The sequence below is a fragment of the Myiozetetes cayanensis genome, unplaced genomic scaffold (assembly GCF_022539395.1).
Source record: "Myiozetetes cayanensis isolate MyiCay16 unplaced genomic scaffold, myiCay2020 scf2-11, whole genome shotgun sequence".
Lineage (NCBI taxonomy): Eukaryota > Metazoa > Chordata > Aves > Passeriformes > Tyrannidae > Myiozetetes > Myiozetetes cayanensis.
Genome location: NW_026087411.1, coordinates 83598675 through 83887032, shown reverse-complemented (window position 1 = coordinate 83887032; position 288358 = coordinate 83598675). Strand labels below are relative to the sequence as shown.

At 39.3% G+C, this 288358-nt stretch overlaps 4 protein-coding genes across 10 annotated transcripts; all 4 read right to left on the bottom strand.

The window, feature by feature from the left end:
* Positions 1-21399: 21399 nt before the first annotated feature.
* COL12A1 (collagen type XII alpha 1 chain) lies at positions 21400-121072 on the bottom strand. 4 transcript variants are annotated; one of them, XM_050315132.1, is made up of 66 exons: positions 120802-121072; positions 118116-118223; positions 109687-109803; positions 108873-109016; positions 107914-107970; positions 106956-107219; positions 106678-106842; positions 106062-106235; positions 104945-105235; positions 104119-104721; positions 102172-102444; positions 99761-100033; positions 98577-98849; positions 87862-88131; positions 85743-86009; positions 83705-83897; positions 81044-81165; positions 78305-78454; positions 78099-78218; positions 77385-77549; positions 77052-77198; positions 76292-76431; positions 74978-75107; positions 73810-73955; positions 73418-73547; positions 72496-72635; positions 71631-71760; positions 69296-69435; positions 68884-69016; positions 68757-68783; positions 68304-68446; positions 65699-65828; positions 64777-64916; positions 63574-63703; positions 62733-62875; positions 61682-61811; positions 60671-60813; positions 59035-59164; positions 58729-58848; positions 57980-58126; positions 57056-57172; positions 56466-56612; positions 55915-55989; positions 55223-55362; positions 54835-54958; positions 54499-54642; positions 52474-52638; positions 50558-50596; positions 50328-50466; positions 48050-48192; positions 47562-47671; positions 42666-42815; positions 41400-41477; positions 40689-40775; positions 39743-39796; positions 39138-39233; positions 37219-37272; positions 36248-36301; positions 35952-36005; positions 34751-34822; positions 29200-29235; positions 29023-29089; positions 27262-27450; positions 26112-26180; positions 24903-25073; positions 21400-23747 (listed from the first exon to the last, which is right to left on the bottom strand). In XM_050315132.1, the coding sequence occupies exons 2-66, from the start codon at positions 118186-118188 to the stop codon at positions 23737-23739; spliced, it is 9198 nt and encodes a 3065-aa protein (XP_050171089.1). In that variant the 5' UTR covers positions 118189-118223; positions 120802-121072; the 3' UTR covers positions 21400-23736. The 4 variants fall into 4 exon arrangements, with proteins under 4 accessions (XP_050171089.1, XP_050171090.1, XP_050171092.1 ...); XM_050315133.1 differs by having other exon boundaries at positions 120944-121062; XM_050315136.1 differs by having other exon boundaries at positions 22188-22504.
* A 14958-nt stretch (positions 121073-136030) lies between these two features.
* LOC126640522 (cytochrome c oxidase subunit 7A2, mitochondrial) lies at positions 136031-140006 on the bottom strand. Its single transcript, XM_050316360.1, has 4 exons — positions 139889-140006; positions 138642-138731; positions 137121-137205; positions 136031-136246 (listed from the first exon to the last, which is right to left on the bottom strand). Exons 1-4 carry the CDS (start codon positions 139904-139906, stop codon positions 136188-136190), a joined length of 252 nt encoding a protein of 83 aa, XP_050172317.1. The 5' UTR covers positions 139907-140006; the 3' UTR covers positions 136031-136187.
* Positions 140007-145066: 5060 nt separating this feature from the next.
* Positions 145067-157293, bottom strand: TMEM30A (transmembrane protein 30A). Its single transcript, XM_050315680.1, has 7 exons — positions 156992-157293; positions 151725-151841; positions 150986-151093; positions 149894-149981; positions 149282-149425; positions 147465-147671; positions 145067-146567 (listed from the first exon to the last, which is right to left on the bottom strand). Exons 1-7 carry the CDS (start codon positions 157265-157267, stop codon positions 146374-146376), a joined length of 1134 nt encoding a protein of 377 aa, XP_050171637.1. The 5' UTR covers positions 157268-157293; the 3' UTR covers positions 145067-146373.
* Positions 157294-161638: 4345 nt separating this feature from the next.
* FILIP1 (filamin A interacting protein 1) lies at positions 161639-268547 on the bottom strand. 4 transcript variants are annotated; one of them, XM_050316028.1, is made up of 8 exons: positions 268198-268547; positions 237033-237173; positions 223351-223629; positions 205241-205414; positions 203060-203238; positions 177059-179864; positions 169980-170203; positions 161639-162423 (listed from the first exon to the last, which is right to left on the bottom strand). In XM_050316028.1, exons 3-7 carry the CDS (start codon positions 223621-223623, stop codon positions 169997-169999), a joined length of 3639 nt encoding a protein of 1212 aa, XP_050171985.1. In that variant the 5' UTR covers positions 223624-223629; positions 237033-237173; positions 268198-268547; the 3' UTR covers positions 161639-162423; positions 169980-169996. The 4 variants fall into 4 exon arrangements, with proteins under 4 accessions (XP_050171985.1, XP_050171984.1, XP_050171986.1 ...); XM_050316027.1 differs by lacking the exon at positions 237033-237173; XM_050316029.1 differs by lacking the exon at positions 237033-237173 and having other exon boundaries at positions 170146-170203.
* Positions 268548-288358: the final 19811 nt, after the last annotated feature.

Here is a 288358-nt window from a genome sequence, read left to right as displayed (position 1 = left end):
CCCATTTACTTAGCCACTTTTGTAATAAATATTGGGTTTATTGTTGAGCTTTCACCAGTGTCTTGGTTTTCTATATCGGCATCCTTCGAACCCATCCTGATACACCTTGCCATAACAGGAAATCAGGTTTAATAAGCAAAACTTTCCTCTCATGTAGCTGTGCTGGCTATGACCTATGACTGTGTTGTCTTTCAGGTGTTTTTCAATACCTCCAGAATGATCTTCTCCATAACTTTACAAGGCACTGAGCTGAGACAGACAGGCCTGTAGTTTCTGGGGTCCTCCTTCTGGCCCTTCTTGAAAATTTGAGTAACAGTCACCAGCTTCCAGTCACCTGGGTCTTCTCCGGATTCCCAAGACTGCTCAAAAAGTATCAAGAAAGGTTTTGCAATGACCTCACATGGTTGCCCTCTAAGCTTCCCCTTGCTCCTCTTGTAAAAGGATATCGGCCTAGACAGGCCCTTGGTCTGAGCCAGCATGGTTGTTCCTAATTTGACCAGTGATCCTGACATACATTGACTACATCAACAGAACATGCTAATATTAACTTTGTAATGAAATTTGTTGAAGCCAGACAATGGCTGGTTTAATTCTTTTGCACCAGTCAACTCAACCATTTGTGTGTTGGGGTAACTTATTTGTGGACATGAAAAGTTTAACATTTGGAAGCAACATGTGGAAGGGGATGTTTATGTACAAACCTCATTGACAGTGTATCATCAAATAAAATTTGGTCACTTTCTGGAAGTAATGTGAGATAATTCTAAACATTCAGTAGTTATTCTGTTGAGGATCGCATTCCATGATTGCTCATATTATTGTTAATTTTAATATATTTTGAATTGGCAATTTTTCATCTGAATGTCTTCTTGCTTATATATAACATGCTGAATATAATAGGTCTTGACAAAGTTTAAGACAGGAGAGGTACTAAATCAACATGCAGTTGGAAAGCCAAAGTCTGGAGATACTACGTGACTTCTGTGAAGTTACTCAGGGAGTAGCAAAGGAGCTAAATCAGTGTTACATCTCTTGGGTCCTGAACCACAACCACAACATTTCTTTCCCTCTTCTCACCCCTTTTATTTAAGCCACAGCTTCCTATATTGATCTTCTGCAACTGCATTCCCAGGGAAACCCAAGGGAATCTATCTTTTTGGGCCTTCCTTCTGTGTGTAAGCATGCTGGCAGATGGGTGGGTGAGTCGCAGATGCCAAACCTCTGACTGAGTGAGGCTGAGTGCCAAAACGCTCTCTACAGACAGGAATCAGAGCCTGCACACAGCCGGGAATGTCCAGATGAGGATGTTAACAGACAAATGTCTGTAGCAAGCTGCATGCATTTTGGCTCCTCCTCTGCCTTAAGACATGATGACCTATCATGGTAAACCAAACTTGGAACAAGGAAGAAACACTGGACTCATATAAGAATGCACTTTTATCCAAAAGAGTATTTTCCAGACTTCCTCTGAGGTCAATGCCATATTCTCTTACTCTGAGCAATATTGATCCCAACAATACAGATGTTGTTTGAAAAATACAGATGCAAACTGAACAATGCAAGCCCTTAAACTCTTCAGACGGAAAGGCTAGCAGAGTTAATGAAACTGGAAAACTCTACCATCACAGATTATTTGCTTAGAAGTGAAATGAGGTGTCAAAAGAAACATTCCCAAGAGCCAAATTTCATACACTTCCCCAGAACCCTTCCGTACAGGAGAGAAGGGGCTGAAAGCAATAACCTGAGATGCAACTAACAGGTTGCTGGAGGAGAATGACTCCCTTTGTTGCTTATAGAGGTGCCCCTTTGGAAAAAGTAGCTTCCCATGTGTAACACAGGCCTTTGGACATAATCCCAGGGATTCCGGCCTTTGTGAAGGAATTACACAGACTTCAGAGGGACCCCTGAGGCCCTGTGTGACATCTCTCTCTCTGACACAGGGACTTGAACTTTTTTCTCACTCACATGGTGCTCTCAATTCCACTATTCTTCCACATCAGGGCACATCACACAGGATGCATTAGATAATAAACTAACATTAGATATTAACTAACCGTATGTCACATATTCTTTTCAGTGCCCAGTCTCTAGATTACAGGGTGATTGCAAGTCCAGATAACGTGTCATTAGGAACTAAACCAATACTCATAGCAACTGTTTTGCCAAAAAACCTGGAAAACCTGAACCAGGACAGAAAGAACCATTCACCCCTTCTCCTCTTGTGACTGCCCATCTATTCTGCTCATGAATCTTCACTGGATAATTCTCAGAACTACATCATACATTTCCAAAGGATACACAGCTTTTACTTAATGATTTAAATTATTTCAAATTACAGATCCTTAGTTATAGCATTTTAATAGTTACCATCATGGTCAATTGTGCCACCTGGTTTTACTTGGATTTGATTTCCAACTGCTGGACCTTTTGTTTTCTATTTTAAGCTGCTTTTATTTTTAAACAAATGAAATTGATTTGTCCATGGAGAAGTCTGGGGGAGTATTTCAATAAATGACAGGATATGAACAGATATTATTTACCAGGTAATGTCCTTTAGCTTGTAGGATCTGAGCAGTAATACTGTGGGTTTCAACCCACATAATTATACAAACCAACAGTGCTAGGTAGCGATAACATGGCAGTTTATGTAGTTTTGTGTTGCTTTTGAGGTAAATGTTAGATCAGAAAATCTGGGAGATGAGATTTCTTTTTAAAAATGGAATGTAAAGTACCATGCAGACAGTGAGCCATAACTCAGAATAGTCAAACCCTATCCACGACTGTCTTTCAAAACCCACATCCTGTGATAGTTTTGTGTTTGAACAATAACAATGCTTTTACAAATATTCCTTAGCTCAGCAACTCAAGTTTTAGTTGATTGTCTGGTGTTAGTCATAACATAGAATTTACTCATTTCAGTGTGTATGTATATTAACGTGTGGTTTTGTACAAAAAATGTGGTGTGCGTGTCTACTATGTTTACTTCTGTGTGGAGAGAAAAAGAACACGATTTTTTAGGACTAATTTTGTCTTTTATAAGACAGAGGACTGGAGGTGTAATGTAAAAGATGGCTGTCCAAGTCTATAAACTCCCCAGACGTCTCAGGGGACCTGTTTGATATCCGTTTGCATTAAATAGAAACACGTTTCACCTGCTGGATTTGCACATCATTTCTATCTCACCTTTTCTAAAGAACTGCCACAGCCTGATTAAATCCATGTTAAAAATAGTTGTTGGATTCATCTCCCTTTCCTTCAGAAATGATAGTTTGTCATTTGTCTCCTGCACAGGGCCCAGGATGGATTACACACCTCATCCTCTGGCACTGGAGGACTGTCATGTCAATATTATCACTACTGATCTTTCCTGATTATTTGCTTTGCAGTGATGCCTCTTTGTGTCAGCCATGATCCAGAATCCTTGTGCACTACACAGAAAATTTTTATAGAAGAAAAGGCAGTAGTTAGATCTACATAGATGCATGATACTTTTAGTCTGATAGGCAAGTGTCTCAGCATATCACCAATTAATTCTGAGTCTCTCATGTACTATAGAAAAGGTATATGCTAAAACACCCATGGTTCTTGAATTAATACATATGAAGAGATTCCTCTCTTATCAGAAGAGCAACCTGGGAGAATGCATGAAGTTGTTTCCCATAAATATGTGATAGGAGGATGGTAATGACTTGTACTGTATTGTTTAGAGCTGGCAACTGGCAATAAATAGATGATACAGCTGCTTCTTAGTGCAATTGGAGAGGACAAGAAAAATAACACTTGCAGAAGCATTCAAAATTAGGAGCTGAAATATCTGGCATGCCAATTTTAGGTCAGGTGCTAAAATACTGTACTGTGATAATGTGAAGACAAACTAAAGTCACAAAGGAGGAAATCTAACCCTTTTATTTATCCCACCAGATGTTCTGAATAATGGCTCTATATGGTTTACATTTCTATTAAGAGAAAGATTTAGTCAATGGATCCCTTGTTCCAACTCAGACAACTTCCCAGATACACATTCACCCCTCCAGGAGCTGACTGACTCTGCTGGTGGGCAGACTAAAGACAAGGGGTAGCAGGAACTGTATCTGCTGTGTCTTTCTGCTCCCAAAGACACCACAGCATCTCTTAGTTGTACCTGAGGCATCAATTCCTCAAAAACATTTACCCCAGCTGGAGAACTGGACGACTTCTGCAGCAGACTGGACTGCCAAAGATTGCAGTGGAGAAAGCAGAGAAGTGAGCAGAGCTCAGGGTGAGGGCTGAGCCCTGGCTCATCTCCCTGCAGAAGCAGCCTTTTTTGCAAGCTAAGAAGGAACATGTGGTGAGATCCTAAATACCAGTGTAACAAGCTTTAAAGTAGAAATTATATCCTGTAGCTGTCAACAGAATTAACCATTATTTAAAAAGCACTAACATACTAACCAAAGCAGAATTTTGAATACATAAAACTAAAACTCAGGGTCATTGTCTAGTGCCTCTGATTTCAGGCTTATATTAAAAATGAAGAGTAAAAAACCTAGAACCCTTCATAATGCTTTTTTCTTCAGTTTTAGAAGCTAAAAGTAACTGTGAGGTTGTGTTTGATACACCCAGATTTGCCAAGAATAGCAGACCTGTTTAATCCTTTGGGTTTAGATAGCATAAAAGGAAGTGCAGGAAACTATCAAACAGCAAGCACCTGCTCAGCATGCATTAGTACCAAAAAAAAAAACAACCAAAAAACAACAACAAAAAAAAACCAAACAAAAAAAACCCAAACAAAAACAAAAACAAAAAAACCAATGCAAAAACAGAGGCATGCTAACCTTAGAATAGCTGGGTTTGGTACACATATCCTAAGGCTCTTTATGACTGTGTGGTCCTGTCTATTCTTCTAGTTGCTGGCGGGAGAAAAGGGCAATGAAATGCTTCAAATTACCTACATGACAGATTAAACACTCTGGTCTCACAGTAGCACTAAGAAATTTGCTTACAGACCTTGAGATCACAAGCCTAAGCGCAAAAACAGGACTTCACTTGCATCATATAATCATTAATATCTATACTGTTATAGACAAAAGCCAGACATCCAAAGATTGCCTACATTTCCCTCAGGCAATCCACTCCAGATGCTGTCAAGTGACTTTTAGTGGTGCCCTGCTTGAAAAGAGGGATTAGCTGGATGATCCCTGCAAGGGCACTAAGTCAGTCAAACATAAAAAATGTCACAAAGACATTATATGGTGATTATTTCCATTTCTAACATATCTTTAACTACATGGTTTCAGGCATTAAGAAATATGGCTGGGAAAACCCAGCTGATGTGATTTGATCAGAACACTAATATGTTTTACAGCAGGAAGGAATTACTGAACACACTTCCATGCACCCAGACCTTTGATTCTACTGATTAATAGCCTTTCTCTTGTTGGGATATCTCCAGAGAGCTTCCAAAAATAAATTCATTCAGCTTTAAAAAATATACATTTTGATTTATACTTCTGTAACTAAAAGATCATGGAAGTGATATGTCTAGAACATGCAATTCAAAATCTGACTATTAAACAGGACAGCTTTTTCAAGGAAATTCTAGTCCAAATTGACTTAGATACAGATTTATGAGCCAAATAGCACAATTTCAAAGTGTCATTGCGATTTTTGGCAATTCTAATTGTAAAAAGATGTACCATTGCATGCCTGGTCACAGTAAGAGAAAAACATACATAAGATTTGGGAGTGGTTGAAGATAATGTTCCAGATTTTCTTGCCTTTCTTCTGTTCTGATTTTCCCAGAGTTAGTGAGAAATTAGTGGCTTCAGGGTCATGAATATTTCAAAGACAGGATAATGATGCACATAATAAGGAAAAATGTAATTGTTTTTCCCCAAATGAACATTTATTTGTCTGCTGCTCCAGTTCACAAGGAAGTGAAAATGCAGGTTATATGGCAATAGGAGGTGCTGGTACTTGGAGGTACCTCCAGAGAGAAGGAGGTAACCACTGGAAAGAAATTAATCAGTGTATGTCTTTTCTCTGTCCCACAGCCAGTGTGTTATGCATCAGTTGCATTGCTCTCCTCTACTCTGTCAACACATTCAACTCTGACTATACCAAACTCTTCTTTCACAATAGTTACACTACAGAAGTGCTGAGATCACATAAGTTAGAAACTTCCTCATGTCCCTAAAGCTGTGGACAAATTCAGATTTGATCCATAGAGAAAAAGGAAATTTGGGGAGTAGGGAAGAGGGAAGGGGGAGGAAAGAGCAAGGAAGGAGGGTGGGCAAGGTAGGGGCAGGATAGAGGAGAAATAGCCCAAAGAAAACCTGTGGTGGAGAATAGAATCAAGTCAGGAGGTGTCCCAAGAAATTTGCAAGAAAAAAATACAGTCTTATGGGACAGACATTTTCTGTAGATCCAGTGGCAGCACATGAAGAACACAGGATGGGAAAAGGCAGGAACACCAACATCTGCCAGGCCTACCTGTACCATCTGCTCAACCAAGGTCACAAATACAAGGCTACATCCTGAGTATCCATGTCACAAGGCTACTCTGTTTCTAAATGTTTGACATCTGCCCTCAGCTGTACCAGAGGAGGCAGCATCACCCAGAAACCAGGATAGTGCCCAAGCCATGTTATACCTGGAAGCAAACCCACACACCTGCTGTGCTGCTCCACCACTGTCCACTGCACGTCGAGAAGAGAGGCTTCCTCCACATCACAAGGTCTCAGTAATTATCCAGAAAGGAACATATAATAAACACATATTAAACTCAACTTTTTTAGTTGGTTGTATAATTGATAGAGATGTGGAGGAGCAACACCAACAACAACCTCCTGATCTACATAGCAAAAAAGTTTCATAATGGCTGTGCTGAAGAAAATAGGATATTAAAATCTGATGATTCTGTATCTAGGCAGTCACCCGCCAGCAGTAAAAAAGTTCTTCTGAGTAAAAAGGTAAAAGGCCCTGCCAAGGGACTGTATCATGCAACTGAGGAAGACCATGTTGGACTACAGAATGAAAAATGCCACCTAGCTGAACTCTACATAGCTGCTCTGGTCATCTTGACTCCCAGGAAAACCTCTACAGTTGCACATACAGTTCAAATCAGTCAGTGTCCAGTGACGCTCTTCTAACTCTTTGTATGACACATGGGAAGAAAATTTTCTCCCCAGGGGACTGCCTTGGCTGGAAGTCAAGGTTCAAGGCTGAGAACACGAGACTGGATTTGACTCCACACCATTGAAAACTATGCCACTCATGTAAGAATATTCAAAATACTCATTTTTCCAGACATAATTTTGTGCAGATTCCATCTACCTGGATTGTGCAATCGTACCTCCTGGGCTGGAGTATATTGGCACGGCTTGACCGTGGGTGACAACCTTTCTGATTAGGGAGAGACAGTAGTTAATCTACTTCCAGTCTCCCAAGATTTAATGTTATTCTAAGCAAACTCTGAAAAGGGCACATGCTCCTGTTTTCTTCTCTTTTTGCACACTAAAAAGTATTCCCACAGCTCAGCCCAGTGTGACTGGGCTTATTTTGAACTATGGCTTTATGACTCCTTCAAGATTCACGTGGTTAGGGTTTATATGTGGGAAAAAAAGCCTTTCCTCACCCACCCCCACATTCATTCTATGCTCACATATACTGAAATCATCCATAAAAGGTCTGAAACATAGTCATTACACTGGTCAAATATGAAAGGCAGTCTTGCAAAATTTTACTCATTCACGTTGCCTCTGTGAGTCACCTTTCATTTTAACCAGTACTTACTTGTTTGTCTGTTGTTGTCACCACTAAAGAAAGCAGGGAGGAATAGATTTTCTGTGACTGTAAGGCATATTCTCCTTCAGTGCTTACTTTCCTCATGGCATTTTTGCAAGTCTGAAGTCAAAATGTTTCATTCTGATCCTATTTTATTGGGTTTTCTCAAAATCTATGTGCTTCCAAGACATGAAGGGCACCCAGTGCAAATACGAAATCTCATATTTTTAATTTATCTGCAATTTTACTTTTCAGGATTTAATCAAATAATAATGATAGCCAGCTACACTTCCAGAGAATTCTCCATTACTTCATTGAACAATGAATAATTGTCAAATCAGATTTTTCCCTCTGTTGTGTATTCAATTATTGATGTCTGTCCCTCCTCTCATCAGCAATGGACTTAAAGCTTAAATATTTTTTGTCATATTTGGAAAGGTGCAAAAAAGCTGGAGATTGTTTCTGTATTTCTGAAACTAGTTGATAAACCAGGTCAGATTATAGGACTCCCTTGAAGAAAGAAGTAGTCATTAATATTTTTGAGCCACTTATAAGCAAGGAGCGATAGCTTTCTGATCTTCTCATGATGTTCATTATACACATTAGACCTCTTGGGAATATCTGAAGCAGTGCCAGAAGTGATTTTTATTTTCTTAGCTAACATGAGTAAAAGGTTTCAGATGCTGAATGCAGTTTATATTCTACTGAACTGTGCTATTATACTCACCTAGAGTTGCAAATAAATCCTCCTCAGGACTACTCATGGGGAACCAGTTTCAAGTATAACAAACAGCTGTCTTTTAGATCACCATTTCTCAAGAAAATATTAACAAATTCTCAATTCTTTTAGTTATTGTTTATGCAATTATTTCTGCAGTCTTTCCCATCTGTGCATGGAAAAGTTCCCTGCAAATAATTTGTCTAGTTTGTTTCAGTGAACAAAATTCTTTAGGTCATTAGTTTTTTGGTATTTTTTTAATGGGAAGATGGGAAATTCAAGTTCAAAGCACTCATAATCTCTTAAATATTGCTCTTAAAATCAACATGAGACATAACTCTTAAATTGAGACCCGTGACAGTTCCTCAGTACAGTATGACATTATGTTGCATTTGAATTGATTATTTAGGTAGCTGATGCACTTTCACAGCTCATTCAGTACCTTCACACTTTTGCAATCTTCAGTGTATTTATCACAATATTTATATTCATTGAGGCTAGTCCCCACAATGGCAGACACTGTACCATATAATTCCTTCCTAAGGCACTCTCTGGCTACCAACTTTGCCAGGATCAGATTGCTCCCATAAGATTCTCCTCCCTGTACTTGCCAATCTTAATTTCGAATCTCAGTGCATCTGTGGCTTTTCTTACGTCAGAGGTCTGGTTTGGAAAGTCACTGTAGTCCTAATTTACAACCCAACTATACTTATGACCACTTTCAGAATCACTCCCTCTTTGCTGAGACTTGCTGGTTCCTGCCCCATATGTGTATAGCTAGCAAAGTTGTTTTTCTTTTAATAGCTGAGGAATTGAATCACAGGAAACTCAGCACTCTGAAGAAGACTGGAACAGGTTGGATAATGGCATCTTTCTTTTTGTCTGTGTGACCTGGATTTGAAAACGCTGAGGCTTTGAACTCTGGCCCATTCCTTGCATTTCCTGGTACTTATAACAGACATGGACTATTTGTGAACAGCTCAGATCTTTGGGCACCACTTATATACACAAGACTTGATCCAACACCCAGTAGAGTTAATGGAAAGACTTTTGGTTGACTTCCCTTCTCCTTGGACCAGGAATATTTCATAGGTCTAGAACATACATGCTGTCTTTTGCTGCTTTTTCTCCACGTAGTAGCACATACATATTGCCACTGCAAATATTTTCCAATTAATGGTCCAAAATAAAGCCCCAAGTGCTTTAGCACAAAGTTCCCTTCTTCACAGGAAATTTCCAAAGAGGCATAAACAGCAACTGTGAGTCACCACACCTAAAATGACAAACAGTAAGTAGCAAATGTTCAGTAAATATACCACCTATAACGTGCAGAAAAAACAAACAGAAAGGCTTTGAAGTAAGATTCTCACTATGAAGATGTGAGTTCACACAAATTTATGAAAAACTGCAGCAATCAGAATTGCTGGGGAAAATAACAGGAGAATTATGTGGAACTTTATCCCAGAAGTCACAGGAACAGTATTTTTGTTTGTGTATAAAAACCAAATTATTCCTGCCACTTTGTAGTGGAAGTCATTGATTATTTTCACTGACAAAAATTATTGTTAGATTGTCAAAATTGTAAAACCATCATGAGATGTTTCATTAAATGTAACAATTGCACTGAGCTCCTGTAAGAACGGGAAGACTTGCAGACTGCAAACTTTAGGCTCTTTGCACAGCCTATGAGCAAAAGGAGATCTTTCCTACAAGCTGTTAAGAAAGGATCTCAGTGTGTTTGAGATAGGAGAGAATAGGAGCTTCTGTGCGTGGGGCAGCTGGACTAGCAACTTTTGGAGAGTGGCAGTCCTGGAGCCTCTGGCCACAGATGGGCTAATTGCATTAGTACAGTTAATTCTGTGAAAAGCAGCAGTGCCCCTGCTGAGCTTACATCCTGTGGAATCACATCAGTCTTGTTGAGATGGCACAAGTGCCATTATGTGCATCCATAGCCACCTCAGCAGCACAAGGAAAAATTAGGGTTTTAATAGTAATAGAACAGCTTACCCAGGTGCAATCTTCAATAAGCTCCTCAGGGCACCGGGGACAGAGCAGTCGAGCCTCTTGACCTGCAAGCCTAGCCATATGGACACTTGGTGGTCCTGGGAGCAGGCACTCGACATGCAGTGACTTACACCACCTTGCCCTACTACTGCTCCCCACTGAGAAAGACCCACCTCTCAATGCCATGAGACAAAAATCATGGGTTTTAATCACCCAAATCTGATTGGATGGTTGAAGTAATCGAAGTATTCATCCTAAATCTGACCACATCAGAATCCAAGGTTTCTGAGCTCTTTGGGGATGCAAAAATAAGAATAGGACAGGAAAATATAAGAATCAACCTGGTTTTCCATTTGCAGTTAAAGACAGAGAAATTCAGAGCAGTGACTGCACTGGGATCCGATGAGATGAGGTGGGAAGGGATCAGACTGGGATGGAAACCAGGCCTGCAGTGGGTACAGGTGGGGTGACTTCATCCCTTGCCTACCCCAAAACAGACACCCAGTTAGGGGACACCAATATTTTTAAAAAGCCAAATGGATCTTTTGTTCCTCTTACAGACTCCTCAGGGAAGTGGTCACAGCACCAAGCCTGACAGCTCAAGGAGCATTTGGACAATGCTCTCAGGGACATGGTGGGATTCTTGGTGATTGTCCTGGGCAGGGATAAGAGTTGGACTTGATGATCCTGATGGGTCCCTTCCAACTCAGAATATTCTGTGATTCTGTAATACTGGAATAGAGCCAAAGAGGACTAGGATAACACATCAGAAAAGTTAAGATGATAAACAAAAGATCGAAAGAGAAGATGCCTATAGATATAAAAGATAATGTTTGTTTTTCTTTCCAAAAGCATGTTTTGAGAATGCAACACGCTGCAAGAACAGACTGTACTGGCATGGGCAGACAAAAAGCAATGGGAAAACCCAGTAAGTCCCCTTTCAACCATATAAACAAACTTGTCTCTAGGCATGACATCACAGCCCATAAAAGCCTTCAGTGCTAGGGTTTCATTCTGCTTTAAGAGTGTCATGAACATTAATTTTAACTTGACTTGTTGAATAATCCCAGAGGGAAAACAAGTAATCAAGACTTTCCTCTATTCATCAAAGATCTGAAGGCAGTGTTTCCCACCAGTTGCCACAACGTATTTCAGCCTTTTTCCTGAAGAGCAGTGTAGCTAGAAAGAGCTATGTGGCATGGGTAGTCCTCCTGGCACAGACATGAACTACTGGTTTATCTTCTGAAAGATTAGATGTTGTTGCTTTTTTTTTTGTCGACAGTAGACTGACTGTAGCAGAACCTAGAGGGTCTACTTAGACAAATATAGACATATAATCCACCCTTCCTGAAGATGTTTGTGTTTGTGATACTGCCTGGCAATAAACCAAGCTCCCACTGAAAGGCCTGAATCTACTTCTCCAAAAAGAACAATTCAGAGAATAATATCAAAACAGTGTGTTATATCCAAAAAATAATGTACCACAGAGTGACAAACCACTGAAAGACAGCTGTCAGTGATCTTCCCCAGATCACCATCAGCAAGAGGATACTCCCCTAACAAACAACTCTTTTAATGGATAAGAAGGTTCTCTCTTGGATCAGTCACTGTTGTTCCAGTTAGTGCCAGGGTCCATGCCCCAATGCTTTCACTGTGTGGCAGCTAATGATTAATTTAAAAGCAGAGTATTTGAGTGAGAGAGAAGGTTGGTCCTCCATTGCTTTCTCCTTCATTGCTTTTAGACCCTTATGAGGAAAGAGAACAAAATGGCACAAAAAGAGCTGAATTCATTATTGCCTTATGCATTTAGTCTAAAGAAAAGGTCTTGTAAAATCTCACTATCCATGCTGACTACAATTATTTATTTTGCAAGGTGCTGGGAAAAGATTAAGAGCAGGAATTTGATGAGCACAGTCAGAAATCATCAATTTTATGACCTTCACCAGTCATCCTTCTTCAGTTCTAGGATGAGTCTTTTCCTAAAAGCTTTTCCATAAAATTGATTACTTTAATTTTCAATTCTACACATGAACCAAAGCAGTAGAATTGCAGCTTTTCAAACCATGGTAGAAGTTGTTCTCTGAGACAAAGTACATAGTTCTGCTGTATGTGGCATCAGTGCTTTGACACACTGGATGACCTGGGGTAGGAAAGCATGCAGTCACTGAAACACCACTAGGTCACAGAGGACCCAGCAGAGATGCTCATAAGCCATCTCTACACACATCAGGATCCCATCCTCTACCAAAAATGTAGCCACTATTTAGTGCTTTGTCATTTGTTTACATAAAAATGTTGTCCTCTCTAAGGGTTCACTTCTGAAAATAAGCCTCTGTTTTAAATGCCTTGATAGTGACTGCATAAATTTACATGACTCATTGCACAATCCTTGGAAAATTGCTTTGCTTATCATGGATACTCAACATTTCTTTGAGATAAGTTTGCAGTGGGAGCTGCGGGGGAAGGCTAGACTGGCAAGACCTCAAAATCTGAGGAAATCATAGAATGCTGCTAGTAACAACTTTGTGCTTTACCTCAACAACTATCTTTACAGCACGAGAAATTGTGCCAGAAATTCAAATTGCATTCATTTTATTACACTTGTTTTCAAGTTTTTTGAATGCAGATATAATTCAGTTTGCATTTCAGGGGGAGCCAATTACTGAATCACAGAATTAGAGAACTGTGGAGCATGGAAGGGACCTCTGGAGGTCATCTTGTTCAATCTACCTAGAGCCAGTGGCCCAGGACTGTCCAGAGAGAGCTTTTGAATGTCTATCCAAGCATAGAGACTCCACAGAGCCTCTGGACAACCTGTGCCATTGCTCAGTCACTCTCAGAGTGAAAAAGGATTTCCTGATGTTCAGATGGAGCCTCCTGTGTTTCAGTTTGTTCCTGTTGCCTCTGGTCTTGCCACTGGACACCACTGGAAAGAGCCTGACTCTGTCTTCTTCACTCCCTCCATCAGGTATTTACACACATGGACAAGATCCACCCTGAGCTGTCTCTTACCCACAGTGAACAGTCCACCCAGGTTCTTCCATCCTTTGCTATTACATTTTCTTGAGTATAAATGTTCAGCTGGTAAATCTGACCTGTTGCTCATTTACCCTTGCTCAATGTTCTTTGAAAAGTGTTTAGGGGATTTCCTCTTTAAGGCACATCACAACAGGGGGCTCTACTACATCAACTTTTACCCAAGTTAAGAATAGCAGCGCTAAAATTTACTCCTTTTTTAATACCCATGAAGGCACAAGTGGATAGGAATAAACTTATCCTAAAAATTTAAATGTTGTTTAAGCACAAGAGAAATCAGAGAAATAAATTGTTGTTGTTGGGTTTAATTTGTTTTTCTCTAACTACCTACTTTTCATTTAAATATATATGATGACAGAGAGACTTACAGGAACTTTAAAACTGATTTCATTCTTATTCATCATTTGTTAAAATAAATAGGCTTTTATATAAGCTAGCTCAAGTGCTTCTGTTCAGTGGCAGATACTTTTAGCAGATGTGCCCTTTGTGTCCTACCTATTAGGAAAGATGGATGAATATTTATGATATGAAAGAGGCAATTCTTTTATCTACTTTACTCCTCCTTGGAGCATCTTCCAGTTTATACACTAATAGTTGCCTGCAAGAAAATTATTCTGCATTTTACTTTTGTGCCTAGTTAAGAGATCCAAATTCACCTACCCAAAGATGATATTTTCCCAGTCTTAGGCTTGGTGAAGTTCAGCAAGGAATGAGGTTGTGTATCCCAAATAATCTGGGCATGGAATCCCCACCCCAGATCACTTGCAGTTTCCTTCTAAATGGCCTGGTTGGCTAACCAGGGAGGAAAAGATTTTAGCAAAAGATTTCATACATTACTCTTGACTGTCCACCTTTCTCAGAGGCACCTAAGGCTTCCTCATGGAAAGTACTGGGCGACTTCTAAATACAGTGCCTTGACCTAAAGTGAATGAGTTTACTGTAGCTATGGATGGCGAAGTAAACTCTATTTGCATGTTCATAGGAGCCAGACAATGAGTTCTTACACAGAAGGAATTCTTGAAAGCACGACCATTTCATTTAGCTTAAGGCTGCACAGAGGCACATGTAAACCCTGTGTTTACGTAGGGTTGCATTTGAAGATGAGGAGTTAAAGTCACCTCCAATTCAGAAGCTATGTAGGTATACTAGTGTGGAGTTGGACCTCAGCCAAACCTGCATGCTATCAGCAGATCTTGCTAGCTAGGGCTCAGCACCATGACAAGGACAGCCAACGAGCCTCCGTTAAAAAGCTGGTTCACATCTGAACCGAGAGTATAACTAGTCACAGTGCCAAACAGAAGCTGATCTTTCCGGGAAAAAAAAACTTAACTCAGGGTACTGGCCATGAAATTCCATACTGATCCATTTCCAAAGAGTTTATTAAAGACAAAACCCGATTGGTTTGGAAGGAACTAGCTCTTCCTCCAGTGGAATTTCCACCACACTGAATGTGGCTTTTCCCACAGTACAATGCACAATGTGACTAATGTTACAGGATAACCCTAGGCCAATGTGATGTGCCAAAAGACGGCATATTAAGAACGTGAGAAATGTTGTTTGTAAATTTTGGCTTCCAAGGCTGAATTGATTCATACAACTTCAGAAATACTTCTGCAGCATTTTGCACAGGTAATGAGCCTGGACAAAGACTAGGAAAAATACAGTCAGATATTGCATATAAAGCTAGGTGAACTTTAAATTGGAACAAAGTGTCCTACAATATTGGTATTAAAGTAAGATCTTCCCAGCTCTTGTAGTTGGAGCCATTCTTAAAACTGCAAAAGCAAAACCAGTTGCATATGAGAAATATGTATCACACCGAGATACAACATTGAAGATACATCTTACGAATCACAAGACACATTTTATCATAATGATCATAATTTATCATTCTATTCACTCTGTTTACACAGAATGTAAAATATGAGGGCAAAATGAAGTCATTCTACATGGGAAATATAAGTTATTCTGATCTTTTGGGGTTCTGAAAGCAGTAACTAGACTTTCTGAACTGACCATGTAGTGCAGTATCTAGGTATGGCAGGAGCATTCCTTCACACTGAAAAAATATTTTTCTGAAACTTATGGTTTTGTAAGTTACCATAAAATCACTGTGTGGTGTTCTGATGCACTTGAATGAAGCATTGCAATACATGTATAAAGTCTAATAGAACAGATGACAGGTAATAAAAATAAGGGAGGTCTGTGTTTTCTTAGCACTTCTGGGTAAGACCTATACCTTGATCTGAAATCAAACTGGTTTTGCACATGCCCATACAGGATTTTTTTCTCTCTAGTATCTCTAACTTCAGTTTGAACACAAACACATTTCAGAAGTACTTAGAAATATTTTTAAGAAAGGATGGATAATATGGGTTTCTTTGAGGCATCATGAACTCTTCAATTATTGTAACATGCAAGATGGATCTATCAAAATGCACAATATTACTACACAGAAAATAAGAAAAAGTGTTGTGATACCTAGTCATATATGCCTGTAGTATTACCCATGCACCTTTGAATAAGAGACATAGAATGACTCAGAAATGTGAAAAGAGATTTTTTTTATATATTGTTTAGGATAGGAATTTTAAATTTTAAATTACAGATCTGAGTAACGCAGTTAGACTGAAGTTGAGACATATCACAGATGGACTGAAACAGAGTCACAGCACTGAATGAATTCTCTATTGTAGGATTGTTGAAGAAAACCTTTATTTCAGGAAATCTGTAATATTACTTCTTACACAGACAGTGCTTAGGTGAAAGGTTATTATCCCTGTCTCATTTTAACGTCTTTCCATCCAGAGCTAAAAATATCTATTGATAAATAATTATATGTAGCTCTCATCCATTCTATATTTCCACTTAATATTTCTATATAAAGGTACATAAAGCAGGATACAGGAATCATTATTAGCATTCCTGAACATACTTCCTTTTGAAAAAAATATCAGTCATATCCTACTTCACATTACTGCATTTTTAGGATATGTAGAAATTGTATCTGTGTATCTTCTGCTAGAAAGGGATGGTAATTACATTTATTTTAAAATGTAGGCCTCTAACTTTCTGGATTTATATTTCTGTAGATTTCCAGCTACAATCTTCATCTTTTTTTCCCAGTAAATCTCAGCAAATCATAGCAAAGCAAATTGCCTTAAATACAAGCATGAAGATTTGTGAGCAAAACTGTGGGTTTTCTTAAATTTTTCATCTGTTTCAGAGTCTGTAGTCCAAGTATCATATGTGTAGTATCTCAATTTTTAATTTATTCCACTTGTCTGTTTTCAGAAGGGGCCTCATTGTCATCTTTATTCAGTGACAACACTCCCTGTCTTCCATCCCTCCAGTGCTGCACTGAGTCATATTCCAGTGTCAACAGCCATTGTCCCCCATAGCAAACTTCCAGACTCAGGAGAAACAGCCCTGCATTTCTCATAAGGGACATGTCCTGCACAATTTTACCAATCCAGCCTGGTGAAGTAGTTCCAATTATGACCATTTAAGGATTTCCCAAACAAAATATTGTAAAATACTGTATGAGCAGAAAACAGTATTTTCTGAGTCCACAGGGCAGTACTAAGCCTGACTGTCCCTTCCAAACACGCACAGGGACCTCCTCACCCTCCTGTGCACAGGAACCCATTTCAGCCCAGACTGGGGCTACCAGCCCCTGCCCCAGTGATGCCACAGCAGGGCCAGTCTCGAGATGTTGAGGCATTAGTTAGGCCGTGATGTCTTTCTGGACAAGATAGAGTTCTTGCCCTTTTCTTCTTGATGGGCAACATAAGACAAGTTTGATTACTCTCATAAGCTGATTTTTCCACTCCTAGACATCACATCTGTGTGCAGATCTCCAAGGTTAAGTTCTCTGATTGCACCAACTAGATGCACTCCTAGAGGTTTCCTGGGGTGGGGGGAACACGGAGCTTTCTATGATTTTACAGGAAACTGATACTTCTTTTGGAGTGACTAAAAAACTAAGATTTAATTTCACAGGCTAAAAGATAAATTGGTAAACAAAATGGGCTGGGTTTCATTGAGATTTTCTGTCTGTTACTGTATCAACTAAAGGGATGAGCAGCAGCACAACTTGTGCTCTACATGTGGAACAAAAGAAGAAGCTGTCAGAAAACAGCCTCTTTTGGTCAAGAGGAAGGATGGTCATTATGAAAATAGTGAAAATAACTCAATTTCTTGGATTACTACAAGTAAATGGAGTTTAAATAACACCTACCACCTACTATGCAAGAGCTCCCTTCATCATTCTCTATTCCACCTTAACTGAAGAAAGACCTTGTGTTTTAAAGGAATTAATTAAAGACAACATACAGGTAACAAGAATATGGCCTTTAGGGAGGCTCTTTGTCTTGAAATTTCTTATTGTCACGGCTCATTGATAAAGCACTCAGTGAACTGATGACAGCTCAGTGTTTAGGCTGATATTCAATAATCTACTGCATCGAGAACTCATTAGTGCTTCTTTTACTTCCTGTCTTTCTAATCACCTCTCTCAGATGCCAGAAGAAATCTGAACAACCTGTAACCCTGTGATAGCATACAAGTCTTGTGCAAGATGGTCTCTTCACCTGGTTTCCTTGACCTCCAGGTAGGAACTTACACTGTGCCAGCACTGTTTTCAATCATGAAAACACTTTAATTTCATGTCACTCTCTAAAGCTTCTAATCTTTACTATACATTTAAACACCTTTCCCTTTCAAATTTCTGAGAGCTGCACCTATTTCACTAGCAAATTTCTTGCCTTATTTTTGGGGAAGCAAGTGCTGTAGAAGGAAAACACATTTTTCAAACGTGTCTTTGAGAAATGGGACAGATATATGAAATGTTTGGTGCTGTTTTGACTTCTGTTGCTACTGAAAAGAGATCTGCTAGGGAGATTGAGAAATATAACCACAGGATACTACCTTAGAGGATGCACTGTCTTGGATTTTACAGTCTACAGACATTTTCTGTCAGATATACTGTACACAAGGGCACTGCCAAATAACAACAGAGAGTATTCACGGTATTCTGAGGAACTGCCAAAGAAAACAAGTCTGCAGATTACCCTTTATTTGATGTTAGGATGACATTTCTCACATCAACAGAGTTTCTGGAACTTAAAATTCAAGGATTAACATTAAGAATGGATTCTGAGCCAGGATTCTGAATTTCTAGTCAGACCTTGGTTATGGTTTTATATCTTTGGTTATTTACCCACAATGCAACATATTGTTAAAATTCAAAGCCACTGTAATTAAAAGAGCTTTGTTTTCACTGTCTTCCAGTGTACAAAAACATACTTTTGTTCCTTGGAACTACATAGAAGAAATATATTTGTCTTGAAATCATCTCACTTCATAGTTGACAACAGTAGCTACATATAAGAAGAAAACAATAAAATCCACCCAGAAGACTTCCTGCTTGTTAATCTATTGCAACAGTACTATAAAAGCAGGAAGAGGACTAACAGTTCAAAAAGAAACAAGGAGACTTGAAAAGACCAATACTTCTACAACTATTGACAATAAGGAACCCTAAAACTCTGTGCCCAAAACTCTACTTTACAGTTTTGGATGCAAGACAGGTAATAGCAAAATGTAAGCTACATACATGGAGTGCATGATCCAGGAATCCTGGAAACTTTCTTAGTCTTTCATCAGTACACTGCCAGAAAAATAAAAACAAAACAAGGGCTTGAAATAGCAGGAAGTCAAAGGGAGTGGAAGATAGAAGACGGATGCCTGCTTGTCAGACTTTTCTTTGCTTGGCTAAACAAGCCCAACTCTTACAATCACCAGGTGCTCCAGCCTCTGGACCACCTTGGTGTTCCTCAGTTGAATTTGCTCCAACATGTCCTTGTCTTTCTTATTTCCTGGGAGCCCAGAGCTAAACAAGCAGGAGGACTGAATAGTGGGGAACAGGACATAAGCTTCAGGAAGGAAAGAGGGTATGGAAGAAGGGAAGAAACACCATGCCGAGCACGGCATGTTGACATAATTGATAAAGAGAAAACTGCTCCTGTAGAGTGTACAGTAATTTTAGTCACTTATTTCTGTTCACTGTCATGAACAGAACCCAAAACTGCAAACACTAAATAAAGTGTTGCAATTTTCCAGTGGTGGTTGCTATGAGGCATAAACATCAGGGCACTAAAACAGATAAACGTCTCACATTTGTTTCAGTTTGGCAGCTGCAAAACCAATATTACTCAAGGTATTTATCAGTTTTCTATACTTCTGCTTATCCCAGATAAGACCATTTTTTGTCAACAATACTGGAGTTCTGGTAACTTATAAATGACCTTATTTTTCTCAGAGACCAATAATTCTGGTGAAGTTCATGACAGTAGTCCCTGGATAGGTTCCCTCTCTAATGGAAAAAGATACAGCTTTTGTTTTCTTCTTTCTGGTATTTCCTGTGCATCTGAAGCTTTTCTACTTTCATTACAGCTGAAGAAAGAAAATACATTTCCATCAGTATTTTTAACTCAAGAATTTTACAGGAATATCATGCTCTGAAAATGAGAGACAAAGTATTTTATTTCTTTGTCTCAGTTTCATCGATTTGTTCAACATTTAATATTATACAAATAACCTTGGTAGTGACTTGAAAGATAATTCAAGGTTGGTTAAAGAGGTCGAGTTATTAGAGCCATAGTGCATTCTTAAACTAAGAGATTGGTGGGTCTCTCAAAGCAACCACCCAGAAATGTCGTGTTCTCAAAACTTTATGAAATTCTTGAAAATCCATGAGTAGCTTCCATCACTTCAGGAAGTAACAAATATGAGTTGCACCAAGAAAAGGTATAGTGGTAATAAACTAAATCCTCTAAACATCCCTGTCTGTAGAGAAATGAAAGACAGTTCAAACTGGAATCATTCTCTTATAGTCTGAAAGCCATATGGCTACATGATCACTCTTTGAAATACCATTTGTATTTCCTTTCACTTATAATCAGTCAGGCAGTCTATAGAGGTATATAATTTCCATTAGTGGGCACTAAAATTTGCCATACAGCTTCCAATGCAGACTAACATTCAGTGATCAGGAAGCCAGCCTGCATGTCTAGCTTCACTTCTGTGACAGATGTCTTGCACAATCTTAAGAAACAGAATTCCAGTTTTCCCAATTAAGTCAAAAGGCTTTGCTCCAGCTCCTACGGCAAAAGCCATTTCTGTTTCTAAAGCAGACTCGATTAAGATACGATGGGTAGGAAGGATCACCACCAGTCCATTCTCCTCCTCAGTTAGCAAGTAGTTCTTCTGGCCCACTGCTGTTCTTTTCCAGATTGTTCCTGTCACTCTCTCTAGGTAAAGCGACACCATAGCCATCACTGTGATCAAAGCTGTGCCAACACAGGTGAGCACCCACGCAGGGAGCAGCCAGCACATGTACAGTGCAAGCAGGACAGAGCTCAAAAAAAACCAGAGACCCACCTCCTCAAGCAAGTTATTTGCTAATACTGGACTCAGGGCTGCCACAATGCTCACAGCTCGTGAGGAATTAAAGGTTGTGTAGCTTTAGGTACTCTCTGCAGTTCAAGTAGTTCCTTAGGTGGAAAGTCTCTCTCTGCAGCAACCATCCACCAGAAATCCCAAAAAAGACACCCAGGGTATCAGTTGCTATCTCATTTTCTTCACCAAATGCCTTGCAGGTTGAATTTGTTTAAAGTCTTATTCATACATAAGACAGAGGAAGCCTCTTCTGCTTTCATCCACCCACCTCTAGATACCACAGCCCAAATACCTCTTTTAAGACTATTCCCATTCTAACTGATTTTTGGTATCCAGCATTTCCAAATGATTTGAGTAAATAACTAATACAATACATATATACCAGTGCCACAATGCCTTTCAAAAAATGAATAGACACATAAATTTTCAGTAGTTTTATTGAAAAATGCCTCTTTCATTTCAGAAATAAATAATATAAGGCAGTGAAATTCACAATTTGCAGTTAAAATATAAAAGCAGCAATTCTATATCCATAGTCTTGCAAACAATTTCCAACTGCTTTTGATAACTAAGGAACACTGTATTCTGAAAAAAAAAATCCATACTAAATATACAACATAAACATGCAATTCCATCTCTGCAGGATTGACTGCAATTTGGCATAAATGTAACTGTGTCTACAAACAAGGAGATTTCAGGCATTATTAAACTGTATCCAGTTGATACAATGATTTCAGCTACTTAATGTTTGTGGTGTTTAGAGGAGATGTATAAGAGCAGTATATGCTCTGCAGATTGTAACTCAGAATAGAAGAAAATGACAACGATATTGGAAGGAGAGGGAAATTATTGTTTCTTTTTTAACTAGATAATGCAAACCTGTGATCTGACTGAACTGAAAACATGCATTTGAAAAAGAAGAAAAATGCAGAGCTAAAGCAGACAGTCCTTAGAAAATTTGCAGCAGCTCTGTGGTTATTTTTGGTTTGGTTTTTTGGTTTTAATTTTTTTAATTTAATTGTTTTTACATTATTTTAATGAAAAGGCAGAACTGGTATAACTGAATGCACACATTAACCTGTATGCAGCCACTACAAGCAACAGTATTTTACAAGCATTTCCAGAGCAACATGAAATCTCTAGGGACACACATTGCTATCACCTCGTAAGCGAGATACAAAACAGGGGTGCATCTGATATGAAAAGACCAGAAAGATACATTGCAAAAGCACTGATGCACTCTCCCTGTGTGTATCTGCAAATGCAAGTACAGCAAAAAAAAAAAAAAAACCAACCCAAAAAACCACCAACCAAAAAAACCGAAACAAGAGACACAGATCTTTTACGGTTTTGTTTTTGCTTTTCTTGACAGTGATCTTTTCCAGCGCATGTGCTCAGGGTATTCTGGTGAATGCATTTCAACTCCATAGTCCTCATATTCGTCCTCTCTCCTTTCTGACTCCATAGGTACTATAAAGGGTTCACCTTCAGGTTGATAGGGTCCACTTTCAGGCACGTATGGTTCTGGTTGAAAATAGTTGTCCGATTGAACATAATAGTTATCGCTTGTCTTTGAATCCATATATGCAATGAACGTTAGTTTGTACACATAATGTTAGTTCAATCTTATTTTCATATAATAAATACATAAATTAGTAGTTCACTGGGGGTATTTTTCAGTTTTGCTGATGAATGCTTTTTGGCAGTAAAATAATAAAAGGTTTAAAATTCAACTTCAAAGGCTTTGTATTTATAATACATAAAACATTGCAGAAAGAGTCTTAAATTATGCAAGGGACAAATTACGGTAAAACTATTAAAAACAAAAAAAAAATAAAGCAAATAAAGTAAAATCATTATTTTACAGCTACTTTAGTAAATCCAAGAACTGGATTTCATTTTAAACTGAGTAATTAGTAGAAGACATGGAGCAGGTAAAATGAAGAGATGGGTTTGGCATATACTACTTTTCTCTGAGAATGGGAAAGTAAGTGTAGACATAACTATCACCAGCGGCAATATACAGTACATGACATTTTCTTGTGCTGTTCCTCGTAACATACCGAGTTACAGCTGGTGCTTCAGGAACACCAAAAACTACAGCAAAACAGAAGAAAAATAATTATAAAACTTTGGTATTTATAACTGCAGTTACAGATCCAACAAGATTACACATGAAAAAAGGCACATGCCCCGATCCAGACATATTGGTAACAAGCAACAGACAGGTAGGTTTCATAAGTTGTCAAAGATGTTATTTCGGCCTATAGCAAGCAGCAGCAGGCTTTTATGCAAAAGTATCATGTAGAGTTGTTAACAGATTTTAGTGGATACAGTCCCATACAAATCATTTACAAGCCACAATTAGTTTACTATTTACATAAGTTATTTCTCATTTTCCAGGTTAAATCTGTCTGTCTTCTAATGGCATTACCTTTGCTGGTTAGTAGTTTTACAAGCCTCCTTTGCCACTGAGTCTTTTGATGGTCTAGGTCTCTTTTAAAAAGAAAGACTGTCTATTTTATTACTGAAATGCAATAGGCTTAATGAATTGACATCACTGTCCTTTATCTCATTCACGAGTTGTGTTAGTAAAAGTATCTCCCCGTTCTATGAGGTCAACATGGTTCAAAAACCATATCCGTGGTGAAATATCCATACAGACTCATTTTCTAATAAGCACGTGCGCAAACATCTCAGAAACAGGATTTTCATGTATTCAAACTGTAAGCAGCACTGGCGACTTAGAAAATGTGTTAGCCGAAACCTGAAACAGGTCAAAGATGATGTTAGTCTTTTAAAAAGTTCATCTGATGTGCAAAAAAATACTTTCATCCAACTAAATACATAACAGTTAAGTCATAAGCATATATTTATATATGTATACATAGCTGCTTACTAGAAAGGAGAACACTGCTGAATCACAGGCACAATTTTCTTAATTTTTCATTTAAATAAGAATCTCATGTGAGATCTGCAGAACCACTTGGCTCTTTAACCAGCATCACTGAGTCTGCAAGTGTGTACATATATATATATATCTTTTCTTTTTTTTTTTTTTTTTACTTTTCATGGGTACATGCACAATATGCTAACAGCAAACCATATCAAATAGCAGTATCACATACACTTATTTTGAGATCCGGCAAGGCATACATATTAATTTGTTAACAATACTGTGGTCCTGCAGGATCCCTATGTTAAAATATATTAGAATCTTTCCAGTCAGAAATTGCTGGCCGTTATGACCCTTCATTTTGATTCCAGAAGCAGCCTACTGTTTTGAGCTACATCACAGAGTGGAAGGCTTATATGACCCAGGGCTAATCAGAGACTCCATGGTGTAATAATTTGGTAGATATTGTAGGACAGTGGTGCTTTTCAGTTGTCTGCATTGTTATCACCAAATGGACTTCCTTTGTGGAAGATTTTTATTTCAGGAATCAATTTTGTAGAAATAATCCTGACATCGCTCAAAAAGAGACACATGGAAATTGCCAAACACAGCATTCCTTTTATTTTTCAAGAGAAACATGGAGAATTCAACCTTGTTCTGAAGACGATTGGGAGGGGTGGTGATGGAGGGGGAAAAGAAGAGAAGAAAATCACTTAAAGTCAGTTAAATCCTACGAGCAACATTATTAACTAGGTTTTCTTTAAAAAAAGACTAAAATATTTGCTCACCACTTCCTTTTTAAAGGAAACCACACATAAACAACATTAAATAAACCTGTATCAAAGTCTAAATGGCTGCTCATATACCTGACATTACAACAAGGCAGGCCTGCTCACTGCAACCATCTCCTCCTGATCCAGTATGTTCAGGCTAGCAGGACTGTCTCATGTAAAGCAGCTCCATATGAACAGCCATGTCTGTGAAGGCTATCTAGGCAAGGTTAAGGATAAGTTGTTCATAACCTACCTGGGAATCCTTGGCCATTGTAAGGAATGCTAGCACACTGGGATGAATCACAATATCCCGGTGGTCCTGGGGGACCTCGAATACCCGCATTTCCAGGACGACCTGGTGGCCCTGGTGGTCCTCGTGATCCTGTGGAGCCTGGTGGACCAGTTCTAGATTCTCCTTGTGGACCTAATTTTAGAATGGAGAGGTTGGGAGGTTGTTTTCTCTAAGAGTCAGCTTGATAAAATAGCTAACATTACTGGTGTCTAGACTACGCAGCCTAGGTTATGTCTTTAGTGAGAAGCGCTTGCACTTTGTTGATGCATGGTGGTCAAACAGAAAGAAAAACAAAAGAAAACTAGAAATGTGACTCATCATTAGTTGCTTCCTCGTGTGTGGCTAATTTAAGGATTTATTCATAAAATCTGATTTAGTAAGGTTTGAGCCAAGCAAAAAACATCAATGAATTCTCTGGTTTATTTCCTCTTTGTGTAAGATATGATGATCTCAAGGGAAACTACTAGATTAGACAGCCACACTGGATTTCAATTAAAATACAGGAGTACATTAATTCTGCTACCCCGTAGCCCCAGGATAGATGAGGTAATGTTTTTTTTGGAACCAGTCTTATTATGGTTAGCAGAATTGTAAAGCTTCAAGTAACTGTGGCTACAATTTGCTGCAAGCATCTTATGGGTCCTGTAATGAAAAGTTATTTTAGCCTAGTAAACTACAAGCAGGAACAAATGATGCAGCTGATCTAGGGCAAGACATCAATTAACAAAATTTCATGATAAAAGACCAAAAATAATAGTCAAATCATCTGCCTCTATCAGCTGGTAACTCTGCATGTAGGAGTATTTTGTAGTTCAGCAACCAACAAGTAAAAAAATGGAATTAGACACTGCAAAGTATCATTTGATAACACTTACGAAAAATATCTGTCAAATATTTGGACAATGTGTTTTCATGAAAAACACTTTTACACAAGTAAGCATGCCAAATGAGGAAATTACAAGACAAAGACAAACATCTCTTAGTCACACTCAAAAATCTTTCTAAATTGCCATTTTTTTAGGGGTTTCCAGTAAACTCTTATACATGCCAAACACATGAAGTGGACAGAGTAAAGCAAGTTAATTTACCATATGTAGTCTGGTTCACTATGAAGAAGTTTTGCCCTTTTCTCCTAATTTTCTGTAATCTGATTAAACAAAAAATATTTACCAGGTGGTCCTGGCAAACCTCTTGGTCCTTGAGATCCAGTCCCTCTTTCGCCTTTCTCTCCAGGCATTCCTACAGAATAATAAAAAGGCAGTAAAAACCAAAGAAAGGAAACCACATCAACAAATATTTCTTCATGCTCTCTTGTTGACATTAATATTTAGTTCCTATTATTTAATGTAACAAGATCAGTTAAACCCTATATTCTACAGATGTCCACATGTATTTGGGAAAAAAAAATTGGATATAAATACACTAACCTAAAAGTAAAGTAAGATGCAGAGGTAATTTAGTCTTTTTAATAAACTTTTTAAAACAGAAAAACCCCACAGAACCACATGATTTTAAACTACAAACAGGAAGGTACTTCAAGCTTGCATGCTTCTGCTACAAAAGATGCATTCTTAGGAACTTAGGAACTTAGAAACTTAGAAACTTTCTCAGGAACAGTTATAATGAAGTAAGTTTAAGAAATTCAGAAATTCATTTTTCCTTGATTTATTCCTAGTCTTTATTTAAGGAGTATACTAAAATATATGCTAGAAAACAGAGCTCTGAGTCTATGCTACAGTAGAGTAGCTGGAATAAGCAAAGGCCACAACATAGTACACTACAGATACTCCATATGATTGCAGTCATCCAGGATAGCCATAAAACAGGTTTACCCACATGCTCAAATTCAGTTCAGAGTTGCTTCCCTCCCTCAGAGTACTGCAAAGAACCGAGGATGTAGACCTAATTCTTTCAACTCTGACATTTCATTCTTGGTAATGACTCATTCTCTCTCTTAATCAGTGTTATATTTTGCAGAGTTGTGTTACTCTAAACAGCCTTTCAAGACACAGCTGTTTGATGCCAGAAGAGTTCTGAGAACTTTCATTTTCCTGGGATATTCTATGGAAGCATCAGACAGCAGCCAAAATCTTAGACTAATTTGTGTTTCCTGAAATCTAAGCAAGGGAAAGACAGAGGAAAAGCACTGATGTAATTAACCTTGTTCTCTAGAACACCAGTGTCCCTCAGGCAATCCAACTGGCCTAACAAGCTGCTGCTAGGTATGGGCTTCCTCATCTGTCATGGTAAAGGGAGCAGACAGCTCTCCCGGCAGTCTCTGTGCTATGACCACTGTACAGCTGCCTTGGAATTTACTCACCTCTTTCACCAGGTGGACCTTGGACCCCAGGAGGTCCTGGGAATCCTGGTCTTCCTCCAGGTCCAGGCTCTCCTCTTGTCCCAGCAGCTCCTGGGGGACCAGGTGGACCTGGTGGCCCTGGCTGGTTACGGTTTGAATAATAATCGTTCGGAATTTGATTCAGCATTTGATTGAACCGGCTCATTTGACCTTCAAAAGAAAAATAAAAAAGCAAAATGAGTGAAAATCTTTTATCAGAGTGGGAAGTAATAAAAAATCATCTCTCTTCATTAAGTCCTATTCTTGCTCCCATTCAATAAATTAGTGATGAATTAGTTCAGATGAATTAGAAAGACTTAAGATGAACGTCTGATAAGAAGGCTGAAAATAAATGGAGTAGTGAGGGAGGGAGGGAGGGAGGGAGGAAAGGTAAGGGGGATTCTGGAAGACAATTACATTAACAGAGATTTATCATAAAACTATTAAAATCACTAAGCATTTTTTTCAATACTCTTGTTCTCAGAGCTCTATTTAAAGTTGCTTTTACTCTGAAGAACAGAAAGGACTTGTTCTACTTCTAAAACTGGAGTATCACATTTCTAGGTACTTTCAGAGCTCTGAAGCTACCACAAACAGTATAAATCATACACGTGTAGAGCTAGCAGCACAGTCTGCAAAGTTGCTTTCTTAAGCCTGTAGGATGCAAAGGCTTAAGGTACCTACATACCTTCTGCACATAGGCAAAAAAAAGGTGTGTGAATAAAAGCAACAGCATTGTGAAACTATGCAGGAAGGAACCCCTTAATGGGGGGACACATCTAGCCCTACCTGATTAGTGTAATGTGCCAATCCTAGCATAACCCTGAAGAGATGAGCTGAACATGAAAAAAATAAGGCAGGGATGCTCAAAGAAGGGATGTTAAAAGATCTCAGATAAGATACCTGTATTCATAAGTCTAACACATTCATGAATGTAATTTCCTTCTTCTGTGATGACTAAGAGACATATTTTAGACAGCAGCCATCACAGACATTTTAAAGGACATACTGTCTTCCTCCCTGTACACAAAGGTAATAATCCCAAAGGTATACCTATTTACCTCAGTCAGCACTTACCCTTGTAATACAATATTAAAAATAATTTATAGGCACATTTGCCTCTGTCCTCCTTGGCAAGTCTTAGCAAAAGCTCTGCTTCAGGGACAGAGAGAAAGCCTCTGTAGAGAACAATTTCCTGGGCTGCAGAGCTGCACTATGTGGCAGTAGAGGACTGAAATTCAATTTGAAGTTCTTCTCCAAATAAATATTACTTTTACTTGGACAGCACTGCTGATTCTGTGCACAGTAGTTACCCAACACTCATCTGTCTTTCCCTGCTGGCAAAATACCTACAGCAAGCATTGTTTTTCTCACTGATTCCCTCCTCTTGAAGATGACATGCTTAAAGAGAAAATGTATCCTGATTTTACTGCAAGGATGAAGTAATTTTGGACCAGAATGACAAAAGGAATGTCACACTCCTTGTACAGAGTGTTAGATCTGCATGTGTATTTCCAAAGGCCACAGACCAGATCAAGTTAGCCTCTGGATCTGGCAAAAAATTGGTGCTATGTTTTTTCCCCAAATAATTGGCATGGGACAGCTATAATATCAGTGAAGCTCTTCCTTCCTGTGCTCTCTGGCCAGTGTCTGTCACCTCAAATTTAAACCATTGCTTTCTCTTCTTAAAACACAAAGTGGTAAATTACTAGTATGAGAAACAAAGCAAGCAGCACAGTTTACCATTTATCAGTTGTTCACAGACTTGTCTTGCAACTGCTCGCATCATATTCTGAGAAGCAATGTCACCCTACATAATCAAATGCAAAACAAGTGTTTTATTAGCAAGTGTCTGTGCTTTTAAAGACATAGTGTTTAATTTTTAAATTATGAGAAAAACTGACTTTCATTCAGACTTACTCTGTCTCCTTTTTCTCCCTTCATTCCAGGTGTACCCTAAAATAAACAATGAAAAATAAAGCAACTTGAAAGATTATGTTGTTTCACCCCAACTATTGGTTTGATACATGCAATTCTAGAAAAAAAATTTGACTCCTTCAAGAAGACAGATACTATCCTTCATGACCTTTACATTTCAGAGATGCTAAAACAGGTGACAGAAAATACTGGAGAAACAATGATCTTTTGTCTGGTATCAAACACACCGATAGATGCATAAGAAAAAGATCAGAGGGAAAAATTCAAACTAGGGCCAAAAACCAGATGTATTCTGACACTGGGACCATACTGTCAATTTGAAAATTGAATTTCTGGCATCACATTTCTGTAAATGGTCAATGGTCTTGTGTGAGTTAGACAAGACTGTTTAATTTTAAGTCTTAAGACAACTCATCATTAAAGAAGGTAATCTATGAAAAATAACACAAGTCTAGGAAGGGTAGCTGTCTCCTTGAATGCATATGAAAAGGATTCTCTGTTAAGACAAAAAGATTTATGCAGAGATGACACATAAGATGGAGAGAGATGCCAGTAAGAGCTTATTCTGTTTATAATGACAGCTTCCTTCTTAATTTTCAACAATTTCTAGTCTTATAAAGTCTCATAGAAGTCTGAACTTGAGCTGCTTTATAATTATTCACATTTGCCAACTTTTTTCTAACTGCACTTTCCATTAGCCTTTGAATAGTTTAGCGGTTGTGGGTTTTTGGTTTTCAAGAATACTACGTAAGAAGCAAACCAGAAGGCCTAATTCTAATTTTTATATATGTATGTGTATATGAAAAACATCAGGAATAATGATGGGTCTGTCATGAGTTCACATAGATTTTCACTCGTAACCTAAATTACTGTTTGAACATACGGCATATTTCAAAGGTGAGAGACCAGTTCAGTCATCTGCTGCTCTACGTGGCTCTCCACACACTTACACACACCCCCCAAGTATTACAGCTTTGTACATTGTAGTATTTCTTTAAGGAGCCTGTTTATCACCATTAACAAAGCAAAGGCTAAGTGTGGGCTGCAGCTGTTTCTCATTACATTCCTACGGTACCCGCAATTAATTTCAGCAACATGAGACACCAAATCATTCCACTGAGGTCACAGCAGACACCACTCGAACGCAGTGGTACTGTTCCATAGACCTCTGTCAAGGTTTTGGGCAAACAAATGCCCATGGGGTATGCTGGAGTGTGAACTTAGTATGCTCTCTGAGCTTACTAAGTATGCTCTCTGTGCAGCAGAGTTGCACACACCTACCCAATGAGATGCCATAGAAAATATGAGACAGTTCATCCATCACTGAGTTAAGTAGTTGTCTTATGGTACATTTGCATCATGAATAAGAGATTGTTCATGCAAAATTGATTGTACAGACTCAAATGACTGATTTAAAATGGTGACACTGTAAATGTGCCACCGGAATAAATTATGCTACCAATGAGACAGTTACTAATAAGTACAAAATATACCCATCAAGCTGATGAATATTCTTTCCCTTCTGCCCTTTACTCTTTCATCTATATCTTTCTTATTCTGTGAAGTCCACAGGGAAACATCTGTCTTTTAGTTTTAGCTTATTACAGTCACATGCTGAGACAGCCTATGGACTTGTAAATGCCATAACAACATAAATAAACAGTAATTCTCTAATAATTAACATTTTGTAAAATTATGATATACTGAAGCTCTAAAAGAGATGTAATTTGACCCCCAAATCAACAGACATCAACATCTTGTTCATAAACTATTACATACAGCTGAAAAATCCATTGAACAGAATTCAGCGTTTTTACTTGCTCTAGTGTGTAACATGAAAATTGGGGGGGGAGGGTAATGTTAACAAACTATTTCATGCTTCTCTTTCTGTTTCAAATTTGACAAGTTTTTCTATTTTATGAAAGCATATTCCTTTGAAATTATATGCCGCATAAACATTTATAACACTTGTTTATTGTACTCTCATTCTTTGTAAAGCTTTCATAGTACAACCTTGTGTTGTTTTGACCGGAAGCAAATCATATAGTACATAGTTTGTTTATTCACTAGGTAAGTGCAAGCATTAGAAATCAGATTTCTAATCTACTATCCTGACAATATTGTAATAATTACTTAAAATTATATGTTCCAAGTAATTCACTTACTAGAATATTCACACACCAGAACTGAACAAAGACAAAAAAATTATACAAACTTAAAATGTTCAAATCCTATACACTGTTTCTGGAAATATTTTTGCTGATTGGTCAAGAAAAGTTCTTCAGGCTGTCTTCAACCACAAGCCATGTTGGTAAGACAGGAAGGTGCTCTGTTAACAAAAGCACAACATTGCTCCGAAGCGTTGCCAACAAAGGTCCCTCAGCTGGGAAATTGCTAATGCCATTCCTTAATTCTAAGTGATACATAGTCAATTTTGCAATTCACTGAAATAAAATGAGCCTCGTTCTTCAATTTCTGACCTTGCAAACAAACACTGATTCAGCCTTATGACTGAAAATCTATAGGCTATTTGGAACCAATTTTAAAATTTGAAGATTACAGGCTGATGTCTATGTTAACAATAAAGTGCATTTTACACAGGGATATTTTAGAAACATGTTTTCAAAAAAAATAATTACAATTGCAATTACTGAGTTGCTATTTGCATCTTCCTCCTACTTGGTTATACACCTCTTAAACTTCAGTTTATTTTCTTTTAATAGACAAAAAAGTGCAGTTTAGCCAACTACTTGACAGCATTTTGAGAAGCAGCAGCTGCTGCTGGCATTCTGTTTTGTTGATATCCTGCAATGAGGGAGTCACTTGGGGTCAGTGCAAGGAAAAGTTGGTTTATGCTGCATGTGGAATTTTTTCTGAGCTGTGGGATGAAGGCTGGGCCTGCAGCATAGTTCTATGGCTGAAGGAGGACAAAACAAAGAAAGTTTTGCTATTTTTACTTTAAAAGATAATGTGCTCATTTGTTTTCCCCAGAAGAATGTTTGCTCCCCTCAAGAACTACCAGTTTGTTCCTCCCAAAGCTGTATCTTCTTGAGACTTTATCTAGGACATCTGCAAGATCAGTGAACACATGGCAGTAGGAAATGCAAAATTCTCAAAGCCTTGGGACTACCCTCAAAAGGTTTTCACAGTTTATTTAGTCCTGGAGGCATAAGTTTAATAGCACCTTATTTATAAGACATAAAAGCCTTGCACACTTTCCTGGGGACCTTCCAGATCAACAAAGTCAGACCTGTTGTCACAGAGTCCATAGCTCTACCTTAACACAACTGACTCTGCCTCCCCAGCCGTTCCTATTTTTACTTACACACCTATAAAACAAGTACTGGAACTTTTCCTCTCTTATAGTCCAAGATCTTCTATTTCCCATTACATTTATTCACAGAAAACATATCAATTTATTCTTGAACTATTATCCTCTTCCAGTTTAATGAGTCCTTCTTACCCTTGGTTGTTACCTTACGATATGTACACAAACGGTTACCAAATTCTCACTCTCTCACCAGACAGACTGAGGACAGATACTTTAGCCTCATCTAGGATAGCCTGTGCTCAATTCTCAGTAGATTACCAACTCATTTGTGTACTTATTGCTCCTTTTTTTAGTAATTTTGTTACTACACTGGAAAAAAAACACTTAAATTTCTCATGGAGGAGGTACTTATAAGCAGATTAAAAAGTCAAATTTCCTATTTCCATGAAAGGTCAGTCAACATAAGAACACAATGAGGTAGAGAAATGTTTTACAGTGTGGTCTGTCTCAGCACATTAGTAGTATTGAATACACCAGGAAGGAGCTGAGGTTGACTGCACTCACTGGGAATATCTTCATAACACCAAGGCTGCTCATAATTTGCAGGTAACTGTGTATCTTTTACCTGGAATGTAAGGTTCCTTGGTTTGTAGGGGGTCTTTTTCCTTATTTACATTGCATAGTATCAGCAATACAGACAGTTCAGGTAGAAGAAAAAATGATAGGTCAAAATTATTTGCTGGTCAAAATTGTTTGCTCCTTGTATTTACCAGAGGCAATGTGAAGCCTCATTATCTTTCTCTTCAAGCAGAACTATGATTCATGACACTGCAAGTTGCATTTGGCTGTCAGACTGCAACTTTGGCAATTGTAATACTGCACACAAAGGAGGGCCTTGAAATTCTGTCCACCAGGAATCTGATAAAACATCTGTGCAAGGTGCAAGCCAGAATTCCTGCTGGGATCTGTTCTAGAAACATTATAAATGGTAAATATGATGCACAGTGTCCCACTACAAGAAAGTGCAATAACTGGGGGAAAAAAATGTATTTCTAACTGAAAGGACCTCATAAAACTAGAGTGCAGGAGAACTTAGACATGGTTCTTGGACAGGAGTTGACTGCTTTTCTTTGCAAAAGCCCTGAAACTGGGTTAGTGGCCAGATTTCCTTCAAGTACATTATCTACCTGCAGAAGATTTTTGCTGCTGAACTGGCTCAGCTATCCAGTGTCCCAGGAGAAGGAGAAATCAGATACACCTGGCAATGTGAAGCTCCCTTGTGAACAAAGCACAGCGTTTTGTGCTCTATCAAGCATCTGAGCCAGCAGGCACATGAAATTAGCAATGTATATCCAAAGGCAGGAAAGCTTCAGTACTTTCCCAAGACACTCAGTGTCCTCTACTACAAGGGGAAATGGAGTTTATAGTCTGGCAAACACAAACTGAATTCAATGTGTGTATGAAAAAATGACCCAGCTTCCAGTTGCTCCTGGGAGCTTCCACTTCATGTCCATAAAGCTTGCCAGCCTACTATATATTCTTCCAAATTATCCATCCAGCTTTCATATACACAATTACACTGAAGCAGGATAGAAAATTCTAGATGACTGCCATACATTAAGCACAAGTAATGAATGACTTCTCATTTCACTTGCTGTCTCCGCTCCTGACTCAAGCATAACTTCTCAGAGATATCCTATAAATGAATCAAACCAAATTTTGCTGGAAACTGTCAGTGGGAGCCAGCACCTCCTGCTCCTTCTCCCTATTCAGGAAGCACTTTAAAAGCCAGACTAGAAGCCACAGAAAACACCTCCAAATTAATTTGAAATAACACTGTAAAAAGCACAAAACATTTGCAAAACAGAACTGATTATGTAATATTATCAAAGATTGTCCACCTTCAGCAGTTTATCACATTTTTGCTACACACACACAAATGTAAAGACTTTCCATTCATTTTGCTGACCTAGTTCTTCAGGCTTATGCAGTGTAGGAATATATGTCTTGGCACATAATATCTTACAATTTTTTTAGTGGAAACAAGAGACCACAATTTCCAGCCCCAACTATTAAACTCAGCAAAATGGAATACTGCAAAAATAAAATTATTTTTAAAAAAAGGCTTGTGGATTTAGGTCAGGCCCACCATACTAACCACCATCATAAGTGCAAGACAACTATTTAAAGCAAGCAGAATCCTTATATTCATCAACAGACTGTCACTTTAAATTTGATACTCTAAGTGTATCATTATCTTACTGGTGTCCCACGATCTCCTGGTTTCCCTGGCTTTCCACTTGGACCAGCAACTCCCGGAACTCCTGGGGCACCCTGCAGCAGAAGACATGAAAAGTGAATTGTGGAAAACCACAACAACTTAAGCGTTAAGAAATGTGTTACTATATTGAGTCCAAAGCAACACTGAAAACGGTTCCTATCGGGGGTTTTTCTGTAAAGTACATTTTAGGTTTGAAAACTTCCTTACAGAACAAATAGTTCGTTTCTTCGTGGAAATGTGTCCTTTTACATAACACTGCAGTTTAACATGCATTTCTGAACCTAAAAGTGCAGAGAGATACAAAATACAAACATGTTTTTGGTATCAAGCTTAAGGACAGACTCCTAAAGAACTACGGAACAGCTTGGCCTTCTAAGTTCATCTAGCAGGTCTGTGATCCCTGTAAAAGTCCAGATCAAGAAGACCATAAAAGTCATTCTAGTGATGCTAGATAAATATGAACAAGCAAAAGACCAGTATTAGGTTATGTGATAAAAGCCCATCTGAACACTCACAAAGGGGCACAAGAAAGATAATCATGAGGAAGCGGGGGCTGCTCAAATAATACCCTGCCCAGAGACTCCTGTTCCTATCTGTGATGTAAATGTGAGCTCTGTGTGTGTATGCCTACTGGAAATACATCTTCCAACTTGCTTCTGGTTGGACCTCGTAACATTCAGCTCCAGCAACTTGCCTATTTCAGGCTGTCTGATCCTGCATATGTTTTTCTCTAAGAGCCAGCCTCTTTTCTAGCATGGCCCCACATTGCACAATGAAGCAGCTTTTTAAGAAAAAACTAATCCTCAAATATTCTTGTCAAAAAAAAAAAAACAAAAAAACAAACCTGTATTAAAAGCATTTGTTTCCCCCAGTTTACAAGTAATAAACTGATTGCTTTTGTAAGATCTAGCTATGCATTTAAAGATTATGACTAAAGAACCAAGTAAAGTGATTTCCTGATTTACACCAGCAGAAATCGGTTTTGAAACATTGTTACAAACGTTTGAAGATACGTGCTTATGCAGCTGTCTGCTCACCTTTTACTGAGAGTTTCCCAGACCCATTTAGGATACTAAACAAAGGATCCATGTCATATTTGACAGAAATTGAAAATGTCAATGTAGCTCTCTGTTGGCTCAGGTCTCTTAATTCAGAGTATACCAAAGACAAAATTATATTTACCGCTGGTCCTGGTGGGCCTCTTGGACCTGTGGGACCATCTTTTCCTGTGAAACCCTATTCAAAAACAAAAGCATAATTAGAGACTAATTTAAGATTGTAGCCTGATGAAAATGGCCTTTAAGATGATGTAATTGCAGATTCTTTACCAATATGACATCTCCCAGACATTGAGATAAGCAGAGTTTCAACGCAACAGCAACAGCGTGGGGAAGACAGCTTTTGAAAAAGCATTTGAAAATAGAAAGATATATAAAGAAATGGAGGAGGGAGAGGAGGAACACAAAAAAACACATTACCCTTTCTCCTGGAGGTCCCACTGGGCCAGGTGGACCAGGTAAACCTGGGGTTCCCTAGAGGTAAAAGGAATAAGAAATTTTATCCATGACAGAACAAACAACACTGCTACGCTAACCATCACATATATCGCCAGTATAGCTGTTCTTCCACTTTTTCTGTCTAATCTCATTGTACACTGACAGCATTGCTTTCTACAGGGCATTACTACTCCCTAAAAGTGTATTACTCAGGGTTATAAGGACTAATAAAACAGGTAAGGAATACAAGACCCTTAGCCCATGACTGATTTTATCCGATACATGAAATTAAATCCACAACAACATTTAAACATCCCCCATCTAGTCTTTATATCTCCAGTAAAATTAAGGACAATACAGTAACCAAGGAATATTCATTATGTCAACACATGGGCAGAAAAATGACCTTAGATTATCTAAATTTTTCTGATTATGAAAATACCCAAATTTTTTCTCCTCAAAACCTAATCCTAGTTTACAATATAAAAACCAGCAAGTAAATGAAATTTAATATTACTTTCTTCTTTCAGAACACAGACAGTTAACGTCCCAAGATGACTTGAATTCCAAAAGAAGGAAGTAATTAGGCAACATTGCTGAAGAGGGGTTCTGCAAAGGTTCTGCAACCTTTATTTTAGGAAGACACTTAACTGCAAGAGGTCAGCAGTTGACAGACCTTCCTGGGACAATACCAGTGTACTCTTCACTACTGTCCAGATGGACATTTTGCTTGACTCAGTACAGATGTTCTTTCACTCCTGCTGTTTTGAATGGTTTACTGTTTCCTATGCTTCAAATTCCTTAGTATAAGATAATTATGTTTCCAAAACTATTACTTAGGAAGGTATAAAAGAGCCCATGGACTCCTAGTGATGTCAAAGACAGATGTCGAGCAGCAAACCTGTATCAGGAATAGTGTAAAATGACATTACCTTGTCTAAGCATCAACTTACCGATCGCCCTGGTAGTCCAGGCTGGCCAGCATCACCTTTCATTCCTTGACGACCCTGTAATTTTTATAAATCATTACAAGATATTCTGAATCACAGAATTAATTTGTGTAAATGGACAGAAAACATTTCCCACAAAATACCTAAATTAAGGAATCCATAATCCAACTACATATTATGGAATAAATCATGATACATATACCTCTTAAGTGAAGCAATACTAATCTTCTCACAAACCTTTGCAAATGCAGGATGACTGGTTGACATTATATTAAAAACAAGGCAAGCAGACATTTGAAGGGGGCTTCAATTGATAAGAAAGTGACATGGACTTTTGAGTAAGACAGACTGCTATCACAGCAGGAAAGCTGTGAGGGGTTATGTGTTTTCCTCCAACCTCCCTTATCTTTCTCAACTGGGGAATGGAGCTCTCTAAACTCATGAAAGGTCAAACCTTGGTCTTTTTAAAGTATCATGGTCTAAAAGGCATTACACACATCCAGGACACAAGGTAGAGGAGCATATGAAGCAATGTATTGCCTTTCACAGCTAGCTTGCGTTTCATATACACTACAGCACTGTAGTATAAATGCACAGTCTAAACCCACATGAGCTAAGCTTGACAATACAATATTTATTTTTTACAGTGGCTTCATGCTAATCCAGCATTAAGAACTGTTAGTAACCAAACAATATGCAAACATAGCCTGCCAACGTGAATCGCAATTGGTATGAAAATTAGGACTTAAAAGAGGTGCTCTAACTTCTTGTTAGCTAATGAGAAATTCCATGAATGTTGGTGTTTTCATTCTTCAGACTTTATCAACAGAATGTGACAAATAAATGTATTATATGTATTCCAGGTGTAAAAGGAATGTATTTGCCCTTTCTTGCTCTTTGGCACCTCTAGATCGTCTTGATGAAGTTTTTCTTCCTGGTGTACAATAAAAAACCCGAAAAGTATCTACATGGGTTAAGAAAATCTTTCTACTTTGTCTTTACAAAGCAGACAGTGTTCCTAATGTCTGTCTTCAAGCACATTTTATTTTCCATTTCCCAAATTACATTACAGACAGAGCAGGTAACCTATTATCAAATGTAAAATAAGACAGGATGCAATCACACACCAATTCTATTTTGTTTTCCATAAACTTTATTTTTGATAAAACTTTTATTTTGATAAAAGGCTTCATACAAAAAGCTCCTGAATGTATTAAAATTCACACTAATCCTAAACAGGAAACACCAGAATTATGTTCCTACTTTTGGGGTGATTGCTTAATAAAATGTGGCAAAAGTAGTCTTAATACACTCACGATGTAAGCAAGGGGTTATGTATGCCATTACTATAAAAAGACAGAATATGGTGAAATTTCACGTGCATGAAATCGGAAGCAGTATCTTGCTAAAATATGCATGCTGTTGCCAAAAAAAACCCTAGGAATGAAGGGCTGTTCTGTATGACTAGATATAGGCACCCATTTCCTCTCTGAACTTTCAGCTACTGATTTAGGCCAGAAAATAGATGTTAGGCATGTAGGTCTATGAGAAAGTCTTCAAATTAGTATTTCATGCTTAATTGTCCTGCACCACAGTTTGATAGTTTTGAGCCCTAAAACTGGAATGCCTTGCAACTCTGCAGAAAATCCATTAAGATGGAAAACAGAGTAGCACAACATACATTACAGTGCTTAGAGTCTGTCCCTTCACTGGCATCCCATAAGCACATCTAAAATTCAGGATAGAAAATGCTGTTGTATTAAGAGACTTGTTTCAGAAACAGACTTGTTTCGTAATACTACTGCCCTGCAGGGACAAATGAATATTCAGGCAAAACTGTCAGCCTCTTCCCAGGACCACCACCTGCATGGACAGCTCTAGCTCCCCACACATTCCCACCCGCACCCAAAATCTCCACTCACCGGTTCACCGGGGATTGACAGCCCATTGGGGCCCTGCGGACCTGGCGGACCTTGAGGACCAGGAGGACCTGTCTCACCACGAGGACCAGGAGGGCCCTTAAAGCAGAAAATTAAAACAAAATTGTAAATTCTGAAATCTGTAACTGCAAAATCCTTTGGGCTAGACACTTACGGTGAGTCAGAAGCTTGGAGACACCTTTAATACTTCAGAACAACTTTAGAAACAGTTACTCAAGTGGCATACCCTTTCATAAGGTATTCTCTGATTCATGTTGGCCAATACATGCCCTCTGGCAGCGTGAATTAGAAGCATAGCCATCTCCTCTGTACAGAGGAGAGAACGATAATGCTGCTGCAGAGTGTGTATCAACACCCTTATGCATGTAATCCCAGTATCCTGATGTGCAGTCAATGCCTTTGAAGATACATAGACTGTGTATATATAGTCTCAAATAGGTAGGCTGCACATAAATAGCATAAAGGAATATTTTCAAGTAAATTTTTAATTTCCATTATTAGCTCAGCATAAAACTAAGCATATAAATTTCCACACAGGTAAGCATGTAGCAACATCATTATAGATGCATTTGAGGAAAGATACTTACAGATGATCCAGTCAAACCCCTTTCACCTCTGGGACCTTTAGCACCTGGGCCACCCTAAATTGAGTATTTGGAAAGAAAATTTATTTTATACACAGAAAGAAAAGGTACATAAAACTGGTGTGCATTATGAATCCTCTTTAACAAACTCTTATATGAAATCACAAAGTTTTGAAGTGTACAGATCACTGCTAAAAAGAGTACTAGAATAAAAGATGCATGAGGAACTCAGGTAAACCACATCAGCTTCAGCCTTGCCAATTCAGCTGATGAAAATTACTGTGATTTTTGTCTCTGCAGATATAAATTTCTCAATTTATATTCATCAAAATCTCTGGTTACCTCTCTAGTGGACTACCAGACAACTCATCTGGGCTTCAGATTTCTCATGCAGCACTTTGACAGCTTCAAAGTAGAAGGACTACTGAGCTGAGTATAACTCCCTTATATTCAAAGCAATTAATCCATTCCAGAGACTACTATCTCTCCACACAAAAAATAAAGAGAGTAACTAATTTATTTCCCTGACAGGGTAAAGAATCTTTCCTTGGAGAGAAATCCTGATTCTTTATTTAGGAAAAATATTTGCACAGTCCATTAAAAATAATCTTGTACACGATGTGCAAGACAGCTGAGACTGGGCCAGAATCTTTCAGCCTATCAAACAATGAGGAGCTATTCACAGTGATGATCACATTGGAAATACAGGAAAAGATTATACAAATGAACAGAGGTGGTAGGAGCTGCCCAACTGTGTTTGAAATTAAGATGAAATGGGGACAGATTACTGTGATGTCATGGACATGTTGATAGACACTATGTCTCTGACTGATCTCTTTTTTTTCTTTTTTTTTTTTTTCCACAAAACCAGAGATCAACACAAAACTATTTCCATACATTTAAAAATCAGAAGCCTCTCTCATGCAAATAGTTATAGCTGGTAACTTACAGCTGGTCCAGGAGGTCCTGGAGGTCCCACACTGTCTTGAGTACAAGTACAAGCATTTGGAAGAGCTGGGCACTTTGCTTCATCTCTCTGAAAATTCAATCACAACAATTACTGTCATTTTAAAGAAAAGTACTCACTGGTAGCATGCTTTTCTGAAACAACAGCAGGAAAATTCTCTATTAGCCTGTTTTCAAATAAAAATAAAACTCTCATCTCAACAGTGGTTTCCAAATGTTTCTACAGCACCTTTTATATTTTTTAGCAAACTTTCTCTGCGAGCTATGCAAGGCACCAACAACAGAGGCACAAGTAAAACCAAACTCATATGCAATTTCTGTTGCTCTAATGTTTATATGCATTGGACAATCAACTTGCACTGACAAAGAATATACTAGTTATTTTTTGAATGCTAATCCAAGAAGAAATTAAATAGAAAAAATTATATAGCTATTCCATTCATAATACATAGAATCTGCAATATCACAGAAATTATAACGGACATTTTTTGCACCACTCCTAGGGGCTCAATTCTAGCATTACAACCTTTCTTCCTACAAAACCTTGAAATGCAGTATTGTTCACTGGCTGCTCTGACAACTGTTGATTTAGAGGTGTTGTCGGTACAAGGTATAAGACCAGGCTAATATTGATATTGCTAAATTTCCTATTAATAACATTTTTCTGAATAGACTCTATTTCATTTATACTTACCATTGAAGGCAGATCACAGCATCTGTCTCTGCTAGTCCAAACTGGACTGCATACAATGTCAAAATTCTGGATTTCTAACTGTAAAAGAATGGAATAATCTTGAAAGATGAGAGATGTTAATTATGAAATCTAGTGACATTATGATTAAAAACTACTCCTCTATTTATTTCTAATGAGGTTAACGTCATCCATACTTTCAGTTCTTCTTTTGACACTGACAGAAAAAGGATTTAGGATTTTAAAATAATAAAAAATTTAAAAGCAAGCCTACGTAAGCGTACAAGAACTTCAAACACTGATGCTAGCTCTTGTTCTGGGGCAAAAGATAACCAAATAATGCGACTCAAGAAATATGTCGCAATGCTTAATAAATAATATCAATTAATTTCTACATCAGCTGAGTGCCTGTAGAGTTCAACATGAAATCTGGCTGAAAAACTTCTGGAGCTGCTCTGAGGACTGCAGTCCTTGGGTCATATATTAATTCAGATTCATGAACAGAACTTTTCACTGACATTAACAGCAAAAGGTTTTGCAGAAATGCTGAAATGGGGATCTTAGGTAGACTTATATAGGGTAAAAGGAGTTTCCTCTCTTTCACCCCAAGAGCTATGATCCTGTAGTTTGATACATACAACCAAACATTTGATGGTTTCTTGAGCACCAAGAATCTTCACCAGCTGTTAGGGTTTGCACACATGGGTCAGACTGCAGACTTAAATCTCCTAATATGAAGCCCAGGTAATAGTATTGATTACATATTAAGTATATATCAGAATAACTGATGTGACCTTCATAGCAGCAGCCACTTTTTCATTACAGGTTTATAGCTCATGAACTCATTGGGAATTTCTCTGATCACCCAGCAGAACAGTCACCACAGGACATGTCAGAATTAAAACCTGTTCATTAGAGAATGTCTTTTAGGAATAAAAATTATTCTATAAAAATGTTCAATGATAGAGAATCCACAGTAAATGCATTCACTGACTAACTGCTCTTCCTATTGAGAGAAAAACATTCCTGCTCTTGTTTGAATCTACCTGACTGCAACTTTCAGCTATGTGATTTTTGTTCTTGCAATTCTGCTGGAATGAGAAGCTATCATGACCAAACTTCTCAGTTAAGTATATTAGGTCTTACAGGACAGACACTTAAAAGCTTTGGGTGCAACACTAGTTTCTTAGTAATCCTTAATCTATAATCTCTTTCCTCAGAAAATTTCAAGGGCTTGCATTAATGAATGGATTCATATTTATTGCTTACTGTTGCTGATCTTCGGTCGCCTTTTAGAAGTTTACCAAGGATTTCATAGCCATCAGTTGTGATGTTCCCAGCCTCCTTAATTGGTTTTTCCAGTATTTCACTGCAGTCAATGTAAATCTTAACATTTGATGAAGTTACAACAATATGGACCTGAAAAAAGTTAAGCATAATATTTAGAAAAGGCACATAGGGTATAACAGTATTTCACTGATTAGGTAGTACTGTTTGAAAGTTTCTTCCTAGTAAACCTGTTTTAATTTCAACTGGTGGAAAAATTCAAACTCAAGGACAGTCTGTGACATTAATAACTTCTTTAGAATGTGTTGAAGGTCAATAAGATGAATACACAAGCACAACTAAGAAATACTGTTTAATGTAATAGTTGAACTATAATTAGCTATTTAAAAAGCTTGCCTGAAAATTGCTTTAAGATAGCATAAAAGTAAAAAATAGAATTTTTGAGAAGAATTGAATATAAGCATTCTCTGATGTCTGGGACCACACAAGAGGTTTATGAGTCTGTGACTGCCCACGGGCTAATAGATTCTGCCTGTAGCTCAGAGAGTAGATTGTTTCAGATCCAAAGATCCAGGGTTCAGTTTCCACAGATGACTCAACCAGAGGCATTAGCTGCATTGAGATGCAGGAAGTGACCAGAGAAGCCTGCCCAGAACAAGACAAAATAATGGAAGATGCAAGAGAGAAATTTCCATGAGAGAAATATGGCTACAAAAACACATGCTAAAATAAGGGAAAACAAGGAAGAAGAGGAAGAGATTAATTATTGGAAATAGGGGGAATTTAGGAGGGCGAAAGGAATGACTGCAATAAAGAGAGTACATTTACCAGGAGAACAGAATGAATTGCTTATGGGAAACCTCACAGAGAGGAACAAACAAAATCTAAGTAGATATTATCTTTCCAAAAATGTATAGCACGTATGGCAAACGTTAACATACATGACTTTTCTATATTTCTGTGAAAACAGAAAACATTAAGGAGTTTCAAGGAAACAAAAAAGGGTCTGTCATTTTAGCACATGCAGCTGATGGAAGATCATCTTAAGGCAACAAAGTTTTCAGGGGCTTTATAGAACCTTAAATACTGCCTATATTATATATACATCATTACAACATCTAAGTAATTGTTAAAATATCAATACATTAAGATCAGCAGTAAAGAATCCCTGAGGTAGGCATTTATGTTTCAAAGCTTCTGTTATCCCAGTACATAACCCTTCAGAAGCATATTGTTATTTGAATACTGCTTTAAAAATTGGCATAAAGGTGAAAGAGATTCCCTTAAATGTCCTGAGTCAATAAGTGCCCGAACAATCCCCTGAGAATTTGTTCTTCTTTTTCCCTATTAAATATTTTTCCATGCAGAGTTTTCTCCAAGGCATCAGCATAGTTTACCTAAAACTCTTTTAAAATTATGTGCTTATGCTTTATATTCAAGTGGATTTTTTAATTAGTATTCCCAACAATGTTCATTGAGCAAAGCATTAAAAAAAAATGGAAAGATAACTGAATGTATGCAAAGTATAATCTGGTGTTAAATGCCAGACTTTCCATAAAGTAAAATAAGTGCCACGCCAAAACTTTAAATTCATTATAATTTATACATCTTTTACTCAGTCATTTGATTGTATGACTAAATTTTGCAGGTTAATTAATGCATCATCCTGTTTAAACTCATCACAAATGCAATTTACTAATTCTGAAAGGTGCCTAACACACAAGGCCTTCACCTGGAGTGTTAAATATTTGTCACAATTTAAAGGCATTGCATAGCAAACGGATATTATTGCATTTTTATCTGCACACAAAACTTAGAAGAGGTGAATCTACATCACAATGCTGAATGAGACCATCAACTTGAAAATGTTCAAACAGGAATAACTGCTGAGCATTGCCCATCCATCCAAACAAGAAGAGGTACCAGCAATCAAAAATAAGCAGAGCTCTTCCAAGTCATTGACTCAGTCAATTTGACTCAAATACTGATTTAATGTCAGATTGAATTACAGCCTAAATCTCATGGCCTAGACATAAATCTAATAAAATGAGGCATACAGCGTTTACAGCAAATAAAACATCTCTGTATTCAAGCCTGCTACCTTTTGTTTTCAACAATTTCTAACACACCAACATACAGAATCAGTTCTGACCATTTCATTGATGAGATTTTAGGAAAGAACACATACTTTAATCTTTCTCTCTGGACACCTTATAAGATAAAGTTTGACAGTGTTCTGATCTACTGCTAAGGGAATCATATCAGTAAGTTAAGCAAACTAATGTCCGTATGTGTATCAGGAGAAAGACATAAATTCATTACCAAATTTTCTGTGGCTAACTACTGCAAAAGGGCAAGTTAAAAGGAAGTCTAGCATGGTAAGAAAGTAGAAGTTGCCTGTCTGTCCAAAACATCAGTTATAAACTTAATGACTGTCTCAGGCAGGCAGAATTTTTCCTATGGGACTTGCCAGGTTCAACAGCTTTCACCATAGCTATGCTACAGAGAGTGTTCAAGTACGCCAAAGTAAATTTCCCTACAGTTAGGTGTAGTTAACTGCCTTTCACCAAACGAGCCACTAAGTCATCAAAAGAAAACCACAAAAATGTTTGATATTTTGGAAAACAAACTTCTTGCATTGTAAAGATTTGCCATTTCTTTGAAACTGGATGGTAGGAGAAATTGCAGAAGTACCTTCAGGAATGTTAGCCTTACTTTCCTTCCTTCATCCAGCTGAAACTACTGCAATCCGTTATTAGGAGTTAATCAACATGGCTGATACATAAGGAAGGCTTTCCCAGCATGTGAGCTGGGGAAGCCCATGATGCCACATTTACAACCTGACTCAGATGGCAATCTTAGTAATCATCTTGGAGAGAATCCAGAGAAATCAGCTTAGCTACATGATGAAAAAATCCCAAATACCATTTGGATGCAGATTAGGAAAATTTGCAGATTAAAGATAAAAAATTCAGATTTTTTTTTATTTTCCCTGTAATTGTTTTTCACCAGCAAGTGTAACAAACAATTTTACATTACTGCTAGTTTTTCTAGCATATAGCAGGGGCTGCAAGTTATGCCTTATTTGCTCTGATAAATGAGCAGAGCTTCACTGTAAGTGCTGCCAGATAATTCTGCTCAGCTCAAGCACATTTAGAGAAACTACAAGGAAAAATGTGATTCTAAACACCAATGAAATTAGCAGCAGACACTTAAAATAGACTGCTGGCAGTACAGCACGTAGACAGCTCCACACCACCGACCTGAAGAAGGGAAGTATCAACTCTCACACTGATATGTAAAAGGAGGCATGCTACATGTTTCTCTGTGTTTAAACAGTACTTCTTGTTCTTACTCAACTTTAACAGCAAAACAACATATATCCTAGCCTATACTGACAGTTTTTCTCACTCCAATAGAGTCATACATTTCCTTAAAATTCAGTTGTCCTACTAAATTAAAAAAAGTAAAATAAATTAAAAAAAAAAAAAAGCCGAATGCCAAGGACAAAATATAGGCTGCTTAATGCAGTTGTGATCCAAAGCTAATTGTAACTATCAGTTACAAAATCAGGGACGTAAACAATTCTTCATATATGGAAAAATAACTAGGCATTAAATAAATTCTAAAACAAGAATAGTTGGATATAACATAGAACCAGTCTGGGAAATTATCCTCTGTCAAATTCTGAGGAAATCAATAGCTTTTATAGTACTGTGTGATTTCTGTAATCCTCTGTATTTTAAACAGATGAAGTCACAAAACATCATAATGCTGGCACCAGCTATCTTTCCCTGCTATCAGTCTAGGACGGCTCAGTTGAAAATGTGACCTCCAGTATCTGGAAGCTGACAGAGGCAACCCCTTATCAGTATCCTCAAAGGAATGCTGGAAGTCACTAGTCATAAAGAAAACAAATGCTATACTCTATCCATATTTAGTCATCTGATGAAACTAAACTAAACAGAAGGGAGATAAATGAAAACATGAGAATGTGCATTTCAGCTGATCAAAAATGTTGCAATTGCAACTCACTTTCTTGCCCTGAACATATATGCTTAACAAGCAAGAAAATATTTTTAAATTTATTTTTAGATATATAAGTAGCCTGACATCTAAACACTTGGGTTATTAGAGGTAAGGAAGCAGAATCAAATTTTCATAATTCCATGCACAAAATTAGAAAAGCAAGGACAAAACTATCACAACTGAAGGCAGATGCAGTAACATGCAAGGATTTCACTAATCACTTTGACAATTCAAAAAATACATGTTTCATTCTAAATCACAAATAGACCTTTTATGGGCTCTCTTTCATTATCATTGCTTCCTCAGTTAATATGATAACAGAATATTTTAGGCCCAATGAATTTAAGCCAAAAACATATGAATACACATTCACACATACAAAATACATGTATTATATTTGTTAAACGTAAGAATCTTCTTCAATATGTCATTCACATCCCAACATTGTTTCCTACACACTTTCTCTGGCTACATCATCCTCTTCTCTGAATGATTTCAAATCACTACACCTCCCCCCAAGGCTTTTTGTCACCACAACTTCCTTTTCTTTTTTTTTCAAGTTTATCTTTTATTCTCCCTCTTTCATGTGCCAGGAACCAGGCTATGATTTCTTGTTCAGATATATCCCTTCTCTTACACAGTCTTGAAAAATTCTTGACAAATCTCTTACATCGGTTCAAAGTAAAGCTATAACTTCAGAGATCTTGTTTTACATGGTCTATAAGTCCCTATGTCAACTTAAAGTATTATCCAAGGAACAGATTTAACTGTCAGTCACTTCTGCTTAGTTATCTTGTATTTCAAAAAACAGCACTTCAGAAAAAAAGACTTAAAATTTCAATTCTTTACCTTATGGAAGCTTCCATAAAAGATTTTCTTTACTTCATCATTATCAAAAGTTACAGTTTGAACCTCTCCCCGTGTATCCTTGTTAAAGAATGACAGCACTTTGTTGGCAGCTACAATAAATGAAAATAACACATTTCATTTCACATGTACTACTGAAACCACCATCCTGAGATACACTTATAGATAAAATCTAGTTTATCCCTCAGTTGGGTAAACACAGATCATTGGTGGTCTTAATGACCCATTAGTACATAGATGTACTTTCTTTGATTTTAGAGATCATACCAAAGTTGAAATGTAACTTAGATTAATTATTCCTAATTTAATAATAGATGTACAAAATTTAAAAAAAAAAATCTCTAAAACCCAAAAAATATATAATCCTTTTATCATGTAGAAATGCTTTGGGATTGGAAATATTTGGGAAGAATGCATGCAAAGTAACATAACATATAGCTTCTCTATGGAATAAATATAATCATCCTTACGATCAAGCACAAGTCCAACTTGCGGTTTGTAATCTCTGTCTGTAATCTGCCAAATTGCAAAAGGCTCATTGGGGGATTCAGGTAGGAGTCGGAATAACAGAATGATTGTGTATGCCTGCGGCAATCCCTCTGGGTGAATCTCTCTGTTAAAAAAATACAAAGACATTTTTTCACATGGAAAAATATGAGGAAAATAAGATCTTCATCATTTGCTCTTTTTTCAGAGAAAAGACACAAGGGTAACAGGGAAACCACAGCATTCAATGGAACAGAATATTTTAACTACCCTCTCAAATAGAAAATTCTGTTGTGATAAAAAAACATTATGTGATTTGTTGAGATGAACTCACAGCCTGTCTTCTGTTGTTCCCTGCACCAGTACAGAGGAAACCAGAATATGACCAAGAACTCTCGATTATGTATTTGTGTGGCAAGATTCTGTATAAACTACACATGTTTTAAATTCCTTGATGATAAGTACAGAAAAAAAGACCATGCTTTTCATATCTGGCCTGTTTCAGTCAAGCAACAGCACTTAACTATTGCTGCCTTTCAGGCATAGATACAGTAAAGGAGATATTCCATGTCTTCTCTGCAACTAGTGATGCATTTGGGCTCCAGCTCATTCTTTGGCAGCTCAGGTTTAACTATGAGGTATTTGGACTGTTAGACATTAAAAAAGCAAAGAGACAAAAGTAAATAAAACCATGCTTGAAACAATCTCCAGTATTTTCTAAAGGGGAAGGGAGGGAATGCAGTAAAGGAACTGTAAGAAAGGAGGTGGCTACTGCTTTTCCTGAACTATTATAATGGAGCTCAGGGTGGGATTCGGTCACGTGAACATAAACATAAAAACCTTAAAATGAAGGGAGGACTTCCTTGGTATATAAGGCAAAGCTTATGTACCTACAATTATGGACACTGCAATGAATATGTATCACTAAGTCAACACCACCACGCAGCACAGTGCAAGAATGCAAGTATTAATGGTGATCCTAATCACCAACACAAGTTATAACCCGGATAACAAGTTCCTTCAGATATGGAAACAACTATGCCACTGGGATCAGTACGCTTTTATTGCTTTGCTGACTCAGTCTAAACTGAGTTTTATTTTCTGGATTCTCATAAAAAATAAGTGCCCAGAATACTCTGGCAAGTCATCCATCTCTTACAGCAGACATTAGACTATGTAACACAACATTATAAGAAAAATGAAATAAATAGGAAGTCTGTCTTTTTATTATCTTTATATCAGCTGATCCTGCTAAATGCAAGGTCTATCTTAACACAAATTTGGGATTATCTGTATTTCCCTAGATTGTAAAAATCCAGGCTGTCAGAGAACTGTTGCCCCTATAGCTATTAACGCATGCCAATGAACTCAAAAGTCCTCAAGTTCTCCGCTTTTAAAGCTGTGATCTGAGAAGGCTGGCAAAGAGAAATTATTTCTTCATAAACCTCAGCTCCTGTGCTTGTGATCTGATCTTTACCCAATCTGGCAGAATTTCAGAAGGTTTCAAAGGCTTCTATGAAAAGAAGACTAAATTTCCTTAAATTTAACAGGAACAATGGGCTATCTTTAGGCATCTCCTCTGACCCAGAATAACCTTTTTGAAACTTACTTAAATAAATGGGAGAGAAACAAACATAAAAAAAAAAAAGAGAGAGGAGAAGAGAGAGGTACTGTTCCCCTCTTTGTAAAACTAACTGCTAACTAAGTCTCTTTGTTCTTTGTGGAAAAAATGTTGGCCAGAATGACCATATATTATCCATCCATAACCAAGCTCTAAAACCACAGGCACTTGAAAATTCCACTCCATTTGCCAAATAAGGCAAGTCAAGTGGAGGAGAAACTGCCCTAAATCAGTGGCATCAGTGTGCTGCCTACTGCAGTAGGAACAACGCTTCTGAAAGAAGAGATGCTAATCCCACCATATTGAAACCATTTCTCTCTGGCAATGCAGAGCTTCTTGTACTAAGGAGGGTGTTGTTCAACCGTCTAAGTATAAACTGCGGATTATAGGCAACTGGAATGGTTAAGAAGCATAATCTCAAAGAACAATGAACAACTGGATTATTAATGAACTGTGACTGCAATGGAAGGAATAGAACAGCATTTAATGAGAGCAATGATAGATACTCTTTGTCTTGGTGTTCAGTAAAAAGAACATCAAATTAACGCATCTTCTATAAAACACTAATGCTATCATCTAAAAACTCCGTTAATCCTTCCCCATCTGCTCACCCTAAATATGAGTCTTTCAGGTTGACTTACCTTATTGGCTGGCTGACAAAGGCATTTTTGTGGAGTCTATACGCTACATAGCTTGGGAAAGAGCCTGATTCCAGTGATACACCTTGTACGGAAGCAAAATGCTTCTCTGTTAGATTATATGATTCCAGCATCTTGAAACCTTTAAGTCCAGAGAGAAAATAAAAAACAGAAACTGTAGAGCTGTACAAGACACAAATGAACTCATGCCAAAATATTAGACAATTTCTTACCAGGTGAAGTGTATCCCTCCAAATAAATAAGGGGACAAGCTGAAAGACAGGAAACAACATATAATTCAAAACTACAAAACCTAACATGATATGAACATATATATACTTCAGAAAATTTTGTTACCAAGAAGTCTATGCTATTGCTAATTATGAGTCAACTTTTGTTACATCTGTCATACTGTGTCCTGTGCTGTGGTAGATATGCTGTCAAAATCTTTACTCATCATTTTTAGCTGGCTATTTCTACTGTGACAAATTGTATGGAACAAGAAATGAAACCACAAATATTTTAAGAGTATAATTCATAAGAAGAAAGGAAGAAAATGACACAGTCTTTCCATGAATATTTAAGGCATGAGTCGAGCTGCATAATAGCTGTCAGATTCACAAGGAAAAACTGCATATTTATGTAGCTCCTCAGGAGCCAGCGGATGAGGCAGTTAGAGAGGACACAGTTGCACATGACAAGCCTGAGAATTTCTTTTTTTTGCCATAGAAGGATTTCACTTGAGTAAACAACTCAAGTTGAACTGTAGATAGTTTTAAAACAGCATCACACACTGTAGCTGTACCTCTTTGGCAACCCTGTCCCAGTGGTAAGTACTGCCCTGCAGTTCACATCAGGCATCATTCTAATTCTTAAAGAACAGAAGTTGTCATTGACTGTTAATCTCTTTCTGTTTACCAGTACTTAAGAAACACAAGACAAGATTACATAAAATGCAGCACTACTTAAAAAAGTAACTTGCTCCCTTAAGCTACGTCCAGGTATTACAAAATATAACTTTTTTATATGAAATTTTTTTTTATGCACCTTAAAAGGGTTGGCAACTTGTATTGGGTTTGCATGGCAAGGTTTTGCTAGCAGGGGAGCTACAGGAGTGATTTCTGTGAGAAGCTGCCAGAAGCTTACCCTGTATCCAACAGTTCCATCTGGCTCCAAGATGGACCTGCCACTGGCCAAGGCTGAGCCCATCAGCAGTGGTGTCGCAACCAGGGGATAACAGATTTAACAAGGGGCAGGAGGTGGGGTGGGGTAGAATGGGGTGGAGTGGGAGATGTATGTGCAGCAATGGCACAACAACCTTCAACCGGAGAGAGGTGTGAGAATATGTGAGAGAAGCAACTCTGCCAGGCATTGGAGCAGAGATTCCCCTGCATTCCTGGTCTTCCCTGTGGTGAAGGCTATGATGATTCAGACTGTCCTCCTGGAATTCTACAAGGGGAGCAGATATCTACTTGCAGCCTCTGGAGGAGCCCATGTTGGAGCAGGTTCCTGGAAAGACCTGTGGCCCCATGGAGAGAGGAGCCCACCTTGGAGCAGGTTTGCTGGCAGGACTTGTGACACCATGAGGGACCCACTGTGAACTGCAGCTGATGGGAAGGAGCCATGTTGACAAGTTCTTGGACTACTATCTCCCATGGGAGGGACCCCACACTGGAATAGGGGAAGAGTGTGAGGAGTTCTCCCCATGAGGAGGGAGGAGCAACAGGGAAAACATGCCATCAACTGACGGTAGCTCCCATTCTCTGTCCCCCTGGGCTGCTGGGGGTGAGGAGACAGAGAACAGTGGGAGTAAAGTTAACCCCAGAAAGAAGGTAGTAGTGGAGGGAATAAGTTTTACTACTTGATTTTATTTCTCATTATCCTACTCTGATTTCATTGGCAATAAATTAATAACTTCCCCCAGTTGAGTCTGTTTTGCCCAATGACAGTAACCAGTGAGTGATCACTTTCTGCTCTTGATCCAGAGCCTTTTCTTATATTTTCTCTCCCCTGGTCAGCTGAGGAGGGGAGTGACAGAGCAGCTTTGGTGGGCAGCTGGTGTCCACCCCAAGGTCAACCTGCAACTCAATTGTAGCAGCATATAAGCAAAATTCATTTGGGAACAGAAAAACCAATGTCTTCTACTCACTTGAGGTAGCTGTATCACACACAAAGGTGACAAGGTTATCTTGAATCTTTTCAAAGGCATCAAAGTCATCAACAATAAATACATGACGCTCACTGGGCTTGCTGGCGATCTTGGCCAGCTCATTGTAATCTACATCAGCCACACCAACCACAAAGACACTGAAGCCTGTAAAAATAACACTTGTTACTTGAAATGTAGTAAATATACATTACCATTTTTCAGGTCAATATTTCACAAACCATCTCTATCATTGATTTCTCAGGATCTACGTATCAGTATACATTCTGGATATCCCTTCATCCCTGTCAAAGCTCAGAAAGGTTTAGACTGTTTTCTGCATCTTTCTCTCAAAACTTTCTCCTCCTTGATTTTTTGGGGCATTATCCAATCTCATGCAGCCTTGGCTACATAGTCCCCTCACTCTTCAACGCAATATGTACAGTTCTCTCAACTCTATATTATCTTAAATCTGCCCTGTGGCCAAATCTCTGTGCAGACTACTAGTTATCCAGTTGTCTATCTGTTGCCATCTACTGCATTTCACGTTTCTTAGTTTCTCTTTCTTAGGGTAGTATTCACCTTACCAATTTTTACTTTCCAAGTTAACAACAAGTCCAGGCTACTTGTCTAGTCTTTCTCTATTTTCATTAAACAGACATGGGCAGATTCAGAATACAATTCATCTCACCTCCCTACAATGCTGAATTCAAGGAAAAGTCATCGTCTGTAGATGCCTATCTGTTGTTCTCTTCACTAACCATAAAAGGACCCCACATGATGACTTTAGACTAGACATTTAGTTGTTAGACGTCTTAAGTCAAAGAAGGAGAATCCAGACCCTACGATCCAATCACATCACCAGGTGTAAATTTCATTGATGAGAAACTGCACAGACAGTGGGCTGGTTGAAGGCTGAAAGCAGAACTCACATTTATTCCAAATGATAAAGCTATTTTTATTTACATCTTTATTTTTTCAAAAATAAGACAATTATTCCTCTGTAGCCAATTGCGGTGAAGCTTTGGCTGAAACGCTCTGCCCAGCTTTGAGCATGACATTAAAGATATGTAGAAACCAAAGCAAGTAGCGAGGAGAGTTAAAGTGATAAGAGGTTTGGAAAACTTGATCAAAAGGAGGTTGAAGGAAATGGATTTGTTTAGGCTAGAAAAGGGAAGACAGAAAGAGGAAATGACAACAGGTTTCAAATATGAGGGCCTGTTATAGTGGACAGTGATCAACTCTTTTCCTGGTTAGCTAGGTGAATGAAGACAATAATTTCACTAGCCCGAAGAAAGGCTTGAGTGAAAGACAAGACAAAGCTCTCCTACTACTAGGGTAGTTAAGCACTGAAGCAGATTGTCCAGGGAGACTGTAAAAACCATCTGGATAGAGCTAATCCCTACAGATCACAAAGACAGAGAAAATGATCACTTCTGGTTTACATGCATGTGATTCCAATAAGGAAGTACATCTCCTTGCTCAGGGATCAGGACGCTACGCGGTTCATGCACTGCAATGCAAAATGCTGGGTGTAAGGACAGCAAAGATGATTTCACATAAGCCACATTCAGCAAATCTAAAGAGGAAGCATAATGCTTTCAGCTCAAAAGGCAATAAGGGAGTCCATTCAGACCCAGCTCCATCAAAAGCAGTTACTTTAACTGGAGATCTACTGGTATATGTAAAAAAAAAACCCAGGCCTATTAAATCATAAACACTGGAATGCAGTACACTTCCCAATGATCCCTGGGGTTCACACATGAAGAAGAGAAAGAAGTAACTAAAAGCCACATCTTTGAAATGATACTCATGAGGAATTACTTTGGGAAGCCACATCCTTCCCCAAAAAGAAAGCTTTAGAAAGAAAGAAGAAGTCTGTTCGACAGAGTGCAAATTCTATCAACAGTTTTGAGTTTTCCACAAATATTCAGCATACATTTCTGAGTCTATAAAAGATGAGTAAACGATGACCAGATAATTGAAACAATATGGAAACGAAACAGCCAGGTACTGTGAATTGCTTACCAGAGTGTTGAATGACCGTCGCTGCTTTCCTCACCTCATCCTGAGACCGACCATCTGTGACAACAACCAGTACCTTGGGAACACCTCGCCTCATGCCACTCTCCCAAGTCAAAACCTTTTCTTTAATAAATGTTAGGGCTTTGCCTGCAAAGTGTACAATAAACAAGGAATCATCCATATTATCCACAAGAGAAGAAACTTCTTACTTCACCTGTTAAGGGCAACAGCTAAAACACAACAGAAAAACCTAATTCTTCAGCCATGCAATATTAGGATAATGAAGCAGTTTCTGAAAACATTTTATCTTAAGGAAATAAAACTACAGCCCAAAATTACCTGTCCTTGTGTTTCCTCCTCTGTACTGAATATTTTGAAGAGCTCCCAGGGCCTGGGCTTTGTCATCAAATGTATTCAGTTTAAATTCAGATTTTGCTTCATCACTGTACTGCACAAATGAAACCTGAAATGGAATATATCACAGTGTTCAGCCTGCTATCTCCACATTCATACCAACTCTCTCCATTGAAATATTTATTGTTGTGTTTTAATAAGCATTAAATAATTGAACAATCTTTTTCATGATAGATACATGTGCTGTACAACAATCTAATACCAAAAAAAAGAGAGCATCCTGAAAGAAAGTAAAAATCAGATGTGACTGTAGTGATTCAGCTTCATCTTCAATTTCCCTCCAAAATGAACCCAGTTGAAATAACAAACCTACCTGGATTCCAGCGGGATTAATCAAGTCAAAGGCTCCTACTGTATTAAAGACAAATTTCACTACTTTGTTGAAGTTATCATCACCAATACTCCAGGAAGCATCAGTCAAGAACACTATATCTGCTTTGGCACCTCTGCATACTGAAAGACGAAGAAAAGGAACTCTTTAAACACATCAACCATATCATCATAAAATAAAGATCATTACTTCAAAATTTGAAAATTCAAGAATGACCAATATTCAGCAAATGCCTACTACCACAAAGTCAACCTGACAGATGACTAAGGTTAAACTCAAAAACATTTATTAAAATATTTCAAAGAAAAGTTCGAGAAATGAGGAAGAGCTCAAGAATAAAATACAAATGTTTTAAACTTTTTTTTTTCCGAGCAGCTACCATAAAACATAAATTGTCTGCTGAGAGCAGATAATCTCACAGACTAGCTGCAGAGCTATAAAATATCAATGATTTTTTTACCCCAATGTTTGAACCTTACTGTTCTAAACAAGGAAATGTTGGTCTAGTAAAGCTCTAGAACAAAGGAATGGCATTAGGAAAGGTTTCAAACTTAATTTCCCTAAAGTGTTGTGCTAGTTTTAAATCTATTTAAGGTTATGAAAAATGGAACTAAATTATGAAGTAGTGCATCAACTACATAAAAAATATTGAATGATTCTAGGAATAAACATACCATCCCGAGCTGGAGGGATTGTGGGAGGTGGAGGAGGTGTAGGTGGTGGAGTTGGTGCCTCTGTAGGTTTGAGGACTGAAATGAAATAAAAATTTTTTAACTTCATATACATTATTTCATTACAGGAAAAAACTCTATATATTATATTATATTATCCAACAGAAAAATTCTAATCTCTTCTCACTAAAGTAAAAAATTTATAATTGTCCAAGAAAACTTTCTTGTGTTACAAGAAAAATGAGATTACAGCTATTGTTAAAACAAAGGTAAATGATTTCACTATAAAATTAACACTTTTATGTGAGCTCAGCAACACAGCATTCTGATGATGCATCTATTCTTCATCCAAGTACTAGGAAATACTTGGTTTGAAGAAGAGCATAGAAATTTTTCTTTCCCCCATAAATTCCATTTGACATAACACTGAGAGAAAGAGGAAAGAAAATCACTTAAAGAGGCATTGAAAGCCATTTAGGAGTGAATGATTTCTATAGCTGAAACAAGACAAGTTCTGTAGCCAAAACTTAAGGTTCACAGTATCTGTTACCTACCTGTATGCTCCCTCATAGAGACTGGAGGTCCCTCAAGGTTAGGGGTCTGAACAAAGACAGTGGCATTGTATTCTGTGTCTGGTGAGAGGCCAGTAAAACAGTGGCTCGTTTCTGATCCACGTACTGTGATTTCCTGTCCTCTGGAACCTGTCCAAAAAAAAAAACCAACAAGGGAGAGACAGTTAGAACTCACTAGTCCCCTTTCAATATGTGTACAAATAAGTGTAGAAATTAGAGACCTCTTGAGAGGGAGATTGGAGCCCATGAGACAGCAGTCTTATTCTTGGCCCACCGAAACTGTGTGGCGATTATGAACCCTGGAACATACTGGAGAGTAACACTGCAGTCTACATGTGAAACCAGGTAACTAGCAGATTCCCACTAATGAGAGTTCACTTGACAATAGGCAGCACTCCCTCTCTGCAGCTTTTTCACCACCAGAGAAAAACAGGTTACGTTCAGATCTTTAAAGCTCAACGAGATGTATCATGGTTTATGGTGGGTGACTGCCACAAAGACAATGAAATGTTGCTGTCACTGACATAGGACAATTATGTTTCCAGAAAATGCAAAAAATAAAATGCACTTACCATCAGCTGGGTTTAGCTTCAGCCTGTATGAAGTTGCTGACCGATGAGGCGACCATCGGATACAGAAAGTATCCCAACCCACTTTGTAACTTGTTAGGTCAGTGACATTCAAATATACTGTGAAAAGAGAAGGATATAAACTATTCTCTGGAAAATAGCATGTAAGGGATAAAGAACACCAAAATGAAAATTATATTAGCAGCACTAATCCAAAACTCGATTTTTAAAAATCCTCACAGAAAGAAAGAGCAGTTCCAGTTACAATCTCTTTATGTTATGCCCTAAAGATCCCTGCCTAGCTACTTACAAAGGCCCAAAATCTGATACCCTTCCCGTATTGGGTAACAGACCATTTTATGAGTGTTCACACGAAGTAAGTTGATTTCTTTTTGAAATAAGAAACTTCCAAAAATCAAAATCTGACTCATATATATGGCAGTATGAAAAGATTGTACTAAGTCAGCAAAACTCAGGATGATTGATTCATCTTAACTGAGGAAATTTTTAGAAGTTTGCAAGGCCATCATTACAATTATCTCATTTTGAAGTGCTGAAGTTTCTTTCAATCACTGGACATTCCTGTGAGGTAAAAGCAGAGTAGGAAAAAGACTAGACCTGCTTTGCATGGTTAGATCTTGTAGTAACCCAGAGACTTAAAAATTGACTCCAACTATAACTTAATAACATTTTCAGAAGTAAACTAGAAAATTTTATATCATCAAATCATTACTTAAAAATTTATCTTCATTATTGTTTCCAAGCTTAGTGTTTTTAAGATCTACACCATGGACAGATGATAAGTATTCTCCATGAGAGGATAATCAGGCTTTCTAACAACCTGCCTTAAAAATCTTCTCTTAATCAATGTTATCTCAGACCAGGTTATGTATCTAGCATGACCACAACAAAATGATTCTGACTTACATGTAGTGCCTTGATCTGTCAGGGGTATACTCATTCCAGAATCATACTGGGCATAAACATTCACATCATAAGTAGTGCTAGGAGACAGATTATGCAAGGTGTAGGAAGTCACTTCTCCCACAAAAACCTCCATGGGCTCATTCGAACCTTGGATTGAAAGGAAGCATTAAATATATATAGAGAGAAGGAATCATGACTACATGAGCTACAAAACCATTTCCCATCTCTTAAATGTCAGCAAATGTTAATCTCATTTTATCTAAAACAAAGCATACTGAGTTCTTATATTTTAGCATATTAGAATGTTGCAAACAGAACATAAACATAGCTTTACAGACTATTATGTAATTTTTGTGTTTAACTTCTAGAAAGGTATGTATATTTCTAGATTGTCACATAAAACAAAGGTTATGAAGGCCATTAACACCTAACTACCTATCCAATACTCATCTCACACACAACAGTTCATATCCGTAGAAGGACAAGAGGTATTAAAGAGATGAAAATCAAGTCAGGTCACTGTATCAAATTTTAACTATACAATTCAGCGTATGAAACTGTTTGATAGTTTGTTTTTCTTACAAAACACTGATAATAAGACTTAAGCTTTCAGGAAAATCAGTATTCAAAGGAAATAAATAGATCATTTAGCACAAAAATTTCAAGATACATATGATTTCTACTCTGATCTGCCATTAGCTACTCACTGTTCTGAAACTGGTATACTTAGAATGAGTAGGTTTTCTTACCCACAGGTTTGTATACAATTTTATAGCCAAGAACAGGAGATGGTGAAGGATCCCAGGAAACTCTGAATCGTGTATACCATTCATCAGTTATATACATATTTTGAGGAGGAAGTAGACCAACTAAAAAGAAAGAAAACCACTCTAATTAGACTAATGACTGTTTTTCAACCTCTAGAAATGCACATTGTTACTCTAGGTAACAATCAGATCAAAAACCTAATCAACAATGAAACCTTAACAATGTTGGAGTGCTCAAGGAATATGTCTTAAATTTAAAAAAGAATACACAATACGAAAACTAGTTACCAGTTCTGCCATTTCCAGTCAGTTGTCCACCATCTCCATCTTCGTACACAGCAACAACAGTAATTTTATATGGTGTATCTGACTGTAGTGGTTGTAGTATCACATTATTTCTTATCCCAGGAACTGTTGTCTAGAACATGAAAGAAACAGAGGTAAACACACTCACAGTCTTGTAATTGATCAGTAATGACAGTTACTAGAACCCGAAATTTGTTTCGACATTTGGCACAATGTTTTTATGTCCACTGTAGAAAAAATCATTCAGGATACATTAAGGGTTATAATCTATAAACAATTATTAGTATTTGTTATTTCAAATTATAAAACACTGTGGTCAGCACAGAAAGATAAACCAAATTGACTCTTCAGTTCCAACCCTCACATGAGACTGAGGTGCTGCAGTTTTCTACCAAGATTTCAGTACTGTTCCCTTATAGAAAGGAAGAAGTCATGATGATGTGTTTGGAGACATAAAAATGAGAGGGAAAAGCTCATAAATGGCGGTGAAAGCCAAAGTTATTTCCACTACTCAGCAGTTTCATCTCTACCTTTTCATTGCCTTCTTCTTTTGGATATCACTTTTTGGCAGAAACAAGTTAGTCTGAGAAGGAAGATCTAAACATTTTGATATATAAAAATATCCCTATTATGCATCCCTGAATCTCAACTGCCTGGTACAGCCATGCACTATTGCTGCATTCTAATGAAAATGAAGTTATAATCCCAAAAGTAGTATTGCTCCATAAAGCTGCTATAAAACACTGAAACTATGGAAAGTAACTTGAGGAATCTATCTCAAAAGCATGTCCCAGTCAGCATTTCCAGTTGTTTGAGACTTGCTGTTTTTATGAATTTTCCAGTGTTTTCTGCAAAGAAGGTATGTGTTGATAAATATGTGTCCTGATTAAAAGGTCCAGTAGGGAGTTTTCAAACAGTGAATTTTCAGCATGCACTATATAATAATATACAAGCAATAACAGCATTTAAATAGCATTCTAGACATGTTACATTTTGGTTGGTGGCAGTCAGCAGGAATTCTGCCACTGACTTCTATAGGATCTGAGTCTACCTTTGCTATAAATACTCTGTGACTTATATAAGTTTCAGACTATAACTGGCAGTATCATTAAGCTGCAGGAAATGAAACGCAAACACTTAAAATTCATACCTAAACTTACAACAGCAAGTTAGATGCTGAATCAAAGTTACCATTGTTTTCTTACTAGACTTTGCCAACTCTGTTCAATTTATAAAATGCAGACTTATGTTTATTTTGTATCTTAGCACACTGACTCCATAATGAACAGAGTGTGAAGTAATAGATGGCTATTCATTGTATCGCATTTAAATTAAATGCCAGGAAGCAGATTCTGCTCATAATCTTCTGATTAATGCACAAGTCACATATTTAAGATTATTTTACACACAAATTTGATAATTAAACCATATATGTTCTGCAACTTCATCAATATAAACCCATTTCATACAAACCATGGCTTCTCAGCATTGACAATGACCAAAGAAGCCATATAGCCTGCGAAATGTACAACACATAGAACAAGTGTCTTTGGTTTTTTGTAGCCTAAAGAATGAACTGGGAACATGTCAGTGCTTGCTAAGGAATTACAGAACTTACGTATTCATCGATAGGGTCTCCCACAGTGGGTGAATAAATGATTCTGTATTGCTGAACTGGCCCATCAGCATGATCCCACTGCACAGAAAGGCTGTTGGTAGTCTCATCAAACACCCTCACATTCCTTGGACCACTGCGAGGCACTAAAGAAGGAACATACAGAAGGTTGTATGGGGCGTGATGCTTCTTGTTCAGTGTCACCCTCATCAATTCAAAAGTTGCCCTGAAGCTGAGGGCCCTTCCTGAAATCCTGAATAATTATACACAGGTAGATAAAGTCAATGATAATACAGCAGTGCCTGAAGGTCTTAAACAGAAATAAGGTCTAACTGGAGGAACTGGGGCAGTATGGAGGGGAGAGAACATCAAGGAGATGTGCAAAGTGAGCATCTACATACATTCTGCTTCTCAGACTCCTGCAGACAAGTATAACTATACCCTGTCACATCTGCAAGTTGTTTTGAATATGGGGATTTAACAGAGAAAGTAAAGAAGTAGCAAAAAATAGGTGACCTGGTATTGCCATTGACCGTTTTTGTACATATTATTTCTAAAACAAGTTTTAAAGATGCTAAGTGTAAGACAACCGAGATCCCACAAGCTAAATTGTAACAAAGAGGTGTTGGTGTTTAAGTATCTCCAGCAAAAAAACCAAACATCTGGGCAGGCTGACACATACATTACAGTGCCAAACGCAGAACATGAAGCACTTTTTTTTTTTATTGACAACTAATTTTACCCATCTTAATGTGCTATTTTTTTCCCAAATGACAAATTATTATTTATCTGTAACTGAATTTTTAAGATCAGCCTTTAAACTCCTAAGCATTCAAATCAAATCAATTATTTCACAAGTGAAAATCACATTGGGGATCACGCATGTACCACAACTGACAGAAAACATAGCAAAAGTTCCCTCGTGGCTTATATTATTTGTGACTGTAACCGACTTTATATTCAAATATCAATTTTGACACATATTTCACAACAGAAGTACTGACTGCCTCTTACATGTTCTTCCCTGTGCTTGGCTTGGATTTCCCTCTCCGTCTGCATACAGAGCTATAACATTTATTGAGTAAGCAGTGTCAGGAGTCAAGCGCTCCAGAATCACATCACGAGTGCTGCCTGGTACCACAATCTAAAATAGAAACAAAAGGCACCTATATAAATAAAGCTTCAGTTTATACCATGTCTTTTTAGAAAACAATTTGAGTGAAATACAGAAAAATTGGAAACATGACTGTGCTGCACACATCCAAGAAAAGTAATGCAAACTTAAAATAACCAAATAATATTGACAAAAATTCAATAGCAGGTGCAAAAAAGAAAGGACAAATACATAAGGAGCTCTCACTGCAAATAGAATTGTTATTTTTTACATTTTATATGAAAATAGTTCAGAAAAAAAAAGGAAACGTAGGAAGAAAAACTAAAAAAGTAAAATCTGTCACAGCCTATTAACATATAAAGGACATTAAAAATTCTCAAATTTCCTTACATAAAAACATATTCATCTGTACACGTACAATGTAGGCGTACATTTTGTGTACATTCATAGTCAAAACTTCAAAACTGCACATATCCAAGAAGTCTTCACATCTGAAGGGTAAATTTTTACCCATATGCAGACTTCACTGCTCACCAAGACCTACTTAAACACCAGTGATTTAGGGTAAGGAAATGGTTTAGTGGTAAAATCACATGAACTTGGCATCTGGTTTCATAATTAAACATTTCCTAATAAATATTTGTTATTTCCTTCTCTCTTAAAAAAAAAAAAAAAGGTTTAATTTAACTCATCTTTACCTGTAATATGTAAAGGATACTCAATTTTAAATATGCAGTTTTAAACAGGAGAGTCTTATTTCTTATGTCTCTCATTTCACCAAATTAAGCCTTTATTTACAATGGACTGAACTCCTATAGACATTGTTTTCAGCAGAGACACTCCTGGGCAGCTAGTTGGCCTGAGTTTATCAGTTTATTTTTTTACACACATTGAAGGAAGCAATATTCTCCACATACTTTTGACGAATAGTATAAAAACTAAATTACTTACAGATTCTGATGGCCTTGGGCCAGTCAGTGGAGCATAATTAATTCTGTATTGCTGTACTGGACCTGGAGCAGATTCCCAACGGACATTCATGCTGTTTGGCGTGGGATTGTAAACGTGAACATTTCTTGGTGTTCCTCTCTCCACTAGACCAAGGATAATTTGAGTTTTACAAAGTTGCTTATTTAAGTTATATTTCTATTTGAATTTACAAATTCAGAAGCTCAAAGGAAGATGAAAAGCACATCAGCCCAAGATAAACACCTTACTTTTGTTAACTCCTATAAATTTAAGAATCTCAGTGATTAGTCTTCCCAAACCTACGTGCCAGGCAGTTAAGTACATGTTTATACTGCAAATTGAAAGTAGGATCGTAACACTTTGTTATCGTGTTGTTCATCAGACATGCCTGAAAAGTAGATACAAACTACACATTTTAGCTCATGCTGACATTAGGAGCTCAAACTTCCCAGGAAATTTTAAGTACTAGTATGGACATTAGCATGGATTAAGACCAATATTTGGTGTTTGTTCACCAGTATTGCTACTGGCACTACAATTGAAATTTTACTATTCTGTGAAGTAAACAGTAAATTCACAACTTAGGAGCTGAGCTTGCCTGAGATAAATGGACTGAAAGCCTCCATACAAATAAGCAAAGAAAACTAAGTTACACAGCTGCAACCATAACCAAGATGGTAAACAGTTTTTGCATTTGTGGGTTTTTTGTGTTTTAGCTTTGGAGAAAATAAAATTCCACTTCTGATGTAAAATCAATTTCTAATGATTGGAGCCACTCACCAAAAAATCCTAACATTTTTCTGAAAAAGGCTGTTTTACTTACAAGTTCTTCCAGTGACAGAGACACGTCCACCATCCCCCTCTGGGAAAACTGGAACCACAGTTACAGTGTAAGGTGTGTTGGGTTCAAGAGTCCTTAGGATGACATAGTTTGTGTTTCCTGGTACTGTGGTCTACAAATTTAAAAACAAAGGTAGAGGCATGACACTTACATAAATATGTAAAAAAAAAGTGTAAGCTTTTTTTGTTTCTCACTTAGTCCTCTACCACATCTCATTTCCAGACTGGATGCGATAATAACTACAAAAGGTGAAGCTTAAAGCAACAGGGCTCATGGTATCTATCCTCTATTTTACAATCCCTTACAGCTATCTTCACTTTTGGGTCCAGATCCTGTTCTGCTAATAATAGTAGCAGAATCTGCAGTGATCTCTTTAATGACTACTATTTAGCATCTCAGAGGCAGTCACTTTCTAAATTAAAAAACAAACAAACAAACAAAAATCAAAACCAAAAACCAACCAAACAAACAAAAAACCACAAAAAAACCCACCAACACTTTATGTTACACCACAACATGCTAATCACTTCTTGTCATGAGCAGCTCATGTTAGAAAATAAAACTCCACTGCATTTAAGCATATTTGTCATCAGTAGCACTCTAGATGCTATTGAAACAGTGGCAATTCATGTACCACTTATTTCATGGGCACATTAAATTGCACAGATGTAGAAGAAGCAGCACAATTGGGAAATAATATTTCACAGTCTGGAGTAAGGGTTCCTATTTCCATGAATTTTTTTAGCTCTTTAGCAGTTAAGTAATTTCAGGAGATTGGAATGCGGATTTTTCTGCTTTCACAAATATCATTGCAGCTGACTGTCTACAGTTACATAACTTTTTAGCAGTAAAAATGCATAGAAATAAGTTCTGCTAACTTTAGCACCTTTTGTACACCCTGAAGTCAGCTTTGCATTCACACACACTGCCCTAAGAATAAACAAACAAAAACTTGTGTGTGCTAAGAACTAATTTCTAATGGTCTATTGTATATTGTATAATATCAAACATCTGTAATACATATGGGAATAACTGAACTTCATGAAGATTTTCTCCAGGGTAGCCATGAACAGAAAAAAAGCCAGTGAATAGGCAAACAAGACCCACTTCACTCAGCAGCATTTCTCTGACCAGCACCATGAGCTGTAGGTTAGGCAGTTAGTGAGATCCACACGAAGAATTTACCATTTCTTCAGCACCTCCAGCTGTAGGTCCATAAAACACTTTATACTGGCGAGGACTTCCTTCTGCATGATCCCATCGAACATTCAGAGTACTGGTGGTTGGGTCATAAACTACCAAGTTCTTCACAGTAGTGAGAGGTTCTGAAACAGATCAATGAGTTGTCAGAAATGTGTAACCATATTCTCTCACCTGTGCTGTAAAGTTTCATTAGGAAATTTAAAAACCAAGAGGTTTAGTGGTTTATGTTAAATGTTATTTGTCTTCAATAATCAGAACACATCAGCCCCATCAACCAGAATAAGCAATGTTAAATGTAGTAAAAGAAATTTATTTCTGGATGTTATTTTAGAATTGTGTAATGACACAATTAGGATTTTTTCTTCATTTCTCACCGAACACATTGATGTGTCTGACTTTCCATTGCAAGCTCATTATTAAATTATGTACAAGTGGATTAATAAATTTATATTTAAATAATTAATTAAATACAGTGAAATGGTTTTTATGCCTGGAGTGTCTTTGACAGAAAATAACTCAGTGATTTCTATAGCAGGATCAAAACAGTGCATCAGTCTCTGAACTAAAGGTGCTTAACAGCACACATATGAGAGTTATATGCCTTCTGATGCTTTAAGGTGTTTACTAAATTGTGGCATAAAACAATTAAAAAATTTAAATGAGGAAAACGTTCCTCATTGCAACATTAGGGTTTCTCTCAGCCTTAAAAGCCAGGCATCCAGTCTGAGGTAGTGGTCCAGTGGTACAGCCAGTAGACAGGTCTTCTTACTTTAGATATTTGAAACACACCAAAGGACAAATACAGATGGGATTCATTTCACCACAGGAAATTTTTCGATGCTAATTTGAAAAGCAGTACATCAATATTGTTTTGCACCTAATGAGATCTGAAGAAGTTACTTACTTGTTCTGCCTCGTCCTGTAATTCGTCCCCCTTCACCATCCACATACATTGACGACACAGTAATAGCATATGGTGTGTCAGGCTGCAGCTTCTGTATCACCACACTGTTCTGCCGCCCTCCAACCATAGTCTTCAGCAAAACAAAAGGAAAACATTAAAATACCCTTTACACTTCCTCTTTTGTGCTTACTGCTATAGTGCAGAATATAAGCATTTGATGCAGAGTAGAAAACACTATGATGTATCATATGTTGAAATGCTCTTGTGACTGACACTGAGAGTAGACACTGAACAGCAAAAATATTTAATACATATTCTTAGCAAGTTTAGACACAAAGCCACTATTCATTAAAATCTGCACACTTGCATATAACCACAATTATATGTCAACTGCCAGTTCTTTACCAGCACAAACTATATTGTAAATTACTATATCCTATTGAAATCAATCAGAGTCTTTTATTAATTATGATAGACCTCTCATTTGGGCTCTTTATGCTCCATTCTCAGGTAGAATAAATTCCTGTAGATCTTTAACGTACATTAGATACAATATCAACATTGTCTCTTCTTGATTTCAAAAATTTTACAGCATGACACTTCAGCTTCTGAAACATCTTTGTTAAGACTCTATCATCTTTCACTCCGATTTTTATTTTACATATAATCTTGTGATCATAATCTTCACCGAGTAAAAGATTTAAAGTGCACTTAGGATAACACTTAGATCTTAAACATCTGAGAATCATGAGCTTTTTGGCTTTTAATAGTGAGTAATTACACTTGCTCAAGAGCATCCTTTGTAGATCTAAGACCACCTGCACCTTTTCAAAGCCTATTCAACTAATGTGTTTGTCATAACAAGCATCTGATGATGAAGAACTGAAAAGGAGCAAGCATTTATATATCTTCACATTTCACAAAAGTAGAATATTTTAATTTACAAGCAAATTTTTTTTTGTCCTCAAGTACAAAGCTCTTTTCAAAGAATAAATACTTTTATTATCCCATCATGGCTGCCTCTCCATTTTAGTATCTGTTTGCCTTTCAGAATCTGACCCAAAATGATCATTATGGTCTCTGCAGTTTGGTGTGCAGTTTCGCAGAGCTGTCTTCAAATCATCCATGCTTCATCTTGGTGCTGAGGCCATTAAATGTCAGACAGAGCAATAAAAACCCTCCAGAAATTCTATTTTAACTACTTTGTTGTGGACAGCTCTACTGCCTACTCAGTAACTACATGTTAATCAAATAGTCCACTAAAAAAAAGCAGACAAGGAATTATGACCATATAACAGAGTTATTTGCAGACAGACATTAAATGCCATGAATAGAGGATGAGTGTTCTGTGGGCTCTCCTCAAAAAGAGGTGTTTTCTCCGACTGCCACTGCTGGACTCTATCCAGTTGTGAATAATTAAGTTTATTAACTATATTCTTTGCACAAATTTCAACAGAATGCTCATAATTTTCTTTTAATTCCAGTGCCAGCAATTAATTACAGATATTAATTAACCTCACTGTTGTTCCTTATTCTTCTAGTGATTTTTCCCTGAACTTGCATTAAACTGCTCAAATTCATTCAATAGTTCAATTGCCTCAACTCAAATGCATGTTGTTCAGAAGACAGTTAAAATGGATGTGTAAGTGTCCAATTGATTCTAAAGTAAATATTCCTCGATACACTTCTGAACATGTGTGATCTCCAATTACAGGGGCAAACTAAATGAGCGTGTTTCTCATCTGAAACTGTTCCTCTGAGTCATTTGGCAGTAACCACAACAGCCTCCCACTGCGGGGCATTTTTAAGTAGCACACATTTCTGATAAACAGGCTGACTGAATTACCATTCCCAGGCTGTGCTGCGTAGGCTGCCAGTAGTCAACACAGCTCTTGCTGACGACACAGGGAAGGCTGGCTGACCATACAGTACTGGCTCTCCATATCATTACAGTTGCTCAATCACATTAAAAGAGTCTCAAATACCTTAAACTCTTCCCTAGCATATGTTTTGTGTGGATTTTTTTTTTTTTTTTTGCAACTGTTACTTCTGGGTGGTTTTTCTGACCCAAGAGTGGTGAGAGACAGTCTCAGCTATTCAACTGAACAGCATGTGCCATGGCAAAGTCTTCTGATAGCACATGAACCACACCATGAAAACAACTGAAAATTCTGGACTACGAAAGTAGCCATGGTAGTTCATATTACTGATCATTGTGATAAGTATATCTGTGATTTATAGTCTTACATGCTGCTTGACTTATTCCTCAACACATTTTAACTTTATTATAGTTATATCTAGAGATATATATTGATGACATGACCTTAAAGGTCTTTTCCAACCTAAGCAATTCTATGACTCTGTGACTTTCAAGAAAACAGGATGCATCCAAAGTAATTGCTGCTCCATGAAGAGCATTCTAACTTGGATTTGAAAGGGGAGAAACAAAAAGGTGGGAGTATATACTGTTTCACTATAAATAGAAATTTTCACCTAAAAAGTGATTAAAATATACAATATTGTGCTTTGAAAAGAAATTTTTCTAATGGATTTGAAGAAGGTTGCATTTAACATTGTAAAACTATAGCACTACAAAATTAGTTACCGACTGTTCAGGGGCATCCCCACTGATAGGCTGGTAAATGATCCTGTATCTCTGCACTCGACCACTGGCAGGATCCCATTTCACAGTCAAACTGTGTGAAGTTGCATTGTACACCTGAAGGTTTCGTGGGCCACTCTTTGGGGCTAAGAAGTGCAATAAAGAAAATAATAAATATGTAATTCACCAAAAATCAGGGACAAACACTTCATTCATACTTTTAGGGCTGCATGACTGCCTGATCAAGAGCAGAATGTATTAAGTACAAGAGAACATAAACTGTAATGTTTGTAAAATAATAAACATGTGGTAATCTAGTGTTTAGTATTCTTCCAAATACACAATAATATTTATTAAATGATCTCAGCTTTTTAATGTCAACATTTCTCACAGTTTAGAAAAAGACAGCTATGGGTTTTCCCTAATAATATGATACGTGGAAATTCAGATCCTTACCTTGTGTTGTGATAGGCACCAAGGGTACTAGAAAAAAGTAGAAAGAATTTTCAGAATTCTTGTATGAATATGCTTTCTGTTTTAATAACTATGAATAACAACATGCAGAATCCCTTTATTTACTTACATGTTCGTTCACTGCCAATGAGCTCATCACTTTCTGATTCATCAGGATAGATGGCAGTAACTGAGATATCATATAATGTATCTGGATTCAAATTTTCAAAGACCAAACTATTCTCATCCCCATTTAAGATAGTCTTGTGGAGAAATTAAAAAAAAAGGAAAAAATAAATAAACAAAACCAAAACAAACAAAACAGACAAATAAAAAGTGGGATATAACTGAGTAACTTTTTACTCAGTAACATCACTGAAACTGGCTCTAAGTATGTGTTCTACACCTTCTGACTGAATTTCCACTATGTACAACAGGAGGGCTTGTAATTTATAGGCCATTTATCAATAACATTTCTGATTTTAAAAATATACTCTCTGAGAAACTGTCCATGGAATGTTATGGTGGCTGTCTATTCTTACCTCCTGTTTTTCTGATCTTCCATAGGGTCCCCAGGTTATTCTATACAGAGAGACATCTGGAGCTCCATGATCCCAAGTGCCTCTAAAACTATTTGTGGTTATATCTGTGATTCTGAGATTGACTGGTGCTGGCACAGGCTCTATTATGAGAAAAGAACAAGTATTCCACAAAATAAATGCAGTTAAACAAAGCAATTACTCAGACAAAGAATTTAGAACATTATGTAGGAGATTCATCTCTCAGTTAGCATGCTTTTAATGACTGTGGATAACCCAGTCCACCTGCACTAAGCAAATCATCCTTCATCCTTCATAAGGCCATATCACCAGGTCACATCACCTGATAAAACAGACACAGCTCTACCGACCTCAGCAGAGATCACAACTCACATGCCTACTCACAACAACTGAAGTCCTAGCTCTTACATTTTGGAGTTAGGAGTGATTATTAACTTCCATAGGCAGAGCTCAAGCTCCTGCATGAGTTCTTCCCAAATCTTAAAATTCTTTACACAAGCTAAATAAGACATGACTGAATTACACCATTTATTTAAAAGGAATTCACAGAGGTTAACTGTAGGTTAAGGAAGCAAAATATAATATAGCCACTGGGAAGAAATATGCAAACAGGTAAAACCAGAGAATTAAACTAAAAATAATTTCTTTGGCAAGTTTTCCTCTTCTTTCCTTACACACACATTCACACAAAACCACAGCTATAGAGAGAGAGTAGCCCAACAGCAAGCACAAAATCTCACAAACTTTTTTAAATATATCAGGCTACAAAAAATTCAGAAGAAAAAAGAGAGTGTATAAATATTTTTTCTCTTCTTTTTCATATCAGATTGAGGGCAGTGACAAGATAACATTGCTCATTTCTATTGTAGCTCTTCTGGTTAACTACCTTCCTAAATCATAAGCCTAGATCAGGCAGGATGAGAGTTTCTTTGACACCCGCTTTCTCCATTCAGTCTGTCACCTCTCTTGTACGGAAATCAGCTCTTACAGTTTGTTCAACTCCATTTCCTTGCCTCTATTTGTTGAAGTACTGCCCTAGTTACAAGGGCTGGGAACAGTTTATCACTATGCAGCTATAACCAAAACTGTGTATTCTAAATCCTCCACGTAATTTCTGATGGACTGTTAATAAATGGATTGTTTGCAGCTGCTTCCTAGGGCACACTTGACACTTCACGATACAAGCTGGATGTTAAAAAAAACTGTGGGAGGCAGGAGAGTGTTTCTTTGTCTTTGAAGGAATGACTCAGCTGTGATAACTCCCCTCTGGAAAAGCATTAACACTTTCACACCCCGCCTGAGGGGTCATCTCTGCTAATAGTCCACAATGATTGGCATAATAGGCAGGTGCAACATCTCGAACATCAAAGATTCCAAAAATATGCCATGACTCACAGAGTTCTATCACCCACTGTGAAACTCCCCGGCCTGGGGTAGGTACTGGGTATTCCCACCTGAGCTTGAGCATGTATAATGGTTTTGGGACTTCTGGTACTAGTCGTTGGATCCCGAGGAGGATCAAAACTTCAACAGGACTGTGACTTCCCCTCTCGACAAGGGGGGGATTATTATGCGATCATTATTTAACAGAACTGCAACCATCATCTGGACCAACGGGTTTTCTTTTCCTTTTACTTTACACCCAAGGGGCCATGTGGTGCTCAACACAGGGGCTGATGAACACTGTTCTGTTCTTGGCCCAGGGTACTGGGTTATACACCTGTCTTTGGGGGGTTAAAACCAATTTTTTTCTGTATCAGTGTATTTATTGTAAATTGTAATTCTGACTTGTAACCTCTTTTGAGTTGGGTTCATTTCTCCCGCCTGTTTGCTTTTAAACCAGCACAGGTACTCAAATACTGCCTTGATGATTCTCCAGAAGTAGAGATGGGTTTCGCATTCCGTGATGCAAAAACTCTCTTGGATCACAAGCAAGATTATGTCTCTCTAATCCTCTAGCATATGGCGCAGTTTCCTACTCACTTTCCTAGATTCCTGTAAAGATTTGCTAAACCTTTCCTCTGTTTTTATATTTTCTTACTCATTCTACACTACACTTCTCCTTCAGCTTCTAAACAGAAATAGTTGCACTTGAGTTGCTCTGTCACCTCTCTGCAGACTGCAGTCTCAGTGTTTACTGCAGTGGGAACTGGAATCTAAGATTCCTGGGGTTTATTAAATTGAAAATAATGCTACAAATGCAAGAAAAATTTTTCTCAGATTAAATGACAGATCCACGTAACGTAGTGCAACATGCATAACTTTATTAGAACATAAAGCAAAAACCACCACAATAATGATTAGTAGGAATACTTACGAGTGACAGCTTCTGCTTTTGTTGGCAGGGATTCTCCTTCATCGTATACAGCAACAACATGCACATTGTACAGTGTTTGGGAGGAAAGGTCAGAGAGAGTAGTGCTGGTTTTGAGTCTGTCAATTTCCACCTAAGAATAAAAATAGTGACTTAAGAATTGTAAATTGCTCTGACTCTGAATCTGATTTAATGCCAGAAATTCCTGTACTGAAAAAGGAAAACTATTCTGCTCTAAGTTTTACCATTTACCCCTAAATTTACACCTGAGTACTGAGGGCTATCTACTAACTCCCTTGCAAAGCATATTATATCAGATACATGTAGTACTTGTGGATCATTCACAGCTTCGTTCTTTTGGAAACAAGGATGCAGGCTGAAACTTTAAAAAAATTCTCATTTCCTTATAAAAACACCTTTAATCCTCCAAGAGCTGATTCATGTTGAGTAGTGTAGACAAGGAAAGTTTGTACCTAACTACAAGACATCTCCAACAATGCTCACACATGTTCTGACAGTCGACAAAGGGGCTAACATACCTTTATTCCACAATCCTGTCCTTTTAATTGTAAGCTGTTCTTAGACCTTGGCAAAGTGACACTTAACCAGACAGCAGAAATGGCTGTTTACCAAAGCACAGGAAAATTCTCCAGTCATTCCCTCTGGAGGAGGAGGAAGAAGGGAGTACCCAAAGAAATCCATCTCGTGCTTATTCCATTTCCAAGGAATCAATACCCTTTCCTGACTGCAATCACCATGAACTGATGCTCTTTACTCTTGGTGGTGGGTTATAATACTACTCTTACTATTATGTTAGTAACCTAGCTCCTGGAAATAAAACTCTGTCTTAGTACTTTCAAGAATTTACCTCCTTTACATCAGCATCATCAGCTATTTTGTATCTTAGGATGTATTTTCGAACTTTCCCTGGGGCAGGATCCCAACGGACATTCATTCTGCTGTGAGTAACATCCTGAATTGTTAAGCCTCTGGGTCCTGGCAAAGGTACTGCAAAAACAGTAGTAAGTGAAAATGCTATTCATGGCAGAGGTATAGGTCTCTCACAGATGTAAGCAAATGCTTTTCATGTCTTCCACTGAAATGGAGGCATTCACTTTCTCAGAAGTTCATTGTCCTTGCCATTAGATGAGACAATTTAGGAACTCATTGTCCCAGTAATGAGCAAAACAGCTATAAACTATGTAGCTTCACATTGGTAAATGATGAGCACAATACTTTTAGAAGTATTAGGGTTTAAAATCATAACTTTTAGTGACAATAGCCACTTTTCATGTACGGTTAAGGGTTTAAAATTTTTTAAGGACACACAAATAAGCATACTGCATGCATCTAGCCCAGAAAGATGCCCCCACCAATAGGAAATATTTAAGGAAAGGTATAAAAAAGGAAGCCATATTTAAATCAATTTTTTTCTTGATATGGCATGTTTCTTTGTTATTTTCAACACTTCAGAGAACGTCTGAATTTGGGAACAAGGTTTCTAAGTCAATGTAAGCAAAATTTAGGCCTTTTAAAAATACTATGACCACAAGATTTTCAAGCCAACTTCCTTCATTATTCAACAAAAAAATTGTTTTGTTCCTCTTTTAATAGTTGGACCCTTTGCATTGAAATTGCCTTGAGATCTTTGAGAAATGAATGTGTTAGCAAATGCATAAAACATGGTTAAGATGGTCTTCTAAACAAAACAGAATATATAAAAACTCCCACATGAAATAAAATTAAATGTTGCTGAAGCAATAACAAAGCAAAAATCAAGATGTCCATACATGTCACTTCCTGGGTGGTGAGTGGGTCACTGGTGATATCACCAAACATTACGTAAGCTATTAAAGTGTACTCAGTGTTGGGGATGAGATCTACCAGCTGCACCTCATTCACTGATGGTCCAACACGCATCTGCACATGAAAAGTAACACACCATGTTTAAAAACTGAAGAAAGCAATGGCAGAAAAGCAAGCAATGATTTAACTTCAAGAGAATTTTGTTTGTGAGATTCACAGTATATTTACAGCTTCCTGACTGATGTAATTGTATACAATATCTTTGTAAGTTCACTGCACTTCAAAATTACGTGCCAGTCTTTTGGCTATGATAGTCTTACAGTTTTTCTTAATTTACTCTTGGTAGAGTATAGGAAGTGAAGACAAATTCTCTCACCTCTTTCTCCGTGGCTGGGACTGTGGCATTCACAGGTTCATATGTTAACAAATAACCAGTAGCTCCATTGAGAGGTTCCCATCTCACTCGCATGTAGGTTGATCCAATATCATAAACATTCAAGTTTCTAACTGAAGAGATTGGCACTGTCAAACAAAAAATATATATTATTTCTTTCATCTTCTTGATATTTTATACCACAGGTAGTACCACTGAGAATATTGCACACGGCTATTAAGGTACATTATGGGTAGCAGAAAGGCAATCTGCAAGCACTGGTATTTTAAGTGGTTCTTAGTTTAAGAATGAAGTAATGGCTACCCAATTTTGAATGTGTCTGCAGATTTGTTATATACACAGTTAAAACTCTTACAAGGCTGCACTTGGACGCTTTAATATTCTAATCAGCAACATTAACTCACATGAATGCTCTAATGTGAAACAACACAATTGTTTTGGGATCTGTACAAAAATGATATTTTCTCCTTTCTTCTTGTTTTCTGTATTTCTCTAATTATTAAATAAACATGGAAAACTCCAGCAGACTTCATAAAAATTATGCACATATTTTTAAGGGTATATGGTAAGCCTAATACAAAACAAAGAAGGGAAATGAACAGCAAACAATCAATACTATTAGAGGCGGAAAAGTCACCCAATGTTGCCTTCAGCATAAATATACCTAAAATCAATAATGTAGACAACTCATAGTAAAAACATGGCTAAGTTATATCTCATAGAAGTGGTACAACTCTGTTGAATTGTTTTTTGCTAATTATAAATCATTTCTATAGTATTGTCTGATAGTATCAGGAATTAATTACCTAGCATAAAAATACAGGAGTATACATTTGTATATGATCAGATTTCAGTAATTTTTAAACTTTGTCTTGTAATTCATGTCTGTTGTTCTACTTTTGTACAGCATGCTTTATGAGCCTGGAAAGAAGATGAAACAAACATTTTCTACCACATTGCAGTTTCACTTTGCTGAAGTTTTCCAGACAAGATCTGAACAACCAGTGTAACACAACACAGTTGAGTCATTCAAATTAAAAATTTTGTTTCTGCTAAGAAGAAAGCCCATAGTGCTAAAAGTTCTACTGGATAGTTCCCCAGGTGCCATACTGGCTGTTAACATGTTATTCAAGATCCATGTCTAACTTACAAGTTGTTTCCCTGCCGATCAGAGGTTCACTGCTTTCATCTTCTACCACAGAGAACACATTAACAACATATTCTGTTTCAGGATGCAGATCTTTCAGAACTGTTGTTGTTTCCATCCTACTTACATAAAACTACATAAAAGAAAAGCAACGTTAACAACTGTACAACAAATATATTTGCAGCCTTATCTCTAAGAAAAACAATCATTCCTTGTGGAACTCTTTAGAAATCAATGGTAAGGAGCTAGAGTAAAGTTTGGTCTTAATCTTCTGCGTATTTTGTCTGACCATATAGCACTATTTTTGGTAACCAAGCTGTAGGTAAATCTCAGACAGACACTTGTCTCAAATGGATCTGGATATATTTAGCATCACTTACTGTGCATTCTGCTTTCACACATGATTTACAATTCTATATTACTAAACAGCATAAATTACTTAACACCAGGGATAGGTGTTACCACTTCGGAGTAAAAGTTTCAGACTGTGCTGGTTACAGCACATGGTAACACCTTGAAGAACAGAAATGCCAGGAAGCAGTCAATCTGCAAGGTCAGTGTACACTGTATTGACAGCTCCAACTTTAATCAAAGGCCAAATCCTGAGGTCATGATTTACTAAGATTAAACTCTCCATGAATAAAGAGTCCCCATGAGTCTCCTGAGTTTAGATTTAAAAGTAACATTCAGAGATGAAAAGTTCAGAGTTAGGTACAGAGAGGTGCCTAACTTCATTCTCCCAAATATTTCATTCTCCTAAATGCTATTCTGCCTGGTTGAAGAGAGTGATGAGCAATTCGGATTGCCTACAATCAATGGTTGTGAGTCACTGACTCTTTGTGTAGAGAAGTAATAACCATAAGTTTGATCCTGTGCATTAAATAGTTTAGAATACATACTTAGGCACAAAGTACCATCACACAGTGTTAATCTAAGCATGTCTTTATCACCTACTCTCTTTTTTTCTATTAACAAGAAAGTTTATTACATTATGGCCAGAAAATTGCTGGTACAGAATATTTAAACCAATACAGGACAGTGGAACAGGAACAGAAAGGAATTACGAGAAACAGCAGCCAACTGTTTTGAAGATGTACATTTTACTCCTTGATTCATGGTAATAAAAACAACCAAAGTTATATTTATGCTCCTATTTTTTGTAATTTTTTTGGTATCATTTACCAAGGCATTATATCCTTGACCTTGGGAGCCTTTTTTTCATTTACTGTTATATTATACACAGCACAAACTACAGAATGATACTACCACGATATGGAAGTCCAAGGTTATTATGGACAATGTCAAAGATGAACTAACCTGTTGAGGGCTACCTCCAGAGGTAGGGTAATATTCAACTCTGTATCTATCAACACTCTCAGGAGGTGGACTCCATCTCAGTCTGAAAGAACGAGGTGTCACCTCTGAAATTACTAGGTTAGAGGGAGGTGGCAAATCACCTACAAGTGGAAGCAAATTAAAAAAAATAATTCTTTTATCTTGTATCACCAAGGAGAAAAAAAACCACTTTAAGTAGTTGCTTATGTTTCTGTTTTCTCAGGAATTCTTAAAACAACTTCATGAAGAGATAGCTCACCATCACACTCTCAAGACCAAAAAAGCTCCCTGTAATTCCTATTCCACCTTCAACGCCAACATTTCACTGGAGAACCATCAGTTAACATTACTGTTTTTCCACTCTCAGCTTTGCTTTTGGGCTGTCAGACATAAACACTTGAAAAAAGCAGGGCTGCTGAAATTTTCCTCATTGGAGGAGTATCATCAAGGAACCTGCCACAATGGCAAAAAGCTGACACGCTAAGAAACAAGCTTCATGATTCTGGGAAAGAAAGAAGGCACATCCAGCCATGTCATGCTGTGTGAGGCATAACACAGTCATTGTTGAAAGGAAAGGAAGAACCCCTGAAGGGTTGTCCAGGTGGTCTGCACAACTTCCTCACACCAGCAGCTGAGAAAACAGCCCAGGGCTACATAGTGTTCCCAATAAGTAATAAAAAGGAATTGGCAGTGCAAACATGTAAATGGAAGAAGGATGAAATAGACTGAAAATGTGATGTACCTGGGCCTTTCACACTGTTACACAGATTCGTGGTTACATCATCAACAATGTTAGCCAGGAGGGAGAAATCTGCAACGTTGTAAGCATGGATATCATCTGGATCCGTTGCAATCTGCTTCAATTCATTTTCATCTGCATTTTTAATACCTTACAGATAAGACAGGAAAGTAAAGCTTGTTAGACATTATGGCCATGAAGCACAGTACCATGAACTTGAGTACCTAAACACATTCTTTACCCTTTGAGGTACTTAAGTATGTGGTCACTTCTCTATGCATTTAGTAGATGGGCAGGAGGAGGTTGCTGCAGGCCATCTCCTCATATAATACTTACCAATTGCATACAGTTCCACTCCCTCATCTCTGAGTTTTCTTGAAGGGGTGACTACATCATCTTGTGATTTGCCATCGGTGATGAGAACACCAATTTTGCGAGCTCTGGGCCTTAAGCCTGCATTTTGCCTGAAGTTGTTTTTTAAGATGAAATCCAAGGCCATTCCTAGCATGATACAAAGAACGTAACCATCACTATAACCTATTTCCATATAGTAGTTTCTGGTAAAAGAGATTATTTCATCCTAGTGATTTCATTCTGACAACATAGTTCCACGATTTACTTCCTTCTCAAAGCATTTGTAATCTAGTTGCAGCCCATCATCCAGACTTATCAGCAACTGACATTATTTAAGCCTTCTCAAAGTCTCTAATCTCTTAACTTTTATGCAGCCTCCTATCTGATCTCTTCTAGCTTTCCTTCTGGGTCCTGGTTGTCTTCATCCCAACCCTGACACAGAATTGACTTTTCAGCTTCTCGTATGCTCAACAGCAACATAAGCTCTTCATCATCCAAGCTCTCTTCTAATCACATTTCTCCAGACTTCCCCCGAGTTTATAAGCCTATGCTACACCTGTTCTCTTCCAGACATACTGCATTAAACTGTAAGTCTCTTCCATCATGGACACATTTGAGTTCAGTGAAAAATATTGGGGTCAGCTACTAGAATCATTTTTATTGGAGTTTAAGGAAAATCCTGGCAGTGGGACATACCTGTTAGAGTATTGCCTCCTTTGTATGGTAAGTTGGCTACAGCCTCTAATAAAGACTGTTTGGTTCGGTAAGCATTGAGATTCCATTCTGTCCTGGGATCACCACTGTACTGTGCAAGACCTGGAAAAAAAGCCATCATTTCCTCAGTTATTATGTGTCTGTGTAGCAGTTATGCTTCATTTTCCCTCCAACATATGAGGACTTACCAATCTGTACTTTGTCAGGACCAATATCAAAAACTTCAACAATACGGGCAATGAAGTTCCTGATGGTTTTAAAATTTGGCCGCCCGATACTCCAAGAGCCATCCACCAGCAGCACAATATCAGCTTCTGCTCTGGTTCTACATTCTAAACCTGCCATGTCAACCAGAAAAATATAGCCTTAGTATGATAGTTTTCTTTCCCCATCCTTTTAGATGACATATGTCATGAGTTAGCTTCCAAAATAGCTCTAGTTTTATTCACTGGCACTCTGTCAAGTATGACCTATTTGTGAACGTTATTCACACTAGTCACTGGTTCCATGGCAAAAACTGCCTAAATTTCTTCATGTATGTTTCCTTTTATAAATAATCCTTTGCAAATGTCAAGGCCAGTGTTCTCTATTGTCATGTCATTATCTGTTTTAGTCTTTAAAGATGGTTCATAACCTGATTTCAGAAGTTTTGTACAGACTGAAGACTACAGAACTAATCACTGACATGGCAGTGAGCATTATCAGATAGAAATATACAAATTTATAGTATTTTAGTCTGTCATGCATAGCAAAACTACTACTCCTTAATTTTCAACTATGTAATAGTGGAATTAATAGCATATATTACAATCACTTTCAAATAAACAGTATTTCTCAATTTGGGGGTAAAAAGACATAGTAATACAGGTGGCATAGAAGTTTATATGTACAGGAAAGAAAGAGCTCAATTCAAAGACACACAAACATAAACACAGGTCAAGAGATACAGAGGGGACAAAAACAAACATTCATATAAAGCTGCAATGTTCTATAAAGGTAGGAAGTTAATTCAAATATCTTCAGTTTACAAATTGCAGAATAAAATACGCATAATATTGTTTTCATCACAAGAAAAATCACAAAATATTTATACAAAACAGAAAGGCACAATAATTTTATCCACAGTCATTTGCAAAAAAAAAAAAAAAAATCTTTCTCTCTTTTTTCCTGTAGATTGTGTTACCAGCTGCAAATTTTCTGGCTTCCTGCCATCAGAGCTTCTCATCTTTATATGGAAGAAATCCCATTGAGAAAAATCAGCCACACTCATCACAGTTGAAAGATATTTTGATTTCATGTATGTTCCACAGAATTGATCCAACACTGTAGACTCATGAATATAACTATTCCATGTACCTGGGGGTTAAAACCATGATCCTCTTCTGCATAGAAAATACAGATCTAGTCTTTAGTCAGGACAATAAAATCAGCTGGGAGTAGGGTTTAAGTAAAACCATGTTAGCTCAAAACATTGCATGCATAACTTTAATATGGAAGTTAAAGTTAGCTTCATGTACAATATAAATGTTAAACTATTTTGACTTCTAGATTTCTTCCAGCTACTGCAGCTGGAAACTCCAGCAAAGGCACCAGGTCTAGGGTGATTTTTTCCCCCTATTAATATGTAATTTACTATTACATTTACAGTCTAAGATATAAATTTATTTTTCACATTAATCATGACTCAAATACATGCATTAGTAAAACTAATTAGCTTAAGGAATATAACACTGAAGACATAAATGAGAGCTGCTATAATGAAAAATAATAAACTAGTGTTAGAGCAATATTTTTTCTGCCAGACTTATTAAAGCTTTACTCTAATGTAAGTGATGGTCTGTTTTGTAATTTTTCTCAGTTATACCTTCCAATATTAGACTGAGTGGGACTGCAATTAATTAAGAATTTTCTAAAATTGCTGTCAATAAAGATGAATATTTTTTACACAGCCCAGTGTGGAAATAAGGTTAAATAAGGTTAAGCAAAAAGAATATTGTCATCTGTCAGAAACCTTTTTTTCTTTGTTTAACTCCAAAAGAACTTTGCAGTTAGGTTCTTTCTTGTCACCAAATTCTCTCTGACCGTTATGCAAGCTTTGAAATGGCAGAGGAGAAAAGTCTTTACTTATTCTTGTATACTTGGCTATTAAGAAGCAAAGACTTGCTTTTTTATGCTTTCCATAAAGGAGGACTGACCACTGAAACTTTCCTCATCCAGTAGCATCAGCATGCAGAGGCCCACTAACTACACCAAAGGGAGTTGCTATCATAACAATCACAGAAACTTTGAAAGAAAGATTTAGCTACACAGGGAAACACTCCCAAACAGATACTGGAGAGACTCTGCAGTTGCCTTTCTGAACTAGGTCTCCTCCTTCTATTAAAAAACAAAAGACTAAACAATGGATACGTTGAATATAAACTTAAATAACACACAATAACACCGTGGCATTTCCAACTACCAGACCTTTGTTTATTATATCATCTTAGTCTTGAAAGGAAAAGTCACCATATAAGGACAAGCAAAGGGCTAACACTCTGCTTAAAATTCCTTATTCTACTTCTGTGAACACCCCTGTATATAAGCCATGATCTCTACAATCACATTTGACCTTATGTGATTTGACACAGATGTGGATGGCTTGAAAATGCAACGCAGATGGCTTTGAATAATCAGCAAAACATGGGTTGCCTGTGTTATCATCTTTGTAAGATTATCTAAAGAGTGCTTAGGACTAGAATTGTGAACTGAGCTATGTTTAGTGGTCACTTCAGACCAGGGTTTATGTCCTCAGAGTAGGGAATATATTGAATCCTGTAAACAAATATGTATGTGCATTAGAGAAACAATAAGGAAACACAGTAAACTTTTGGTCTTTTTTTATCCAAAATTCAAGACTGCCTTTTCTTCAAATCAGTCATGTTTACCTCTAGATAAAAATGGCTCCGTAGTAGTATCTGAAAGAGTGGTCATCTCTTGTCCAACCAGGGGGTTGCTCTCTCCTCCTTCAAACATCCCAAAAACATTTACCTTATATGTAGTTCCTGCCCTGCAATAGTTAAACAAGTGTACTGTAAGTAAAGTAATTTGGCTAGTTAAATGCTAAACACTTCACTTATTAAATTATCACAGAAAAAAATCCCTCATGGAAAAGAAGGTGCTAAAACATGAAGCCCAAACACTAGCTCTTCCACAAGACAGTGAAGTTTCAAAATTTAAAAGCTGATTCTACACTCTGTACTTAAATTTATAGCCTTCCTCATTCAAGTTATTTAATTCTGGGAAGAATACAGAGAAATTGTCCAGGCAGCCAGAGATCAGGTTAGGAAAGCTGAAGTTTTGATAGAATTAAATCCAGCCAGGGACATCAAGGAAAAGTTTCTATGGTACATCAGTGATAAAAGGAACACTAGGGAAAACATGGGCCCTCTCCAGAAGAAAATAGGATACGTGTTCACCCAGGATATGGAGAATGCTGAGGTACTGAATTACTTTTTTTACTCAATCTTCACTGAAAAGTGCTCCAGCCACACCACCCAGGTCACAGAACACAGAGTCAGAGATGGGGAGAAAGAATAACCACCCACTGCAGGAGAAGATCAAGTTTGAGACCACATAAGGAATCCGAAGGTGCACAAGTCTATGGGATCTGATAAAGTGTATCCATGGATACTGAAGGAACTGGTAGATGAAGTTGCTAAGCCACCAGCCATCATATTTGAGAAGTCATGGCAATTCAGTGAACTTCCCACTGACTGGAAAAGGGGGAACATAATCCCCATTTTTAAAAAGAGAAATAAAGAAGATGTGGGGATCTACAGACTACAGAGGTCAACCTCACCTCAGTGCTTGGCAAAGTCAAGAAGTAGATCCTCCTGGAAACTATGCTAAGGCACATGGAAAATAAAGAGGTAACTGGTGAAAGCCAAGACAGCTTCATAAGGGCAAATCATGCCTAACAAATTTGGTAGCCTTCCACGATGGGTTTACAACTTTGGTAGATAAGGGAAAAGCAACTGACATCACATACCTGGACTTGTGCAAAGCATTCAACACTGTTTTGTGTGACAACCTTCTCTCTAACCTAGGGAGATGTGTATTTACCTACTAGACCGGTCTGTGGATGAGGAATTGCTGGGTGGTTGCACTCACAGAGTTGTGATCAAGGGCTCCACATCCAAGCAGAGATCAGTGATGAGTGGCATTCCTAGGGAGTCACTATTGGGAATGGTGCTGTTTAACATCTTTGTTGGCAGCAGGGATGGTGGAATCAAGTGCACCCCCAGTAAGTGCACTCTGTGGTGTGGCCAACAAGCTGGAGGGAAAGGATGCCATCCAGAAAGAACTTTAAAAGGGTTGAGAGGTGGGACTTTGTGAACCTCATGAAGTTCAACAAGGCCAAGTGCAAGGTTCTGTACCTGGGAAATCCCAAGCACAAATAGAGGCTGGGTGATCAGTGAACTGAGAGCAGCCCTGAGGAAAGAGACTTGAAGGTACTGGTGGATGAAAATCTGAGGATGACCCAGCAGTGCTCCTGAAGCCCCAAAAGCCAAACGTATCCTGGGCTGCATAACAAGGAGCATGATCAGCGGGTCAAGAGAGTTGATTTTCATTCTCTATTTTGCTTATGTGAGACCCCACGTGGAGTACTGTGTCCAGCTCTGGAGCCACCTGTTGTAATGAGTCCAGAGGAGGGCCACAAAAATGTCAGAGGGGTGGAGCATCTATCCTGTGAAGACAGGCTGAGAGTTGGGGTTGTTCAGGGAGAACATGCCCAGGGAGATATTATGATAGCCTTTCAGTACCTAAAAGAAATCTGGAAGAGGGACATTCAAGCAGGGTAGATACTGACAGGACAATGGGTAATGGCTTTAAACTGAAAGAGAATAGATTTAGATTAGATATTAGGAAGATATTCTTTACTGAGATGGTGGGGAGGCACTGGAACAGACTGCCCAGAGAAGCTGTGGTTGTCCCATCCCTGGACATGTTGAAGGTTAGGTTGGATTGGGCTTTGAGCCACCTGATCTAGTGGAAGGCATCCCTGCCCACCACAACAAGGTTGGAAGTAGATGATCCTTCAGGTCCCTTTCAACTCAAATCATTCTATGACTGTATGATTCTTTGTCTTTTAATGATCCTATTTTTAATATATTTAGTATATTTTGTAGAACAGACACGGTCTGAAGCCTACTTTACAGTTCCAAGCCTCTGGGAAAATGAATCAAGAACCAAACTAAGCTTTTTTCGAGAAACCTGAGGCTAGGAACTTTTAGAGGAAACTTCAGAAATCCCAAATATCCTCCAGCATCCTGTTATCTTTCTTATATTTGAAAGGCAAAACACAGCTCCTGCCCATATCTTTGCCTCCTTCAGTTCCCATGAGAATGATGGAAATGGATAACCTCCCAGAGAGACCTGCAAGAGACTGCATAACAAGATCTTCATAGTTTAATGTCAAAATTACTTAGTTACAGTAGATTTTGCCAGGCATTTCAATACTAGATCCTGATTGAACAAAACTCTAAGCTAAAGTTGTTTAAAAAAATAGAAAACAACCAAAACCAAACATGAGTTATTATCCATACCTAAGCTCCTCCAATACCACTGTGCTGTCGTATGGCCCCACGATTAATTCTCCAAGACTTCCATCATCTTCAGTAGGGTGGAAAGTTACTTTGTACCCCTTCACTCGCCCTGGTGCTGGCTCCCATGTTACTCGGAAACTTGACATAGTTGAATCAGAAGTCCTCAGATTTCGAGGTGGTTTAAAGGGAGAGGCTGCAAGGACGGGAAACAAAATGGTTTAGATCAGGTCTGCACATGGAAAACAAAACAACAAGCATGCTTTTATGTAAAAATACATATGCAAATCCAGTATTAGTGATAGTCCTAAACTCTTGGTGCCTTTGACATAAAGACAAGTATTAAAAGATGAACGGTGATTTTTCTGTCACTTAATTTTAGCTATCTAACCAAGAGGTATGTTAAATTTATTATCAAGGATCCCTCTGCAGTCAATAGACTGAGGGATAAATAGCCTGGCAGCTGAAGCAACTTCACCACCAGAGGTATGGCAGTATGTCAAAAAATAATTCTTCAGAGGAGTTCCTGCCAACCAGCCAGAGGGGCAACTTCCTCTGACGGTCAGTACTCACAGACAGAGTAGTTAACAAGCCGACTATTAGCTTATGAATCACTTTTGCTTTTGTAACTCTAAAATGCAGCAAGGAAAATACTGCAGCAGTGTAATCTCAAAGTTGCAAAAAATGGGAGAGTGAACAGAAAGTCACCACTACAGCTTTGGAGTGAAAGACAGAGGGAAAAAAATGAAGAGTTTGCCTTATCCTTACGCCTATGCAATTGTTTAATTATAGCTTAAAGATCATATATATCCTCAGATTTTGAATTCTGCTGAGAAATGGTAGGAACAATCCCACTCCCAAGGAAAAATATAGCCTCTCTATCTCATCTCCCATAATACTCCATGAATTATGATGACAGCTCCAAATAAGAAGATCACTCAGTCCTCACTTGCTTCCAAAGAGTGTTTACCACCACAACTATTTAGACTGAAAGCACAGAGGCATATCTGTATCAAGATGAAGAGTTTAAAAATCAAAAGCAGCTGTATTATTTTTAACACTGGAAAACTAGGTATTGGTCACGATCTGATCAAGTTTTTGTGATTCCTTTATATCAACTACATTGTAGGTTAAAAAGAAATCTTCCTTCAGTAACTGAGGTGCTGATATCTTCACTGGTAAGAGACTTTTTTTCTTACTTCCTGTCATTATTCAATATAACCTATATTCAGAGAACAGAGAATGGCATGAACTATTTACAGAGTACCTCAGTGAATGGCACTAGTCCCACATAGGCAGAAACATCTTGAAAAAAATTCTCCTTTGGTAATTGCTTTCTATCTATTGCAGCAGAAAATTGACTCTAAATCTGGTTGGTATCAAGGAAACATTTCCTTACAAAATGTAAGATCAGCATCAGATACATACTAAAGGTAGAGTTGAAAATTAGCTTTGCTTTAACCACAAAAATGCCTTCACTGGGACTATTAAGAGTTTCAGTTTCTGAGAGAGAAGACAACTTGTCCGAAAGACCAGGAAGTCAGGTTTCCACAAATGAAACTTCAAAATCACCTACTGCCCCTCTTCGTTACCTCAGGTCTTCCCCAGAAAATACGGTGACCAAAGAAGACAAACCTAAATAACAGGATGTGGGTAGCTCTTCAATCAACAGCCACAACCAAAAGGCAAATTATGAAACAGCTGACAATACTTGATTAAGTAGTCTGTTGATATACTGTCTTCTTCACAAAACACCTTGTTTTGACTTCTGATGACATTGTTTCAAAACAACTCTAGTATTTTCAAACATTTTACACCATATTTACACCCTCAATATCAACAGCAAATAGCTGTGCTCAGGCTATGCTATAGTGAAGCTTACAGCGAATCAAACTCTCTTCTCAACCTCTAACATTTTCTTCAATTTGCCTGTCAACTCATGATCTTGGCAGACTCCACCATACTTTTCTGTGTATCACTATTATTAATTTTAAGCACAAAACTTGCATTATGAAGTGTTGCACAACTTTGTGATACATACCTGTTGTTCCTTCTGCTTTTCTTGATTTTCCTTGTCCAAAATCATAAATTGGAACAACACTTAAGTCATATGTAGTTCGTGGCTTAAGTCGCTTTAACACTATGCTTGTAGCAGGAGCATTTACTTTTCCAAACATCTGCCTTCCTCCACTGCGTGGTCGGTAATACACACGGTAAGACAAGACTTTCCCAGGTGAAGGCTGCCATGAAACTCTCATTGTCTTTTCTGTCTCATTGTCCACTGTCACAGTCCTGGCATCTGGTGACACTTTTCAGTGTAAAAATACAGATAAATGTTTACTTTACCACATACAGATATATTCAAATGCATGACTACAAAATTAATTTTACTTTATTAAAAATAAAATTGTCCTCTTTAAAATTACAGTATTTGATTGTGGGGAAGGCACGAGGGAATCTCACAGGCCATTGTTAATTATTTTGTAATTGTAACAGACTAAACAAACAGAAGTGTGCTTTTCACTACAGTGAGAAAAAGAGGGAAGTATAAATCACAGAATGACACAGCATAATTGGGAGGTTTATTTAGTCACACTTTTCAGCAATCCATTAAATAACAGATTCAGCACTCTAAATTGAAAGTGAAAAATTATAAAGTTATTTTTTGTTTAACACAACGTCCTATAGTGTTCAGATTTTCAAAGTTTTGAGTTTACTGGTCTGGTAAGATACTGGTAAATAACTAAACTGCTGGGTGTTGGAGCCCATACAAACTAACCTGCTGGAAAATCACTCATCACTATTCACAACATAGTATATGTGCTGAAATAAGCCCGTGGACTAATAAAGCATTTGCTCTACAAATTGCAGCATTCGGCTTCTAAGAAATATTTTCCAGACTGTACAAACGGTATAAATAACCCAAAGTGAATTGAAAGGTATGCAATGCTGGCTGTCAGCCGAAATAAGCCATCTAGGTTTTGGCAAAGTGAACCTTCTTGGCATGCAGGAATCGGTCAGTATTTCGTCACATGGTAAGGTAGGCTTTGCAGCTCCTAGGAAATGACAATTTCTAATCATTGTTTGTACCAGGAAGATGCAATATTAGTCTCAGGTCTGGGGCTATGGATAGGCCTGATAGCAAGTTCCCTCAGTCAGCTCATAGAGAGAAGCAACATGATATGGCTGAGCTTCCTACTTAACCTGGAAAGGGCAGGACGGCTAATGCTGCTGTGCTTGAACAAAGAAGGAAGCCATGGGACAGCAGTCTGGGGAGTCAGCTCTTAGGAACAGCAGCAATCACTACTCTTGCAAAACCTTTAGAACAACTAAAATGGGTCAAGGACAAAGGTTAAAGTAGTTCAGCAGCCTGTCTCCAACAGTAGTCAAAACAGATGCTTAGGAAAGAGTACAAGAACACATAAACACACATGATGCTTCCCCAGAGCTCTCCCTCAGGCTTTGTCTTCACATGGCCCCTTTAGACAAACAACAGAAATATCAAGGCTGATTCAGGGCATCCCTTCATTCATTCATTCAGACTTCTTTACTTGCCAGTTCTGGCTACAAAGCAACAAGCCACCTCTGGCCTCTTGTTTTTTTTTCACTTTGCCTGCACTCCAGGAGAGGCTTGAGCCTGCTTCCAAAAATATGACATAATGTTTGGCAAATAAGAAAAAAAAAGAAGAGCCTCAGAAAGGTAAATAACAAACATCAAAATCACCCAATCAGCCTCAGTCTGAGGACTGTTAAGATTGGAAAGTGCAGTTAGCTTGGAAAGTGTATTCATTTGATTCTGTGTGAATTTACACCACCTTTCCTCCTTACTCCATCCATAACATTTTCTCCACCTTATTTCCAGCAGTCACACCAAGCCTAAGAAAGGCTGACTTCAGAGTAATTTGCAGACAAAATCATATCTTAAGTTGGAGGTAACTCTTGCTGAATCCAAACCTACATGACATAGAAGATATTTTCATGTGTTTTCAATCATCCAACAAAATGTTAGAATTGACTGAGCTGAGGTGGCATTTTGGTTTGGGGCAACTTTTCAAGGGAAAAAAAAAAAAGAAGAAAAATAAGGTCCACTGTCTTTTAAAAATGGTAATTTCATCAAGAACAGAATGTCACAAATGGTGGTAATGTTGTACTGCACTCACCATCAGTAAAAGCCTCTCCTTCTACTGGGTCTCCTTCTCCACTGCTGTAGGCTGCATATACTAAAATCCGGTATTTAGTCTCTGGCTCCAAGCCTTCTATCACAGCATCCACTGTATTTCCAGGGACTCTCTTCTCTGCCATCGTATCATCATAAAGTGATTTCCATACTATCCTATAATGGTTAACTGTTCCTGGAGCTGGTGTCCATGATAACCCAACTGTAGTGTCAGTTATGTCTGTGGTAACCAAATTACGTGGTGAACCGCGTTCTGCAAGAGAGAAAACAGCAAACTGTCCCTTAAATACAAATAGCAAAGTACAAACATAAGAGTCAAATGATCATAAGAGTGAAAACAAACTTTTCCCATCAATATTAGTTTCAATGTCGTACGTTTGTAGTTTCGAGAGAAAATTCATGAATGTTTCAACAAGATGCTTCAAGCTAGCTTTAGACTATGAATGATCCTGTGCCTTACCATGTAAGATACTTAGCATTCATGCTTTAGAATATGCAAAATAAATATGGCAGTATTCAAAGACCTGGAGCGAAGCCAGTGCTTAAATATGGTGCAGCTCACTTGGGCAAGTTTTAACTCTCAAATAAATAACTGTATTTCATTCATTCATCTTCATCCTTCTGTGTGTAACTTTTTTCTGGGGGTTAAATAAAGGAGACTTTTACCTGGGTCGAACAGTCCTTTCTCTGACAACTTAACCTTCTTGTTTAATAGTACTATTATCTTTCAGAGTACCAGTCACCAGATTTATCATCTATTTCATTTTATGTTTACAACTAATTTGCAGTGTCTTTACTTCATGACACTCTTAGAGTAGAAAACACCCTCCATCTTTCCACCCAGAAGAACTGTATCTCCTTCCTCCCTGCAGTTTGTTTCAACCAGCTTGGAACAAAGGAAACAGCTCATTAGTCTGTGAAACACAGTTGTGTCAGCTGGATGCATGAGTCTCACCTAACACACCAGAGTAATTCCACAGCTTAAGAATGAAGCTCATTGGTTTAAAGTTGTGCAGCGAAAGGAGCGCCTCTGTTTAACATTTAACGTACATTTATAACATATGTTCAATTTTCCTATTGCAGTAGCTTGCTTTTGATGGCAGGAAAGGAGCACTCACTGGTGGGTTTACTGCAATGGCCTCATTAAAGCAAAATCTGCAAAAGGGATCTGTGGAACCAGATCTACATACACACAGAAGCTTTTTGATTCTTTGATGTGTATTCTCTGTGGCATTTCGACTGTACAGGACATTCCTGAGAGGCTGCTTAGCAAGAGGACTTAAACACTTGAGGTGTTTAAGTGGCCTCATGGCATCACAATTAAGTTTTACCCTTACTGATAAAAACATATACTATACCATAGCAGCCATAGGACTAAAATCAAAATTCTTTGAACACAGAGAAATTCTGCACCTATCCAATTTCTGCCACCTAGCCTCGTTGCAAGAACAGGGCTCACTACATTCAGAAGCCTGAAGCAGTTTCAGGCTGAGCAACAAGTCGCTCGAAGTCATATACTGTGTTTTCACTTTTCAAATTCATCTTTTACTTTCACCACAAATCTGTAACACTTCCAAACCCAATCCCACTGGAGCAAATAAGACTCCTTGTAGAAAGCTTCATTTTGGAAACACCTCAGTGCCAGCATAACTTCATCAAAATTGAGCTAACAAATACCACTTGGCTTAATGATGAATGAAAATTAATGTCAACCTATCTGAATATAGAAAAGATTCATCAGCTATACAGATTACAGAACCAAAGGGTACCACAACAATCATGAAGATGACTCTCAAATATAGCTAACAGTGCATGTAAGCAAACACTTTGTGTTGTGGGGGTTTCACAGTCTTAGAGACATCCCATCATGTTTTTCTGGGACAATCCTTTTCCATCATAACTCTGCATCAGTCCTTACAATTTTACTCCTCAAACCAATTTTTAGCCTCACAATATAAATCACCACAATTTATGGCATCTTCTCTTCAAAAAAAGGTTAAGATACAGAGGTTTTAGTAAAGTTCACTTATCCCTTCATAACAACGGTTGCACAGAGTGAAAAAAAGTTAAAGTGAAAAGGCCTGATTCAGCTCATGCTTCATGAAGTCTCACCAAATTCAGTGACTGCATTAAATGAAAGCCAGGGCAAAATCTGAACTCCAAAAAACAATTTTCCTGGAAGCCTGAAAAAAAGATTTGCCTTCAAAAGTAAATTACACCAATTTTTCTGTCTGCTCTTAAGCTCCTGCTCCCAATCTTGGCTTTTTCATACAATAAAAAAAAAAAATATTAAGGCAATCCAAATGGAAAAAATATGGAAAACTTAACTTGATATAATGCACAGATGTCTCACAATAAAAACCTTTCTTTCCATATTTTAATGTAATATAAATATACAAGTCACTTTATTTTGGCTACTTTAAAACATGGCTCTGCCACAACATGATTTCAGTATTAAAGTATCTGCTACCACAGCACAATTTTTTGTAAGACTACTCTTGAACACCAGAGTTAATGATATATGTTGGAAATACTGCAAAAATAACTGCTTATTTAAACCCCTTATTGATTAAGTAATTACTGAGGTCATTAAATAATGGAGGAAAATAATTTGTTTGGAATGGACTATAATGAACTGCAGTTGCTGTAATATGTTGGTTCTGAAAGAAATATTCTTTGGAACTAAATGTCTTTTTTATAAGGCAAGGTAAGAGAGGAAAAAGGATCTGGGATTCCTACCAAACCACTAGAACTAAATGGAAAATTTTTACTTCAAATAGTTGGAAACTGCTGACAAGACAACTTACCTACTAAGGGAAATTAGACTTTTTATATGTTACACTGCAACTGAGAACACTTCTTTAACATAACACACTAACTTGATTTACACCTCATGCGTGAGGTGGAAGTTCACTCATTGAATTTTTTTTTTTTCTTCACTGGATCTCCCACAAGTGGTTGGTTTTTGTTGTTTGTTTTTTTATTATTATTATTATTAAGGAAACAGCTGTGTCTAAGATATAGTCCAACTCTAAGTCTTAAATTATTAGGATTCCATGAAATATCATCTAAGCTGCTACATTCAGAGTCAAGAAACATTTATGCTCCACAATAACGCAGGCATAACATGGTGGCTAGCAGACATGCAATTAGACCTATGAAATATTTTTCCCTCGGATTAAAACAAAATACCTAGGTAACTTCCTTACAGTCCATGCACACACACAAATCTACAACAGCAACACCTGAACAGTAATTTTGTTCCTTGGTCCACGTGTTCAGAAATGCTTGGTTTACACCTGTTTCTTGCCTGCTTGTTTAAACAGGATAGACAAGGACCATGGAAAGACAACGCACGCTGTAAGAAAGAAAAGTGCTGGCTGTCTGGCAAATGGCTGTCAAAACACTCCTACTTTTCTTTACTCCAAGTGGAAGCCAATGTACGTTCATCACTTCATACAGTCCCCAAGACATCAGCAAGCAAAGAAGGAGTTGCTTTTCGAAAATTATTCCCCAACAGGCATGAGGTCCTATGACGCTCTGGAGCACAAAACCAGCTGGTGTAAGCACAGCTGCGAGGCATGCTGAGTACGTACACAGTAAAACAAAGTGTTTGCATGCACAGGTCAAAAAGCCAGTCACCAGCTTCAGGCCATCAGATTCACTTTGGCAGTTTTGAGCTCGGAGCACTTTTCACTGCCCACAGTCCCCTGTACACCTCTACCATGGCTCAGTGCAGATACACTCTCAAAAATTCACTTGGTAACTTTCAGTCAGGTGCTTTTACACCCTGTTCTGGACTCCTGTAATGTCCAGCCTCCATATTAAGTTTTTCCACTGTAGTGCGCCAGAGACACAATATGATATTAAAGCAGTTTCCCTCTGTCCACTTGGCTTACTTCCCATAGCTCTCCAGCAAACACTGTTGTTATTGAACACAAGACTGAATCAGCTAAAATTAAAATGTTGACATTCATAAAAATCAAATGGCCTTATTCAAACGACCTTTCCCCTCAGAAACATTTACAAAACTCCAACTGATCTCAGTGGGATTTTTGCATACAGTTTGGGCCCAAAGTTTAAACAACTTTCTATATGTGGTTTTTAAAACCAGGTTTCAATATCAATCTGCAGTGGTAAATTCCATGCAGAGCCATGTTTCATTTAAGTTAAACACAGCATTTATCTAAGCCAGCATCCTAAAAGGTCATAATCAACTGAATAAATGAGCCTTCATCTGCAGAGGCGTATGTTATGGCCTGAGTCCTGCCTTGTTTACAGTGGGCATAAGTCAGGAGTATCCCATTGCATCAACAGGTTAAATTGCCACAGCCAAGGATCCAAGTGCACCCATCAGATGAGATGACAGCAGAATCACTTTCAGACAGCCACTTGGGTTGGCTGACATCTTTCCCTCCAAGACATAAAGTAGTTGGAATACCAGACCTCAGGCGTGTAGAGAGGGAATGTGGGCATAGTACAGGGGATAGTCAAGGACTTGCTACACAGAGGGATGCTCACATGACCCCATTAGAGCAGGTTTCTTGATCTTCTGCAGAAAGGTAAGAAGATGCCAACCAGGAGAGTTCTGACCCAAAACAGAAGGACTTCGGCCAGAACACTCCTGAGACCCTGATCGAGGATAACAACAACAGGTGTTCATATTCAGTCCTTTTAATATTTTATCTGTCTTTTCCAAAAGTTAATCAGTTAACACTGCTCTCAACTGTGTGGAAATATTATTATTCACTCAACCTTCCCCTGTGTTATTTTATTTCTGTTACATATTTCATTTCCTAGATATAACTAAGATAATTTTTCACAGATTATCAAAATGTCATACTCAAACATCTTGGAATGTCTAATTTTGAAAATGCATGAAACAGCATTAAATTGCTGAGGACACTGAGTCGTTGTTTCTGTCAGGACAGAAGCAGCACTACGCAGTCTGAACATTACGTAAAGTCCCTGTGATATGCTAAAAACCTCATTGTAAGAAAATGTCACTTGAATTTGTACTATTCTGCCTGTAGGAGGTCATTGATTTCTAAAGCATTCTTATGTTACCATAGAAACAGAAAAAAGAAATAATCTCTTTACCAAAGAACTACTATCCATTTTCTGACCAAAAAAGAGCCCCCTCCAAAATCCCCAAACCTAAGCTACAAGAAGTCTATACAAGAGAAAATAACTTTAAAATGAAAAGTGATTCAGTCATGACAACTTCTTTTCACACACTGCTTTAGTACAGACCAATGGTCACACCACAAATAGTTACTCGTTGAACAGGATGGCAGCATTGGGCCCTCTATCACTGAAACAGAAAGATTCTTTCTAAAGGGTGAGAGACTACTACGTAATTATCTCTCAAATTTATGTCCTGAATATAATACACTGCGCCTCTTTTTATTCATTCTAAAATGCACAAAGATAAGAAATAAAATGGGTTGACATCTCTGCTAATGGAGACTAACAATCTCATGTATGTCAAAAGAACTTTGTCCATTTTTACCAACAGTGAGCCTAGCCTAGGATCCTCATTGTTGTAGGAGAAGCCCTTTGAAATTCTTCAGTGAAAGCAAGATGGGAATCTAATCACCGAATATTTTTTCTGGGAAAAAACAAACAAACAAACAAACACGCAAAAACCCACAACAACAAACACCCAGCTTTTTTTTCTAAATTTCTCTGAAATTTCTATTTAAAAGTGTAATGCCTTCCCTGCTTACAGTCAGTTACTCAAATATTCTTAAAGATGTTCTGAAAAATACATAACTGGCAGCAAAAGGGCACTCATAAAACAGATCCTCAGCTTTCAAACTTCTCAGACATTTCTTAAGATTAAGCGTTTCTGTATAGTTTGGTTAATCTAGCAATGAATTTGTTACTCTTTAAAACAACTGCAAATTACGAAAGTTAATGTATTTAGCAGCTAACGTACAGTATGTTCTTTTCATCTGACAGCATGCATTCGGGCAGAAAACCAAATTCTTGCCAGACTTAAAACCACATCTCTTATTAAAAAACAGATTAGGAAAGCAGTAGCACTCTCAAAACTGCTCACTGTCTGCTGCATTTCCACTCACTACCCTCACCATGTTTCTCACTGTATTTTATTTCTGGTGTAAGATGACTTGGGTAAGATCATATGATCCCAAAATACACTGAAAGCCAAATGGTTTGTTTGGAGTGTTTGGGGATAACAGTGGGATTTTTCCCTAAGACATTCCATGGGTGTTTCTTGCTTGTTCTTCAATCTGTATTATGCATCATCAAATATAACCATCAGTGCTAATTTGTTTAGTTCCCTCAGTTCTCACAAGCCTTGTTCCATGCCATGGCAAATGGTAGTCTGCACAGATTTAATTTACTTCAGCAGTTTCAACAACTTTGTGTGAGCTGAGGGGAATCATAGCCAAAAAAGTATGTCTGAGCAAAATTTTTCCATGGCACCTTTATAGAAGGACTCCAACCAAAGCTGCCTAGTGATGGATCACTATGCACTTTTGGAAGTGAGAGAATATGTGTAAGTGGAGAGTTTTCTACAGCACATATTTTGCACGTGCAATTATGTTTAAAGCAGTATGAAATATAAAGCTCCAGAACCTTCACCTCTGGACGGTACCTCATAACTGTAGACAAAATCAGCCTGTGACTGAAAGCAGCTGTATAAAAGATGAGAGCACTATAAATTTCCTAAAGTCTGGATTACTGAAGAAGGAAAGCACACTCCTTGAACAAAGTGGCAAAAACACTGTTTCCCTTTTCCTGCTCCACAAACACACAAAAAAGAAATAAACCCATTCTCTCTGAGTAACAATTACCTGGTAATGGAATGGCACTCTCAGAAATGAGTCATTTTCTGATTACTCACTTGCTAAACTCTCTATACTGTGTTGTCTCTGAACAGTTCATAAAATGCTGATCCTCTGGCATGTGTTTATCTTTGGGCTGGACCAGAGAGCTATGCAAACAGTTTATAGAAGAGATTATCTACAGTTACTTGGAGGAATATTTGCCCTCTCTGTTTTGAGCAGAAAAACAATAAGGGCAAGCATATACTTAGCAAAAATAAAAATACAAGGTGAAACTGAGATTACCCAGCTGGTAAATGATATCAAGTACACAGAATGATTTCTGGGTTTGTGTGGATTGATTTTCCTGTGAATCCTGAAACAAACGAGCCACTTCAAAACACTGAAAAACTGTCTTGCAGAGGAAGAGGAGGAACTTCCAAGAGCAATTTGTAACTGCTCCAAAATACTTCGGAGATAACAAACATCACTGAAGGGCCTTCAGTGAAAGCCTGGGCAGACACGTCCTTGCAGATCAGGTTAGAGTAGTCTAAAAACTTCTCATTTTTTTGCTATCTGCTGAAGGATACCCTTGTCTGGGACAGTGTAACTGCCCGTGTGAGTTCTTCTACTACGTCCAAAGCAAAATAAATCATTACTGAAAGCAATAAGAATGCTTTCCTAAACCCTTAATTGCAGAAGACCATTTAGTAATTCAGTAAAATTCCATAAATATCTGAGAGTTTGGCTTTTTCATTTCCTGCCACTTGACTATAAGATAGCTGGAGAAGCTAGTGTATCAAGCTCCCCTTTTCTCACTTGCCTGTTAGGACTGAAATGTTCATGACACCCAAACTGATTCCTAGCAGCTACATACCAATACTATAAACTAGCAACTGTCCCAGTTTGAAAGGCAATCTCGAGTTTAGCTCTTGATACGATGAGGAGCTGAAGTGGCCAGCAGCTATGCCATCACTGAATAAGTTTGGTGAGAATTCATATGGTGAAGACATCAAGTAAGCCCCACAGGGATTCCTGATACAGGAAAATACTTTAGTGCTCAGTATTTCAGTGTTGTTGGCAATGCAAAACACACACCACACTGTTTTGTTTCTCAGACACCAAGGCTCACGGAAAAACTAACTGAAATACTAAACACTTTTTTATGCTTCCTTTCACAGCTTTTTTGTCATTACTGTTGATAAGTTTATTTCTCCAGAAGTTAAGATCTGTCCTGTTTCCAGCCTCAGTCAGACAAATTATTTCAGCTACTTGTTAGTCAAGTATTCACTTCATTGATCTGTGTAACTTTTCCTCTGGGTCTAACCATATTTATTTTAGCTTCACAGCCATCATGACTTCTCTTTTCATGTAAACTTCTATACTAAGCTTTGAAGTTTAAATGTTACCTTTCATTTATGTTACCTTTGTCATTTTATCCTTCAAAGAGCTAAGATAATACCATATGGTGAAATATTGTCATACACCGCAACAAATATCCTGAGAACCTTTCATACCATTAGTCAAAGAGTACTTTAAAATATCTACAGACCATGTTCACCTTTTAAGTGCAACACCCTTTTTAAACTTCATCTGGTTGCATATGAATTAATTCCTGAGATATAGGCAACTATTCTTTCAAATTCTTTGACTCTTTATCCAATCTTGAGAATGTTTTTCTTCTTATTAACAATTCAGCAATGCAGAAAGTCCAAATAAGAAGCAGAGCCCTCGGGAGATGGCATGGGGCAGGGAGCACTGAAAGGACAAGATGGTCTGTACCTGAGACTGAATTCTGATTTTGTCATTTGGATTCTTCTGTATTTCATTCACTGCTCTCCAGGATATGTTCTAACAGAAGCTCTAAGCAATGCCTTAAAAGACTTTTCTCTTGCTCAAGTTTTATGATAGGGTAAAAAGCTAAACTTACTTTATGAATTTGAAACACATTTGATCTCTCCACATCTCCATGTTAATAAAGGATTTCTCATGAGTTTACTAAAAATATACTCATGAAATCATTTCTATTAAATGTAAACAGTTAACTTGGTCAATCCTTTACTAAAATTTGAGCCATCTCCCTAAGGAAGTGGACAATTCAGTCTGTTTAAATGAGACAGAGGCCTCTAAAGATTTGCAAAGGAAGACAAGAATTCTTCTATCCACTGACAGCACAGAGAAAAAAGCAGGGATGTCAGCTCCTCTGCCTACTTGAAGTCCAGTCCACTTTTGTTCTGAGAGTGAAATTTGCATTCCTGGATTTGCAGTGGCTCTGGTTCAATGAAAAGAGTAAAGGAGCTTCTTGCCCAGCATACACTGCAGCTTTGTGAATCTGCTGGGATGCAGAGATGGTGGAGGTGTGAATTCAAACTCTCCCAGAATGCGTAAAGCCTACATTTCCATCCTCCCTCTCCTTTCCAAAAAAACTAAGACCTAAGAAGGGGCAGCAGCACCGCCAATAGGGAAGTTCATTAGGTCCTGATAACCTCCGGCTTTTCTGGAGGATATGGGCAGCAGAGTCTAGATCTCTCTTCCCATTTACCCGGATCTCAGTAGTGTTCTGGGCAGGAGACAAGCTCTTTTCCCCTCAAAAGAAGCATTTGGATCTTGCATGGGCAGTGAAAGCAAGTGAGTTAGGGAACTTTCAGCATGAATTGCAAGGAGCCTGATTCTCTTACGGCTGCAACCTCTCTCAGCGTAAGGACGTGGATTGGATCTTCGTCTTAGTGGGATGGGCAGGGTGTTCATGCCTAGAGCTCTCAGATGCTCCTTCTATAGTCAATAAACAAATAGATGTTCAGTTGAAGGAAAAATGAGATCTCAGATGGACTATCTCCCTTTCTTCATCAACCACAGAAGAATTCTAGAGCATCCATGCTGCAAACTGTAAATGCCTAAACTTAAGTGGGAAGAATTCAGCACACTGACATATCATTGGAAATTATTTTTTTTAAATATTTGATTTTACATTTTCCTATTTAAAAAGTTTTTCTGGTTTGGTTCCTAACCTATGTCGTAAACAAAAAGTAAGACTTATGCAGAAACTGAGAGTCAAGTACATTGCTACTCTCTAACTCCATTAGCATCAATGGACAAGTGTTAATTCCACATAATTCATTTGCAAGATGTTTTCAGGTGTCATGCCTCCACAGCTGGAGTGCCAGCCTTCAGCAATACAAACCTGGCCAGCACAGTGCAGTCACACTTCCTTTCAAGGCTGAGGACGCAGTTTGCCCTACCCTCTGACAATCTACAGATGACATTGAGAATGCTCACAGAGAACTAGTCTGGGAAATTCTCCACTCAAAGGCAGAGAAAGAGCAGCCTCCCATCCTTATAAGAAAGTCTTTGGCTCTGCCTTCACGCTTAGCCAGCAGTCTGTTTATGCTCAGCTCCAGGTTCTTAGTTAGAAGTAGGGTATGACTCATTATCTCTTTGCCTAGACTAGATGTTGTTTCTCTAATGTAAAAATGGCCCCTCTACATCTTTCAGTCTCAGTACAGTAGCAATGCTGCAAATCTACAAATGGATGAGACGCTTTAACCCCATTAATTAATCCCCTCACATTAAGAACAATCTGCCACTAAAACTGTTCAGAAGTTGAGACTTATAAGACAAAATATTTCACTGAGGCTGATGTGGAAATACAGTCAGTTTTGGTTGGTACTTCTGGGGAACATCTTTTTCAAGAGATCCAGAGTCCCCTCCACAACCAGTGATTTAATTCACTTTTTTTTTTCTGAGGACAGTAAGTTTGGAAAATTCATGTAAAGTAAGAGAGTGTTTTTATGCCTATTTTCCATTCATATATTTACCTCTAGAAAAAACTTGAGAAGACACTTTAAGACATCATAAACATCAATCAAATAAATGAACGGTTGTACAGAAAACAATAAAAAATTACCTTCAAGTGTTTCTCCCTCTCCAGAAAGGGCATCTCCTGCTCCAGAGGCATACAAGGCGGACACAGTCAGTGCATACCTAGTGGCTTGGTCCAAGTCGTTCAGCACTTTAGAGGTGGTGTCACCTTTCACAGTCACTTCCTTGGTTTCACCTCCTGTGACTGGAGTGTAGGTTATAAAGTACTGCTGCACTTTGCCCGGAGCAGCACTCCAAGACAGCTTCATTGTTGATGTTGTAGCATCAGAAACTCTCAAATTTCTTGGATTTCCTCGGACTGCACATGTCAAAAGAAGTTGAAAACAAGTTGATGCAAGCTTCATTTCTTGGTTGATTTTTTTAGATTACTACAAAATAGGATATTATGATAAAAAAGAATTCCTGAATAGTCTGCACTAACACTGCTACAGTATACCTTTACCGTAATCAGGATTTTACAGTTCCATCCCCACCCTCCTTAGGCAAAAATGCCCAATAGCGTCTTTTTACTTCCATTTTTTTCTGTTGAAACAGGTTCAATAGTTCTAGTACTTATATGTACTAGAAACTTAATATATGCTCAAGTTCAACACACCAAGATCCATGTTGAAGTCACTATCTGCAGAATCAAGTCAAAGATGACCAATGAAATTAACATACATATAGAGTTCTTTTGATTATAATTCTCCTGGTTTATAATATTTAAGATTGCAGTGAAATTTCAACAATGATCAGGACATTCATAAATGTCTCCACACTCTCTGGATTTTGTTTAATAAGGCATGATACATGTTAAAGGATCATGCATTTTCACAAGTCTACAGTGATAACTTCAGTAAATTAAATGTTTCATTAATTCTTTGCTAAGCATTCAGAACAAAATGCAATTTGCTCAAAAGGTATATAATTTATATCACTGACAATATGAAGAATCATAAGGACAATTAATTAAATATACAGGTAAATTCTTCGCCCAAGTTACCTTGCCATATCAGGTGTTACACGTTCAAGAGACTATATTTAGAATTGAAATATTACAATTTTGATAAATTAAATTGCCTCTCCACTAGGCTTGGGCAATGTTATAATTCTCTGTTCATCTGGGATAATACATATGGACTATATGATTTATTCTCTTTTCAGTATGAATATGTCAGCATTCAGGGAGTTCTTCTCAAGCTTACTGCATTCACAGCACTTGTCATGTACCTTCGTCAGTTTTTGCATATCCATTCAATGAATTCCCAGGCCCGGATTGATACTCAGGAATAACGGACACTTCATATCTTGTATCTTGGATCAAATTCTCCAGAATAGTCGATCTATCATTTGCTGAGACAGTCACTTGTCTCCTTTCTCCTCCAGTAAGGGGTCTATAAACAAGCCTGTACCGTAGGACATTTCCTGGAGCTGGTGTCCAGCCAACTACAAAGCTATCAGTAGTTTCATCTGTTATCCTTAAGTTTCGAGGAGCACCTTTAACTACAAAAAATACACATATATTATTTGTAAATATTTGGCTTTGGTGAAGTAGTATCTGAAGTAAAACCATTCCAACCATCTGTTAGCTCATCCAGTTTAGCAAAACAACAGCTTATAGTGCCCTCCCATTGTTTTAGGACACACACACCATTAGTAATTTCTGAAAATGTAGGGCCATAGTTACATTCAGCAGTGTAACAAAGTTGTCCCCAAAAGCATATTAATCCCAGTTTATATAATAGCTTCTGAAAATTAAGACAGTCTGACCATGTTTAACAGTACCAGTAGAACTCAGCCGTGTAAGGGACATTTGGGCATAGTGGGGAAACTTCTTAACATGACAAATGGTATAGGTTTCCATGTTGTGGCCATTTGCATCTGCACCACTTCCATTTATAGACAGTTGTCAGATACACCTGATTACACACAAGCAGCTCTCCTATTTTAAAAAATGACCAAGGAAAATGCAACAGGAAAAAAACCACTAAAACAATTCTATTTCTCTAAGTTAAATTTTTGTAGCACAAAATGTATTCATTGCAATATGAGTTGCACCTAATGTTTAAAAAAGGCTTCTGAGTTTAGGCTCTAACTCAAAGAAATAGCTTGTTATTCCAGAAACTAAAGAAAAACTGTGGTGAATCATTTAAGGTAGCCTGCTCCTTGACAAAAGATATAGCAGCTCAGATGAACTTGTGGGCACACCAAACAGGACTCAACTCTTCCAACAGACGTTAAGATCTACTGTACTGCAAGTTGCTTAGAGTACACAGCATTGTCATTTAGGGGAAAAAAAAAATCTCTGTTTTTTTGTTCGTTACTACCTATATGCTATAAGCATTGTCTTCCATGTTAAAAGTGAAGCACTTAATAATCTTAGTTTTAAAAAAACAAACTTGTTTCCTATTAATCAGAAATACAATACTCAACTTCAAATCCTTTAAAAGCCTGAAACCAAAGTTAATTGCCAAGAAAGCCATCTGGCCCAAACTGTTGGCTAGATCTGCATGGAGAGCTGCTGACGTTTACATGACTGCAGAAGGACTATCTTCTTAGACACGTTGGGATATCATCAGATCATGATGCTGACAGTTATTTAAGGCAGTATCAGTTACAACATGGGAGTCTGGATTATTTTTATTAAAGTTTTTCCTTCTCCTGTCCCTTACTCACAAAAGCTACATATTCTAATCAGCCAAGACTTTGTTTTCCTAAGGGAAAATTATGTGTGGCCAAAATATTCTGACTGGTAATGTCATGGAAATGTGCATACTGACAGTGAAACCTGTATCTTCCAAACTTAACATCCAAAATAAGCTATTTTATAGGTGTTTATTTCTACCAGTCCTAAGAGGAAACACCAATTAACAAATCTCCAGGCTGTTTCTTTTTCTCCCTGGGAACAATTTATGTCACCAAAGGTCACAAATGACAGCATGGAATAATGAAAAAGAGTGGATCAATATTTTAAAAAGCATGATTTAGAGTAGGCTGAGTATTCAACTACTGGAAGAGAAAATCGAATTTACTGTCATGCTGCTCCTTTCAACCAGCAGAAATGCATCACGGCAACTGTATCAAGTACAGTTACCATGCTTAAATCGACAGACCTTGATCACACAAACTCACACTGAGGTGAGCAGAAGTTTTGAATCAGTTATTGGATCAGACCCGTGAAGTTCTGACAAAAAAACAAACAGTTGACCAAAAACTCAACTCCCTTTAAGCCTACTGTATATAAAACAGAATTTCTACTAATGTTAAGTTAGATGGCATAGCAAATCACATAGGCACACATTTGCCTTTAAATGTATTGAAATCAACATGCATTCTTGCAATGGAGTCATAATTATTCTATAGAGCAGAACAGAATTGAATAGTTCAGTTGGAAGGGACCTAAAATGTTCATCTAGTCCAACTGGACTGTACATTAACATTAATTCATGCCCCTGAATTTATGTTTGCATATTATTAGAATGCTGTATCTTTACTGAATGCATTGAGATACAATAATGTTTATTCTAATTGTGTATAGCTTCTCAGCCTCAGCTGATGCTCCTCATAGACCCATTCTTCAATTAGCAAATTCTTATTTGAACATATGACTCCTTTGTGTCTGAGAGTAATGGGAATCCTACCTTCTAAGGTGGTTTCCTCTCCATCCAAGGGAGGGCCATCACCATCTTCATATTCAGAAATCACACTGACTGCGTAAGTAGTTTCAGGCAGTAAATTGGTGAGAACTGAGCTAGTGCTTGAAGCTGGTACTGAAACAATGAATTCATCTCCACCGACTGCTACTTTATATTTAATGAGATAGGACAAAACCTCAGATCCAGCTGGAGACCAGCTCACTCTGAAACTGTCAGATGTTATGTTGGAAAAGACCATGTTCTTTGCAGGCACATAAGCTGTATAGAAATAAAAATATGCATGTGAGGCATACTTGCTAGAATATTTTAAACACAAAATCTCTAAAACAAATTTAAAAATTCCCTCAATAATTTTATTTATTCTAATTGAACAGATATTTTGTTGCATGTGAACAGTATTTGTCTATAGCTATCAAATTTGATGAAGCTCATATCTAGGTAGCCTAAAATCATCCAACAATGAGTAGAAGCACAAACTCAGTGATTTCTGAATCAAATTTAAACAGTCCCTCTATACTCATGGAAACTTAAGTTAGAATCTGATGATCAAGTTAGGTTTCCTCTTTTATATGTTCCATGGACAGTGATAACATTATTTCCTCAATGGAAACTAAGAATTGTTGGAATTTCTTTCAGATCTAGATTAGAAATAGGACAAAACAAATACCAGTATTTTTTCAGGAATGAAGGGGAAACAAGGAATTTGACATGAGGCACAAACGCAAATCTGACACCCTGGGCTTGTTTTGGTTGGCCTAGTCAGCCTAACAGTCGGAATCTTAAGACTGTTTCAGCTCTCTAAACAAAGGCTGTGCTGCTGGTTTGTTCCTCAAAGCTATCCTGAAACAAAAAGCTTATTTTTAAAGAGAATGGGGGTTTCAACCTTGGGGACTATTCAATGTTTGTGTTCTACTAAACATAGGTAGGGACACTGAGGGTGCAACTAATCATAAGTAAGTTTAGTTGACCAAAAGCTGGTCATTTAGAAATCTTTTAAGCTTTTAACAGGAGCCCCTGGTGGTCTAGTGGTTAAGGGCGCGGCGCTGTCACTGCTGAGACCCAGCTTCGATTCCCGGGCAGATGGAGCTCGTTAGCCCTTAAAAGGCAACCCATCTACATCCTGAGGACCTCACTGCCACCGTCCAAGCTCGCTTGGCCCCGGCAGATGAACCTTAGGATTAAAGGGTGGGCTCAGTTCCGCGCACACTGTGTCTCACCTAAAAAATCCAATGCGCAGGCTGGAAGGTGTAAAGACCTTCCCCGGATCTTTGCTCGCGAAGACTGGCCATTATTATTATTAAGCTTTTAACATCCAAGATGGCCAAATCTGGATGCATGTGAAAACTTTCATGTGCAACTTCAGTTCAGTCTTAGTCTAACTGTATGAAGACTGAAGATTTCTGAGATCAATATCACCTAGCATCTGCTGTCTCAAGTTGTATTGTCTAAGCCACTAACAGAGGGCCATTAATTTTATTCTAAATATTAATCAGATTGCCCCTAGAGTTGTTGGCATTGCTTCACTGCCTTTGAAAATCTAAAAGACAAGCCTACATTAGCTACCTCATCTTGGACAGCTAAAAATGAACAGGGATGGTGACTGTTCTAGTCAAGACGCTGAGTATAAAAGCAGAGAACATCCACTAAGGTCATTCCAATAGACACACGTTTTCATAGCTTTTTAGATACTTAGCAGTGGAGGGGAGAAAAAATTCTCCAATCATTTTTTTCATCTCCATTTCACCATTCATTCCCCCATTGCTTTTAATATGTTTGAAGATGAGAAGCAAATCCCCAGTTATTAAAATTACCATTTGTATGTGGACAATGTCATCAATTTACATTCTTTAGGTAACTACAAGCACAGAACATCAGTTCAGATATTTTTTTACTGCATTTTTTACATTCCTCTAAGTAATAGCAGTTACTTACATTTTCTCCTTATAGCAGCCAGTTCCTGTTCAATTCGTAGGCAGACTGACTGTGTAAGCTCAAATGATATTCTTTGAAAAGCATCAAAATCTTCCACTGTGTAAACATGGGTCTCAGCAGGAGGTGATGCAATTGCTTCCAACTCTGTACGCACAGCATCCTTCACACCAACTGCAAATATTTCTACATCTGCATCCCTCAGCTTTATTGCAGGCTCTTTAAAAGCGTCTGACGATTTTCCATCAGTAATAAGAATCATGACTCTTGGCACATTTGGTCTTGATCCTTTGCTGGTAACAAATACTTTCTCCCTCACATATGTCATTGCTTTGCCTGTGTTGGTAGATCCACCTCTGTAGGGGAAGGTGTTAATAGCCTGAATTATGTCTTCCACTTTGTTGTATCTGTTCAAAGAAAACTCCATATAGGGATCTCTGCTGTACTGGACAAGACTTATCTGTACTTTTCGAGGCGATATCTCAAAGCTTTTAACTAACACTTCCAAAAAGGCTCTTACTTTCACAAAATTGGCGATACCAATGCTGTAGGAACCATCCACTAAAAACACAACATCAGCTTTTACATCCACACCCCGTGAGCATTCTGCAAAGAGAAAGAGTAATCACCGTAAATAGATTTTCAATAGCCACAGCGTTACAACTGCATCTGTAGTTTATGTACCACAACCAGTTGTTTATAAACAAAATAAATATGCTAAGCAAAGCCATTTCTCATAAATAATAAAGGTATGAGATTAAAACAAGCATCAGAGCTTTAATCAGCGAAAAGCTACCATGTGAAACTAACGTAGTGGCTCCTAACTCACCCACTTGAACTTTTACTTGTTGTGTTTTTTCCATTATGGTTATTGGCTCACTGGGGGTCAGTCCTTTCATTGCATAAACATTAATTTGATACTCTGTGTCTGGAGAGAGATCTTTAACATTGAGAGCAGTAGTCTGAGGACCCACACTCAGCACATGCTGTTTTCCACCAGCTATCATTGGAATGAACTGCAACCGATAGCCAGTTATTTGGCTTGTGGATGGATCCCAAGTGATCCTAACAGATTTTGAGGAGATCTGAGTGGCCACAAGATTTGAAGGAGGCTCCACCACTGAAAGAAATCAAAAGCAAACCCAAAATATTAATTACAATTAACAATATATTTTCTTCATGGTTTTTATTTCTGGAATAAATTTATTTATATTTCCTTAATCTTTACTAAAAACGCTTTTTTGATTTTTTTTTAAGTGTAAATTAAGAGAAGTGAATGACAGGACTGTCTAAAAGTGACATCAGTGTAGAAATATGAACAATGCATTCATGGTCCCTCAAGTATAGTAGAAGTTCCAAGAGAAATTCTGCCTTGCTTTAAACCCATTTCAACCAGAAGTGAAAGCTACTCTCACAGAAACACAGCAGAAAGTGTGAACAAATGCAGACTTGAGCTGAGCACTATGACAGTGGAGTCATCTCTGCTGCCATTTTGGTCAAAGAATAACCAGTTACTCAAAACCTTACACGGCCAGAAGGCTGAAATGACACAGGTTGATGTCTGTGTTTTCTCAGTATTCTCCAGTTTTCATTCCTTGGTTCCTAACCTATTACATATTCTGCCCCTTCCAAGTAGTTTTTTTTCCCTTTAGTACATTTTTCCACAGAAGTGACGCCTGTGTCCAAACTGACTGTATGAGACTCTGATAACTGCACACCAATGTTGCCTTTGAAACTGTGGAATAATGGAGCTATTTCAAACCTACTGCATCACATGTTCTGTTCTCGTGCATTTAAATACACAAGACTGAGACCAGTTTTCCACACTTGTTAAATGAGGCAATGGATCAAACTCCAGAAATAATGCAAAGGAAGTAGGGATAGCCTCTTAAATATGAATTGGAATAAACTGAATTCTATAAATACATTTATATAAAGTATCTCACCTTCTTCTCCACTAACCAGTTCACCTAGCTGTTCATCAACACCAGAGCACACTTGCAAGATAATTTCATTCTGTATATCCACAATTCCATCAAAATTAGCCACATTGAACACGTGCTTCAGTGAAGGCTGAGATGCAATTAGCTTGAGTTCCTTGGCATCTGCTGCTTTGATACCTAGAAGTTGCAATAGACAGGACTGTTTTAAGCAGCCATAAAATACAGACACCTGAGAATGAAGTATCAGAACATCCTGGGGTAAAGCTGAGTTTAATTTGTCTTCTGTCTTCTGTCATTATCAATAATCAAACTACAAAAACATACAAAACAATGAGGTGACACATTCTGTTTCCAACCTAAGAAAATAGCGTGATATCCTCAATGAGGTCAGGGTTGAAACCATGCTAGCCAGTCATCCTAATCTCCATGTAGGAGCTACAGAATTACTATCAAATTAACACAGATGGTATTTTTCACTCTGGAGGTCGCAAATGACCCATTAATGCATATGGATTAAAAGAGACAGAGAGTTAAATTCTTGAAACACTGATTCTGTACAACATATAAATTACTTCTTTATCAATGTTAATCTCCCAATCATTAGAAAAACTCGACATACCCAAAGAAAAAACTTCAACTCCTATGTTGCGCAGCTCTCTTGCAGGAATTTCTACATCGTCTTGAGCTTTTCCATCAGTAATGACAATTGCTACTTTGGGAAAGCCTTTTCTTGCTCCAGCAGACTCAGTGAAGGTGTTTTGAACCAGGTAATCAATAGCCTCACCTAAAAACACCACCACAAAATGTGTTTTATTAGACTTGTATGAACAAGGATTTAAAGCAAATTTGAATTACAAAACTAAATGCTGAATAAACACATATGTGGAAAATCTGTACCTGTCATTGTGTTGCCACCTTTGTAAGGTATCCTTTTAATTGCATCAATAAGATCACTTCTTCTGAAATACTGATTTAAATTGAACTCTGTTCTTGTATCCGAACTGTACTGAACAACTCCAACTCTTGTCTTTTCTTCCCCAATGTCAAAAGCTGATACAAGGGCAACCATGAAGTCCAGAATATATCCAAAGTTATTTCTCCCTACGCTCCATGAACCATCTACCAGGAAAACTAAGTCTGTCATGGCACTTATGGAGCATCCTGGAACATAATAGGAGGAAAAAAAAGCAAAACTCTATTAGCAAATGAGCAATAGCATTCTTACAAATCCGTGAGAGGTCTAACAGGAACTTATTAGGGAAAAGTCAAAACAAACAGATGTTTAATAGATTGATCTTCTTATCTGGAATTCTTACCCATGGAAGCATTATTTACATAAGTGAATCCACCCATATGAGTTTTCTAGTTGCCTTTATTAAAAAGGAACTGTTTTGTGACACCTCTCATGCTAATCCATAGGATCTGTTATGCCACAACAGATGAAAACACACATACAAAACTTTTTGCAGTGATTTGATGTTACAGAAAAACATAATTTTGTTACCATGCCTGCCTTGTATCTTTATCTCCCCATTATAGCTGCACTGGCTCTTCTGCAATGTCTTTTATCCACAGCACAACACTTCTTGTTAATAGGACCAAGACACTCATGGACTTGCTCAGGTTAGTTGCATGAAATCCCTAGTTTCAGTACCAACTTTGCACCTTAATCTCTCAATCCAGCTACTAAATTCCCTCTATTCCATTGCCTTCACAAGTTTTCTTAACTCTGGAAAACTTTACAAGTGAACTTCATTGCTAGGTAACACAGGAACACAGTTTAACTTTATGGGGTGCTAGAGCTAAACCTCAGATAAGATAAATGTCAGGTAAATTGAAAGACAAAACACCTTACTTTGTAATTGAGCCTCAACCTTCTTTTCCTCTGGTATCCCCGGACCACCTGTCTGAACTACAGAAAGCACACAATAGACAGAATTAATGGAGGAAATCAGGTTAAACTTGTAAACATCAAAGAAAAGCATTTAGGAAATTAGAGACACAAATCTGACAAGACTCAGAACATAAAAACATAAATACAGGTTGTGAATAATACATCACCTGTACTTACAGATGTGACAACATAGTATTCAGGACAACACAAAATACAGAAAATGCAAATAACTATGGACACTAAGTATTTGTACATCTTGTACAGTAATTTCCTGAAAATTAACTGCAACATCCCTGGATGAAATACCAGTATTTCCCATCTCTAACACCTAGGAGAATTAATCATAAGCAATTTTCCCATGGTTGTCTGTGAAGTTTGATACGAGACTAAATATGTCATAGAAGAGAGCATGCTGTGGATTTTTATTCAATTAAACTTATTGTATGCTTTATTTAATTATTAATATAAATTATAAAAACTTAAATTCAGTATTTTAGTATGCATTCAGATATATTGTGTCACATTTTATTATTATTTGATGACTATAGTTAGCTTTTTCACATACACACACACACAGAGGATGCCTGTCAGATTAATTTGTTACTGAGGTCAATGACCATCTTCCCCTTGACTTCAGCAGATGCAATTACAGAAAGTAGGTTCAGCCCCCAAAAAATACAGGTGTCTCCTGCCAAGAATTCTATAGGGGTTGTCACATGCTATACATCCACATTAGTCTCCTTTGATCTCTTCCAAATTTTCTCTGCTTCTACTAGGAATAATGGGAAAAGGTTGTTCAGACAGCTCCATCTAATGAGAGTTTAGGTATGTGGCGATTTTGTTGAGGAACTCGATCAAAGTTTTATGAATGACCACTCAGTTATCTTGCTTGGTTTTCTAATTGTATAACAGCTACTTACTTGTCAGCTGGCCAAAAACAGGTAGACTCTCCTCTCTGTCATCATATGAAGCTATTGATACAACATACTCTACATCAGGTATAAGATCTGATAAGACAGTTTGGGTAGTGCTAGGTGAAAGAGTAAATTCTTTAGTAGGTCCATCTGCAATAAATATATAAAACACTTAATGCAGTCTTTAAATTCAATAATATTAATAAGTTTATCATAAAACAAAATGCAACAGAGAATAATCTGTCTAAAATCCACTTATAATTTTAGAATGATAGACTTTCAGTTTTTGTGAAGTATGAACATGGAAACATGAAACTTCAAACTAACTTGCTTTCAATAGTGAACAAAATTACTGAAGTGTTTACTAATTTCCAGGAAATTTAAATCTAAAAGATACATACAAAATGTACTATCATCTAACAAATCAGGGTCCAGTTCTGATTCAATATCACTTTTACATTAATTATTTCTTAAAGTGAAATAGAATAATGACTGTCTTACACAGCACAGTACAATTTCTGACCTTTATGGTAAAAGCATAGAAGAGTAGAGTGATGATTCCACCTTCCTTTTGCTCCTTGCAAAGGAAAGGCATCCAAAACTTATTACTTGCCTTCCCAAAAAGGTAAATGCTATGGTAAGAAAAGCTCTAACTTGGAACAGTCACTGGTCCTTGTATGCCCTTTGCTGGCTGCCCAGTCTTGATCATAAACTTCAGAAATATTTTAACAGTTACTCTCGTATTTAAGTTAGATATAACCAAAAATATACCCAATGTTTCAAAAAATGTAATCACATAACGAAATTTTACAGAACTCACCATTTGTTGGAACCACAGTTATTCTGTAACCCACTATTGCATCTGGTGGCCTTTTCCATGACATTTGAACATTATGTTCATCTATAATTGTAAAATTCAAGTCTGATGGTGGATTAACTGCAAAAGATTTATACCAGGTGGATGTTTAAAAAATGGAAAAAATGGCAAATGAATAAATAAAAGAAAGTTGAGCAAAGCTTACTAAAATTGTCTTTGCATAAATTTGTTTCCAACAAATATAAAGATATGTTGTTGGAAAAAGAGTAAAATAAAAGCTGACAAAATGTGACAAAACATCAGAGTATATGCATTACAGAAGACAGCACAGAACATATGTTTCTTGAGTTGCCAAGACATTCAAGAATGGCCAGCAAAATCAAGCACAATAGAAAACACATTTGGATACATGTACAATGAGTTCACAGATAATCACCACATATGCAAACATTTCACATAACAATTAAAGGAAATTTTTTTACATGCTGGGTGCAATCCGTACAAGCATGCCAAATCACAACCTGCTTACAATATCATGAGATCATTTAGGATGTGGAGAACACGGTAGTCTTCTTAATTAGACATCAAAGAATTTATCAGCTTTTTAATATAGTCTCTGCATAGTAATATTCTCTATCAATTTCACTGAATCTAGAAACTTGGCAGAGAAAAGAAATAATTTAAAGAATACAAGAAAAGATGGGGCATTTAATGTTCAGCAAAAGAATTTCTGTTAGGGTCTAGATATGAATATAGTTGCAAAATGTATATCAGTAATAATGATACACTGATGTATCATTTTATTTCAAAATATGGAAACTTTCACCCCTTTGTCCCTAAAAGCCACTAAAGTGACATATTTTGCACATAGCAGCAAAGGATTCAGGAACTAAGGGGATAATAAATGGCATTAGTAATTATGGCAATTTGCTAAAATATTTGAGCTAATGCTAAATTCACAAAAATAAAATTCTACCCGTTTACACCAGATTTCTGTACAGTTTCAGAGGTGTAAACTCTTGTTTTCATGTTCCCTTTGCAGCAGGTGTACCCATACTAATAGTGGCATTTTAACATAAAATGCCAGTATGGTTCCAAACAACACAATGGTTAATTATGAAAAGACAACATCAAAGTATATTTATGGACATTTGTTTTGCAGAATTTATAGAAAACGGCAAAGAGAGCACCAGTGATCTGAACAAATGACTGCAAATAAAATTTGTAGGAGCTGATGACAGAAGTAACTGAACAGTACAGAAAGAAATAGTTTACATACGCTATTTTGCAGCATCATGCATATGTAAATGAAATGTTGATTATTATTTTTTTAGCTTCCCACGATGGACAAAAGCCTCCATGTACAAGGTTCATTACACAAAGACGTTTCATAAATATTTTATAATGATATTCTCTTCATAAAATTGTCATGCTCATTCATGCAGTATTTTACTGACTCACTGTCAGTGCATGGTAGGTGTATTACACATTATTGTTTAAATAGGTCTACAAAGTAAGATTAGATCCAGCCATACTTTCCTTAACTACTTGAGAGAGGGTTTTGCAGGCATTTTTAATAGACAGATCTCCATTTCATGGAAGATCTTCATCATATGTCAGATTTCATTTCAGATTTGTATATAATTTTAAAAGCAGATAAAGAGGTAAATGCTAGAATGTTTAATTACGAAAAGTCACTGCTCAATTGCAAAAAGTAAAACTTTTTGCTCAAAAAATCTGGCATTTTTCTCCTTTTAATTTTCTGTCATTTCAAACCATAGGATAATATGGCTTTGTAATTCTGATACGATAGATAACACTAGTACTGAAGTAAATGTTATTTTTCCTGTTGTCCATACACAGGCAGTGAGATTAGACCATTAACCTGCATGCACAGTTTATTCATCATTCAGTTTATGAGTATCACAATGCTAGAGACAGCAGGGTAGTTACTTAGTATCAAAATCATGCAACACATGTTAATAGGAAAATACATTTAGGTGATAAGAATATCATTATAAAATATTGTTTCAGTAGCAATGGCTCAGGACAAATTTAATGCAAAGGCAGAGACAACTGACCTGAGCATGCTTTTAAAAAAAATTCAGTACATGGAAAAAATAGCACTACCAACCTTGCACGTAAATTGGCATGTTGCAGCAGAGACTTTAGGCTTTAACTGCTGAAGGACAGCAGCAGCCCAACTGGTTGATATCCAAATGACCGGATTCCAGATAAACTGAAAAAGCTGACTGTGAGGAAGTCTTTAACATCTTAAAGGATTTTAATCCATTTTATGAAAATTCAGATGTGGATCTTGGCAGGTAACAAGAATAGTACATCAGTTCTTAAGTGACGTATCCATTCATCCAGGTGATCACAGCACTTTAGAACAATGGCACTGCAGGGGACCTTGAAAGACCCCTCATCCATCCCATGGTCAAGACATGATGAGCCACCCCAAGTCATTCCTGACATGTTTGCTCAGATCATTCTTAAAGACCTCCACTATTGGCAAGACTGCCAGCTTCCCACAGAAATTACTGCAAAGGCCTCACTGCTTTTATCATCATAAAGTTATTCCCAACACCTAACTCCAGTCTTCATTGCTGCACTTTAAATCCATTCATTCTCAACCTATGGCTGGCTTATCAAACTCAAGCACTGAATACTATACCCATTCAAAGCCAAAAAGGAACCTTGCCTGCGTGAAAAAAAAAAAGAGCAGTTTGGATCCAATGTCATCAAAATATCTTCCAGATGGCCTGTAAGCTTTTGATACTCAAACAGAATCTCCAAAACATCCATGGACCTTCACAAGGGTCAGATTTCACCCAAGTGAAACCATATGTGGGGTGAAGACCAAACCATGGTCATATGACTGAGAGCAGTAAGCCGAGCCAAAGTACAGCAAAATGTTTAGATGATAAAAATCTTATTGTGATAATAAAATAGGGCAACTATTACTCCACCTCATTAAAATTCTTCTTCCAGAAGGGAATTCACCAGTGGAAAAATAATACATCTGCAATAATGAATCAGACCAGAGTTCTAGGAACAAAATGCCCTTGGTTGTGGTAGAGATTGCACCATTACTGGGACAAACCTTAAAACTTCACTCTACGAAATCTTACATGTGAGCACAGCTTTACTCAAGCAAGCAGTCTTGATGTCAGACTACTTGCAGAAGTGAAGTTGCACCTAATGCTCACTGTGTAGTGACAATGCTCACCCTCTGTCCATCAAAATCCATGCCACACCTCTCACTGACTTGAGTCATGATCATAACACATGATGGAATTACAGCATTGCCTTAATACAGTGATCCCACTGTTGGTGCACAGAAATGCATGGCTCCCCAACAGTTTTCCAGAGTAGTAAAAAATATCCTGTTGCACAACAATAATATTTACACTGCATTAATTTCGACCACTCTTAGAACTGCGGTATGATAATTTTCCTAATTGGATAGCCTATGTTACCCACCACAAAAAAACCTAAACAAAACAAAAACACAAACAAAACCCCAACAAAAAAACCCAAACAAAAACAAACAAAAACCCAAACAAACAAACAAACAAAAAAAAACAAACAAACAAAAACCCAAAAAAAACAAACAAACAAAAAAACCAAACAACCAGACATAATATACTTAATTCATCACCACTTCTTTTGTTATTTACATGTGTAATAAAACTATATTTTCTGAAACAAAAAAAATATAGAGCAAAACATCTTTTTCATGCTATGCAGGTCTTATACTAGCTTGTATTACTTCACAGGTAATACAAATCTAATATACCAAAGCCTACAGTTTTTTGCAGATAACACAGTGTGACTGCTAGAGAATCTCAATGAATATCTTAACAAGACAGAAATAAAATATAAGCAGAAGCTCAAGTAATTTATATCCAGAACCAGACTTAAAAGTGATATATCTTGGAAGTAGCTGCCATCCACATGAGAAAGAAAATCTGTAATTCCACTCATTGGAAAAGATGGACTATAATTAGCATGTGAAATAACATGATAGCCCATGTTAAAATAACAGGAAGTCTATACAATCTACAGAAGCCGAAGAGTAAGCTCAGCCTTACTGTCATGGTGATAAGCCCTGCTGAGGCTGCAAGATGCCAAAACTCCTCCTTTCATATTTTTTTCAGAAATGGCATGGATTTGGCACAACTAACTAGATCATGACCCCAGTCAAGCTCCTCTGAAGTCTGTGTTGCCAATGCAACTAGGAGAAAGAATGAGCTACAGTCTAGAAATGTAGTAAAGAGCTGCTTCTCAGACTTGTTAGATATTCATCGCCAATCACAACACTGAAACACTGTCATCTGTATCTTTGTATTTTTTTTATTTTATACATACATGTATATGAAATTTCTTCAAATACAAGATATTTAACTCATAAATGTACTTGGAAAGAAAACTCATTTAAATCTATATATCGATATATATAAAGATGTATGTAACTAAACTGCATAGATATACACACTGCATGCATGAATATTTACCAAATTTCATGCATGTTTGTGCATATATATGTGCATGAGTGTATACACCTACAAATGCATGTACACTTTGATTCTAATTAGAAGCATGAAAAACAGGCAGGTATAGTCACCCTCATATATATAAAAATTTCAATTTCACATATGAATCTACATGGCTCTCTCTCTTAGGAACTTAGAAATCAACAGCTAGTTTCTCAAGAGATAGAAATTAGACATCAAAAGGTAATAAAATAATGGTCCCACCAATCAGTTCTAAAGCTGAATATGTGGTTAACTTCAAGTTTCAGCTATCCCAGATCATCTCTAAATCATTCATTCAATGAAAATTAGTGTAGTCAATACAAACTTTATTACAAGAGAAACTTTCTAATCCTCTGCAACTGCTGTGCTGCAATTATTTGTCACTTACTCTACTGCATGTCCTGGTAACAGATTTTTCACTGGACAAACCTTTTCATGCACTATACAAAAGTCCCACACTTGGATTAGTGATGCCCTCCTTCCCTACCTCCAGCCTAGACAATAAACTTTTCTAGGTCTGAACCAGTTCCTGAGAAACTGAAAAGGCAGCACCTTTAGAAGCTCAGTGAGGTCACACAGAATCAATGATTCCTTCATTCCTTTTCCATGCCTTTGAAAATCCCTCTGTATTAGGAAACATGACACACTACACAAGCTATGACATCATCACAGAGGTCATAACTAACAGGTTATTCACATGCTAAAATACTTGGCTTAACTATGACTGAAATAAGAGCCCCTGGCTCTTTGTGATCAGAGACGGAAAAAATACTGTGACAGAGAGAAATTTTGACAGAGATAATAAAAAGGCACAAGAGAACTTATAGCATAAAATATAGCATCACGCACAGGAAGTTTAAGCTGAGCAAGAAAGATCAGAAGGATTGCAAAATAAAACAATAATTTCACTATAAGAGAAAAAATTCTGAGCTTGAAAACAGATTTGCAGCCTTGACCAGGGTAAACAACTACCCCACTGAAATGCCATGAATTTAGACTACATGCGGATTTTACCCTCTGTACTCCTAGAGTGACTGCCCAGCTGGAAAATCCTGTGTGGCTCCATCTCTGTAGAAAAGCTCTAACACCATTACTGCAGCTCTGCCTTGCCAACAGCAACAGAGCATGGCTTTCACAGAGGACTTCAGAGCAGCTGTGATGCTGATGAAGAACCAGTTTCATACTGAAAGATTCAGGAATCTGTGAACAGCAGCATCAGATAAAGACCAGATCTACTCCCAGGAGTAACTGAAAAATGAAAGCTGAAGGGAGGCAGAAAAATAGAACTAATCTTTTCCTTCTCTCTGCTTTCACCCCATCTTCCCACGCCATATAAACAATCTTTACCACATCAAATGGTTCTCTCCCCTATTCTCTCACTTTTTCTTCACACCAGGTGTCTACTCACACCTGAGGGAAAGAAAATTCAAAATGCATCTCTCGTGAATGCCACAGGGAGAGCCAAAACAAAGAGGCACAAGACTGATTGACTCACCTGGGGAGGGGAGGGGAGGATAGTTTTGCCACAAAGTGATTTGAAAGTAGGGAAAAGACTGAAGGACAAATGTTCACAGGATAAAGTCAGTTCAGCAGACAGGATTTAAGTTGTAGTGATACCAGAACTAAAGTGAATAAGATCCAACATGCAATTTATAAAACGATGCAGAATCAAAGCACAAGATTAAAACAGTGCAGAAGGATGACCTTTTGTATAGTCCATACAAAAAACACTGCAAAAAGCTCTACAAAAGCAACTCCTACCACAGCAAGTCCTAAGGCACTCCTAGTTTTGACCTTTCATTTTCAGCACCACAGTTTTTCACTGCACATTTTTCTGCTTTTACTTCAAAACTTTGAAACTAGAATTCCCTCATAGAAACCTGATCAGTGTACACTAGGTATTTTACTTAATAAACATTTCTGTTTATTTAAGTCCTGGCCAGGACTGCTCTACAACTCTCAAGATCAGGCTTTGTCCACTCCTTTGCTTAGCAACAGTGCATCCTCCAACATGGGATCTAAACAAGCTTGGCCAGCTTGTCTGGCAGTATGTCTACTTTTACTGTTATAAAATAACTGTGTGCTGCTCCAAATACATTTTTGTAGCTTTCTTTAACAGTACTGAAGCTGTGACTGCTTTAGTCTACACTACAGCTACATAAAACACCTTCGCTTACATTCGGAAATAGCATACTCCCTACGTGTAATCCGTAGTGCAGGACAACAGCAACTGTACTCCAGCTCCAAGCAAACTCCCTCCTAAGATGGGGAAGAACACACAAACCATTACAGTCCCCTCATCAAAACTGTACACTTTCTCTGCTTTCTCTGGCCGGCAGTCCTGCATTTCAAATGCAACTCTGAAATGACTTCAAATGACCTTTTTCGGTTCCTTAGCCAACAACAACGCAGCACAAGAGGAAGGCAGTGAGCTGATTCTCTCCTAGGGTGACCAGATGTTAAACTACTGACAGAAATGCCATCTTTTTCCAGAAAGCCAATGGACTTCACATCTGCATGCCCCAAGCAAGCACCGCTGCTGGGGGGCAAACACTGCCAAGGCATCTCTGACACCCCATGCTTTTAGTAACCACAAGCCAAGGTGATCAGCTCCACAACAGGAGGTTGTGGCAGGCAGGCCATGATCAGGGAATTTGTTTCCATTTGAGACAGGAGGAGAAGCAAGGGGAAAAAAACCAAATCATCAGATGTTGGCTTCTGCTTTTCTTCCAGTAAATCCAGGGGAGTTCACACTCAGTGGTTTGGTTCACCCTATGATGGAGTCAGGTCCCAGAGGTCAGATCAAGTCATTTCAGTGCAGGACATTCAGCATCTCTGTTGCCCCTGGCAGCCACCGCTGGCAGAAATACCATGACTGTGAGCAGGTCACACTGAGGGCGCAGGAGAGGTTGTTCTCACAGTTGCTGTTAATCCATTGCAGAGCAAATGGGCCAGGGCCAGGCCATTTCAAGTCATACTACGGCAAGTGCAGTGGCCAAGACGGGTCTCCCCAGGTCTTCATCCCTTCAGCTGAAGGCAGGACACTGCCAAGGCCAACAGGGGCCTCAGCCTCCAGAGAGACTGGGCCAGGGCCAGAGGAGGAGGAGGAAAGCCTCTTTGCAGGTGATGATGCCACATGCATGCCAGAGCCTTGGAGCTCCAGCCACCCCAGAAATGCCTGGCCCAGCCTTCCCTTCAGAAGTGCCCAGGACACGACATGGCAATGGCAGCATCTCCCCAGGCATGTTCCCCAGGTCAGACCCTCCACAGAGGTCAAAGTGTCCCCGAGGGAAAGTCCGGCCCCCCCAAGGCTCAGCCGGGGGTCGCCCGGCCGAGCAGGGGAGGCCGATGTACCGGCAGGCTGATGGGGCAGAGGCGAGGGGGTCCGGCTGGACAAAACACACAGGCGCAGAGAGCCAGACTCTGTTGGAGCATTTTATTTCAAAGCTTGGGTTGTTGGGTGGTGGGTTTTCCGTTTCCTCTCTCAGTATTACTAAACAAGCCCATAGACCAGCCATTCTTGGTCCGTCAGGGGGGCAGCGCCACAGGCCCAGCCGTGCTGGGCTGCCCACCGGCAGCGGCAGTGGCAGTGGGCTCCTCGGGGCGCTGCACCCAGCGACCACGCTGGCTGGCCTGTGTCCTGTCAGTGGGGCAGTGTGGACAGCACACCAGAGAGACAGAGAGAGGGAGCTACGGTCCGGCTGACTAGCCGGGAGAAACAGAGCACAGAAGGAGCTGGGCAAGGAAGGAGAGATGTTTCTATGAAGGAGAGAAAAAGTAAAGTAGTTACACTCAAAAATGGAGAGGGAGAGAGCCGGTAGCTCAAGACTGGTTGGGAGGTTTGCTGGTCAGCAGGGCACGGGGGCAAGGGGGCAGGGAGGGGAAGGTTACCTTCAGCCTCGATGGAGGAGAGGAGGGCGGCTGCACACAGAGCAGCGACTGCCGAGCACAGCGCTGTCTTCATTTCTGCCCTTTCAGATCACAACAACATGAATGAATCTGCAGTGATGGAGAAGGGGGGAAGGGGAGAAAGGAGAAGGAAATGATACGTGTGGATTAAAGGACTGCGTGGGTGTATTCATGAAACACAAAAAACACAAACCATGGATTTCACTTTTTTCCCTTATCCCCAGCCCCCACCCACGAGACCAGGTTGAAACCTCTAGACTTGAAAGCTGTCCAAGACGACGAAAGCTCTGTATGACTAACTGGAGAGTCTCATCTCGCAATAATGTGCCTTTTGTTGCTGAAGTCTTTCCAACCACAGTAAGCACTTGAAGCTTTAACCTAGTTAGGGTTAATTTGGTCAGGGAAGCGCAGTGAAGACCTGTGCCTCCGCACAGACGGGAGCCAAAAGGGAGCTCCATGACTTCATCGCTGAATGTGATGATAGCTAATTCAGAGGTCATTCCTGCCTTGGATCAACTAAATGTCTCTTTCAGCTGGGGATTTTATTCGGCTCCTTTTTCATAACTGTTGAACCACTTAGTTAGCTTTGTTTTAGTGGTCTCAAGGCAGTTTGGAAACTGTAATAAAACTTTCTTTGAGGGGTTCTGCCTACAAATGTACTATTCTTCATTACTTGAACGTCTGAAATAGGTTATACAGAAGTGTGTGTGACACACAACTGAAATCTGACACGTCTGTCTAGCCATGATGTTTCAACATCTGATAATTCATTTACATGTCCTTAGAGAAAATAGATTTAAAATATACTATTAAAAGCCAACAGGCAAAAGAGTCTCACAATCACTGTAGGTTGTCTAGCAAAAAAGGTGGGATTAGGCCAAGTTAGCGGTTCTTAACTGCAAGCAGCTTCATAACTACATGCTCTAGGCCATGTAAAATTACTCCCAATTACTCCAGCCAAACTTCCAAATTATTTCCTTGTCTAAGGCTAATATGAACAGTCCACATCAGTTACAAATATGTTTCTAAAGTTCGGGATTTTCTATCTTGGGAAGTAGGGGAGGGGTCATTTGTCTGAATAAAGTCATAAATGCATCATATATCATAATTAGGCTGGAGGAAAGAGAATTCCAAAAGCAATTAGGCAACAGATTTTATCGGGAAGCTGCCAAGAGCAAAACAAAAGAAAAGCACATAAATCATTCATCCACAGAAACAACTAGAAGGGAAAATAATATTCTTCTACCATCCAGAGAACTATCCAGCAAGGCACACTTATTGGGTGGACGCTATGGAAATCCAGGAATTCCCTAGTTACTGACCCTGAGCTTAACAGGCTTCTTTTGAGCAGCTGTATATACTTGCCTTAACCAAATGCCTTTACTGCACATGAAAATACCAAGAGCTTTTAGAAAACCTAAGCAATGGTTTCAGTTCAGTGGCAGTTCCAGAGGGTAAACAGAAGAGTAATATTGACCATAACGACTCCGTAACACAAGAAAGGCGAGTGTTAGTATTAAATTGCCCTGAAAGCTCCAAAATCATATCACAGCTCTGCATGGGAAACGGCTGTCCCTGGGAAGATCTACAGCATTCTGCAGTGAGTTTAATGATCGCCTGAACTTCACGCAAAAGGACGTTTTGTCCTGGAAATCTTGTGCAGGCTTTGAGTGCCACCTTTTGATCCTTCTGAAGAGCAACGGAAATTAATCATCTCACAAAGGCATCTAGGAGTTCACTACTGCTGCAGGTCTACCGTTTTTGTTTTCACGAAATACATCATCTCAGCCAAAGCATTCATTTGCCCACCTAGAAACACTGTTTCCTTCTCGAAAACTTAGGAGTGTGAAACAAAGCCTGGAGGGGGCAGAGTAAAGGTCCTCTCACTGGCTCAGTAGTGACACAACAGACTTTGTGTCAGAACTAAAGGTTTTCTCATTGACCTTTAGAGACTGCTTTAAATAAAAAAACAAAAAAATAAAAAAAAAAGAAAACAACACAAAAAACCGGTCTTTCACGGTGCCAGTCCAATCTCACACTAATTCAACCTATGAAAGCTTAGCCAAAGCTCTCCCAAACAGAGTGCACGACATTTACCACTTTAAAGAAGAAAAAAGTAACTTAACCAAAAAAAAAAAAAAAAAAACCGCAGGAAAAACCCACTACCTATCAAAGGCATAAAAAACTGGAAGCAAGAGAAAGCATCACCGGCAGCTGTACACACAGGGGAGGGAAGCGAGAGCTCCTGCCAAAGCCGCAGCGGTAGCATGCCTGCAGGCGCGCTGGGCGCTGACAGCGGGCTCCGCCTGGAGCCTCCGGCCGCCGGGAGCCTCCGTCTGCGGAACACCGCCGCCTCCCTACGCATTTCTGCCCAGGCGCCCCGCCGGTCTCCCCCGTGCCCTCCCCGGGGCTGACAGCCAACAGCGCCGGGGCGCTCTGCCCTTCACCTCTCCTCCGCCCGGCCGCACGCCTGCAGCCAGCTCTGACATGCCCAACGCGCACACACACGCTCCTTCCCAATCCCGTGCCAGCCTCCAGCCCGGCGCTGCTAAGCCCAGCCTAAGGTGCATCAGAGGGGGCTGCATGCGTGGTGCGTGCGGACAGGGCGGGCCGCCAGGGTGGGCGGCGGGGAGGGCAGGGGACCCCGCTCCTGCGCGGGCACACAGACCTGCCGGGGTGGCCACGGGGCGCGGGGTCGGTGACAGGACAGCTCCTCCGGCGATGACTCCGGCGGTGCCCGCAGCGGCAGCAGCCGGAGCAGTCGGACCTGGGTAAAGGGAGGAGGATAAAGGATGAAGCTCCGGGGGCACCTTGTGGAGGGAGCAGCAAGTAGCAGCAGCGGCGAAGGAGGAGCAGCAGCGGCGGCAAGAGCTGAGCGCAGAGGAGGCGCCTCGATTACTGTAGCTCCCGATGCGAGGGGTCTGTCTGGGAAGACTTGCCTTCTCCAAGTGGGAAGAGCCTCTTCTCAATCTGCTACTTAATAGAGGGCTGTTCCCAACTCTCAATTTACCCTCGTAAGCGGTTACGAAACTGTAGGGAAGGTGGACTGCTGCCACGGGGTGATATATGCGCTGCTCTGCTCCAGCAAGGAAGGGGATCCACTTCTGGAAACTGGCGCATACCTCCGCGCATTCCTGCGGCATGAGACGGGCGGCCGCCGCGGCAGCGCGCCCGGAGGCAGGGGCCCGGCCCGCCGCCCCCTCCCTCCCCTAGGCTTCCCAAAAGGAGGGGACACGGGAGAGCAGTGTAAAACTGAGTGTCCGGGCACGGCTTCGAGGGACGGCGCCGCGGAGGGTGTCCCCGCGCGGTGGGTTCCGCGCAGCCCCCGCCGCCCCTGCGGAGGGCCCGCTCGCCCTGCCGGGGCTGGGGCTGATCTCCAGGACAATCTTGCAGAAAAGCGCGGGCACTCCCAGCGCCGCTGCCGGGAGCCTCGGGGGCAAAGGAGATTTAGTCATTTTGGCACAGTTCAGGTGTGTCTGGCCTCCGCCCTACGCAGCCGGCATACATTAAACACACACTGCCCCCGACACCCCTCCGCCACATGGGTTTTTTGCGTCGAGCACAAAGAGCCGCCGGAGCCGGGAGCAGCTGCGGCGGGGCGGGCACGGCTCCGCGGGCAGAGGGACGGGGCGCACGGCCCCACAGACCCTCCCTCGGACCCTGCAGCAAACCAGCGCCCGTAGGTCCTGTCTGAAATTCTGTGCCTTCTAAAGGAACTTTCAGCACCTTCCAGAACCGGGCCAAGCCCGATGGTGGGCGGTGTCCACGAGGGTCTCCCGTCTCTCGATCCCAGAAGCCTGCCTGTAGCACCCGGCTCGTCCTGGCCTCTGCAGCGCGCCGTGCCACAGGGTGACACGGCGGGACACCCGGTCCCTTCCTTGCCCGAGAGGGCAGGTCGTCCAGTGGGGCTCTGACAGGGTTTCCCCAGGGCCCGCCGTCAGCAGCGGGTCTGCTCCCACAGCAGCGGGCAAGGGCATCCCCGGTAACGCCGTCGGAGAGGCTCGTCCGGGACCCTCTCGGGCTAAAGTACGGGATGTCACAGTCCCCGCGGAGCGGGTCCGCAACTCGGGAGGCGGGACTGAGCTGGGCGAGGAGCGGGGGCAAGCCGGGAGAGAGACTCCCGCGGGTGTGTGGGAGCAGCAGCCCCGCTCCCGCCGCGCTCCCACTCCCTCCGCACCGGCACATCCGCGGTGCGCCAGCGCCCCCCGGTGGCGGCGCGCCGGAGTGGCGGCCACACACCGACCGTCCGGCCGGCCGTCTGTCCGTCTGTCCGCTGGGCCCTCGGGGCCACTGCCGTGGGGACAAGGTGGAAAACAGGGATGGGAAGGGTGGCGAGAGGGAGAGAGGGAGCCAAGCCCAGCTCGGAGCGGTCGGTGAGTTTCCGGGGCCACGCTGGGTCCGTGTCGGCTCCGCGCACGGCGTGACCGGCGGAGCCATCAGGAGAGGTTCCAGCCGGGATGGAAGTGACTGGTAGCGGAGATTAATATTTTAGCAGGGAACGGGTCTTTTTTCCGCAGGACTGGGAGATCAAGGAGCAGGCAGGAGGACTTGTGTGTCCTGAGTTTCATTTCTGCAACAGACCTGTCATATGCATGGAACCCAAAGGCTGAAAAGAAAGTGATAACCAGAAGACACGCACTGGCCTTTCCAGACACTTTGGAAGTGAGTCAGCTCCTCTTTGGGACACGGCACAGTTTCAGCTGTCTGGTATTGATAGAATGCGCTTTCCAAAAGCAACATCTCCTCTGCTGATAAACTTTGAAATACTCTTGACCTATTAAGCCCCCTTGCCCAGTCCTTGAGTTAGATTTTCTATTTTGGCATGGGAAATTCAGTTTCTTCCTATCCAGATCTGATATGTAATAGCAATATTTCTAAGAAATAATAAGTTTTAAAATTTTTAATTTCCTGAATGAACCCAACAAGAACACCTATATAAATGAGGTGTCAACAATAGTTTCAGAAGAAGGAACATCATGGATTATGATGAAATATCCTTCCATAGGAAGTGAATTAAGGCAAATGAAGTATTTTTATCACTTGTGCACTGCAACAGTATTTTTTTACCATTTACTGTGGATTTGTTCCATCATAGGACAGCCAAGATTCTATGTTAATAGTTAAAATCAATTAATGCAAATAATGAGGATGGAAAAAATATGCACTATTGTATTAAAGTTAAATCACTCAGAACAATTATTTAAAAATGTTTAAATAATATGGTGTAAAGCTATGAATGAATTCACATGAGTGGAGACTTTGAAACCAGTGGGCCTCTCAGGGGTACAAGAATCTCACAGACTCTCCCTCATAGCCCCTCAGATGCTGCTGAGGGGACTGCTTCCTTTTCCTCTCAGCTGACCAGCTCTGCTTAATTTCTTGGCGTGAAATAAGATTCAGAGCTGGCAAAAGCAAACAATTGATTCTTGGGGCAGCAGGATTTTGTTCTTGTCTTTAACTCTTTGTTCTAACCATTCTAATCATGCTTCTCCTAAGATCATTTACGTGTAAAATACACCAACAAATTGCTTTTAGAGTGTGTGCTCCCATACATCACAGTAATTAAACGGGTTGTTTTTAATCAGCTCTGTTGCTATGTACATTCATAGTCTGAGTACATAATATGTGATGCAGAAGGCATTTCTGAAATGCATAAACATTTACTAACACTCTCCTGACTGCTTGTTTCTCAGACAAGTGTAAAACACATTAAGACCCTTGCACTCCAGCTCTGTATTTTCTTTGCTATCTAAGCTGAATACACTGAAAGTAACAAATTTGAAAAATTGACATTTAAATTCATATTTATGCTTTTAATAATATTTTAATCATATTGTCCATTTCTGGTGTAGATATGTCATATTGCAGGTAATCAGGAATTTCTTAGAAATTTTTAACTGGTTTTGGGTCTAGAGTAATTCAATCAATTTTACCCTTCTGGCTTTTTTTTTGTTTTGGTTTGGTTTGGTTTTTGTTACCTCAGACTGCATTGCCAGGGCAGAATAAAACAGTACATTCTACATTTTAGCACTGTGAACCCTGAATGTTGTTTCCATGTGGATATCACACTAGATTTGGCCTCTGTGTCTTCTTGACAGTTAGTTGCATCTGCTTTACATATGAATATGGTAAATGCATTATTCATATGAATATATGCATTTGAGCATATGTTTTGCACAGAGAAAGAACTTAAAAAAAAAAAAAGTTTCAGCTCTTTGAACATTAACCAATATATAGATTAAGCATTAACTGTGGTGCTGCCAGTGACTTGCCTACATCTACCTGGGAAGTACTTTGCTGGTTGGTGTATCACTGCATCTATCTCTGCAGTATATCTAGATTAAACATTGTCTTAGTACAGTCACTTAAGAGGCCCATTAATCCCTTACTGCACAGTGCACAGCCTTTCCACTGTATTTTTATTATATATATATAACAAAAATATATATTTATTATTTTATTATTAGTCATAGAACTAATAATTGCATGGTATTATATCTGTTCCTGTAAAATTCAGAAGGACAAAATAGAGCAAACCACTCCTTCCAAACTCTGCCTTCTCTGAGAGATTTCCAGTCAACAGGATGAGAAGAACTCAGTCTGGTGTTTATTTATTTACATAATGTCATTTCAGAGCTGGTATTTAGAGATCAGTACTAGTCTGACCTCTCATAATGAGGACTGTCTTCTTATATTAGCAGAGTTCAGAAAGGACTCTTTCTACCTGAAATCTACTAATTTACTGGAACAACTGTGGAAGCAGCATCCCTGGAGAGTGTGACAGCCACAAAATAATTATCTCCCTCACCAGGTATGTTTTTATTAGCAACTGTTTATTTCTCTAACCTGCCTAGCTGATTTTTCCCATGATGTAATGTTCTGAAAATAAAAAATTATTGTGGCTCCAGATAAGTAGAACTGGAAAAGGAAATAAATCATTCAAAATCAGAGGTATAAATAGAAAGGAGCTGGTCTTTTAATGCAATTTGGGAGTCTTAAAAAAGCCAGTTAATTTGTAGGCAGTAATTCTAAAAAACTATAGATCTTTAATACTAAAATTGGAAAAAATAGATGCAACCATCTTACAGTCCCTTCCATATATATACATCATGTAAACATATAAACATATAAACAAATGTTTATCTTAAAACATTTGTAAGTAAAGTTACTTTCTTTCAAAGAAGATGGTTCATTATTTCATGACAGAATGCTGCTCTATTCAGGAAGCATTCTGTAATAAAGCCAATACAAATCTTGCTTGAGTAAAGAGAGCAGGAAAATAAAGTAACTGAGGACAGTGACTCTGTATATTTTTCAGGTGTCACACTATCTTTTAACATCACCATTCCTGTCACAGCAATGGACTAGCCACAAAGAATTGCGAATGCAAATCTAAGCATTCCTCTTCTTCACGAAGCTGAGGGATCCCCAGTGAAAGAATGATGATCCATGGATGTCATCATTCTGACACAACTAAGAAAATCCTTAATTTTAAAAATTTTAAACATTTTTAAAAATCACTAGTCATTATCTGCTACTTGCAGAACATTGTAATGCAGTGCTCACTGAGTACCTAATCAGATTCAACACCTGCTGAAATGTTAATAGCCATGGGTTTCCCTACATTTGGTAACCCTTTGACTATTTCACTATATATAGGTGTAATTACACCCTACAAAGAAACTCACTATGTTAGTCGGCAACAAAGTCAGAAATGGTGCAGTGCCAAGGTCTGAATAAGAACACTTTGCTAATTCTTCTTAATCCTTCTATATTAAAAAAAAAGTCAATGGGTATTGTGACAGTAGGGTCTGTGTAGGTAGCCTTATGGAGAAGATAAGCTTGTGTATGAATGGGCAAGGTATTCAAAGGTATTGAAAGTTCAAGTTGCATTAGCTAATGAGTGACCTGATCTTTTTGTTGCACACAGTGCAATAGTTAATGATGGGGGGGAATTTTAAGACTTAATCTTTGTCATTAGGCCAACGACTGCTGTCTTTAACTCCCCAACAGAGACAAAAGGCCTTGAGGGTGCAGTGATTCCCCTGACTGAAGAGCAGGTCGGAGGGAAGCTCTCAAGGGGGAGTAATCAGCTGCTGCTGCACTCTACCCAGTGCACATCTTTCCATGGAGGTTTAGAGGATTTAAAGGTCAGCCCTGAACTGTCAGTTCAGCAGGACAAACGTTCAAAACCTTAAGCACTCTAACTAGTGAATCTGATGTGAATGCACAGAGCCATAGTAAATGAGGCTGGAAAAGATCCTGAGAGGTCGTTTAGTTTATCCCCTGTTATTTCAAGTACCCTGGACTTCAAAGAGAAATCCTCCATACCATACCTAGTACTAACAGCATACTTTGGGGAGCTGTTTTGTAGTGGTTGACAATAGATAATAACTTGTTTTAGGTGAGTTGCAAGTTGTCCATAGTGTGACTATGAGCACAGCAGTCAGAAATAAATTGGATTGACAGAGTAAGAGTCTACTCTGAAGTAAAAGAGAAAATTATTTAAGGGGAAAATAAAAAACCTGTATCAGAGAAGCCTGTATCTTTGGATCATAGAATCACAGAATGGCCTGGGTTGGAAGGGACCTTGAAGATCATCCAGTTACAACCTCCCTGATTCCACAAAAATAGTCTCATTTCAGTGTGAAAAATCATTTGCCTAACTGTTATCTCTGCAAACTCTCAGCCTGAGAGCAAAGAACTCGGATTGGGAGAGTCCTTCCCGCCTGTGACTGTCAGAGGCACAGACCCCACCAGTCTTGCTAAAACCCCTTCTGCTGTCAGAATATGGCTGCATTTGGCAGTCATGTAGTTTTTTGACCATTTCTAAACTTTAGGGGGGATGGACTCCATGATTATCAGCATTCCTGCTCCGTACTCCTCACTTTTCAATCTCAGCATCCTGATATACAGACTGGCAGGTTGTGGCATTCATCACAGCTTTTTCCTTTCCAAAAGAAAGAGCACAAGAGGCGAAACTTGGGCTAGGACACAGCCAGGGAATGCACTAGGCCCATGAAGTTGGATAGCCCAGATTAGGTATATTTCCCTGGGACCTATGGAACTCTCATCTGCATGTCACCTATAACAGATGGACACATGGAAATGTTGAGGGTCGTGGAAAAAAGAGTCGGGCAAGAGCTTAGCTTGCAGGCATTAAAAGCATTGCCTAGATATCACCTGTCAGGACATTTATGAACTCCACATGAGCAAACTTTAAGAAGGAAATCTGTTTCTTTTGCACAAGTTGTAATTGGCTAGTGACTGAGGAGTAAAATATACAGAACAAAACAATGCAGATTTAACTCAGCATTTCTTAATGCAGCCTTGTGGCTGCTGCATCCCAAGATGTTGAATGCTGTCAGTTCCAAACATAAGATTTATTGGGATTATAAATAGATGTTGCCTTGTATCAGAACCACTCTGTTGTGTAAACAGAAAACTATTGGCTTTTGTTTCTACTTTTAAAGGTTATTTGAAAGATCCCACCTACTCTTTGCTGACAGCCTTTTTCACCTGTTGGAGTTGTGGCACTCTTTCATGTATCAGCACCTCTACAGATTGCCGAGAAGCTTCACTTGAAGCTGTTAAAATATCTCCTCTCGTATGCCCTTTCCTCCAGTCTCTTGGATGCTCTCCAGCTGGCCTTGCCACTGTGTTAGTCTTTAGCCACCCCAGTTAAATGAACATGTCTTGCTTCTGGCATTGTCCTGATTTCTGCATATATTTCTTATCTGGAGAAATGTTTTTGCTCCAGTGTCTCTTATTTGTTTAAAAAAAAAAAAAATTAAAAAAATCATCTGCTCAGGATTTTTTTTTAAATAAGATTTTTAGCGCAAATTACACTCTGAAACATTACCCAGGTTCTTTCATCCTTTGTTATTACATTTTCTTGAGTGTAAATGTTCAGCTGGTAAATCTGACCTGTTGCTCCTTTACCCTCTGCCCAGTGCCCTTTGAAATGTGTTTAAGGGATTTCCTGTTTAAGGCACATCACAACATCATACTCTTCTTCCCCAGCTAGGAACAGCAGCAGCTGCAAGATGAGGTCCTCTTATGCTAGAAGTGGCTGCTGGGACCTTGTTTTCTGTTAAAAAATGCAGAATATGTTTTTCTAACCTCCAGAGAGGCTGAGAAGGCAGACAGGGCATGTAGTCCTTGACATAGGCCCCACCATGTCAGCTTTGCTGCCTGAGAACATTGACTGCACCCATTGCTCTGTCCTGCATTGTCACCTCAGCTGGTATTTGGCTCTGGGTTATTATATATTTAGGTGCCTGCACGTGAGCCCAGCATCTAAACTTCTACAGTGGCTGATGAAGACCTAGTTAATAAACTTAGGAGTGCCTGAGCAGTTTGGCCACCCACTATCCATGGGCTTGGCACAGCTGCTTTCACATTGGCCTCTAGAGCCATTTGAGTTCCTGCAGCATCTTGAGATCTCTTGTGGAGCTGCCAGATACAGACCAGGACCCACATATACTAACACATCTCAAACTATTCTAGACCCCTTAGGAGGCAGAGGCAGGCCCCCAGTGCTGTTTTGGGTGTCACCGGCATCCTATTAGTTCTCCATTGCTATGACACAAGTGTATGAGTCTCCTGCAGGTCCTCTGTTGTATTTGCCAGCCCCAAGCAAATGCCCCAAATATAGCATGAGATGGTGCTAGGCTCCCAAGTTCAGGCACTGGATTGAGCACTTTCACTTTTCATCTCTGGTACCTTTGCCAGTCAAGTCTTCTGGTGCCAAGCTGGTTCTGGTCTGCTCACGTAAGAACGTACTTACGAGGAACCAGAATGAGACCGGCAAATGCACCTGATGCTGATCAAAAGACGTTTAGATGGTAGGGATTTCCAGGTTCTACCTGCCTGCTTTTCTGCTTTTGGATCTCAGACCCAAACAGAGAGGCACAAATTGGGACAGAGGTTCCTGCCTAACTCTGTAAAAGATACCATATGCAGCCCAGCCTTAGAGTTGATGTCTCTCCTGCACCAATCCCAAGTTTTTTAACTTTCTTTTAGAAACTGCATTTACACCCCATAATTAATTACAGTCATACATATTATTTCCAAAAATAATAAAATCCTTTCCTGCTGCTATAAAACTTTTTTATTTTATTATTTTAGTAGAAGATAATTTCTTTGTATTGCTCTTCTGAAATATCAGGCTATTTATGTAAATGTCAGAGTATGGATTTAGCATCTACTTTAGGCACTTCTTTTTGAAAATCTCAGACAAAGGGAGAAGGTGTGCTAACCTCCTTGTGCACTGCTCTCAAGCTCTGTGGCACAGTGGTCCCAGTGCAATGTTCCACACATGGCACATATTAGCACACCACACTATATTTAGCAATATGTGCCCTACTGCTCCTAAGAGATGACTGAATAAACCTTGATAACACAGTTGGCCTAGCTCCTTTGGGACTTGTAACTTCCCACTGAGCAATAGAGATCATTAAAATGTTTTAATTATATAATTCCCTTTTGCATAGTGCTGTGATAGATAAGATTGCATGTGTGTGTCAGCCTTTCCATTGTAAACTTCAGGTCCCAGAGCATTAGCCATCCAGAATAAGTGCTCTTGCTGAGATGAAACAATGTGGAACCATTTTGATATTATATAAACATATATAACTCAATTATTATTAAGAACACATTAGTAACTTAAAAGTCCTGATGAAATCACAAGCTCATCCTTGGAACCCTGTAGGAACAGAAGCTGCTCACAGTTATTAGGAACAAACTGTCTCAACTGAATCTCACCAAATCTCCCTCTCCCGCTTTTTTTCCAAAAGGCATCTCTGAGTACCCATGAATCATGTTACAGTCACACTGATGAGGATGATACCAGGAGATTTGCACAGAAACTCAGAGAAATTTTAATCTCTAAGTAGGAACATTTTAGACAGGTCGTGTACTTCAGATCCTTCACAGTCCAGATTTCTTGGATAAAAGGGAAAACTTACATGGAAAACAGCCATCTACAAGTTTTTGGGGTTTTGTTTGTTTGGGGTTTTTTTTGCTGTTCAGATATTGTTAGAACTGGGCTATGTATCTTTGGCCCTGAGAAGTCCTCTATAAAATTTTAACCCAATTAGCACATTTAAAGTACCTAATTTAAACACCTTACTGTACTTTTCAAGGAAAACATTCTGCTGCTGCTCCTGGTGAAATCACAGGGAACTATCTCTAGGTGAGCTTCACAGGCAGCCTCCGGAAGAGAATTATTCCTTATTACACCTCTAACAGCAAGGATACCATCTTATTAGATTGACATATAACAAGACACTCTACTTCTCTCTCAGTTTATGACTCTGTTAGCAGTCAAACCCATGTTGTTCACAGAGGAAAGAGAGCACTTACACTGCAATATGCTTTTAAAGCAATACCGTGACCTTATTTGCAACAATTCTATTTAGGAACCCTTAACTTAGATAACTTTAAAACTCAAAGTCTCCTGTGGTATTTTTTATTGTACCTCCTTTCATTTTCTGGTATGTGTAAAGCTTAAACATTACCAGATCTTACCTGATCGTCGCTTTCCAATTTATTTCCATGCCTACCAAACAGCATCTTGCCTTTTCTGCAGACAGCAGAGACCCAACAAGGCAATGGACAGACATTTTCAGGAATGAAAATGCCAAAGTGGGTTAACATAACAATAAAAGAATAAAATACCATGAAGGGAGAGGGAGGGTAGTTAGATGCACCTGATAAACCAGGCAGAAGTGAGGAAAGATACCTGTGTTTCAGAGTTCAGATTGGTGGATTGGAACTCAAAGAAAGAAACACATAAACAAAGGACAAATTCATCCCTCTTTGGCAGTTTTCTGCAGGACACAGCAGGCAATATGCAATAGGAGTGAATGCTTTTTGAACTGAGTGAACTGTAAACAGGTACTGGTATTCTTCGAGGATCTAAAACCAGGACTGCCTGACTGGGGACTCAGTGAAATAACCACTTTCCTTAAGTACCTCCCTAGCCCTTGAGAATTAATTTGGTTTGTCACAACATTTACGAACAGGAATCGCAGCCAATTACCTCTTTTGTGAGGACATATCTTTTTGAGAAAATAAATACAATAGTGCTTTAGCTTTAGATGTGTTTTGGAGAAGGCTGTGATCAGTTAGTCTAATAGAAAACCTGTGAATAATAACAGCAACTCTTGAAAAATATTGAGGCAAGACCAAAACATATATCACAGACTGTATGTACTACCCACTGAGTTTGAAGACTTGAATACTTACATTCAGAAAAAGTACAGTCCAGCCAAGACATTCTCCTCAGACTGTGTTTCTGGACAAGCCATTATTTTTACAGCAGAATTAACTGACTGCTGAAAAAATAAGTGAAAAGGCTCAGGCAAGTTAGATTAGAGAAGGTGGTGTTATTGTTAAAAGGAACTTCTTTAAAAACATAATCATACAAGCATGCACATGAAAAGATACATTGGTTCTTACTTACTCATTGCCTAAATACCTTCTTTGGGGTCAAGTCAGGTTGATCGGATTGATTTTGCCTCTGAAAGTCTGATTCATCCTACCAACTATGAGGTTAACCTCCAGTTCTAATATGTAACAGAATGGGAGAGTAAGGACATGAAACATGCTCCAGAAAATTCATCATGCTTTCTCATAGTTCAGAGCACTGATAGCCAAGGTAAGCAACATTAGAAAAGTGATATTGTACTCTGGGATCAGGAAAAATAATAAAAAAAAAAAAAGGTACAAATAAGAACATACACTTAAGAGATCTCTTCAGTGTTTTCTTTTTACTTCTGAGAGTTTCTGAACTTTTTCATAGTGTCTTTTACAAAGTCAATGTCGTGTTACTGTGTATTATTAGTCCTAAGACTTTTACTGGGGAAATTTTTGTGTGTGTCAGGCTAATTGGATCTATACATATATTCAACAGCCAAGAAAATGTAGCCCAGGGCACCATCCTAAGAATTGATATTCTCAGCTACCTTCCAAATGGAGAAAGTAAAACATGGTCTGTACATCTGGAGTCCCAGAAAGGATTGTGTAACCTAGAACTGCAGCACTGAGGATTTAATTTTCTTCTCTTTCATCTGTCTGATTATTATTTGAATAGTCACTTCTCTCAAAGTAGCATGAATGATTTTTTTTTCATTCTAACAAAGCTGGGACACTACTAAGCTTCTACAGAATCACAGAAGGGGTCAGACTATAACAGACCATAGTGGGTCATCTAGTCCAACCTCCCTAAGCTTTCTTTGTTAATCTTAAAAACATAGAAGTTTAAAAGCTTAAGTAATGCAAAGTAGGGTGGCAAGGAAAGTTGAAGGGATGAAGTACTCTTGCCTATCTAATGGAAAATGTCCCCCAAGTGTTTGAGGTGATAATCAGAACAATTCAGCTCAGTGGAAGCCAGGACAGTGTTCCCACATCCTCAGCTCCAGGAGGCTTTCCCATCCTTTAAAACAAAATATTAAAGAATTATAGGTCCCATTTCTAATAACAGTAATTGAAAAATAAATTTTACATTAACTTGAAATAGCAAAGTTTACATGAAATTTTTAGACTCTATGTATTGCCTAAACACAAATCAAAAGTAGGACTGCAGTAAGGTGTAGCACGTAATTCCAGAAAATTATTTAAAGATGGCAATAATTAAGCACTTTGATAGTAGAATCTGAAAAGTACAGGGTTTAAGCATGTTAACTGCTAGAAGTCCATGACTTCATATTATTTATTCTTTTAAATTTATAATTTTTTTCCCCATTAGCAAGGCGTAATGCACATTGCTTATTTTATTTTCTGCTACTCATAGAATACCCATAGGGAGATTGGAGGTAGATCTTCAGATAATTTTAGGCCTAGAGAAAATACATAGCTCTCTTTTTGCATTTTTCCTAGAGACAGTGTAGGCAGTATAGGCAGCCAGTTTACATCTTCTGGCAACTAGTGATGTGGACGTGCCTGCAACAAAATAATTCTACCTATAGAATACACAGTAGATGGGAACTTCCCTGTTAGCTTTGTAATGCAGTCCAATAAAATGGTGCTGAGCAGCTGACCGTGGGTCTTGTTTGGTTTCCTCCTCCTACTGCTCCTGCAGCTGAACAAACCCTGAGGTGCTGGCAGCCCCACGGACTGCGAACGCCTCCCCGCGAGCGCTCGGCAGCTGCACAGCGCAGCCCTGGCAGTGCCACCAGGTCCCCAACCGCTCCCCTGCCGGCCTCCAGCTGCAGACTCCAGGGACACATTTCAGGGTTACCAGACCCAACTCTGCCAGAACAAATTTTTGCCATTTGATATCCATTTAAGTAACATTTCAAGGCTCTGTCTATAAATAGCAATTGCTTTGTAGTATGAAGCTCTTCTTCCCAGCTTGCGTTTACCCCCCACGCTGTCCCACCAGGGCTGCTCCCTGCAGCCCAGCTCACAGGCTGCCACTGATCCCCACACAGTGGACTCTGAGACATGGTTCAGTGCAAGAACAGCAACAGCTGCACGTTCTGCTTCAGTTGCACACATAAACACATACTTACTGCCTAGCTCATCACAGGATTTTTCTAATTTAGACTATTTAAACAATTGCCCTTCTTTCAATATTCTTCATAATTCCTGTGGTTGGGAAAGGATGGCAGCTTTTAAAATATTTTGATCTTTCCTTATGCTGCCTGCCAGATGCCCATCACTTGGTGCACATCTTGACAGTAACTCCAGGCACATGGTAGCAGCAGAAGCCTTACCAGCATCAGAGAGCAGGCTGATTGCTTCAGATTCTGTGAAGTATAGTTCATTGTGCTGTGAGGTTTCCCTTCCTTATCTATGTTCATCTCAAAATAAGCAGTACCCCACTTCCTAAACCTTCTTCTAACACATCCATCTAGACATTTCTTACTCTTTTAGTCATAGTTGGCCAAAGCCACCTGTGCAGAGAGGCTACCACTGAGGGGTATTCCCCCACTCACCCTGTCTTTTAAGATTTTTGGTTCTACTACAGAGTTCTGAGTACACAGGCCCTTCTCTTCCACTTTGCCTCAAGTTTAACAAGCATACTCTGGTTCTCCAGGATAGCAAAAAAAATTCTAAACAAATCTAACCCACAAGAGGCTTAAAATAGCATTGTAGTGGGAAGCTAGATTTTTGAGCTCATTTTCATATTTGAAAATCCCACTGTTCCCTTGAGAAGAAAAACAAAAGGATTATTTTGATGAAATTGTTTGGGGTTTTTTTTAGAAACTCTGTTTGTTACAAGAGTTCAGAGTGCCAAACTTCAGGCATAATAATCCACAAGTAGCAATTTGACAGGAAAGCTACGAAGGCACAAATTCTGTTAGGAACATAAAACCTAACTAAGGATGCACAGCTACAACTGGTTTCCATGATGATTTTCCTCGGTAATTGTAATCATCAATCTAGGAAGAAGCACTGATACCTTGTAAGGGGTACCTTACAAGTGATTCCCATACTTGCCAACTTAAAGATGCTTCCTAGAAGCATTTTTCATGGAGCAGGAATTTTCACTGGCAAGGCTAGCTACTTTAGTTATAAGGTTTTTCCTAAATACATGTCAGCAACTAGTAGTTATTGCTGGCTATCTCTTCCCAACTCTAAACCACAATTTTTTCTCCCCCAAGACAATGACAGATCTTCGGTTGCATTTGTGATTGTCAGTATCACAGCAAGCTGATAACCACCTCAGCCAGCGAATGAGAAGGACTTCAGAAAGGATCATGATCAAACCATTACCTTTATCAGCCATTTGTTCTGTCTCTATATATGCAGAGAGCTGACATTCAGTTCTGTTGGCAAATAGAGCAGGTGAGCACTAGTCAACAACGTTATTGCTAAGGCACATAACCTGCCTTAAGGCATATGGTTGGTGCTCCCTTCAGCTGTAACAGAGAAAAGCCACTTTAAAAAAAAAATCTTGAAGAGGAAGGTGCTCAGTTCAACTGACATGACTTCTATGCATCTGGAGCTGCAGAGGGTAGTGTTATTCTCTCTGCAAAGTAAAAACTGTCACCTTTGGATGATCAGGAATCAGATTCCTCTTATTTCGAGATTCACCATCAGCCCCTCCTTGTTGGTGAGAACAAGGTCCAGCATAGCACCTCTCCCCATTGGCTCCTCTATCACTTAGAGAAGGAAGTTACCATCAATGTCTCCCAAGAACCTTCTGAATTTCTTATGCCCTGCTGTGTTGTCCCTCCAACAGGTATCAGGGTGGTTGAATTCCCCTGAGGACCAGGGCTTGTGAATGTGAAGCTGCTCCTGTCTGCCTATAGAGGGACTCATCCAATCAGTCTTCCTGGTCATGTGGCCTGTAGCAGACCTCCACTGCTGTTACCCACCCCTGCCCTCCCTTTAATCCTGACCCATAAGCTCTTGGCTGGCTCCTCATCCCTCCCCAGGCAGAGATCCATGTGCTCCAGCTGGTCACTGACATAGAGGGCAATATCACCTCGTCTCCCCTGACCATCCTTCCTACAGAGCCTTTGTCCTTCCATCCCAGCACTCCAGTTGCAGGAGCCAGCACTCCATTTCTCAGTGCTACCACTGAGATGACAGCCCTGCAGGTGTGAGCACATCTCCAGCTCCTCCTGTTCATTCCCCAGACTGTGTGTGTTTCACAGAGGCACTGCAGTTGTGTCCCTGGTGAATCTGACTTACTGGCTGCAGTGTCTGGGAGTCCTTTATGATGCTCTTCGGATGCTTCTACTGACCTGCAATTCCACTTCAGGCTCTGGGCATCTGTGGCTGGCTCTGGCATCAACTGAGAGGAAGATTGGGATGGACTGAGGTTCTCCTCCCCTGGCAAACTTAGTAATACTCCTTTAGTTTCTCTTCACCAGCTTGGCAAGCCTATGACTGAAGATGCTCACACCCAGGAACACGATACAGTCCAGACCACCACACCACCACGTATAAACTGCTTTATTGATTGCAGTTAACATGTTACAATTAATTTATGATTCCAAGCATTCAGCCAGCTGCTTATAATAAGTATAAGCTGCCACCATAGTCACGTGGAACTGGACAAAGAGATGTTAGTCACTGAGGCATCCTGAACTGGAATCATTTCTGCTTCTTGGGCATTGAAGAGACAACCAGATGATAAATAGTATAGACTGTTCCTGAATTAAGAGACAGAAGAGATATTTTCAGATTGGCAAACAGAATTCCTTTCAAGTCAGCTTAGCAGTTTGTTCCAGAAGAAATACTGACAACAAGCAGCTGCACTTCAGGCAAAACACATTTCCATAGCCATGTCTCAATTACTTTTTTTGATGATTCATATTTTCGAGAAAAAAAATTCTAAATACCTCTCCACAGACTGCACAAAAATAAAGAAACAAAATAAAAAAAAAAAGTGGGGAGAGGCATGTTTGTGGAACCTACACAGACAATTATAAAGTAATTGTTACTCATTCTTAAAGCAACTGAACTGAAAATCCATTAGATCAACATATTTAGGTTAGAGGCTATTACAAAATTATGTAACAAGCAACATAAAGGTTAAATATATGCAGTATTATGAACCCTGGATATAATTCCACTGGTTTTCACACCACACGAAAACTCAGTATGCTGAGTATCGCCCAGCCCTAAGAAGAGTCAGGCTAGTGAGAAAAATCTTTTACATATATGCTATAATTACGTTTTTCTCCTTTTCAGAATAGGCTTTCTAAGTAGTTCTAATTAGTTCTCTAACATTATACATGAATTCTGAAGGAGTATTCAGCCCACAGTACTTAGTGTGGGAAAAAGCCATCTGAAAAGCTAAACTTGGAAAAAGCACAAATAAATATATACAGTATGTCTAAATGTGGGTTTTTTTCCTTCTCTACATGCATTGTGCGTGTTCTAAAAGAACAAACCAAAGGAACTGTGTAACTGATTTACAGAGAAAACACCAGTCATGTTGGAGATTGTACCAAAGAGAAAGTATTTTAATATTAGCACACTGGAAATTATACCAAAGCATAAAGACTGTAGTATTAGCCTTACCAAACGTCGTTAGAACCATGGTGGTTCTATACAACAGAGCATCCTTTGCACCACCTTTAAGATGCACTGGGAGGCCATTATCCTCCTAATGGAAACAAGTGACAAAAATAAACTATTTAAATACAATTCTTGCAATATTGTGTCAATATAACTACAATTACCCAGAAGAAGAATTGCTTCCCCACATTATCCTTCCAACCCCCAAAAGACAATGGACCTTATTTAGATCCCACTTTGTCTTTAAAGCTTTCACTCTGGTATCAGGTGAACAACACTCATTTGGGGAGTATAGTAAATGATGTGCATGGTTCATTTCTATAGCAGTGACTGGCAGATGCCTAAACACTTCTGACACCAGTTACCAGCCCCCTCAGGTGCACAGGATGTGATTACCATCCCTAGAAACTTCCTAATCATCTCCAGCATAGTTAATCTCTGCTATTGGGAGCAAAAAGGGGAGGAGCCTGCACCTGGTGTCACACAGGAAACTGTTTTGCTCCACCCTAAGTAAAACTCCCGGGCACCAGTCCCATGATCTTTACCTTTGTCACAAGTTCACACTGTTCTAAAATTCAATCCAGGCTCCTGTGCTAGTGACTTGCAACGCAGCCCAGCTTAACTTGCTGTCCCACAAGAAAGGAACAGGAGGAGGAAGAGATATGCCTAGAGATTTCCACCAGCAGAAACAGGACCTCTGACCTCACCCATCACCAACATCCTGCTTCCTCCTTTGGCCCACAATCAACACTCTGCTCCTTACGCAGTGTCTCAGAAGACTGGCTTTCTCTTTCAGGGGAAAGGAAAGCAAGAAGATACAAAAACTATTAAAGTGGGACTCTAATATACTTTGTCCTTTTCACATCGCTGAAGCCCAGTCCATCCTCAGTAGGAAACTACACCTCCAGGTTATGGCTCACGGTTGGGAGTATGCTCTTAAATGTTCCCTGCTTTCACTAGTTCTCACTTGGTGGCCTTATCAATCAGGAACAGAGAAATTCAGAAGTTGTTTTTAAAGGTTAAGTAATTTTCTAGGAATGAATCCAATCACTTAAGATCTTTACGGTTTTCATAACTGAGCAAGACAATAATACTACATCCTCATTAAGAATTATGGGCCTCATCTATGAACTACAGATATAGCTGCAAGATTTCAGGCTTAACTTTTCACTGTATTTCTGTCCTCTCACTTGCTGTTTTTCTCTATTTGTTCTTAGGACATATTCCCCCATGTCAACTCATTTCAGAATACTTCATCTTTGTACAGTGCCTAACTCAGATATAAATCATTTCATAGAGTAAAAAAGCCCTGAAGAGACAGCAAGTCAAGTGTACATGTACAAATACTCTTAGTGTCTGTAGAAAATAACTGCTGATTACAAGCACTATAATCATACAACTGATTTCAAGAGCTCTCTTCATGTGTAAAGAAGAGTCTGACCAGTTCTTCAGAAATAAAATGTATGCAATTATGATCTACTATAACCTTGTTACTCTACTAAAATTGTTCAACTTGCTCAATACCTGAAAAAGTTTCTGATGCTCAGGAACTCTATTTTCAATCTGCCTGCGTGAAGCAGTGCTTATGGTTCTCTGGGAAATTTGGCGAAGAGCCTGAAATAAAAGATAAACAGTGTTTTTAAAACAGGGATATTTTTCAGCTCTGTTCACACTAGGTAATTTTTTTTAAAGCATGATATAAGTGGAAGAGACAGGGAAAAAAAAATGGAAAGCCTTTTAAAAACAAACAAACAAAACTTCACCAAAACCCACTAGTTTTGAATTCAGTAAGTCTTTCAACAGACTGCTTGACTGATTACCTAAAATGGAAAAACTCAGGAAAATTACTTTCAGTAGGATACAACAGATTTATGGATCTGCAGCATAATCTTCGCAGTTAGCATCCTTCTGGGGAAATCTCAGCCTCTGCCCCTTAGATCTAAGTTTTAAGCACCATGTTCTGTGTCTGACTAACAAAAGGGACGATAATATTCATATCAAACATTTTTGAGAAGACAAGGATGTTCTGTCACGGCTGCAGTTCACCTGTGAGCCCCCAGCACAGGTAATAACCTTCACAGAGCTGGGGAGACACCTCCACCCTGCCACACACACAGCTTAAGAACACTCTGCCATGTCCTGAGCTGAAATCAGGACAGTCTGATCACACAGGTTAGGCGCCCAAAAGCAATGATCTACGTATAATTTTTCTGCTGGCGCAGTCTGCCTTCGCTAACACGTCAAGTGTCAAAGCCGAAGAGCCGGCTGTAGCTCTGAGCTGCTGTAGGAGACTGAAATGTGAAAGGTTAATGCCTCAATCAGCCATTTGCAAAAGCAGCGAGGTGCCAGCGGTCTCCTTCAACCAACACTGACAACACTCACCGATCCCCGCAAAATTATCACCGCTAGAAACGCGGGCACGGGGAGGGCAAACATCCAGGTGATGGTGGCTGCAAGTAACGGGACAACACTCCTCCTCCCCCCGCCCATCCCAAATAAACACGCTATAAAATGTATCTCCTTGGAGACGGGCTAGGTATACCCGAGATCCCCTGAATCAACATCGTCCCCTCAAGACCCTAAAGCTCAGGACTACACGGAGCGAATGGGCCGCGACCCGGAGGGCAACACCTTCCCCCCGACCCCCGCAGGTCCCTCCGCAGCGCCCGGCGGGGTGGAGGTCACCACGGCCGGGTCCCGCCGCCCGGGCGGGCATGGCGAGGGAGCCCCCACAACCCCGGCCGCAGCGGGCTGCTGTCCCCGGGCCTCACCAGCACGTTCCGCCACATCGCGGCTGTTGGTCCTGTCACCTCCCGCGGGCAACAAGGGCAGCGGAAGGGGAAGCGGCTCCCCCGCCCACGCCGGTGGCACCACAGAGGGAGCCGCCCGGAGCGCCGCCGCAGCGCCCACAGCGCCGCCCCGCCAGTCCGCCCGCATCGGCGGCAGCGCCGGGGCAGCCTGGCTTCTGGGATGGGTGTGTGGCCGGGTTCGTGTCCCGGGAGCCAGAGCTGAGCCCCGCAGCACCGGGAAGAAGGAGCAGTGACCTCTCCGAACAGGGGAGCGCTTCCTCACGGCACACAGCGCGGGCGAGGGAACGTGTTGCCACGGGATTCTGTGGCCGCTTCCCGGCCTTCAGAGGGCGCTTCGGGAAATCTATGGAATGTCCCGCAGAGCCACTACATACAGAATTTAAAACCGACTTTCATTTAAAAGCTTAATATCCGCAGAGGGCTGGATGTCCTGTGAGAGCACCACCACAGGCTGCGCCAGTTCATGTGGACTCGCCCGGCATCCCCTTTGGCCGCCGCTAGAGGCAGGACACTGAGCTAGGCAGAGCCTGGGGCCGACCCAGTTGAGTGGGTTTTACACCTTTAGGATAGATGCGGCATCCCTTGCTAAGCTGCTCCCCACAGAAACCCCCAAACTAAGCCATGTACCTGCCCGCGGCCTGAAACTCCGTATGTAGCAGGGATACCGAGTACTCTGCATGGGGGGTGGGGGGGTGTAAAAAACCCAACAACTTGATTCATGTTTCACAAAATACAGTTCCATAGAGTGAAGTAATGCCAGACTTGTAAATGCAAACCTAATTGATTTTAAAGGAAGAATCTATGTGCCCTTCAAGAAACTGATCTGAGAACCCTGTGTTTTTCCCGCATCGCAGATCTCACACCACAATTGCATCTTCTCAGGCTTCAGCCTTATGCCGAAATACGATGCTGTTGGGAACACTATTTCATGGCTTTGCTGCAGTTGCAGTGCACTTAGCACTGCACTGCTTTTGCACTGATGCCAAACCTCATGATGAATAATGTGTGTCAAACACAACAAATTAGTGTTCAGTCTAGTATGGAAATAACAGGGATCATATCTCAAAAGCACAGCTGTCCCAGAAAGAAACTAAAAATTCAAAGATGAAGAAGTATTTATAGGTATAGTCTTAGAACATTAGAACATTAAAAATGTTAGAACATTAAAAATGCATTTAGAAAGCACTGTCATGGAGAAATACGTGTTGTAACAAAGGAGGAAATTGGACGCATTATTTAACAAATAGTTTTCAAACACTCAAGTAGTGCTGTCACAAAATAACACTTAAAAATACGTTACTAGCATGGCAAGACAGATTTCCATTCATTTCTCCTGCAACCTTTTCTCTTATGAGTGTATACAATGTTTTATTCTGATCTTCATACACTTAGTTGTATTTAGATACTGGCAAAGGCATCATATCCACAAAGAAATTATTATTCTTTAATTTCTGCTGTGTGGACCATTTTCTGATTTGTCTGAACCTAAGCTTCAGGGATACTGTCTGTCAAAACAAACCTTACAACCAAAAGGCCACATGAAAGCTTGGCATGTGGGTTATGTGTACCGATCAAAGCTCCATGATGACTGGTCAGAGCAAGCACAGCTGGTGTCTTCAGTGTTTACTAATTTATGAAGAAATGAAAACTTGAGGGAAAGAGAAATGACAACCTGCTGCCTCAGGGTGAGGATATTTCACTAGAAACAAACTCAGACTCCTTTTTCCTAACTGAATGTACTGCATTGAAGAATAACAAAATTGTTTATGAAAACTCATTGTTAAATAGTTTTACTTAAACCAGAAAGAAAACAGGGCTGTTAAAAAGCATTCATCATAAAAAAAGTTTTACCTCTTAAACCAATGATAAAAGGCTAAACTTTTTTCCTGTGAACCAAGTAATTGACTAACCCACTTAAATGCTACATTGTGTACCAAGAGAGAAAACATTCTGTTTTCTACCTTAATACAGCCATTTTCCAAGTTACATTGAGTTGTACAATAGACTGAAACTGCATCAACAGAACTTGCTGACAGAAAGAACAAAGGTTTGTTCTGAAGTTTACAAGTTAGTGTACAGCATATACTGACTTCAACCACGTAATGCCAGGCCTCAGCAGGCAAGCCTGGAGGCAATCACATTTTCATTTCTTCCAAAAGTATCACGGTCCAGTCTTCCCCATTTTCATAATAGAATTAATGAGGTTATTAATTCCCTTCCTGGCCCTCTAACACTACTTAAATCATCTCAGCATTTTATTTTGCAAAAGTTAGGCACAATCCTTAGGTAAAAGTTCAATTAAACTTGCACCTAACTCTGGTATTCCGTTTGCTCTAATTGTTTATTTTATGTGATCTTTATCTGAAATCAGGGTCCAGTGAGAAAGAGCTCCACCTGTTTTCTTTGAATTTATTTTTTGAAAAAACTTCTTGAGCTTCCATATGCTTTTTTTCCTCTTTATTTCATCCCCAACAGGAAATTAGAAAGATAATCCTCCAACTTCAGCAGTTGGTATAATGCAAATGGACAGTATTACTTTATTTATTTATTAAACACAGGCTGAGGATGTTTCTTATTTGAGGCTCAGGTCATGTAAGGACCTGCTAATTCTTATCAGGCTATTTCATAATGGACTTTAGTCTTAATTAAAACTGTGAAGTAAAATTAGACTTCGCATTTAGGCACAGAAAGAAATATGGTGACCAGAACAGATTCTGTAAGCTAGAACATAGGGTATTTTTACACTGAAATACTTCTGCTGATCTGAGGAAAATTTCCTACTACTACAATAAAAGAACTTCTTGTAATTGGGCTTGCCGTCTACCTCAGAGTCCATTTTCACACCATCAGAAGGAGTCTTTTCCATAAACTGGCCATGTTGCTAAGAAGCAAGAATAAAACTGTCTCAGACTTTGAGGTTTTTCTTCTACTTCAAAAGAGAGAATTTTTGGCAGGTTGTTCAATACAGACAAGTATTCAGTATATGGAACATTCTGGGGTGTTGGAGGTTTTTTATGTTGGGTTTGCTATTGAACTGTTATAAAAAACAAACTGATGTAGTACCATGGATAGGTCATGTTTTCTGGCAAGATCAGAAACCATTGTCTTGTCACAGGAACTTTGAAGCTCAGATTACTCTGTGGTTATGCACCGTTCTTTGTCTTCAGCAGTTGCATTCCAGTAACTTCTCTTTTTAAGTAACAGTTAACAGAATGTATGTTCTGCTTTAGACACAAGTCACATTTTTCCACTAGGCACTCACTTCAACTTAAGCCGCTTATTGATATTGTAACTCTTTTTCCCACTGCAAATAAGGCATCTGAGAGAAGAGTGCAGTCAATAACACTTCCTGTGAATCCAAGCCAACCAGCCCTGTTCATTGCTCTCTTTGATGGATTCGAGCAGATAATGTGTGTTTGCAGATGTTATTTGACCCTAGACTTGCATGACCTTTCCTCCCTTAGACACTTCTATTAAAAAAAAAAAGACATCCTTCAAGGTTTAATATTCATAACTAAAGAACAACCATGCTGCTGGGAACCTAGTACTGAACTGGGAACTAGGTACTGAACCTAGTTTCAGTACCACTGTGACCTTAAGAGGCAAAGGCTGTGAAGGATCCTTCACAATTCAATTATAAAGTGGGAACTCATCCCTCTGACTGAGCAAAGCACAACTGTCGGCTCCCCAAATAGTTTGATGCAGTTAAAAAAAACACGTGAGGTGACAATCTGCTTTGTTACAGGGATGTAGATTTTTACAAGACAACAGAAGAAACTGCTCTCACACAAGGGAATTGGTCTGGAGAGCTGTTGTGTACACTGAAGACAAATCCTACTTCCCCAAAATACTGTCTCCATGAAAATCTCATTTTATAAGCAAGAACCTCATTACAGCAGCAGCCTCCATCCAGTAAGCTTATCATCTCTCACACTGTGGGCGCTGCCTCAGCTGGGTAAGGCTCAGAAAGCGCTCTAAAAGCAGAGGTATTGCTCTTGGTATACTTCTGAAGCTTGGTAGTGAATACCTGGGAAGGACGTCACTGAAGAACCAGGTCACTGGTGGTCAAACCCAGATTCGACACGTGACACTGAACGTTTGGACAGGGACACTGCCCTAAGAAGCACCAGAGATTATGTAGTTTCACCTTTGAACATGTGACATACGGGCAACTTCTAAGAAACACAAATTCCAAGGATCTCCATAGTTATCAACATGACACCAAGACAAATGACCACGACTGAAGGAAGAGTTTACAAATTTGACTTATACTAAGCATTTTAAGCTCCGTGGGCACACTGTCCCATGTATTTGTTGCTACAGGCTCTCAGAGAACCCACTTAATTGCAACAAAAAACAGACAGCAATTCTCATCCTGGTGCATTTCACTGAGAAGATCAAAGATGCACTGGCAGCTGTAATCAGTAAAAAAATGTAAGGCATTGAAAAATATTATAAGGTGAAGACAAAAACAGCTTTTTGGTTTTAGTTTTAAGCAAAAAAAACCAGCCTTTCCCACTTGGAAAAAACAGGAATTATGAATGAAGCAGAATATAGTTGCACATCAAGTGACAAATACAAAGTTTAAAAATCAAAATATTTTAATATCTAGTAATGGTGAGACATCCCCTTGCTCACTTACTGTATTTTGGACTAGCAGCTTTAATCAACAGATAAAAGCCAGTTTAACATGTTCTGTGAATTTTCTGCCTTACAACATACAAAGGTCCATTAACTGTATTCTGTAACTCCAGCAACACAGATACAGCCCTGTAAATAAAATCTTAAAAAGCTTCTGCCTATTTGAAAGCCCTGTGCTGCCAGACTGTACTGTGCAAACAAATTATTATATGGAGCTACGGTGAGCTAGCACACTGGAAATGCTGCCCCATTCCACAGTTAACCCAGATTTACACATGTAAACTGCTAGGCTACACAAGTAATTAAGTAAAAGCAGTCATGTGTTTATGGGATAAATTCTTGTTTAAACCTGCCCATAGATTAGGATATTGGACCATGAATTTTTGTAACAAATACACAATCCCAGAAATGCAACTCACTTAAAACTGCATTTACACTCAATGATGTCTTTTCGTCCAAATGAAAATAAATGTATATTCAAAAACAAAACCGAATCTCTTATTAAATGGTTTGCAGAATTTATTAGGTCTCTTTTAATATACTCAATATTTTATCAAGCTAGTTGCATATAAAGTGATCTCCACCATATACATTACAGTTTCTGTGCATCATCTAAAAAAAAAAGTCACCAAAAATTAGTATTTTACAGATTGCAGTTAACTTTTAATTAACCTAAAGGTGAATCCTTCTGTTAAGACACCAAGATGCACATTGCTTCTTACTGCAATATTTAAATTAAATTACATTTCACAGCAAGCTTAACCTGCATTTCAGGCAAAACAGGTCATGGCCATCTTAACATTTGAATTTCTATAGTTTACTTCCTTAACACCGCAAAAAATTAATGTGGTGTTCACTCCAAATCAGGAAAAAGTATACAATTCCCTTGCAACAAAGCCTGCTCAGAATACATATGCCTTAAGAAAATTAGAAAACTTCTTCAGTAAAAGGAATTCACCCAAATTTGACAACAGAAAAAAACCTTTTAGGTTCTTCTTGATTAATGCTTGGAGCTGCCCATAAAAAGCAAAACCAGCAAGCACAAGAAGTAAACTAGTATGCGATATGACTTAATGCAAAGAAAATTAGAAAAAGCAGATTATACCTGCAACAAACGTCCCAATTTCGAACAATCTTTTTAAGAGACTCGCGCAGATAATTAACAAATAGGTTTTCTGGTATCTTCATAGGATGTTTGTTTACTGGCCAGGCACATATATTGTAAATATACAAAGAATCCAGAGTGCTGAATTTTACACAGCACTTAAAGTGGGTAGGACACAGGAAAAATATTTAACAACTTGTATAAATATATTAAAATCTCAGCAAGAAATGTAAGAGCCCATGCACACAAGACAGTAAATTGAAAAAAACATTTAAAGACTTGACTTTTCCTTTCAACAGCACAGACACCTGAATTCTGGAAAGTTAACAATATACAGTATCTTTTAACAGTCTTTTTCCATACAATCTAAATGTACTGAATCATAACAACATTACACAGCACGTGAACAAGCAGCAGATGCATCAAGGGAACAGGAGCTATATGCATCGTGTGGCCTGCCCAGTTAGAGGCAAACATCAGAAAAATTGTTTCTGACATAGGCAGAGATACAATCAATGGAGCTAATTGTATACCCGTCATTTTCAAGAGTTAGTCCACAGTATGGGAAAGGGGAGCTTTAGATAAAAATTATGCACCCGGTCTGAGAAGCAACAGAGGCAGAGATTTATCTTTCAAAAACTGGATCCATTCTGGACTGGCCTTGATGCACATGCAGTACTTTTATTTTCAGAATGCAAGATTAATTGGGAATGTCTGCACTAGTGTTTCGATTGCCGTATTTGTGATGAATGATCAGCAATACCACTCCTAAGAAGAAGCATATGGACCCAACAGTGATGTAAGCAATTCCCAGAAAGGGATTTTTGCCTCCCATCCATGAGATGGTGCTTAGGATCATCCTTTTTCGTCCATCAAAACTGTGCACAGGATAATCTGAAAAACATTTAGGAAAACAAGAAGCAAGTTTCCAAACCTAGCTTGATGTGGTCAGGCACATGAAAATTTAGGGTAATTTCATTCATGTTCCAAATACAAACTGCTGCCTTTCAATACTGGAACTGTAAATATGAAACATTTAGCTGTTCTTTTTAGGCTAAGACTAAACTAGGCACTGTCAGCTACCTCAAGAAAACTGCCACACCAGAAGATGTTAACTCCTTTTTAAGGGAAGAATAAATGCAGGACTTTGTGGGCTTTTGAAATCAGCTTCAATAAAGTGGGGAAAATGTAAGTCTTGATTCTTGAATATACAAAATTTTTCTTTATGTTAATTCAGTTTTATATGCAGTCCCCACAGTTTTGCAGCAAAGGAAAATACTGCAGTAGCTATATAAAAATGATCATTACGTGCTTTTGAATTTGAAGAAGTTGGTAACTATGACAACCCTCCTCCTCTAGTCTCCTGCACTTCTACCTAGTATTTACTTTGTCCAAAACAGAGTGACACATCTCCACCTGATCCACATCTCTGGCATTTTTCCAACCTCCGAAGTCAGTCTGCCCTTCATCATATATTGTCATTTCATCCTGAAGTTACAGTTCTCAAATTTCTAGGCTACCAACTATCTCTGCTCTTCCTTTTTTTCCATGCTTCTGTCATTTCCTTTACAGCACCCAAACAATCTGATTTCCCTCTCACTATGAAACTACACTTTCTATAAAACCAGCGCAGAAGTAGAAAATGGTAACATTCTACCCATCTCTCAGTACCAGTTTTCAACTACAGCTCAATACCATCTTTTTTCAGAGATGGTAATAAGAAACTGAACTTGCAAATATACGCCCGTGTATAAGGCCCTTAGCTGCTTTCAATGGCTTTTCAAAGGATACTGTATGCAATATCCAAAGAGTAGTTTCCAGCCTGTAAGGTGGGCTGTAAGTTGTTCTTCCTTTCAATGAGACGATACAGCTTGCGGAAGGTTGGCAGAGCAGCAGTACGCATCCACACGATGAAGTCCTCGTTGATAAAGCCATTGTTGTCAGGCTCTGAGTCCAGCATGTACACTGGCTTGGGCCAGTTCACAGGTTTTGTTGTGCCTAGGATTAAAAAAACAAACAAACAAACAAACAACAAAACAAAGTATTTCAAATACAGGACTGAGTAACACATTGGTTCATCAAAATTCATTCTAATATTACAAAAAAACATATTAACTTCTAAACAGTATTTACAGACAGGCTGACACTACTACTGCAACACACTGGGCTGTTTAGGAACTTTTTACTTTGCAGTTTAAATAGTTTCATTTCTACAAATAAATAGCTTAATTCATGACAGCACTGTCCATTTGTTTAAACTATTCTGCCTCCCCTACACATTTATACAGCTAGGAAGTCTTGTCTCAAAGCACTACTTTGTGAGGTAGTTCTCCATTATGACAACAGCTTCTCTGCTCATATGGTAGAGTTTGAGCACCCTTTCCTGAACCACAAGCAAGTAAAATTGTGTACAGTATTTTAGATTATGTACAAATGCTTTTGCTAATGTAATTGGAAATACAATTCCACATTGCATTAGGGTAAGGTATCTGCTTTTCCAAGGGTAGCCATCACATTGACAACATGTAATTTGGCTATGACTAAGCAACAAACCCACATCAGGTTAAACATGAAGTTATTGTATACCTTGCATAAGCACACATACTCTTAGAGCCCAAGACTATTTTCAGACACAGTAGCCAAAGGAAACTTTGATTTGCCAAATGGTATATAACCTAATGAACGAGAGACATCATTCCTTCTAATCGCAAAAAGGAATCAGTTTTTAAAAAACTTAATACAATTTAGCAGTAGAAACATTTAAAGGAATACTCCATATGAAGAGTTTCATTTAACAACTGCAGGATTTCTTTACAAGTTAAATCCAAGCATTATAGAAGTTGTACTGGTCTTGACTGGGATAAAGTTAAATTTCTTCACAGTAGCTGATATGGAAGAACGTTTTGGATTTGTGCTGGGAACAAGTGTTGATAACACAGGGATGTTTCCACTATTGCTGAGCAGTATTTGCACAGCATCAAGACCTGTTCTGCTTCTCACCCCATCCCACCAGCGAGAAGGCTGGGGGCCCATGAGAGACCAGGAGGGGGCACAGACTGGAGAGCTGACTCCAGCTGACCAATGGAATATCCCACACCATGTGGCATCAGGCTCAGCAATACAAATTGGAGGGTACAGGGGCTGCCTTTGCTCAGGGCCTCAGATGATGGTAAGCAACTCTTTTCTTTTGCATTACTTGTTTTTCTTTGGTTTTATCTCCCCCTCTCTTTCTTGTGTTTTTTGGTGGTTGTTTGATTATTTGTTTAGCTAGTTTGATGCTTAGTTGCCAACTGGGGTTAAACCCCAGCAGTGCACATATTACACTTTTTTTAGTATTCAAGGTATTCAGAAATTTAACAAAATAATTAATGATCACAGTAAAGATTAAAACCAAACGCTTTCACAGGAAACTGAGACTTGCAGCTTTCATTACTTAAAGGCAACTTTTCTAAATAGCGGAGTAGTCCTTAACTTGGATTTCTTCAGAGAACCATATTTAATTAACACATTCAGTAAAATGTTAGTGAGGCAAAACTCACTGGAATCAAAATGTGCTTTGAAGTGTTTTGTTATTCTTAAAATTTCACCTTTTTTTTTTTTTTTGTTACCTTGGAAAAGTGCAGTTAAGTTGTTTCCATCTCCTGTAGGATTCCTGAACTTTACATTTTTATCTGTCCACCATGCGATGCCTTTTTTAATCAAAGTAATTGGAGTCCTTGTGTCATTATCAATCCGGTATAACTCCAATGTATCTAAAGACAAAACCAAATTAGAAAACCAGCTGAAGATACTTTCATTAGACAGACGATCCTGACAGGCAGCGAAACAATTACCTCGAGGAGAAAACAAAACCAAAAACACTGGACAAGGCAGTTACTACCTGCCTGCCACAATCACAAGCTGTTCTATAAAATCAGTGTATATCATATAGCGGCATATTATCCATATATGATATCTACGTTTCTACTCCATAGCAGTAGCAGCTTCTCACAACAGGTATTTCCATCCTTTGTGTGCTATGAGATACAATTAATTCTCATAGCAATTTTGAATAAAGCAACAGCAGCAAAAGATATTTATTTTATTCTGAACAATGAAAATGTGTTAATTCAAAACAAAAAAGCCCCTGATGTCTTTACTCAGAATAATTTGCAACACAACACAAAACATACACTATATCACAGAACCATCTAAATGATAACTTAAAAGTATTACCATACCATTAAACATACTGTTGGCAATAGCTCCACAAGGAGCAATGGGTTTGTCCTCATTTGTGCGGTAAGGCTCACATTCCTTACTTGGATTCTGATAGAAAGAAGAAAGGCAGATGAGTCTGCACTGGTTTATCCAACTAACCTGGTTTCTACTACAGTACCTCTAATGTGCACATCTTAAATGTACCACAAAATAATCTTTTCACAAGTCAGATTATTTACAAATATTTCAGAATTCAATGCTTGTTAGCATGATTAATTTTTATCTTACAAGCAGGAACAAAATCTAAGAAAAACATGAATAAAGTCAGAATGCCATGGTGGTCATAGTAAAAATAAGGCTTTTCTTGGAAGCTATTACAACTTTCATAGTTTAATAAAAACAGCTGTCCAACATGAAGTACTCTTTTATTAAAGGGTTTTATCTGAATATTCATCAGTGTTATACAAAGTAAGACCGTTAGAAGAAACCAAGCATAACATAAAACACAAGATGTTGCAAGAACTCCAACAGCATGTCAAAGTGGAAGACGAAGAAGCCCCCCACAAAACTCTGTCAGTCATCTAATATTGCCTCTTGAAACTCTCCCCCTTTTTAAAGTTTACTGGTAAAAGAAGAGAATTATTCTTGCTGGAGCAATAACTCAACTGTTATTTCCACTCTTCATAAAAATTATGAAAAGGAGAGGTCTAGCCCTAAACATTATAGTGCCTTGAACAGAATATACAGTACTGATACTTTCCAATATTGCTGTTCAATATTGAACCAGAATCCATACAAATTATATTTAGTTGCAATACCCCAACCAAACGCTAGGTAACTGAATGTTATGTTATGCTGAAAATGAAAGCTTCAAACAGAATGAGTACAGACAGGTAGCAAGACAACAAGAGAGTTTAAAACTATTTAAATGTGAGAAGTGATTGCAAGTACTACACTGCTGTCTTTTTAATAAAATGATCACCATGAATTTTATATTATTTTACAGTTATTTTCAGTAAACAAGATTCCAATTTAGTACCTCATGACCATTAACTAAATACTGTGTGGTGATTTATGCAGTAGTCAGAACTTAGTTGCTTATGAATACCTACAAGTAACGAACTGTTGTCTCCATTTAGCTGGCTGTCATCTCGAGATTTCACGTAACGACGGTGGTTTTGGTAGAAGTTGGAAAGTCCGTAATACATGAATACGTTGCTCTACAAAAAGCAAGATGGGGAAAGAGGGGATCTTTTATTCACAAAAACCTTCAGTTTTAAGCTCTTAAACTCCATTTTTACAGCAACATTCATGAAGTAAGAGCCTCAATCCTTTCTTCACAAAGAGTACATGAGAGTACTATCCTATCATAAGCCTGGCAGCCTAAAGTCAAACAGTATAAACATGCCACAAACTATCTGAATGATATTCACCAGTACTAATCCCAACACCCGTCCTGTCCAATGTAGAACCCATAAGCCTCATTTGCCTCCAATTTGTCAGAAAGCACATATCTGGTATTTCCAATTCTTGTTGAACAATTAATGTAAACCATGCAGGAATAGCTCATCTACTCTCCAGCTGTATGACACATACAGTAACTCTGAACATGTAAAACACAAGCATTCCATTTAATATTTTACATTTCCAGATAAACAGAGGCATTAAGAAACATCTCACACCTTCTAATGAAAAAGGGGACACAAAAATTAGATCCAAGTTCATAGGAGAACTAGAAATAATCCTTTAAAATAGGGGAAATAAAACACTTAAGTGATAAAGCTTTCATTTTGAACAGGAAATAGATCATATATATCATTCTAATTTCACTCTGCACACAGGGCAACATACCTCAAATGAATGTTCCAGTGTGAAGTTGATGGTGCAAGTACAAGGTGGTGTGCTGTCCCAGGACACATTTAAGCATTTGTTGCAGGGACTAGAAGGCTCTGTTCCCGTGTAGTCAATCTGTTTACAATGGGAGAATAAAGAAAAATTATTAATAAGTCAGAGGATTTTTGTGGCATTTATTTTGAAATCATATTACACCTCAACACCAAAAGCCCATTCAGGGCTATCTGACAATCTCAAGAGGTGCTTTCCAACCTTAACCATTCTGTGATTCTGTAAAGAATTTTGTGATTCTGACTATATCCTTGATTTCAGACTCAAATAAATTTAAGACAGAGGTGAGATTACTGCTGGGGCAAAACCAAACAAAAACAACAAAAAAACCCCCACAAACCAAACAAAAAACCAAACAAACAACCCAGACCAAAACACAAACAGCAGACACTCAGACAACATGTTTCCAAACACACACACTGTATGATACACAGATCTCAGCTTTTACAAGCTTTACAGAGAGCTTAAGCTTTTAAAAGTCTAGGTATTTAATAAGAAAAGATCTGTATTAGAAAACTTGCTTTGTTGACCATTTTTAGCCACCTGATTACTCAGAAGGTTAAAAACAAATTAAAAAATCACTTAATGCCCCAAAATTATCCTAAAATAGGGAAGGAACGGTAAAATAACCAGTAAACGGACAAGAAAGATGATCAGTATTCATCTGGCTTATACAATTTTATCTGGTTTTAACAGTGTAGCTCAAAAAGTAAGCCATTATTTGAAATCTGTACAGTCAGGCTACCTGGATAGTATTCATAACATACCCTCAGCAGCCACGAGCTCACCCTACAGTCCAAGCCAACTCAAGTGGCCTGACCACATTAGCTCTCTCTCGTGTAGCTCCAGCAAGAGTAGCTGGAGCAACCTTCCATCTGCCCATAAACAATATATTTTTATACTTAGTTTGAACTTCCTATTTTAGAATTTAAGACTCAGACTGGCGCAATATATAGCAAATTATGACAAAAAAATGTTTAATGGTAGTAGCATTTTAAACTACACCTGTAGAGTTTTATGAAAGGCTGCTGCAAATGATTTGTCCTGATTTATGTTTGTAGAGAAAGGCATTACCAAGAATTAGTGATTTATCATCTGTCCTAATACCCATATTAAGGTTAGCTAAAACAAACACGCAGTTTCAAGGTTCAGGAAACACATGAAGTCTATTTTCCTCTAGATCTTCCTCAAGGTCTCTCTTCCTGTGATTCCTTCAGTATATATTGAGTTGAAACCCTTCCATCAGCGCTTTTATTGGAATCTGCTCTGCTGCCAGATTTCCGACAGACCAGACTACACCCTAATGAGCCTGGTTGAAACGAGACAGCTTCAGAAGCTATTAGCTGGCAGAGGGAGAGAGAGGATCACATAATCTTTATTCCTCAGCTCAACAAGATTCTGAGTTTATGCTGATCTAGAAATAGCACTGCTGCAGAGCCCTGAACAGCTCTGTTTGGCTACAGCAGACAGACAGACCACTGCTCTAAATGAACAATGCACCTCATTTGTTCAAGGCTAACTCAGGGGCGGGTGTGTTCTGCTAAAGTAAGCTGAAGCAAGCATTTCCTTTAGAGAGAAATTAAAACCCTGTATCTTGAGCCCGTTCTCCAATGTGTGGAGAAATTTTAGATCAAGAATAAACTCCAAGGTTGCAAAAGACCTAAATACTTCACTTCTAAAAACATAATCAACTAAATTCTGTGGAGCATGATACTGATGTATATTGAAGCAGAACCATGCTTCTAACAACTGCTGCCAGCTTCTATGCTATCCAAAAGAGCTTTCCTGTACAGTAGCTGCCAACACAAGTGGGTTTTTTTCTGCATCCATATTTACCGGTTACATTCAACAGAGAGTTTATTTAAAGGGATAAAGGTATCCATCTTCACCTCTTGACAAAATAACAAAATCTCTCTGACAACTGAAGGAGTGACTTTGGAGTCCACAGCAGGAACCCACCTGACCCCACCTTCTATTCCCCTGGGATCAGCCAGCAGCTAAGTATGACAACTCCACACCATGAGCCCCTGCCAACAACTGCTGATTTAATGACATTGGGTTTATCCAAGTTATCCCACACCAATGGCTTTTCAATCTGTGAATGTCTTTGTCAGTTGATTTACGCATATGCAGTACAGAAATAATGTAACTCTTGCATACACATATTCTCCAAACCGTTTGTGCTTTGTAGACTACATATGCTATCACATGTTTATCTTGCTCTGCTTAACCACTTCTTGTATAAAAGGCATCCTGTAACTCTGGTCCTCTTTGCTGTTCCTCTCTGTAGGTTTTATTAAGTTTTGTATTATTTTTTGAGAAGAGGCCACCAGAACTGCACACAAGGCTGAAGATGTACGCAACAATAATCTACTTACTTCCAGTTCTCCATTCATAGCCATGCCTTCAGTCAATCTGGTTTTTTAATTACCATTATGCATTTCACAGCAGCAGTTACAGCACGAAGATTTCTTTTCTGCATGGGTAATGTTTTGGATATTCCTCAACTTTTATCACACATTACTATGCTATAATCCTAGTACACCTAAGCTGTTGGAAGTCTGCCACATTTGAATTCAAGAGCACTTAACGTAGGAAATCAATGGAAGAGGTACATTTTGCTGGTCAGTCCTTGTACCTGTATGAGAACAGCACAGTTCACAGAGATGGTGATGCCTGCAATATCCTGTTCCAGGAAAGGGTGACTTGAATTTCAGTATGTATATCAGTGTTATAAATTACACATCCTATTCGATTCCAGTACTCTAAGTTTACAGACATACACATATGTGCACACACACACACTTAAGAAGTATGCTATTGCCTAGAAGGTAGGTGTAAATAACTACCTCTGCTTCCTCCCCTGATTACATTTCTTGAAAAGCTTAGTCACTGCTTTTAGCTTCTGAAAAGCTTCAGTGTTGTCTCTTACAGCTAAATTTACAGCTATTTATGAATAACATTTGGAGGTTATAACAAAAGGCAGCATTCTAAGAAGGGACATACGTCAGCTATGCATATAGGTGGATAGCAGTGTCTTAAACTGCACCCCTCGCTCATGTTCAAAGCCAAAATGTTGGCCTGTAAAATGCTTTATGTTTTATTGCTGCAACTGTAAAGCCTTTTTTGATTTAAACTTTTTTCCTCCAAAATTCCGCTGCCTTTAAAATTATAATCTCACCCGATAAGCACTTAATAAAACACATATGAGAATCAGGGAACAGAACTCAAGTGTCCCCATTCTGACTAACCACACTCCCAGAAGGCAGAGACTCTGTCCCTCCTGTCCTCACGAAAGCCTAGCAGTTGGACTTTTGAGAACTTCATGAGGTGAATGATAGAAGAGTGAACCCACACAGCAAAACAAACAATGAAACCCCTTCCAGTCTTGAACCTGAAATTTGACAGGATTGAAGGCCAGCACCTGCCAACTGGTTTCCCCTACAACTGGTTACTACTGCTGTATATGTGCAACTTGATTGAGCAGGGGAGCCTCAGTCATTCTCCCAGCTCTCCTATGATTTCTGTGCTGAACATTGAGTGGGAACAGCTACTTTTTGGCTTCTACTGGACCTTACCAGGAGTAAATGACTGAGCTGCTAAGCAACAACAGTCCACAGAAATTTTATATATGCATATAGCAGCAAAACTGATGCATTTCTTGTCCCTACAGATCAATGCAGATTCAGTCATAATGAAAAACAAGATATATTTTTCCAACTGTATTTACCTTACAATCATTATGATCTAAGACTATTGCTTTACTATAGAAATGACTATGTTAAATGCAGTTGTCAAAAAGTTAGAGTTAATGAGGATATTTTTTTACTTCTCTCCAATGAGTGTCATGTTGAAAACATGGGATTGTATTTACCTTAAATATGGCTATAACATGACAATTTAAAAATCTACATGCCCAGGACAGCTTGGCCATGTTCTCGAGGCACTTCTGTCAATTTTCAGATGTTCATCATAACCCCAAACCTTGACACAAGATGCAACTTCTTTTCAAAAAATATGCTTAACTACAAATTTAGACACTGTAAAATACACTTCAGCTTTATTTTCTTCCCCTTCTGCTTTTCTCCTTGACTGGAATTTTAGTTCTTAACATAAAAGGAAAATGAAAATTAAACCGGTTTTATTCTAACATTTGTATTTTAACAGAAATATGAAAATACCATTCATTACCTGCCTCAAGATTTCTTTAGTTAATCGGGCTTCACTGCCACGTTGTTACCAGTAATTAAGCCACTGTCCTGAACACTCCTTATATGAAAGTGGTAGCATACCTCCAGTAACTGGAGGTCTTTTCCAACCCAGTTGATTCTGTGATTCCATGATTCTAACTACAATGATCTGATCCACAAACAGTCATGTTCTCCAACACAATAATCCAACAAACACGTTTTTCTCTACAATCAGTCTCTGTCACATTACCTCACTGAAACTAATCACAGCCTTCAATTTGCTTCTCAAGGCTGTTCCTAAGCCCTGGGAGTTGCTTCCTTCCTAACAACACAAAGTGATTCTGTTATCAAATGGATCAACCTGTGATACACAGTTCCACTTCCAGCTAACATTCAGCAACTTTTCACAGCAATAGCCTGGATAATTATCAGACCTAAACAAGTCAAGGTTTTTAAGTTTAATTAGAAAAAGCCACTCTCTTCGATCCAGGTTTATTCCCGATACCCTGGTCTTCCACGGAGATCTGAAACATTGTATCATCAGCGCACGTAAGAACTACAGCGATACACTCAACACAGAGCTTTGTCCTGAGAATACAATTACTTTGGAACATTTGAAGATATATAATCCACCACCACAAGCTACGCCAATGATGATGCACATACTAAAGACAAAAAAACTTGCTGGGTTGTGTCGATTAAACGCTGGCAGCAACTTCCCCGGAAGCTCCCTCGGGAGCACCGGCAAGGCTGGTAGGAGGGACACCGTCTATGCGGAGGCGACTCCGAACGCTCGGTGTCTGCTGAGGGCAACTAATGTTGACAACCACGAGCGTGACCCCCGATCGGAACCGCCCGGGAACCGTGTGGGCTCCGCACAGAACCCCCCTGGGTCTCGCCCGTCCCGGCAGGACGGGCCGGGGCCGCATTTCGGGGGAGGCGCAGACGGCCTGGGGCAGGCGATCCCAGCACTGTCCCCCGGGGGCTCCCGGACCCCCGCCCGGGCACCACCGCCCCGCGCACCTCGTACTCGCGGATGTTGTTGGAGGTGACGAAGATGCCGATGCCTATGGGGATGAAGATGAGGCCGATGATGAAGAAGGCCGGCAGCACCGTGCCCGCCGTCAGGATGGGCTGCCAGGCCGGCAGCCGCTGCTGCTTGAACGCTGTGTTGTCGGGCTTGCGGGTCTTCACGGCACCCCCCCCGCCGCCGCCGCCCACGGTGCCGCCGCCCGGGACGCCGACGCCGCCCGAGGGGTGCCCGTCCGCCTCCTCCTTGGCGCTGTAGTTCACCGCCATGGCGCCCGCTCCGCCGGCACCGCCGCGCGTCACCCGCACCGCGCCTGCGCACTCGGCGGCACAGCGGGCAGGTGGGCGCACGCCCCGTGACGAGCACGAGCCGCCCTCGTTCCCTGGAGCGGGGGATTAGGGAGTCCTGAGGTCATGGAGAGCGGGGGATTAGGGAATGCTGGGGTCGTGGAGAGGGGGGATTAGGGAATGCTGGGGTCATGGAGAGGGGGGATTAGGGAATGCTGGGGTCATGGAGAGGGGGGGATTAGGGAGTGCTGGGGCCATGGAGAGGGGGGATTAGGGAATGCTGGGGTCATGGAGAGGGGGAGGATTAGAGAGTCCTGGGGTCATGGAGAGGGGGGGATCAGGGAATCCCGGGGTCATGAAGAGGGGGGATTAGGGAATGCTGGGGTCATGGAAAGGGGGAGAGACGTGCAAGGTCACGCTATCCCTACCGCCCCCCGGCACTGCCACTGTAACCCCCGCAGCACCCTGCGCCCCAGATCCAGACACCTCTTAAATACGTCCAGGGAAGGTGACTCCAACACCTCCCTGGTGTTGGGACAGCCCATTCCAATGCCTCAGCACACCAACAGAGAACATTTTTTTCAAATATCTAATCTGAATTTTCCCTGTCTCAGTTTCAGGCCATTTCCTCTTGTTCTGTCACTGCGGGAACTGCTGAAGAGATCGACCCCCATCCCATTCCAGCCTCCTTTCAGGCAGCTGTAGAGAGCGATGAGATGTAGGAGCCTCATTTTCTCCAGGCTAAGCAACCCCAGCTCCCTCAGTCGCTCCTCAGGAGATGTTTTATGCTCTGGCCGTGCAGGCGCTGCCGAGCCAGGCAGGGCTCCGGGCAGGGATCTCCTGTATTACACATAGGGCAAAGTTAAATCCTTGTGCCCCATGGTCCGGGTCACACCCTCCCTTCAGATACTTATGTGTATGGATGTTCCGGTCAGAGTTGTTGCAGTGCGCTCAGGAGCTAATCTGATTACATTAGATAGAATCACAGAATCGATTAGGTTGGAAAAGACCTCTGAGATCATCAAGTCCAACCTGTGACCAAACACCACCATGTTAACAAGACCATGGCACTAAGCACCACATTCCAGACTTTTCTTAAACACCTCTAAGTAGATGACTCCATCACCTCCCAGGGCAGCCCATTCCAACGCTTAACACCCTTTCTGTGAAGAAACAGTCACCTTGTGGAACGCAGTGCGGGAGTGTGTATTTGTATCCCAGAATACCTGCCTTGGTAGGCTTTCCTCACCCTAATGCAACATTGAGAGTCCATGTTTCTCACTTTATTGGCGTTTCTGCGTTACTCTGTTTTTTCCTTCCTGTGTAGTCTCTAGAGTGTAGCCAAAATACACTTTCAGCAAGTATTTATGTATTTACTTGACTTTAGGGAAAAATAATTAGAATTATTTAATAATAATTTAATAATTTATAAGCATGTAATCCAGTCTTAAGACTTTTTAGCTGCCTGTAGACCAGTTTCCCTAAAATAAATGCCTTTTAGTTCTCTGGAACAGCGAGAGTATCAGCCAAGACCACTAGGAGGAGCAAATTACTTGTGCAAATGAGCCTCTGTGGAGGCTCAAAAGGCCTCTTATCATAGACAGCATAGGGAACTTGGACATATAAGCATCTAAAATTTAAGAATTAATTCGATGCATAAAAAACTGTATAGGGCACAAAAGTTAATCGTATTCTTGTGGCATATGTGGTAAAACTATATCTCATTTCTAGTTTATCTTTTCCATTATCTTGTGGGCTCCACCTTTTGCTTCCATTCCCCATAGCTAATCTGCTTGCCCCTAATATCACCCTTTTCCTTATTATCTTCTGTTTTCAATCACCACCTTCAGCTATAGTAACTTTTATTCCCACAGCCTCACAGAGAATCAGGGAGGTGCAACCTGGGATCCCGAAGGAATAAGACTGCTTGTAAACCTGATGGCAAGAGAGATGGCAAGAAATTTCTCTGGCAGCAGGGTAACTGAGAGGCGATAGTGGGAAGCTGGGACATGACACTGCCAGGTGTGGGAGGACCGGCAAGAAAGAACATGTTTGATTTGTTGATTTATATTTCACAGCAAGGCAAAAGGAGAACTCACAGATTGCATAATTTCTCTCTAGAAATCAAAGTATTTGAGATTTTTTAATAGATTGAAACATTGTATTTTATCACCTATAACTATACCCAGAGTTGTTTCAACCCTCTTTAGACAGGAAGAGATCTTTTTCTATTGCTATTTTTCTATTGCTTTTAAGCAATAGAAAAATATCTTTAAAATATCTTTAGCCCAGGGTAGCCTCTACATTGTCTTAGTCTGAAAACACTTCCTGATTACCTTCTTTAGGATGACAATACTTGTAGAAATTAATCACCTTTACTCTATATTAATAGATTTCCTCCTGAATGTCCCCAAAATATAGGCTAATTATTTGGCTAATGCAATTTCTTTACTTATTTGTCTTAGATTCATATCCAAATAAGGTAATGTAAAAATTGACCAGGAACATAAATGCATTGAAGATGAAATCACCAGCCTCCTACTCCAAATTGCTGCAGCTCATCAAAAGTATTTTAAAATCTAAATGATTTCAAATATATCATGAAGTATTTATACTTTAAACAAACCTTTATTTTGTGAATCTTAAAACTTAATGTATTTGCAGTTTGCTTAGGTATCAGAAACTTACATTCATATTGAAGTGGCTTTATATTAAAATCTAGACAAGGAAAAATATTTTCTACTTTGATTTGGACCTTTTAAATGTAGACTCAATTTCAGAATACGATTTTACTTATATCTTACTCGTATTTAAAAGCTGAAGTTTCTTTCAGGCATGTCACTGTCACTTTCAAATAGCCAGGAATTTTGTTCCAGATGAGCTCATTGTAGATCTTAACACATATAAGTTTTGATTCCAAAGTGATGTTTTGAAAATAGAAGATCTGGGTCACTACAATATTTATTCTACTGCGCAGTAAATACTATGTGGCACACACTAAACTTTAATCACTTCAGCTGTATTGCTCTCTGAAAGCTGGAATTGTTCTTGGTTTGCTCTAAAATATGATCTACAGACACAGCTATGTTATTGGCATACATTGTCTGCTGTACAAAAAAAACCCACTCCTTAAAAAACATGGTGTACTAGCTAAACATAAGCTGTACCAACAAAATGACTCTTTTGCCAGGGTAAGCAGCACTTATTTTGATTCCCCAGTAGAGCTGTTTTAGCAAACTCTTTACAATGGAGATCAACTCCAAGACAGGTCCCAGAATATCCAGCTTCTCTACAATGTCAGCATTTGCTGCAGAACTCGTATGTAGAAGAAAGAACAGCTCCCATGGCTCCAATGAAGACCAGACTGAATACACAGCAGTGCAATATTCCATCTTCAAAGATGGACTGACCTGCTCATCCCAGTGGGATGCTGAGTTAATGCACTCTTTCTGGCGTCTCACAGCACATCTCCTTCAATCATCACCATTTTCCCTTCCAAAAAAGTAGTTTCTCCCAGTAGCTTTTGCAATTAAAAAATCTGCAGTATTTTAAATATGTGACAAATGACTTATATTAAAAATCATTGATTATGAAATGTATAAGAAAAAAAAAAGACTCTGCCTGGGTTGTATGTGGCTTTATATATAATTAATTCAAAAATCACCTTAAGTACAGCTGCCACAGAACTCTCTGGATGCTACCTGAGAAGTTACAGCCACCAGTGTAAAAGGGGGCCTTTAGCATGTGCAGAGTGGATGGTGTCTATTTTTTACAGTCCTGCTAGTCCAGGACTAAAGATTCTGACTGTACCAGACAAACATCTCTACCAGTGCTGTGATGCACAAGATTAGAAACAATCAAGTCATTAATGGCTTAGTGATTAATCTCCTCAGTAACTTCTGAGCCTATAAGAAAGATGGAGAGACTATTTACAAAAGCATGTTGTGACAGAATAAGGAGGAATGGTTTCAAACTGAAAGACAGTTTAGATAACGTATTAGGAGGAAATTCTTTACTGTGAAGGTGGTGAGGCCCTGGAACAGGTTGCCCAGAGAAGTTGTTGATGCCTCATCCCTGGAATTGTTCAAGGCCAGGTTGGATGGGGCTCTGAGCAACCCAGTCTAGTGGAAGGTGTCCCTGCCCAAAGCAGGGAATTAGGAACTAGATGATCTTTAAGGTCCTTCCAACCCAAATCATTCTAGGATTCTATGAATCAGTGTATGTCACCGTGACACCATATGACACACAAGTCAGAAAAACGAACTTCCAAACCCATAATTCTGTCCCCATAAACAAATACATAGATGAGCACTGCCAACCTTAAGCAACTGGAGTTAAAATGCAAACACTTGATTATATTTGCATAGTTGTGAAAATTTATTAGTTACAGTGTAATGAAAATCAACCTTTTTTTGGTACAGGCAGAAATAAAAACATACTTTACGTAGAAAAAAAAATCACAGCTTTAAAAACTGGCTTACATTGTTTAAAATGAGCAAATCTGGTTGTATTTCAAGGCATTGGGCTTTAATACCTAATTTTATGCCAAACCATCACACAGTGCAAGAAATATTCTGCAATAGTAGAAATGCCATACAGCAGTGCTGAATAATTTTCCATTTAAACTCAAAACATTGCTGTAGTTACATTTTTCTTTACATACTCTCTGTTACAAAAATATCAAATTGCAAATTTAACAGTGTATTCTACAAATAAATGCGCCACGAGCAACAGGAACTGCAACTTTGAGACAGTTACATTACAAAGTGTATTATAAAAATAAATTATATGGCAAATATCAAACAAAATCAAGCACATGCCTTAGGCTTTGCAAATAAAAGTGAAATTCAGCCGGCAGAAAGACTGCTTCTCTGTCTCTGACTAGGTACTCTCAAAATGCCAGCAAGGCCCTTCATTTTTAAAGCTCTACCAAGAGAAAAAAAAATATATATATATAAAATCTAACGGAAGCACTAATACTTCCACAAATAGTCAGTAGCACAAGTGACCCTGGTGTTGATGGCAGGGAGCTTTACAGTGATCCGTCCCACGGGCGCGGAGGGTAGTGCACACAGGGAGCTCTAGCGGGGCCGTAACTCATCTAGAGTTCATGCGTAACTGGTGAATGATGACACTCTCTAAAAGAAAAGAGAGCAAAACATTTGGGTTTATGAAACTGCAAATGCATTCTTTGCAAGTTACTTTTAAGAAGAACAATTACAATGGCAGAGCTAGGCGTTTTTCTAGAAATGTCTCACAGACTTACTCTCACATCACTGCTTGATAAAACTGTCATAGTTAATGCTACAGAGGGAAACTAAATTAGTTCCTGTCTAGGGCCCAGAGGCCTTTGGCTTACACTTCAATGTTAAGACCATCATTTGGTCGTCCACAGAGAAATGGACGTTGAATGGACTAAACCACGGGGACAATAAAGTTCCAGTTCCACAAGGAAGTTTGGGAGTTGTGTGTCTTGTATCCTGTCTAAGCAAATCCATTATAAATCTGGTGGCAATTAATTCTGAAATGGAGATGATGAAGAGGTATGGGGCCATTTCTCACTTTTTTTATTTAAACTTGGCTTACAAACCTATGCTGGATTTATTCAGCAAGTCTTCTTGAATTTGCTACTGCCTTTCATGGGGATAAATTTCAGCCACAGCATGCAAAACTAAGTGCTGGCCTTTTCTTCAAAAGACTGGATTTAATTTTGCCTTATGTGTAATATAGGAGGTCCTTGATCCTGATTAATCCCTGGATCTGCTCTGTTCTTCTATTCTATATACATGGCTCTTACAGGCAACCCTTTCAATCTAAGAATTTAGCTATCAATGACGTTTTACTCTGGAAAACAGTATTTTATGCAGGAAATTGTTTTTCTTAAGATTCCTTCCCTTTTTAATAGTCTTAAGATTTTTCAAGCTTTACACAACCCAAGAAATGACACTAATCAAATCATTATTGCCTTTGACATATATATTGACTTCTGCCTTTGTTTGCTTCCTAACTAATATTTGCAAGATGTTTAAGTTACATGATAAGAAGAAAGAAAAATTAAAATATTTTCCATGTACTCTTAGTGCCAGAACTTTGCCACTAGATGGCAGATCACAGTGCTGATGGTGATTCATGAAACAGAAAAGCAGTGCTGAGGCAACATCCAAGGAAATACACTAAGGCAAATGAAATAGTAGAATTTCCCAGACTGAAAGTATTCATTTTCCATAGAATTTATCATTAACAAATGATTTTCAACAACATATGTATACCAGTTCTACCACATTTAAGCAGTGAATGTGAAAGAACCAGACTGCTATATGAATTTACCTTACAACCAGTGCTGTTCTAGCGTGAAGCTCTTGTGGAATACGATGTTAAAAGCTGTATCTATATAATATCAGACTGCAACCTCAGGAAAACTCTCCCCTGATTTCAGTGGGTGTTACGTGAACTCTATATGAAACAATTATTTTCTTAATATTCACTATGCACATTATATATTAATATAGAGTTTAGACACAAAGTTCTAACAACTAAATGGGTAGCAGAAAAATATCACTCTCCTTGTTAAGGCTCAGTCACTGAATGAACAGCAAAAGTACAGCAGGTTTATCAATCAGTCTTCCTCCTACAGGCCCAACATAGCAATTTTGCATAAAAGAGTAGGAGAAATAATTTGTAAAAAATAAAATAATTGTCTATCAGTTGTTTGTATTTGAAATGCTTACATATATATAAACATATATATTATAACACATACTGTAGTTACTAAAAGAGGTGTCTGAGCGGCTATTAAGCTAAAATTAGAGTAGGGCATATTTTATAAGAGTTCTTTTGGACCAGCCTCTGTAGGAACATGATTGTATCTGAATGATATGATTACATAAATTTTTTTTAGGGTTATAGTTGTGAATATTTCCAGGAGCTACTAATTAACTTAAACAATTTATTTTAATGACAGGAAAAGAAAATTAAGTTAATGTGAAACAGCTAATTCTGCTTTCAGTTCCACTGATGTAAATCAGAACTTCTCCAGGAAACTTATCAGGATAGCAGTTCATATAATGAAGCACATAAACTGACATTTTAACGTGCGAAGTTTAATTTCTTCTTACAATATATACAAACAAGTAACACCAGATAACACAAAAATGTATGTGCAACAGACAGCACATGCCCAAGCAACAGAAGAGTACATACATCAGTAATTCTATTTTTTAAATCCCAATGAGAGTATTTTTGTTTGGAGAACGATTCACACCTGAGTGTTTCACACCTGACTTCCAGAGCTGATAGCTCTGCACCTCACAGTAGTTAACCCTGGTGGCATTCTTCAAAAAAAAAAGTTAAGAGCAGTGTGTAGGAAGTAAGATTCAAAGTGAAGTCAACATCTGTAATGAAAAATGTTGCATATAGTTTTGCCTGAGAGAGCTCAGGCAAAATTAAGGGAACAAGGATAACTCACGCTGACGTAGGGGAAAAAGCCATTCCCCTAAATGAAAACAAGTTTGAAAAATTAGCTCACAGAAACTCCTGCCAGCAAACTACGTATTTCAAAGCAACTCAATGAAATTGGCCACTGTTGTGTGATGGGAACATATAATTGGTCTGAAAATTGTCCTGTTACAGTTTATGCTAAGTACCTGAAACCCATCAGAACAGTAGCTTACTCTCTTCAAAGACATGCTCTTCTACATCTGATCAGAATTACTGAATATTCATGTAAATATTGAGCATGTTTTTGAACACAAGTAGCGTATTTCGGGCAGTGACCTATGACTTGGCATCCAGTTGGCACGAATCAATACATTAATGTGGCTTTAGAGATTACTCACATGATGCTAATTACTATGTGCAGTAAGTGGTTTGCAGTTCAAATACATGCATATTCTATGGGCATATTCAGAAGAGTCACAACATGTTGTTTGATTTTTGAAAAATCACACTAATGGGTGTCACAAAAGGAAAAAAGCTGAGTAAAATAAATACAAAAATCTGTTTGTCCTCTAGCATTAACTTAGGATGTTTACCGATCTTGAGAGAAATCCCTCAGGCTCCTTCATTTTTAGTCACACTTACTCAAATGTACTGATCTGCTAATAACTCGTAGTAGCTGTAATTCCAGTGATGGGATCTACGTAGGAAACACAGTAGAAAACTTATTAGGAACTAAATTTAAAATCAGAGAGATCACCTGGAGAACTGAGGGTGCACCTTCTCGGTCCACGTGTGCTGCTCATGAATGAGTTGACATTTTTCCTGCTCTTCCCCCTCTCCACCTTACTGCTGTCCTAAGCCCTCTGTTCCCATTGCTTGGCTTGAGTTATCACAACTGCTTACGTGGCCATGCCATCAGCCAAAACAGGATATCTCTCCAGCTGATGTTGAAAACCACTGAAAATGCAAAGATTGGTTCTCAGCCACCTTAGTTTCCTGCCAAAGCATTGTAACTATCATTATGGCTCTGAGTGGATGTGTTTTGCCACTGAAATTGTTGCACTTCATTAAAAAAAAAAATCAAACAAAATGACAGAGAAAAAGGTGAGAGAGAGAATGTTATGAGGATGAGTCATTCCAGATGATCACTTAGGAAAGCTTGTTTTCCACATTATAATCCACTAATGTAGAATACAAAAATGTAACATGTAAATTTTACATACAAAAGTAAATAAAGTAAATAAAGGCCCTAGTATTTTCCACGGATTGGTGTATCAGAGTTTGATTCTTTGTTGACTTGTCAAACCTGAGGTTTAAACAACACTTGTCCTTGTGGTACTTCTGATATCACTCTCTTGTGTTCATCCTTTGATGCTGTATGAAGGTGAGCTCATGCTCCACTCTTCAGCGCAGTGGGGCACTGCTAAGATCTTGCTCCTCTTCTCTGCTGCCCTTTTCATTAAACTGGAAGAACTTCTTATGCTGGAGACTGCTATTGCTTTGTTATGTTTGGTTGAAATTGGTTGATGTGTTCAGCGTTATTCATCAGGAAAGGACAGATGGAACGACGGATGAACACAGACACTTCATCTTAAAAGCTTTTTTTTTCATAAAAGGCTGGGCTCAAAGGCAGCCTTTGGAACAGGGACATGAAAACAGGGGGGCTCCCTCCTCCTAGTTCAATATCCTGACCACTCAACCACTCACTTGTTTCTGCTCTGTGAATACTGAAGCACTTCATGCAGAACAGCACAGCCTTCAAAAGGAGGGAGTAAGAATGCCACCTTCTTTCCCCCCTCAGTCTGTTAGTGCCATTGGTGAACCTGCCCGCAGCTGATGTGGATTTTAGTCTCCTCAGATATTGGTGGGAAGGGGGATCTGTCTCCTACATTTGAAAAGAGGTTTCAATGAAAAACTTTTTCAAATAAGTAGCACTACCCCTGCCTTTCTGTGGTATTTATCTACTAGGAAGCATTCATGATTCCACAGTCGCTTTAAAACAGCCCCTGGTTTCTTGTGCCTTCCTTCTTTCTTTTTCTGGCTTGAGAGCCTGGAACTAAGCTATGTCGAAGCTAGCCTTTCTTCTTTTTGCCAGATTTCTTTTAATTCAGATCAGTTCCCCAGTTAAGTTCAAACACTTGTGCCAGCTCAAGGGACAACCACATGTTGAGTGACTGAGTACTTCCTTGGCTGGAGGTGACAAAGACAGGACCACAGCTTTTCACTCCAGTGTGGGATTACATCCCGACTTTATGTGACCATGAAATTGTGGCTTGACTTAGAAGCCCTTAGGAGAAATACAGGAATACCTGGTTATGGATCTTGGTGAGGTCCAGAGGTTGCAGTGCTAGAGTTAACTCACAACAGAAACAGTGATTAGACAAGGGCAGTGGAAGAATATCAAGAAGATCTTCAGTATGCCTCTGGGGCTTAGGCACTATCTTTAGACTTGGTTGTTTAAACTGCCTTCTGGAGCTGACCTACTGAATAGAGAATCTTACCGCACTCACTAGACATAACTGCCTTCAGATTTAGAGGAAATTCCAATATAATACAGACAGTTACACTTCAAATTTTAAGATTTCTGAACTATAGGCTTTCTTTTTTCTTCATCTTAGCCTTCTTCTACCTTTAAGAAACAAGTATGAGTTCAATTAAAACAGATGTTAAAAGTTATAACTAAATACCTATTTATAGCTAACAGTTAAACCAGCTGCCTGATTCCAACTCTTTAGGTTTCTGCTGTGGAATGAAAGTTCCTTTTTTTTTTGTGCTCCCCCTGGGAAAAATAACAGGATCCTCAGTCTGACCTGTCTGGAATTTCTCTAATCTGTCTCATCAAATCCTACTGACTCCACAGGAGCAATCCCCAGATTGTGCCTGCAGTTCTGGCTCTAGTTGAACCATTCTGTGTGCTCTGGATTTCAGGTACTGTGAGGCTGGCTTGTTTCTTCAGGTGAATTATTTTCTTAAACCTCAAACAAAAACAAATTTTTCAACCACAGGCACGCACAGAACATTGCCTTGAGTGCAGTGACAGTTAACTAAGGAACTTTGACTAAGTTTCTTTGACATAAGGAAGGCTTAAGACAGCTGTAGTTCATCACTGTATCAAGCCACATTAGCTTGGGGCTCATGTTCACAATATTATTTAAATGACTGTTTTGACCTTAAGACTTGCTTCAGTGCCAGTATTTAGAGTGAATATCCAGCAGAAAGCTCTTAAAAATGTGTTTTCTTCAAACATCTGTTAAAAAGTCCGTGTTACAACAAGAACAGCAAGATCTCAGCAACAATTTATTGACATACTGAGGCTTTCAAGTGATAAGAATTACTTGAGAGCATCTGATGTACTTCTGAAACAGTAACTCACATTGCTTGATAATTCCAGTTTTCAAGTTTTATCTGAAATACTGAATAGGGTCTTAGGAAAAATGCTACAAATATTAATCTGATTTTTGGATGTCACAGGAAGCAGAACCTTAAAATTAACAGGTATTGTAGATACTACACTGCAAAAAACAAACAAACAAACAAACAAAAACATACTTCTTTTTTGATGTGACAAAAAATGCCCTTCATACAAATAATAAAATACCAGCTTTATGGTCAGCTAATTGCTATATCTGAATCTTAAACTGGAGAGCAATGCAAAGCACAAACTGAAAACTAAACACTGCTTGGATTGAATATAATTTTGTTGGTCTTCTGTGACTGATTCTTCCATCAAATCTCCCAGACAAAAAGCCATTTCATGTTTCACCCACTGGTGCATTTTCCTTTTGGTGAATTGTATTTATTATTTATGGGTGGTCTTCCCGCCTTGCTTTCTGAAAGCTGTTTCAGCCACTGGGTCCTTCACAGCTTGCTGAGATGGTTGAAGCATTATACAAACTTTAAACCGATCACTTATCGGTCTGCTTGGCTCCATTTCTTTTGGATGAGACTTTCTTCTGTGGAAATTGATCGCTTAATGGAAATGTCTTTTAATAACTTTACTGTTATTAAATAAACAATCATGACAATCATGGGCATCCACACTATTTCCATGCTGGAACAATTCCTTAGAACATGCTTAAAAAATGCAAGCATATAAATGAGGAAATTACAAAGAGGGAAGGAAAAACAATGAATCACCATGGTATTGTGAGGTAATCTGTGTTTATGACAAAATATTATAAAGAACTGAAAAATGAGAGTAACTTCCTTATCATACCCTCTCTCTTTCACTGTCTCTACCTGTCTGTGCCACCAGCCGTCTGTATTGACTTCCCCTCTTAGACATACAGATGCTTGACAACTAAGGTTTAAATATAAGACCCCAACAAAGAAAACGACGACTGAAAAACTAGTCAGGTCAGTGGAGTGAATTGCTTCATAGTGCTAGTGGTCTTTGGAGCAGGCATAAAGGGACTGTACTGATTTTAGCCAGATCAGTGTTTCTTCATCTTTTGTTAAAGACTAAACACTTGTTGGCTCACGTAGCTTCATCTGAACCCTGAGCTGGCAGTATTCAGTGTGTGTAAGTCAGGGACCTGGTTTTGAGTACTGTCTACATATGTTAATCCCCTCTGGAAGAATTAAGTTGATGCTTAACAGTGCTGCTGCCAAACATTGTGCTACATCCCTATGCCCCTGAATTCAGTAACTATTTTGAGAAAGCACCTCACCACTGAGAAACACTGACTTGGATGGGAGCCTCCTAGAGAGAAGCCGGGTCACACAGTGCCCATTCTTTCTCTCTTCCCCTCCCTCCCACAGCTGAGGTACTACCTTTCAGTAAAACAAGACCTCAAGTGCACTGTCTCCTGGCATTTCTTCCCTAGGCCAAGTGGCATTTCAATAATGTGATCACAGGCAGGAAGGAAAGTGTCCCATGCAGCAGCAAAGATGGAAAGTGATCCATTAAGGTGGAAGACAAACAGTAAAAAGTGAACCAACTTCCTTCAAATGACCAAGTCCATCATTAAGAATACCTGAACTAGATTAATAACCTAGTGTAGCTGCACCATTCTCACTTCTGAGACTGAAAATCTTCCTGGTGTACAAGAACTGCCTTTATGATGGCTTTTTTTTCCCTTTTTTAAACTTGAGTTCAAGAAAACAAAAGGATGTTGTTACTTAAGTAGTCAGTGCACACACTTATTAGTTTTTTGTAAGTGACAGCTGTAGGACTTCGTTAGTACAGGCAAACGTGAGCAACTACACAGACAGGGGGGCTGACTTCCATGGGAGCAGTAAAACCTGCAGAACGTACCCCCTGAGCCACTGCCATCAGCCCTGACCCCCGCCCAGGGAGGCAGAGCTGCTGGCTGAAGATTTCTTCAGTTCTATTTTCATAGACTGAGTCTCGGCACGAGGCTCGAATTTTGTCACATTTCCTGCTCCTGGGGCTGCCACTACTGACTTTCCTGCTTTCATACCTTTTGACACAGGAATGCGGGTGGGTGTAGGTCTCGGGGATGACCCATCCTGTCCTGTCTGCAAAAGAGAGAGACAGAGAAAAATGCCATGAATGGAGGACTTTTTCTTCTCAAATATGCTTACCTTACACTTTTCATTGGTTCTTCATTTATCTCTTAAGCAACACTATTCCAAATCATACCCATTAGCATAGTAATGTTCACATTTGGAATCTGGCTGTGGCACATATTGCTAGAATATGGCTGAAGGTACAGTTTCAATGAGTTTCCCAGATCTAAGGTCCAGTGTTTTGGATCAAGATGAGATCAGGATGGGAATCCTTGCAAAACTCCCATTTCACAGCACAACACAGTGCAGGCTGACCTTAGAGGAAACCAGAACACTGGCTTAGTTCTCAGACGGGTACAATATTAGCATTGTGTACAGAGACCAACAAGGGTCCTCAAAACAGCATAGCCACGTGAAGCTAACGTTGAACCCAGAGTAACTGCCATATTTTCAGAGCTGGGGCACGATCGGTCAGCATTATAGATAAAATTGAATTTTACTTCACAAAGTATGCTGGGGTCATGGCTGGGGCCGCTTATCTCTGTACTGGAAGAGCAGGGGGGTTGAGAGAAAGAGACAGAGCAAAGTCTGGGATTTCCTTTTCCTGTCGATGTGGTAGGAAGGATGTAGGAAAAGGCTCTCCCCCTCTAGGCCTACCCACAGCTTGATGAACTCTCATGAAGGTAAATCAGCAAACCCAGATTTCCAGGGATACCTCATGGAAGTGTGGACATGCTCATTTTACTGTTTCTGCCAATCTGCTGCCCTGGACAACAGCCTACCAAGCACACTTATCTTCAAGTGTGAGTACTTCAGAATTAAAAAAAGAACACCATAAAAATGGCCTAAGTGGTTGGCCTGGAGCTGGCAGACCCAACACAGCTCATGTGCCCTCCTGGAGCCCAAGCCAGAGGCCAGGACAGAGCTATCCCATAGCTTTGAAATTGCAATCAGTTCATATGGTTAGGCAGCTGAATCCCACCCTGTAAACACACAAGGAGTACTTGGATAGGATGAAAAAATTCAGAAGGGCTAATTGCATTTTCTGTCTCTGTTGGCCGGATAATGATGCACATACTCTGCAAGGTCAAAATTGGAAGCTACCCCCTATGAACCATGACCTAAAGAGAATACTTCTAAACATGACAACTCTGAAAGTAAAATGGGCTTTATCTCCTGCAGTGTGCAATACAGACACAAATGTTAATGGTGACAGCTTCAGCGTCTCGGCTGACTTTCATATGTGACTGTTTTCTGTTCAGATAATAGATGAAGACTTTGATCTAATAAAAGAGAACAATTCTCATAAGGTCCTGCAATTCTAGCTAGACCCATCTGCTAAATTACTAAACCCTGTAACTTATGACATATAAGCAAAACAAAACTACTGAAATAGATCGGATTAGCGGATCATGTCAGCTGAAACATGTATTTGCATGTTTACTTGAAAATGCTCTTAAAAATGCTCAGTGAAGGAGCACTTTTCTTTCAAAACATTTTTCAGTCACTACCATCAGAGCTTTCTGTCTGCATCCTGAGTAGGCAAAGGAAAACCATTCCTTAGTCTTCTAAGAACAGTTCAAAACCCCATGTGTACACTCAAAAAAAAATCACAATTGGAAAACTTGAATGCGGTCTGCTTGACAGGAAGGAAGCCATTTTCAATAACTAAGAGCAACATTTACAATAGCAGTGTAAAGGCTAATATGGAACTCACATGTAGATGTCAAAACAAGTTAGGGCCATACAATTCTGTAGGGCAAAACATGCAAATGCATTCCATCAGCCTTGGAAAATATGTCAACATCCCAGGGAACCCAAATGACAAACATCTTGTAGTCCCTGAAAGAGTTTCACAGTGTGTAAACATGAGGCAATCAAATGGAGTAGCTGGAATCTCAGGCATTTCTTCAGCTTTATTCAGATGTAAATTATTAACTGAGGATTTGGGTGCTTTCAAGTTACTCATTTCAAGCCTAAATCACTCAAAAGCACTTTGAAAAGAACTCTAACTTGCTTTAAATTTCTTAGTTGCCTTCCTTACAGCATACTAACATGTTCATCCTATGGAAGCTAACGCCTGCTTCACATGCAGCTGCTTAAGTATTTTGTGCTTGCCAAGTGAAATGGCACAAAGGTGCCTTTCCAGTCCGCAGTCCCCACTGGTGCATGACGGAGCAGGCAAGCAGAGGACACTCTCCCTGTGTCAGTCCTGTCTGCCAGAAAACCCACACGGCTGTCTGTCTCTTCATCATTCCTTCCAAGAACCAAGCTCTAGGCCATTCCTTCCAGCTCTGTTGGTCTGCAGGCTGCTGCCTTTTCCTTGATCCAGGAATGTGGCTCCAAACAGAAAGGAACTCTTATGTAGCTGCTATAGAGCACCGGAGATGAGACCCGTGGGATGTTGGGTGATGCAGGCTGGCTCTGAGCTACTGAGGCAGTAAGTGGTGTTGGAACACCAAGGGGACCCAAGTGAGGTTACTAAACACATTACTGAGAGTGAGATGAACACACACAGATGCTAGGTTGGTTCAGGCAATCATCAGCCCTCACCGAGGACACTGGCAGGTGTATTAACCTGTGAAGCTGCAGTAAGGCTGGACAGTCCCATTAAAGGAAGAAAAGCAATTTGAATGTACAGATCATTTAGCATGTTTTAGTAGTTTGTAACAGATCTTGCTTAGTGCATTTTACTGACACACACCAGTGCTTTCATGCACACACTGACTTCTGGAACAAAGGTGATTTTCAGCATTTGTTCCTGATCAGATCAGGGCCCAGCTTGCCCTGGAAAGAAACGGTTCAGTTCAGTGATCAACAGACACCTAGTGCAACTTGAGATGCCCTCAAGTAGCCCTTGGCTACTCAAGTTATGTGCACAGAATTGGTAGATAAGCCACAGGACCCAAGGAGACATGCAATCTCTGATACAGCAGCTGAAAGTTAGGTAGGAACTTAAAATGACAAGAAAAAAGTATGTTTAGGCAACTGAATCGTGAAAGGGTGGGAGTGGAGATTTAGCCAGTACAGTCAGTGGAGCCCAGTGGGCAATTCAGCTCACGCTGAAGCTAGCCATGTCTCAGCTGAAATCACACCCCAGTCTCCATGGAGCCAGCACGCAGGCCTCAGTGCTGACAAGGGGACTGATGACTACAGGCTGACTCAGTTGCCCACACTGAGGCATCCTGTGCCATTCGAGGTATCCCATCAGCTGCCATAGCAGAAAGGTACAGGACTGTGCTATACCTCCCAGCCTCATGTGTGTGTCTCAACTGCCACAGGACACGCAGCCAGCACCACACACCTCTGCACGAGCAAGTGAGCTGACCCCTGGATCTCCAGCAGCAGCAGCAGCTCTAGCAGATGCTTACAGCTTATCTGGGATACCTACAAAGAGCTACGTTTAGATGTGGACCTCAAACTATATGCTGCCCAAATGAAAGTAGCCTTATAGCAGCAGAAATGTGTGTCCAGTTCTCTCTGGCACCCAACAGCCTCTCAGCTGTGCCTTCCTGCCCCCATCACAGGACACGCTGCATGGTTGGTGCTTTGCCACTATGCTGGCTCTGCTGCAGCCAGGATTCCCTCTGCTTCCTGCAGATTTGCATGGCACTGAAGTGACTGTGCACCCTGGCAGCATAAACAGCTGGCACTGATGCCAGGCTTGTAGGAGGTGGGGAGCGCAGGGATTAAGTGATTATAGGACTGACACCTATCCTGGTAGCCAAAGAAGATCCAAGTTCACCAGCAATCCTACAACCAAATATAAGGCCTGAATCAAAAAACAGGATGTAGGCACCACAGTTTGGGGTTTTGTTCACAAAGAATATTTGGTTTTGTTCTGTGGGATTTTTACTGTAAACTGTATGAACTGTCCTGGGAACAGGAATTCGAGCCAATGTTCTAAGGCAAGACTAACAACCAGGCTACAGTTTTCAGGCTCATTTTGGTCTCAATATCCTCTGTGGTCCACCTGTAATTAAAAAATAATCTCCTAGGTCTGCTAGGGTATTTCAAGTATCTCCCTAGGAGTGGGTTTGACTCTAATCAAGCTAAGGAGAACCAACACCCCTTTTTTGTACTTCTGTGGGAACTGTCCAAATCCATAGGTTGCCATAGAAAAGGCAACTACTGTTTTACGGTTTGGTTCTTTTTTTTTTCATCAAAGTGGTGATGGTTCTGTTAAATGCAGAATTCAATCCAACTGATCAAATAGTCTCCATCACATCAGCTCCTGCCATGGAGACCCCTGTTGGACTGGTGTGATGAGACCTGCTGTTCAACTGGCCAGCCCTGGCCTTGTTCAGCAGGCACAACACGAAGCACTTCCAAAATATCTGAGTCTAGTGAGTTCAGGTGCCAGTGGAGATACTGTCACTGACTGGTGCCTTGTTTGATTCTTTTTGACTAAGTGCTCAGAAATTTCCCATGTTCTCCTTCAGATGCCTGTGGCTTTCTGTGGACAGGGTCTCATTTTATACAACAAAATATAAAATATAAATCCCTAGGTACTCTACAGAGCGTATGTCAGTGTAAATCAACACAACCAGAACCCCTCTTAATCCATGGGATTCATGGGATTCAAAAATCATGAGAGTCCACAATGAAATCACAGACTCTGGTTTTGGACTCACATATACAGAGAGACACCACAGTTCAGGCTGAACATTTAAAAGTACTATGTGTGCACCTGCAGTACTGAAGATTACTCTGTAAATTCAAATGGGAAAAACTAAATGTTTTCAAACAGGAAAACAGTAACTGTAAATCTGTTATAGGAACAGATGAGAGCCTGGAATTTCAGACTTCCCGTTTGTAGCTTGGCACTGCATTAGCACACTGTACAAAGCATCTTGTATGAGGAACATTAAGACAAAAATTAAACCCAGTGAGCTAAAGAAAGCAGCTGTGTATCAGTTTGTCTTGTTTGATTTTATTAATTTAAACCCTCAAAATTGCATCAATGTTGGTTTCTGCTAGGGTTACTGAGTAAATTATCAGATACTTGTTTTTTCTGACTGTAAAGTTCTCATTTGCAAAACAGATGGGGAATACGCAACTTGTTGTTTCCTGTTTCTTTTTCTTTTTCTTTTTTTTTTTTTTTTTTTCCCCAGGAGTCTGGGGAGGAAAAGGAACATTTGGGCTTGTTTGAAGTTGCCTGCTTATCTGACTAGGGACATTAAAAAGCAGAAGGAAGCATAAGATAAAGTAAATCTTATGGTTGAGCTATTTTCCTTACGTTCCAAATCAGGGAGGATGAAGTGAAGAAAGAAGCCAGTTTTTAGCCAGAAAAAAAACAAAACAAAAAAGTTTTGTCTGCCATGGTTCAGTGCATCATCACAGTAGAGACAGACATCTAGTTAAAAAGAAAAGTTTAAAAACAAGTTTTCCAAGCTTCTGAGAGACAAAGGAGTTTGTAAATTAATTAATTCAAGACTTTTAAAAAATGAACAGTTGCCTCTAATATGTAGGAAAGCACTGCACAGTAAATGTACAATACATTATATATGCGGGGAGAGAGACAGCACATGTGCAACCCCAAACAGATCTCTATGATGAATGCAAGTTTTCTTAATATCAGAAGGCTTAAACGGGAATGGCAGCCTCTCTGCAAAGGTGTGGAAGTGTATCTTAAATGCACTTCTATATTTCAGCTTGGAGATGGCTGAAGAGGCATGTTGGAGGAGTCTGCAGACTCCTGAGCTGCATGGACAAACGAACAGGGGATGACTATTCAGTATTTGTCAAGATACGAGAAAGAGGTGGTAAACAATGAAGGTATTGCATAAAAGGTATTGAACAAAAGAGCATTTTTTCCAAAGCCCACAACTGAATTCACTGCCCCCTGATGTTGTGGAAACAACAGTATAAATGAGTTCAAAAAGTAATTTAAAGAATAAATAGAAGAAAACTCAGCCACGGTCTATTAAAGACAAAGATGTTGCTACAGGCCCTGGTTCAGAAAGAAATAACCACCTATTGCCAAAAACTGGGAACAGACGCTGAGGGGAACATTACTGTGTGTTTACCCACTTAAAATAATCTTCCCCTAAGCGTGTGTTGCAGACTCTGTCTAGCTAAATAAGTTTTTGGACTAATACAGTACTGATGGTTTTCTGTTTCTGTTAAATTCTTCTTTCTCAGGATATTTCTAACTAAAGCAACACAAAATTGCATCCAATAATAAACTGGGGGAAGGATTATCAATAAATACTGTCCTGTACTGTGGTTAAAGACAGAGGTGAGAAATTGATTTAAGTAGGAAAAGCAAGCTGGGGTACCACCACAGAAGCCCAGAGAGAAAGCAGAAAAAAAAAAAAATATGTTAGAGGAAGCACTATTGTAATACAGCACTTGCAGAAGTTCAGAGGAACAAAAAGAGCTTTACTATTCACTGGCTGAAAGATGCTTGGACCTGTAAGCAATGATAATATGTCTGTTTACTTATTCCTTTGGACTTCAGTATTAGAGCAGACATTAACTGAATTATAACTATAATGGGATCATACGAAAGAAACACCAACCTGCATGATCAGTCTAAACACCTGCCAGCCGGGTGAAAAAACATGAGGAGTATTTTCAAAAGTCAGAAATTGCACTCACCGAAAACAAAAAAAGAGTTTCCTACTCTCTCATCTCCATCATTCTTGTCCCTCTGTCTCTCGCTTGCAATTTTACTGGATTGCCATTATGAAAATAACTTGAAAGTAACTTTGAAGGGACTTCCTAATTAAACTGAAACAAATATAGAGAAGTCAAGAGTTTCTCCTCACCTCACCCATTTTCCTGCTGGTGTCTCAAATCCAAACTACAGTTGCCCTTCTCCTTACCAGGAAGACTACATCGTGAGACTAGGCTGCTTACCACTGATTGTGTTCCTCGGGTGGAAGATGTTGTAACAGGCGTTATAGTGATGGTACTTGTCACCTTGCTCGCTGTGGGTCGCGAGGACAGGTTGTTTCGAGGTGATCGAAGGACGGTACCGGTCACAACTTCTTTCTCTGCTGCTATGTTCACTGGTCTCACTGTTATCACAGGACTCGCACCGTCAGGTGCAGCACTGGGAGAACGTTTAAACTGGGAACCTAAGTGGATGTGGATTTTGTTGTCTTCTGTCGTAATAATGTTGGCATTGGCATTGTACTTGCGGATTGGAGTTGGGACGGTTTGCTTTTCTGGTGTTACTTTGAAGACAGCCCTTCCCATGGTCATATCTTGTGACTGTGGGGAGACAGAGATCTCTGCTGGTGCTGCAGATGTTGATACTGTCATAATCTGAATTGGCGATGCAGGTCTGTCGGCGAAGGGTGCTCTCCCTCCCTCTGGGGACTTTTCCCTGGAGAACGTTGTTATAGTGACTGGAGACATAGAACGATCTGGGCCCATGGGACTTTCACTGCCTTTTCCTTTTTGTGGCATAACGTTTGGAGAGGGAATGATGGTTATTCGTGGCTTCTGATTTCCTAGAGTAGGAATGACAGTGGTACTCGAAAAAAATTCCTCTGCGGTTGGACTGGTTATCTCCAAAGTTGCTGTGCTGTTCTCATGGTCTGGTGTCACCCGAATATGAAGAGGTTGACCCTGTTTTGGTGAAAGGACAACCTCTCCAGGATGTGCTGGACTACTGTGGGTCCGGGCTCCTTTATCAGGAGTTGCCTGAGCCCCAGTTTCCCTCTTTTTCATCCATGGTATCCAAGATTTCCTCATAGCGAGCTCGTTTGCTGCTGGAGGGTATCTCTCGAGCACTGAAGAACGCTCCATGGGTTTTTTCAGACCTACCTGTCGCAGATTGCTCATGATATGATTCTCCTCCTGGAAGGATTTCCTTATAAACACTGCTGGAGTTTCTTCTTCTGCCGCTTCGTTGCTTACAGCATCTGTCTGCACGCCAGTGGATGTCACAGGGACATCGACCATTCTTCGTCCATTTATGCTGGGCCTCAGAGCACGGCTGTAACGCTTAGAAAGCTCCAGCTCTCTTGTTAGGTTCAGAACTTCCTGCCCCATGCTCTTGTTCTTGTTTTCTTCTTCCATGAACCTTTGCTGCAGAACTGAATAATCAACTTGGAGCTGAGAAAGCTGGTCTTCTTTGTTCATCAGCTCATGGATTTTTTCCTTAAGAGCCTGAACTTCTGCTTTCAAATCTCTGCTTTTGGCCTCTTCCAGACGAAACCTGTGCCTCAGCTCTGCCTCCTGGCTCACCATTTCACCTTTTTCTATTGCTTTGGTTTTGGCAATCTGGAGTTTCATTTCCTCCAACTGTTGAGAAAGAAAGTTAGCTTTATCCTGCTCAGTCCTAAATTTCTGCTCTAGCTGATCATATTCATCTTCTGTCTTCATCAAATCTCCTTCAACCACTTCCAATTGTTTGAGACGTTTCTTCAGTCTTTCAATTTCAACGGTGAGTTCCTTAATCTTATTGTCCTCATGACAACCATGCTCTGGTCCTTTCCTGGTTCGACCTCTTGTAATTTCTCTTTCTACTTCCTCCACACCATCAATTCTTTTCTTTAACAAGTCAACTCTACAGCTTAGTTGAGAGGATTTTTCTTCTTCACTTCTCAGTTTGCCAATTAACTCATCTCTTTCCTTTGTCAAACTAGACACTTTTTCCTCCATTTCAGATTTCAGTTTCAAAAATTTCTTACTTTCTTCTATCAATTTCTCAGTTACATCCATAACTTTCCCTTGTTCAACTTTAAAATTCTTGTTTAGACCCTCAACTTTTTTTTCCTCCTGTTTTATTTTTTCCATCATATTTTTTCGTTCATCAACCAACATTACAGTAAACGACTTCAGCTTTGTAAGGTCATCTTTTAGGCTTATTTCAGCCTTCTCCAACTTGCTTTCTGATGTCTCAAGGTCCTTCACTCGAGTCTTTACCACTTCCAACTCATTTATCAAATCCTTAGTCAAATTCTTTTCTTTCTCCAAGTTTAAGTGCAGCTGAGTGCATTCAGACTTGCTTTTACTGAAAGCCTCTTCCAGTTTCTCTAGTTCTGACATTCTTTTCTGCAGTTTTTCCACTTCAAGTTTCAACTCTTTGCTATGGTGCTCCTCCTCTTGCAGTTTATTTTTCAGCTCTTTGCACTGGGATTCAGTTTTTGTGATCTCTTCATCTTTGCCCTCCATTTCAAGCACACGCTTGCGGAGGTTTTCCACTTCTGCCATTAAGCTAGAGTTCCCACATTCTCCTTTTGCTATTTTATCTCTTAGTTCTTGAAGTTCCTCCTCAGCTCTTTGAAGATTTTTGTTAGTTTCTTCCAGCTCCTCTATTCTGCGAGTCAACCCCACTAGCTTAAGCCTTAGCTGTCTATTATGTGACTCTTGATTAGCCAGTTTAGCAGTCATCTCCTCATGTTCTTGAGAAAACGATGAAGTTTTGTGTTCAAGTTCTGCCTCTAACTTCATCAGTTTTTGTCCATCTTCTTTAGTTTTTGCACTGATAATTTTAAGCTTTTCTTCTTCTTCTTTTAGTTTTTGGGTTAAGTCCTGTATTTTCTGGCTTTGTTGACCAAGTTGTTCAATATGCATTTGTCTTTCATCCACCAGCATGAGTGCAAATGATTTGAGCTTGACTAGTTCTTCTCTCAGTTTATTGATTCTCTTTGTATGTTCCTTCTCCTTCCGGGCTTGATAGACCTTCTCCTGCTCAAGAAGTTTCTTCAACCTGAAACAAGTTAGAAGAGATGCTTTAAATTTTATATATGTGTGTGTGTATGTATTTCTCCATTCTAAAAATCACCTTTGTTTTAGCTTTTTTTTTTTATTTCAAGTTGTCTTGCAAGAAATCACAGAATAACTTCCTACTGCAGTTACCCAAACCCAATATTTTAAATTAAAAAAGTTAAATGAAAAATGTATAAAATTATCTAGAAATCTGAAACACAGTGAAATTTTATACATGTATAGATAAAAAATACATCTGGTTTTAATTTCTTTCTATTTATTTCTCTGTTAGAATGATGTTGGTAAAAGTATATAATATTCCAACAGGACAGGTATTATCTACTCACCAATCCATTTATATCAAACTTGCTTTACAAGGTGGATTCCTTCTTATGTCTTGCATATAAAAAAATGTGTAAAGATAAAAAACGAAAACTAATTGCCATATGCAGCCACACATAAATGGACCAATCCTGGTTATAAATAAACCAGCAGGATAGAAGATTACATTAGCACCCAACTGATAATTATCTGAGCATCACAAGCATACAAAATTAGCAGGAAGATAAATTTGGCAGCACACTGACTGTTGTGTTAAAAAGTTTCTTCTTCTAAACACATTTCCATTTAGTAGATTTTGCAAACCACAAAGATCAGACTTAATCAAACCTTTGGCTACAGCTAACCTCATCTGGAAAATGCTCTTCTCTATATGGTCTGTAAAGGTGTATTTTCACTATAAAAGCTCACAATACACAAATTACATGTATCCTTAGAAAGACAATTTTCCAGCCTTACCCATGCAACATGGAGAAATTATTAGAAACGTAAGTATTTTATAACTGTGATTTATATTCAGGATATGTTGAGATCAGCAGAGGACGTTCCTGAACATGTTAAGGGTTGGACTTGATGATCTCAGAGGTCTTTTCCAACCCAGTTGATTCTATGATTCTGTGTAAGGAAGGATTTCTGAGGATGGTGATCCTCAATTGACAAAGAGGTACAGATAACACATGGATGTATCCCCTACCAATCTAAGAGCTTTATTGTAAAAGCAGCACTCCAGCTTGGAAAGACAGAGGTACACATGCTGAATTTACTGTGAAATGGTGTTTTCCAAACCACTGTCATAGCACCTACAACTCCCATATACCGTATAAAGACGTGTGATGATTCAAATCCACTTGCTTTGCTTACTGTATTGTCTGAAGCTTTTCAGTAGATGATAGCGGGTGAAGCACAGATATAACATTCCTCTCTGCTACCCCAGCAATGAAGCAGTGCCAAGGACTCTGGGGCACAATGTCATACACAGAGGATGTCCCCTAAAGCCCTCACCTGAACTCTAAACTCATAACAGCCACATTAACTTGGTACTCCGGCAACTGTTAATGTTTCACTCCTTGCTCCTTGGGGACCAGAACAAAGAGGAACTGGAAAGAAAGGCTATAAGAAAAGAGAAGGAAGTCTGAAAGCAGAACACAGGATGCAGTAGGTAGGGAAGGAGAAGGCTGAAGAATGCATTTGAAAACAAGAGTCGGATAGAATGTGGGAGTAAGAGAATAGTAGGAACCAGTGGGATACAGAAAAACAAACAAACCTTACAGCCAACCTTGCTGGGTCACAGATTACTCTCAAAAAAAAAAAAAAATCTCTTTAGCTGTAGTATCTCTTTGGAAAGGACTGAAAAGATATGCTGATGAATGGGTCAAGTTAAAATATCAAAAGGTAAAAAAAGACCCACTGTCACTCACAAAGCATGCACTTTTCACACTGAAGAAGGAACTTTATTGGCATGCAATATATTCCCTGGCTGCTCTATCACACTGCTTCATGTAAATGTTTCTGCCAAGAACTCTTCCTCATCTCCCCCAGGCTATGTTTTTAAAGAAATAGTATGTACCCTTCGACAAAATATTTGCCAAGACAGAACAATGCATCCTAACCTAGTGGTAGTCTGAATGACCCATATCCCAAAGTCATGAAAATGGCAGAAAGTTTCCAGCTTCCCTCATCCCACACTCAAAAGCCTATCTAGAGATGCTTAGAAAACTGCCTATGATTTTTAATTCCTAGGCATGCATGTGTGATTTTCACCCAGCAGTTGCTCCAGGTGGTATACACCAGTCAGGCTGCTAAGCAGAGTGCAAAATAATTCACTGGCAACACATGGCCCCATGTGATTACCTGAGAGTCTACTGGGGAATAATGCCAAGAAAGCCACAGAAAAAACCACAAATATCTGTTAAACTAAGATCAAAAAAATGGCAGTCATGAGACTGAGTAACAGGAGAAGAAAGCACGTTAGCCCTGTCACTGCCTTGCAGGAGGGCTAGCAGGAGAGCTAACTGGCCTGGCCCCTCCGGGAAAACAAAGCACTGTAACTGTACCAATACATGGAGGTGAATTTGCTAAGATATCTCTGCTGAGCAAGGTAGGAAGCAACATGCAGCATTTTATCCTGCCTCAGCTTTAACATGGTGAAACTACACTATCTTAGATTTGACAAGTGAACTTTCAGAGAATATACTTGACAATACTTCTGTTTTCCATGTCCAGGGGAACTGTTTCTAAAATCTGGTTCTGTGGGGGATGGATGGGAAAGCAGTACACAAATCTATGTGCTAATTACCAAAGTAATTAAAAAACTCTACATCTTTTCAGTGCAACTTTTAAACACTAAAATAAAGTTGAGTTTAAGCTTGCTCCCACTTTCTACTTTTCCATTCTTTTACAACTTTCATACTCAGTGGTTAAACTGGAATTCCAGCAGACTGCAAGGTGAGATTGTCCCTTCTTGACCCTCAAAACAGATTTATTACCAGGCTTCTCATCTGACTGCTGCTGCTAATGTTTGCTAAGTAATGCAGAACCGCATGGGCTCCACTGCAACACTAAAAGCCTCTCAGACTCCCTGCATGTGCATCTTCAATGTGTTAATCAGAGCAACTACACTCTGGATTGTCAAAAGGTTGAAAACACCTGCCTTCAGGGTCCAAAACAAAACCTTTAATAATGAAACACGGGGCTACATACAGCAAAAACACTGACAAGCCAACCATTTGGTACCTCCAACCCAGTCCCTGAATTTGCTATCTTGGTTTGTGGTTGCTTTTGGAGATGGGAAGAAATGTTTGGGTACAACTGGATAACCTGCATTCATCAGAAAGAGTCTCAGGGGTGTAGCATCTAGACCCCAGCACGCAGATATGCTCCAGTTCCCTGTGGAGAGAGATCACATTGCCTGCTCCTCTATGGACAGCACCGCTAAGTCTCTGTGTCTCTCAACGGATTACCACAAGTATGATGTCAAAGCATGCAGCCCAGGCCATTCCCTGAATACACGTGATCTTTTGTTGCCATGAGAGTCCTGATGGTCTCTCTTTCTCCTTACTATCTATCCTCCCCATAGAATTTGAAGAACAGGTGCCCTACAGGTGTCCAATACTCAAGACCAATCACATTACCTCTTGCAGTGCACTGGATAAATAAAGCAGCGAGCCCTTAGGTATGACTGTATGCAAACTGCTAACTGCCTCAGCTAAAAACAAACACTGGACAATGCTGTTCCCTGGTTTTGAACTATTAAGAAAAATGCTTGGCTGGCATGGCACAGGATGCTGGACTACAGAAGCTACCGATACAATCTCATGTGGTCCATGCTGCATAGGGAGCTGCATCTCCTGCATCCCTCCACAGCCTTAGCTGTTCACAACCAGGGGAGCAGGAGGGAGGTCTGTGGGCAGCCATGCTGGGGAAGTAGGAAGCTGAGGACTTTCTACAACCAATCTCAGCTTGCAGAGAAAGCAGACACCAGAGTGGAGGAAGAGCAACTATGGAATTAGTTTTAATATCTTTCATGAATGGTGAGCTGGAAGCAGTCAGGAAGGAGGAAGGCAGAGTGAATGGGCAGTAAGCAGGCCCTCCCTCTCGTCCTTCCTTTAGCTTTGGTGCTGAAGTGTTCCATTGCACAAGGTTTTTCTGTTTCCCCTTCCCTCCTACAAGCTACAAATTGGTGAACAGAGGCACGATGGGATGCTGATAGCTACAACCCTATTCCTCCAGAGATGTGCCTTCATCTCATTTACTATGGTTATACTCCTGTGCTTCATCCTAGCAGTTCTGACTGCCTTACTCAGGTTGGGGTTCATCACTCCTTCAGGTTTGGATGGAAACTTTTCCTTACAGTAAACCTGTAAGGAAATACCATACCTTTTTTCCCACCACACCCTCAGCTGCCAAAAAGTCCAGTTATCCTCTCAACATATTTGTACGAGACTGTGCTGGGTTACAGCATGGAGGCAGCATGTTTGTAAAACAGCACATTGGATACATTGGGAAGTGGTGTCCAACACAGGCAGGGCTTTGGTGTGCTGCAAGAGAGTCCCTGAGTCTGCCCTGAAGGACAGGAGGCAGAGGACATGGATGGCTGTATCTCCTTCCAGTGAGAAATGCAGAGCGGCTTAAGGGCTTCTTGCTGGAGTTTTCTGGGGGCCATAAGGGTAGTTTAACATTCTCTTTAAGACCGATCACTTCATTGTATCAATAAAGCGACAGACTTCCCTTACTGTTTTTTTCTGTTTTATGTCTATATGTCAAGTGCAATCACTGAGATGCACGGGAGAAACCCCACAGTACCATTTTTACAGTGTCTCTACTCAGACTAGAGCAAGACTTTATAATATTTTCATGTTTTTGAAAGACACTGCAATAGCTTCACAAGAGGAAAGCTCCAATGGGCACTACTGGATTTTAGACAGGATTTATTTTATTTGTAAATGGTAAAAGTAGTAGCAGCAGCAAGACCTTAGCTAAAATCAAGCATTAGTACTTGTTCACATTTGCAAAAGAAATTACAAATAGTGGTCAGTAGACAATTTCTTCCTTTCTGAAGGATAATAAACTTCATTACTACATTTGAAATGTAATAAATAGAGTAAACTGGGAACTGTAAAACTCCTGCTTAGCAGTGATAGCTGATATGAGAAGCCGTTCTCTGAAGTGAGAATATTTTAAGAAAATACAAAGAAGTTTCAGTTATTAGGGAAAAGATGCTCCGTGATTTCCAAAAAAACACCACTCCCCTCAAAAAAACATTCACTTTAGAGTATTTAAAACAGAGTATGCAAAAGTGAATAGCCTCCCAAACATTTACTGAAAATTATACTGGTGTGCACACCTCTCTTTCCATTTGTACTTCCACCAAGATGAGAAAACACCACAAATACTCATACAACCTTTTCCATCTCTAGTATAGAAATGGGCACTTACCTACACACAGAAACCCTGGGAAGGCAGGACAAGGCAGAGGATGTCCTGAAAGGACATGAGCTGCCTCTGTGGTTTGCGTACGTGTGAGCATTTTGGCACCACATTTCAGCTGTGTTGTCCTGGTTTAGCCTCCTGCTTTGCAAACAGACTAAGCCAAGCTTTCCAAGGTGTCCCCCAGTGTTTAATGAAGCACTCATAGGAGGGGCCATGGAGGAGGGAAATCTAGAGCTATTTTCCCTGCTATCAAAACTGGCAGCAGGAGCAACAACAGTTGCTTGCTGAGAAAGAGGGTGGGAAGGAGGGAAACAGGTAAGATCTCTGCAGGACCTTTTACATGAGTTCGTAGACAGCCTGAAGATTGACAGAGCTCCTCATTGCTGCTCTAGCACAAAGCCATTTGTTGTATTGCTCCTATAGTTCCTATCTTGCCATTTACACTCCAAAAAGTTTGTGGCGATGGGATGTAATCACTTCTAACCTATCCTTTCAAAAACCAGTAGGAAAGGATTAAGGAAAAGTACATTAATGAAGACTTGGTCACTCTAAGGATGAGTTGACTGATGGCTGATGAAGGCTGCTTCCTCCTGAGAGGCCAACAGCATTTCTATGCTGCTCACACAGCAATCCCAAGGGAATTTTCAGTGGAAAAGCCTTCACAAGCTCATGTTTCCACTTCAAACCTAGAGAGTTTGCTACTTATCTGCAAAGTTAGAGAGACTGGACAACTTCCTAGTGGTAGCTAGAAAGCTGCTGCCCATTAAGGGATGTGAGACAATGGAAACCAGCAAGAGGTGGTTTAACTTAATAAAGGAGTTCCCTTCTTCCCCCCTCCCCTTCAATGTACAACAGCTGATTTTGAAAATTGTTTCTATAGTCACTGGGAAATCCTCCACATGTCAGGAATATTTCTGAGTGCTTCTGTGTTTGGGGCCAGGCTGAGATACCTAAAAGCTGAATTTTGCTATCTCTGAGTACTTATAATTTCATCTAAAATCAAAGAGAGAGAAAAGGTGGTCAGGCTCTCCAGGAAGCAAAACAATCCAGCCTAACACTTAAATTGGGCAATTCAAAATTAGGTAACACTTTCAAATCCTCAGCTTCACTACTTCCCACATATCAATCTCAGCTGGGAGAAGAAATATGTAAATGAGATCAGATCCCATGGCAAGCAAAAGAATAAAGCACATCTGTATTACCTTGTTCTTTCTATCCATTAAACTTTAAAGGTAAGCAATGAGAAAAATATTTGAATGACCTTACTACAGAACTTGCCAAGCTGCTGTTGAGTTTTATCACAGAATAAACTTTTTTAAAAAGTGTTATTGGTTCTAGTAAATCTAAAGACAATTTTCTGTGGCTAAATATTATACAAACTCAAAATGCAAAAAAGTGTATACTCTTCATTGCTGAATTAACTTTTGAGAAGTGGTTGTATCACACAATATCACAAGCAAATTAATATTCTTGCTACTTTCTAAACTACATGAGAGTTTCCAAAATATACTGAAAGTAAAGGAAGTGTTTTCTTCCTTAGGAGAACACATTGCTTACCACCTACAACAGTTTTCTTCCTCCTTCTAACACTGATTTTGTAAAAATTGCTGAAATAGTTAATTTGTTTTGAAAGTGTCTTACTCCAACTGAACAGTGACTAAAGGCAGTATTTTGGAATAAGAACACTCACTGAATTCAGTATCCCACCACCTTTCCAGCCTCTTGTTAACATCAAAAAAGCACCAAAGGTCTTCAAGAACAAAATCCGACCGACACCCTTTCGGACTACGAAACAGTATCCCAAGTGGACAGGCAGTTTTTCCAAGTCCCCCAGTCGAGGTACCCCCAACAACTTCGGCGATCAGAGAAGGGAAAGGGGATGCACAGAAAACATGCAAACAGGAGCTGGGAGCAAAGGCGCAGCAGCGCTCAGCTGAGAGATGAAAACTGCCAAACCTGTCTCCGGGCTGCGGTTCTCCGCCCCTGACCTCTCCGTGCGCCGCTCGGCAGGAGCAGCCCCGCAGCACAGCCCCACCAGGTGCACTTTCCAGGGCTCCAGCCCAACGCTGTGGTCAGCTCGGGGCCGGCCCGGCTCCTCAGCGCTGTCCTGGCCCGTCCAGCCCGGCTGGAGCCGCGGGAGCGGAGCAGCCGAGCATCCCGGCCCCCCGCTCCGCGCAGACCCCGCTCCAGCCTCCTTCCCTCCCTCCTTCCCTCCCTCCCGCGGGCGCCTACGCTAATGCCCGGTGCGCTCAGTGAACCAGCGCAGTGCGCATGTACACAGCAATTAGCAGCGCTCAAATTAAAATTACGTTTTAAAAACATATCTGAATTTCTCTTACCTTATAATTAGACTTTTTTTTTTTTTTAAAAAAAAGCCACCAAAACAAGAATAAAAGAGGGAGGGTTTGGGGAACGGCTTAGACCCGACGCTGCTAGGTGCCGGCTGCGCCTCGCGTTGTGCTCCCCCCGGGGCAGGCGAAGGGAGGAGCCGGGAATGGACAGGGGAGAGGGTCCGGCTGAGCCGGCGGCTCCCGCCTGTCAGCGCTACCCCTTGGGATCGCTTTCCAGGACTTTGTTATTGACAGCCACCCTGGGCTGTTTATAGGGACAGTTTAGAAGTGAACGATTAAGAAATAATAATTTGATCGCAGAGAACTCATGTGAGTTGCTTTTGTTTAAACTGAACTGGGATGCACGAAGCGATGCTTCCCAGTCCCAGCTGCTGATTCATTCCTCTGGCTCAATAAAAGTTCTGTTGCTTTCCTGTTGTCTTCCCGTTGTTCGAAGTGGCAGTACTACTGCTGGTGCGCCCTGGCTGATCTTAACATGAGTTGATAAAGGCGTGAATATATGAAGAAAATTCCCTGTGGGTTTAATATATGCACGTGTTTGTTTTTGAAAATCCACGCATAGTAGCAATGCTGACTCTGGTGAGGTTTGAAAAGCAATCATTCTGCTGGTACCCTGCATTAAAGAAGTCCTAAACCCTCTCTTTTGTTCCCAAAACAACATAAAGGAATTTGAGGATTCTTTCTATTTGCCTAATGATTCCTTAGACTGCTCACAGTCACCTTTTCAGTCTTTAGAAGGGGAACTAGAAACCACTCTCCCCTTTCCCTTCTCCTTCCCTTTCCCCTCCTTTGCCCTTGCTTTCCTCTTTCCCTTTCTATTCACCTTCCAGTTTTCCTAAGAAGCTTTTAATAGCCAAAACGCTGAAAGTGTATCATGTCAAATATTATTATCCATTAAAAATGGACCAATATATGTTTACATTTTTGAGAAGCTATCTAATTTCATGTTCTTTCATTAGTTTTTCCTTTGGACCCTTACCTCATTCAGAACAGAGGCTGAAGAGAGCTCATTTGAAAAGCAGGTGCTTAGTGATTGATTTTATGCTCTTTATTCAAGCCCGTATTTACCACGCCCTCTTCAGACTCTGCTGGGAACAGAATTATTAATTTCTGGGTGTGAGAGAGAAGCACAAAGGGACTAAGGTTTTGACTGGAACACCTGCTCCATGGTACACAGGATATGGGTTTCAGAGCACTGCAGGGTGGGTGCTGCATGTGTTCGGATCACAACACCATTTGCCTCCACCCAGGAGTGGATGCTCCAGACTCCTGCACATCAGAGCCCAGATCCAATAAGCTTCCCAAAATGAGAACCATTCTTAGAGTAAAAAGCATTCACAATCCATGTAAATTAGCTTCACGTGACTTAACTAGCACTTTGTAGGAAATCCGTCACACAAACGCAACAGGAGTAGAGTCACATTTTCCAGGGAAACATATACTAGCCTTAATCATTCACTCCCATTTTATATTCCACTGCCTCATTTACTAAACACTTTCCAAAAGATGAAGTTGGAGGTCCTACAGAGAGATTGTTTCTTCCTGTGTGCAAAGCTGATGCTTCTTGCTATGTTTCTATTTTTCCAGTGTCAGAGGAAAGGTACAAAACATGTTTGATTTTGCAAACACAAATGATCACATGCATTGAGCAGACAAATGTTCTGCTTACTCTACTTACTCTCTCCTTTGCAATCCTAGCAATTGTTTGGTAGAGCTAAATATTCTTTAAAAGGAGAAAATTGCATGCATAATGGCAAACACTAAAGTAGATATTGATCATGGAAACTTTTTGATCTGGCATTATATGGGCACTTCAGGAGATGTCAGAAGAGTTTAGATCCTTTATATTGCTGGCATAAAAGTCTGCACTTAAATTAACAAAATAATGGATAGCAATAGCAGGGTGTCAGCCTGGAGGCATTTTGGTACTAGAAAGGCTAGAGCACTTTGCAAGCAAGTTTCAAAACTATCTGCTGACAGATGGGTTTGTCTGTGATCAGCAGCTGAGAGCAAGGCTCTGTTCCACCAGTGCTGCTGGCTTGGCAGGAGGGTATCTGGTCACATACCCCATCCCAGCCGGCTCTGGGCTTTGAGCTCATTGCACAGCTTGTCCCAGTCCTGCTGCACCCCCTGTTCAGTCCCAGGTTCTCCTCACCTCTGCACTCTGTTTCTAACCCCCACCTCTCCCAAATCAACAACTGTCCTAGGTGTCCTCTCATATCTGCTCTGTCTCTTCTTTTGTCTGTGTTGCCATTTTGTCCATACTTGGGCCAGGCTGGAACCGCAAGCAACACATCTTCCATCATCTGTGTTTTCATGGTCTCATCTCAGAGCAGAAAGTTCTGGGATGTCAAGAGAATCCTCTTAGGAAAGCAGCCATGAGTTTATAGTAGTCAGCTTTGTACAGACGTGACATGAAGAAGGGAGGTTCAGGCTAAAAGGGATTATCTATCTCATGAAGTCTAACAACTCAGAATCACAACAAGCATGCAGTGGACTCTCACACCAGAGACCTCAAGGGATTGTCTCTATTCATCACAATTTTTGTAGCAAAAAGCCATCAACCAGAACTATAATGTGTCACAAGAAGAACAGAAGGTGACCGGGAGCATTGCCAGTGTGTGTACCTGGCAAGAGATGTGCTAAAGGGAATGCTCGGAGGATGCTACAGAGCCCACCCCGGTCTAAGTCAAGACAGGTGCAAGCAGAGTCATCAGGAAATGCATGTCCTCCAGAGAATACCACATCATAAAATAATGGAATGGTTGAGGTTGGAAAGAACCCTGGAGATGTCTAGTCCAGCCTCTTGCAGGTCCAGTTAGAGCAGTTTGTACAAGGTCTGCTCTACTTGTGTCTTAGACACCTCCAAGCATGGAGACATCGCAACCTCTCTGGGCAGCCTTTATAGGACTTGGGCAACCTCATCTTGAGAAAAATCTAGATCAGGCTGGGTCCCTAAGACAAGGTGATGTATATATACCACATGCACTGCCTCATGACAGTCACCAGTGGCACCTGTGACCACCAGTGATCCCCAGAGGGGACTTATCCCAGACTGCCAGCTCCCTAGGCTTACTCTGCAACTCAGAAATAAAAGAACAGGGAACGTGATCTAGAGTTGCCATGGTGGCCTGGATGTGAGCCAGCCAGACAACTAGCTGCTAAGACTTGTCAGCCAAAGTGCAGTGTGGCAGTGGTGAGCCTACACACCTGCACTAGTTGAGATATGTCTGTACCACCACGAGACTTTACAATCACAACATTCTCCATCCGCATTTCAAATATTCCATGTACCCACCACTATGCCGGTACCAGAGCTATAGGGGAGATCATGTAGGATGTCACAGCTAAGGTCAAACAGGCCTTTAATATTTACAGCTTTTCTTTTACTGCAGAGAAATCACATTAGGTATCTATATAAAAACATAAAGGTGCTCCATATGTTGTTATTTCTCAAGAGTACCTTCAACTTTAAGTCACATTAAAAGCTGGGAAAATCTAACTTGCTCATGAATCTTTTTGTTCATGCTTTCATTGGGATGAAGGAGTCCAAGAAACACATTCCTGAGTAAAGCAGCTCTTTCAACATTGTAAGACCAGGTTAAAAAAAACCAAAAAAAAAACCAACAAGAAATAAAAGCATTGGAGGGAATGGGAAGGGAATGGATAGGAATCCTAAATTCCAACTCACCTCCAAAAGTCAGAAATTATTCTGTGTACCTGGTGCACTTGTCTGCTATAGAGGAGAGTAACTGGGAAGCAAAAGATGGAGTTGGTTTAACAGTTTAATGATGTGCTAATAGACTACACATTTCTTTGATAAGTTGCTCTATTCAAAAATTCCTAAGCTCTTCACAGCAATAGACTCCTCCTGTGGATCCTAGAGACTTGCAACAAGTGGTTGCCTGATTATAAAATGATCTGTAAATACGGCTTTGCAATATTTCCAGCAGACTTCCCTGCTCTCTGTTGGCTCTTCAGTGCAGAAACGTATGTACCATTTATAGTGAAGGCAGAGGTCTTGCAACTCTCTCCAAGTTCTCTAACATGTTACAAAAAGCCCAAATATTTCTGTTTGTGCAAAGCAAAGCTTTTCCTAAAATTTTGTTTACTTACATGAAAAGGTATCCTGTGTGCTTATCAGAGGTTTTTTTGTTCATAAAACCTTCAAAGCAGTGAAAATCTTCCATCAATATTTTGGGTTTGTTTTCTTGCCTTCTTTCGGTAAGTCAAGCTCATTTGCTAAGTCAAACCTGACCTCCACTTTCTACTTAGCCAGTCGCCTACTCTGAGTGCAACAGATACAAATTCATTCAGTGGCACCTTGTTAGAACATGAAAATTTTGAATACTGAGGGAGAGAAGAGGTTGATTTTAATTTGCCGCTGAAGATATAGTCAACAAGGTGTTCCATTGGGCCTTTTGGAGAGAAACAAATAATGAAGATAAATGCAGTAAATACTTGAAACATGACTTTGTAGGAAAAGCCTGAGAAAAAGACTTCAAGCTGGACTCTGTGCTGTTATATCTCAGGCAATACATTTTATATGGCATACGTAATGCACATTAAAAGACTTCATTTGCTGAGTTTCACTGACAACTGGCTTTGTTCACCTTTGTGCTTATTTAAAACAGGTTGTTCCATGCCGCTGTTAAAGAAACTGTGCGTGCACACACACACACTCACACACATTTGCACAGAGGCTTTTTTATTACTTCTCAGATCTTTCTAAATAAGTCATGCTGCCTAGATTTTAAATTGTTTTTCTCTTTGCAGCATGAAAATCACCCAACGTTAGAATCTGCTTCATTTTATGGAAGCAGGATTCAAAACTTTAACAAAAGCATTTCTGACTTTTTTTTCCTGTTGCACACACCTACCCCCTTCCTTTTGGTTTTCTGCTTTCTTAACACTTGTGTATGATCCTTCTGATAGCTGGGAAAGCTCAGCATCTCCAGTACTGGTGCAACTCCCTTAAGTAAAAGTGATTACAGCTGAAGCAGGACCCATCAAGGTTACTGTTTTACAGCATGATTTGATCACTATTTTGTGAATAAGCACCAATAGTCTCATAGAAGCCTGCTGTGACCCTTTGACCAAAGCATCTCTGGAGCCAGGCAAAGAGGTGTCCAGGACTTAGGGAAGTGCATGTGGTAGGATGGTTCCTTGCTGCATTCTGTGGACCTGCCATTGTTAGTGCTGGTTGCTTAACCTACCTGTGCTCCATCAGAGTACCCTACTAATGCTGTCTTTACCTGCTCTGGGCTCCACCCTTGTTTTTCTGAATTACTCACGTTTATGTGCTAAGTGTTCTTGTGGAAAAAAATAGGTGGAGGACTGAGCTGAAGGCCTTGAAAGCAGGGAGAACCATGCCTGTTCTCAGTTTACGCAAAGAAAATTAGTCTTTTGGGAGTGTCTTGGCCTCTTTTGCTCAAGCTGTGTCTGGGACATGAAATTAAGCCTGACTGATTTTCACCTTTGTGTTGCTTTTGTTCTGTTGGCCTAAACCTGTCTCTCTGCTATTCATAGAATCATAAAATCAGATGAGTTGTAAATGATCTGAGATATCAAGTCCAACCCTTGATCCACTCCCACCACAGTTACTAGACTATGGCACTAAGTGCCACATCCAGTCTCTTCTTAAATGCCTCCAGGGACGGAGAATCCACCACCTCCCTGGGCAGCCCATTCCAATGCCTGATTAAGATTCCTCATCCTTTGCCTTCTACTAACGACTAGAACTAACTACCTCAGTTCAGTTCTTGCCCTGTTGCTCTAACTCCTGCTGACCTTCTCTGGACTTGCTTTTCTTTTGTGCTTTCTCACTGACCCCTCCTCAAACCAAGGTAATACAGTGACTGACTGGGGTTGAAAGGCACCTGAGTCCTACACCAAAAACTAAAGCTTGTCCACCTCACTGATTCCCATTTGACACATCACTGAAATAACGTATTTGATAGAATGAATAAAAAAGTGGGCAGGAAAAATGAGCGAAAACAGACTCCAAACAACAAAACAACCAATGCACATATAAATTTGAATATTCATAGCCACCTGATTTTTGAGCAGATCTGTATTTGGCTTGCCCAAATTTGCTGTTGCACATCCTTAGTAGTCCCATCATCTTGTCTGAGCTGAACATCATTTTTCACCTGGGGTTATTTGGGCCTTTTGAAATACTTGTCTTTAAAAGCAAGGGCCTTGTTCTGAGGACCAGAGGTATGGGCTGACCACAGCCATCACACAAGGATGGGAGTCACAGGTGTTTCCATTCAAGGAAAGACTTACAAGGGACATGACTCTTGCACCAGCACTCCTGTATTACTTGATCCAGGAGTGACATATCTGGTTTTATTTCTCTCCTCAGTCTGAAATAATTTTAGCTTGCATTACTCCTTTTCAAGACTATGTCCTGACCTGCTGAGTGTTTGAATTGTGAAAAAAAGGACAGGAAAAACTCAGTTTGCAAGATGGAGAGCAAGCAAGGAGAAACCGTGCCAAGTTTCATACACTAAGTGCGAATTAGAAGGTGCTGTGCTTGCCTTTGCCTTAAAATTTCTTTCTACCATGTCTGTGTTGCTCTCCGAATAACTGCAGAGCTTGACTTCCACTAAGAATACAAATCACTATTATTTTTAAAAATCTTATGGTGACATAAGTGCAAATGATTTCTCATGCACAAAGAGGCAAAATTTTACAGCCTCCTTGGTAGAATCAATAAGAAGTATGAACCAAAAGTAATTCAAAATACAAGGGCATAATTATGAAAAAAATGTTATTGTTGATATTATTATTGTTACTACAACTACTATTATTATTACTATCATGAACCAAAACGCGTATAGAAGTTATATAAAAATATAATCTTACATTAAATATGTATTGTTGATAAGTTAATTTTCTGGAGAGAAAACTCTCCTGCAGAAGATATAACTCTACTCAAGGAACTGCTGTATGTAATACATTTATATATGCACGTATAGACTTCTACAGGTACATGCATACACACATTTAAGGATTCCTTCTCTGATTCTCATTAATCCCATTAATCAAGAAGAGCTCTACTGGCTTCAGAGGAATTGCAACAATGCCAGCTTTGTGCTCAGAAAATCCAGCATCAGGATGGCATGTTTACAGCTTAATTATTTCCTAAGACCTGAAGAAGCTGGATGTAGAGAGCTTGGTGTGCTAATGACAAGCACAAGGCAATAGTGCTTGCCACAGAAAGCAAGTTGGACCAACAGCACTTGGGTCTGTCAGGCCAGTCAAACCAGGACAGACTCTTCTCTATTGTAGATTAACCATGCCCACATCACATGAGCTGTGCAACAACAACTGTAAGCGGCAATACCCCTTTCTCCACACCACCTGCCTGCCTTTCACCAGCACAGACACTGTTCTTCCACTACAGTTTTTGGAAACCAGGATTGTATCCCAGTCAGTAATTTTCAAAATGAAAAAATGCTGAAAGCAATGCATCATTTTAAAACAAGTTAAGTCATCTAGGAAAAGACATTTAAATGATGAAAGAGAATACATCTATCCCTTTCCAGTTCCTCTGAAAATAAACATTTTAAATGGAACTGTACAGGAACTTTCATTCTGTGATATATATACTTGTCACCAAGAGATACTTTTTCAGCTATGACATAATTGCTATCATCAGAAAAGTATTGCTGTCATTCTGCTATAATTTAGCCTCATTTTCTGCTCATTTCTTTATCTTTTCTCATTAGGGCATTACATACTCAGCTATGTTACTATTAATCATTCCCTAATATAAGCAGCTGAACAACAGAGCTGTGTGAGTAATTGATTTTTCAGTTTCAGAGCTGAATCAAAAATTCAATAAGTATCAAAAAAAAAAGTCTTTATTTTTTTCTCTCATTCAAGTGAAAAAAGTGTTTCATGTGGATTTCAGTGAAACATTTGTTTTTCTCAAATCGGTAATTTCATTTCCATCTTTGTCATTTTAAGAAAAGCAACAGATAGAGAGGACCACATCTTGACACAATTCACCAAACCAACAAGTGAAAAATCCTCACTTTTTCAGAAGATGAAGTGACCTGCTTGGACCAGTGAATTCCTGTGTCTGGACGAATTTGAATACTCAGACACAAGATTTTCACCTCTTTGGTGAAAAGAACTCAAATTTATGTAAGTGACTTGCAATAGTAGAACAATTTTACCCAGAAAGAATGGGTACAGACATCCCAAGGGTCTAGTGATGTGACCAGGAGGGCCTCCTCAGAGAGTTGGATTCAGGTCCCAACAGGTTGACTGAAGGATTGAAAGTCTCCCATGGTCCAAGTGAATGACATAATCACAGGGTTATTTCATATGGTTCTTTGACTGGCTGGTCTTGTGAATTAAGCCACCAGATTTTTATTTTTTTGTTGGCATTTATAATAATCTTACACCCTAAATGGCATGTTTTAATGAGTTTTTAAAAAGTTAGTTGAAACACTAACTATGGCAACACAATATTATAATGAGGCACTTACTCAGGTACTTTACAAATATGTGGTGAATTACAAATTTTGCGTTTCTCTCCCCTCAGATTTGCACAGGCCTTGGCAAATTTCAAGAGAACACTTTGTTTGGATATGTGCACCCCCTGGATTTTTTGTTTCTGTCTTATGATTTTTCCACATATAAACCTTCAAAAGAAACAAAAATTGAAATGATGCAAATATAAAACTCATTACTCTCCATTGCTGCTGGAGATACTGCAGGAATGAGAAGGGAATGCACAACTTAGCACCCTCTTGGGGAAAGAAGGTGGAAAAAGCATTACATCTGTTTAGGGTTAGGAAAGCTTCTATATAGCTTCACTGAGTCACAATAGCCCCCCTAGTCAGATGACATCTTGAGGTTCTTCACACAATTAGTGGAAATTATTGGACCATATAGAAGAGGTCTTGAATATTAGCAGGGCATTAATGTGAGTAGTAGGTCATGTACTTCACTAATAAGTCTGTGCATCTCTGCACAGGTAAACTTTCGTTTAAACATAAAGCAAATATCCAGCATGTCCAAGCTTGAGTGCCTATTATCGTATATTTACACTTGTAAATAATTGGCATCTATCTAAATTTTTTAGAAATTCACTGAAACCTGGCACTTCAACTGAAACCTGTTTCTAATCTTTCTGAATGAGGAAGCAATTTTCCCTACATGACCCTGATTCAATTCTTGTTTTCTTTGCCCAAAAAAATGACAAGTTAAAAAGATGGCCTCTGTAGAGCTGTGAACTGATATATAATAACTCTGAAACATGCCAAAGACCCTTTAAATGTTAAAATTGTTACCTATTGCACCCTGGACAGAGTTTGAGTTCATGAGTAGATTTTGAATGAAGTCATTTTTTCCCCCTGTCTGACCCTGGGAGCATTTGAATTGATGATTTTAGCAAGCAAAGTTTCAGGAATAATGAACCACATATAGTTTTGTATAATAATTCTCTCTCAAGGGCTGTGAAGCTGATGCCTACTTAGAAAAAATTTTGGAAGAATAGCTGAAACAACACATGATGCCATTTTATATAATCCCAGAAGTGACTGAAAGACCGGACAGTTTTGAGGACTATCCAAGTGTAAAGAGATGGATTTGGATTAGTCCCAGCTCACATTGTGTAACACTTGCAATACTTTCATATTGTTTCTCCACAGTCAGATGTGGCTGTTTGTTCTCTCATTTTTAAATTACCTTTGGAACCATTTTGGTGGAACTTGGGACCAGATTCATTAGTTAAAACATAAACTTTGAACTGTCGCTGCCTTACAGTCAGATGGGGCTGTAAAACAGGACCTACGAAATGGATGACCTTCAGATTTACTCAACTGTGCAGAAATTGTATTTGTCGTTGCCAGGTTTTTTTAATTATTTATTTTAATAGACTACCACAGAATTTGTGATCTGTGATCCTGTGAATATATTACATTTACAGAAAATATCCAGCATTTCCAAACCGTACAGATAGCATGTCAGCCTAAAAGAAAGGAATAAGAACTGTACTACTGCCCTTGTATTCTAAATTATAAGATTAGAAGTTCAGAGATGCACTTACTGAAAAGTAGACAGACAGTGTCTCAGTACTCTACTACAGCCAGTAATGTGCAGTCAGATGAGTAACTACTGTAGGCAATGCTGAATTCCAACAGTCCCATTGGGCTGGCTTTTCCTTTTTTTGGGTCACAATTTGGGCACCAGGACACAGAAACAGCCACCATATGAGAAAAAAGCCAGAGTACCAGTATGGCTAAGAACTCTTGGGGGAAGAAAAGACTGCAAAACTATTTCTGCAAAGTAATTTAATTTCCAGGTTTTAAAGGAATCACCAACAGATTACACGGTTATGGGCCAAGGGTAAGTATGGGATCTTACACTTCACCCCAATATCTCTGTATAAGGCTATTCTAACCACAGAATTTGGTCTTACAGTGGTAAATCACAGAGATTTATTAGTCTGAACACTTTATACTTGTGGCTTGACTGTTCTCTAAACAAGTAATTGACTGATGGATACTCTACCCTGCTGTCTTCCAGCCAGCTTCTTTATTTTACAGACTTCATAAAAATAATGAGAAAATACAAACTGGAAAGATAACACACATAACATCTCCAAGCAGTATTAGACTCCAGCCTTTGCAGTTGCTTAGGTCCATGAAATAGAGGGAAACAAAAAGGCAAGCACTTCCCAGTGAAAGACTTGGTGCTGCCGTCTTGTGGGAAAAGGCAGAAGGGGAAATTTGTTAATAAAAGCAGAAATGTATGAAAGGAAAAAAAGCATTTAAAAAACTTGTTAACATCAACACTCTCATCTTTGTTTCAAGACCGCTGTATGCTTTATTTCTCGCAGATCAGTTTCCTTTGCAGGTGATGCAGGCCCAGAATTACATCACCAGCAGAGAAGCCAAGAGCATCTTTGTGCCAGGATGACCGAAGCCAAGAGGAATGTATTATCACAGCCCTGTGAGGGACTTGCCAGTGCATTCCTTGCTGGGGGTGCTGTGATGGGGGAAGCAAAGAGGAGACAATTTTACGTGAAGACTGAAAGGAAACTTTGTGGAGGAAAGATCTGGGGTCACAGTCTTGCTGTCTCCTCTAAGCAGATCTAATTATGGCCATGTTCTTCAAAAGGAGGGTTTAACTAAAACCAGATTTAGCAGGGCAATGCTTAGGAAGTACAGACTGAATCCTCGGCCTTGCCTTTGAGAAAAACATGAAATGCTTCAGTGCACTGGGAACACTGTCTCTGTGGTTGTAAAGAATAATTTGAAGCAGCGTGGAAAGCAAGAACCAATTTAAAATCCTCATCACTTCAATTAAGTCTTACAATGAAACATGGCTAAGCATAATATCAATGCTTTAGGACAAACAACACAGACACTGGGTGTATATTTACTGACACCTTGTGTGGTGGGGTGACAGAGTCTCAGCAGTCTCACGGGTCACGGTGGAAATGATCGAACAACTCACCAAGCAGTCACACAGATCCCCCATGACAGAGCTCCAACAAAGCCCTTCTGCCACATCACACCCTCTCTTCGGCAGCCCACTTCCCGTGCTAATAAAAGAAACTCCCTACTCTGCCCTCCCCCCATTTTTGAAGTCTTTCAGGCTATTTCTTCAGTCGGTCCTGGATGGCAGTGGTCCTCACAGCAAGCCTGTTTCTGAACCGTTAAAATCAGTGGGAACTTTCCAGTGATTTTAATAGCAGCAAAATGTGCTGTCAACAAACGGGATTAAAAGAAGGGTACAAGACAAATTCCTCAGAGATTAGCACCTCTAAAAATGTCAGCATTTTAAACCTCATCTCCTAGGTCAATCAAGAAGTCAAAGTGCTAAGGTTACACAGAGCTCTACCCTTTTCCACCAGAACAAAAAGCCCTGCTGATCAAATGAAAAAGTTTATAATTGATCCTAAAGATTCCCCCCACCCATACCAGTTATCTAAAGGGGAAGGCAAGAGGGCTGGGACAAGGCAGAACAGAGAACAATCAAGTACCATTTCATCTTAAGCCTGCTTTACACATGAATTTTTGGAGTGGGGAAATACCAATAGCTGGTTTAACTGCAGCCAGCTCAGCCCAAACTCAGACCACAAGCTCTCTGCACTAGGAAGACTAATTTTATCCCTGAGGCTGCTGTTCATGCCTGGTCTCCTGGTCTCCATGTGTCCACTGCAAGCCACATTGTCAGTGGCAGTTCTGACCAGACCCCTCACTCTCCATCTGTCAGAGCAGAGACTCCTTACCCCACCATCTGCCACCCAAGATCTCTGAGAGGGGCCTCCAGCTCCTCTCTGTATTTCTCAGCCTCCTCAGGAGGCTCCAGAAAGATGTCTGCTTTTGCATTCCTGGGGATAGGAGATGATCAAGGACAACTTGATGTTACAGGAACAGCAGCTGAGGGCAAGCATTGAAAAGGGAAATTTGGTCGTATAGAAAAATAGAGAATACTGTCTGTAACTTTCAAACATCATTAGATATTATTATAGCATACACTAGGGAAATTAGCAAAACACTTTGGCCACCATGCCTGCAGAAGCACCTTCCACTAAAACTACCAGATTTCTTTCATCTCCATCTGGCAAATGGTTGTCACTACTCTTTTCCTGTAACATACCAACTTTTCCCACAATCTTTCTTCAGGTCAGTTGCACTTGGTCTTGCAGAGCCAATACCAACAGCCAGGCCTTCCAGCTTTCTCCCTTTACCCTCCCAGCTGTCTACATTTTGAATATCCCAGAGTACAGTGTTCACTTTCTTATACTTCTCATGCACAATTATTTTTGACAAATCACGTTTTCCTGTTACTTCCTTCCTGTGCGAGGCTGACCTAACAATTAGTCCCTCGTAGGAATGGTTTGCTTTCATATCATGTTGTTGTAGGTGGATTAGAGATAATGTATGAAAGTGTATGTAAAAAAATATTCCAAAGTAAATACATTAAGAGAGTGCTAGACATACATTAGAACTCAGGCATATTTCCTCTCTTAGAGAATTCCCCTTTTTCCTTTGTTCTAACTTTCACAAGACAGCAAAAGCAGATGTGGCCTACAAAAGCTGATGTGGGCAATGGTTAGGAAAGGTTGATAAAATACTGTGAGGAAAGAAAACACTGAAATTACTTAGATTCAGGACAGGAATTATTACTGCTCTCATTGTAGCAGACTGCTGTGAGATGGCCATCCCACAGCACTGTTCTTCCTCCGGCTCACCCTGTCTCATTAACATTATAACTGTGAGTGCAGCAGAGTGGCTGACGGGCAAAGTTCACCTCTGTGTCCCTTTTCATTTTCATGGAGACTACAAGTCTGTTCAGTTCTTAATAAAATAACTCTCAAAGCACCACAGTAAAATGAGTTATACACATAGTGGTACTTATAAAACAAGAATGCTGTGCAGGACCTTGAAAAATGCCTTAGGACAGGTCAGTTCTCTGTCCCAATATGCAGATTAGGTGATTGGGAGTTTTTTGTATGTTTTATCCTACTGCAACCTAATCTTTACACTTCAAACTCTTTGTCAAAATCTACTGTCAGTTTGGGGCTTTCCTAAGAAGTCATCCCATCACTCTTTCTTCCTTTCTTTGTGAATATAGCCCTCAAACAATACTACTTCTAGTTTTTAATACCTACAAAGATGTGGGGGCAGCCTTGGTTTCATGTGTACTCAGCAAGCAAAGGTGAGGAGTTGAGATCCTTTAATGTTATGTTAATAAGTGGTTTACAGGCCATCCTGATTTTGCTAATCTGCTCTGTGAGTGATCTGGGAGGAGGACTCCCAGAAGAGGGAGGAAGGTGCATCTTGATTTTCCATGTTTATCTAAATGCCATATCCTCTCTACTTGGTGGCTACTAACTTGTACACACCAGTGCCATAGACAAACAAAGTGGATTAAATAGCAAACATCAGGTTTCTGGTGTTACTCAACATATATCAAAAGGGCTTCATCACTGCAGTTATTCCCCTGCAGCCACCAGTACAGAGGCACTGGTGACTAAAGCCAGTGGGCTTAGTTGCACTTAAGATCTGCTTTCAGGAGAAATTCAAACTCAAATTCTCTTTTTTTATTATTACTGTTTTTTCAAAAATCATAAAATGTAGAAAACCTGAAGTTTGAAAGAGCAGAAAGGGTAAGAGAAAATGCCCACAGAGATGAGACTTGATCTCTTGATAGCAGTAGTAATGTAAGACAAAAATCTTTTTAATCATTTCATTGAAGGAAGTCAGTTCAAACCAGGTCATAATCTTAGACCATTTAGTGGCCTTCACAAATTGAGAGGGAAAAATAAGAAGGCAACAATTGTCAAATTAATGTGAATATAAAATGTAAAGACAAATGTAAATGATATTTTAATACCACTTTTACTTTTGTAGCATTTTAGTAGCTGCATTTCCACACGTACATGGATATTCAGCATAGAGAGAAAATGGCAGCTGTGAGAATCAGATGTGAAATTGCTCTTTACTTGGAAATAAAAACACATTTTTTATTTTTAACTGTGAGAACAAATTGCTAGGATACAGAAGCATTTTTTTCCTTTAAAGTTTGCCAATCAACCCAGGAAAACAGAGACAGAAAAATAACAGCTATTAAACCAGGAAATATGGTCGCTGTAGCTCATGTGCCACCTACTCAAAGCTGGCGCTGAACTGAGCTCAGGAAATACACCAAACAATTTCGCTCCTGGCTTTTTGCAAATGACTGCCACAAGCCTGTGGTTTCCTCAACAGCATTTCTTCTTTGAACTTGCCTTAAGTATTTTTCTCTGAGCTTTTTTTTTTTTTTAAAAAGAAACACAACATCGTGTATTGATTTCAAGCAATTTGGTATGAGCATGAAAATTTCACGTAGAAAAACTCAGTCTTCACCTAAGGTTGGTGATCTTTCTTTTCTTAGAGACACAGAGACTCTTCCCTCAAGCACGATAAACACTTGGAAAAAACAATCTGGAGTGTATAGACTGTGAGATAAACACTGCAGATACCACAGGCTAGGCACATTTTTTAAAACATGAAAATATTTTCTTCCAGGGGAACAGAGAACTTGCCTGAGGCATGTGTCTTCAGAGATATTAAAAAGAATGCAAATGGTTTGTCACTTTTCAAGCCTAAATGTGAAGGGCATGGCAAAGTCCCACCACTTGTGTGCTAGTGTCCTAATACGTGTTGTGGTTTTCCTTACCCTGTCCTCCTCCTGCGACAACAGTGCTCTGACCTTCATGAAATGTAGCACTTAGCTAAGCAAGCCAGTCCCAAACTTAGCCGACATAAACAACATCTGATCAAAAGCTACCTGGAGGTGAACCCAAAACGGGCATGACTAATTCAAAACTAATCCATTTCTTAATTCAAGTGCACACTACAGGAACATTCAATGCTATTCCTCCAGCTCTAGGTTTGCACAGTAATGTACTTACTGATAACACGGGTGGACTAACATTTACAAATGGTTAACACGTAAGTTTAGTGTCATTTGAACACAGAAAATACCAGACCAAATCACTGCTGAACTGACAAACACTGGGGACACTGGGTATGGTCTTTGCACTGTCACAGGTACTCACCTCTCCCGCTCCTGTTCCAAGAGGTTGGTAAAGTCATCACTCTTGTTCATGTAATCTGTATGTTTATGTTTCTCATTTTCCAGCTCATAAACTGTCCGACGATGGCACTTTTCTGCCAACAGGAGCTGTTCCAGCATGCGCCGATATGTCTCTTTCTGCTTTTCTTCAAGTCTGTCTAACTAGATTGTAGGAGAGGAGAACAGACTGTTTTAAAGGTCTCCTTGATTACTTCATCTGATTTATTAACCAACAGTGTTCTGTTTGGTAAATGTGAGTCCCATAGATTTTACATCCTGGGCTTTACATAAAGCAGTGACTAGAAATAAGAATAACTGTCCTGTGAAAGTAATGATTTATCTGGATGACATATTAGCAATAAACGTTTGCACAGTTTTCACATACACAAAGGGCAGAACTGCACTTAGTTTTAGGGTAACAAATTTGTTGCAGTGCAGAATGTCCCCTGTGGTGAGGTGCTGTGCACACTTTTTTAATTTCATCCAGGAAAAGCTGTAGCTCAGACCCTGGGAGACTGAGTTCATGCACCTATATGGGGACTAGACACCTACATGTAGAGTGTAAAGTGTAATCTCAAGGCTGAAATTAGACTAATGCACACCTGTAAAACTGCTGAGATAATCTATTTAGATTCAGTACATATTCAGCTTTACATTACCAAATACAATTCATTCAAAGCCTTAGGGGTTTCCTCTCAGCCTGTTTTTTGACAGAAATTATATTTCTTTATTTGCAACACTTTACCTTTTTTGCCTTCTGTAATTTTTTTAATTAATTTAATATGCCAGTTATTATCCAAACAAACACTAAGGCCAGGAAGGTGTGTCTAAAAAGATGCCAGGGCACTCCAAAGACACCATGGCTATTCATGTTGCTGCTTTTGCTGGTTCTTGGGTGCAGATAAAAGACTCCATCCTCCTCCCTGCCAAAGCAGCCCACAGCCCTTTCTGCTTGTCCTTCCATGGCATGGTGTCTGGTTGAGCCTGCTCTGCCCACCCCCAGCCCTTACCATCTTCCTTGGCCCCAGCTGCACCGGGCAGTTGTTGTTTCACAGGGTGCCTCAGCAAACTAAGGGACTTAGGAGAGCAGGAGGACTCTGGCAATTTGATCTCCAGGAACTGACTGTAGCAGTCAAACAGTCATTGCATTTTACAAAGGAGACAGGTTTGGTTGATCTTTTGAGAGTAGATCTTTTGCACTTAATTTTGTCACCATTCTATTTTAGTTTCAACATGACCCTTGTGAACCTACACGTGACAAAGTTTTACTTTTTTCACTGAGGTCCCTGTAAAATTATCAGCTTCATTAGAAAAAGGCCTTGCTAAGGTTTTGTTTGCATGCTCCCACATACTAAGGTTGGTTTGCTTTCCCTATTTACTGTCAACCCCAAAATTCTAGGAGATGCTTCAGTGAGAATAAACAGTGAAAGATATCCCATGGTAGACACAATTCCTAGTGAACAAATCAAATGTTCTAATAGGAGGCAATGTGAAGATTTGGGCAGCCACTACAGTATGTTGTTGCATGCTCTTTCTCCATGCCCTGGACTATTATAAAACTATAAACATGAGCAGTGGCTGTTTATTTTGGCATTCACACTGCCTCAGACGTTCCCAGATCTATTCTACATTCATTTATTGCTTATATTTTAAAGCAAGGGGTCAAGTCCTATAGGTCTCTTTTAGGGGCTGAACTGACTTTGGAGTTCTAGAGCTTTAAGTGATGTAAAGTGAATATGGATTTATGATCCCATAAATCGTGTCAAAGTCAATCTCCAAAGGTCTTCTTTTCTTAACTACCCACATGATAATGGTCTTGCATGCCAAGAAAATCAAAGAGTGCTTACCAAAGCTGTGACCAATAGAGGTTGAAGCCTATAATTGAGAGGAATTTAAAAACCAGAAGGTAACACCTGAAGATTTTGGTCTTGCTTAACAGCACCAGCCCTAAGAATCATACAACTTCTTTATGGTTTGTGTTCAAATCCAGTGACTTCACTTACAAATTATTCTGCATTTGAGTGAACAAGACTTTCTTTGATTTCTTGTCAATGTACAAATTCTGTTTTATCCTCTTGAGTGCTTTGCACATGTTCAAAATACGTGGAGTCTTACCTCTGGTTAGGATTCCCCCTGCCCAGACATAATGTTGTAAATCAATTACCTCTGAAATTGGTTTTTCATAGACGTCTTCCCCTATAGACTTTTCTTGGGCAAGGATGGCATCCCTGTGTAGCACTCGGAGCACATTCTCTGGAGCTGCAGACCCATAATGAGCTTCTAAAACTTCAGGTTTAGTTTTCTCTGTCTTCAGCATGTGGATCACATCCTCTCTTGCCTGTAATATTGAAAATCACTACCATAAGCCAACGTATTAACCAACAGGGAAAACAGGGAAAATAGGGGCATTTCATACGTACAGGCTGCCCACACAAAAATAAAATAAATTAGAAAAATGCCAGGTTGCCAATGCAAGTATAAAAACTTTGGGAATTATCAGAGGAAACATGATCTGTGCATTACAAACGTTGTCCTTAAAGGCATTAAATATTCTATTCCTGCCTGCCATTACATTTGAACAATATGAATTTTTATCTGAGTTGCAACTATAGCCAGGGAACGTCATTATTTCATCTTATTTGTTGTCCATGCTGTTCCCTGACTGGGATAAGGAAATCAGTAGAAGAAGCAGCACAAGTGAGCTGAATTAATATTTCTGGGACAGCTTTAAATCAAATACTTCCGAGATACTCCTACCCGAATCTGTGATTAAATACTCTTTCCAAGTAACCTTTGAAATAAATTTTTCTAGCTTTCATTTCTTTAAACAAAACCCTAGAAATTTTTCAGACCCTGGCTAACCAGCAGAACTGGCATCAGACATGGAAAGGCTGAGCAAACCCTGCTGGCAGTGGAGGAGGGCTGCTGGCCCTGGAGCCAGGGCTGGCAGCCAGGATGCACCTGTGGCAAAGGGGAGTGCAGGTCCCAGCTCCTGCTCCCTGCTCCTTGGCCCAGGTGGGTGTCCCCAGTTTCAGGCAGCAGGAGCAGACATCTGGGCGTGAGGAGACTTCTGCAAGGCCACCTGGCTTTTTAGGGCTATGCTTTGGACATACACCTAATCCAGAGCTCTGCTTCTAATGATACTTTCCAACATCTGTTAAGCCATCTGTAAAATGGGGGCAGGGCACCTGCTTGTCTTTCAAGGTGTGTTTATAAGGCCATGGTCCAGGGAAGGGCTGTAAAACCTACAAGCATTTGGTGGGCATAAGAGAGCTCCTGGATTTCCCTGGAGAGCATCTTTCCCACAAGCTCAGATGGGTGGGGGAGCAGAACAGCATGGCCACCAATTTTTCATTTGCCTGCCTTTTTGACGATATGTATGAGCTTGGGAAGTAAATTAAGGACTAAGGAAAGGTTCAGACATTTTAAGAAAAAATCCTTTACAAATCCTTCCCCTATGTAAGCAATGACTGTTTAAGATTTATGAACTGACCAACACTTCACACTTTTTCACGGTATTCATGATAGCATTCAATATTATCCCTGTAGCAAATCTTAAATCTTTACCCAGTACCACAGAGGCATCACAGCTCTACATAACCACCTGCTTTGGAAATGAGAAAAAAATTTCAGGAAATGGTAAAGACTTTTTAATTATTTTTTTCTTTAAAATAAATTAGTCTAATGTGAAAATAAAACAAAAAATGAACTTGAGGCAAAGATTATGCCATTCAGTTAAGAAGTAGCCCAATTACACAGGGCTTGTATATATAACAAAATATAACATTTTGTAACCACAGGAAGAGCATTGTGCAAAGGGAGCACCAAAAACAGCAGGATGAGGGAGCAGCCCTTTTCTGCCCTATGCACAAGGGCCACAGCCAATATTGAAACCCCATTTTGTTTTGATTCTGAGCACACAAAACTTCAGGCCCCACACACCCCATTCCTCAGGGATAGGCACACCTCAGACCCTAGGCTTTTTGGGAGGGGAGGGGGATGTGTTTGTTCTCTCCCATTGAAGCTGTTGGGCTTAATTAAACACTGACAGGGCTGGGCAGAGCAGACAGAGACAACTCCGGCTTGGTGATTTAGCACTGTGAATAGAGAGAGCAAAGAGCTGGTCTCCAGACCCAGCAATGGTTATTTGATACAGAAATAGCTGGCAGAGGCAGCTGCTCTGCCCAGTTGTGCCCCAGCCCTTGCTCAGTTGTGCACTGCCATGTGTTCTGTCCTTCAGGCCTCATTAGTCTGTCATCACTCACAATTAAAATGGAGCAACTTCAGCAGAGGGAATAAGAGTCTCTGAAACAGTTTATAACTTGCTAGCTAAGAAAGGCTCCTGAAAGCTGCAGGATTGGGTCCCCCAAGAACCAAAGGGAGCCAAGCCAAGAGAGTGGGTGATGCTCAATGAAAGAACTGACACCCCAAGAAGGAAGAAAGGTGTCTGGGCTCAGTTCAGAGCTTTGAAGGAAAATCCTTTTCATTGCTTCATTTTTAAAGAGAAGCAGTGACAGACACATTTAGCTCCAAGGGGACAGGGGGTAGGACTGTCAGCACTGAACACCCCTTGCTGCATCCCAAGAGGAGGGTACCCAGGCCAGAGACAAGCTGGGTGGCACCATCCCCAAGGGCACAGTCAGTTCCCTTCTCACGTACCCCTTCTTGGTTACCCCACAGTCTCCTGGCACTCCAGATTTGGATCACATTAATATAGCAAAGTGCCTTAATATATAGCAAAATGGCCTTGGCCATTTCTCCTATCGTTATCTTTTCAAGGGTGTCGGTTAATTCACCAAGTACTCTGTTTCTGCAGGCTTATGGAAAGCAAACTGACAAACACGCACTCAGGTTGCTAGGAAGCATTGGACCAAGAAGAGGATCTCATGCTAATAATAAACTGGAGACAAATTTACTTTGATCAGAAACAAGCCCCATCACAGGGAGATTCTGAAGTGCAGCTGACTTAGGTGAGAGAGAGACCCAGGCAACAACACCCTGACCTTCCATCAGCCTCTGTGTTTGTGAACTCTGGTTAATCTCTCCGAAACTCCTCAGGATAATGTAGAGGGAAGGAGCTGAAACAGCCTGCCTGTTGATTCCGTTTCCTCACAATGAATACTTTTCCACTGAAACTACTAGAAGAGAGCTCAGATAGAGATATTTGCTTTCAATGTATACCAGACTGCGGGAAACAGACTATTTTCAGAAAACAAGTGAGAATAATCCTGCAGAGGAACACTTGGACTACTTCAACACACATACCTGGAAAGAGGCATGAGAGGCTCAAAGTGGGGGGTCCTAGCTAAGAAGAGGGAACCTTGCTGGCAAGCTATTTCTACTGATGGACATTTGCTGTTGGTGCCTCCCCCGTCTCAAAGCACAATGCTGTTTTGCATAAATCATAAGCTGGGAGACAAACTTCCTTTGAAAGGAAGATATTTCAAATTGGAAGTAAATTTGTATAAAAATCCCAGAGGAAAGTTGTTAGCTGTTTTGATAGAAGGAACATGGTGTTTGGCACAGGGAAAATCTCTCAAGTCCTTTTTTGTTTTGTTTTGTTGGTGCTGTGATGAGAGAGAGCATGCAGGCTTCAGAAGACCACATACTGCAACAGCTTGTAACACAATGAAACTTACTTGTAAAAGTCCAGAAGACTGCAATTAGTCAGAGAAGCTCTTTAAAGTCAAAATATGGAATTTAAAAAATTTACTTTTATTGGTTTTTCATTACTTCAATTGTCCCACAGAAAAGTCCAAGCTAAATTTCTATTTATTCTGTTCATATTGTGGGTTCTTGAAAATAAAGAGACATTTCCATTAATAAAGTGCCCTCACGTACCTCATTCTCTAAGCTGTAGGATCAATGAAGACAGATTAAAGAAGAGATCACTTTTATCTATTTGCAATAGTCTCAAGGCAAGAAACACAGAAGGCCAGATATACTGAGAGGTATTTTTCCACACCCATTTTCCTGAGGAGCAAAGCCTGCTTAGAGACTGCCTGTTCATCAAACCCACAGAATCACAGAACAGCCCATGTTGGAAGAGATCTCAGAAGATCATCTGGTCCAACCTTCCATGGGAAAGGAAGTCTAGATGAGATCATCTACCACTATGTCCAATTGCATCTTGAAAGCTTGCAGTCATGGGGAGTCATCCATGGGATGTTGTTCCAGGTGATGGATTGTTTTCACTGTAAAAAAATTATTTGTTATGTCGAGATGAAACCTCTCCCAACCAACTTGTGCCTGTTGCACCTTGTGTTTTCCATGAGGCTCCCTGTGAAGAGATAGCCTCCATCTTCTTTGCAGCTGCCCTTTAAGTACCGGAATACTATGATGAGTTCACCCCAAGCCTTCTCTTCTCCAGGGAGAACAGACATAATTCCTTCAGTCTGTCCTCATAAGGAATCCAGTCCTTTGATCATCACTGTGGCCTCCCTAGCACTTTCTCTCCAGCTTATCTGCTGGAGAGTCATCTTTTTTGAACTGTGGGGACCAGAACTGGACACTGCACTCAGTTAACTCCTTCAGCTGTTCCTGCTGATAGAGGAGCTGCAAAGTTAAACTGTGTCTAAGCCTTGTTTTTTGCTTACTGGGGATTCCAAAATCTAAAGGCTGATGACCTCACTTCTTCAGTACCTCCATGGACAGGCTGAAATGGGGAGCACTGCTGTCTCACAGAGCTTTGCCTTTGCCTGGTCTCCTTTTCCTCCTCTCTACTACCCACTGATGAGTGCACTTCCCTAAGATGTGGGGTCTGCGTTACTACCTGCGAAATCCAAAACAATGGTCCCCTCCCCTCATGAGTGCATGCTAATTGCCCGGATGGAAGGCTGGTATGAGTCCACTCTTTGCAGGGCTACCCTGAAACACTCACTTTTTGCCAGAATAAAGTAGGAGCACTTTCTTTTGTTCACCAACTTGAGCAGAGCAAGAGCAAGTCGTTTTACTACGTGCCTAGTAAAATATTTAAAATATATAGAAAGGATGTAAAGAGGTTCCTGCATAAAATTGAAACCATTTAGGAAACAATAGCATGACTCTGCTGCTTGTAAAAGGGGTCCGGCAGCCTAGCAACCAGATTCTCGGTCAATGGAAAGACTGTTACGCGAGCCGGGCGTTCAGACGTGCTTCCTCCTCGTGCCCTGCCCTGACAATTTAATACAGCCCTCTCTCCCCATTCCCACAGTCTTTGGCCTCTCCCACGAGACTGATGACAAAACTCAGCACCCACTAAACGAGGAATTTTTACCACAGGCCATTTGTCACCTGGGAAATGGGACTGAACTGATCAAACTCGTTTCATGTAAGGCATCTAGTAAATCGGGAAAAAATTTCAGTTGCATTCAAGATGGGCTGAATGGAGTCAAAGCAACCACTGTCAGCTGAGAGTAAAACCCAACTAGCAATCATTTGCCAGTACATCTCCTAAACTCTTCTCCTGAATTTTATTTATAATTAGCTCTCCTGCAAATTCACAGTATGTCTCTCTCAAAATCAGTTACCAGTAACTATTTCTTTCATAGCTTCATGTTTGGAGGCATCTAAAATCCATTGAACTACTTCAGAGCAATCTAAATATTTCAATAACATGGCAACAATCCTGTCAATTAGATGAAAGAAGTTCTGAAAATTCAGGAGCAGGAGTAGCATTTACAAGAAATGCAACTATGTAAGATTTGAACAATCTGATATTTACAGCTTTTGACTATTTCTTTTCTAGTTATGAAGACACTTCGTTATACCTGCATAAGTAAAAGCACTAAATGATATTTAATATTTATGAAGTCATACTTTCTTGCCAGTGATTAATGACAAAAAATAACTATGAAACCACAGACAGGAACCATCACTTCTACTTGTGTTGTTGTTACTTGCACTGTACACAGTTCAGGATATTTATAGTGCAACAGCTACTCTGTACAGCATCAGAAACTAGATAAGGTCACAGGTTCTCAGTGTAGTGTTGGGGTCTTACAAGTGACTGATTTCCTAAATTCCAGTAGGCTTTACAAATGTTTCACCTAAGAGCTAATAAACATCACACTCAAGGCATCCCAAGGGAGATCAGGACAATGTTCTCACACTGCTTTCTGTGCTATCCAGGACATGCTGTGCTTCCGTCAGAGCAGGAATAGCCTTAATTCTGAAAAGTCAGAGACCTCAGGAAGTAAATACTGCAAGTTTGCATAGTTGCCTGTAATAAAAGATAGCATCTTGGGGTAGGTGTACTCGACTATATCTGCAAAACTTTCCTAACAGTAGTCCCTGTTTAAAATCAGTAACTTCCCTTGTTTTCTTACCTTAGGAGGAAATTAAAATAATTAAACTGAAAGTGGACTTTCTTAATTTTGTGTCTTGATACTATAAATATGAATACAGAAAGTAATAAAACCTAACCCTGCCTGCTGGAATGACACTACTGTTGAAGGCCCGACTCATCAAACTAGCCCTACAAGAACTGGGTAGCAATTTGTCTTCCAGGACACATGTACTTAGGTATATTTCAAAGCTGGGAAGTTAGATGCTCTACTGCATATTGCATCATACAAAGTTCTTTTTTATAAAAATTCAATAAATATTTTTTCTCCCGTACCAGGTATCTGAAGTAGCCTTGTTTGTATCACTCACTCAGTGATGCAAAATGATGGCTAATGACATAGAATCACAGAATCATAGAGTTCCTGAGTTGGAAGGGACTCACAGGGATCATCAAGTCCAGCTCCTGGCCGTGCACAGGACAGCCCCAAGAGCCACGTCATGTGCCTCAGAGGATTGTCCAAATGATTCTTGAACTCTGTCAGACTTGGTGCTGTGACCACTTCCCTGGGGAGCCTGTTCCAGTGCCCAACCACCCTCTGTGTGAAGATCCTTTTTCTAATATCCAACCTAAACATCTCCTGACAGAGCTTCATGCCCTTCCCTCAGGTCCTGCTGGTTACCAGAGAGGTCAGTGCCTGCCCCTCTGTTTCCCTCCATGAGGAACTTGTAGACTGCAATGAGGTCTCCCCTCAGTCTCCTCCAAGCTGAATAAACCAAGGGACCTCAGCCACTGTATGACTTCCCTTCAAGGCCCTTCACCATCTTCATAGCCCTCCTTTGGACACTCTCCAACAGCTTTATATCTTTCTTATATTGTGGCACCAAAACCACACACACAGGACTTAAGGTGAGGCTACACCAGCAACATGTGTACACAGTTTTTCTTGCAAGGGAGACTCAATGTACAGCAAAGTTTTTTCTTGCCTTTCATCTTAGCTTAATTTCCTAATACTTGAAACTATGTAGTTCACTTGCTTGAATTTCTTTTAACATTTCTGGACTCAAGTCTATGTACACGATGTACTCTGGAGGTAAAGAGATTACTTCAGTGATGAAAAGTGATCATCATTGATCATTGATTTTGTAGAAAAGTTAAGTGAAATATGTTCAGAAATACAAGTGATCCCTCATGACCTCTGAAATGAAGCAGAACTGTTCTGTCTTCACACTGTGCAGAACTTTCTGGCCTTGTATGAAGCCTTTGGAGCTATACTGCGTATTTCATTTTATTGTGTGTTATCTTACAGTGATAACACAGAATGTCCTTCTAAAATCAATACTGGAGAACAGGCACATGATAGAGCAGCTCATCTCTATGATGAGCTGCACAAACCTTCTGAAGTGGCTCCAGAAGAATTACATCAGAAATTAATCTGGCCTCTTATGTTTAAAAATGTCCCCGTTAAAGATCGCAGAGCTGAGGAGAAGCAGCACTGAGCAATGTATTACTTCTTACAGCAAGCTTCGAAACAGATCAAATGAGCACTAGAAGACATCTGCCTGTTATTTCCTGCCCACACAGCTTTGTTCTACTCTATTGCCAGAGCGCTCCATGGATGATGTCACTTTTTTTCTGAAGAAAACAGGCCACCAGAGCCTTTCACTGACATAATTAATTATCTGTAGTCTGGGCCACAGCCAGCAAAATTCCCATAGCAAGGCCCTGTGAAGTATTAACTCCACACTGCATGATGTTTTCAGAATTATTAGGTTCTGGGATACCCTGTCTTGCCTTTTCACACTGAAAGAGTGCTTTGCTTGATGTTATCAAACCCTGGGACATTTACTGCAGCATATAGAATTACAGTGTCATGATCCAGTCAGCAGAGAGTCAGCACAGAGTCAGCACTGCCAGGGGTCTCTGTCTGTTATGTGCACAAGTCTGCATGCTGGGATATACTCTACATGCTTCAGCAATGCAGCATCATGGTTAAACCCAGTTTTGGGGTTGCTGTATCCAGTCATATAGTTTTTGTCTCAGCCAACACTAACTGTATAATAACACTTTTCACATAACCTGAAGCCCAAGCAGCAAGCAGAAACCACAGATTGATCCAACTAGCCATCAAGGAGAGGAAGGAACATCTGTTAAAACCCTTTTTCGAACACACCTGAGCAGGAAGAATAATTGACAACAGCACACGATGTACTGAGTTCAGGACTGGTATGTGGCTGTGTGATACAGTGTGCATCCCAACAAGTGAGGTGGTTAAAAAAAGCAACCTTAGGTGTTTCCTCTGACCAGCACCAGTCACCACAGTGCTTGCAAAGGCAGGGGAGAGCTCCCTGGTTCATGTGCTCCAAATCACACATGACAGTCCCTATTCTGGTTTATTAATGCTACGAAATGATCTGAAGCTTTCCATATCCCAGACAAATGGCCCATCACAAGCTCCTGTAGCAATATAAGGAATTCATTAAAATTGCAGCATGCTTCCCGCACATTGAGGTGGTTTTATATATTTGGAGTCATGTAGTAAGTTCCCATGTTCCTTTTGTAACAACAATTTTTTTGTAATCAGTTAGTAACTCTTAAAGAAGAAAAAAAAAGTGATTAATGAAAGGGTAATAACAGAAAAAGCATTTCTTCTCTTATCACCTGACATTTAGTTATATGTTAGCCAGTCTGGACCAAGACATAAGAGATCCATGGATCATGAACTTCTTTCTCATGCTTCACATATAAAATTAACCTTACCATGTGCCAAGTTCCATTCTATACAGAAAATAATACTTTTCAGGAGTGCTGTAAAATTTAATTTGTAAGTATATAGAAGATCTAAGTACACTATGAATGCTACAAAACCATGGCACTCTGATATCGATATAGTTTTTCTCCTATTAATTTTCCCCATTCATTATATTCTTTTATTTCCTCCACGTTTATGTACTTCTATATATCATCCAAGTTGTTGAGATTCATTGGAAACTAAAAAGTATCTTCATTAGGCATGTCACTACCTTGTCTAAATTGCTCTTTGAAGTGCTACACTGACTGTATAAGGAACTGAAGCATCTGAAATTAGGTACTCTGACCTGAGTTTCAGCGATGCACTTGAAGCTGTTGGCGTGAGTATCCTCTGTCCAAGAGGAACAAATCTGCCCAGGCATTGTTTTTTCCACCCTGATCTCACTGCCTTCTGGCAGGAATGAGCACATGAAGAGCAGGATGGAGCAAGACAAGCTGGTGCCAGCAGGGCTGTAGCCACCAGGATGATGAAGTTCAGAAGCAATCCTTCTGCCTCCTCTGCGTAGACAGAAGCACGCGGGATACTAACAGATGTAACTGTGTGTACATGTGTAATAAATTCTATACACAACTTTCTCTTGTCCAAGCATTTTGTTGGCTTCAACAAGCTGGTTTCCAGTTCTCTGTGCTAGACAATGCGCATTCAAGTTACTGATGACTGCTGAATGGGCAAGAAGAGTAGGACTGCGCTACAGCAAGCCCTCACCAGCACAGCCGATAATTTCAACAGAGTAGTTGCCCGAGGAAATGAGGAAAGTGGCACAAACTCTTAGGGTGAAGTGACTAGAGAGGGTGGGCCATGAAAGGTGCAGAGCAAGAGCTCACAGCCATGCCCACAATGCCTTTACAGCCTCCTGTCATCTCCAAAATCCCCCTGATCCTCCCCAGTGTCTGTCTTTTGCCCTCCCAAAGCCCCACTTGGTCTTCCTTTCCCCTCTCCATTCTCCCATCACATTCCCAGGAATGACTCTGAAGCCCTTCAAAAGGCCACTTACCTGAACTGCTGAGTCTGCCTGAGCCAATCCTGGGGAAATGAGCTTTCATTATGAAGCTGATTACATCGATATTTCTGTTTCTGATTTGTTTAAACTTAAAGGTGACAAATGCCTGGAAATTACCATGCAACTGTATTTGAGTTAGTCAGTTCCACTCATTTTGCTGGCATGGAAGACTTGATGCTAATTTTTTTTGCAAAGAAAACTAATAATTTCCAGGATACGAAAGGCGTCACTTGCATAATCCAAACTCTTCCTGTCTTAGGAAAAGGACTTCCCTTCATAGTGTCTCAGCAGTGCATCATTTTGGGAGCCACATCTGCACCGAAATAAGTCACTAAGTTCACTTTATTTTGGACATCATGCAAAATTCTACACTGAAGCCAGAAATTTCGTAAGATGTGGCAAGACACAGGATGTTCAGTAGGACCAGCAGTTTTTTAATGTTACATTTCTCTCATTTTAGTCAACCAATAGGTGGAGCCTTTAACCCTAGAAACAAGACACTTTCTCAGATAGCCATGTTCTCATAATTATTATGTCAAGACTTGTATTTGCTTTTATTAAAGATTGTTTTGGATGAAAAAATAATTTGTTTTGCTCTCGAGGGCTTATCTGATCCTCAGCTGCAGAACAGGAGACAAAAACTTAATAAATACACAACTGGAGAAGCAAAGTTAATAAAAACAGACTCATCTACAACTACAATGTTAAATTAACAACTGGTGAGTCAGAGTACTGGACAGCATTATGACACACAAGACATATGCTCATTGCAAGCTCTCCCAAGAATCCCAGATATTTTAAAGCCAGAGTCCACACATTTAACATTGATTGCAAAAGGGTTGGCCATTTCCTCTCCCGCAGAGTGAACCTTCTCTCAAGAAAAAATGAGAAAATAGACAAGCTTCCTCATTACTGTTGCACTGAGTATACAATTTCTATTAAGTGAGAAAAAAAAATTGTCAAATGACATCAGTGATATAAAATTATTTTTAAAAGATTGCAAAATAGGATCAGTTACAGACACTGATTCCAACGGGAATAAGAACCAAAACTTAAAACCTGATATGAGGCAGTCCTTACTGTTCTGTTTTGCACAGAAGACCAAGAATTTTTGGGAAAAAAAACAGGCTGCTCATACTATTCCTTTCACTCTAGATGAAATGTTCAACAGATCAGAGACACTTGCCAATTATTCTTCTCTCTTCTGCCCCTTCAAGCCTAACTAACATGAAGGATGTAGCTCTGGTAGGTACAGCTCAGGCATTAAGAGAGAAAGATGTTAAAATGTCTTTGTGAAAGACATTTTCAGCCTACAGCTTTCCAGGGATGGTGACATTTTATTGAGGACCCTTACTTTGAAAAATAGGTCATTCTAAAGCAATTTTAGTACCAAAGAGATAGATAGCTATCATCTTTATTGACGATAGGTTGACATTACCTCCACCTTCAATTTCAGAGGGAGCAGGAAATTGCCTAAATAGTACAATTTAACTACATTTCAGTATATGTCTTTTTTTTTGTTTTTTTTTGTTTTTTTTTTTCCCTTCTCTCAGAAAACAGCCAGGTTCTATTTTAAAATTCATGATTTTGGGACTTGCTAGACAGGTTCTGCTTACCTCCCATGGTATGTCCTGCACTTTGCACAGCAATGATTGCAAGCTACAAAAGAACTCCCATACTATTCTTGACAAAATTAATCTCCAGTTATAAATTATTCAATAAAAAAAGAAGAGAGCATTTGTGGTCTGAAGTTCATCCTAATTTAATATTTTTGTGCTGCAAAAGCATGCTTCACCAGGAAAACACAAACAAACAAACCAGGGGTCAGTAGGAGGGAAGAGAATTTTTTAACTCATTGTACTGATATACCAGACATTTTTAGGGCTTGTTTTTAGGCTCTCATTTTGCTACACTGTGCATACCATCTTTCTCTTCATTGTCTTGCCTTTTTTATGTCCGCTTTCCATGTCTCTGGATTGGCTCTATTTATCTGTTGTATTCTTACACTCTTTTTCTTCTCTTGCCCAGCCTCTTTCCCCTCATTCCATTCTCCTTAAGTCACCTCTCCCTCCTCACATTAACCCTATCTTCTCTTTTTCCCTGTAGCTCTGCACATGCCAAGGTTTTTCTCTCAGGGAATTTATATTTCATCTGTGTGATATGCTCAGAACTCCTAAACTGTTTCAATTCAAACAAAATTTTGCAGTTATAAATGCCTCAAGATATCCTACATGCACTTTGCTCTGCCTTTACCTACTCTTTCCACCCTGGCTCTTGTTCAGCTTGTTAATTTGTGATATTTTGCTAATGATCATTTGAAAATTTCTTCTCTTCATTTTGTTATGCACTCCTTTCTCTGGTGCCAAGGTAACTTGTCCTGACTTTCTCTTCTGATTTCAGTACTGTGCAAAAGAAACACATCTGGTTTCTATCCACCTATCTATCCCATATTCCTTGCTTGAGCTTTCAGGCAGCTCAATATTTAATAATGTTAATGCAAGAGTATCAAAAAAAGGCAATCAAGAAAAAATACAGAAGTTTGTACAGTGTTTTTACCTAAGCAACAGCTAGGTGTCTCTCACAATGTTGTTAAGTCATCTTGGGAAAGTCAAGTTTGATACAAAAGCAGTTTGAGGCATTACATGAAAGTATCCACATTGCAGCAAGAGGAAAAAGAGACAGAAAAACATCACAACGACAGCTACGGAGTCAAACTCTCTTGCTTGTATTAGTCAGACTGACAAGTGATGGGAAGGCCAAGTAATGCCATGTCAGCAGAGAACCCAATGTCCAAGGCACCAGTGAGCTCTCTCCTACAGCACCATGTGCAGTTCCAGCCACAGACACTAAGAAAGATGAACCCAGGGTGCTGATCAAAGGGTGATCAAAATCGTGGAAAGACTGTTTTGCTAGAGAGAAGCTAAAAGGATGCGGCACCGTAGCACAGCAAAAACAAAGGCTCAGAGGATGGGAGACTGCTGTCCACAAACACATCAGGCACTAAACAGTAGGGAGAGAGGTAGGCTTTTCAAAGCAGTATCAGGGTACAGCACAATTTCATAAAGGTTTCACTACAACTTAATTAAAATTGCATTAGAAATTAAAAGAGGGAAATTAGCTAAAGATTAAAGCTTTTCAGTTCTGGGACTATTTTCCAATAGGAGTAGTCAAGGTAAACAACCCACCTAATCTAAAAACACAGCTTAATAAATTAATTACAAGAGTTAAATGAAGTGTTTGCCTTAAAAAATTAGCTGCTGGGACTTGATTTATAGTAGATCTTCCACAGTTTTATCTCCAGGATTCTCAGGTCAGTCAATGCATCTGCAGTATGAGGATGAGGAAAGGCTGCGTTGGGAAGTGACAAAAAGGTAGAATAAGGAAAAAGGTCACAACTAGACAGATAAAGAAGGGGGAAAAAAGTGAAGAGAGAAAGTTAGATCTTAGGAAAGAGAACAGAACAGAATGATTATAGAATAAAATATATTAAAATATGTAGCTATACAAACAAGAAAGAAAGTAAAAAGCAGAAAGATTGAAAGAGTAAAGATTTTTTCCTTTCCTTTACATTTACAAAGCTTAGTTTTCTGATAGAAAGACAGATGGTAAAATACTAAAATACCTTTTAAAATGTTAGAATGCAACAGGTAGTTACAGGTATATCACCTATACCCATGTGAGTACCTGTTAACTGTCTTTTTTAAGAGACGGGATTTCTCTCATGGCAGGATGTGCAACCACTGATCTAAGCGTTTCACAAGGACCTTGCCAGAGAGAACAAAACACACTTTCCTCTCAAACCTCTGCTAACCATTCTCTGAAACATCCAGGTCAAAGAGAAAGTCTTACAGCCCACCTGAAGGTGAGCTCCTCCTGGCTCTGTTGGAGAGACGCTCCTTCCCCCCACCACTATCCTGTTTCAACCACCAGCAACCAGATTCCTGTACCTGCCTTGTGTGAGGCACTCAAATTAACCATTAAATGCAGTCTTAAATAAATATAGATTAATGGAAAGGGCTTCAACAGAGTGTTTTGGTCTCTCTCTCTCTCCCTCTGAAGGAGAGATGCTATACAAATAGGTTTACCTCTGAATATCTGCTACAAAGTGTTTCCCTTCAAATGTCAAACCAAACCCAGTGGAAGTCTGAAGGCTTCTCAGGAACTGTGTCTTGTGATTAATCTGTATATCGCTGGTATATATTATACATACTGTTCCCCAAGATGTCATATTTCACATATTGCCCATCTGCATCCTCAGGTCTGCAGCAGAGGAAATGTACAGCTGACAACTTAATATGCACTTCCTTATGCCACAGAGCTGCCTAGCTGTGGAGCTCTGCTCCTCCTCAGTGCCAGTCTCTCAGGAAACATATCCCTCAGCCCTGAAGCGTTCAAGGGTCCTCCACAGGAATGGGTGGATGAGCTGAAGGGGATGAATGCCATGTTTGCACTGGAGAAACACAGTAAAACACTGACTGTAATAAAGGCCTCAAGTGGAAATGCTGGTCGTATTTAAATTGGTGTGAAATATAGCAGACTGTCTCCCAAGCTTAAATTGTCAGCAATAGGCACAGAATATGGCTAAGAAATTATTTGTATTGAAAAACTTAGTTGTTTGTAGTGGGATGCTGTCTTCATAAACATAGCTGTATTATTCTGTTGTGTTGGGTTTTTTTTTCCCAAACATGCAATAGAAGAGTGAATGGTAAACATGTTTGAATACTGCTTCTCATTTCCTTTTGGGCCCCCAGTCAGGAAATGTGGAAAATCAGTGTTGGTATTGTTGGAGATTAATGGTTGCTGCTCAGAAAGCATACAGAAAGGGAATATATTCCTGCCAGGACAAATACATAGGCCACTGGACAAAAATCTGTGAACCACAGATAGGACTATATTATCATTGTAACCATCCACAATGCCTGTGTTGCTCTGTAATTAATAATATTCACATGTGGGTTTGACTGAAATAACTGTAACAACCAGGAAAATTAATGCCATACCTTCATGGTCTAATTTATTCTAAGGTATTTGAAGTTTTCTTTTCAAATCAGCTTTGCAGTATTTAAAAATTAGATTTCTCTTCCAGCTATAGGCAGAAATCCTTCATGGATTTTTTTGCCCCTATATACTCAATATGGATTTAAAGACCATGTAATCACTGCTTTTTTTATATGAGCAGTTGGATGTCACAAGAGAAAATACACTCCACTGAGCTATAAGGCCTTTAAAATCAATCCCTGTCATCAGTTCATTTGTTTCCCACTCTCCTTCAGAGAGGCTGTACTTTGGAGCACTCCAGCTCCACGTATATTGGGACACATCACTGCAGCTTCTGTATACTTCTTCTCCCCTTCCGTTTTCTTACAAAATAAGGAATAGGCTACAGTGATCTCATACATTTATGAAAAGCTTTCATTCTCTATATTCAGTAAATTTACAGGGTCTAACCAGGGAACCTGAAAACAGGAAGAGCTGAGTCCAGCTTGGTCCTAGAAGCTAAAGCACAGGCAAGCTACCTCAGGTCATTATTTAAAAAATAATACAGTTAAAAATGATGACATAAAACATCACTACCAGGGTATATCCCCATGGTCTTATGGCATGTTTGCCTTCAAAATGAAGACCTGTGGGGTCAAGTCCTAAAGTAAGGACTCAAAATTGATACCAACATCAATGTGGCATGGATCTATGTTTGCTTTGTTGTTACGTGATGTGAATAGTGAACTAAGCTCATGATACACATGAGTACATTACCAGTTTACCCTGCTAACCCCATGGTTGCCATGATCAGATTACTTCTCATGGCTGAGCTCACTGTTTGCGGGTTACTGTTTGGTGGTACAGGCATAAGATGCCCCCTGCCCATGGTTGCTCAGTAAACAGTCATGGTATTTTGTCCCATTTTTTAATTCAAAAAATAATGGATCTCCCTACAGATACAACCTGATAGTATTCTCAAACCAAAGTCTTCTTCCATATGTGCCTATATAATGTTTGTTTTGCCAGCATTGAAATGGCTTCAAAATAAACCCACAGTCTGATTTGTCAGTCTAACAAAACACCAGCCAGCCACCAGAGATGTCCAAACAGATCTGAAAATAAAAAACCATGAAATGACTCAGTGCATTAAGTCCCTGTGACAGCCAGGAGCTAATACCAGACTATCTACTTTGGCTGAACTCTTCCTTGGGTCATCTCCATTTGTACTGTTAAAGCCAGGCCCTCATCTCAAGCCAAAGCTTGCCCACTTCAGAAATGGGTCAACACAGGTACCGGGGAAAAAAACTAAAATGGGGGGTTTGAAATGAAATTAAAAACTCCTGTGGCCACAAGGAGCAGGAGAACAGTCACACTCTATGGCTACCAGTGTGGTTGTCCCCACAGTCCTCCTGTCATGTCAGGAAGCTTTAGCAGTGCCTAGCATCTCTGTGGGGTCTCTATGTATGAATATACCTAAAAGTATTATCCTGGACAGTGGAAGTATCAACTTGTTGAGGATGTTCAGCCCACGTTGCACAGCGCAGATTGCAGCTATCCCCACCATCTCCATAAGGATTATGAGAACATGGGCAGTTCTTTGAAGGTTCTGTAACTACCCCACGAAGTAAGAGCCTATGGTAAAGAACAGGGGAATTACTCAAATAATAAAGATCACATTTATTGCCGCACTGGAAATATTAGTGACTTTTTTCACCTCCCCTTTCCAGACCACAAAGGTGACTTCAGGGTAAATTCTTTCTGAACAACACAAGCATGATACATTTCTCTTGACGTTTGACTCTATTCACCACAGAAGCTACATGCTAGCTCCATCTTTAAAGAAGAAGTGATACGTACAAGTTCTTGTATGAAGTAAAATGAAAGACTCTAAAAATGGTTACTGTTCTATAATGACAATTCCATTTTTCCTTTGCAAAATTGCAATTTTAACAGATTTCCTTCCCTTTTTTTTCTGCAGTTTTTCACTGTAAAATGACCATTTTCTGTTTTTGACAAAATTATTTCTTTTGAATGCATACTACCTGTAACTTGAAAGTACTTTCTGACAAACCAGAGGTGAAATATGTACAGAAAAAGTGATACCTAATAACACTTGATGAGATGGAATCTCATAGTTGTCGTAATGGTACAACTCAGGTGACTCATGTACCAAAGAAATTAACAATACGCTTCTTGTAATCAGCTAAGATGGTAACAAGTTCAAAATTGAAGTACAAATGTTATGAACGTGGGTTTCAGGGGATAATAAGACCTTATATGAAATGCTAAATAATAATGGTTAACTAGAATGAAAAGATTAAGACAAAAAGTTTTCACACAGGTTGGACAGCATTTTTCTGCCTGTCCATAGGTTCAGAGAATAATATCACTAAAGCACAACCAAAAGAATGTATAAATTTGGTAAGCAGTCCTACCACAGAAGGGGTAAGTCTCAAAAAGTCAGAAGTCTTCATATGGACTATTTGAAATACCATGTTTCAGCTCCTTATTTTGAAATTCCCTGAAGGCTGACACTACTGAGAGTTCAGTGACTTATCAGCATTAAAGAGAATCTCAAAACTGGACAGACATTTGGGGGACAAGTTGAGCACTGACTGCCATCAAGGACTTACTACTGGGCAGAATTAACATTCAAACAGGGACAGCTGAGGAAGCTTTCAAGCAAGCACTACTCCCAGAAAGAAACCTAATGGATCTTTGAAAGGCAAAGAATGTGCAGGGTGCTGGACACCAGGTGGGATATGCAGAGATTTGGCTGAGCCCTCAGCAACATCTGAATATGCAGAAGTACCAGGGGACATCTTAAGTTCATTTTCAGTATTACTGACTTGCAGATTTTGTCTCTTGAATATTTTCATTAATGATGGTAATTGCATTCACTATATTTGCTTCTCCTGCCCCTCCCTTTTTTCCGACCATCTGCAACTGATTCCCCTGTGGTTGTTTTCTGCCTCACCTGCAGATCCCCATTTCCTTGTGAATTCTGACAGGTGTTTATAATTTATTTTGCTTTGGTAGCTGCAGATAGAGATGGTAAATCAAGTAGCACTTAAAACTGTTAAACACCAACCACAGCTCTCTCCTTGCAATCCTTTGCCTTTACTTTACATGTCCCTGTCTGTTAAGTCCTGTGCTCTTTGGACAACCCAAAAAAAAATAGCTACATAGAAAATATGGTTTAAAATATATTTAATTTACCTGCAATTCTCCTTCCATTATACTAAGCAGTTTTATCAAGTCCTCTTTAGAAAGCTCTATGGACTTCTTGTTCTTTCGTTCAGAAGGTCCAGGTGATTTTGAGTGCCGTTTGACAGTTGCTGAAGCCATGACCTCATCTTCCTTCCGATGAGGTTTGTTCTTTTTCTTGGCATCCTCCTGAAGTTTTTCATTCTCTGCATGGCTGATGACAGGCTTGGAACTGGAGAAGTGCCCGTTAGACGAGCTTTCTCCACCTTGGTTTCGGGATCTCATCCCTGCCTAGAAAGAAACAAACATAAAGATGCATTTATAAACAAAATTATTTACAAAAAAAGCCACAGTGGAAATACTGCCTTTGGAAAGAACAACAGTATGCTATAAACTGAAAATACTGTGATGCTCAAGAGACTGTGGAAGAAAGCTCAACCATTTTAACCAATCTGTGTGTGGCAGAAGCAAAGTCCTAAAGTAAGGGTAACCACCATTTTCAGCGAGCCAAAATGCTAATATGAATTTAAATCTATGGAAATTAAAAGTGACGCAGGAAAATGGTAAATAACATGTTCCAGTGTTTTCTTTCCTTCAGTTGACATTTTGATCATTTACAACTCAACACTGCAAAACAAAGCAGGTTGTTAAGTAGCTCTTATTTTAACATGGGGTTTACTTGACAATCAGAAATGCAATTAAATTTTAGAAAAGCATATTCCTTGAGTTTAAATTCTCCACAGCAATGGAATGACAATGCCTGACAAAGGTCACTATGTAGTTTCTCTTAGTGAAGCAATGATTTTATTCCAGGTAATGAAGAAAAATGGGGAATGCAGAGTAAATCAGTTGGCAAATAATGCATGAAATTATTAGTAAGTGCCAGAGAGGAAAGTTGAAAAGAATTTTGAAAAAAGAGCACAGAAAGCATGAAATCACTGAGAGGTAAATGGGCAAGATCAATGCAGTTTTTCCAGAAGATTCGGGTATCTCTAAAATGTCAGGTCATGGTTATGGAATGCTCATATCTGTCCTCTTAAGCACCTGCAGTCTTAGACCATGACAGCAAACATTTCTTAGCTCTATCACTTGACCTACTGTATTGCTAAATATTTATATCAATAGATCTAATGAATAATATTCCACTGTTTCCAAGTATTTCCTCTGACTTGAATTTATCTCTGGATTTAGCTTGCAGCTTGTTCATTAGTCAGACAGATGCTTCTCAACATCAATAATCTCTCACACTTTTCTGATAAGGATTTCAGAGCAGCAGTCCACTAGTGATGGGGCAAAATGTAAAATACACTGACTAATCAGCTTGGCTGAATTATACTGGGCCTGCTATGGCTTGCTACTTACTTGACTCAAGCCAGTGTTATAAATCTCTTGCTCACATTAGCCTTGCACTTCTGTAGTTTCACACTCAGCAGGAAGATTGTCTTTTTATTATCACTTGATACTCGTGTCTTCGTTAATTCAGTGGAACTTGTCCAGCATAAATGGAGAGAAAATTAGATCCAGTGTTTTCGAGCAAGAGAGTTTCACAGAAATTCCTTGCATTGTAGGTCTGCTCCTATCCAAACAATACGTGATACAGGTATACAATGGCCTTTAGCTTCCTGAATGTTTATGCAGTGTGTTTTTCATCAAACAGTTTGGATTAAACACATGAATTACACTTTCTAAAAACAGAACTCCATTATAAGCATGAACAATACCTGAGAACCTCAGGAAATCTTTTAGGTTAGGGGTTTGTAATGGAAAAATAAACACTGTACTATGTTTCCTCTCAGATAGGGCTTCTCAATTTGTTTAACTTTAATGGGTTTTAAACTTTCCAACCATGTTTCCTCTTGGGAGAGAGCACTTGGGATTCAATCTGTCTCTATTTTCTAAGTGCTTCCTTCTGAGTCCCTGTGGGTCACAGCCTCCAGCCACTTTCATCTCTAAACCAAACCTATTTTTTATGGCTTGCAGTGAATGGTTTCATAGCTCTAGGACATCCTACATGTTTTAAGAATAAATATTTAAAGACTGTCTTGTAGATGTTTTCCAGTGGAAAACAGATTATTATATTACAGTATTCTGCTTAGTAACATGCCATGTTAATGATTTCTCTGTAGTAAGATGACTCAACTGTTAGACCCGAAGGTGCACAATTAATTTTAAATTGAACCCATGACTAGTTGAGACACATCATCCACCTGAAGCACTACATAATCACCCAGATGCAGTTAGCTGAATTTGTTAGACTTCACAAATAGTGGCGTGTCACCCTGTCAAATCATAATTCAAGACAGCCATTTTGATCCATCTGCCCCTGTGGGAGCTGAAAGAACAATTCATGAAGCCATGTAAAGACTAAGCAGTTGACTATGGGCTTATAAGCCTGTTAACAGAGAAATTAGGAATGAATATTTAAAGTGTGCTTCTACTTCATGCAAATCAATATAGGCCCACAAAAGACAGATGCAAATTTTTTTTTTTTTTCCAAAATTCAATAAAACAGCAACAAATCAGCTTAATGAATTGACTTGGTGTTTTGTATCATCTGGCTAATTAGAATATGATTTTCGTTAAAGGAGATCCAACTTGGCCTCCTTCGAAATTTCTTTTAAACTTGCAGATTCATTTTGCAGAAGTCTTACAGGGCAGTGACTGTGGCAGACAATCTGTCGCTCTCGGGGGAAATGCCCCTAAAAGCCTTTTGTTTTGTCAAAGCCTGCCAAAATCAACATAACAATAAGACTTACTCTGTCTTCCCTTATAGTGTTGATACTTTTCCAATATGTTATCCAAATGCAAAGGTGTCCCGTGTTGAAGCCAGAGATGCAGGTGACGGAAGCTTAAATGGTGATAGAAAGGGCCAAAGTTTTGATATTCACACAGTAATTTCCAAGGAGTTAAAGGGCCAAAATCAACGGCACGATCCAGCTGTTGTGCAGTGCTCTAGGAATATAAAGCAGCTGTAAGGATGACTGAGTTTTAATTAGAGTAGCGTGAAGCAGCCAGAACATACCAGTGATCTTGGCCGAAATACTGTGTGCTGGAAAGGAGTGCGTAGTATTATCATTCTGGATATCCGTCTGTATTTCTGATGGCATCGTGATAAAGAAGAAAAGGTTCTGAGCAGTTGCATGACATTATTTCGATATGCAAATATCGAAATCCCAACATTTTTGCTGATCTGTTTTCTCACCAAGGTTCCAAAATTGATTCTGGGGACACTGCCAGTCTAACATTGGTAACAAATGACCTCCTGCCGTCAGCCCTGACCATGTCTCTGTATCTTACAGCATTCCTGATCTGCTGAAGGGATTGTGTTCCCTGAAGAAATAGCTGGTATGATTTATAATGACTTTAGCATTTAACTCTACTTTTTTTCCCCCAACCCTTATCATATGGCCTATTAAACTGGAAACTGTTCCTAACAGTTTCCCAGTCAAATAAGAAGACTTTATATAATCAGTCACCTTGATTTTGACATTTATTGGCTACTCATTTCAATATGTGCTCACAGCATCAGTACTTGGCATGGGAACTCTTCAGCCCCTCTTCTGTTTCAGTGATTTGTTAAGCTTTAAGCACAAAGGACAAATGCTATGATTATTTACTTGAGTCTGTACTGTTGTTCTGGGCATGGGTCCTTCAGTTTTCACAAGTTAGCAATCCACATAAGATTTTATGAAATAACCTTTATGTTAGTTTTACTGACATCAGGAGGAAATCTATGAGGAATTTGCTGAGTAGGATGTCAGGAGAGGACAGGCTGCATGCTGTTCCAGACCCTTACCCCATTGACAGCAATTTGTTCTCCCTATAGCTCTTGAAGTGACAGGTTAAATTAGGCTCTGTTACTAGTGCTATTAGAATCAGATAACGTAAAAGGGTTCTTTGAACTGAATATGTAGTCCCTCTTGCTAATCAGACATGCTGATTTTGGCTCCATAGTGCCTTCCCTTAAAACAATAATAATGTTATAATACACACACACAAAAAAGTTGATTTAAAGCCATGATATGGTTGTTGCCATTGGCTATAAATTTGTAGTCTGGAGTTCAGTTGCAGATCTAACTGATTAGGATATCACATGAAAGTGCTGGGTTTCTGACAGGCTAACAATGTATTGTATGGTCAGTGCAATTGGGTTATTAGTAAGCCAAAACTGGACTTGTTTATCTGCTGTGGCTCTGGGAACTGTGTCCTCCAGAGGCTCTGCTGTGCAGGCTTTTGGAGTGGAGCAAAGTGTTGTGCGGGAGCACATGGTACACAGGGTTGATTGGGCAGAACTCAGGTACTGCGCAAGGCAAATCTCTGCCCAGTGATTACCAATCAATGTATAGCAACAGGACTGAAAAATAAATTAAATATACTCAAGATGGAGACCATATCATATAAAACCTCCATCAGATGTGAAACACCCTGTAAACAAGGAGGAGAGCTGGAAAAAATTTTAAATAGTATCAGTCTGTATCTGTAAGTAGTAGATACCAAGGGGGGAAAAAAACCAAACAAAACCACCAATACACAAAAAAGAAGACACTTTCTTAAATGTCAGGAGGAGGTGAAGATAGATCAAATTGACCTTGTTGGCTTAGAAGTCCTGAGCAAGGACCACGCCCAAATGGGAATGGATAGTTTTAGCCCCAGGGGATCTAAATAGCCACAACTAAGGTTACATGGCCTCAGTGCTGTGCCTTTCACAGGACAAACATGTAGAGATACAACTGTGCACACAGCCTCAGAGACTGATTAAAATTATTACTTTTCTTATTAATTACTCAAGGTTGTTCTCCTGGACTCTGCAGATGTTCATTATTATTGTTTTGCCTGACTAGAAAAAATTAAAAGGAATCAAAATACCAAGAGGTTGTGCTAGGACCAGGTAGGAGCTGCTGGCTGCATTGTTGGAGGCACATGCTAAGCAATGCTGCACAGCTGGACTTGAATGCTGCATGAAGCAGACGTGTATCAGACTCCAGATTGGGAACGACACCAGGCCAAGCAAAAGCAGTCCTTATTCTTGGTTTTGCTTTTGCAGATGAGTCCAGTGTTTGTTTCAGTTATGCTGGTCAGAGGAGAGTGATAAACCAGATGACTAATACAATGAAGAATTGAACAAATACCTACCCTTTGCAGTTCTGGAGTTTCCTGACTTTCTAAATATTCACGCCTAGAGTACTAATCCATTGTGCTGTCTAACCCTCCCCCAGCCTCTTGTCCCGCAGGCATCATGACTTGATTTGAGCAAACAACAAAAGGTCTTTGTTCTTCTGACAGTATTACACATTGCCAGTGTGCTTTTGTGAGAGCACGTGTTCTCTGCTTGCCCTTGTTGGACTATTGGCACGGAGGGATAGATACTTCTTGAATCGGGACAATTCTCTACTCAGTAAACATCTTGAATAACTGAGCCACAGGGCTGTAACTCCTATGCAGGAGAGGACTTGTCTATCTGCATAACACCACTGCTACGTTCACCCTTTTACCTGGTCTGTTTGCTGCCCACGGAAGGATTTGTCATACAGGTATTAGGAGGAGCAACATCACAGCACATGTGCTGAGCCTCATGCACTGAAGAAATGTTTGTTTCATGCTGTTGACACTGCTGAAACAGCAAGGTTTGCTGTTTGCAGGTAGTGTAGAAAAGCAGCAGTTATAGCAGACACACTTGTTGAGGTACAGCATGAGAATCAGCAAAGCCTTTTTGCTTTATCAAGTATTTATTTTATAGCTTCTAAAATTGATTCTTATAACAGTGGAGCATAGTAGTGCATGGACTATATTCACCAAGGACTATATCAACAATAATTCCTTTGCTTGAAAAAAGAAATGAGAGGAATAAGCATAAATATAGTGTCAAGAAGAAAAGAAATAGATTGGTGAAAATTCCATATCCAGGTGTCTTTATGAATAAGTATAATCTGTGTAAAAGCAGAAAAGGATTTCACAAAACTTAAAGAGGAAACCCAGTCATCACTAAGGCAGATTTATACCACTTTAACACCATTTTCTTAATTCCAAGATAAATTCTCTGGCTAAATTATGGCACAGATTTACAAAGAACAGAGTTTTTGCTGGTATAATTCCATTAATTTTGTCATTTTCAGGAAAACTTGTGGTTTCATCTGGAATACTTTTTCTTGAGTAATGCAGGCTGACCAACTAAGGAGTAACATAGAGTTGTTTCACAAAGATTCATGTTTCCCAGGCTTCATCTGGAAAAACATCTTGCATGCATGAGGCATGAGGAATGATAAGCTATTAGATCATCATTGAGTCAAAAAAATAAACTTTTATATATGACTCTACCCATGTTTTGATTACTGTGCTTCCCAGCTGCCAGAAAGTACAAATAGGAGTCATAGAGAAGAGACAGCTCGAGTAGCTGACACCGCTAGACAAACATGTCACTAGGTCTGATGAGGGCTTAGAAATTTATTCTCTGGAGTGGCCATGGGGGAGAAAGGGACTAGCCAGGAGCAAGGTAGGTGGCAACAGTGCTAACTGCTCACAGTGCAGCCTCTCTAGCGTTTCAGCGGAGCTGGGAGACATGGACTACTCATCCCTCTTCTCAGCCCTATATTCCTGTGCCCAGGGCTACTTCTGATTTGAAGGAAGAGCATGAGTCTTTGGAGGAAAGAAATGCCCCTGCTTCCTGGGGCCTTGCACATAGCTGATGGAGCCTGTCTTGAGACAGACGCTCTTTGAGGGCTGGATTGAGCACTGTGCCTTCTCATGAGTCTTCTCATATTGTTTTACAACTTTCTGTCTTTTGAGTTATCACATTTCAAATCAAGCTTCACATGAAGATAACACTAGCAATGTCACCATTAGTTTCAGTCCAAACCCAGCAAACATATCACCTGACAGCCAGAATGTGCCTGGTAATAAAGGTGATGCAGATTAGTTAGCCTACCAAAGATTTTTCACTCCTGCAGATGGAAAATCTTTGGTGTTAGTCATTTCTTTTTTGTTGATAGCGTAGAACTAAGCTGATAACCTCCAAGATCAGATATACTGTGGACTTAGAACCATGCTATGTCTCTGGTAAGTAGTTTCTAAAGACCACTGCTCCTATAACAATGTACTGTCTCCTCCCAAGATGGAAGGAAACTGCTGAAAGCAGCAATAGACAGGAGCAGGCTGATAATCATCACAAGTATTGACTCCCAGTCCCTCATCCCTATCCTTACCATGACCAATCGAAATACCTAAAACTGTATCACTGAGGGAACACTGCATGGAAACTAAAGTCATTCCATGGTCCATGCAAGCCTTCTTTAACCTAGGAATAAATCATGGGGCAAATAGGGAATACAATTAGGAAATTAGGAAATCCTTCGCTTTTTAAAAAATAAGTTTTGACTTTTCACTTTAAAATTATTTTTTATTTCAAAATTAACTCGGATTTTAGCAAGTGTGAGATAAGACAAAAAGATGAATGTCCCAAAAGCAAACTTCAAGCTTTGGGTCGAGGTAAGCATTTTGTTGTCTCTTGCTGGCCTGATGTGGATTATGAATCCCTGTTTTTTTCAGTAGCCATGATTTGCACAGCTGATTTTACTGAAACCAGCCAACAACTGTAGCTACATTTTATATGTGACTAATTTATCTTCCTTTTGTTTTATAAAAATGAAAAAAATCATCATAGTGCAGATACCCTTACAGATTTTATAGCAAAAAGAAAAAAAATAAAATCAACAGAGGATCTGTATCTTCTATAAATGTTGTCTCCAAGAGACAACAGTGTAAAAAAACCATCTGCAGCATCTCAAATTTCAGCTGAAAACCAAAGCAGAGAGCAAGTTCCAAATCTCTCTCAGTGACCCCTTTGTAGGAAGTTTCAGTTGTTGATAGACAGAGAGTACCAGCTTGCACATGAACGCCTGGTCTTCTGGTGCGATGTGAATTTAACCCCCTTCATTCAACCACGCTGCCTTCCACCTCCCAAAAGGTTCCTCCTCTGTGAAGTTTAACTGGCTTCAAAACAAGGAGATAAAAATAGTCTCTGATCCCAAGCCTGCCCTTGAGTTTCACTATCAGTTTTGGTGGATTTACCATAGTATTTTTCCCATTAGAGGAAAAAAAAAAAATTATTTGGCTACATGTATACTGCAGATTAACCATGTCCAGGACTGGTCTCTGACTGTGAGGCCAGCTGTCCTGGAAAATCCTTCAGGCTCTTAAGCCCTCTTAGCATCCATAACGTGCTGGCTGCATCCACACTGCCCACTGGGAATTGCTCCTAGCCCATGCTAACTCCTGAAACATGCTCTTAAATGGTTCAGGAGGGTGTTAAATGGTCTGGCCAAAAGTGTGCCAGGGACCACTTGAACAGTTTAGTATGAGTAGAGACATTCCCCTTCCAGTATCTGTGCTCATGCCCATCACTGTTTAATTTGCAGCCTTTCCTTTCCACAGCCTGCTCCTTTACAAACAAAGGAAATGGAAAACTAATCTGCCATGCAAAGGGAAAGTGCAACTCACCATAAATACACAGTCTGGAGAGAGAAAATAAGCGGAGGGTGGTGGGAAAACAGAAGAGGAACCAAATTTTTAAGCTAGGTCAAGGCATGCAGAAGTCTATTACTTATTCCAGAGGCATACTTTTAAGTTGCTGCTGAAGCATGGTTTGAGATAGAGTTCAGCAGGAGTCAGGAAGAGACAGGGCAGCTGAAGCAGAGAGGTTGCACAACATCCCTACTTCACACCAGTCTTATCCTGGCTTTGCTGGGCTTGGTGGCACAGACTTTGAGCTCTTCTGCTTCATGTCACTGATAAGAAGACTAGCACTGTGAAGCTCCAGAGTGGTCCTTGCATTATTCAAAGCTCTGGCCTTCACTTGTCATTACTATTTGCAAAGAGGTAAAAGGAGAGTCTTACTTCATTCCTGGCAGTGCCAGACCAGTGACTGTCATTATTTCCCAATAATCCTGCAGGCTTTCCACTGACTTCAGAACTTGTGGCAAAGAAAGTAAAGAAATAAATGTCAGCCTAGCTGATTTAAATAATACCATTGCCTTCATGCTGACAGGGAGCAGCACAAAAACCTGCAGATACCTCACCTGGGCATTGAAAATGGTCTCAGCCACTTTAATAGCTTTCATTTATACAAACTATATTTACATGCCTCATCTAATGTCACGGTTTCAAAATCCCTGGACAGCAATTTCTTCACTTGAAAAGAATGAAGTTAAAGAGTTATCCTGCAGGTACAGGTTGAGCTGGTTTTGATCTTTTTTTGAACAGCCTGTCACTGTTAATCTGCTCAAATCTTCACCTCTTTTTTTAATTCAGAGCAAAAATTCAGGCTAAACTGAAAATACAGCATAGTTACTTTGAGGATGAAAGGAAGAGAGAAGGAAGAAGCAAATAAATATCTCTGCATGACCTTGGTCTTTCATTAACATTATTAAAATGTCCTGCTGCCAGAATCAAGTTTCTTTAATGTCTGTCACTTCTTAAAATCCAATGTCAACAGGGATAAATTCTAAGTGAATTGTGTTTGTCTTGTTGCAACAAGACAAATACCCTACCTTTCTTAACTTTAAAGAAAGGGCTGAAGTTTCTTTTTTTTCCACTAGGATAGAATAAAACTTCCTTAGCTGCTTTTCTTAGAAAGCAATTTTAGTCCAGAGTCATGGAAAGATGTTAAAAAGAGCTCCTACAAGTCGAGTGGGTGTTTTATAAGCCTACATGAAGTTAAAATCATCTGCACTGGCATAAATTCACACTGTTCAGCTTTAAGTATTTCACTTGTGTGACTAAGGAGTTTAGGTTTCACCTATAATCTGCAGTGTCTTTGAAATGGAGCCTGAGCTCTCTGGGGCTAAGTTAAGGCTTCAGGCCTGTCCTCATCCTCGGTTATGCAGCTCCAGTGACCACTGCTAAAGCTCACCATGGCTCCTGTCTATCAGGGAAATCATCCGCTGATTTTCTTTCCATAGAAAAAGATGCTGGGTACAGGGTGGTGTTGCTCCAGCCTCCCTGGAGGGAGAGGACACCACTGCATTAACTGCCCTCTCTAGAGAGGTGGTGCCCTTAATATGGGCACATCAGTGAGCTGACTGATAAACTGGCCTGGATCCAGAAATGGATCCAGAAATGGGAGGCAATAGCAGGTATTTAGCACCTCGTTATCAGCATCTGCCACAGTGAAACACTTGATGGCAAATGTTAGGACATGACAGAGGATGTGGGACTGTGTCCACCCCTCACAGTCCCTGCTATAACCCACCCTGCCAACTTTGTGTTAGTGAAGTCACGAACTCAAATGGCTTGGGATGGATTTTCTTCAAAGCATCAGCACACAGACCTCTGCTTGCAGGCACATTTCTGGCTGAGAGGGGCAGAGAACCCAGTATTTCTAAAAAGTACTGAACAGTCAAAAAACTCACCCTCACTGAGCTCCCTAACTGGGAAATGAGCTCCTTTGACTCTCCAGTCACAATTCCTCATCCCGAACTCTGTTTCTTGGAGCAAAGAGTGGGGGGAATCTGGTCATAATTGTACAAAACAAATAATTTAAGAAATGGCAGTAAGAAATGGATCTATGCTAGCATTCTTTTAGTTGGAGCAAGTGAAACTAGAGAATAATTTTTAATAATTAAGGTAAATCTGAAAAAAATTAATCATAAAATTTTCAAGTTCCTATTTTGTACGTGGAGGTGTATGACAATGTTGCTGAAGGGAATTGGTGGATGTCTCTAAATATTAAGGCATTTAAGACAAGAGGGCATGGTCTCAAGCTCTGCCAGGGGAGGTTTAGGTTAGATGTTAGGAAGAAATTCTTTACAGAGAGGGTAACCAGGCATTGGAATGGGCTGCCCAGGGAGGCGGTGGATTCTCTGTCCCTGGAGGTGTTTAAGAAGAGACTGGATGTGGCACTTAGTACCATGGTCTAGTAACTGTGGTGGTAGTGGATCAAGGGTTGGACTTGATGATCTCAGAGGTCCTTTCCAACCAATCTGATTCTATGATTCTATGATTGTGTCTTGGAATACAAATTTAAAAGATAGAGACTGTATATGACTGGTAAATCAGTTAAGAAAGCAGGTAAGAAAGCAACATAAAGACATTACTGTTTTTCTTTATTTAGTTAAAAACAGTCTGACTCAGCTGTTATGTAATGTCTCCGCATTCCTTATTTATTTCCTTAAATATTTTTCATCTGCCTTCAAGGAAGTTTAGGTGACTGAGAAATTGCTTTGGGCTGCTTCTCCTGTGCATGTGTGGTGGACTCAGGCCTTGGCAAGGACCTGGTGTGGTTGCTGCTGGCAGTTCTGTCACATCTTGGCTCCACTGGCACCAAGCTGGACCAAGCTGTGGTTTGGGAAAAGGAAGACTAGCCAGTTTTCCTCCTATGAGGATGCAAATTCACCTCGTTACATATATATCTATGTATATATATGCATGTGTATATACAGTTATCTTAAGAAATGAGATGTAACAGAGAGTATTCTCGTGTGTTCATTTCACATTTCACTTAGTGGCTCACTCCTGGTGAGAATAAACCTCACTCAGGTTTCTAACTCAGGTGAAAGTGTCCTGAAAAAGCAAGCCCAAACTAAATGGCTGAGCCTCCACTGAAATACTGAGAATACTTCCCAAGGCTTTCAGTAAAGTCACAACAAAGTCCCCATGCTGGATAAATATTTCCTTACTTTTATTAATTAAGAATGTAATTTGAGCAATATATACACCCTATGCCTCCATAAGAAGTTGTGTAACTCATTTAATCAAATCTGGTATTCTACTAAATCTTTCCAATTCATCCTGCACAACATCATTGACTGCATGCCAAAAAAACCTACATATATAAAAATTAAAAAAAATCAGCCAACAGTTTGTGAGTCAATTCTAGGACTGCAAAACCTCCCTGCTATGAATTGGCCATGTTTAGAGAAACTCTACAGCTGGGAGAATGCCACATGCTCAACCTAAGGTAGCTGTAATATTTGCAAAAAAAACCCACAAAAAACCAACACTTTATTCCAGTTGTACTTACTGATGCTGTTATTAATTTTTGCCATCAAGAAACAACAAAACAAAATCTTGCATGGAATAATGTTTGGAAGCACATGCCATTGTTGTAGGATGGCTTGGCTGTAGCACTGGACTTCCAGGCACTAGAATTCACCCTGTGGAAGCAGCAAGCACCAAGGAATCGACAAACCTCGGACTTGTCAAAATAAGCCTATGTGTCAAACACAAAGGATTATACTTAAAGGAATAGGAAAGCCTAGAAAATAAGAATGTTGTCAACAACACTTAGTATTATAGTACAAAAGTCATAAACTGGTGTGCCAGCAGCAGGCTTAGCTCCCCTGGCCTCTGCTCAGCCAGGGAATGACGCAATGTTGTGCAAACCATTTCTGCAGGTAGCCAAATACATGACATTATCTCTGTTTAAGTAAGCAAGAACAAGGCTGGAGAGTTCTATGCAAACACTTGTTACTGACTGATCTCTTATGCCTTGAAGATGCATTTCTAGAAAGGAAAAACCCAGAATTGTTCTTCTCATTCTATCTTCAAAAAAAGCTGAAAAGTACAATTTCATTAGATTTTCTCAAACCTCAGAGAAATTTTCCAAACATCTATAAAGGTAAATATTAAATAAATGGTTTGCTGAAGCAATGGAACAGTTATTGGACTTCATAGCACGTGCATATTTTTAAAACAAAAAAAGAAAAAACTATGGGGATTTTAATTTTTTTTTAAAGGTCCATAAGTAGAAAAACACCATGAGTAGTTTGTACTCACATTAACTTTGTATCAGAGAAAAATACAGTTTTGTCTGTGTAATATTGTTAGGTGAAACACTAACTATACAAATTTAAGTAAGCAAATAACTTACGCCAAGTTAATGGCAATTAGCATTATGAATGACAATTTAAGGAGGATTATATGATGTATTGCAGGTTTCAACCAACTAAAAATAGAAAAGCTATACAAGCCATAAAAATTGCACAATGTACAACTTTCAGTTCCAGGAAGACTGTGTTTGCAATCCTTGACTACAAATGGAGTTGCTTTCTGACTGTTGAGATAGATCTTCTGGAGCCATAATTAATACAGACAATCCTGAGCTTTCCAAATGAGTCAGACACTTTAAAATATTGGGTTTAAAGTTGTGACATTTTTCTAAAATCAGTGAGCGTTTGCCTTCCAGTTTTTGAGCTGGGTATGCAATTTCAAAATATGTTCCAGCACTGTGAGGCATTCCACATACTGGAAATAAAGTATAACCAATGTGATATTAGCAATGGGGCTTTTAGAAGACAGGCAAAATCTAATATGAATATTGTGAGACACCCAGTATGGTCATAGAAGCCCACAGTGCCTGCTGAAGAGTTCCTTGTTACACTAAGTTGTTAGCTCAGGATGTTTATTTTTAACTCATCGTGCTAAAAAACTTCAGTGAAAATAATGGGCACTGAGGATGTCCTTGGGAATCCTCAACAGTCCCCGAGGGCTTTGACAGCTCTGCAGTTCAGATGAGCCTTTGAAAGACAAGAGATGACGTAAGTCATTTTGATCCCCTCCTGGAGCTGACATCTGCAGGAAGCTCAAGCGTTGCTTTCCAGCCATGCTACTGCAACAGCATCTCCTGAATGTTAGTTAGTCAGGAGCCTGGCTCCTGGAAGCTCCTGTGTGTCAGCAGAACAGCTCGTGGTGTGCAGTAATACCTGTGTGGAGGGACGCTCCCAGGGCAGGGGCTTCACTAGAATCTAGGTCCGGAGGGGGGAGGAGAGAGTCGAGGGTAGAGGTGTCCCTGTGCCATCGCTCTGCTGCTCCCACCTGAGGCTGACTGGGGTCCCTGCTGCTCCCTAGAGAAAAGATAAGGCTCAGGGGCTGCATGCCAGGAACAAAGAGAGAAGCAGCGTATTCTGCTTGCTCTGCCAGCCAGACAACAGGTCAGCTAGAAAACGCAGACTTCCAGACTTAAAGTGACTTGAAAATACTTACAGTTTTTAATTTAGAAACTCCCATTGATTTTATCCATGTGTTTCCAAAGCCATGACACAGCAGAGTGACCTGAAGAATCCAGAGCACGCTAGGCAATATGTTTGCGTGGTATGATACCAACCAGGTGGTAAAACCTTGCACTCCCATTGCCTCCAAAGAGCTGGTACCACAAGTCTCAGCTTTGTGCTTAAATCTAGCAATCAACACCAAGTAACCACCTGCATCCCAGGAAAAGGAGCCATAATGAGGGAGCAAAAAGCTGGTACGTAATGTGATGGGTTCCTCGTTGAGATCAGTTCTGCAGAATATGTGCAATGCAGTGCAATGACATGGCAAAATGACAGCAGAGAAGAAATGTGTCCAGCTTGGCCCATGTATCAGTGACCCAGCAGGCAGTCTGTAGAGTTCTACCTGCTCAGGGGGAATGTGAGAATCCCTTGGCTGAGCAAACTGGAAAACCCGCAGCGCAGCAAGAGCTACAGGCCAGTTTCTGTCACAGCCCACAATGCAGGGGAAGGCTGGGCACATGGTGACAACTCCAAATCCCATGGAGGTATGGCAGACATGCAGGGAATTAGGAGCTTTGCTCCTGGAAAGCTGGGGATGTTGCAGGGCATATGGGGAACGGAGCCATAACACTGGAAGGAGGCAGATTCTCATGTTGATAAAAGCTCGTTGATGCATTTGATTAGTTTGCATAAATGAACAGAATTTGATTCCACATTGTGGATCCCTGGAGCTCTGCCCTGACCTTCGTGACAGAGCAGTATGGTTGGGGTATAAACAAAGTTTTGTAGGTCAAGTGCATTGCAGAGACAGCTGGCATGGAAACGTGTCCAGGCAGGCTCAGTGGCAGGACTGGTGGTGCCACAGAGACTGAGGTGAGACCATGAAGGCATGAAGGTCTTTCCTTGGCAAGGACAACACAATGTTCTGGGAAGCTGTGATCTTTTGAAAGGAAACAGTAACAATTCTGTTCAACTCTACCAACTGACCATTATTTAAATAGTTTATATAGTTCTCCTAATAATAATAAAGCAACACAAGGAACACTACCATTTAAGGAGTAAAGCAGGACTACTATGGTGTCAGTTAATACCAGTCAGAACAGCGTATGACACATTCATCCACTATTTCTTAACAAACTATATGCAAAGTCTTGCAAAATAGTAAATGCCTACTTGGTATTTGTGTATTTTTTTTCCTTGCTCTGAATTAAAAGAACAAGATTTATTGCATTATGAACAACATAAGGATAGAAACAGTAATGAAGTCTTGACCAGCTTTAATCACAGTTAAATTGGTGCGGACACATTAAGGAAAACTTAGCTTTATAGGAAGGTTATTTTTTTGATAAATACTTTAATTTTCTAGAAAATTTATTTAGGGAACTTCAGTCTTGAGCAGCTAGTTCTTGAAGAAAATTGAGCAATTATCCATCTATTTATTTATTTATGAATAGCAGAAAGCATTTCCTACGTGTGTGAGAATCAGGTTAGCACACTGTTACACTCACAAACTCTGAATCATATCTGGCATGACAATTTACAAGAAGCAACTTAGAGATATTTGTACGAGGTACCTGGGATTTACAGAAATTAATTCTTTGCCCTACAAAATGTTTGGTCTTTAAAAAAATTCAGTAAAGTTTTCTTATTAATTTGAATGGAGGAAGGATCAAGACTACTGTTTTCAAAAGACAATATGCAACTATCTAGACCTAATAAAAGAAAATTAGGCATGCTGTTGCAATGAAGAGCTGAATTTTTAGAGCAATTCACACAGTATAAGAAACAAAGAAGAGTTTTCTGTCAACCAGCACTCTTCAGAGTTTATAGATGCTACTCTGGATTTTCATCAGTTTAAATGAGATTAAAATCTGATGGTTTGAGTGCAAAAAAGTGGTGTTATTCATGATTTTCACAAACTTTGTTCACAGGAGACATGGTTTAAAAATAGATCCTTAAAGGTATTTTCTCTCCACTATGTATTATTTTAGAGTCATTTTACAGGTGTAGCAACTATATTTAAATCCTCCCAAGAAGAGACATCCTGGAACACAGATAGGACTTGAATAATTTCAGTCCTCTGATGTTTTACCAAGCAGCAGGATAATGTAGATGCTTTACACTCTGTGGAAGAGCTTTTCCTTCATTAAACTTTAAAATATCTCGAGATAATATTTATCCCTATACATGTCTTCTGCATTTTAATGAAGTGATGCCACAGTAAATATGGTGAGCGATAGAAACAATCAGGATGAACATCACTGTACTAATTAAAATACTCTCCATCATACAATATTGTGTTGTTCAGAAAAGCCCATGGGATTTTGCTGCTGAGTTGAATAAAAATGTTATTTCACTCACAGACATCACACAGGTGCACCAAAGTGCTCCTAACCACATGTTAAGCTAATGAAAGAAGCAGCTTTGGTTGCAGACTTTGCCATACTAGCAACTTAACCTAACAGCGGTTAGGTTAGGTAACAACATCACAGCCCTTTGCACAGCAAGATGCCTCTTGGGCTGTTTTTTCCATGCCAGTTGTTGAGAGTTTTATCCCATGCACTAAACAGAATAATTTTGTTACTCTCAGTGCAGTAATATGAAGCTATTGATTCTCTCTAGATTTGTTTTGGAGAAAGCCTCTCATCTTTCCTCATTCCCATACCCATGACCCCTCTGCCCCAAGGCACCATGGATCAGGAAACCAAACTTAGCAGAAGGAAAGCCAAAGTTTTCTTTGGCAGATTTGCCAAGATACCCTAACTAAAGGGGTCAGTGAAAGTCCCTATATTCCCATTGATCTACAAGCCACAGTTCCCAGGACCCTTGAAGGAATATCCAGGGAAAGCAAAGAGCTCTTCAAGCTGCTTTTCACTCCCTTGCAGCTCCAAGCCCCAGCTGCCACACTGGGGATGGTAAAACAAAGGGCAAGTCCTTCCGGGCAGACAGTCTGATTGTGCACTCTGAAGATCTGGCTGTGCACAGGTAGTCAGGATAGGACAAAAAGTGAAGCTGATTTTGTCAAGCATCACTGGAGAACAGTTCAGGATGCATGAAGGAGCACCTACTTCCCATGACCCACAGGCCACCGTGGGGGCAGACAACACAGGACAGCTTCCACTATCAAATCAACTATTTGACTATGACTGTTATAATCAGAAACGTTTGTTAGAGTTACAGTTCCATTTAATTTATTATCAGTGCCCTCAGGATCCAGGACCACACGTCAGCCCCCCTGGGGCCATCAGCCCCTGTCACAGGATTGCCACAGCAGGGCTGACCTTGAACTCCACACAACCATGCCGTGCCCATGGACCCCACCAAGCTGGGCCCACAGCCCATCCCAGGCTCATCTCATCTCCAGGGAAGTGCCTGATGCTCAGGGCTGGGACTGCCCTCAGCCCTCTAGTCTCCATGAGGATTCCTCCTGCTCCCAATCCCCAGGAAGCAGCCACCCATGCAGTGCCTTGGCATGTATTTCCTTAATTGTCTACTTAACTGCTTGTAATCAAAGTTGGGATTTCCTTTTGCTCTTGCTTAAGAAATTGCTTGTATTTTAAAAGCTTTTAATTTTCATTGATCTTCATATGCGCACGTAGTAACTTAAATTTGTGCTTCCCTTTTCCTACAGCGTATTACAAAAGCTCTTTTGCCTTATGCTAGAGGGCAGAGAAAAGATAAAAAGGAAATCAGCATGTTTATTCCTGAAAAAAGAAGGATTGTAGAAAAATAAATGCTCCCCTAATGTCTCTCCTTCACAATTAAGAGAGCCATCATACTCTCCAGTGATCCTGACCCCAAGCACTGGGATGTCAGGCTCAGCATGACTGGGAAAAAGTTTTTGTCTGAAGCTCCCCTTGAAACTTGATTAAACTATCAACTCAATAAGGACTAGAAGTAAAACAGCCAGAAAAAGATTGCTGTCACAATCTTAACAGTTGGCAGTCAGGAGTGTCCTGAAGTTTTCCAAAAAGCTATGGCAAAAGAGACCAGGGGGTACTGGATTTGACCAAACATCCTTTTCTCTGTGATCATGGGAGGTGGTGGGATCAGTTGTACCCTCATTCTCTTTTGCTCTCTATTGGCTTACACCAAGAGGAGCACTCTCCAGAGCTAACTCCAGGGAACCAGCCCCAAAAACCCTGTCCCTGAAATTTCTTAAGGGCAATGTGTGAAAGCAATTGTGGCTTCTCCAGAGAAGGTTCATTACATACCATACAGTGTTTGTAGAAATTTTCTGTCATAATTGTCAAACAAACTTTCAATATGCCAGATACATTTCTTCAATGATTACTGTCACAAACCTAATCAGCTGCATACTATGTTGGCTGAAGGTCTCAACCAAATAACAATTTTCATTGATTTCCCAGCTTTTGATTAAAACCCTAAAACTTTTCATAGTGCAATTTTAATCAACAACTTTGGGGAAAAAACCCACATTATTTCTAATGAAGGTCCCCTTAGAAGATTTCAAAATCTTTGCTCAACCTCTTAAGCATTTGGCACAGCACATCTTTGCAAGCATGAAATTATTCCTCTGCTTGCCATGGTTTCTTTTATTATGCTATTATACAAGACTGTTGTACTTTGTCATTTGTAGCACATTACCTCAGACTCGTTCAGGTACAAAGATGGACTTCTGGGATGGTCAGGGGAAAGGAGAGCCTATCATATGAGGAGACAGAATGAAGAGCTTGGCTTGTTTAGCTTGTCAAAATAAAGGCTGTTAAGGGATCCAGTTGCTGTGTATAAATATATCATAGAGGCAAACAACAGGGAGATGGGAGAGCCATTTAAATTAAATGACAACGTTGGCAAGGGAACCCAACAGCACAGATTGTCCAGAATTTAATCTATGCTCACTTGGAGCAATGAGATTTGGGAACAATTTTCCCACTGGAGGAACCGCAGCAAAAAATCCTAACTGCACTCAGAGTGGAACTTGATAAGTTTATGAAGGGGATTATAAAACCTGATTCCTGCAATATTATGACAATAGATTTGATGACACATTAGGTCATTTCCAGTCCCGTGTTCCCATATAAAGCTATAGCATATCACGCAGATTCTATAACCTTCAACCATGCATGCTTCAAAACAAGATATGCCAGCATGCTTTATCTGCTTCAAGCTATTTAAAAACAAAACAAATCAAAATGCCCAACCAAACAGTTCAATTTAGTAAGTGTATTTTTTCAGGGTAGGGATAAAACTTCAATAATTTGCTCTCCCATAATGGCAATAAATGCAATAGAACCCAAATATATTACAAAACAAACATATTTTACATCCAAGTGTCCATCACAAATGCCTACATTTATTGATAATTAGTTCTACTTGTCATCCAGTACTGTTCAGCTTTATTACAATTTGTATAAAATATTTTACCCATGGCTTCAAAACCTTTGCAGCTGAAGTTCAACTGCTATTTATGGTATTCTGCCCTAAGCTATAAATTAATTAAAGACAAGAACATTTCTGTGCTAATGGATTTTATGTTGGAAGGTATCCAAAAGTTATAGCGAAAGGAAAAGAATTATGATTGTTTTGAATTTACATTGGTCATATCATGGGTTGTACATATGAGAGGAAAGGCTTTTTTAAAAAACAGAGCTGTCTGGTTTTGGAGATTGGGGTTTTTTTCCATGTTTAAAAGATTGGTTATGGTGAACTCAAAGTAAAAAACCATTAACTTCTACAAAACAGAAAATTTGTTGGGTTAAAAAAAAAAGAGTTTGGAAAACATCTACTTGCACCAAAAGAAGCAAAATGTTTACATAAAAAATAATTTTCAAAAAATATTTCTTTCTAAATGCATACCTCTACACATACAAACACACACAAACAGAGCCCCCTCAAAATGGGACCAAAGTATAGCTGTGGTGGTATTACACATATTTTCACTTTTCTGTAGCTCCTATTTGAAATTTTTATGGAAATGCCAGCATGCCATCTTCATATGAAGTGTACTAGCACATGCAAGGCAAATTTTACTATGAAGATACCCCCAAAATTACTATAATATTATATTTTAGGGTAATTAATAGTGTCATAATCTGATTACTCTCACCTAATGTGGCTTCATAAACCTAGCACCAGTTTTGCTGGTTGAATCAGCAGTTCATTGTCTTAGCCAGCCAAGTTTCTCTCCACTTTCTTGTGAACAGTGCTAATTTCAGCTCTTAAGATTCAGCATTAGATAATCAGGAAGAAAGGATCCAACAGAATGGAAAACATCTCTCCATTGTCATCAGTTAATGGATGGCTTAGGACCTGAATTATTGACTTCTAATATCTTACATAAAAATTCTTTTGAAAGCATTCTAAGCTTCTGTCTTTAATCAAAGGTGGTGAAAATCAAGAGCCCATTTACATATGTGTTTGCCTAAATAACTTTGCATGCATTTCTTAATTTTTTTTGGTTTTGCCATGTGTACATTCGCTCGTGTATTGTGAAGAAGCATCTACCCATTCATCTTCTCTAGCCTCTTCTTATTCAACATCCTTCCTTGATGCCTCTTTACACTTTTTCCCCTCAACTAAGGAATCATCTTAGCCTCTGTTTCCATTCCCGTTTGTGCTGGTTTTGGCTGGAGTAGAGTTAATTTTCTTCACAGTGCCTAGTGTGGAACTGTGTTTTGGATTTGTGCTGGAAACAGCGCTGATAACAGAGGGATTCATTATTGCTGAGTAGGGCCTACACAGGGTCAAGCCCTTTTCTGCTCCTCCTGCCACTGCACCAGCAAGGAGGCTGGAGGTGCACAAGGAGTTGGGAGGGGGACAGCTGACCCCAACTACCAAAGGGTAAGACACTACATACAGTGTCACGCCCAGTATATAAAACTGGGAGACAAAGAAGGAAAGGGGACGCATTTGGAGTGATGGTGTTTGTCTTCTCCAGTAACTGTTCCCTGTGGTGGAGCCCTGATTTTCTGGGCATTAGCTGAAAACTGGCCTTCCGATGGGAAGCGTTGAATGAATTCCTGGTTTTGCTTTCCTTGCATGTGTAGCTTGTGCTTTACCCGTTAAACTGTTTTTATCTCAACTCAGAAGTTCTCTCACTTTTGCGCTTCTGATCCTCTCCCCCATCCCACCAGTGGGGAGGGAGGGAGTGGCCGTAGGGCTGAATTTCCACCTAGGGTTAAACCATGACACCATGATATATGATGAAGGATTCAATCAGAAAAATATGCATTTTCAAGTTCCTGATTTATCTCAGCAGTCCCCATGACACACAGAAGTCAGAACAGTCTTGTTTTCTCCTTAAGCAGATACCTTTGTCTCACGCAAAATTAGTTCTTCATTTGAACAGAAACAGTTCACATGCTTTGAACTCTTTCAGAAACAAATTGGTCACAAATAAAAGGGGACTGATGACTTTTCAGAAGGCTGATATTCTGAAACATTTTCTCTTACATGGAGGAAATGTCCTTGCTATTTTTAAGAGAAAACTTGGTCCATATTCAAAAGAAAAGTTACATACCTTCTGACACTAGATTCTGAATTTACACATCATTAATCCTGAGAAATTCTGAGGGAAATCCTAATGGCCACATTATTTTCTTCATGTTTGTTTATCAGATGCAAGAGATAGCTTCACCAAGGAATCTCCAGCACTGTAAGTTTTAAGTCCTCATTACAACGGTCTAAATACAGTAGAGCCTACCTAAGGATTGCTAGTTTCTGTGCTCCTCTGAAATATTAGTAAGAAACAGTATAAGGAAGGTAAAAAAATTTATGGTACTAATTCTAGATTTAGAGCCCTGGGCAAAAATTTCACGTACAGTTTTTTAATTCATTTCCTGTGAAAGGCATATCTGTTCTCAAGAATCTCCCAGAGTTATCAGATCATTTCTGTGCATCACAGTGGGCAGGGAGTATTTTGCTTTATCTTTCCTTGCTCATATGCAGCTCAGGGATCTGGGCTCCACAGGGCTCCAGTACTGACTGCCTCCCATCCTGGCTGTGCCTGGGAAGGAAGCCAGGAAGGTGGGTGACGTGGAATCTTTCAAACACATAGAGTTCTAGTAGAAAACTAGTCTATGCTCCTGTTATGTGGCACCTGCTCTCTTTTGATTGTTATTTCTGCTTTACATGGGCTTTGATGCAATCTCCACTGACAGACAGAATGGGACAGTTCTTCACACACTGAGCAGCAGATCTGCAGAACACTTTGTCTGTGGATGCAGAAGTTAACATGTCTTGGAAGGAGACATCAGAAATCCTTGGAAGAAATACTCACTTATGGTTGCTAACCAGATAAACCACATTGGGTTCGGGCAATCTCTTAAACTGAATATTGATGGAGGCAGGAAGAGTGCTCAGGGGAAGTTTCAAATCCTTGCCATGCCCTTGCCCTCCCCAGCTAGCAGCTTTCGGCTGCTGGTTTGCATGCTGGTTGGTTTAGTTTCTTGTCCAGAGCAGAGTGCAAATGCAGTCCCCAGCTGCTGCTAATTATTCTGTGCAGCTCCTCAACTGCAGTTTACTGAATTGCAGGGGTTGGTAGAGAGAAGTTTCAAGGCTTAAACCTCACCTTGGGAAAACCAGTCGGTGGCTTACTACTAATTTAGTAAACTTCTTTCTCTTCATCTGATTGCTCACGATAGGACATGGAACTAAAACTGAAGGACTTGATGCTCAGCTATTTTAAATTACTTGGTTTGGCTGAGACCTTTGAAAGAAGGTTTCTTTATCCCACCATAATTCTGACATGAAAAGCATAGTGTTATCTTACCCAGGATGGTTTATTGAACTGTTTCATTCATACACAAAAGACTTCTATTTTTAGAAGCAAAACTTTAATTCATACCCTATAGCAACAAAAACTAACTGTATCCTCAGAAGTAGTACACAAAAAGTTATAGTATCTCCCAGCAGGTGTTCTGAAACTGACTTATGTTAAACCACAAAAATCTTGTCATTACTAAGCAGCTCAAGTGCAAACGCCGTTCTTGCAAAACGGTAACTAATGGGCCTAAAAATAAGAACAGAACAGCAGGGAACTGCAAAACGTTATCTCAAAAGTACTTGCCTCGCCCTCAAATTAAATCCAAAATCAACTCTTCTCATGAACTGAAAGAAGGGCAAAGCATGCTGCTTATCATTGAGCACGTGAACAAATTGCATGCCATGGCTCAGATGTCACAGCACTCTTTTCAATAACATTTTTAAGCTTTCAGTAATGCCTCAAGCACCTAAAATTAAAAGTGAATATCTTGAACAGCAAGGATCTTAATCTTACATGTATTTAGAGATTTATATTTGTTGATGTAACAGTTATTCCTCAGAAACTTTTCGGCTGAATTAGTGCTGGAATTGAAAGTTTTTGAGCAATCCATATCCAAATTTTTGTAAAGCAAAAAAGACTATTTAAGATAAAACTACTGGAAACATGAATTATGTTTCCAGAGCTACAATTTAAAACTGTATTGAGTTGCTTCTTAATTGCACAATAATCTTATATCTGAAATCATTAGCAATGTTCAGGCTGCATTTCACAACTAGAATTCCACATGAGCATATTTTAAAAATTATCTCTTCTTTCACTTAGGCATTTTGTTCAAGAATCCTTTTCTCATGGATGAGTTAGTAAAATATGCATCACTCAAAGCTCTGTTAAGAATGCAGCCTCTGCTCTGCTTTATGTTAGATGATTTCATCAGCTCTTGGAGAAGGATTTGAACAGGCATGTTGGCAGATAAACATCCTCTTGGTGTGCTTTAAAATTGTGATATATTAATTTCAAATTTTAACAAAACATGCATTGTACATGGCTCATTGGAAAGTTATGTAAGAGGTGTGTTCTTTTTACTTCATGCTATCACTTTAGGATGGAGTTGCCTTTGAGTTTGTGCTTCACGAATAACAGGATGTCGTGGTTTTGCCCCCCAGCCCATCCCTGGGGCTGAGGATGGTTTTGTCCAGGTGATTTCCGGACAAAAAACCAATCAAAAAGTTCAGTGACGCCTTTGCTAATTACATCTTTAAGAAAACGGAAGAGAAGGTTGTGGCGCAGTTGAAATTAGGAGCAACAGCCATGTAGGAGAGAAGCGGTGGGCCCGAGGAGGGCCAAGGCCCCCTCCTCCTCCGGCTTGGGCCGAGGGGGGGGGGGCAGGTGCAGCACTGAAGCCTCCCTTCTCTCTTGTGAGAGAGTGAAGAAAAAAAAAGTTTAAAAGATGAACTGCTTAGACGAGAAACCGCTGCAGAAGAATTCCAGCCATGAGATAATAAGACTTCCAAGGTCAAAGCTGCAGTCGCAGGAGAAAGAAGAAAAGTTCGAAGGGGGGAGAGCTACTTTTTCTCCCTTCCGCTCTCCCTCCCTTCAGCAAGGTAAAGACTGAAAAATAAAACCCTGCCACCTGTAGAAGTTTGTTGGGGTGAAGAATCCCCCATGCGGCTCACAGAGGAGCTTGTGGATACACCAGAGATTTGTGACTTTAACAGAGAAAGCCTTATGCTGGAGTAAAAGCGGCTCAGATGAGGCAGAGTCCTGTTAAAGACTTTGTGACCCTCGAAGGGATCGATGCTTATGCTGGAGCGAGACGGCTCAGATAAGCCTGGGATCTCAGCGAGAGATCCATGCTGCTGCTGTTGAAGATTTATGACCCTGACGGGTATTAGAACCTACGCTGGAACACAAAACGGTTCAGGTAGGGATGTTGGGATCCATGTGTGGGATCCATGCTGCTGGTGCTAGAGAGAACCTACGCTGGAGCAGAAAATGGCTCAGGTGGGATATTGGGATCCGAGTAAGGGATCCAGACTGGACCCATGCCGAGAAGTCAATCAAGGACTGTTCTCCCATGGGGAGGGACCTCCATAGGGAAACAGGGGTGAACTCTTAAACCATTATCCCCTGTAACCCTGTGGAAGAAGATCCATAGTAAGCAAGTGTCCCCTTGCAAGTCTATGGAAGGAGACCCTTCAGGACCTGGGTAACCCTCAGCCTTCGGTTTTAACCCAGGAGGGGGGTAGGCCCAGCCCTGGAGGCCAACACAGAATGAGAGAGAGATAAAGAAGTTCCAACTGCGACGGAAGTGCTGCAGAGTTACTGGAGAGAGAGAGAGAGAGCTGGAATTCTGAGAACAGAAAAGGACTGCTTCTCCTCCTTGGACTGATATAAAGGGAGGTGGGGGGAGAAGTATCTTCTGTAAATACATAATACCTTTTACTTAAGTAGAATTGTTGTAAATATAATTCTTTAGTTTTAGCTTGTTAATAATAAATACTCATACTTTTTTTAATTCAGTCTCTTTTTGTCTGCATAAACCTTCTCTCAGCTAATAGTAATTGTATGTGAGAGTATAAAAGTAAATTGACCCAGGGCAAAACCACGACATTTTTTGGTGGAGAATGCGGGCAGAGACTGCCCAGAGAAGCAGTGACCGAATCAAACCCCAACATTTTTAATGCCTCATTTGAAAAATTGGCCATAATGATTTTAAGATAACTGAGAGAAAGGTCTGCAGACAAAAGTAAACTGACCATGTGTACTGCGGTTGTAGTAAAAAGAGAATAATAGAGTTAAATATTATAGTGATGTTGTTTTAATTTTTAATAGAGTAATTTTTAGTTATAGTTTATTTATAATTGTATGTTGATTGTAGAATTTAAAATTTCTTAAAATGTAATTCGCAAAGGCGAAGGGGGGAAATTGTCGTGGTTTTGCCCCCCAGCCCATCCCTGGGGCTGAGGATGGTTTTGTCCAGGTGATTTCCGGACAAAAAAACCAATCAAAAAGTTCAGTGACGCCTTTGCTAATTACATCTTTAAGAAAACGGAAGAGAAGGTTGTGGCGCAGTTGAAATTAGGAGCAACAGCCATGTAGGAGAGAAGCGGTGGGCCCGAGGAGGGCCAAGGCCCCCTCCTCCTCCGGCTTGGGCCGAGGGGGGGGGCAGGTGCAGCACTGAAGCCTCCCTTCTCTCTTGTGAGAGAGTGAAGAAAAAAAAAGTTTAAAAGATGAACTGCTTAGACGAGAAACCGCTGCAGAAGAATTCCAGCCATGAGATAATAAGACTTCCAAGGTCAAAGCTGCAGTCGCAGGAGAGAGAAGAAAAGTTCGAAGTGGGGAGAGCTGCTTTTTCTCCCTTCCGCTCTCCCTCCCTTCAGCAAGGTAAAGACTGAAAAATAAAACCCTGCCACCTGTAGAAGTTTGTTGGGGTGAAGAATCCCCCATGCGGCTCACAGAGGAGCTTGTGGATACACCAGAGATTTGTGACTTTAACAGAGAAAGCCTTATGCTGGAGTAAAAGCGGCTCAGGTGAGGCAGAGTCCTGTTAAAGACTTTGTGACCCTCGAAGGGATCGATGCTTATGCTGGAGCGAGACGGCTCAGATAAGCCTGGGATCTCAGCGAGAGATCCATGCTGCTGCTGTTGAAGATTTATGACCCTGACGGGTATTAGAACCTACGCTGGAACACAAAACGGTTCAGGTAGGGATGTTGGGATCCATGTGTGGGATCCATGCTGCTGGTGCTAGAGAGAACCTACGCTGGAGCAGAAAATGGCTCAGGTGGGATATTGGGATCCGAGTAAGGGATCCAGACTGGACCCATGCCGAGAAGTCAATCAAGGACTGTTCTCCCATGGGGAGGGACCTCCATAGGGAAACAGGGGTGAACTCTTAAACCATTATCCCCTGTAACCCTGTGGAAGAAGATCCATAGTAAGCAAGTGTCCCCTTGCAAGTCTATGGAAGGAGACCCTTCAGGACCTGGGTAACCCTCAGCCTTCGGTTTTAACCCAGGAGGGGGGTAGGCCCAGCCCTGGAGGCCAACACAGAATGAAAGAGAGATAAAGAAGTTCCAACTGCGACGGAAGTGCTGCAGAGTTACTGGAGAGAGAGAGAGAGAGCTGGAATTCTGAGAACAGAAAAGGACTGCTTCTCCTCCTTGGACTGATATAAAGGGAGGTGGGGGGAGAAGTATCTTCTGTAAATACATAATACCTTTTACTTAAGTAGAATTGTTGTAAATATAATTCTTTAGTTTTAGCTTGTTAATAATAAATACTTTTTTTAATTCAGTCTCTTTTTGTCTGCATAAACCTTCTCTCAGCTAATAGTAATTGTATGTGGGAGTATAAAAATAAATTAAGCCAGGGCAAAACCACGACACAGGAACAACTCCTGGAGCTCTAAGGCACCACCAGTGAGCGTCCTTTCACAGGAGAGGAAGGTCAAGGAGTTCAGCCAGCATTAAATACTCAGGAGCTGCTGCAAATCTCAATGCTCTACTTCTGCATGGAACCGTGTAGAAAGCCCTACAAGTGTCCTCACAACACAAAAGTTATGTGCTCCATTCTGCTGAAGCCAAGGGTTCAAAGTGGTTATTTGAGTTTCTGGTTGGTTTGTTGCCTGTTTATAGTTTAGTTGTTGATGCATCAAGAATTATTTTTCTTCTGACAGGGCTGAGAATTGCCTGTATGAGTTTTTTATGTTACTCACTGAACTGCTGTTCAGTAAAAGTTCAGTCCTTAAAAACCACATATGGTTAAAACAAACTTTGCTGGCTTTTTTTTTTTCTTGCTCACATGTTACCTTTTGAAAAGGCAATAGTTTTGCGAAATCCTGTGCACACTTGTGCCTGTAGCTCTAAGCATTCTTTGTCCATGAGGAACTAAGAAGACCCAATGAAGTGTTATTAGCTTTGACTCATCTGACCAAAGTATCATCTGCTGTGCTCATTAATTACAATAGATCAGGTGGAAACACTGGTCCCTGAGCTTTCTTATAATTGTTTGGGGTTTTTTCCTTTTTTTTTTTTTTTTTTACTTATCTAAAGAAAGGAGAACAAGGAAACAGACATTTGCAGAAGAACAGCAGAAAGCAAAGAGGTGCATGCAGAGGAGATATACTAAAATAATGCCTAAGCAGCTAACTCTAAAAATCAGTTTAAACATGTGCCACAAAATATTTTCCAATGCTAGAATTCTGCAGTGTTGGAATTTCAAAATATGTTTGGAAAGCAGTCACTCTAGCTGTAATCTTAGAGAAGTCTGATCCAATAACAATAAAATATATCTTTATAATGCAGAAAGGTTTTATGTGCTTGTTCAGATTATCCTAGGCATTTGATGTGTTCAGATGAGTATGACATAATGCTTATGTCCACATTAGGAGATTAAACCGTGCCAGGCCTTGGTCAAAACTTTGTCATGGACTAACCAGTGGTCTTCCCAGAATGGTCCCTGGTTGGGAACCAGCCTAGCCAGGGTTTGGCAGCCTGGACATAGTCAACCTATTTTGAAGGCTTAAGTTTAATAATGTAGGTATGAGCAGCTGGTGACAACTGGACTGAGGGTCAGAGAACCAGCACTAGCACTGTCTAATTTTCTGAAAATAGACGTAGCCAAAGTGTCGCCCACACATTTTTGACTGTTTTCCGTATGGCTGTTACCACATTGCTTTCAAACAAGGAGAAAACTGTGAGAAGTGGAAACTTGTATTGTTGCTTTACAAAACCACAGCAGAACTGCAAAGCCCTGACTTTGGAGAGGAGGGCAAGCAAGCGAGAAACACTCAGACAGATGGCACAGTCAGATGGAATGAATTCCTGAGGGGGAGTGCAGCAGAGAGAAAAGGAACAGTGAGCACAGTCAAAATATGGGAACAGCAGCTGCCATAGCTGTTTCTGCGAGAGTAAAGCAGGTTGAGCAAATTGCCTTAGGAGCCTGCCCTGTTTCCAAATCCAAAAGGCAGAACTAAGAAGACAGCTTTGAAATGAGTATGGTGCCATGTAGATGGGTGAGATTGGAGAGTTACAGCTTTAAGAGAGGGATTGGAGATGAACACTTCCAAAGCTCACAGTTCAAAGATCAGCTGAGGTGGACACTGGGACCCAGAGAGAAGTCCAGCTTGCCTGCCAGGCAATGGTGAATGCCAAACAGTGCAATGACACATCTCAGACCAGAGAGAGACATGGACTGAGATAATTCTGGTTCCAAATGTGAGTCAGCTGAAGATCCAGATAGATTCCTAATAAAAGCATATTTACACTGGCAAAGTGCCAGTGTGATTGCTGATTACTCTCTGACTTCCCGCAGGCAGTGTTTCCATCCCATAGCAAAGGTTGATGGACAATACCTATTACTGGCAAAGAAATCCTGACAAAAGTATCATAAAAGGGCTAGCGCTCCTCCCTGGCAGCAAGAGTTATCACGCTATCCGTGCATCTTTTCCCGCTGTGGCACAGGCTCTGCTGAGGAAAATATTATTGAAATAGAAAAAACAAGAGCTTTCCTCTCATTTCTTTTTGTGCCGTAGGCTGTAGCATCAGATGAAGATGTAGCTGTGGGAAGATTATTACTTAACTCTGTAACTGTGACATGGAGGTGCTCTCTGGAAATGGCATATACCTAAACCAGCCACAACTGGTGAGATGTGAAGAACTGCAACAGCATTTAGCATACATAGGCTATTCTGAAAAGTTAGCTAAAAATCTCTACCAGGTATCCCTGGTGAAATTCTTTCCAGTGGCTCTTAGCTTGGCATAATTTTCACAGGGATGGCAGAAGTCAATTCACCACCATGGAGCGGTTTCCTGGATGAATTATGATAGATCACTCTGGAACATGGAGACATTAAAGCTCTTCAGTAAAATGGGATTGTTTTCACATGGGCAAACAAGACTTTTCTCTCAACTAATTCTTGGAAATGCTCAAAGCATTCTAGTTGAAACTTCCAAAAACAATTCAGGCTCAGCCAGACATCCAGCCTGAACAACTGAAGTTTGGCAAAACTGTAAACAACTGGGCTAAAATACCAGATTTTTAATGAAAAATGTCAGACTTAGATAGGTTGTTTTGTATCAGTTTGCTCTGGAGTATGTCTTCTCTTCTATATCCCAACCTAACATTGCATTTGTAAATCAATTGGCATACCTGACTTACATTATAGTGTTTTAATATAGCATTTAGTATCTGCTCACATTTATACATCACATTTTCATCTATTGCTAATTCTCAGTTGATTAGCTATATCTTGCCAATAATAAAAAAAAACTTGAGACTAAGATAAATTCTTCAAATGCCTCTATTAACAGAGTTGTAGGTTATTTTCTAGATCAGAGAAATCTGTGTCAATCACACAAAAGTATCTAAATGGAGCATCTTCATTTTTCTCTGTTTTATCTTGACTTTTAGGAAGGACTCACAAAGAAAATTTAGGAGGAAGCTACTGAAGCAGTTGACTTAGATCTCTTTCTAGAATTAAACCAGAGACTCAAAATGTACCTAATGTTGAGAAGACTGTTTATCCACAAATCCATTCCCTCCCCTCTGTGTTCTAAAAGAAGCATTTTTAAAAATGCTAAAAATAAAACCAAAGGTTTTATTAAATAAGGTAATATATTTTTGTTTGTAACTGAAACATCAGAAGTAGTGTCTGTTTTGACTTTCACTATCTTATTCTTGGTGGATATCATGGTTTCTCAGATAGTACATGAAAAAAGGACATGATCATGATCGGTGAGCCGACATACACCGCACATTCTCAGAGATGCCCCAAGAAATTTCTAAATGTTCTTTATAATTATTTCAGCCAAACTTGGTAAGTCTTTTTCTTTATTTGATCTGGAAATTATCTATTCTGGTGACATTCACAAAATATGTAAAAAAACAATAACATCTGCAATTTGTGTTTTCCTGCCTGCAATGCTCTAGGACAGCATTTTTAAGATGAACCAATCTGACACTGCCAGACCTTTCTGCAATGATGTCCTTGGGAATTTTGACCAACTGGTTACAATGGAGTTTTAATGCAAGCTGTTTAAGGTAGACTTGTTTCCATTAAAGAAAGTGTTTGGAGGGGTTACACAGATAAAATCCTACTCCTCAGAGTTAGAATTCAGACGATTTCCCTGAACTGCAGGACGGAATTGCAAAGTTTGTGCCATCTTTGAAAAACCTGTGGAAGGAGAGTTGTTCCAAAGAAGGCAAGATAAACCAATTATAATTCAATAGTACCTACACTAGGTATTTCTTGAACTGTCAAAAGCTACAAAATCTAGTACTGTCACTTGACTCACAGAAAACCTAGGTACACTGCTTTCTTCTTAGTATAGTGACACCATATTATTTATCTGTACTGGTAGATTTTTTTCAGTGATGGCTTTGTGCTTGCTTAGGTTCTCTCTATGCGGAGAAAGGGGAATATGAGCTTAATAGCAGTGCTCTCCAGCACTAAATCACTTCCCATGGGCTCTAGAGAAAGACACCTATCTCCAAAGGCTCAAGGATGTGCTTTTCTCGCTTAGCCCCTGGTGTTACAGCTACACAACCATCCTGCTGCCATCCTGACTGTTCTTCTGGAAGAAGAACAGTCTGATTAGAGCCTGCAGCTGAAATTATGCTGGGCAATTTCTTCTAGTAAAGAATTCATACTGTCTAAAAGCATGGGTTTGAGTACTCTGAAGCAGCTTTGGGTCAAATCTGGTATAAAGTTTCAGAGAAACAAGAAATGAAAATGGAATATATGAACTCCAGAAACAGTTTCTTTTGCTGTTTCTGATCTTTTTTCCTCACAATAAGATCACAAGAAGTCAGAGGTACTATCTGAGTGAAGTAGAAAAATTATTAGAAAATGGTTTCTCTGCCTTTTTTCCCACATGTCCCAATTCCCTGTTAAAGCCCAGTAGTGTTTTAAATTCTTACTACACAGAAATAAACTTTCAAATTCTATGTATGATTCAAAATGGGTATTTGAATAAAAATACGTGAATTTTGGATCACAGGGAATAAGAACAACTCTATGACTTTGCATGGAGCTTTGGGTCTTCCCAAGTGCCTGCTCTTAATCCAACGAATATTTAGATATTTCATACAAAATCAGCTTTTTTTCTGCAAAGAGTGAAACAGCCAAAGCACTTTCCTGGGAGGTGGATGACTGTGTTTTAATGCCTATACTGTAGCAATAAAGTATTCTAACCTTTTCCTTTCTGTGTTGTTTTAGTTGTTTTTTGTCATGGTTCCAAACTCCTGCTTGTCTTCCTGTTCTTTAAGTTTTGATGGAAGAGCCCCAAAATAAAATCCGTATTTTGTAATCTAGTAAAATATTTAATCCAAACAAAAACTAATGGGCTGCACTGCGAGTCCTGGAAAAACATAGCAAAGCATTTAACTGTTTGTTTGTTTGTTTTAAATTCAGCCATCAATCAAAAAAAGTACAGATATATCATAATTAATTTTCCTGAGAATTCCTTTGAAGGACTAACTGAGCAATGCCTCCTTTTCACTTTTCTCTTTGTGTCTCTCCCTTACTGTTGGCTACTTTTGCAACCAATCCTCCAGCTTCTTCTTCTTTCTAACAGACTCAGATGTTCAGGGACAGAACTGGGAGTACTGTAACTGGTCTTATTTTCTCTGGGAGAAAAACAGTCCCACGTTTGTAAAAAGTTCCTTTTGTGGGTCAATCACCACAGTATTACCAAATGATTGATTATTACATGAAAACTTCTATGAACCGAGAGATCTAAGCCTGTTTCCTAGGGGATTATATATTAAGATAGATTAAATTTTTTCCTATATTGACCATGGTAACAAATACAACTAAAACAAATATATAAGGTGACAACTAAGATAAAATGTGAAATATGAGTTGACATACTGCAGAGTTACATACACCAAAAATACTTTTATATGCAGACTCAGGTGCCTATTTTCTTATGCATGGGAGAAGAGATGAAGGAAAAGAACAGGAGCTGTTGCTGTGCCATCAGCAACCATGAAATGGCTGATGTGCTCTCCAGCACATGACCCGACTGCAGCCCCTTTTCTGCTGCTCCGTCACAAGTAACCAGTAGGAATAATTGTATCATGACACAGTTGCACTGTGATGCAGGTAAAGCCACAAGGAAGGTAACATTTTCAGTCTAAGTAAGGAGCCTTGAGACAGAGTTGATGTTGGGGTGAACCGAAATGTTATCCGTCAGCTGTAGCTGTCAGCAAAAATATTAAAGAAAGAGCAGCTGCATCATGCCACAGGCAGGGGAGTGGAGCAGTCGTAGCTCCAAAATAGATTTCAGAGTCAGACAGAGTTTTCTTTTGATGAACCTCAGTAATAGTCAAGGACCATTTAGTTTCTAAGCTGCTTGGAGCCAGATTGATAATGCTACTGCTTTTAAAATGTTTTAAACAAAGGTTTGCGATGCAAGTAAAGAACAGCTATTCAGAATAGGATGTACTAGAAGTTATGTTACTACCTCTATAAAATGTAATTTTTCCTACTAATTATTTTCCACTTCTGTAGTTTTTAATTTACCCTCACCATTTTATTGTGTAAATTCTGATATAAAAATAAAATTGATGACAATAAAAAATCATAACCAAGTTTCTCAGCTGGAAGAAAAATAATTGGTTTGTTGTAGCCTCTGTAGCATTTCTTCTTCTTTTTTAGAATTATTTCCTTTTAAGATACTAAGTTATCCTGAAAATATTTATTCAAGAATAGCATCTTACATTCTTTTTTTGGATTGTCATTAAAGAAAACAATAATAAGCAGCAGTTTCTTCAGGATCTTGAATTCCAAGATAAATGCAATAAAGCTTGTGGCAGTGTTTTATTGTTTACTGCTTGGAAAAACTTATGCAACAGCAGAAATGCTGCTCTGATTTTTGAGCTGCTGCTAATGAAGTACAACCAGACAGGGTACGGTTGCCATGAGTCAGGAAATGTGAATGTTCCTGGACAGAGGCCAAGGGAGCTTATACACATCAGAGATGAGATGTATATGTATCCTCTGGAGAAGATACACTAAGTTGTTTTGAAGCATCTCAAGCTGCCTGATCCAAGAAGCAACCAAATGACCACCCTGAAACAAGGTTACTAGCTCTCTGTTACTCAGTCCCTGATTTTTACACCAGGAAAACAAGAATGAAGTAGGCTGTCCAAGGGAACTTAGAGATTAGATATTAGGTTCAGCCATGACACAGTAGGCCCAAAACCCTGAGGGCTTAACTTCGTTCTTTTACTATAAGAAGAAGAAAACTCCTAAGTTAAAAACAAAACCACAAAACAAACAAAACCCAAAACCAAACCAAACAAAAACCACACAAACCACAACCCAACAACAACAACAAACCAAAACAAAAACAAACAAAGCAAACAAACAAACAAAACCCCACACAACCAACCAAAAACCAAAAAATCCCCTCTTGATAGGCTACAACTTGCCATGAGACTTTAAACAAACCTTTCAAACTCACAGTCTGCTGAAGTATGGCATGAGTTTTTGGTAAGAGAACGGGTGCTACCGTTGTACACATGGGGAGAAGCTCCGCTCTCCACAATGTCAAACCATTTGCTGAAATGCTGGTACACGTCAGTACAGCACCATATGCAATCCCCTAGCATTCTCTGAGCCTTTGAAATGTTGTTACTCTGGGTCCCTATTTTTTGAGCGAAATTAACTGGTTTCCTAAAGCTAGTGGTAGCCTTTTAAACAATCCTGAGATCATTTGAAAGGGTACCACTGGTTTCTTTTCCTTTCTACATCTCCTTCTTGCAGCTGAACATAACCACCCCAGGAGACTTTGAGTTTTCACTCTCACATACCCTTTTTTGGTAGGTGTATTGTCCTTATCTTCCCACAACCCTTTCCTGTGTCATGGCCCAAGGGAGGATTACAGCTTTCACTCCTCTCCCAGCAGAGCACGACATGCAGACCAGTTTTCTGTGCTGGTCCACCCAGGTATGTGAGCGGCTGCTTGGACTTCCATATTTCACATCTTTTTTTTCAGGAGAACTCTCACAATCAAGACCTGAGGTCCCTTTCATGAAATCCAGTGAAGGGTCATTTATTACCCCATTTTTTTCCCATACCTGGAAAGGCTCACAAGTAAACTAAGAAATAATTTCCAGACCTCCTACTTTGATCTGGGATAGTTTTGAGGCCTCCTTTGCATTGTTATTGCCACTGTACCATGGCAGGGCAGAGCGTGGCTGACCCACATTGCCTTCAAAGGTGTTTCAGCAGCTGTGGCCTAATCTGTGCAGTGGCACGTATGTAAGAGTGGGACCCTGCCCCACTCCCAAACTGGCTGTCCCTCCTGTCTACTGGAATTGCCAACCATAGCACTCAGAATCCTGAGAAGATCCTCCAAAGTTGTTTGTCAGGAGAATTTAAAGAAATATATCATGGTAGCAGATCATCCTTAGGTCAGAAACTTCAACTTTCTTGCAGACATCAGTATTTTTTCTAATTTTCTCTGGTTTCAGTTAAAGCTGAGAGTCATGCAAGGCAACCTAATTCCTAGGGTAAATCCTTATCAAAAATCTCAGTTGCTAAGAGAGTCATTTGAGCTGCCACCACTGCTTCAACAAAGCAGGCATGACTGGAGACCCTGGCTACCCACTGAGCCTGCAGGAGACAGGAAGCAACATAAGACAGGTGCTTTCTCTTCCTCCAGCCAGTACGTGAGGTTTGTGCAGTCTCCCCTCAGTCCCACAGTGGATCCAGAACTGCCCTACCACCAGCTAATTTGGGCAATCACCTCTTGCCCACCCCTTCTCTCAAAGGCCCTTTTTCCTCCGAGATTTTTTCTTCCCCAGCAGCCTCCTTCTTGTACTAGGGAGCTTGTTCTGAGCACTCCCAAAATAGCAACAAGCTCACGAGCTGACAGCACCATCTTTGCCCTGTGAATTACTTCTGGTAATTCTGAACCTGAGGGAATGCTTTTGTTTTTCCTGAAACATCTTAGTATTGACACTAGTTTGGTTTCTATTCTGGTTTTCTTCTTGAAGCTTCCTGGTCACATCCCTGGCCCTTTTCCTTCCTTCTTCTGCTGTGCTTTACCAGTATGGATGACTTCTTTTGACCCACAGCTAAGCTTCCCTCTGGAGAGCTCCTCTAAAAATACGTATTCTTGTCACTCAGACTAATTCAGTTTCTATTGCTACTTCTCCCAGCAGAATCTGGTTTCCAAGGAGGGCTATTTAAGTCTCCTTATTCAAAGCTGTTGACATGATGTTCAATACTGCAACATCTCAGAGTGTGAAAGTCACTACTATGTTTATTCTTGTAACATTCCAGGTTGTTATTAAAAGTCCAGAAGTAAATAACTTGCTGAGAGTCATACAGGGAGTCCCTGATGTGAAAGCCAGCAATTTAACCAGATTCCCCTTCCCTGGTGACAACTTCCACCTCACATTTTAAGGTAACGTTATTTCAAAAGGACAAACAACAAAATTTAAATATTACATGAGTATTTTGGAGAGAGAACCTGACTTTAGCAAAGTGCCTCTCATGGATAAGGAATCTATCAGATGTCCTGTCACTCTTACAACCTGTTTCCTGCAGTGTAATTTAGTCTTTGTAATGCTGGATTAATTAACCCTCCTTGTGTGCAGTTATGGTTGCCTCATTTCTAGAAAGTCAGTGCTGTCTTGGAGAGATTTTTTGAGTTGACATGAATAGCCTGTAGAATTTTTCCCACTCTACTTATTCCTTAACAAACTATTACAACTGTTGTGTTAAGGATATTCACTGAACACTTATATATATTATTCAGTTTATTTCTGATATTTTCCTAGGTTTCTTTTGTGCTAAGCTGAGGAGAAACTCATTACACTGTCTATAGCTATCACACATTTTTATAGCACTTCATTAGTTCTCAGAGACCTGTGGTGATAAAGGTTGTGTGTCTGGTAGTGATACTGAACAGAGGCTAAAAATTTGTATTACTGCAGGGAATTTGTTTTCTTGGAATGAGGCAGCTATGTCGCTACCACAGAGAGGGCTCTAACAGTTCCTCCTGGGCCCCCAAGTACCACAGCAATCCTTTTGTGTAAATCCTGTAAATTTCCATTTGCAAATACATCAAATTTTATATTGAAGGTACTTACATTGTACCCCCCTCACCTTTCTAATAAAACACTGTTCCAAAATAGTTGGGATTTAAGAACATGTTCTCTAAAAGCAGTGAAATGAGTTTAGCTAATTTCTTTCTCCAACCCATAAGCTACTTCGGAAACCTTTGCCCACATAGCATACGAGGCAGGTAGTTAAAGATGCTGTTACCTGGTAAACCCACGGTTTAGAGGTTTAGCTTTAAAACACAGCTTCCTGGCCTCTTGCCAAAACACTTCTTGTCTGTCCTAGCTTGTTCTGGTGTCTTTCAAAGTATGATCCCTTCTTTCTAAATCTTGCTAACTTTCTCATTAACTTAAACCCATTGAAACATTAAAAAAAGTTGCAAGGGTATTTTGTATGACCTCTGTGTGTGTGTGTGTGCGCGCACAAGACATATCAGCTCCTCAAGTCCTCTCTGCAGCAAGGGCTGAGTTTGCCCTAGATGAGTACAGTGGGATCTGAGACCTCTAACACCACCATCTGTAAGAATTCCCTAGTCTTCTTCCACCCATCTGTACTGATGACAGCAATATTTTAGTTACAGTTCTAGTTTTAGGAACATTATTTTCTGAATTCCCTGAAGAAGAATACCTGTCTTCAGTGGTAATTCTTCCCAGGTATGAGAAATCCTAAATGGAAAGAATGCCACATCCCTTTGAGTGCCACAAGGCCTCTACTTTGTCCTTGCTTCATGCTTCAGCAATCACTACCAGGCAAATTTAGATACTTCCATGTGAAGGGCTTTGCTAAACTAAAAGAGTGCAAACTAATCTCAGGTTAACCAGAACTCCATCTAGGAATCCTGTTTGCCATATGTGCATCATGGTCTGTTCCTGATTATGATACAATTGGAAAGACATGTTCAGTGAGAAAAGTGAACTCAGCAGTGGAAGCAGTCTCCAGAGTTTCCTTCCTCAAAAGTAGCACCTGTTTTTCCTTCCTTATTTGCATATTACTTACAATCTCAATGCTAGCCTTTCAGCTTATGGGACTACCTGGGAAGATAAGGATAGAATATACTTAACCTTTTTATTAAGAGAATTGCTTTTGCGGAGAGATGGCATCTTAATGGGTACCTGATTCTAAATGTTTGGCTTTCAAATAGAATGTGGCAGGGAGGAAAGGGAAGACGGTGTGCATTCTGAAAGCTGGAGCAAGCTCGGATAAAAAAATTACATACAAGATTTTTGGTCATTATTATTCCTATTTTAGGACATAACCCATTGAACATAAGGAAATCAAACAAAAAACCCAATACAAATATTGCTTCTTTTTCAATTTTGAAAGTGCCAAATACCTATGATTTGTGTTACTATCTAACATCTCTTCAGCCATTTTTATTCAGTCTATGTATTTTGATACGCTGATTATCATCTCTGGCAAAATATTCCTTGGCCAGTCAGGTCCAAAACTTTGTAATCCAAAGATCACAAAGATGTGAGACTGTAGAATAATTACAAATTAAAAATACTCAAGATGTATCAATATAATCAAGCAATCTGATCAGAATCTGGAGTTAGTCCCACTTTGAGTGAGACTGGATGACCTCTTTTCACCTGAGTTCTGGTTCTGTAAATAAGCAGCACCTCTCATTCAGAGGATATGACACTGTGACCCTGCCTTTTACTATCTGTAGCACGATGCCTTTTGTGACTCAGATTCTCACTTCTGTCTCATGCCTTGGAAGCTGCAGTGGTTCCCATAGCCAGCTGCCTCGTAACACGTGGTTCCCCTGGCACTCAGGAGCTCTGCTGCCATGTATGTCCTTCTGTGCAGAAGGGACATCTTGTTCTGTGCTATGTCTAACATGCTTGAGGACATCTAGCATGGCATCGGTCCCTTCCCTCTGTCTCCCGCCCAGAGTCATAAACTGGAATGTTTATTTTTCTCTAAAGAATTTTATCAGACTGAGGAACTGAACCCCTCATCAACTGGAATATAATTTATGTTTCTTTTCATTACAGAAGTCCTTGTTGAAGAATAAAAGGAAGGGGAATAACACACTATAGAAGAACTACTGTAACCTTACCTTAAAAGTTAGACCCAAGAGGTTTTGCTATTACGGAGGGTGAGACAAATCAGATTTGGGGGATAATTAGGAATGATAGACACAGGAACTGAATAAGTTTAGCATGAGAAACATATGCTTAATTATATTTTAGTATTTTGGACCAAAGCAGTCATCATTAACCACATGTGCTTTCCCATCCTTTCATTTATGACCTTGTTTATGGCTATTTTTATGGTCATTTTTTCAATAAAAGTAAGAATGTTTTTTGAGGAAAATAATTAGATAATGTGAGGTTTTATGAATACCCTCTCTACTATGTTCACAAATTTGAATTTGAGGATAAGCTGTGTATGTTTTTCTTCAGTGTATATTTGTTGTCACAGTAACTGCAGTTTTCCCAATAAATGGAAATTGCATCGTTTCCTCAGCATTCAGGTTATTGCACTGAAATAGCACCATGAACTCACCATTACTTCTCCCTTCCTGTTGTCAAGATCTCGTTCAGTTACAGAAACAGGCACTAAAACAGGTTCGTTTAGATATGTGCTCATTAGAAAGCTGAAGCAAGTCTGCTTAGCCCCATTACATGACTCATGCCTGTGTGGGAAAGACCTTATTTTCACAGAGATCTCTTAGATAAACAAGGCAAGTTGGCAGCAATTCGATTACACTGATGCAAGCAGTCTCCTGCTTTCTGTTGCATTCATTTACTTTGTATTTTCTGAAAAATGCAAGCAGGCTGATAAACTCCAGTGAGAATTCTTGTACCAAGGACACATGAGTTTTCATTTTCAACTACATTTTTTTATAATAGGACCAGCCTTGAAACCAGTTTCTAAAAAAATCCTTTTCTGTTACTCCAATAGAATTCATTTTTTTTAATCAGGGATTTTTTTTAAAGTTTGTTAGTGGAGCTGTAGCTCTTGCTATCCACAGCCATAACACACTAGTTAGTTAGATGCCTCCCTCCTGCAAACCCACGAGCCTCTAAATACTGTGGACTTCAGATAGAAAATGGATTTATCTTCCAAAATATCACTTTTACATATGCGCTGGAGCAGACTTTTGAACAGCACAAATCACAAAACACTATACTCTTTGACACCATTTCCCCAAAAAGGAAAAGCAATGAAAGCAGCCCTTATTGTATTAAAGAGCACTAAAAGTGTATAAATCAAACCGGAAAAGTTCACTGCAAATTCATTGAGTGTTTTGCTCTTGTTCTGAAACCCCACTGGCCTAAATCTGAATGATTCTGGCCACATCTTTGACAATTAAGATTTTAATTGTCATTTTATCAGCTTCGAAATGAAACTCACTTGGACAAAGTACAGCAGCCTTTTAGATTCACACACCCCTTTGCTTCTGTCAGCACAGAGCAACCAGACGGGTTGTCCATTTAAGGGAAAAAGTACAAGCTCCAGCCTATTTCCCTGTACTTCGGATGTGTTTGTCCCACTCCTTCAGCAATGCACTCTGTAATGCCAAAAAAACATTTCCTTTCTTACAGCAGTCATACACACGTGCACACGCATATGTACACTCCTCATGGAGTTTTAATTAAGCTTTCAATTGTAGCAATTGTCTCTTTCTCTGTATGTATTTCTGAGTACATAAAACATTGTGGAGGAGGGCACAATCTATGTAATCTTATATATCATCTTTAGAGCTACAATTTGTATGCTTTACTTGTGCATTTAGATTTAGAGATATAGCCCAGACAAAGCAGAATGAGAATGAGAGGGCAAAGCCATCTTGAATTAAAAAAAGCACAGCTGTCCCAACCTAGGCAGACTTTCTGTTTGCACTGATATTAGTACTTATTTTACTATGATGCAAAGAATAAAAAGTAATATAGAAAGTACAGATTATCTGCAGAAGCAGGAGGAGTAGGTGACAAGACCCAAAATAAAAGGAAAAGTCTAATCAAGTACCCTGAAAGGCACAAATTTCAGAAATATGTTGGGTGTCACACAATTTTCAACATGACCAGAGACTCACACTATTTCTTCTGACCAGGACACAGGCACAATTGTTTCTGTCCTTTGGACACCTAACCTCAAAGCATAACTACAGGACTGTTACAAGTTCTAGTAGCACTAAGTTGGTACAAATACTAGCTACTAAACAGAAAAGGAGAGGTTAAGAAATCATAATATTTTATAAATTGTTTCCTCAGTTATCCAATATCCTCCAAAATCAAGAAAAGTCCACATTCCGAAAATAATTACCAGTGTTCTGGATAAAATTAGGAAACAACTTTCAGTAGGAAACACTGAGAGAAATGAAAAGAGAAAAGTCTAGAAATTAAAAGAACTACAATAAGATGCTGAAGCTGAAAAGTTTAGGTGTTTGGGCTTCTGAAACTATTCTATAGAACAGAATATCCTTATTTTATCACATACACTATTTTATCTTTCCAGCTTTCAGTTCTTAGCCTAGATTTTATATACTAAATATTTTTGGTGAAATAGCAAGTATGAATAGATTGACTTCCATTTCCTTTGTGTTGTTGTTTCATCTGGCTTCTTCACAAATATTCACTCTATTTCTCCAAATTGCATTTTAGAGATGTAGAAGGACAAAATCCCCACTCCAAATTCAGTTTATATATTCAAATTGCATGGCAAACTGCAATGACAGACCTTGAGAAAAGAAGGTAAGAAACAGGAAACTGGAGGAAAAGTAAAATGTCTCTTAGGAAAAAAAATGTTTGGACAGGAATATAGATGATCCATTTTGTTAAATGCTCTTGAGGGGACTGGAAATTTATCTGTTAATTACTGAACACTAAAACCTGATCTTATTAAATTCAAAAGAAATCTCACTCTGAGTTCAGTGGCATAAGCTGACCTCTGACTGGCACAGCTCTGAGGCTTAATTTCTTAATTTCTGCCTGAGGGTACATTGCCTGAATTAGATAAGATTAACAAAAGCCTTAAATCTAGTATGTGTGGAATCTGTGCCAGCAGAAAGATCCTGTATCAGGAGGAGTTTTACTGACACATCTTTTAGTATGGAAATGGCTACAGTGGTGAAATTGTGAGCCCAAGGAGCAGAACAGGGCATACTACCAAAATAGAGATTTCCTAATTTGCTAATGCTTACTCCACAAGTTGCTTCCAGGCAGCACATCTGTATCTTCAGGAATCCTACCTTGGTTGACACAGCTCTGTTAACATTAAAGTTGAGTCTTTCCAGGATATTAGTGTCAGGTGCCACAGTGAGTGGCGCAACAGAAAACTCTGATGTTCTTATGTCAATTTCTAACATAGGGGATGGGCCAGTTAACATCAGAGGTGAAGTTTAATAGTCTACCAGATATGAGAGGGAGAGGCACAGGAAAATCAAGGCATATCTAAAAGCAGGGACCAAACAGCTCTCAGATTTGAAGATGAATTTCAACTCTTTCAATTTGGTGTTCAAAACAAGCAGACATTCTATAAAGAGATTGAAAGACTGAGGTGATGAAAAAACCACTCAGTTGAGATGGTGAATTAGCTGTGGCTAGATTGGCTAAAATTATAATAAAATAAATATAATAATTAAATAATAGCTCATAATATATAAACATTACCCTAAAATAAATTATAATACTGCTTTAGTGAAGGTAGACAAAGAAGCCAGAGAGGCTGGAAGTGGATTCATACTGGGAGGAATACACAGCCTTTAGCACCATGAAAGGCACCATTCATTCCACAGTTATTCTAATATAAACAAAATTAAAATCATGTTAAATGGGGAGAATAAATGGGTATGCTACATCTACTTGTCTTCCACAAAAATCTCTACAATGGAGTGTATCACCAAAACATAAACTACTTTTTGATTTGATATAAAATGAACCTTGGTTTCACTGTAGTCAGTAGGAGAATTGGCTATTTTTCAAATATGAAACCATCTGTTGAATAGCCACATTACATATTCCACAGATTTGATTGGAAAATCCCAGAGCCTCTTTGTGGACACCTGTTGAGAAGAGTAATTTTAGCCTCCTCCTCCATTTTGAAGTGGAAAGGAAGACAGATGTATGGAAAATCACAGTGTGTTGGAGTTGGGAATTGCAATTAGACTGTTCAAATGTCAACTCATTTGATAGTTATCAGGCTAATAAATACGCCTTTCGATTTTAAAAACTTTCCTAAAAGTAAATTGTGCAAGACAACTGAAGTTGTAAACCCACACATTATGCTGAGCAACAACTAAACTGAAAAAACAGTCAATTACAGCACATCATTTTCCCAGATTTGGCTGTCCCTGTATATTCCAAAAGTAATTTCTCCACAGTTTATTTGCCAAAAATTTCAGTAAAGAGAAGAAATGGTAATTTTCACTCAAATGTCAAGATAACAAAAACTATACAAATCATATTGTCTCGGTTTTAATCCTCACTGTATAGACTTCTTATGAAAAAATAACTTTCTCAGGATATGTCCCTATTAAAAAGTAATTCCAAAGTTTCCTTTCGAGCTTTAGATTTGGGATACCATAGTGCTCTAATAATTCCACAGCAATGATTATCACATTAAATCATGGCCACTAAAAAATATTTCTGTTTAGTGCTTTAGTGCGCCCCTTGCTTCGAAGTAGAATGTAAACTATATTACCTTTTGCTCTTAGGAATTTTCTTCCATCCTAATACTTCCTTTATTTTGTTGTTTCACGGGCAGTTACATTCTCAGTCACCAAGTCAGAGTTGCTTCAAAGTATTTTAATTCCATCCAATCCATCCACTGCTAAGATGTGGTATTGATGTCATTTATGTAGTATGCAGGGATGCAACGAGAATTATTTAGTGAAAGCAAGTCATTCTCATCTCCCTGAGGCAGTCCCGGAGTCCTCAGACTAAGTGTCAAACACCACAGTCAGTCAGCGTGGACTCAGTTAGTTCATTCCTTCTTTAGGACAAATATTTTTCATCTGAGACAATTCTATACAAATCTGTGGTTTTGCCTGGGTTAAGTGCATTCCTTAACTCTTTTCTTTCACAACTGAATTCATATTGCACATGAACTCATAATCGGTATATCTTTTAAAGATTCATGCATACTCGATTCCTTTCTTTGGAGAAAACGGCTTTAAAATATGTGGCGGGGAGGGGGGTGGAATTCATTCTTCAATGGATCAAACAGCTTTTATCAGTTTAGACAAAGTAAATCATATTAAGCAAGTCCTCCCTGAAATTACATGATCCTTATGGGGTCATAGGATATGCATTTCCAAAAGACAATCAGACTTCCATTCTACTGTCAGGGTAAAACATCTGAGAACCGGTTTTTCATTTATTTTGCCAGAAGAAACATACACTTTAACAACAGTGACCCAGCTCAAGCACACTTAGGTACAATAAACATAAGGTCAGTCTTTATGACACTTGAATTATACAGCTAATCAAATGAGCAGAGATTAATATTCATTATATGTAAATAAGTACAAGAGAAAGAACCAAGAGCTGTTGTCACAAAGGTAGTACGAAAGGCACCAGGTGTGTCCATGTGTTAAGAGTTAATAAGGAAAGAAAAAGTACAAATGCGCTGGGTCATGAAGGTAATTCTGTTACTGAATCGCTATTTCCTCTTATTTATCACACAGGCTGCCACTGTTTTTAATAGCTGCTAGACTATCACTGGTAAGGGATGATATGCATTCTATTATTAAATGTTGGTTTGTCTTCTGTCAGCATGTAAGCAGATATAAGCAAGATACATATCAAAATCTATGCACACTTTTTCATACTTTCACACTTTTTTCACTACTAGCTACTTGATTATGCTAGTTCTCAGAACTGCAAAAGTTATTTAAGCAATGCTTTTCTATGGTGGAAGTGTAAAAAAACCCTAAAATCTAAAATTTTTATCCCAGCTTTCATCTGCTGACAATATTTCAAAACCATTCAGAAGATTGTTCAAAGAAGGAAAACGACAATCTACATTAGAAAAGAAAATTCCTGTAAAAGGGACACTGGAAAAGAAAAGTTCTTGTAAAAAAAAAAAAAAAAAAAGGCATTGGAGCTCAGTCTTACCTGTCAGCAACACAAACCCAGGAATATGTCCTTTAACCCTGCAAGATCGCAGTAGCTTGTCCCACAGCACTACCACAGCAGTTGACTGATCCAGCTCAGGAGAACACAAAGATAGAAACTTTTCCCACGTTTCTAGGTCTACCAGCAGTGGAAGTAATGAAGAAAACAAGGTAGAGAACAGAAGACCGTAGCTGCTTCTGCAGAAATCCCAGGCAGGAGGAGTAGGAGGTATACTCTGTCTGTGTCTCACCCAGACTTTTGTTTAAAAGTTTTTTCAACTGTTGCTAGGTGGTGTTAGGCTTTGGCAGTTTAGTTCTCAGATTGTATTTCCCCTCTTCTGGTCTCTTCACACAGTGTTACAGCAATGACTTCGTTGAGCTCAGCTCGCTTGTGCTATATTTAACCAGTGTTCTCAGCAAGTCAAGCCTGTCAACAGCTGAGAAGTTTGGAGCAGGCTCTGCTGAGTTCCTCAGCTGCTGAATTATCAGTGGATGTAGCACTGTACAGCCCAGCTACTACATTCACTGAAAGATTGTGGGGAAACTGTCAAATCCTTTTAAGGGCTTCCAGTGACTTCACAGGAGTAATTACTATTTAAAGCACTAAGTACAAAATGTGTATTTAGGCATATATTTTAGACTGCTAGAGAAAGAATACTTGTGTTTGCAGCAGATGAGTTCAATTATTTATACAGTGAGAATTTTCCTAGGACAAGTAGGAAGTTTATAATTTGAAAGGTATGCACTTCACTTGAGGAAAAAGTACATGTGGGGAGAACTTTTTGCAGCATAATTTCTTACAGAGTTTAAATATATTAAGATGACACAGAGAAATTAATGAAAGGCTTAGGCTGGAAAGTTTTCACAGTGATATTTACTCCAAAGACAACCTTTTTGTCCCAGCCCAAGAGCTTTCTACAGTAATTCCTACACTGTCTCTAACAATCACTGAAGAAAAAAAAGAAAGCCACACAAATCACAATTTGTTTGATATGAGTATTAGGAACATGTTACTCCAGGGCTGTACACATTCTGATGTATCCACACTTGCTTCTGGATCTAATTGCTGTTCCTAATTCTAAGCCATAACTCCCTTAATAAACAGATCAGCAGTGACTTTCGATAACTTTAGGGACCACAAACCATTATGATATCAGGACTCTCCAAAGATATTGCAGATCTCAGACTCCAGAACAAGGTTCTACCACCTTATGGCAGAACAGTCTCTGAAAATGTCTCTGGGAAGGAAAACTCCCTACCCCAACAACTCTGCTTTTCTCTAGTGTTGATCTGTGGTATTGATCTAGGGTTTGATGAAGAAAAAAGAAAGAAAGAAAAAAGGGAAGTAAAAAGATACTAAGAGATTTGATGGTTGATATTTATACATGAAGACATACCAACATTTCAGAGCAAAAAAAGATTCAAGCAAGTCATAACAGCATCCTGCAGTGATACTGGGTTGCTGTGCAAGGAGTAGGATGGGTAGTGAAAAGGTATCATGCTCTGTGATTTCAAATTGGCCACAACTACATGAGATACCAGGGGGTGAGTGCAAGCCCTTATGAGAAGCAGCTGCAGGATTAGCTGTAGCCTGGTGCTCTAACCCTGTCTCTGGAATTACTTCTGCTTGATCTGTCTTATTGTCTAAACAAGCAAGGACAAATAAAAAAATACTTTCACTCCCAAATTGCTCATAAGGAGAAAATGAAGTAAATATTAGGTATTATGTCAAGTAACTGATATTTAGACATTGATGACACATTTATGAAAGCCCTAAACACTTGATCATGTCAAATATATTTTATTTTGGAGACCAAGTAATAGTCACTAATTTCCATTTCAATATTTGACTTGGACAGAATAGCTAGAATGTATAAAAAAATAGGAACACTTCTGTTTTTCAGAAACAGCTATTTGGAAGACTATGGCAGAGACAGATAATATATTGGCATAAAGTTTGCTGTTACATGCTTCCACTTTGAAGTGAGTTACAGATATCCACAATTCTAAAAAGAATATCTAATTTTGTTCCCTCATATAAAATTGAGGTACTCCAACCAGATGAGTAACATTTTGACTATTCTGGCTTTAACTTCTTGTCCAAAGTGCAATATTAATAGGACTTTATCCATTCAAGTATAATAAATCAGACAAACAAAACAATTAACTTGGCTGATAGATCTCAACAAAAAACAAATGTTTCTCAGCATTTCTCTCCCATTAGTTAATGCCACATTCACCAAGTGGAAAAAAGTAAAACTTCTTTGGAAGCATTCTCTGCTGCCAGCCCTTGTGAGTGGGTTTCAGTAGTGACCTGCTGGTACAAGTCTTCTCCTTCTTGTACACTTGCAAACTCCCTCCCCAGCTGTGCACCACTGACATTAATCCTCTTTAACAGGGCAAATTTCAGCAAAAAACTTTGGGAAAACAGAATTGATTAGGTTTTGCTAGTGAATCAAAGGAAATATATATATACATAGCACAGGAAAGAGTGTAATTAATCAGCATTAGTGGAAGTGTAAAGCTTTTAACTTCGTGCAGTATGAAAGTGGTTCACATCTAAGTTCTTCCCCTACTGAATGATGGGAAAAATAATTATAAATAGACAGGTTGTGGAGGGTGAGAAATAAAAACAGAATCATGAAAGAAACTTTTTAGTTTGGCATCCTACATGGTCCTAATGTCAAGATCCAGCATTATCTGAAGTTCCAGTGACATCCTACAATTAAGTCTAAAAAGTGACTTCCATATAATTTCTGATAATTTTGTTATCTCTTAGTCAAGCAACCAGGATACTAGAGTCCAAAGTAAATAATTCTAACAAAATTTGTCTATGGAAGCCAAAGCTCACAGCATTATTTCAATCAAAACACCAAAGGCCAGAGCAATGCAAAGCAAAGGGAACAAAATGTACCTCTAGACAGTGAACAAGAGTAGCAGCAGGACCTGTTGACATTTTTGAAGATAATGCCAGTCACAAATACATAAGAGGGACTGTCATTGTCCACACTTTCATATTCCTTTGTACTTACTTTGCTAGAAAATGGAAGAAAAATTTTTGTTACCTGAGCTGTTCTAGATAAATTCCCAGCTTGGGGTAGAAATTGCTGGCAGAAAATACATGTTTTTTACAGAGAAGTTCAAAACAGATGTCTTCTTCTGACCTTACAGGTTTCTCTTGACTTTAAAATGTGTGCCCATAAATAAGATTTTTCTGGAACAAATACAATAGTATTACTATATAATTTTGATATCAACAATCCATCACTTTGGTATATGAGTATATCTCATTCTCTTAAGTCATAGAGGCATCCAGTGATACAGCCTACTACCTCTGTCCTTTTCAAATATTTTACATCATAATTAACTGGACCAATATATTGGGAAAAAAAAATCTATCTAAATAGACTTAGAGTTTCTTAACTGTATGTCCCGAGGAGCTCTAGCGTGCGTACAATTCTGTGTGAGCAACCACTGACAGTTCTTCATTAAGTTGCTCCTTAAAATGCATTTTAGTTTCTAGAAAAAATTATTTTTCATTTGCTTAAAGGGTAATGCACCACAGTCTTCTGACATCCTGCTTTCATAATACGTGGTGCTCACTTCCATAAAAACCATATTATTTGAGATCATGCTACTGCTTTTAGCTTTGTTTTGACTTTATAGTATAAATGTGCTGCCTTACATTGTGCTCGAAGGGAGGGTGTTCAGTCATGTGGGGGAGGGCTAGTTTTTTGGGTTTTGTTTTTCATTTTTCTAGACAATATTGCTACCTTATAAAAGCTGATACTGCTTTTTAGATCTCAGGTCTTTTATATTTTCAGCTCAAGCACCTGCTTTTTTATAACCAAAATAAAAACCACACATTTCTGCCATTTAATTCATAGATTTAGTTTAGTTTAGTTTATAATTTTACCAAAAGATCCCTGTCACAGTCACAAACCTCCAGGAACACTTACTGGAGTTCTGCAGTCTTTCCAGTAATAGTTTTGCATGCCTTATCAGTGAAATAAAACCAGGGTACCTTTCATTTTGATTCTTCCTATGCTGCCTTGATCGATATATTGTCTTCAAAAAACATTTTTGGCTTTTTTTTTTTTTCAATTGTCACGTTAACGAAAGAAACATATGAAAAGATATGCCCATTTCAGTTATTTTAAATCTTTCATTTCTCCATTGTGCAAAGAAAAATACTGGCATTTCCTAAGTTTTCTCCAAATTAAGTGAGGTGCAAATCAAAGATGGGACAATTAGATACATGGCCACATCAAGAACATCAGATGGCCCATTTGGACTTTGAGGGGAACAACCTTGTCTACAAAAAAAGGCAAGAAAAACGGTGGTAACTTTAGAATGACATTAAGGTCAAATGAAGACAGTTTGAAGCACAATTCCATAGGAAAGTGCCAAATCAGGCCTCTGGAAATGGAGTAAATCACCTTATTAGCTTCACTGCCACACCCCAGGAGTGGTATGCAACTTGCTCAAAGACTAAGATAAAAATGAACTGAACATAGATTAATTGCTTTAAAGGCCAGAATAAACTATTTTCATAATCTAATACAACCTCTTACAAAGAAAAGGCTGTGGAATTTGCCTCATGGAAAACAGCAAGTTGCAGTGAATTAAAGCACATCTTTTAGAAAGATTATATAAAACAAATATGGATAGTTTGCCACAGCAATGTATAATGTAGTACAACAGTAAATTACACTTACTGTTTCAAGCTAACCCAACCATTGCAATTTATTTCCAGTTTGATGTTGGCTGACTTTAGCTCCCAGTCCATGAGATGACTAGTCAGTGGCCTTCAACGTCTCTGTTTGCTCAATTCTAAATAAGTTCCCGTGGCTACTAACAACCGTGCAGAGAAAATCTCTTTACCAAGTCTCCTTCCCCCAAACCCTACAAATTAATCATCTTTACATGAAATGCAGCACTCTGAGGTGAAACATGGCAGTCTTCATAAGCTAAGAATATTACACAGTAAATATGTAAACCAGAAGTAATAGAATATTTTCTCCAAACAAAACAGATCACCTGAATTTTTATTAAAGCTGCAACACCTAAGGACTAGATCACCAAGAAGGGCACCTCTGGTGCTTGGAAAGAGCGACGTGTGCTCTTGGATGTCCCGAGGAGGTGAAGCTCTGGTTTGACATCTCCAAGAACACAGTGCCACCTATCTTTGCGTTAGGGTTAGCTCATGGCAGGCAGCGGGAGAGGATGGAGAGAGGGGGCTGTATTCTTTGCACCCAATTCTGCACCATCCTTTGCTTCCTTTCTTGGTTTCCAGTGGACTAGGTGGAAGCTTCCTCCACTGAAACTCCCCGGATTGCAGCTGTATTTCTTCTAAGACACTGGATTGTTGTCATCTATTCATTGCCATTTACACGGTTCACTTAAAGTTCAGACTGGTTACACCTTACTTCGCTTAAGACATTATAAACTGACACTCATATCGTTAGTACTCTGGCAGATTTTATTGACAGAAGCCTAAACTCATTATTTATTACCTTATCTGTGCACCTGCAGAACTTGAACTGCTGAGGAGAAAGAAATGGGTAAAACATATATAAGCATCCTGATAACTTTAAAAGAGGTACCTGCCTGGAGTCCTCCATCTAGGAAAGAAAGCGTAGGCTAGCACCAAGCAGTCTTTCCTTTGTCTAACTTTGTCTCCCTGGGAGCCTCAGGACAAGATGCTGCAGAGATAAACCACAGATGTACTCCAGACATAAATAACAGTCCAACTAACTTTTTCATGAAGAGCTGTTTCCAGTCCTATGACCAAACTGTACACGTACACCTCTCAGAGACAGTCATAGCATTGGTAATAATTCGTGTGCACTGAGCAGGAGAACAAGAGGGAAGGGATAAGGTATTTAGATTCAGGCATAAATCCATGCTTGAGGAACATCTCTGCAAGAGGTTGGTGGCAGAGTTTTGAAATTCAAGATTTCAATCTCCATTAAGTATCAAAGGGATGACATTTTAAATATGAAGGAAAAGAGGATATATGCAAGATAGCTTACTTCCATCAAACTCTTCAGCAAAGAATGGGCCCTATTTTGCAGATATTTCTGAACATTTGCCATAATTTACACTTTGTGGGTTTACTTTTTGTGGGAAAGAGGAATCTGTTGAAACCCTTCTTTTTAATTCCTATTATTTAATATTTGGTGAACAATAATGGAGACGGCTCAGTCAAATTGGTGTTCCATTAACTTGCATATGAAGAGACATTGCTTGCCAGTGATAGACAAAAGTATTTAAAAACGTCTTGTTTTTAAGTAGTGATGTTTAGAACAGTTCACTAAACACACATTTTACTGGGAAGTGTTAGAAGAGACTCGTTTTGCTTTTTTATTGACTGTGGAAAGGGCAGGATAACATAGATAAAATTTCAGTAGTAACAAGTGCAGGTGGAAATAGGAAATTTGGGAGAAAAAAAGGTTCTATTGCTTTAGAGTCACTTTTCCCCACATTAGCATACAAACTTTCTGTATATTTTGGCACTAAATCTACAAAAATACTTTTGTTTTGTTTTTGGAAACAGCAGGAGGATTTGTATTTTTAAAACATATCTGTTGGAAAACATCATCTGTGAAAAAAAACCCAAATACTTCTCCTGTTATTACCAGTAAGTCAGCAGTTGGAATGACATAAAAAGTTTAAACTATAACATGTTTGGACTGAATATAAAATCTGCCACCCTCAAGTCTGACTACAAAGCACTATGCTTGAACATCACCCCTTGGTACGTGACTGACTGAAACCATATGCTCATAGTGCTGAAGAGCAAACTGACAAATCTAACCCCTTTACTTCCATATATAGAGACTATGCAATTGCTTAGGAAATCCATCTGAACCAAAACCTAAAATGAATGTCTGATAATCTCACTACAGACTGGTGTCCAGTATGTGTCCATTAACACCAATTACTGAGATGAAAATCCCTCTGAGTTAGAAGAAACTACCTCAGATTCCTCTCAGTCCTCATAAATAAGAAAGCAGTTTTTTAGAGAAACAAAAATAGTGATGGGAGGTGAGATGAAGAATCCACAGGCAACAGGGAAATGTGTTACTGCACAGTGCAGAAATCAGGAGAGGGAATGGATACAGAGAGGAAAATGAACTGCAGTAGCAAGAGCACTGCAGAAGGCTTCCTTACAAGGCACCTTTTCCTAGAAAAGGAAAGGAAGACAAACTGAGAAAGTACCTTGAATATTCTGAATCCACTAAAGTACTGGCTTTCAGGGTATAAGCAACCTCAACAGAACAAGGTACATAGTAAGTAAAAGGTAGGCATCAATCACCACTGATGGCCATGTAGCTAATTTAAGCAGACCTATATTCAGTCAATTCCTGAGTATCCCCTCTTTCTGTTATCAAAAACATAACAGCATAAAAACTGCTTAACAGAGAAGTCCAAGCTAGTATTGGATAAAGAAAACTATAGACTACTATTTATTTTATTGGGTCACTTTTCTTTTTAAAAATTAACAATATTACTACTTTCTAGTTAAAATGTAATTTTTTTCTTAAAGATGAGATTCAAAGGAACCTCTGGAGGTCATCTCATCCAATCCTTCTGCTCAAGCAAGGTGACCTCCAGCAGGCTGCCCAGCACCATGTCTTGACATTTTCTGAGTATCTCCAAAGATGGAGTCAGTGCACAAAATGAACAGTACATCAGAACAGGTGTATCTCACTTAAATCAGCCATGAAGTTAGGTATACAGTCTGAGCTGGTTAGTTTTGCTTCCTCTATGGTCAATCAAAGTGAATCACTGAGAGGAGATGATTGAACACTCATTTTAGGACAGTATGTGAGTAATGTGAGAAGAATCTAGTCTGCAGCACAATTCCACATTTTTTTTTTTTTTTTTCCCAGAGTAATGATTTGTTTGATTTTCATAAGTATTAGTAGTATTTTTCATGTGATATTTTATGGAACATACTTTTAAGTAGTAAGTAAAGTTTAGGCTTGACAGGAAAGTAAAAATTAAAAAAAAAAATAGATAATTCTTTGGTTTTTTCCCAGAAATTTCTGAAGTTCTGGGAGTTTTTATGTTTTCAAGACTCTAGATGTTAAGACCCAAGTCTTTATAGTTAACTAAATAAAACAGGGCCAGGCAGCAAGTTGCATTACTGGTAATTCAAAATTATAGTGCTCTCCTGAACATTTAAGTGCTACAGGTGTTCCAGTACTGAAGAGCTCAGTATGTAACTGTCTTTAAAAGCCAGAGTTTAACTACCTAAGAAAAGTCCAAAGAATCTCTTGAACTATGCATTTCAGTGATACTGAGGAAACATGCAATTTAATTAATATTCAAAGCTGATCACTTCATATTACTTCTGTTGTTTTATCCCTAGAATCTATATTAAGCCTAAGATTCCCTTAAACAGAAACAGATCTCTTTTTGGCAAATAGTACCCTCACATTCCTCCTTTACTGAATGTGGGAGGCCAAGATTTTTAAGTATTTTGTGCTTCCCTCCCACATATATACCTCTAAAAATTGAGGCTTACTTTATTTTGTCATGTTTTCTCCACAACTCTTTCATATTAAGCAGATTTCTTTTCTCCCTGAGGTCTAAGTAAATCCTTCTAGAAACTCAGAAGACACTTATCCATCTCAAACTATTCTTCTATATTTCTGTGAAAAGGATGCCCTCCAGATTATCCACTAAGTACTTCTTCATTACTTGCTTTTTATTAGTGCTGCATTTAAGATAGGTTTTTCCAGCAACAACAAATTTCCAGGGCATCATCACTAAGACTCTTCTAGGGAAAGTTTACCATTTAGAAAACAACTAATAGATAAAAAAGCTGTTAGTCTCCAGACCATGGTGACATAGCTGGGAATTAACTCAAACAGAACAGAACAACATGACCATTTTAAGCTAAAACCAAGACAAATCAGTAAAACACTGCAAAACAAGTAAAGTAAATCATTCTCAGCAGAAGTTAACAAAGTATACTGAGGCAGAACCTGAGCACCTGAAGAAAAGATTAATTCTGCTGTAGCTGAAAGATATGGCTGGTTTGTCACATACAACTCCAGTGCTCTGTAAGATGAAAAAAAAACCAGAAGAACTGAGTACTAGTCAAAGAAGGAGCAAAATTTGATGCAGAAGAGCTCTGTATCCTTCACCATAAATACTAGTAGGAATTGCAATTTCTCTATTAAGCAATAAGCTGACAAATATGAGGGGAAAAGCTCTTCAGATACAGCCAAGTAAATAATCTAACTGGGAAAGAGAAGAAAACAGAAAAATGTCCCCATGCAGACAAGAAAAGAAACCAGTGAAGAGGTGGTGGGCTGAGCAGTCAGTGCACCCAGTATTTTAGCAGGAGTGCAGAATTTTCAGTGATGAGGGCAGTCTTAAAAGACTAAGTAGACATAAACGACTGTTTTGTGCAATCAGTTTGGTTTTCACTGCCAGCTGACAGACACTGTTAAATGTAAATCTCTCTAAATCCAAGATTAACAAACATTCTTTGTAGGAGTGCATTTCAAGCCTTTACCTGCACTGAGGTTTATTTCTACCATTCATAACAAAAACAGGAGCACATCGAGCAAGATGGCCACCAAGATAGACCTTTAGCTGCAAATGAGGAGCTACATGTGTATAGATAGAGGAAGATATATAAAGACATATGATAAAGCCTTCAAACATCTAAATGACCTTTAACAATCATTAAAGCAAGGGACATGCTCATGGATTATTGTAACATCAGAAGAAAAATATGATGAGAAATAACAAAGTAAATTAGTAAGGGATATTAACTAGCTTTCTGTACTGATAACTGAAGCCAGTTAACTATTACACTTTAGGAAAGAGCTTCCTGCAAACACAGATTACTTTAAACACTCTAGCTTTACTCAGGCTTGAGGAAAGACTTTAACTTAAGAAGCTGAAACCCATGTGAAGGCAACATCCATCTCTAAAAGGCCAAAATATGATACAAATGTTATGTCTTCAAAACATTTTCTTTTTGGAAGGGAGCACCAGAAAGGAATGGGCAGCCTGTCTCCATGTAGAGGTGATGGAAAGGCAGCGTGTTTGCTTTCTATCTGTTTGCACACATAAAATCATTTTACATCTTGCCACTCACAGGATCAGCCTAATCACTGTGCTCAAACTACAAAGGAAGTACATTAAAAATACAGAAAAATACACAAAATAACTGCATTTGCTCACCAGCACTTTTGGGATAGGTCTTAGGGATAATGGAATGCAAAAGGCAAGCAGCACAGAGCCAGAGTAGCGGCAAGTGGACCCTGCACAGTACAGCAACATATCACAGGCCTTTCACACCCTGTGAAGACTTAAAACTGGTGGGACAAAGCAAACGTGGACAAACATTGTATTTAAGTGTAGCTGGTAATCTATGCAGTACTCCTGGACAATCAAACTACTGATCTCAAATCATCAGGATGCCAGAGGTGGAACTGAGATGGGTGTAGAATAAGAGCTATACCTGAGAAGTTTTATTAGGGTAGTAGGAAAGGATGCAGCTCCTCACCACCTCCCTGCTATGCATTTTTCCTCCTGAATATGAGTTACCAATAGTTGACTGTAGTAGACTAGAAAGGCAAAGGATGGCCAGGGTCTGAAGCTACAAGTAACACTTGAGTGCAGAGAGAGAGCCTCCACGGTGCAGGCAAGGACATAGGCAAGACTAGTCATCCCTAGGAAAACACTGCACCCTAAAGAAAAAGGGTCTCACTTCCCAGTGAAGAGCAGAATCGCCTTACTTTGACAACTCTCACCATCAAAAACAGTAAAATCTTTACAGATGCACTGTGGGGAGAGGTCCTTTCACCTTTGTTTTCAGGTGCTGGAGGTATTTTAGTGAATACCCTCTGACTTTTTAGTCACTCTTTTTTGTTATCACTGATTCCCTGCTTTTGTATTTAGTCCTAGCTAGTGCATGTAATTTCATTCTATCCCAGATTTTTTCCTGGATACATGACAAGAATGTATGGGAAACTAGGTTAATCCACAAATATTAAGATCTGCACTTTTGAGAGATTCCACAAAGCACAAAATCTAGTCCACAAATATGTGGTTCATATAAACTCCAAACCCATTTATAGAATTGAATATCAATATCTCCCTTTTTAATGGAAATATTTCTGATATCTCATATCTCACTTCAGGTTTCTTCAATAAGTAAGTTCAAGAGATAGCAGCAGAATAAATTTCCCATGTTTTCAATAATTCTTCAACATCCTTATCTTCACAAATTAGAATCTTATAAATATTACAAAATTACCCTGTTACAATAGAATAAACACAACTGTAGCAAACCCTATTTATAAAGAACAACTTCATAAACAAAGACAAATTTTTGTTTTCTGTACTGTCTTGATAAAATGAAAATAGATGAGTTGAAGAATATAAAAGGAAAAGAAGGAGCACTGAAATGCTTTATTGAAAGATCACTAATGAGCAAACCCTCCCAAATTCCTCTTCTTTGACTTCACCATAATCATGAAATTAATTCCTGAGGAATGTAAACAGGTTTGTCTTCTCTTCAGCTACCAACAAAATTAAGTCACCCTTGACCTGACCTTCACAAAAAAATGGAATCACAGAGATATACATTCTCCTGGACTCCCATAGACTATAAAGCTCTTGTTCTTTCTGTGGTACACCTCATTGTAAAACAGCAATTCACTATTTGTTAAAAAAACAGCCCTTGACTAACTTTTATTACTTATCTAGCTCCATCAATTTAATAAACTGCACACTGCAACTGTTCGGCTGCAATGGAAATATTGCTTAAACTCTATCCACAGTTCTGAGACTAATTCATGATGCTAATAGTGGTTACATAGAAATACATAATTTTATTAGTCTTCACAAAAAGAAATCCCACAATTGTCCTTCATACGAGGAGTCTGGATGTGAGAAACCTGATACCCAAAACCACTTCAGATTAGATACTCTAATAAAACTTCATGGGACTGTTTGTGACTTTGGGCTTCAGTAAATAAACTTTACATTACATGGAAGGAAAACACAACCACAATGAGCTCAAGATAACTATTTACTATATGGTACATAGAGAGATGTCTGTAAAGCAGCTAAAAACTCCCCAATTTATTTGGTACCAAACACCTATCAGTTTAAAAGAGTTCTGCATGCAAAGCCTGAGGAATTTCTACAGGAAGGAGGGCCAAGGAGGGGCAGGAGGCTCCTTCCCGCACGTTCTGATTTGAGCAGCAAGGGAGAGCCTCCACCATCATTATATTATGATATCCATACCACAGATCATATAGATTATGATCAGCTTGGGATTCAGTTGTACTAATATGCTTTTGAGCTAGCTGTCCAATCTCCCTGTGCTGCTGAAACAAGCACTTCTAAAGTGTAATTCCTCTCCTACTAATGCAGTTGATGAAATCACTCCCTAAAATTAGTGTTTGTCTCCACTGATGAAAAGATGCTGAGGTTAAATCAGATGCCTATGACACCTGAAAATACATGACATGGCTTTCATCCTTGCCATTTTAACTTGTTGCTTTGAGATTCCAGGTGTCTGTCTGTACTGCTGAAAAAAGCCTGCATTTCCTTCCAGATCTGTTTTCATTCAAGCAGCTATTTTAAACAGCTAATTTTCTGTTCTCCATTTTCATTACATTAACCAGCCCTATGTTTTCCATTTTTATTTCAGCTTTTCTGTCTAGCCAGAAAATTATGCCACAGACAGTGAAGACTACTGAGACCTATCAACTAGGTCGAGGTATGTACTTAGCTGAGCTGATACTGTTTTTCTCCAAGTTTCAACCCAACTTTTCTACTTGAACTTGATGTAAACTGTCTCTGTACTCATGCTTACATCAGCTGAAGCCAGTATAAACAAGAAAGGGCATAGCACAAAATACCAAAACCTCTTTAAGGCACCCTCGTTATCTCATAAAGTTTGCTGACTCTGATTCAAGCCTTATTTATATCAGATCTTTATAAGGAATGCTACATCATACTCAGTGTATGCAAAACAACAACTACAACAACAACCACCAAAAAACCTGCAAGAAAGAAAGAAAGAAAGAAAGAGAAAGAAAGAAAGAGAAAAAGAGAAAGAAAAGCTAGAAAATAATTAAACTGTCTCAGACAGGCATGATGGTAGCAGACAGACTTACCATGCTATATGAAATACACTTGTATACATACGTCCCAGTACTGTATAGTATGTTAACCTTATTCTACTCTATTATCAAGTGCAGAAGGAATGAGTGTGACTGGTGAAAGAACTTGTATTTGAATAAAATTTTATTAGGTTAATCCTAAAAAGAATGAAACTCAAAATAATATCTATTTTTATATCTTCTGCTTACATATCCTAATGACAAATATTAAAAGTATACAGGATAGAAAGCTTCTTCCTATAGTGATTCACTGAAGAGTTTGACTACTCAGGCATTCACTAAAAAAACTGCCTGCAAATTTTGGCAGCCTCCTGTATCTGGAAGGGACTAGTGCCACAAATAGAGGTTTTCTGCCATGGACAGCTCTGAAGACTCTCCACTCCCTGCTGGCACCATTACCAACAGGAAATTTAATACAGGCCAGAAATAAGATTTTTTTCATTAACTTTAACTAAAAACATGTCTAAACAGGACTTATAGATAAGTGAAATTCAAATTTTTATCAAAATTCTTGAGAGAAATTCAGAAACCAGATTTGCTTTAATTTATGAAGGTGAATCAGTGAGAGCTATATGCTTATAGAAATGTGGTCAGCATTGCAGCCATTTCTAACAAGATGAGACTTTAGGCTACAGGCATTGCCTGCAGAACTGAAGCACTGGAAAACTAGTTTCTCATGGATATTTTCTCTCATTACAAAGCCATCATAGCAAATATTAAACTGAATAGGCTTTGTTCAAAAATGTCCCAGGGGCTGCAGTACTCTTGGTAAAGATACACTGAGGCAGCAAATTTTGGATCTGAGACTGGATTTCAAGCACAGTAAAGTTCATGAATTATGGGTTCCAGGAGTTAGTCCCATTCTAAACACGGGGAACATTTGCAAAATTCCTAACTGGAAATGAGTGTTAAACATCATCAGAGTTTGGAGTTATTTATCTCTAGGGTTTTAACTGAAACCCATCTGTAGCTGTAAATCAAGACTGGATATAAATGGTGGAACTGCAGAAGAAACCTTACATAGTATGAGTGCATTGTACTCACAATGCCTTTGTCATCTCTCCCCATTTTTAATATTATTGAATTTCCCAGAGATCATTTTAAGCATGTATATACTGATAGTCTGAGGTAATAAGCTAGCAATTACTGGCATGCTGTTACAAACCCAATATTCAAATATATCTTATGTCCTGGCCTTACACTGATAGCACTAAGAGTTGTATAAGATGTTTTTATTCCTACTTAAAACCAAAAATATTTATTGTGGTGCAGTATTACCAACTTCCACTTTATGTGCATGAGTTATCAGCAGTCTGTTCCTTCCATGTATCCTCAATGATTACATCATGACATCTAGTGGTACAGGGCTTCAGTGCTTTTGAAAGCTGTTGAATTTACATTAAGCTTCATCATGCAAGATGTCTAATTCTGCCACTTGCCACCAAAAACAGCATAATTATTACTTTGGTATTTAAAATTCACTGGTTCCCTAAACTTTGTGATTTCAAAGCTTTTTACTGCCCATTTAGATGACCGATGCAAATATATTTCAGCTATTAGTGAAAGAAAACACAAGGTACATAGCAAAAAAACGAAACCAAACCAAAACAAAAACCCAAACAAAAAAACCCCACAACCAAACCAGTACTGTGATTATATATTTATAAGTCTTCATATTTAAAACATATGCTCCACCTATGGAGGTCACACCTCAGAGTCAGTGCAGAATGGGCCACGTGGTACACTGCTCCCTGTTCTTATGCCCTGTAAAGCAACATGAACCACAGGGACTCTTATTGTACCGGATCATTTATACAACTCCTCTGGAAATAAAACGTTTCCTACCAACCTTTAAATGTTTCCATTTTAGCAGCCTCATTAACATGATAATAGGTTTCTGGTTTCACCATCCCTGCCTACACCTGTATTAGTAATTAATACTGTGGCCACATGGCTCTCCTTTACCTTTTGCCAGACTGCCTATTGGGAATTAGACCCTGGCCTGCCCTAACCTGAACCTTTCCTTATCTAGGGAAACGATGGTTGTCACAAACCAAAATTGTCACAGATTATGCTCTGGTAATTTAAAGGTTTGGTGATGTATCAGGGTTCAGGCTCATAGTCTGGACCAGTTTAATTTACAAGTAAAAGATGTACGCTCTGCTTTTTCATAGCTGTTCTTTCAGTTACATCCATAAAGCTGAGTCTCTATTGGAAAGTTTTGCACTCAGCTGCAACACAAACCTCTGATGTTCTGGGCAATCATTTTAGAAATTGTCTGCTGGAGTAATAAATGGTATTTTAGAGTTTTCGGATTGGAATGGAAAAAAATTGTTTATGAATACTCCAGCAGCTTTACACCAACCCTCTCAGGCCTACAGTGGGGTTAACCACAGGCTCACTGGACAGAAAAGTTCTTATTTCAGAGACTTGACTCAGAATTGAAATTTAGGCACTTGGAGCACTGCATGTGCATTTCCTATTTTATTTCCAAGGTAAAACTGCTTACAAGTGGACATTTGCCTGTATTTCACGTATACTAATATAGTCCTGAATATGTGAGCTACTACCATTCCTTATCACCCATTCCTAAGAATTTATCAACTCTTTTTGTCTTAGATCATGACATAAAAGTAGGTGGATAAAATGAACTGTACTCAGAACTAAGCCTTTAAGACAGAATATGTCTAGTCATTTTTACTGCAAAACTGAGTAACGTGAAGAATATGGTAGTCTTTTCAGTTTGCTACTGACTCTTTTGTAAACACTATAGAATCATACAGTAGTTTAGGTTGGAAGACACCTTGAAAATCATTTCGTTCTAACCCTCCTGCCATAGACAGGGACACCTTCCACTACATCAAGTTGCTCAAAGCCCCATTCAACCTGGCCTTGAACACTTCCAGGGATGGGGCATCCACAGCTTCTCTGGGCAACCTGTTCTAGTGCCTCACCACCCTCACAGTGAATCATTTCTTCCTAATACCTAATCTAAATCTACCCTTTAGGGAGAAGGCTTTCCTCACATTCAGTGTAGGAAAACAAAGCACACATTATAGCTTTCAGGATGGGGAATATAAAGGAACATAATTCAAAATATGAAAATAGTTCTTGAGAAAGAAACAAAACAAAATCAAATCAAATCAAATCAAATTCCATTCAGTTGTGTGCCCTCTGTCTTCTTGTAGAAACATATAATCTTTTGCCATGAAACCAGTAAAACAGTGATAAAAATACTTTCATAAAAGTTAGAAGCTAAATTATTTTTTCTAACTAATCAACTTACTAAATATCTTACTATCATGCATATATGCATATGTCTATGTAAGTATATATTGCCAAAAAAAATCCAAGTCAAACACAACCTTTAACAACAGTATAAATGTCATCAGGTCATCTGTCATACTGTTTTTGATATAAGATCAATATCTGAAAAGGTATTAAGCAATAGATTCCATTTATCCACTGAATTAAGACCCAAAATTAATTTTCCAATGCTTTTATTCTAGGAATACTATAACATAAAACTGAATTAAAAATGGACTTTCTTACCATCGCCTTTGTCACTGTTTTCCAAAAGTTTCTGGTCATTCTACTTTGTTTCTGAATTCCAAATGAAAGAGAAAAGATCAAATACACATCCTGAATGATGTTTTAATGTGCACAGAGAGTAAAAAGTCCATTCACATCCAGAAAGATTTTAAAGGGCGCAACTGAAATTTGCAAACACAGTATGCTGAATGTTTCCCATCTGGTCTGTGTCTCTGGTTAGATTCTAGAAAATGTCTTAAAGAGTACTTTGATTTTGTTCAAATGTGTGGGATGTACTGTCCACAACAACATTATGCATGTTTTTCCCTTACATAATGTCCTGGATACAATGAACAAGGTCAATACACACCAGATTTACCAGTAGGAGTAATGGCAGCATGGAATAAATATTTGGCATAATAAATACATTTCTGTTTCTCTCATTTAACTATTACCATGGGAAACTTAAAAATACAAGAAGTATACATAACAACTATAGGCACGTAAATAAGGCTGATCTGATGCAGAAAATGGCAAAGGCAAGTTGACATTTTGCTCTTTTAAAAACAGAGCATAAATTTCAACAATAAGGCTTTGTAAAGCCTTCCATTTGATATTAGAACAATCATCACTCTGTCCTTCATCCCACATACATACAACCTGCAGACTGAGAACAGATACCTACACCACTTGCTCATTTGTAACAAATCCGGACATTTGAAGATGCATATTTGAATATATTTAAATAATTTAAATAATTTGGTTTTGAATTTGTCATCAGAACTTAATTTGTTAGATATTTTAGCCAAATATCACTACTTTTGACAGAGTTTTTATCACTACACAAATATATATTTATATACAAATATATATATATATATAATGTGAAAATACTAGCTAGATTCTATTTCCTATACTTTCTTATACCTTAAAAATCTGACCTGACATTTTATACACATGATCTCAGTTTCAAATTCAGATTTTTAACAGAAATACCTCTCTTTTTTTCTCTTTACAGCATACAGTAAATTCAATGGAATTAATACTGATCTTTCTGGCACACAGAGCAGAATTTTTTGTTTATTTTCTAGGTCAAAATTCAAGGGATCCTTTAACAGTTTAACATTTGAGTTGACAGTAGCTTGTGCTAAGTGTTTAAGGTCTTGAGCACAGACTTATCTTGAAAAATCTATAAGCTGCAGCACAGTAATATGTAAACATAGTGAGGACTGATCATAACATAAACAATTTTAAATGCTCTTAGCTTGAATTCAGTAACAAGGGTAAAAGAGACAATAAAGTTTTGGTCTTTTAAGAAAGGAACTAAACTTCCACTGATTTAATTTACCTTCATAAATAAATGTTATTTTTAAAGGGTACTGCATATTATTAACACATTATTACCAGAAACTGTGAGTTAGAAGTTTTGGAAAAAAACTTTAATGAATCAAACCTTTCTTATTTGTATTTATACATTATAAAAGTTAAAAAGTGGTAATAGCTAATAATTTGTACTGATTGACTGAATACTACATGAGCAGTGAGTAGAATGGAAAATCCATGACGATATATGGTTTTATTTAATTTCTTGCATTACAAAGTAACAAATACAATCCTCTAGAACAAGGATTCATTCTGAGACTAAAATACCTAAATGAACCCTCATTCATTCAATACTGATAAGAAAAACAAACTGCAAACAAAAATGTACTTTAAGAATTCTCAAGTGATCAGTCTGAACATTCTCTTGTAGCCTTCTGAATGCTACTGCTGACTGCTGGGAAAAAAATACAGACCTCAACAGCACGGCATGAATCTGCCCCCTTGTGACAGACTCGGAGAAATTGCTGGATTAATAAAATCCTGGAGTCTTTACACTAAAAAAATTTAATTAGGAGTTCAGTAAGTGAAATGCAAATCAAAGTTGAGCCAGCTATCTCAAAGCTTCTTGATGCTTTTGTGAAAATATAGCATGACTAAGTACAGCCAGCCAAAAGTCCATCATAATGCATCCACTAAATGCCAGGCATAGAAGAGGTTTGTCATCAAACAGTGCTATACCTCCTGATGACCTAAACCAATTTGGCTATTTTTATCTCAATATTGTGGTTCCTCGTGTCACAGAGTTCAGTGATACGACAGAGTATTTTATAAGATTGGTAAATTCTTCTGAAGAGTGAAATGTTCATACACACTTTCATACCTAGTTTAGCCTATTTTTAAGATTAAGACTCAAGACAGGGTTTTCTTTTTTGTATGTTAATGGCATAATCTGGACAAGACTAGCTTCACAAAAAAGAAATATATTCAGCTGCAATTCATCTGACTACAAGTATAGTTCTAAAAGTGTGATTTGAACAGGTGACAGAGTTATTTTCAAGGACACTTGTTCTTTTATTAGTGCTCATAGTTTAGAAATCCAAGACTGCCTAACTATTGACATATTTAGGAGCTGGTCTTCAGCTCACTAATTAGAACACTCCCTCAAAAACTTGAGAAGAGTCATTCTTCAGTTTCAACTTTACAAGGGAATGAAAAATCAAAAGAACATAATCCTTTAATTTACTTTGGAAATATCTTGTGGAAGGACAGTGTTCCACTTTACAGTGAAGCACAGACAAGAAGTCTCTTACACTGGTTTAAAATTTTGCATTTATATTCTTCAAATGCATAGGTCACCACTATAAAACACTGCCATAACAATGTATTTTCACAAGTTGAAAAATTTTCTTTCCAGAGATGACAGAAGAGAGAAGTTCTAACTAAAATTGATTAAAGGTGCTTCCACAAGTAAAATGACATCTGCATGAGGCAGGACAAGAAAGAATTTGGTCCAAGTTCTGTTCTCAGGAGATAACACAACAGTTAAGGGAAAATGTCATATAGCTGTTTCCACAGTAAGTAATGAGGCTAAGAAAAAAAGAGAATAATACTGTGGATGCAAGGATTATAAATGCAGACTGTATGAAGTGCAGTTGTCACTTGAAATTCCTGAGATTAACACATAATTTTTGTAAAGGCCATCTCATTGGAGAATTTCAGTCTTACCACAACCCAGTAAGTGTACATCATATCCTTTTGTGCTCTAATCTTAATTACTCTGATTGCAAACTTAAAAATAGCTCTTGCTAGTTACTTGTTACTCACACTAATGTAACACCAAATTTTGGCTCTTCCTATCTAGAAAACTGGACACTCTTTACTTTAGAGTTGTGTACTCATTCAGATCACACAGAAGGAAGAATGTATTACTTTATATATTCACCAATTCTATGACATCATTAGACCTTTTCTACTTTACTTACATGCAATAGTCTGCTCTTTTATAGTCATAATCCTAATCAGATGAGCAGCAGACTGCAGATGGCAGGGTTCTGCAGCTCTGTCTGTGTGGTTATTTTATACAGGCCCCCTCTGTCTCTGTTCTGTGCTGATCAGGAGATGCCTGAGTGCAGCAAACGT

Excerpts from the sequence above, each read along its gene's own strand:
- COL12A1 (XM_050315136.1), bottom strand. The coding sequence starts at position 118,188 with ATGAAGACAGCGCTGTGCTCGGCAGTCGCTGCTCTGTGTGCAGCCGCC. Across the intron at positions 78,219-78,304 it reads TCCTGACAAAGTACAGATTG|GTCTTGCACAGTACAGTGGT; the intron begins GTAAGTCCTCAT and ends CTTTTTTTCCAG. Across the intron at positions 36,006-36,247 it reads TGGGACCTCCAGGAGAAAGG|GGTTTCACAGGAAAAGATGG; the intron begins GTAATGTGTTTT and ends GTTTTTGAATAG.
- LOC126640522 (XM_050316360.1), bottom strand. Across the intron at positions 137,206-138,641 it reads AGCATCAGAAACTTTTTCAG|GAGGATAATGGCCTCCCAGT; the intron begins GTATTGAGCAAG and ends TGTTTCCATTAG. Across the intron at positions 136,247-137,120 it reads CATGGTTCTAACGACGTTTG|GAACAGTCTATACTATTTAT; the intron begins GTAAGGCTAATA and ends CTCTTAATTCAG.
- TMEM30A (XM_050315680.1), bottom strand. The coding sequence starts at position 157,267 with ATGGCGGTGAACTACAGCGCCAAGGAGGAGGCGGACGGGCACCCCTCG. Across the intron at positions 151,094-151,724 it reads CACTGGAACATTCATTTGAG|AGCAACGTATTCATGTATTA; the intron begins GTATGTTGCCCT and ends TGCTTTTTGTAG. Across the intron at positions 149,982-150,985 it reads GAGACAACAGTTCGTTACTT|AATCCAAGTAAGGAATGTGA; the intron begins GTAGGTATTCAT and ends TCTTTCTATCAG.
- FILIP1 (XM_050316028.1), bottom strand. The coding sequence starts at position 223,623 with ATGAGATCCCGAAACCAAGGTGGAGAAAGCTCGTCTAACGGGCACTTC. Across the intron at positions 205,415-223,350 it reads TAATGGAAGGAGAATTGCAG|GCAAGAGAGGATGTGATCCA; the intron begins GTAAATTAAATA and ends TCAATATTACAG. Across the intron at positions 203,239-205,240 it reads ATGAAAAACCAATTTCAGAG|TTAGACAGACTTGAAGAAAA; the intron begins GTAATTGATTTA and ends CCTACAATCTAG.